Genomic DNA, 203,803 nt, shown 5'->3' on the forward strand with positions numbered 1-203,803 from the left:
GACATCCATGGACTCTTCTTTTCTTTCACAGCCTACAAGGGGATGGTCAGGATCTGGACAAGGTTGGGGTCTGATGAGGGGAGACATGGGATCATAATGCAGCAAAGAGAGAAAAGAAAAGCAAAACAAGAAAAGATTGCAGGGATGGGGTGATGGAGGAAAAATGAGGGTGAATGACAGTGCAAGAAAGGAGATTAGAGCCCAGCAGCTGCTTTTTGGGGGGCGGGGGGGAGCTCTCTCCCCTCTTCCAGCCCTTCGCATGAATAGGATTTGAACAGAGCGGAGATTGATTTATAGTTATTGCAGTTGAACATTTATTGCTATTAAAGAGTGGCGGGGAGAAAAGAGAGAAAAGGGGTTTGAAAAGCTCCTTTCTGTATTAAAGAGGTATCAAATGAAGACTGCTGAGATAATATACAGTGGCCAATGGGAATTTGATTTGCTTTAAAATTTAACTCTTGTGGGGCCGCCGGGGATGGAGCCGGGATGCGGGGATGGAGCCGCCGCTGCCCCGGGCCGGTGCAGCCGCGATTCGTTCCTCAAACCCTGCATTCGCTGCCCGGCTTCACTGCAAAGATCTGCGGCGGCTCCTGTGCGGCGGGGAAGGGCTGCAGATCGGAGGGAGGATTAGTGCTTCGTTAGCACAATTTTGTAATATTTTAATTTTCTTTTCCGTAGAGGGTGAATGAAGGAGGGATGCAGAGCTACGAAAATAACCGGCGCAGGGAAGAGCTCTTTTCGAAGCTGAGTTTTTCTTGTCCTAAAACCGGAGGTTTCTCCTCTCCGGCAGCAGAAACGCGATCGCAGCCGAGTCCCCCCGGGCGCAGAAAGGAGCCCATTGTTCAATGGGGAGAAATACATTTTTAGCGGTGATTGAAAGCTCCCCTCTCGTTTGAACTTTAGAAGAAAGTCCCTGGCAGGGAAGTGCATCCCCCTCCCTCTGCCCCAACATCTGTTTGGAGCAATCCAGGCTCTAGGGCAGAGCCGGGCTCTGCCCCCTCCCAAAGTCATTAAAAAGATATTAGTTGAGCTGAGAAAAGTCCAGCGCAGCCCCCGGTCCGGGGTGGGGTGGGGGGGTGGTATGTGTCATTAAAAACGATTTTGGATTTGCCAGCGCTAATACGAGGCGAAGGGACCGTGGGGTCCGAGTTCAAAAGCCGCCTGGCCCCCGCTGCCCAGCCGCGCCCCGCCCGCTGCCCGGTGCCCCGGTGCCCGGTGCCGGCGCAGGGCGGCCCGGCCGACTCCATCACCTGCTCCGTGCGCCCCCCGAGCGCCGGCAAAGCGGGACGGCGGAGAGCCGGGCTGGGAGCTGAGGCGGTCAGCTGCTCCGGCCGCAACTCCTGCGCCTCCACGGGCTGCAAATGCCCCGGGAGCCGGAGGGAAAGGGGGGCAGGAGGGATCATCGCACCCCTGCGGGAGCCGGGGCAGGAGGGATCATCGCACCCCTGCGGCTGCCGCAGGAGCCAGGCGCCTCCGAAGTTGCTAAATGTGTCATTTATTAAAGCATTCAGGGGGCTTTTCTTTGGCGTTTGCTTGCAAACTCACAAAGGCCGAGCTGCTGTTTGGGGGTCTTTTCTGATGGAAAAAGGGCTCGGAGACCCCCGGCACAAAAGAAATCCTGGCAGTGCTTTCAATGGCCAGGACTCAATGAGGGGGACCCTGCGCAGAGCGGGCGGGGGCGAGGGGCCGCCCGGTGCTGCCTGAAAGGCAGGCCTGAATGTAATGGGGAGATCTGCGTTTATTTGTTGGGATCACATTTAATTAGCTTAGTACAACCCTTGAAAGACAAAGGGACCTCAATCTGGATCCAATCTGAAGCTCGTTTGGAGAGCGAGGGCTCCTGGAAAAGTCAAAAGAGAGAAAGGAGAAAGAAAAGGGAGGCTGGGAGAGAAAGGGGCTGGGGGCCCAGCCAGGTGACTGGCACGCGTGAAACAAGGGGGCCTTTTGGGCACAAGGCAGGGCTCAAAAGGGAGGGAGGAAAATAGCCTCTTCCTCAGGTTTTACCTACTTAAACCCCCTGAAGGGGCCGGAGCTGAAAAGCCTCAATGGGGGCTAAGGAGGCTGCAAAGCAAACAGCAGCACTGGAGAGGGACTCCGGCCCTGCCGCCGCAGCAGTTGGTGACACTTGGTTATGGGAATGTGCCCAAATGTTACCTGCGCCCGGGAACGCTCCCACCGGCGGAGCAGGGAGTGCAGGAGGACAAGGCAATGCCCAGGGTGAGCCTGGGCTGAGGGGTCCGGCGGATCCTTCACATGTTCCCTCTATAGGGGAACACCTGCGCCTTCACCCACCCCATGCAGCACCCCTGCATCATCACTCGGGGAGCTTCATCATGGGCTAGAGGGGCCGTGTCTGGGCTGGGACACCGGGGAGGGGTGCACCCCTTGCTTCAGGGCGGCCCTCAGCATCCCCCATCCCTGTGCCAGCACAGGGCACAGGCAGGTGCGTGGTGAGGGGGATGCGCTGCCACCTCCCCAGGGGCAAAAAGGAAGAGAGTGACCGTCCCCAAGGTGCCACATCCATGGATGAAGCTGAACGGCCCCTTGTTTCCCTCCAAACCGAGCACTGCTGATGTGTCCCTGCTGCCCTCCGAGGGCGCCGGGAGCGATGGGGAAGGTTCGGGTGCCCCCGAGCACTGCCGGCCCCTCGGCGGTGCCCAGCGGCTCCGGGCAGGGAGGGTTTGGTGCGGTGAAGCCGTGACCCTCCTGGCCCTGGGCACGGCAGCTCCTCGGAGCCGCGGGCTGATTGCACTGCTCGGGGAAGGAGCTTTAGGGCATTATTTGCCTCCATTTCACTCTGCGGGAGGCCGCGGAGCCGAGCAGAGATGCTGAGCGCTCTCCCCTCCGCTCTCTCTCGCTTTCTTGCCTTTCTCCCCCCCCTTCCTGCCCGTTAAGTCTTATTTCCAGGATTATTTCTGCGAGGGTGTCACGGCACGTAAGAGCAAGAGGAAGAAAACCACCTTCCCAGCTGAGTCCGAGCGGCCTCGAAGGGGAACACGGTTGTGGCGAATCGCGGTGGCGACTCCTCGGCCACCTCCGCGGTGCCGCGGCTCGGCTACAGGGCAGGTGGCACGGGGTGGCCGGAGGGAGAGAGGGGGGATGTGGACTGCAAAGACAGGAAAATCTCTGCGCCTTTTCCTCTCTGCTGGCAGTGACCTGGGGATGGGACAGTCACATCCCACCGGCGTCTGTCCCACATCCCGTCTCTCCTGCAGCACCAGCTCCAATCCAGCTGTGACCCGGAGTGGTGACTGCGCTGAGACATCAGCCGGGAGAGGTGCCCAAGGGGGGACTGTGTGGGGGTGTGTGTGGGGGTGTGTGAGCCCCACTGCTCCTCCTGCCCTGCTCTGCTCCCCACAGCCAGGGCCACGCTGGCCGTGCCTCTCCAGCAGCTGCCAAACCCGCGGGCTGCAGCGGGGGCATTGCAGGAGCCGGCTGCGGGAGATGGCAGCTAAGGCTGGGCAGGACCAGGATCTCAGCATCCAGCCACAGCTTCCCCGGTCCACGGCTGGGCAGCGTCGCCAGGGCCGGGGCCGCGGGGCCGGACGAGCCCTGGCAGCCCGGAGGAGGCCCCACAGGCGAGGTGGAGGACAGGGGTGGGTGACGGGAACGGGGCTGCCCGGCAGACAGGTGACCCCGGCGCGGGGCTGTGGAGTCCTCCCGCCGCTCCTGCCCTTCACCAGCCCTATTTCCCCCAGAACAAACAGAGCAGCAGCTCCAGCCTCCCCGTGGAATTACCCCGCGGCAGCAAAGTTTAATATTGCCTGGCGAATGATCCGAGCAAGGAGCCCCGTGTGGCTCACCGGGCACGGCCGCGCTGAGTGACGGCTCCCACAAAGGGCAGGGACCGTCTAATCCCCGGGACCGCGGCACCTGCACCCCGGCCCGGCCGGGATTAAAGGGGAGCAAGCCGGGCTCTGCAGAGATCAGAGGCTTCATTAGAGCGGCCTTGAAATAGGATTTCCTCAAGTGACAAGGGGCAGGGTGGGAAGATAATCTGGGGGGCTGTTGGTACCTGCCCTCATATCACCCCCAGAGATGCTCTTTTGGGTCACCTGCCTTGAATATGGTGCCCCAGACCTGGAGGGAAGTGGCAGGGCAGACCAGGGCATCCACTGCTGCAAATCCTTCATCGCAGGGATGGCTGGTTCCCCTCTGCCATCTTCCTCCATCTCCAGCACCCACTGAGGAGCCACCCAGACAAGGATGGGGCTCTCTGCCCTCCCACTGCCCTCGGCTCTGGGGTCCACCATCTCCTCCTAGGACTCCCTAGACTAGGGAGCTGTGGCTCTTTCAACTCATCTTAACATCACATAACACTAATTTCTGTCATTAAAAGTTCTGGAAAGTTTCTTTTGTGTCTTTTCCAGCCTCATGAAAACAGAGAAGCACTGTCTGCCATGGCTACCCTGCGCTGCTGCTACCCACAGTAAATCCAGCGAAAAAACCTCCAAACCAGCCAATTGAAGGATAAAGAGCTCCCTGCATGGAATAAACACCCATGTGCTGCTTGACAGGACACACTGACACTGCAAGATCCCAATTCCTCACCCTGTGCCACAATCCTACAAACACCAACAGCCCTGAAAATCCCCCTGAGAGTGGGAGGAACCAGGTGAGTTTAGGGGAGAAGCAGCAGTGCAGGTGGGACCTTGTGAACATCCACATCCCGTTGGAAAGCTCCATGTTAAACACCAGGAGCTCTCGCCCTGACCACGCTGCCCATTACTGTAAACACACCATTCCTTTAATGCAATTAAATATTTAATACTTGGAGAATGGGAAAAAAAATGGTCCCACATCTTCTTGTCTCTTTCAACAGTCATTTCAGTCTAACTTGCAATGGCCATAATGTAGTTCGTTCTCAAATCATGCAAAATTAAAGAAAGTATTTTAGACATCTCAAAGTCTCCCACTACTAAAAGAGCCTTACCTGTTCAGGCTCACTGAATATAGAGCACAGAAGAGCATCAGGGTCATCTTGGACTCAGTGAGATGCTTTAGCAACGGGGTTTTTAGGGCTGCTGCTCAGAAAGGGTTTGCAGAAGTACCACAAAAATGTCTGCTCAGGATTCAGGCTCTGCCTGCAGAGGGGGGTAGGTGCTGCCAGCTTGGGGAGTCCTGTGGGACACGGTCCAGACACCCACACACACCCAGCAAAGCTGTGCTGCTGGATAGACCTGAGATGGATTAATTCTGGGGGGAGCAGAGCCATCGTGTGCCTGAGCCAAGGACTCCGGAAAGCGACTGAGGGAAGGAGCACTCTTTGTCAAAGTAGGGAAGAACAGGGGCTGGACACCTCCTGCTGGGGCCGTTGACTCCAGTTTCTCTCTTCCCAAATGTCACACTCTGGAGGGCCAAGCCTTCCCCAAACTGAAGGTCTTCTCATGGGATCACCTCACTGCCCGTCAGGATGCTGTCCTGGCACGGCCTCGTGCTGGGCTCTGGCTCCGTGTGAGGAGGAAATGGCTGCACCATCCCCATCGCCGTTCACGGACCCCGAGGTCCCAAACGTGTCCCACCTGCCAGCTCCTGCACAGCCCTCAGGGACTGCTCCTGCTCCATGCAGCGTCCAGTTCCTGCCAAAGGGACAGACAAACCCTTCCTGCCTCAAAACCCAGTGCAGCCAGGGCTTAACCCACATTACTGGCGGTTAAATTTGCCCAGAGCTGAGCAGGAGATTCGGTTCCCCTCCTCGACACCGGGACTTGGCTTTGAAGGCACCACAGCATCTTCTGGGCTGCACCACACACCTGAGCCAGGGGACACGAGGAGCTGCCTGCAGACCCCAGACTGAAAAGTGAGGGGGCCTGTCCAGCCCTGGGGTGGGACTGACCATCAGACCAGTCCCAGGACCCCCTGGATGGACAGAGACCAGGAAGGCAGCAGGGCTGGAGGAGCATTTGGAGGAACCCAGGGGCCACCAGCTCCTCATGAAGTGCTGAGGCATCTCTGCCTCAAACCCTGCCCCTCTCCAGCCCGTCATGGACTCACAACAGTTCAACATCCATGGCCTCTCTGCCCTGAGCAGGCAGCAATAATGGAAAACAAATTGGTGAACTTGGGAACGTTTCAAGCACTTCATCCTTCCAGGACACCAGACTGCTGATGAAACCTCAGCTTTGCAGGCACCATCTTAATGACAGGCCAAATTTCAAAGGCTTGCAAACTATTTCTTGTGCTGCTACCCCACCCCCTCAATAAAAGGTTGCATCAGAAAGAGATATTTCCATAATTTATAGTACGGGCATTTCACTGGGGAGACTCACTCATCTGTACTTACAGATACATTTAAGAAAATGCATCCTCCCACAATCCTGCGCCATTTACGACTATTGGCACAATCTGTAATCCTCAGTCTTCAATTAAGGGACACCTTAGGGTTCATTATCACACAATTGCTCCCTGTGAACCATGCCAAATGCTGTTTTGGCACAGAGCTTGGAAGATGAATTAGAAGGAAGTCTTCTCGGTAATGCCCGCTCCCAATTCCCATCAGCAGCCTTTATGCCCTCCTCCAGCCATTTTTTCCCCCCTCTCCCCTCTTTCCAAGTGGCTTTTACTATCCCATCTTTCAATGTCTCTCTTGATTCTCTGGAGGTATATTTAGAGATGCTACATCTCCTTTTCTTCCGGCTCTCAACGTGCCTCCCACTCCCGGCTTTGCAGATGGGATCTTCTTTCCTCCCTTCCCCCGTCATAACCCCCCGCAGCTGCCTGGGAGCAGCGGATGGAGCTGCCTTAGGTTGGAGGAGCTCAAAACCCACATTTTACAAGAAAGGGGCTCCAGTTATTGGCAAACTTGGCCTGGGCACAACTAAAGGTTAATGCCCTTAACACATCTGATAATGGCTGGAGCCACGTCCCTCCCATCCCTCTCCCAGTGGGTGCTGCTCCAGTGACCCCCTTGCAGGAAGGGATCCTGCATGGATTCAGCCACAAAGCTGGGGAAGAGCAACAAGTCCAGAGTATTAAAACCAGGGGCTGCCAACTCCTCAGCAATAAAACCTTTACAGGGCTGCAGAGGAAACTTCCCGGTGTTAACACGAATCCTCCTGGCCCAAACAGCGACAAGCACAGAGACTTCCATGGGAATCCTCGGTGTCACAGCAGCAGCAGGATGTGACAGTGACACGGTTTCTCCAGAATTAAGGCTGGTGCTGCCCACAGTGATCACCCCAAACGCCCCAGGACGCGGCGCGAGGAGCCGGGATCTGCGGAGAGGGAACAATGGAGTCCAGGAGACGGGAAATACTTCACCCACAAGACACCTTGTGGAATTTTATTATATAGAAGTGTAAAATGCAACTGTCAGTCAAATAAAAAGAACACTTTTTTTTTTTTTAAACACCATGCTCAACATTATCCAATCGCGGTTCTTTATAGTTAGGCATTTCAAGCATAAGGAAAAATAAGGAAAGAACCCAAGAACAGTAAATTCAGTACATTTAAAAACGGAATGTCCCGCAGGGCAATTAAAAATGCAAGAAAAAATAGCTTCAATTCCGTTTTTCCTTTAAAAATACACTGTTATCTGTACAAGAAACACTACAGTAAACATCAGAAATCATATTATCCCTTTTATTAAATCAAAATTATTTAGCGCATACTGTGGTTAATACTAGATTCATTTATTTCTCTAGGTAATTTGACAAATATTAGATAAGAAAATATTTAAAAGAAACAAAAAAGCAAAAAACACCTTGGAATTAAAAAATAGTTACTACCTTTTATATGGTTTTATGTTCCACAGTGTTTGTTAAAGGTACTAATAGCAGATTCATTTTAATATTAAAAATAACAGTATTTATATTTCTGAGAGCATAGAAGAAGTTTTTTTTTCTTTTCTTTTTCTTTTTTTTTTTGTTTTTTCTTTTTTTTAACAAGCTTGGAGGTCTTAGATACATAAATGCAACTAGCAATGGAGACATGAAAAAATGTATTGCTAAAAAAAATTAACACGTTTTTATATTACCCCTTTAGACTCTAGAAATTATACAAACCCTACAAAATGCCCCCCCCCGAACTTGCAAACAGTAACTGTTTCAAATACAGAAATCATATCATTAATTACAATACATATCATAGTTCAGTTTTTTAAAAATGCAATAAAATCAAAGACAGCCAAGATACAAGAAATTAGAAGTAAAACATTTAATGAATTTACATATTTAAGAATATTTAAATACTGTTTAAATTTTTTTTTCTTTTTAAGATTTGTTACATACCACCTAAGACTTCCAAGCCACTCTTTCTGTTCCAACAGAAAAGATCGAAAATTAAAAGGAAAAAAAAAAAACCACACAAAAAACCCACATATTGAAATGTCACAGCTCTGGGGTGCGTTTTGGTGCCTGCAAATTCTCTGGCTTCTCTCCAAAAAGAATCCCGGAGGTTTTGTTTTAATATAAATTTGGAAACAAAATTACCAGCATGTCCATACGTTTAGTACATTACTAATTGTTCCTGATTCTTAGAAAAGTTCAGTATAGATTATCCTACAGCTAGTGTTCCACAAACAGAAAAGTCTTCATCAAAATGTTGCAAATCTAGAAACCTCTGTTACAAAAAGGTTTTCTTCCACAACAATTCCAAGGAAAAAAAATTGCCACGAGGACCTTGTTCTACTGCTCCTGGAAAGAGAGAGGGGAGAAAAGGAGAAGTTACTGAGCAGCAGCAAATTATCAAAGCTGCCGAGCCCTCCTCCCCCGACACAGGTCTGTCCCCACTGCAGCGGAGTGGGAAACAGAGCTCAAAGGATGCTCCGAGCTGCCATCGGAGCCCTCTGCCCTAACGCTGTCCCAGAGCTCTCCCGCCCCTCACCAAACAAGATCCCTCTTTGCAGCGGAGCAGACCCGGGGAGGAATGAAGAGAAGCCCTTTTATCACCGCGTCCAGGTCACACTTGGCCAGCGCCCGCGGCGAGCGCCGGCACCGGCACCCGGCTCCACCTCGCCGGTGTGAGCCGAGAGCAGCTGCTGGGGGCCAGCATCCACAGCAGCCTCTGCTCCCGGGAGCCAGAGCTAAATGTGGAGCAGTGGGGACAAGTGTCAGACCACAGCAAGGTGCCCGGGTGCTTTGCCTTTCGCCGCATTGTTTGCCCCGCAGAGCCGGTGCTCGGGAAAGCACCAAGTGTGATCAGGATAGATCTCACACAACTCTCTGGTGAGCTGAGCGACAGCTGAGGGGAGATTTTACTCCAAAGCATTTTTCAACAGTTTTGGTCTCTTTCAGGACAGGGAGCTGGTGAGCACACAGCTCCCGTCCCAGCACGAGAAAAGGAAAAGCCTGCGCTCACAGTCCTGTGCTGTGCTGCCTTACCAGCTTGGCTTCATCATTCCTTTTACTTTAATTCCCCCAAGTCAAACAACTGCCTGGGAATAACTGTAACTATAAGGAAAGGCTCCCAGAAGAAACAAATAACCTCCCAGTCCGCTCACCCACCCTGTACAGGAACATAAGACTGATGTTGAGGTAACGCTTCTGTGATCACTTCCTCAGCCACAAAACATCTCTGCTTCACCATGTGAACCTGAAGGAGAGTCCCCCACCAGAGCAAGGCAAATATACCCAGTTCCCCAAGAGAAGGAGCAGAGGGGTTCGGGGAAGGTGAATACAGACCTGGCTGTGAGCCTGAGCCTGCCCTAGTGTCTGCCCGTAGTAGGCAGCCTGCTGTCGGTAATACTCTGCCCAAGCCATCGTGTAGTCCGGCTGAGAACTTGCCTGAGAAGCAGCACTGGCAGCATGACCTGTGGGGAAGGAAGAAAAAAGGCAGAGATAAGCAATTCCAGAAGCCCAAGCCCAGGCTTAGGATCTCCTTTTGTCAAGCTTACAGAAGAGCCAGCCCCATTCCGGCTGCTGCAGACACCTGACAGAGCAACACCAGCTCTGCTGCGTGGGACAGCAGGACGGGCTCCAAGCTGGACTGTGAGGGACAAGCCAAGAGCAGGCAGAAAGCACCCAGAGCGTTCCTGCAGCTACAGGGACAGGCTGACAGCCTGCATACCCCTCATCCTCAAAGGCCCAAAGCCTCCAGCAGCACCATGTCAAAGCAGGTCCAGAGGTCGGGATCATGCGCCCTGTAACACGGTGGGGAGAGCCAGGCCTGTGACTTTCCGTGAGCTCTCCTACCCTCTCACAACCCAGCTCCAGCTTTCTGGATTTTGCCAGCATCAGTTCCTGCATGCTCGGTGCTTCCCCAGGCAGGCTGGCTGCAAGCGTGGGCACGAGGGGACCGGGGCTCAGCGGGAGCAGCTCTCCCGAGGCGCGACAGCACAACCGAGAGCTTTCCGTGGGAGCACTACATGCACCATCACCAACAGGACAGCACCAAAGGGGATCTGGAAAGGACTGGAAGCTAAAAATGGCAGGGATGGAGATGCAAGTCATCGGATTAGAGTGAACTCCTTGTAACAAGAGCTGATTCATCTCCAATACGCCTGTTTCACTCACTCTGTTTTTTGAAATACTCCTCCCATGCTTTGCTGTAATCGGGATGGCTGTTCTGCTGCTGGCTCTGTTGGCCTGTGCAAAGATGACAACAAGGGGCACGTCAGTATGGAACAGGTGACAGTTTCCAGCCAGTGACATCTACCTTTCCACTAGACAGGCCCTGGGTCTACCCCAGCTGCCCAGACTTGACACTTCAGCTTCCACCTTTCTACAGTGTTGGGCATCTTCAGTTCAGGAGAAGCTGAGAAAAAGCTTGAGTTCCTGATTTCACCTCATCTGCTGAAGGGCATGAAGCCAAATGTCATCCTGCTGGGACCTGCTCAAGCCAAACCATGTGGCTGGGAACTGCTCAGTCTGCAATCAGCCACCCTGGGCTCTCAGACTGCTTGCATTGAGTGCAGGAGAGCTGGGACACCTGACACAGCTGAGACCTGTCACCTCCACAGAGCTGCCAAGGGGATGGCCGTGTTTTCAGTCACCTCACTTGTTTGTCAGGGGCTGCATCCTTCACCCCCAGTCTCCTCAGTGGAGCAGAGCTGAGGGACCCCTGTGGGCAGTGCCCATCCACACGCGAGCCTCCAGTGGCATGACCTGCCACTCTGCTCCCGGCTCCTCAAGGTGCCATGAGCCCTGCACAGGGCACAGCCAGCCTCACTGCCCCCAGCACACACCCCAGGCATCACTGGAGAGGCAGCCACAGCATCCCCAAACAGCCATGGCTGGCTCGCGGTGTCATCTCCAGGCTCCTACGCTGCTCCAAGGGAAGCAGTGCCAGTGTCAGCTCACAGATCCCAAACCTCGGGCTCCATCTAGCACAGACTCCCCATCTTTGAAGCACTAAGATACCTTCAACCTAGCACATCTAAGGGTTCCTGCAGGGAGAGCCTGGCCAGCCAGGACAGAGGAAGGATACCTGCTCTTCCCACGCTTCCCTGGATCCCAGTGGGAGCACAGAGCCCTCAGTGAGACACACGACAAACAAGCAGCAAACACAGCAGCTGGGAACGGCAGAGAGGCACAGCAGGAGTGGGGAGCACGAGCCACTGCAGACAAGGAGAGCAGGCAAGGACAGAGGACACGCGTGGAGCAGAGCTCTTCCCATCCCATCCCAGCTCCATGCGCAGCCTGGCCCCGACGCCAGCCCAAGGGGGGCTTTGAAGTGGGGGGAAGGGGGAAAATAATACACTGCAAGTGTGAAGTGGGTGGAGGGAACAGGGCAGCAGTGTCCTGTCCAGGGGCATAAAAGCGGGTTAAAAGACTTGACCAACGCTACAAGTCAGGACCTTTTCTGGCAGAGGTCAAGGCTGCCTCAACTGTCCACCTGCTAATGCCAACAAAGGACCTCCTTCAATGCCTTTTCTTCTCGGAGAATTACAGTCCGCAGCAGGCTGAAAGGACACGCAGCTAAATGCATTTCACAGCAAAATGTTTCCCCAGCCAGTTAATTTATTTAAGATGGGGGAAGTAATTAAAATCTAAATACATGTGTAGGGGGTGGGGGTCTGCCCCTCCTCCCACAAGGAGGGCACTCGAGGCTGTCCCCGGGACACCGGCGCTGTGACGGGGCTGACAGAGCTGTCACACACAGGCTGCAGCACTCGGGCAAGGGACCCTGCACAAGGCTGTTTTCCAACTAAGAAGCGCAAAAGCAGGTATTTACCTATTTCTTACAATAATCCTCCTATGCCTTGGTGAGCTCCACCTGGGCTGCCTGGGCACCGCTGCAGCCGAGGAGAGTGGTGAAGGTTCTGAAAGCGTTATGTGTGTGTCCTCTCTCCTCACCCAGCCTGCCTTCAGTGTGCCTGGCTACAAACAGCAAGAGGGAGCATCCTAAGCACACACGGAACTAGGGAGCCAACATTCTCCATCACACTCAACAGCAGAAATAAAACATCTGCCTCCAAAAGACAGCAGTGTGGGACTAAAGCCACACAGGGGAAGGACAATGACAAGGCAGGAAGCTCCAAGGGTTTTTGGGAGCCAGCTGAAACCTGACAGTGCAAAACTGTCATCACTGGCGTATGAGCTGCATTATTGCTCATCAGGGGGCTCAAGGGGGCTGTGCTTCCTACACCAGGCTCCAAAGCCAGGAGGGGTGAGCCTGAGACATGATTATCTGCTGCAGGAAGGGAGATTTTTCTTTCCCCAGTGACTGCTGGTCAGCATGAGGGGATGTTTCAGGAAGCTGAGAACAAAGTTAAGTTACCAAGGTGAGTTTCTAAAGGCATCTTGCAAGGCAAAGAGCAATGCAGCTTTGTAAGCATTTATTCCAAGGCTCCATGGGAGATAAAAGTTAAATTTTTTTTTGTGGAGCTTTCCCTGCTGCACTGACTGCTCTGCTTCCCAAAGCTCAGGGAAGAGGAGAGCGCTTGGCGTGCAAAGGAAAGGAGTAGAATAACAATTTTTCCTGTATAAAACAAGTTAATGAGAACGTACTCTTCTCCAGTACCACACCATTCCACTCCTGTACAGAAGAAAAGTCCATTGAAGCCCACCACTGCATTTTAATGTGCTGAAAACAGAACAACTACTGACGTTCTCCAAGACCCCTAGCGCTCAAAGGAAAACTCATCATTTCTAGACTGGAATTGCTAAGAGGCAGGACTCATCCAGAGTTTAACGTGTACACACTTCCTGTGCAAGCTTCCCATGTGCCACCACAGCACACATTTCAGAAGTGCACCAAGTTAACAAAGCAGCACTGAGATTTCCAAATTTCACATGTTCACAATTTCATAAACACTCAAAGGTGATTAGTGTTACAGGGAATCACAAGTGCAATTGCAGGCATTGTCCCTGCAATGATTCTTCTACCTCAGGCACTTCCAAGAGAGGAAATTTATACCAAAGTTCATTATCTACTTCATTGCTAAATCAGCCTTAGCAGGGAAAAGCATCTGCCATTAACCCCCCTTTTAAAATTATCCCCCCACATACCTTTTGGTGCTTAGCTTTAGTTTCATGAGACCAGACCATTTAAAAATTCCTATTTCTTGAAAAATTGTGACTGCAAGTGTCCTTTGGACATTACCACCACCATGTGAGCTTTGAGATTACCAAGCAGACATGAATCTGCTCTGTTTAGGGCAAACCATTCCTCTGGCTGCTGGAGACACAGGATGATGCAGCTACAGCCATCACCACCAGCATTTACTACCTGAATTATTCTGAAAAGGTGACTCCCCATTCCAAACTGCTCAATTTTGACTCAAGAGGCTTTCAGGAAAAAATGACCAGTACAGGAGCCCTGCCTAACCTTCCTTCTATTTCCTGCATCCCCTTCCCCAGTCATTACATCAGTCTGGAATTTGAACAGCAAGAAAAGCTCATAAGGAACAATTAAATAAGAAAATAAGCAATAAGTGATAAGGTCAAGAACAAAGAGATGGGAGAGCTCAGCACCAATAGTGTGCCTATCAGGGCGAAGTGTGGTTGGCAAGTGCTTGCCTGGAGAATCCTGGGAGAAGAGAGCCGGAGGCAGGAATGCTTTTGTTAGAGAGGAACAGACAGCAAGGACCAAGTTTCTACCCAAAGAGCAGAAAGAGGCAATAAGCAGTTAAGCACATAAAAAGCACAAGTTTTCCAAGGCCTTCAGCTTGTTCTGAGCTCAAACACCACCACATGCCTCCACACACCTCTTCTGCTCATTCTGCTGTTTTCACACACGTGGTCTCATGGGTGAACTTGCCCTTTGCAGGCACAAAGCAACAGGAACACCAACCCTTCTCCAGCCCAGGTCCTGGCACTTACTTGGGACTTGTTGTCCAGGCTGCTGCCATGTCTGGTAGGTACTGCCCCAGCCCTGCGTCATGAACGCCTGAGGACCACTGCAGAGGACAAAAAGCCATGCTCAAGTAGACAATAAAATACTTACCAGGCCAGAGACATGAAGCTGCCCAGAGAAGAGAAGTTGTCACTTATAGTCAGCAGCTGCTGAGCAAAGAGGTGAACACGGGAGCAAAAGGAAAGCTGTGCAGGTGTGAACTGTTATGTCCTGCCTTGGTATCAGTCTGTTCATGAAGCCAAGGTGAAGATACATCACAATGAACAGCACTCCTTGTGCTCTGTGCAGCTCAGGCTTCTTCCCATGCTCTCACTGCACTAGAGACAGGAATTTTGGAGATGCCAATACCTACCTGCTTTATTATTTAATAGATGAAATCTTTCCTGTAGTCAAGCTTAAAGGATTGAGCTCACTTGCTTTTGCTTCTGAGTGCTCAATCTTGCAAAGGCTCCACTCATACCCCACCCTTTCAGGACCCTCCACCCTTCTCCCAGCACTTTCTAGCTCCCAGCCATTCCCCCCAGCCCACGGGTGAGGAGGTGCAGCAGCTTACTTTTGATGAGGTGTAGCAGGTGCTTGGCTGAACGGACTTTGACCAAATCCTCCAGGTCCACTCATGCTGGTACCCTGTCACAGAATCCACAAATATTTAATGCTAGCTCCAAGTACAGGGTGGAGGCAGCTACTACGAGTAGTAAGAAAGGAGAGAAGACAGCCTGGGACACATGGATCCTGAAGTTGGTATCAAGCCTTCTCCTCTCAAGCAATTCAGCACAAAGGCAGCTTTGCCATGCCCCAGTTCAGTATTTTCCATACTTTTTTACCAAACTCTTCCCCATTCAGTAGTACTGCAGCCTGACATTATTAAGCTTCAATACCACAGCACTGTGTTAAGTGTAAGATAAGTCATCCTGAACTTACTGAACAAGGAGTCGAGCGTTTTACTTTCAGGACAATGCTGCCAGGACTGGGTTATTCTCACACAGCGACACTATTGTCTTCCTTTCAAAAATCTCCTTTGACAGCCTTTTCATACCTTATATTGCTGTTCTTCCCTCTCATATAGCTGTATACACTACCCAGCATTATGTCAACAGTCAAATCCTTCTGGGACCACAGCAAAAATTAGCCCAATGGATGCTGGAGGGCCATCAAGCTCAAGCCAGCTGCTAAGAGGCAAATGGTTTTGAAGCTGAATAATGCAAACACGCGTGTTCTGTGCCATCCTGTGAGTCCAGGCCTACACGTACCCAAGAGTGACAACAGCACGTCTGAGAGGGACGGAGCAGGAGAGCAGAGATGGAACTTACACCAAAAGGGACAGAGCAAGAGAGCAGAGATGGAACTTACACCAACTTTCTCATCTATGAGATGTCTAGCGAGCTCGATTTGCTGGGGGACCCCTCTGATTGTGAATATTCGTACGCCAGGATCTGTGTTCGGGGGTGGGTTTCTCTGCAGCTCCACGTGCGCTCCCGACTGCTGGTTTATGCTTTTGATGTTCTCGCCACCTGAGAAGAAAGCCAAGACATAAGGAGGGATATTCAGCATCTCTTGCCATAAAACCATATCAAAGTCAGGTCCTGGGAATGGGTTACAGTTTCAGCTACCTTCTGTGTGCCTCGGGAGAGGTGGGCTGAGGATGGCAACAGCAAAAGAAACCACAGTACGTGAGCTCATACTGCTCCTTTAATCTACCTCACAAACATAACCCGAAACCTTGAGCTACTGTAAGAGTTTTCGGGGTCAAGGATGATGCTGCTTAAAGAACACACAAGCCCCGCTATGTGCCCACTGCCAGGCTCCCAACAAGCTGCAGCATGACTGGGATACGCTTTGATAAAACAGATGCAAAACCTGCACTGACTGAATTCTGTTGTTCTTGCACAGCTGTTCAAATCCTCCAAGAAATGAAGGTCACCTGCAATCTAAACATGCTGGCTTTTCTTCTTTTTTTCCATCACTAAGGCAAAAAGCCACCAGCCACATAACAAAGCTCAAGCCTTCTCCCAAACATGTGCTGTTTGATAAACCCATCAGGTTTATTGCCTTAAAGCAGCCTCTGCTTACAAGGCTTCCTATTCACCCTGCAGTCACACATCCCTCCACAGCCATGGCAGCACACGATTCCAGGCTGTCTCCTGCTATTTCAGAGTTAGCTGTGCATGCAGTGAACATGTCTGGCTCGTTTGCCATCTGGATGCACAAGAGCACAGGAGTGCTTCCAGCAGGATGCAGCAGGGCCAGTCAAAGTGGATCTGATTTCCTCAAGACCTGCTAGGTCCCGGTCTCTTCATGAAATTTGCTTAACAAAAGCCTCAGCCAATGTTACAATGGTTCAATTCTTCTTTTGGAAGCTCACACAACTTACAGACCAGCTCCACTCAACTGGAGAAATTAAAGGGTGTGGGGAAGGAAGGGGTTTTACAACTTTTAAATTAAAACCAAAATATCACCAGCTCAAAGGATAGACAGCAAGCAGGACAGAGAGCAAAGGAAATGAACCAGAGATTCTTGTTTGGTTTTCATTAAAAAGAATCTCCAAAAATAAACGCCTCAATTTTGCTCACATTTCCATCTCTATACATCCAGCACAACTTCAAAACAAACTGTGGATGTTGCAGACACTTGTTCATTTCATTGTAATGGACTCATGACCTTTTTAACATTTTAAAGCCTTCTTGGGGAAGGGAGGAGGAAAAGTTGCCAAAGGGCAATTAACTCTTTCTAAATGAATTTTTGAAGATGCATTTAACAAAAGATAATCATGTCACATCCCTGGGCAGACAACAGGGATTGTACTGTGCAGCCAAAAGCCAACCCACTTACTTTCAGTCAAGCATGGGAAAGGAGTAAGATGAAGTTTCAAAACCAAGGGGTTTTTTTTGTGTCATGCTTTTGTCTGATGCAGATTTGTTCGAAGCTCTGGTTTTTACATATCGAGGTGAGATCTGAATCAACAGCCATTTCATCTGCTTAGTGAAAACAGAGGACCCTTTCAGGCAACACAATTTGAAGGAATGGCACAACTTCTTTACTGGGTGACAGAGGCACAACCAGAGGTTGCTACTTGCACTGCAGACTAGTTTCTCCTTCCAAAAGGGGATTAAAAATCGAAGCATTCTCAAACTGGAAGCAAGAAGAATACAGATTTCAAATCATTGCCCCATTTAGCATTCAGCACCAAGCCTGTGGTTGTTAGGCCTGCTTCTACAGCAGGTCCCTCCTACCCCACACGGCAGAATTAAGTCAGCTGCCTCTCCAGGTTTGGTGGGAGACTGCAAGCTCCTACCCCCACACCAGAAGGACTCAGTGCCCTTGTCCTCTTCACCCTGCAGCCTGGTACATGTCAACGTGCTCCCTCCCACCCAAGCTACCCCAACCCAGCCTCCAGAGCACGCAAATGCCGTGACGCAGCCGCCGGTGCCAGAAGGAGTTCTCTTCCCCACGGTGAGGTGACCCGCTCAGCACATGGTGGCTGTCTATAGAGCATTCATCCCGCTCCATTCTTCCACCTGATGGGGGGCAGGAGCGATCCAGGAGTGGCCTCCCGGCTGGACGTGAAATCCTAAAGCAATTAATCAAACCTGCTCAAAGGCCGAGCTGACAAGAGCCAGGCCGGCCGTGGTATCTGTCAGGATTGCCGTATTTATCATGGAAATCCAGGGGGGCCCAGGGAGGCGGCGGCTGTTTCCAAGCACCACCAAACACAGACAGAGTTTGACATGTGTATGGCGCTCGCCTCCACTCTTCCTCAGGGCCTTTGGGAAAGAAAAGCTGCACCTACCCACCCTCTAGAGGAAAAAGCCACGCGCAGGATCCGCAGGGAGCCCCACCGGCTCCTAAAAGCTCATGCTCCCAAGCTGAGATGTCCACAAGAAAAGAGCACTAGATCTTCAATCACGTATGCTGCAGAAATTGAACTGAGAAACTTCCCAGCCTCCCTCTTTTTCCTGCTTCTTGAGTGGTCATGTGAAGCTGCGAGCACAGCAGCAGTTACCAGGTCAGATCACACACACCACATCTGGGTGCCCAAGGCACTTGGGTCAGCACCCTTTGCTTGGGTGCTGATCTCGAGACCAAGCTGATGGCCCAGAGGCCTCAGCCAAATTTTACAGGGAAGGCCAACAGCCCCATCCTGTATCACAGCAAGGAAAAACACCCAACAGCTGGAAACTGCTCAGAAACTGTCAGGGAGAGCAAAGGTTTTGTAACTGGTCACTGTTAAGAAAACCCCACTAAGATCCCCTCTGCTCTGCAGTGTCCCATGAGGGGGAGGAAATAACAAGAACTGCCTGTCTTGAATCAGTGTGTGGAGAGTGTAGCACATCCATGCTGGTCCAGACCCCAAAAGGCAATGCTACAGCCATCACTCACTTGACAAAAGTGAAGGCTGCAACAGCCTAAGAGCACAGGCACTGTGAGAACACCGATTACAAGGTGGTATTACAATGCTACAGCACTCAAATCACCATACAACTAGTAATTAGTCACTCCAGAAAGCTTCTGATCTGGCCAAGTAAGAATCCCGATTTTGCTGTTGTGGAAACAAAGGTAAAAAGCCACCCTTCACCCCCCAGTGAGGCTGTGCCAGGCCCTGCACTTGAATGCTGGGACATTCACTCCACTACCTGCATTTATCTTTTCAGCACACAGTGCTCTCTGTAGTCGCAAATGCTCCACTTCAGTGCACTGCTGAACAACAAGTGACCTTTTCTGAGCCTTTATTAAAGATGACTAATGGATACAGCAATAAAGTTTCATTATAATTTGATTTTTCTGCACATATAAGTCTCACTCGTGGGCTTAAAATTTACTTTGCTTGATCTTTTGGCCAACTGGACTGTTCAGTGAGGACAAGCATAATCATTGCAATTTCTGCATAATGGGGAAAGCAGGTGGTTTTTCATACTGAAATAAGTTTTCAGGTTTGTGAACAGGCTTGTGGCAAAAAACAACATCTGAAAACAATTGCAGATGCAGGGCTGACCTGCCCGTGTCCCTGGGCAGGAGGTCAGGGTGCTGTGGGGACAGGCACATGGCAGGGAACAGCAGGGATGTGCAGCAGGGAAAGAGGCCACAACAAGTCTCACCACAAGCTCCCTCCTGCCCGGAACACTCAAAGCCACTGAAACTTGGCCCAATGCCCTCAGGTCTCTGCCTCCTTTTCTGCTGTAGCTTATCTATTCCTTGTCTATTCTCTGCTGAGGCTGAAAGCCAACTGTGATTACTTAAATACTGGTCCAGGCATATGTCATTCATTCTGAAATAAGCAGATAGAAAAATGAAGCACCACCTTTGATAGGTCAGTGCATTAGCTCAGACACATCGCAGCAGTTCAGAGCTAGAGAGCTTGTCTGCTCCCGGCTCTACCCAAAGTCCTGCCACAGCCCCACGAGCAGCTCCTGCTCTCTGACAAACTGAGTCTGCTGCTGATGCTCAGTTTCATAACCATCACGGGGTTGTCCTGGTTGAGAGGATGACTCCTCATCAATCTCCTTAGCATGGAGAGATCCCCACTGGCCAGGCAGCCAAGGGGCCTCCATGGCAGTGAACATACTCAGCCAAGTGGCACAAGGTGCACCAGGCTGCTGTGCCAGGTCAGGTGCCAGCACAGAGGCAGACAAATCCTCCTACTTCCTTCATCACACACTTCAGGTACGTGGTTGGAAGCACCTACTGTTATTACCACACTCAGAGACCTTCCATTTCCTCACACAGCACTCACAGAAATCCAGCACGATGAAATGACTGTTCTGCTTGTCCCCGATACACCGTCCTTCAAATGAATTCTCTGTAAAAAGAATCCACAAACGAACCTGCCTTTTCTCAGCCAGCTGCTTGTTATAACAAGCTTATTTGACAGCTCTGCATTAAGAGCCTCTCTTACAGCTTGTGAACAAGGGCCTGGAGAGTACAATTATGAGTGAGAACACCACAAAGAAAACAACCACAAGCGCTTTCAGCTTATTCCTATGCTGCATTCACCGGGCACTAAACACCTACAATCACAGAAAACCCCAAAGTTCACTGTAAAGCAGCAAGAACATGACCATCCTGAGATGGGAGGATTGCAAGCTGTGATATTTGGAGTCACCAAACCCACCTTTGCCTATAACAAGGCCACACTTGTCAGCTGGAACAGTGTAGGTGATTTCCTGCATGCCCCCAGGTGTTCCAACACTCCAGTCTCCACGGCCACGACCTCTTCCTCGGGCAACAGCCAAGCTTCCAAAGCCATCTCGTTCCTTAGAAGGCAAAACATGTGTATCAGTATTTTTGTGCTGGCCCCAATGCACATTAAAAACAAAATAAAGCAAGGTAAGTTAAACTGCCTCATAATCAATGGCATTGAATTGAGATATTCCTGAACCTCAGTTTCACATTCAAGGTTTTGAAGTAATGTAGGTTACAGCTGCCTTCCTGATTCAGGAAGATATTTGTATTTTTAAATGCATGCCTTTACATTTGCTGAAATAAACCTATAAATAAGCATCTAAAGGACTAAAGAACTTTCAGTTTGTGATGGGGGCTCTCTTTAGAGCAAACAATGTATCTTGGCACTGACAGACAGGAAAGTTGCTTTCAAACCCTTTCAAGTGTCCTCCTGCTGGAATTATTCAGCAGAAATGCACATTTTCCAAAACGTCCAAAGGAAGCTTTTAAGTTCAAAGACACCCAAAATAGGTATGTCCTTTAACGAAGTGATTTCTCCAAATGCCATGGGCAGTCAGAGGCTATCACATTTAGTAAATTATTACAGCAAATTATGAAATCAAGTTTTCAAACCAGGTATTGGGGCAAGAAGAGATATCAAGATGGACAAATTATGGACCTCATTGGACAAATTACATTCAGGTTTCTGAAATGGCCTAAAGTTTTCATTTCTCATACTACAAAGGGAATATACAACCTCCTTCCAGAGCCTGCCCTAGTACTTCAGCTTTGTACTTCCTGCTCTTGTGTAATGCAGTATGTTGGTGTGTCTTAAGAGCACAGTGACACAATGCCTGAGCACTCATCACCTTCCTGTGCCTCCACCAGACCAGAGGACTGGAGTCTGAAGAAGAGGCACCACTGAGCGCTGGCAATGCTCTGCTGTCTAAGCAGAGCCTCCAGTCACTGATGCTGATGGACTCCATTCCATCACATCACTGTTTCCAAACAACAACAACTAAAGAGCAGATAGATGTGGAGCTGTAATGAGGCCTCATAGGCCTGGGAATAGAAGACCTTCCCACAGCTCAGTTAGTTGACATTACATTAAAAGAACTTCCACCATAAACAAACAAACCTCAAATCTAGCAGCTCTGGGCAGCAGCATGTGTGGCCTACCAGGGGAAAATTGAACACTGCTGCTTTTCAGAAGATGGCTCCATCCCTCCATCCAGCTGCCTGCATGCAGCCTGCATTCCCAAAAAGCACTTCCAGAACCCACCTGTGCCGTGAGGATGAGCTCACTGATGATGTGTGCTGCGTGCTGACACCGATCGGGGAGCCCCATGACCTGTGCGACTCTTTCAGAGCTAATCCCATCATCTGTGGAGAGAGGTGGCAAAGACTAAATTAAAAGCAGAAAACATCCACTCGCCAACAAGAGCTTCCTTCCAGCACTGCCACTGCTGGCAGCGTTTTCACACCACAGAACTATCCCAGGAGCTACCGCTTCCCTCCACCTTCAGCCCCTCTTCCCTGGACTGAAAGAAGACAAAACCCAGCCCACACTGCAGAGGGAATGACACTCAAAAGGAAACACTTCCAAATGTCAAAAATCCATGAAAGAGATTGATATAATTTTAAGAGGAAAAAGGCAGCTTTGATAGGTGATCAGACAGCCAAGGACCCAGAGAAAGTTACTCAGAATTAATCAACTCCTGATCCCCAAAGGCTTTAATGTCCTGAAGGAGAATTCTTTAACAGGAAATAAAATATTTCTGTTATTTTATTTATCTGTAATTACCACTCAAGACATGACTGTTGTGACATCTAATGTTTGCAAATGAGCTGTATATAATCTTACTCTCTGAAAACCAGGAAGTGCATGAGGAGGCAGCACATCATATTTAAATGGGTTTCAGAAAGAGACACAATGCACCTGTAAATGAGGAAAGCCTGGCTGCTGGAACCCAAAAGTGGAACACTGGTCAGAAAGCAACGGCTCTCCATCCTCACACAAACCTGGTTTAAATTGAATCCTAACTCCAGCATCATTCTGAATCTTTTTGATCATTTCTCCATTTCTTCCTATCACAATTCCAACAGCAAACCTGGGCACAGAGACCTGATGGGAAAGGCAAAGGAGTATGAAAGTGCAGAGAACTAGACTGAATGACTCTGATTTTACAAGGAGATGCTCTTAACGTTGAGGACGGGCCATGTTAGGCAGCTCCAGGCTATAGAACAGCATTGTTTGAGAAAAACAAACAAGTGGCCACAAATTCCTTCCCCACTAAATGAACTCTGCACTACAAGAATGCAGCTTAAAAAAGACAATTATAAAGTGCCATCTGGGAGTCCAGGAGAACTCCTCCTCTTTGCAGAGCCAGACTCAATTCTTCTGGCAAAAGAACACAATGCATTTAAAAAGCAGCTTACAGGTTACAAGTGCAATTGGATGACTCCCCCCACTACCCATCCCACAGGGAGGTTAGCAGAGTACTGTGAATGAAACGTACCTCTATGCTGCCTCCTCCCATTCTAGCACTGAAATCACTGCGTACGCCTCGGAAGTCTGCCTGATCTTTCTCTCGGATGATCTCCAGTACCATTTCCCTCGCTTGCTACATGGAGAAAGAAGTTACAGTTAGCTCCAAATTATTCTGCTTGCCCTCCTGGTGTTAGGGCCTCAACAGCGGGTAACGCTCAGGCTTCAGGCAGAGGGATCTCCACCTGCTGAACGCGAACAGCGGTCTGATTTAGGATTTCTTTTACCACAGCCTGTTCTTGATGGCATCTTCCATGTCTGCCAAAACCTGCCAGGTGCACAAGGTGGCAGTTTCTCGGATGCAATTGCTTCCTCCAGTCTTTCAAAAAGGCCCTTTAACTTTTAAAATATCTTTTCTTTTTTTTTTTCGGAATTAAAGGAAGTGAAGACCCTTCCCTACCGGATAGAACTGAAATCAATACAGTAAGGTAGAAGCTGTTGGTAGCATGGCAGAGATCATGTCCACTAAGAGCTACAGAGCACATACCAAGGAGGTGCTGGGCAGCACTGAGCTTACTGACTCTCAGAAGTTAAGCCCAAGTCTGCAGCAATCCAGCAAGACATTTTCTGAGACAAATGAATATTTCTCCTACCTACTGGCAGCACTCAAGGCCATGCACAAGCCTGCATGTAGCCCAGCTAGTGAAAGTATACCCTGGAAATTAGCCAACAGTAGTCACCAACAAAATAAAAAAAGCCTACATGGCAAACCCAAGCATTTTTTTCTCTCTACTACCAGTCAAGCTTTTGGTTCTATTTCCAAGCTTGAGGGTGGTGGTGAATTTCTCTCCTTTCATTTTTACATATTTTCCATGTCCTCAAGGTATTTTTAATGGAAAGAACAACTCAAAGACATTTCAGAGATGCCAAGACAGAAATAAGGGTGATGGAGAGATTTCATGGGGATTTGAGGAAGTTAAGAGCAGCATCCACAGAATCCCACCAAACCCAAGGAATCATCACACTTCTTAAAACGCTTCCTAAGTGTGCTCAGCTTTAAGTGCCTCAAAGATCTTCCAGCCTGTGCAGTCTCCATATTTCCTTGAATGGAAGACGTGACAATAGCAAATCTTGCAAGGCAGAAGCCACCTGGGAAGTGGCAGCACTGAGAGTATGATTTGGTTAGAAGTAGCCAGACTGTCATTAAACTCCTTTTGCACAGCTATACCTCCACAGTAAAAATTGGGGGGGGGAACGAACCTAACTCTAAAACTTGCAATAAGAGTTTTTTGAAAAATACAACCCAAACACTATCCCTGAGCAACATCAGCTGTTGCAGCAATTTATGATTAGGGAGTGTTCTGGTTTGGTCAAATTTAGAGATATATCCTCTGAGAGAAGGCACAACCACCCCTCCCCCACCAGGTTCAGGAAAAATAAATTTTCCTCGAAGGAAAGTAAGAGATAAAAACTATTTATTTAACAAACACACGGGAAAAGGAAAATAATGCTAAATAATAAAATCTTTTGCTGTGAAGAAAAAACCTGGGAAAGTGTTAGAGTCCTCCCTTTGGTCTCCTTGGAGCTGGGGCTTGGCCCAGGGCCAGGCCCCCTGTGCTTGGTGGAAAGTCCTCCCGATGTGTTCTGATATTGAAGCAATCCACAGAAAAAGGGAAAAAATCCGAAATTCCAGGGAAGGAAAAAAAGTTCAACTCTCAGTCTCTCTCTGGAGGAAAAGAAACTGAACAACTGGCTGAAAGCTGGCTGGAAAAAAAAGTTGCTATCTCTGTGTGACCCTGAACAAGCTGCAACCTGCTTTGAAAAAGTTTTGCTCAGTTTTTCCTTCCTCCTCTCAGGCTCAGTTTAAAGGCATAGAAAGGCACAAGAATTAATTTCTGGGCATAGGGCAGCGATGTGGGATACACATCATAAAGTCACCCCAAGACAGGGAGATCATATGAAACAGAACTACTTTTATTGGAGACAGGAATGCTAAGCTAGATTTAATACTTAGCAAGGTATGAAAGGCACTTGCTGAGAAGTGGAACATGCCATGGCTGAACTTTAATGCTCGAATTCAGGCGCTCCCATCACGCTGCAATCCCCCAGTCTCCAGCTGATGGGGGCTTTTCTCCGAACCGCAGGTTCATCCACATCTGCAGAACCCTGACACAAGGAGACTGAGGTACCAATATTAAGCAAACCCCTTGGTTTCAGGAGTTGTTGTGGGATTGGTTTTTAATTACCTGCGTCGATTGGCTGTCTGAGGTAGTTTTTTGAAAGGTTCCCTGTCTCAGATGTGTGATTCAGTCAGTCACTAAGAACCCATTTGCTCGAGTGACACAGAGCTCTCATTTTTTGCCACACAGGCTGGAAAGCATTTCAAAGCTACTTTCTCCAAACCCTCCTCATCATCTCTACTCCTACCCATGTGCAATATTTATGTGGAGTGACAGCTCCTAAGTTATGCTGTAAAACAAAGTACTCTGGTGTTTTAACTTGCTCTACTCAACCTTACAGAACAAACAAAACCGGGAAAGATTATTACATTTACAGTCAGATTTGACTCCATTAGATGCTCACAAATACACTCAGGTTTAAATTTCTCCTCAGTTCTCTTGGGAAACCACTTTGCTTTTGTTACATACCTGTACTTTAAATGCATCTCCAGTAATTCGGAGAGGTTTATCTGCTCCAGTAGGCAAAGGACCATCTTGGATCATAATCATTTTCACACCTGTTCGCTCCTGAAGAAAAAGCACAGAGCACTTTTCTAAGCAGAGTCCCTAAAACAAGGGACTGTATTTTGGACACTAAACATTATGAAGGTCAAACCAGCACCGTTACAGAATGCACAAATTCAGGAACAGTCCTAGAGTGTAAAGGACTGCCAGAAATTGTGCTGCTCCTGAGGTTCTCAAATAGCTGAAATCCTTGCAAGGAAAACCCTCTCCACCTTGACAACTGACTTTCCAGCCCTCTCCAAAATCTGTAGCTGTCTGCACATAACAGTTATTAAGTGACCAGCCTCCAAACTAGGTGACAGAGGTCTAATCAGGGCACTCAAAACTCCTCCATTTTTAACCTAGATGTTTTGCTAAAACCCTCTATTCTTTAAAAACTTGTACCAGATGGAGGAATAAAGAACGTCCAGGAACACAGTTTATACATAACACAACACTTAATTAGAAAGGGGTGGGATGAGAAAAAAAGATGACACATGGCAGCTTTACCACAGATCAGCAACAAAAGAGAAGCAGAGCACTCTAGAACAGCATGGCTGGCATTAAAAATACTGCAGAGCAGAGCAGATGTGGCCCTTCCTTGGCTACAGGGATCCCCTCCTGAACAGCACACACCAAGTGTTATCTACAGCACATGGGTTTCTGTCACTGTTCTGGCAAAACTCCACTACTTGTGTAGCTGGGGCCACACTGATTTTGTAACACAAGATTGGATTTGAGTCCAATCTCCAAAGGCAGAAGAGTAGTCCCTGCTGGAGAAGGTTAGAGCATTCAAGGCTCTCCACTTCAGCCTGTTCCAGTGGATCTAGAGAAGCTGCAGTAGGGAAGAGAGCCCTAAAGGAAATGCATCTTGCGCACCTGCAACTGTTTTATTGTTTCACCTCCTTTGCCGATGACTAGACCCACTTTGGATGCCGGGATCAAAATCTCCTGAATGGTACTGTTGCCATCAACATCGTTGTGAAAACCAGGTCCATTCCGACAGCGATCTACAATCTGCCCCAGTAGCCGTTTTGCTTGTCTTTGGAAAAGAATCGAGGGAAACAACCATTAGACAACATTGCTCCACGTGACCAAGAGACCAGGAACCATCGGAATGGAAAGCGATCGGGGAGAGGAGAAGTGGAAAGATGGAGGAAACCATAGTCAGCACAATGTTTGCCTTTTTTTTTTTTTTTAACTCTTTGATGTCTATTTTCCCCTATCATGATTACTTATAAGCAGTTTGATTTTTGAAAGGGGAAGAGAAAAGGAAGAGCAGCAGCATGCTCTGACCTCTTGGGAAGTTAAGGACAATAGTTGAACTACATTTGGGGTGCTTACTTTGAATGAAGATGCTCTAGGTTTTAACTTTTCTAGCACATATACAATAATAAAACTCAATCTCTGTTCTCCTTCTTGGTCAAGACAAAAAAACACACACTGCTCTGATACTAACACAGCCCATGGATTAACCATTCTCTGGTCAGTCACAGGCAACTGCTTTGCTCTTCTCTACCTGCTCTTACCAGCAGCACCAGAACACTGTCCTAACACAGCCTCTGCTCCAAGCAGTAGGTGCTGAAGCTACACCGCGAAGCGAGGCAGGGATACTGCAGCAGCCACCAGTGAAAGACTGGGTTCTTCTACTCCTGGTGAGAAGAGACACACAAAGAAGCATTTGGGACATTAAAGATCTCTTCTCTAAAATCTTTAGCATGTCAGAGGTAACTGACAGGGTTTCCCTTCATCTTGAAGACTCCTATACCAGCACATCCCATTCCTGCCCTTGTCCCACAACCCTTCTGAAAGCAGAAGAAATTCACTGGTTCCCTGCTCAGCCTAATGCAGCATCTTCCTCTCTCTCCACTTCACACCATCAGGCACCTTAAGGACAACTGACTTCTCTCTAGAGATTTGAAGAACCAGTACAAAGTCATCCCTTGAAGCAGACATTCCCCCAAGGCAGCTCAGGGGGTGGTGCTCTGAAGCTGCACTCAGAGCAGAACACTGCTTGCCCTTGACTTTCTCACAACAAAAGGGAAAAGGTGGAATTTCTGGAAGCCTGCTTCAAATATTCTGGAAAAGTTTTAAAAGGTTTTATTCATCTACCTTCATATTTGGTGCAAAGTTCTTTTAGTGACAGTATAGAGACCACAACAGTTAATACACAACATATTTCAGATGAGAAGGGGTCACTCAGAAATTAAGCCTATTAGTTTGTCACTGGATATAACTAATGAAAACATTTCTCACAAAACCCTTCTCAAAGAAGTCTGACATCTAAAATGGTTTCCTGACTTTATTTTATTTTTCTACAAGTAGCCTGAACAGTTCAAACAACCAATTTGTCAAGAATTTGACCACAAAAGTAAATTAAATTTCACTTAATTCCATGTCCTGTTTCACAAACTGAACAGTGTCACTTTTAAAATTTACTCATATTTTATTTAAAGACAGCCTTGGACACGAGTACATTTAACTGCTTATTTCAGAACCACAAAGTCTTAACTACACCTCTCCCCCATTTTCCCCCAACTGATCTCATGAGGCATCCCAGCTTTTTACTATTTTGCTCTTGTTCTTAAATATCCTTTGCTAAAGGGAGAAAGCCACTTCAATATCAGCAAGAATACACTGCCTGCCCTATAATGTGAGTTTGCCAATTGTATTTATTCTGGCTCACTGCTTGCAGTATTATGGTAGAATAAGGAGATTTAAGTACCCTTAGATCTCTTTAGGAATGGAAGAATGATGAGTGTCTTCTCTTTAGAGAGACAGTCTTTGCACCCATGTATTTTCAAATGCAACTCAAAGATTTCCAGATGGATTTTAAAAAACCCACCTACCCAAAGGCTGGGGAGAGAAAGAGCAGCTCCATATGTTAAGTGTGTTCCTGTAAGCCTGAGGATCCTGGATCCAGTTCCAGCAGGAGGTCCTCAACTGGTTTGTGAGAGTCTCAAACTCAGCTCCTGGGAAGGGGGAGGGAGGAAACACTGTCCCTAAAGTTTCTATAGGTCTAAAGATAGAAATCCCTGCTGGCTGGCCACGTGTCTCTACCATGCAAGGAGCAGAATCAAGACTTGGGTTCAGTCCTTTGCTTCTTGTTGGCAGCGATGCAGAGACAAGCACCCAGTGGGCCTCATGCTGCTCTGCAACAACACCAACACCTCCAGGGTATCCTGGAGTGGCACCCACAGGCTTTAGAGGCCTCATGCAGCCCTTCTTCAGCTGGAAGGATGCTCATCTCAATAGGAGTAGGGAAGCGAAGGGGAGAAGAGAAGTGCCCTTCAACAGCTTAGCTCAGTATCCTGGAAAGCTGCAGTTACAAAACTGCATCCTAGGTGCCCTAAGAGCAACCTCACCCTGCGGAGGGGAATTCCAAGGAAATTTCTGCAGAGGATTCAAACTGCAAGTGGAAAAAAAGCCTTTGAGGTGCACAGTTTAAAGCATCAGACCAAGAGGTTCTATGCTCCAGAGACCCTCAAGTTTCTCTAGGCCAACATTTGCTGGTGTGGCTAATAACCAAGTAGCACCACTGACAGAGCACAGCATTAGGGAGAAGAGAAAGAAGGAAAAAGGAGAGAAACTAAATCAGAACTCACTCAATGCTCTCTGGTGTCCCAGTGAGTACACAGGGCCTCTCGGGCATCCCACCACTGTCTGTAAAGGAAACAAGAAGAAAACTTGTGATACATGGAATTAAAAATGTGGCAGCTATTTCAGTGACCATGAAGCACCAATGGAAGCACCACCCACCTGCACACAGCATGCTAAAGAATTCAAAGACATCCAGGATCAACATATTTTAAATTATTTACTGGATGTCTGCATTCTTTTAAAGCCTTCCCCACCAATTAAAGGGAGGGGTAAAAACTCAGATAACATTGATCAACAGTTCCCTGTACAGCACTGCAGCCCAGTCTTCCCCAAAGCAAACTGGCACCAATGATCCCATTTGGATGAATGGTCTCATTTTTATGATGCAAAGCAAGCTGTATGGAGAGCTGTTGCCAACCCTCCTGAAATGTCTTCTGCCAGGAGCTGGAGCTGATCAAGCCAGTCAGATGCAAACCACAGAGCTGAGCAAAGTGAGAAAACTCAACAGCTTCAGGTCCAAGCACAACACAGATTGCCCATTTGCTCTGCAACCATCTGTTGGTTAAAGCCAGTTCCCTCAATGTTCCATTCCCCAAGCCACCTGACAGACCTGTTTTCTACCCTGGTTGGGAGGTGGGTCCAACAACAGCTCTCCCATGCCTGTCTGTATCCATGTTAATGGTGATAACACACTGTGAGCATGGGAATTGCCTGATCTAATGGACACAACACCCTTTGACATTAAAACCTGTTCACCCACCACACAAAGAGAGTCTTACCTGGAGCAATTTGAATTTTGCAGCCAGACTCTATCTGAATCCGTGAGATCTGTTCTCCTCCCCTGCCGATTACTGAAATGAGTTCAACAAGCATCAGAACAAACTGTTTTTCCTGGAAACTGCAGAGCACCTTCCCCCTTTTACTTTGGTGCAGCTGTCTATAAAGGAACAGTTTGACTCCACGATTGCAGAAGAGGCATCCAAATTTATCATAGCAGAAAAACACTGAAATACTGCGGAAAGTTGTTCTATTTGCTTAGAAAAACAAAACAAAAAAGCCTGTCTTGCACTGGAATGGAAAGAAATAAGTATGAAAGAAATAAGGCACTAGTCTGGGTGATGCTGGGAGAGTAATTTAAGTACACCTTGTTCAGCCTGAACCAATAAACCAGTTATTTTGGGTACTAAAAAAGGCAAAGACTTGTTTCTTTATAATTCCTATTTTACTGCCATTTTTGAATGGACATGCTATTTGGCTGTCTGCACTCAGACAGAGCCACATCCTGAAATGCTCTATCAACCCCCAGTGAACACAAATATCTATCTCCCTTAACTCTCAGAGTTGATACATCACTGTTTCACAACAAGACATGCAGAGCACAGACCACACCAATTACCATTTCTACCCTTCCCAGACTGCAAAAACAGCAAAGCTGTAAAGCCAAACAGGTATTCCTGGCTCAGGGTGCTCCCAAAGAAGCATCTCAGCTGTGGGGTGGCATCCCCCTGTATCTGAACCAGGGTGAGATTTAACACAGAGGTGATGCCTGCAAGCTCCCCTCTCCCAGGGCCAACATCCTCCATGTGTAGCACCAGGACTGGTAAATGAAGAGGTCTGGCAGGAGAGGGGGGAGCCTTTCCTTTGCAGGAATTTGAGTTACAGTCTTGCAGTGTCTTTAGAGTCAGAACAAAACTTGGCGCACTATGGGGTAATTACCACGGCCTGTTATTTTCCTCTTTACTTTCCATATATCAAATTGGAAGGGATACACAGAGACCCAGCAGTAGAAGTGTCTATGCAATCACTGCAGTAACACATCAGCAGGAGGTGCCACTGAAAGCAAGAGTAATGATCATTAAGAGGAAGACAGAAATTAGGATCAAGCTTGAAAGAAAACAGTACCAGGAATGCAAATCTAGGAAAAACTCTCGTCTGGTTGCGTTTCCCCGCAGCAAATGTATAGGAAATTTAAAACTCTGTTTAACTTGCCTTTAGTCAACTCATATTTTAACATTTAAATGTTGTTTTCCTTCCTCAACTTCCACAGTTTTGCATACTCAAAGTAAAATGTTACAATGTAGGGAAATAAATTCACTTTTGACTTGAGAAAATCACTAAAATGCCCAGTAACTTGTAGCAGACATTCTTGTTCTTATTACTGGGACATTGAGCTTTTCCATGAAGTTTGCATCTGGATTTTAAACACAGATCCTCTGTTCCCCATGAAGACAGCATTAAACAAGGCTTATCCAAGGCTAATAAGCACAAAAACTTGTGTCAGAATCAACAGCATTCCTGCACAGGAAACACACTGAGAAGCATCAAAAGCATCCAAGGTACTTACTAAATCCAACCATTTTATCAGGCACTTTGAACTCTTCTGTTATTACAGCCCTAAAACAAAAAAAAAGGAAGAAAACCCCATCAAATTTTCATTACAAAGAACAATTTGGAAGAAACTACATCCCTGCCATGGAGCCTGGGCTCAGGACAGGGATTCTGCAAACACAAGTAAGAGCACATCACTGCCAAAATCATTTGTTTTGGAAGGGACCTCTCATGGTCACACAATTCCTCCTATGCTGGATCCATGTCCAGTCTACCCCTGGTATCTTGAATGAAGCTGATGGAAGAAGTTCTTTTTGTCATTTTTGCTCCAGACAGATTTAACAAAAAAAAAAAAAATCAAACCAGTTTCCTTATCATTGAGCCTGGACCTCCCAAGCAGCAGTGTCTACGCTTCCAGATATTCTCCTCCCAGGAGACACCAACCAAAGCCAGTCCTGACATGAACACCCCTTTCTGGCAGTCACAGGTTTGGTGATTGGGACTCTTTTTTTGCCTGCTTGCCCTTATCATTCTTCTCCTTGGAATTCATAAAAATTGTCTTCGATTATTCTCTGAATTCTTATTATCTCAAGACTTCCATACCTATTGCTCTTTGGACATTTTCAATGTGCCTGCCTCAAAACAGAGCACTCAAAGCAGTTTCCTAAGACCTGACCATAGTCAAATAGAAAGGAATTAACTTGGATTGCTTTTTTGTTTAGCTGTTTCTGTTTTGTAGAAAACACAACACCATGAATATGGAATTTGAAAACATGCATTATATACAATTTGTTCAGCAATCTCAAAAGCAATAAAACACCTGCACAGTAAGTTCAATGCAGGTTTTGTGGTGAGGTATATTAAAATCTTCCCATCTTTTTCCTTAAGATCAGTAAGGGAAGCTATAAAATACACGAGACTTGATTAGCTAAGTTGCAGATAAAGTACACGCACTGCCCACACTTTTCTAGGCTGCTCTAGTCAGACACTAGCTTTAACTTAACCATTAAAAATTTCAGGTTCTACAGCCTTCATGCACATTGTTTGTCCCTTCTGCTGAGGCCCCAAACAGCTGGTTAGGATGGAAATGCACTACTATTCACCTTTGGGCTAACTCAGCTTTAGAAATGTTCTTCCATTCAAAACAACACAGACAACTCCTCAAGATCAGGATTTGAGAAAAACTGAGAATTTTACATTTTTATTGGATGCTGAGACATGCTGGATGACAACTCATACTTGCTTCAGTCTTCCCAAACCATCTTTGACAAAGGTGTCATCCCAGGTCATATTACACCAACAATACTAAATAGTAATAACACCAACAATAACACGTGTCTGTTTGATACTTCCACCTTTTGCCAAAACGCCAGACCTTTTTCACTTTTTCTTTCTTGCCCCCTGCCAGGGCAGGGGAAGGAAAAAGAGAGAGAATTTATTTTTTTCAGTCCTGCAGATTTGCAGGGACCAAATCCAACTTTCACATAAACTCCTCTTTTTTTCATCAGAACAAACAACCCAGGCTGGAGAAAACCCAAGCTGACAGTTTTTCCACATTCTCAACCTCTGACTTCCTAACACTACTACAGATGGTGGATCAATAAACAATTAGAATTGATCAATAAATAATAAAACATAACCCACTGCTTACCTTTGATGTACCAGGGCCCCTAACTGGTTACCTACTGTGGCAGAGAGAGAAAAAAGGGAAAAAAATCAAAGCATTAGCACGGATAAACTAACTTCATCCCTACAGAAAAAGAGTTCTTACCGTTTCATCAAAAAAGAAAGAAAAGCAAAACAGTAATTTAGGTTCAGTGGCTGAAATGAATGCGTTATGTGGTACAAAACAGGAGGGGATTTCTTGATCAACACACACCATAGCCCAGTGTCCAGCTGAACACAGGAGAGGGAATTGATCCGCGTCTCCCCATGCTGAGAGTCATGGGAGAAAATCCTGCCTGCCCAAATCCAAATCCCTGCAACTGACCTCCCCCCTTCCCAAATTAAGCCCAAAGCAGTAAAAAAAAAAAGGGAAAAGGCGGGGAGGGAGGAGGAGGGAGAGAAATTCGAAGACTAGTGTGTATTAAAGAATAAAAGCCAAGCAGCCTCAGAGATTCCCTCAGTCCAAGCATCAGACACGGCTGGCACATACTTCTCTCTGTGTCTCTGATCTGTGCTCCATGGAGCCCACTTACACGGAGACCTGTTAAAGGAATAGGGCTGTTAAGTAACCTCGTGGCACCCAAACAGTGTTTCAACCCAACAAAACACATGTTCCTGAACAAATTCCAGGCATTTCTGCCATGTTAGCTGCTGGTCCATCTATGATTACAAGTTATCTCCCTACTGACAACCCTCAGACAGACTTCTGCCCCAACCCCAACAGATTAGATCTTTCTTCCAAATGTTAATAGGGAAAATATCATTAGACCAACTCATGCAAAGTGGGAACACAAGCCCTGCTGGGCTTCCTACTGGACTTTGCCTGCAGCAAACCAGCTAAAAACCAGACCATTTGGTGCTAACAACCAGCTGAAAGATTATATTGCATGCCTGGAGGGCACAGGGAACAAAACAAATGAAACTGGCCAATATGTGAGCTGTGATAATAAAGATGCTGTTTCAAACTACCTTGCAGCAAACTGCACATTCTTTGACCTGAAATAAATTGGCAATCAGCTGGCAGGGATAGAAAGTGGATGCATCCCACGCTCTCTAAATCCGGTAGAAAAATGCATCAAGTTTGTGGCCAAACACTTTACTCAAAGAAAATAGACAAAGAGAGTCAACAGTGTATTTCTGCCGCATGTCAATACCCCCATAATAGTTCAGGACCAAATATCGACAGTCTATCTGTTTTATTACTTTCCCCAGCTCAGCAATAAGACAAGTCCTGCATTATTGACTCCCTTAGATTTGTCTTTGCATATTCTCACCCTGAACATAAAAAGCTCTAATTTGATAACTATGAATATTGCAGTTGAAAAAGGTGGGTGATGTAATGGGGAATATTTGCTCTGGCTGATAAGCTCCTACCACAGAGCTGAGCAAACACAACCAAACTCAGAATCTTGCTCCAAACTGCACTCAGAATATTTCAGCTCCACGCAGTAGGTCTGGTGGTATTGGTGTAGTGTGGGGTTGCCACAGCCAAGGCCACTCATTATCAAGATGCCAGAAAGAGTGGTTTTAACTCTGCAAAGGCTGTATTTAAATCTCCACTTCGCATTTCAATTCACCAGAACAGCTCTCTTAGCAATCTGTTCCACTGCAGCCGCTGCCCACAAATTATGCGACAGATACACATCCTATAATCAACTCCCCAAGTTCACGCAAGGAAGGGAAGAGCCTTCATTTTGTAACACAATCCTACACTTGAAAAAGACAACTTCCGAGGGGAAACCTGTACAAGCACAGGAAGTTAAATTGGTCAAGGAATTAATGCTTTAGATGTAGGTAACAATGTCTCTCCAACCCATTCTGAGTACTATCCAACCAGAGTAAGCTATTCACCCACATAGGGAGATACCAGCCTTAATGCATGTTTATTATATATTTATTCATGCTAATTAGTATGAAAAAATGATGCCACAATAACTTATGTGAGAGACCATTCCTTCCACAGTCTACAGGTAACTTCTCGAAAAACTGAGATCAAAAGCAAATGGAGAGAAATGGAAATGATTTACTTCAAGTCAGTTATGATTTCTCTCTGTTTTGGGGGGGGGAGTGGGGGGAAATGATGTGGCTCCCAGTTCCAACAACCTAAAGGTCCATTCCTTCTCCAACATGCCCATTTTTCTCTGAAAAACAGGGCCTAATAGAGAGGCAGAGCTGGGGCAGCCACAATACCGAAAGCTGATGCACCATCCCACCGTCTCCCTTCACACCAAGGAGGGGGCTGAACTCTGACAAACCACATATGTATTTCCCCCTTTTACATCTATTCAGTACAATTTAACTGTAACTGCAGTCATTTTACTGCAAATAAGGAAAAATACTGAATAAAATCAGCACAATTTCCTATTAATGGCACCTGCTGGTTGATAACTCTTCATTCTGCTTTACGCTTCACCTTAACTGAATTCTACCTAACAGACACTCAAAACAAATGCGGATTTTTCTTCCGCCCCACAAAACAGAGCAGTGCCTCCCACTAAATTAATGTGCACGATGGGAATATACAATCTCTTCAGGAATATCTTCATGGCTAGAATAAAATCAGAGCAACACATCTCCTGGAGAGCAGTGGAACAGGGCTGCTTTTCATACTTTTGAGCCAAAATGGGATCATCATAAATTTTAGAAAGCTGCAAAGATAGTTACCCTAATTCTCCATCGTTAAATATTGCTAGGTTTTTCTTTAATTAAATAGGCAAACTCTAATAATTTTTGTGCCTGACTTCATTGTAAATCTTTGGAGGTTTTTTTCCCCTCCCTTAAACCACCTTTTTTAAAAAAGTGGCCATCCATAAAGTTACAATTTTGAACAGTGGTATTTTGTGTATTAAACTAAATCTTTTGCCAAGAGATCTGGACTTTTGCCCTGGTCCTACTGCTGCTGCAGATGTGTCAAAGAGCATCAGTACTGACTTTCTTCAGCAGTAAGACAGGGATAAAATTCCCTTCTGCCCACCACTATTTTCACTGAAAACATGCTGGAAGAAAAGAATAAAGTACTTTGTACAGCAGGATCACGTCGTGTTTGAGCCCCTTGGTTCTACTACAACCAAGTTTTATTACACCAGAGGTCGTCTTCAGATCTGGATGTACCACAGGAGCTTGGGGAGAAGAGTGGAATGAAAGGGTGTGAGGCTTCTCCAAGGTCTCTCACCTTTGTTTTCCCAGACTCAAAGGATGCCCCAGCCTTCAGCTGCCATGCTGCTGCTTAATCCTATGGATCTAACAGGACGCTCCTTTAAAGCAGCCCAAAGCAGGGCAAACAAAGGGTAACGTTCTGTCCATCAGTCTCTTTGCAGCAGACTAGATCCCTGCTTCCTTTGAACAAAAGGAGGCTGCTTCTTTAAAGGTTATTTAGCATTAAACCAACTTATTAATCTGTGCTGGTAATTAGAGGGACCTATTAATTAGAATGGAGGCCAGAGGCAGCAGTTGGCCCTTTACAGGAGGGCTGGGGTGTGTCCTCAGCAGCAGCCACAGGCAAAGTGCCACCAGGTCTCTCTGCAGGTCAGACTCACCTGTCCCTACTGCTCACCTTTGCTGAGAAACATTAACCCCTGCAAGTGGCCACAGAAATGCCAGCTGTGACTTCCCAGGAGCAGTACAAATAAACCTGATCTCTTCTCTGCACTACAGCTGTTTGCAAGATTACTTCCAAGTTGTTTCCAGAAAGGGGAAATAAAGAAGCCAGGGAAAAGAGAAATAATCAGTCTCAAGCTCCATCTAACACCAGTGAGCCAGGTTACCAGGGTTGATCCCGCTGCTCCACAGTTCAGATGAGGGTTATGTTAAGGGAAGTGCAGAAGGCACCCACACATCCTGGTTTCCAACACTACGACAAATCTGTTTTTCCTGGAAATGCTTTAAAAGCTGCTGAATTTGTTTGGATCAATGCACTGACACCTGTCTTAAGACCACTTCCTAAGGCGGCATCAGGCAGCCACAGCAGCAGCTGTTTACAAAAACAGACAGGAAGAATTAGATTGTCCTGAAAGACAGACAGTTTTCCTGTCACCTTAAATATTTCCTCTGGAGACAATTTTTTCAGCAGTATTAAGAACAGCATTAATTTCCTAAGAGCTGTATGGGGATAAGGAAGCAGTGAGACCTGCACTCAGCTGTGAGCGTGCAGTATACAGGGGTAAATTTCCCACCAGATTTGTTTCCAGCTCATCCAGAGCAGCAGAACGTATCCAAATCCACACACTAACATTTCTAGAGCATGTGTAACAATCACTTCTTGACAACATCTCCAAACTGTGGTTCACAGACAAGCAGAAAACGAGAAAAGTGTGGGCATGCAATCCCAACACCCCTTGTTTGCAGCTAACAGAGAATTAAAAAAATCATCCAAATAGAAGTGCTTTCCTAATTAAAGCGTCCTATTAAAAGCAACTTCCATCTTCCAGATGTTTAAAGCTAAAGCTGCATTATAGACATTTAATTACACGGCAGCAAGAGCAGGTAGCCCAAGACTAAGATATGGATCACATCACAAAGAGATACACAGCAAGAAGCACCCACAGCTTCAGGAGTTGCTCTGCCAGGCTGCAGGTAAAGAACAGCACAGGAGGATTCCACTTGTAGAAGGGAACTCATCACACAGCTGCATCTCAGTACACGACTTATTCATACCATTAGAAACAAAACCCAACATGACCCAAGCTGAAAGAAGTGCTACAACCCTTAGCCCTACCCGGACAATTCCTGCTTCTTTGTCAAATTCCAGCCCTTTAAAATATTACTTCAGTCACTTCTCTTCTCCTCGAAGATCTCACAGATCAGATTTCTGGGAAGGGAGCTGGACAAAGTCATATACAGATGTATATGAGCAACCCAAGGGCAAACACAGCATTGGAGCTCCTTTAAAAACAGTTACAGGCAAGGTCCAGTGCTGAGTACAGGGTGAGCAGAACAACTGCTGATCCAGGAGTCAGGAATAGCCACTCTGAGAGGCTCTCCCAGGAACAATACCCGCTCCATGGAGTTATCTACCACAGCACAAGAAACCAGCAGTAAGGCACGTTTATAGCCCAGATTGCTACTGTATTGACACGGTCTGTGTCAACACAAACAAGGCTCACCAAGTTCTAGGGCTCGTCAGCACAAGTTTAAGTACAAAGTCTAACCTGCCACTACAGCACTACGACCATTTCACGTGTTACAAGTTCCTAAAACACATTTTGTCAAGAGGTCAGCTCTCCCAGTTCAGTCTGATCAATGAAAGACACAAGCGGGACAAATGTTGTGAATGACTGGTTCCTAGAAGGCTATTTTTATTCTTTTCCACACACAGCCACGTCCCTAAGCTATTCAGGCACAGCTCAGAGCTGTTCAGCATTCCCCAACACTGCCAAGCCTGTGACAGCCCAGCACCTTCTCCTGCAGAACCAGCACACACCAGCAATGCCAGACCTCTGGCTTCTCAACAAAAGGATACTCCAGTCCAAGATACAAAGCATGGGGGCTCACCCAGATGAATCCGTTCTCTCCTGAAACCCCAAACCAAAGGAGCAGCAGCAACCTGTTGCTCAAATAGAGCCAAGAGCAGAGAACAGAAGTGGGTGGTGGCATGTGTTCAGAAAACAGTAAATGTTAGCAAGCCAGAGGCTCCACATGAGAGAAACTTCTCCCCATGCTCCAGCACGTTTTTTCAGACTGAGAAGCAGACATGCAGTTATTTTCAGCCTTTGTATCAGATAGAAAAAAATTCTTTTCAAAATGAAGTGCTAGGCAGCAGCTTTGCCTATCTCCTCAGTACTCCTGAACATATCCATGGGGGAGAGAATCACCCTGCAGGGCTATGAGTGTCAGGAAAAATACCAGAGGAAATAGCAAAAGGAAGACATAGACATGCTTTTTATTTCTTCACAAAGAAAGGTGAGCTCTTTGCATCTACAGAGCAGCAGATAATACAGTTTAAACACTTCTTGTAACAATGCATATCATTAGATTTATAAAACCTAAAAAACTCTTGTTCTAATATTTTCATTGATCCCACCAAAGATAAGAAACTAGTGGCTTATTTTAAAACTGTAACAATTCATACAATATTGACTTATGACAGTTACCAGCTATGTCCATGCAATAAACTATCCTTTGGCTGGGATCAATTTTAAATTCTTCAGAGATTTTAGAATTCTCAAATAATAATGGAGAAAGCTAATCTAATACAGGAGGTTTCCCTCCAGCTTGCATCATCTTACATAAGTACCTTTTTTCCTTAGAACTCATGTACAAAGCAACCAGAACTTGACAGCAACTCAGCTCCTGGGCTGTGACTGTTGTCACAGATGGAAAGGAACATGTGTAATACTGTCCCTACACATTACCTGCACTCAGAAAAGAAGGGTCATCAGGGAAGAGCATGTACTGTGTACACCTGGTACTCTGTAGGTGGGCTCCAGCACAGGCCCAATAAGCAAATCCTCCTCCCTCCCTCAACTACCATAGACCAAGATTTAAATTACCCTGTTTGTTTGCTATTTCCCAAAGGTCATGAACTAACAAAGAATTGTTTCACATTAACACTAATGCCTAAGAACACTGTGCTATCTAGGTAAGAGTAAACAACACAGGGCACCTTGTATAAAATTTCTATACACAGAAAGATGCATTTTCCATCCTTAAAATAGACAACTGACTCCACAGATGAATTTCAGGAGCTGCATCCACAAGACTGACTAATCACAGCCAGCTTACCTCCATCATCCAGGGGTCGTTTCTGCACTCCATAACCGTAGACTGAGGGGTCCACAAGTGTTGTAGAATTATTCAAGTGAGGAATATCTCCAATTTTAGCAGCAATCTATAAAAACAGGATAAAAGCATTATCAGCATAGCTGAAGTTTCAGCCACCACAAGTAAATACTCTTTCTCCCAATAAAGTGTTGGCCCCAGTCCAACCTTCTCTCAGGTATTTACTATATAGGTGGATTTGTAACAAGGCTCTTCACTTGTAAAGCAAACAATTTTCTGCTTGCTTTTAGTATTTGCTTAATTAAGACCACCCAGTTCCTCTTCCTGATCATAAGCAGACAGTTACTCCCCAGAACATTATATTCAGGAGTATTTCCTCGATGGATAGCTGACAAGCTAAATCTTGCTAAGAGGAGGGTTCAAACTAACTCCCCAACTTTGTCCTGGAGAAGCTGCCACCACCAGAGCTGTGTGGGAGGACACATGCTTCCTCCTGCATGCAGATCCAGACACACAGAAATGCACACTCACATCCATGGGGGAGCACAGGGAGAGAGTGAAAACACACAGCAAAAGGACAGGTTTGGGAACTCTCTGCCAAAGAGACTGGATCACTCTTGTTTACTGTGTGAGGAATAAGCCAGTGGGCAAACTATCAGTCCAGAACTAGTTTCCATTTCCTGCAGTGGTCAGTACAGCACAAACACGACTAATGCTGCCTGTGCCTCTGCTTCCAACCCTTCCAGAGGGGAAACTGCCATTCCCTGCCGAGCCAGGATACAAGGAGTTTATTCACAGGAAAGAGGAGACAGTCAGCTATCACACTAAGGGGACTATGGTAAGCAAATAAACTTGGTGAGACACACACCTAAACATCACTTAATACAGGTGAAAAGCTCATCTCTAGTGACATTTGGGGGACAGCTGCACAGGTAGGCGCTGACAACACGAGCTCTTCCAGCTGCTCTCTGAGCTAAGTGGTGGAAACCTACCCTAGAAACACACAGGCACATTCCCTGGGTGCTGCACCCCAGTTAACACCCTCCCAGGGGCAGGCAAACTGCAGTCTCACAACTCCCCTTGCCTACATAAAGTATTTTGCTGTAATAAGCAAGCGCAGAACAAAGTAGTTAAAGAACAAATACAAAGTACACTGTATTCTACAGCATTTGCTGCCTTTTCCAGCAAAAAGAAAATCATTGAATAGAATCTTTACTAAAAGACTGATCTCACTCCATCATAACTGGATTTCACCAGAGAATAAACAACAGGAGCAGATGAAAGAAAGAGCATTTTACACAGATACGTTTTAAATGACCAATATATCTAAAGATCTCTAAAATTTGCATTTCACCGCAACAGAAAGACATCTACAGTAAGTCTGGTTGTTGACACTACCTTCTGTTCCAGTGGAACAAACAACTGCCCAAGATGCAGAACCACAGGGTACTGAAAAAAGCTATTTGAAATAATCTTGAAAGATTGAGGGCACTGCTTTTAGAAAAAGAATAGGAAACATTCTGTTCAATGCCTTGCATAAAAACAGCTCAGAGTTTGGACCATTTTCTGCTTATAGCCCATTCTGTCCTGTCTCCTTTTGGAAAGTTGGTAACTTTGTTGTGTCAGAAATGTCAGAGATAAGAGAATAAAATCTTCCTCTGGGACCAGCTGTGATTCTGAAGCTTTTATGACAAGCATTTTGTACGTTGACATCTCCAGTAAGTCCCCAGAAAGCTGGTTCTGAAAGCATTAACACACCTTGTCCTCTCCAGGAGGGAGGGCCAGATGATGCTTTACTCTTTTGTTAAATGTTGTACTGCATCCATGGACTCAGCCCTTTGCCCACATACTTTCCCCTTATGTTTGGGATTAAGAGAATTTTAACGAAATACAAAGAGCAGAGATGTTTTCTGACTACTTCAATGCTGAAATATAAATGCTAAAATATATTTTACAGCAATCTATTAACAGCTTTCATATAGTAACTTACAATGTAGACCAAAAGGAACAGTGTCAGGTACACCATACCCTGACATATTTTGGGACATTTGATTTTAACACATCCTTCACAAACTCTCTTCCTGTCAGTAGCTATTTACCATGACTTACAAATTATGGACAATCGTTTAGAGGTGAAATCACTCACCACACACTCCAGGAAAAGAAAAAACTAGTCTGTGGATAGCAGAAGCTGGCTCAGGGAAGGAAGGAAGCCTGAAGTACAAGGGTGTTCAGGAGCAGCTTGCTGGCACCAAGGCTGTCTACTCCCAACTCAGGGGGAGCTTTGTGAACCCCTGCTCATACTGAGCACACAATGATCACCCTGGCACAGAATCTTCCAAGAAAAGGGCAAAGCAAGAGTGTTAAAACAATTTTTACATTATCAGCTTTTAGGATATTTTCCTTCCCCCACCCCCCCCCCCTTTATTTAAACTGGTACCCTTATCTCTAAAGCCTCCCAGCTGCCACTGGATTACAGGCAGACAACGGTGCCACCTCACCACAGCAGGAAAAAACACCCTGCAAAACTGAGAGCTGAGTTTTTAAAGTACATGTAGCAGCTAAAATACATTTTAACATCTCATGTTCAACTTAAAATGGGAAGCTCCGTTTTTATGACAGGTTCAGCAGGGAGGTAAGCACAAAAATTAGGACATGGCAAATAAGCAGACCTAGCCCTTATCTGCCTAAATGACCTTGAGTAATGTACTGCTGTTAGCCACTGCTTTTGTCCTGCTCTATGTCAGCCTTTGGGTTTTTTCCTCTTTCCCCCCCCCCTCTAAACCCAATGCATCCATTTTATCAAGCTCTGAAATATACTGGGAAAAAAGCATCATTGTTTCTGCACCTAAATTCCCCAAAATAAAGCTCTCCAACAAAGACTTTAAAGGACACAACACAAGCCCCAGCTACAAATTGCAATGGTAAAGCCAAGAAAAACAAACTAATCCATGAAGTTGTGTGAGGGAGGCAAGTTTTCCTATACCTTGCACTTCTGTTCTCCTTTACGTTTAACAGCCAGAAAAATGACAAAATACAAAGTAATACAAAACCACTTCTAAATATGAAGCTTCTTTGCTAGGCAAACTCAAACACCAGTATCTGCAGAATTCAGCTTTCAAGACAACAGGCCCAGCTTCTAAGAAAAACCTCTCCATGGTGCCCTCCAAAGAACAGCAACAGATAAAATCACCAATTCTAGGTATTAGCAGGATAAAAAAACCAATAAGGCACTGTCAGCTGACCCTTCAGACTATGCTGGTACTCGTGCTGCTCCTCCCTTTCACTCAGCAGAACACTTGAGTTGGGGTGACAGACATTTCTCCAGAGCTCTGCAGAAAGCAATAAAACCATCCACAACCATTTAAGCTTCGTGTCACACGTGGTTTTCCTAAATACCAGAGTAATTGGCAAAGCCTAAATCTATTTGAGGATGACCTGAAAAAGGACTCTGCAAGGGGGTGAAGAACAGTTTGTCCCAGGCCCCTCCATCACCACAGAAATTAGAAGTTAGAGCCTGATATAGAAAGGGATTTCAAGCACATAGCCTGTTGACTCTCAGTCAGTCTCAGGATATTCCCCATTTTTGAGGTAGCCAGGATGGCACATCACAGGCTCACCAAGCCTCAGCCTTTCCTCTCCAGAGCATTCCTACAACACCCAGCAAGACACTGTGTGGTCAATAAGAACAAAACTTAAGGATGGTCTGAGAGAAATTAATTTTAGTCCAAAGTACAAGTAGCTCTGCTTATTTTCTGATCCCACTATTCAAAAGAGGAGCAAACATCCTCTCTCTCTCTCTCCCCCCCCCCCACCCCAAAATGCCATAGAAAAGCCACCCTGCCTGGGAGCAGCTGGACAGATCAGTCCCCACCTAAGAGCCACCAATCCACTCAAGACGTGGTGCAGAAGATGCAGGACACAGCAGCTCCAAGTCCCAGCACTGCCTTGAAAAAGTAATTATTCATAAATCCCAAATATTTCAGAGTCCACAAAAAATCCAGGCAAGTCCAGCACAAACGCTGAAAGCAATGTAAAGTAATTTCTTTCAAAGATATTCCAGGTTTCCTATCCTTATATCATCTCACATCCCAGCTGCTCTAAGGAATGCAGCTCCTTTCCTTTAATCAGGAAAGTCTTCCTTGTCCTGAAGTTATGTCCTTGTTTAGATATTCATAACCAAGCACTGTATTCCATAGCCTGATTGTCATGTTATGGCTCTCATGATAGCCGAGTTTAGTAAATTTGATTACTGGTCTTACATGTGACACAAACCTTGAAAGATTCAAATGTCAAGCCAGGGATGACCAACCCATCAAGTCAGAACTATGGGTGAATTTTTTTATTCTGCTCCCTCATTCCCTTAGAGCAAAAGGAATACTCCAAAAAGGCCAAAACCAGAACAAAAGCTCAACCAGATCAGTACAGCTCAGGCAAATAAACACCAAACACTCTTGGCTCTCCCATCACCTCCCGAGAAATATCAGGTGCAGCTGCCTTTTCATTACCCCCTGATTCTCAGACAGGAAGTTCCACCACAGATTGCTTGGGCAGTGAGGCAAATATCCATCACCTGAGTAATGAAGAGCATTTTCAGCGACATTTGGCAACAAGTCACTAGTGACAATTTAGTTGTGTGCGAGAGAAGACCACCTGGTCTCTTACATAGCCTCCCCAGAACTAGATTAAATCAAGTATATTCACAGGGGAAGGAAACATTTTAGCCCTCCAACAGCTTTTTTCATCCCACAAACACTAATGGAAAAAAATCATACTCAACAGGCAGCAAACAACTCACCACACAAAAATGTAGGACACTGCGCTCCCGCAAACACGTGCAGAGCCCACATTTCCCAACGCACTTGTTTCCAGTGTGGAAGACAGCTGGAAGGTGCTGCTGGAATCTACCAGGTCAGACTAACTCAAGTTTTAGGCTCATGGAAACCCAGCACGTGCAGAATAATCGCAGCAAGCGTCATGAACTTAAGAACAACAAAATCAAGTAAGTGACCACAGCCAGGGCACAGAATTATTTACTCTTTATTATTCCATCTCTCTCATGCATGGGTTGGGGCCTCACAGATCCACCCTACAAACACGATGACAGCAGTCAGGCAGCTCCAACTCAGATTCATTTGCAGTTAGTGCTGTGTTTGAGCCCATGATCCTCTGAGGCATCACACTTTATTTAACCTGTTACTGCTCTGAGTGGTACACACAGCTGCACATTCAACACAGAAGGGTTTGGGGTGGAAGAGACCTCAAAAATCATCTCGTTCCACCCCCTGCCATGGGCAGGGACACCTTCCACTGTTCCAGGTTGCTCCAAGCCTTGTCACACCTGGACTTGGACACTTCCAGGAATGAGGCAGCCACAGCTTCTCTGGGCAACCTGTGCCAGGGCCTCACCACCCCCACAAGGAAGAATTTCTTCCTAATGTCTAACCGAAACATCCCCTCTTTCAGTTTGAACCCATTCCCCCTTGTCCTGCCACTACAGTTCCTGATGAGGAGTCCAGTCCCTCTCCAGCTTCCCTGCAGCCCCTTTCAGATCCCAGAAGATGTTGCGATGTCTCCATTCAACCTTCTCTTCTCCAGGCTAAACAGCCCCAGCTCTCTCAGTCTGTCTCCACAGGGCAGGTGCTCCAATCCCCTTATCAACTTCATGGCCTCTTCTGGACTTGAAACACCCACAACATAATTTCAACAAGCTGCACTTCACCAGCAAATAATTATTTTCTTTTACATAAATGGGTTATTCAACTGCTAACAGGTGGTAGCATTACCAGATATTTAAATAGGATGTTTTTGCAATGAGAGGCCTTCTGTAAGATACAACCAGGACAAGACAAACACAGCTGCAACACCTCTCAATTTAGCTGCATCAAGCACATAACCCTGTCTGGGTGTTCAGACATCACATATCAAGGACACGGCGCTTTCACATGGACTGAAAGAAGCGAGGCCTGGCTCACCTGAGAGCAGCTCACACCCCACCAACATGTGCTGAGAAGGAAATCAATGGCCCCAGAGCAGGTCCTGGCGTCCTGGGAGGTGCAGGGTGTGGATCTACACCACCAAGTGCCTCTGTGCAGGTCACTGCAGACTGCACAGAACATGGACTGGCTGCCACACTGATTCCCAGGTGAGCTGAGAGCCAGGGGAAAGCACCTCAGTTCCATTACAGAGAGCACTAGAGAGGTCTTAGGGTCCAGCTTAGTTTCTTCAGAAGCTTGGCAGTGAAATGACAAAGTCTGGGCAACAGAAGGGGATTTCTCCCACCTGGCCTGTAAAACTGGAGAGAATAAAGTCAGGGTCTTCGAGCACCAGCTGGGCTCAGGTCCTGGCACTCAGCTGTGTTACAGCTCCTCAACGTGCAGTAACTAAGCACAAATGCAACCTGTTCAGAGATGGAACGAACACCTGTGACAGAAGTGGAACAGGAGGTGTGAAAAACAGCCACAGCATCCATGCTGTGAGCAGCAGCTTCTTGTTCTGCAGCCACTTTGTACAAACCGAAGAGCACACAAACACCTGGAATATCCTGTACTGAAGACGAGGGTGTTGATTCCTGCAGGTCTGGGCACTTCCACTGAAGCTTCCCATTTTAGCACTGTGTAAGTTCACAGATTCCTCTGGGGAGCACCTCGCTCCCCCCTCCCCTCTCCCTGAAGGGAATGCCAAGCTCCCACTCTGCCAAGGTTTATATTCACAGAATCAATTAGCTTGGAAAAGACCTCTGAGGTCATCCAGTCCAAGCTGTGACCGATCACCACCTTGTCGATCCAGATGATGACACTGAGTGCCACGTCCAGTGTTCCCTTAAACACCTCCAGAGATGGTGACTCCACCACCTCCCTGGGCAGCCCATTCCAACACGTAATGACGCTTTCTGTGAAGAAAATCCTCGCAATGTCCAACCTAAAGCTCCCCTGGCATAGCTTAAGACTGAGTGCTCTTGTCCTGTCGCTGGTTGCCTGGGAGAAGAGCCCGACCCCCACCTGGCCACAACCTTTCAGGGAGTTGTACACTGTGATAAGGTCCCGCCTGAGCCTCCTCTTTTCCAGGCTGAGTGGCCTCAGCTCCCTCAGCCGCTCCTCACAGGACACACACCCCAGACCCTTCCCCAGCTTCGCTGCCGATCTCTGGCTGATCTATCGCTCAGCCCACGCACGAGGCCCCGTTTGAAACACGAATTAGCACCAGCTCACACCCACCCAGTGCCCAGGGCCAGACGGCTGCGGGCCTGTCACCAACCACGGCCGCGACTGTCAGAGCCCCACCGCCTGCTCAGGGCATAGCCCCGGGGCTCCGGTCACCCGGCAGACGGGCAGAGGGGCAGCGGGGCCGCGGCCCTGCTCCCACCTCAGCTCCGCGGCCTAGCGGCGCCCCACGGCCTCCTCCCGCCCACCCCCCACCCGCCGGCCGGCGCCTCACCTGCCGGGCCCGGTGCAGAGCGTCCACGAAACCCTCGGGCTTGATGCCGACGGGCGCCGCGCTCTGGCTCTGCCCCTGCGCCAGCTCCGCCATGGCCCGCGCCCGTCCCGCCGCTCCGCCCGGGGCCCGCGCCCGGAAAGGGAAGGAGCCCCCCGCTTCCGCCGGAAGTGCCCCGGAGGGGCGGGGCCACGGGGGGCTCGCGCCGCGGGGTGGGAATGGGGGCGAGGGGCGGGGCCAGAACAGGCCACGCCCCCCGGGACCCCGCGCCCGCCCCGGGACCCGGCCGGGAACGGCAGCGCCGCTGTGCCGGGCCCTGCTCTGCCCCCGGCAGGCCCTGCTCTGCCCCCTGCTCTGCCCCCTGCTGTGCCCTGCTCTGCCCCCGGCAGGCCCTGCTCTGCCCCCGCTGCCCCGGGCCCTGCTCTGCCCCCGGCAGGCCCTGCTCTGCCCCCTGCTCTGCCCCCTGCTGTGCCCTGCTCTGCCCCCGCTGTGCCCTGCTCTGCCCCCGCCGCTGTGCCGGGCTCTGCTCTGCCCTCGCTGTGCCCTGCTCTGTCCCCGCCGTGCCGGGCTCTGCTCTGCCCTGCCCTGCCCTCGCCGCTGTGCCGGGCTCTGCTCTGCCCCCGCCAGGCCTTGCTCTGCCCCCGCCGTGCCGGGCCCCGCTCTGCCCCCGCCGGGCCCTCCCCGCCTGTGACAGCTCCTGCCCGACCGTGCCATCCCAGCCACACCTGTTCCGTTCCGTCCCGTCCCTGCCTGCGCTGCCGTGTCCCCGCCGGTTCCATCCTATCCCTGCCTGTTCCATCCCATCGCTGACCGTGCTATTCCGTCCCTACCTGTGGCCATGCTCTACCAGCTCATGCAATCCTGTCCTGTCTGTGCCATTCCATCCCTGCCCCTGCCATGCCATCCCTGCCTGTGCCATCCCACGCCGGGCTGTGCCATCCCCTCCATCTCTGCTGTGGCGTCCCACCAGAACCATCACCTAACCCCTCCCTGGAACACCTCCCGCAGTGCCCGTCTCCTGCCTGGTTTGGTCTCTGGGAAGACCGTATTCCTGACTCACATGGCCATGGTGTTGGTGACACTTTTTACAAATCTTCTGGGCATGGCGAGCTCTGGGGAGCTCTGCCAAGAAGTGGAGCTCCGGGAGTGCCCACGCACCCCTATGGAGCCCCCAGGTCTGGTCCAGCACCCAGTCACAGCGTTCCTGCCATAGTGGAGCAGCAGGAGACTGTGGGATGATGCAAGGACCAGTTAGTCAAGGATTAATGCAAAGAATATGCAAAGCTTGTTCCTTGAGCAGGGCCCTGCACAGTCCTTCCTGCTGCTTTTTGTGAGTGTCATTTTTGGGTGATACCTCCCCAAATGCAGCCTGCATCCAGCCCCTGGCCTGGCTGGGTTTGCACACTGAGCCTGGAGTAGCCCAAGGTTCACTGATGCCACAGCCTGTTTCCCAAAGCCCCGAGTATGAAATTCAAAACCCGAGTGATGTCCCACGTGGCTCTACGTTCCTCCTCGGCTGGCTGTTGCTCTTTCCAGTTCTGTGCATCTCATTTGTGCCTACATGAGTAGGCAGGAATTGCTGGGCCGATGGAATTATCTGGTGGCCTTCCAAGAGCAGGGAACACGCTTCTTCACTGGGGTGCAGTGTGCTGCCAGTCACCTCTGTTACACCAGTGGGCTGGCTGGTCTCCAGCCTTTCCTCCTTTCAGAAGCTGGGATCATTTTCTTAAGCAAAAAGTCCATTTATTTTAGGAAAAGGGACACAGCCCATGGGGGAAGGATTTTAACCACAGAACCACAGACTGCTTTGGGGGGACCTTAAAGCTCATCTGGTTCCACCTGCCTGCCTTGGGCAAGGACACCTTCCACTCCGCCAGGTTGTTCAGAGCTCCATCCAGCCTGGCCTGGAGCACCTCACCACCTGAGATGATCTGTACCACCACAGCCATCCCATCATCTTCTGAACATGATGGAGGAAACATCTCCAGCCATGCCCAGGGCTTTGCTTCCTCCTCTCTTGCAAACAGCCCAGAGGTTTTGGATTCAGCGAATTTTCCTCTCCTAACTGTGGCTGGGAAGACCCAATATACTCAGCACCAGCCTCTCCCCAGCTGCCCCTTTCCCCAGGCATATCCTGGGTGGGGGGATCACCCCAACTGCCCCACTTGGCTCTCAGGGGTGCCCTGTTCTGAGCAGGATTCACCCCGTGACCCTCCAGCTAATGCCAATCTCAATGTGGCTGCAAAGGTGACCAAACCTGAAGCCTAAAGCCACCAGCTTTAGGGACGCCAGCAGGGAGAAGCTGGAACCTTCCCTACCCGACCCAGCTTGGTGCTCAGGGCTGCGAGAGCTGAATTTTGGAAGCCTCAAGCCCTGGCAAGAGATGGAAGAGCCTCTGGCACTGGGCAGGAGCAGCTGAGGGACCAGGCTGCTGGGAGGGTGACAGCGAGCCTCAGCACTGGAGCTGGCAAGAAGAAGGCATCGGGCAGTGATTGAAAAGAGCGAAATTACAGGCCTTAAACACTTCCAGAAACAAATTTCTGATGTAAATCTTCCTTTTGAGGAATAAAAAAAAAAGCAAGGCAGTGATTCTACGCCTCCATTCCCCAGCTCCCCCCGCCCGAGACACACACACACCTTCGCACACACACGCGCTGAAATTAGTTGTGACAGCTGAAATTCTCTGCTCGTCGGACGCTGTTTGACAGGGTACTTAAAAAAGGAGGAGGGAAGGAAAAAAAATAAGAAGAAGAAGAAAAGGGAAAGTGGTTTGGTGTCGCACAGGGGAGGCGGAGGGGAGTGATGTGGTGGGGGGTTTCAAGTGATACAAGACGCATAATTCAGGCTTCTTGGATTGCAAAAGCTCCTCTTACCTAAAGGGCCTGCTGCCTTTATTTTTATCCAAATGGCTCAATTACTGCAAAGCCCCACAGAGAAAATTATGGATGTTTGCCTCTATTTTTCTCCCCTTGTCTCGACAATTGTAGATATTTTGTTTTCCTTCTTTGCATCTCTTTTTTCCTCTTTTTTTTTTTTTCCTCCCTTTTGGTGGTGGTGGTTGTGGGGGGTAGAAGGTGGCTGGGAATGAGGATGGGATATGGATGGGGAGATGTGGGGGACCCGGGATGAGGGGTGGGGTGCTGGCATGTGGTGGCCCTGCCACCGTCACACACCTTGCTCCTCTCTCCATCTCCTCTGTGTCACCTCACACCTTTGGCTCCTCATATCCCCTTCTTGCCCACAGCCCCCACTCTTCTCCCTTCCTCCAGCCCTCTCTCCCTCTCTTCTCCCCCACCTCCCTCCTCTCCTTCCCCCTACTCTCCTCCCCACCACCCCCTCCCTGTGCCTCTCAAAGCCACCATAATAGCAGCTTGTTTGGCACTTCACTTGGTCTCAATGAGAAAATTCCCCTCTCTCCCTCTCTTTGCCTTCGTTATTTCCAAACCCTGCAATAGCTCCTTTGCTCAGGGCTGCGGGAAGTGCCCATTTTTCAACATTTTTCTTTGGCTTATGTTTGTCATCCTCTGAATTACCGCACCGGGGAGTCCAGTCAGCCCGACACCGGGCCCTGCTATTCACGCCTCTCCTGCTCCTTGAGATCATGTAGGGAGAAATTAGTTATTTATTTCGAGCACCACTGCAATGCACTTCCCCACACAAGTGTTTGTTTTGATCCCCCACTGGAAAAGGAGGCTCCACAGGGAGTGACGGCGCAGCGGCAGCGCCGGGGTCTGGTGGGAGAGGTGGTGAGGGCAGTCCGGGGTGTGGGAAGACCCAGGGATTCACACAGATGTGAACATGGAGACCCCTGCATGGTCCCCACCATGCTGAGCTGCCTCTCTCCATGTCCTGAGAGTTTCCAGGTGATATTGTGCCGTCAGGAAATGTGTCTGTCTGTGGTTTTATCTCTGGGTTGTGGTGAGAAGGATCTGAGGCTGCCTGGCACTGAGGCATCATCCCACCCCAAGGTGGCCATGACTGTACCAGGCAGTGTGACCCAGGAGTCTCTGCCAAATGCTGAAAGACTGGACGGATTTTGTGCTGGAAGAAGAAACTCTGTTCTGACACAGCCCATGCCACTGGACACAGTCCGCAGCCCCGATCACCACCTGCTGTCCTGCCCACCCTGCCCCACTTGGCAGAGCAGGGCCAGCCCTGCATCAGCAGCCAGCCTTTTGTACAAGGGCAACACAGACTGGGAAACATTCTCCAGCTCAGAGATAACCCCAGAGGATGGGAGATGGGAAGGACACTGCCCATCCTTGGAGACTGTGATCCACCTCCTCTCCTCCCTGTGCCAAGATCAGGAGCCAGCGAGTCCCATGGCAGTGGTGCTGTTGCAGACCAGGCTGGCATCGCTGTGGCTCCATGGCCAGGATGCTGCCAATGCTCCTGAGCCCTTCTCCTTGTGGAGAAGCCACAGTCAGTCACAGGCAGCACTGGCACTGGCACTGGCACCAGCAGGCTGCAGGGAAGGGGCCCAGGGAGCTGCAGCTTTAAAGAAAGAAGAGAAGCAGCGGGAGGAAGAAAATGCAAAATTGGCCCAGTGGGTAGACCTGCTATTTAAGTGCAGTTGAGAAAGGAGCGGGAGGAATTACAGGAGAAATGATAGTGCCCTGACAGCTGCCATTTCCCACCGCCAGTCTCCCCTAATGGAGTCCTAATGTAGTGGTGGGCTCTTTGCTGAGAGCCCAGCCCGAGACAGGGCTCGTCTTTGTGCTGGTGACAGATGGGACAGTCCGGCAACAAACCTGTAATCCTCTGATTTCTGCCGCCGCTGGCTCAGCTTAACCCCTTCTTTCCCCAGCACCCGCTCTCTGCCAGGTGTGTGGTTGTTGTGGGGTCCGATCTGCCCACAGGGTCCCCCATGGCCCCGCGGCAGGGTCCAGGTGTGGCAGCAAAGCGAGGGCATGGGAATGAGTATGAGAACGGGAATGGGAGGCAGCTGCCTGCGGCTCCCTCCGCATCGCTTGGCTGCCGCTGGGGCAGCGTGGCAGAGGCTCAGCCTGGTCATCGAGCCAGAGCAGGGGGCAGCACGACTCCCTGTGTGTCCCTCGGACTCTGCTCTGTGCCATTCCCTGTGCCACTCTGCCCTGTGACAATTAACTGGCAGGTGAACGTGGGCAGGTAAGCACGGGCAGGTGTGCTCAGTGCCCATGGGGAGGGCTCTGGGCTGCCTGCCCAGCACAATGCCCACAGGGAGCCTTCCCACTATCTGGCACTGTTTCTGAACCTCCTTGCCTGCCTCAAATAAGCCCCAAACCAGGGTGTGATTAGGTAGTTTAAAGCTAAAAGGTGTGACAGTTCCCCCCGCCCCCAGAGCAGGCTGCCGTGACTGCACGCTGCTCCTCTCCTGCTCCCCGGGATGCCGGGGCTGGCGGCAGGAGAAGCTGTCCGAGTTTTTCTGAAGAAAAATTAATGCAGCTACTGCATGCACTTGTCTCTCTGCTGGGAGGGGGGTAAGGCTGGGTCCCCTCGTTGCAGAGGGGGAGATTAACCACCCTCTGATCTCTTTTCCCATATCCTAAAGAGCCCAAAGGATTCCTGGGGAGGGATTTTTGGATGCTTCTCCATTAGGTAAAGGTCCAAGCCTCTCTGCCTCCTTTCCACCATGAAGCATCTCTCACTTGCACCCTCTCTGCCCTCCAACGGGCACCTGTATCGCCATCCCCTTCAGTGAAACCCACTGGCATCCCCCTAAGCTGTAACAAAGCTCTCTCCCATCGGCATGGGGCAGCCAGTTCTTCCAGCCTTCAGCCATAGAGCCATCAGCCCAGAATCACAGCCACCAAGTCAAAGTCACCAGCCTGGCAGGCTGGCACACATCTCATTGCCCCCAGAGCTCCTGTTCCACGGCAGCTGCCTGCTGCCTTCCTGCCTGCTTTCCTTCCCAGGGAGGAATTAGAAGGTAGGACAGAGTCCAGGCAGGTCTGCTGGGTCCATCTGCTCGTCCCTCCTGCTGCAAAGTGAGGGCTGAGCAGAGCCCCACTCCTGACTCAGTGGCCATCCTCTCCAGCCGATCCAGACCTGCTGAAGGCTGTGGGGAATAGAAACATTCCAATCCCATATCCCTGCCCCACCACACCCTGCGGAGCAGCTGAGACCCACAGGGCCGATCCTGGTGGATGCTGAGGCTTCCCATCACCCTCGGGTTGTTGGGGAGCCGTGGTCCCTGGCAGCATTAGACCCTCCTTGTCAGGAAAGCGCAATGCGGCGCTCACGGGTCCTCGGCACAATTAGCCAACAAGTGGCTGTTTTGTGAGGGATTGTTGCTGATGTGTTTTAAGTGGCTTTCTGAGTGGAAAATGTGAGGCGCTGGAGAGGCCAGCAGACAAAGAGGGGGATGCATTAGGTTTTATTGGTCTGCTTTGCACACATCTGACATCACTCCACGGAGCAAGTTCTGCCTGGCTTTAGGGAAAATGAAAAATAAAGCAAGAAAAAGGGGCTGAGGGTACAGGGGCGGGGGGAGCGCCGGTGATTCAAGCAGGCAAGTGGGGGCTTAATAGCAGGAGACACTGGAGCAAACTGTGTCAACCAGATGGGACCCGGGTGCCGCGGGAGGAGAGGGGAATTAGCCAACCCGCGCTTTGTTCCCGCAGAAAGCGCGGCCCTCTCCCCCCAGGAGCTGCCTACATGTGATATAATACAGCCCCTTTCAGCCGCTAAGCTGGCCAAGGACAAAAGTCACCAATAAATAGCGAGAGGGCGAGGCTGAAAGCAAAAGGCAGAGCTGCCACGAGCCCCCCGCTTTCTCCTCACGCTGCCCGAGCTGCTGGGCATCTGCCCCGGCTGCCAGCACAGGGATCCATGGGCATGGCCGGGGAGGTGCTGGGGGTGATGCTGTGGGACAGGAGGGGTTTTGGAGACATGGTGCCTTCAGCAGGGGTGATGGAGCCTGTGGGGTGGCAGTGGAGTGTTGTCCATGTGTTCTTTGCCTTGATTCCCCAAGCCAAGCCGTGAAAGCAAGAGCCCTCATGCCTTGGGTGTCCCCCAGTGTGCACCAAGAAGGGCTGGAGGCTGTTGTCCCAGCCACCTCTCTCACTGGTTGGGCTTATTAAGTTGACATTCATCCTTTACCATCACTTCCAGGCTCCTATGAAAACACCCCCAGCACCAAATAGAACAGTTCAAAAATCTCTCATCCAGGCCCAAACACCACAAGCAAGAAGCAGATCCTCCAAAGCAGCCCCACACCTGCTGGGTGGGGGAGCTTGAAGGCTGAAGCCATCCCAGCTCCTTGGGTTTTGAACGCAAAGACATCCCAACCACTGTGCCCCAGTGCAGAGCTTGAGACCCACAAACTGGAAGGAGGAGACCCCAAACATCTCTGGTCTGAGCTGGCACCCCTGATTTGGGGTCTTCCTCCCTTCCCAATCCCCAGAAAAGACCCAGCCCAGCTAAGCATCAAACCAGCTGTGGGGCCGTGCAAACAAGTGGGATCCCCCCATCCCCTCCTTTCCCTGGAGGGATCTTCCTTGCTCTTGCAGAAATATTGATCCAGATAAACCAGGGAGACATATTAGGTGCCCCAGGGAGGGTCAGGAGATCAGCGGCTCAGCTAGGCCCCCGCTGCCCACAGGGTCCGGCTTTGCAGGACCAGGACGGGCAAGGGGGAGCTGAGGGCCTTGGGAAGCCCCTTATGCCATGGAAGGGGCCAGGGCCAAAGTGCTTTAGCCAAGGGGAGGTAAAACAAATCGATGAGGGGCCACCGTGACACGCTGACCCTGGCGCTGAGCCGCGGTTTTAACGCGTGACAGTAAATCTGGGCGGGGGGCTCGGAGGCAGATGGCTGGAGGGGGGAGGTGAGAGAGGGCTCTTACTGGTGGGACAAGGGAAGGGCAAGAGCTCCCAAACCGAGCAGAGACTGGCAAAACCCCCAGGGGAGGAAGAGGAGGTGGGAGAGGGGAGCTTGGACACTGACATGGGGATGGGCAACGCCTCTGCCATGACCAGGATGCCCCTCATAGCCGAGGATCACTCTCAGTGGTCCCTTCCTGCTGCTGCACCTGCCTGGTTCAGACTGGAGGGCTGTGGGGGTGCTGGCGCAGAGACACCTCGAGGTTTCCTCCAAACCCATTTCCATCCAGATGAGGGGAAGCATCCTTGCTGAATGGCGGTCTCAGTTTCCAGCCCTCTGCTCCTCATTCCCGCCTCCCATCTCTCACCCCCCTGCCAAAGTCAAAGCAGAGGGCAGGAAGGCACCAACGGCTGCGGATCCTGTTACCTGCGGCCAACAAAACCTACCTGTCCCTTCCCAGCCACTCCCCCTGCCCCCTCTCTGGGGGCACAGAGCAGAAGGACCCCCCTGGCCCTCCCTGAGCATCGCTGGGTCGCTGCCTGCCATGATCGAGTGACCAGATGGACGGTGGGCTCACACCGCAGCCTCCTCTGTGGGTCCCTTGTCCCTCCCTGAGCCGGCTGAGCTTTGACGCTCTGTCCCCCCGGGGCAGCCTTTGTCAGGGGCGTGCAGAAGGGCCCCTGTGTCCCTCTGATCCCCGCCGGCCCCACGGCAGAGCGTCCCCGGCCGGAGCATAAAGCTGGCTTTCAGGGACCCGGCGTTGGGAAACTCCCGGGGAAGAAGCAAGGGAGCTTCTTGTTAAATGGGGAGACAAAGCCACCTTGTTAAGAGGTTTACAAAGGCGACCATCTCCCCTGTGCCTGGGAAGATCACGACTGGCAACTCCCAATCTCACCAGGGGGATGGCTTTCCCTTGGAAAGATGGGAACATTTAACAACTGTGCTGTGCTGCAGCCCTGTGACCTGTGTGCCGAGCCCAGGGAGCCTTCTGTGCTCCCATGAACCACTCAAAGCCACGTCTCCAAAGGAAAATGGGAACCAACCGCTCCTCATGGGGAATCCTGGGGTTTTCCCGAGAGTGCACCGTTGATACCAGTGTCCCTGCTGAGGGGATGTCATCCAGGGCTAGGGAACACCATCTGCACAAAATGACGTGATACTGGGTAGCACAAGAGGATTTTCTGTCCCTCCTTTGGGAGAAGTGGTCCAGGATCCCCTCCTGCACACCCCACAGATGGGAGATGGAGCCCCAGGAAGGGATGTGATATGGACACAATCCCACAGGGAATAACCACACAAGATCCCCTTGCCTCCCTCCTGCAAAACATCATGTTTTTTCCTTGCTTGGGCTCAGTGATCCATTTCTTTCCCCAACAAAATAAACTTTAAGCAAAAACCCAGCAGCCCCACAGCTGCTCTATTGCTGCGAGAATTTTCTCTTAAAACCCATCTATCCTTACCATCTTTTACAGGAAAAATCCCTGCCCCCAACAAGGTTAGCACAACCTTTGGCATGACTTTTGTGGAATCTGATGGTCACTCAGCCTCTGATGGGCCCCCACCAAGCCCTTGGGCTCCTCATTTTACAGCCCACATTGGGGGCTCCCCACACCATGGCCATGTCTGAGCCTCCAGGATATGCTGCCCACACCTGTGCATTGTTCTGAGCTGTTCTTGGCAATTCATGCTAAAATCCACATGCATATTAAACCTTAAACCTGGTAATTACCTCTGCCTCCAGAGAAAAACGGGAAAATGGATTATGCCATCGGGATGCAGCAGGATGTGGTAGCTAGGGCTGGCTGGTCAGCTTAAAAAAACAGGACCCCCTGGGCCCAGAGCCCATCTGGGTGTGACACAATGGGAAGGGGAGGGAAGACCCGGCTCTGCAGCAATCCTGAGGAATGGGCAAAACAGGACAAGCTCCAGGTGGGAAGTCCAAGCAAGCAGCAAGTGTGATGCCAGAGAAGCCAAATTAACAGCAAGAAGCTGCCACCCTTGCTTTTCCCTGCCTCTCTCCCATCTGTGCAGGTGGCATTTTGGGAATCCACAACCCTCCTGGCACCATCCCCACATCCTTCTCTTCCTCTCCTGGGGGAAATGCCACCTCTGCAGAACACATCAGCTTCTCTTCTTTTACCCAGCAAGTGTGAGCTACTGTGGCCGTGGTGACACACACGCAGCTGCTGTGCTGTGCTGGTGACACCAGGATGCCAGTCCTTCACTGGGAAGCCCCAGACACAGCTCTGTGCCCCATGGGAGGCAGCTCTCCCTCCCCAGGACAGCAGTGAATTGGAGTGCTACAGCTTTAAAGAAGTGTGTCTGCTCCTTGGCAGAGCTGGTGGCAGCAGGGAGAGCCAGAGGACACCTGCGGAGATCCTGTACAGCTGGGGAAGATTAGCCTTTTCCACTAGACAAGGCCCATTACCATGTTCCAATATACCATCACTTCCGCTAGGAGAGCCTGCAGATGAGATATCGATTGCAGTGACCCTGGACAAGCCCTTCACGGGAGCCTGGGAGGGCGGCAGACCAGCCCCATGGCAGAACCTATGGTGCAAAGAGGGGGTGCAGTTTCCCAAAGGCATCCCCAGGGACCTGAGGGTGACAAGGGGCTGCCTCAGAGCTGGCTGAGCTGGAGTGATGTGTGATGCTGTGGGGGGATGCACAGAAGAGCTTCAAAGCCCAGCAGTGACCCAGGTCCCTTCCCAGGGTCCCTCTGGGCTCTTCCCCCTCCGGCTCTGCCCTGGGAATGGGGAGTCCCCAGCCCGTGTTCACTGCCCTCACATCCAGGTGGGTGTTTTGGAAACAAGCCTGCCACCTTGAAAGGCCAAAATAGTCCCCCCCAAAATGTCTCTGCTGGGGAGTTCCAGGTGGTTCAGGAGGTGCTCAGAGTGCTGCTCGCCCACTGCTTTTCTCTCCTGGCAGTCCCAGCCCCTGAAATATCTCCCTGAGACACAACGAGGTGGAAGGACACTGGGGAAACTGAAAAACCGCCAGATCTTGGGAACTGGAAGGGCTGATGGCAATTAAGGTCGCAAAGTGATTAAACGTGGTGTCTGGCTCGCAGCACCCTATCACTGCAACGCCAAGGGGAAGCGCAGGCACTTCGGTGGGTCTCCTCTATCCTTTGATCCCATGATTTTTGAGAGGATTTTTCCTTCTCCAGGACTCCCACTGGGTTTGACTTGGCTTTTTGAATACACTGAGCTCTGCCTTACCAACACAATCCACTTGCAGCCCAGCTGGAAGCAGCAGCTGGAAGCTGACACACGATGCTCCTCCAAGGCTGATCTGTCATGTCCATCACCGCCTCTGAGAGCATTCCTGTGCTTCCTGGGGAGCTGGAGCTGCCATGGTAGAGCATCCTCTACCCTGAGCCAAAAACCTCACTGGACTCTGCAGTGGGTGCAGAGAGACAGGGGCAGCCAGGACCCCCTGGCATCTGGGCTCCAAGGGCTGTGGTGTGAGTGCTGGAGGATATTCCAGGACAGGGAGTTAAATGGCCTTTTCCAGGTGATGATTTAAGCACCCAGCTGGCCCAATGAGCCCTCACGGAGCTTTTCCAGCATTTCTCAAGCTTTGAGGCACAAGGAGCTTCTGCTGAGACACTTTGTTTAGTTGTTGTTTTGTTTGGGTTTCCTCCCCAAATAAAAGACGTCAGCTCCTCATTGCACCAAGTTCTTTCAAATTCCACTTTTCCAATGGAGACATCTACCATAGTCAAGGATGGGCATGGGAGGGAACTCTCACAGCTTCCAGGGCTACTCGTTGTCCCGTGGGCCAGCACAGCATCCGTCCCTGGTGTGCGGGAGGGAAGCAGCTCTGTTCCCATCGTTTTGTGGATGATTCCCCAGGAGATGGCTCCTGATGAGGTTCCAAGCCCTTCCCCCCACCTGAGAATGGGCTGCTGTGGGATGAATAGGGCTGGCTCAACACTGGGCACCTACGCCAGCGTGGCTGGTCAGCACAAGCTGCTGACCCCTAGCCCCACTGTGGGGTTCTGTGTGCAGCTGCATTTGTACCATGGATTTGCTGCTGAAAGCAATGGGATGAAGGGAATGGGGTGGCCCTGCAGAGCATCCCCCCTTCCCCATAGCCCACAGGGGTTGGACAGGCTCCACCAGCCCAGAAGACCATTTCTCTCCCCTCTCCTGACAGCACTCCGCTGCTTTCTCCTCCCAAGATGGTCGCTGCCAGTAACAGCAGGGAAAGTCACATCCAAGCTGGGAAAATAACATGTTATTTTCCCAGCTGTGATGTCAGAGCTTGTCACACTTGCTGGCTTGGCAGCAGGGTGGGCAGGGTATGCCTGGACGTCCCCAAATGGCCACTTGGCCCGGCTGTCCCCTAAGGACTACTAAAATGCACCCCTTTTAGGTGGCAGCTCTGCTTTCGCTCCCCAAATGCGTGAGAAAGCAGAACATTCCTGCTGCTGGGATGGGGCTGCCCAGCTCCCTGCTGTCACTCTGGGTACCACAGGAAGCAGCGTGGTGGGTGCACCCCAACTCCAGGGAGCATCTCTGGGGACACCCAATGTGGGGACATCCCAAACCATGTCCTTTCCCAGCCTCAGCAGTGCTGAGCACCAGCACATCCCGAGTGTTTGCACGGTTAGGAAATCCAGTCCTTTCCTCTCCTCTTTCCTTTCCCTCTGCTTCCACCACAGCTCCGGGTTTCCCTCGCTGAGCCACCCCTGCCTCCCAGCCAGGTGTGCAGCCTGAGCATCGGGAACAGAGGGTCCTGCACCCCTCCAGGCACGGTGGGAGACGGACGCGCTGCCCAGCCCGGAGCGAGCACTCCTCTCCTCCTGCAACACCACCAGGGAATATTTCCTGCATTTTTGTCTTTCCCGAGTCTCTCTCTTTTTTGTCTTTTTCGCTCTCTAAAACTCACCAGAACACCGCAGAGAGGACCAAACCCCATTAACCCCTAACCACCCAGCTCACCCCTGCAGCCCGGCGCCGACGTCCCTCGCTCCCCACCTTCCCCACAAGGTACCGCCAACCCCCCACGTCCTTCGCAGCCACTTAATCCATTACCAACTTCACAAAGCCGGGCTGGGGGAAGCGCTGGGCCAGAGGAGCAAACAAACGAGGTAGGAATAAAGCCCGGCTCTCAATGCCGGACCCCGCGCGTGGCTGGGGGTTTATTTCTTTCCCCACTTCTCCGATGGACAAACCTTTTTCTTTCCCCTGATTGCATTTCACTTGCAGCCCCGTAACAAAGCCGTCACCTCCGCCGCCACTCCGCTCCAGGGAGACGAGTTACAATTACAAATTGCCACCACAATTAGTGCTACTTCTTAGAGAAATTAGAAAAGGGAGCGGGAGGCTCGCGTGCGATTGATTGCTATTCATCCTGCTTTACGGTGACCTTGCTCTGGAGACGATGATATTCCTTCAGCCTGGAAACCGGGATTTAAAAAAAAAAATTAATTGTAAATTAACAGTAATAACACACATTTCCTTTCAATTAATTTAAGCAGAATGAGGGGGCGTGAAGAGCAGGCGTTTGTTAAGGCCTGTACAGTTTAATTATTTTTTTTTTCCCCCACAAGATAATGTAATTAATTTATCTTAGAGGAGTCGGGGGGACATGGAGGATCGGGGAGAACAAAGCAGTTAACAGGCAATGGAAAAATTAAGAGCCCATTATGTAAATGCAGCGTGTTTTACAGCCCTGGAGTTGGGGAGTGGGGGGAGAAGGGGTCTGAGAAATAAGTAAAATAACGAGGCTGGCTGTGCTAGGGAAGGCTGCAATTAAGCAGGGCTGGTACTGGGGGGGCTGGTGGCACCCCACCGTTCAGGGGGAGCTTGTGCAGGGGGCTTGGTTCACCCCCAGAGCCCGAGTGAGGAAGAGGAAGAGCCCTGGGGTGCTGGGGGCTTTTGCCCCCCATCGGGGAGGGTCCTGCTCGACCGCACAGACCTCAGCGAGTTGATGTTGATGAAGCCAGTGGCATCGGCAGGCTCGTAGTCCCCTTGCACGTTCATGCTGCGGAGAGAAAGGCACTGTCACTGCGATGGGATTCCCGGGAGGAATTGGGGCTGCCCTTTGGGAAGGGAGAAGATGTGGGGGATCCCAGACCTGGCTGCTCTCAGCTGCTGCTGCCCCCTCATCCACTGGTGGCTGCAGGGGGCTCAGGTCAGGGTCCCTGCCAGCCCCCAGGGAAGGGCACATGGCTCAGGAGCAGCTGTCCCCAGGCTCCACAGGCCCTGCCAGAGACACAGCCCGAAATTTCCCTCCTTGGTCCCTCATGTGCATCAGCACCCTTCCTCCCCGTGCTCTGGCACCACATAGGGATGTTCACCCTGTTCCAGAGCAATCCTACAGGTATGGCTGTCCCAGAGCAGGCTCTAGAAAAGGGATGGGATCCTGGGCAGGAAACACTGCCCCAGGCATGAGCAGGACTCCAGGCAGGGACAGCCCCACACTGGTGTGGGGGTTTATGGACCTGGCAGCTGATTCCTCGGCGCAACACTGAGCACATTCCCTTCCCCAAGGCAGCAGCCACCCACTGAATCCCAACTCTGACAGTTTCCTACATCCCCAAAACACACGGCTCATTTCCCAGAAACCACAAACCTTAAAGGAGGAAGTGGAGGGAAATAAAGAAGAAAAGAAGAAAAAAAAAAAGAGTTTACAATGATTTTACCTCCCCTGACGAGCTACAGAAAAACCTCTGTGCTTTTATTTTTGCTCATTCGAGTGGTTCTGACCTGCTCTATAATTACGTTACTTTCTACCTACTGTGCAGAGGCATTTCCACACAGCTCTGCCTCTCACAGCTTTCTCTCGGGTTCCTGTGACGCCGTCACTCAAAGGCTTTCAAACCAGCGATGTAGAAATCAAAAAGAAAAGGAAAATGGTTGGAGATGCAGGGAGAATAAGTGCCCCTGTTTTTCTCTCCCTCTCTCTTTTTCCTCCGTCCCATCCCCCTCCCATCCTCCTTTTTTTTCTTCCCTCTTTTTTTTTTTTTTTTTTTTTTTTTTAATACTTTATTCATTTAATCTCTCCAAGTAAGAGTGCAAAGCATAATGAAGGGTTGGGACGGATTATTAGGAGCTGTTGATTTTGAGGGGGAGGGAAGGGAGGAAAAAAAGCCAGAGAAGAGAAAGAGAGAAGATAATTTGACATTTACTCCGACTGATCTAAACTCATTCGGGTGTATTTATGGCTTATAAAGTGTTTAGAGAGATTGAAAGGGGTTGAGGGAGGGCTGAGAGGGGACCGAGCAAGAGAGAAAACAACACGAAAAAAAAGGGAAAAGCAAGAGGGGAAAAAACCAATATTGACTTGAAAACATGGCTCGTGCTTCGGCTGGGCCCGTGGTGTCACCTGTGCCACTGGGAACGGGATGGGATGGAGTGGGATGCAGTGCCACTGGGAATGGGATGGGATGGAGTGGGATGCAATGGGATGGAACAAGGTGGGATGGGATACTGCAGGGTGGGATGGGAGGCTCGCTGTCGCCCCTCCTGTCCACGCTGACCTCCCAAGCTGCACTCACCTCACTAGCTCCTCGTTGTAGAGTGACCGTGGGGACTCCCTGCCCAGGATGTAGACCTGGCCCTTGAAGACAGAGAGGCGGACGGTGCCCACCACCGACTCCTGCGAGCGTCCGATGCACTCCCGGAGGAACTCACACTCAGGGCTGTGCCAGAAGCCTGAGGACATGAGATGGGGTCAGCAGGGGCTTGGGGAAGGCCAGAGGGGCCTGGGATCCCAGGTGGTACCCCGGGGCATCCTAGGGTGGTCCCCAGGCTAAGTCTTGCAAGGGTAATTTTCAAGGGAAGGGATACAGTTGCAGGACTGGGAGAGGAAATGAGATGCTCAGACACACAGGTTCAGCCATGAGGGATGGAGACCTCATGTGTTTCCCTTCTCCTTGGTGGCCCTCAGGATCTCACTGGGAGAAGAGGATGGAACAAACTAGAAATGGGCCGTGGGGCCGTCGTTGTTCCAGCTCTGCTGGGCAGGGCTGATCATGGAAATGAAAAGATTCGTTAAGGAGGTATGAAATTACCCCTCAAAACTCACCACTTTGGGAAGGCCAGGTGGAGACAGACAGATGGACACAGAAATGGGGGGGGATCAGCTCCCAGCCCCCCAGGAAGGGGATGAGCCATTCTCCCCTGGGATGGACAGAGAAGGGATCTGCCCCAAAGGGCCAACCCCAGCCCATGGACTCTGCTCAGGGGGATGCAGCTCCACAGCAGTGCTTCACCCCCCAGCAGCTTTGGGGAGGGAAACCCACTCAGCAATGGGGGTCCCAGTGGGGCAGTCACCCCAGTGGTTCCCATTCCCTATCCCAGAGGGATGCAGAGCAGAGTGCTCCCCCCAGATCACACAGCCTGGGCTGACACGGGGGCCGCATCGGGCTGTGCTTTGGGGCACAGGTGTCTCGGCAGCCCCAAGTGGGCTCCCCACCTTCCCAGCCCCCCCAAAGTCAGTGAGGCTCAGCTTGTCCCTGCTGCTGCTTGTGGGGAAGTTTGACTTGTTCCCACTCTGGTCCCAGCATGAGGAGCTGGTGGGACACAGGGAACCAGTGCTGGCACCCCTGGAAAACACCATCTAACCCTGCTCCAGTGGGGATGGCAGCCCCTGGCAGCCCAAATCCCCTGGCAGCCCAAATCCCCTGAAGCCCAGGCTGGGTGTTGGGGTGATGTGCAGTCATACCACGGCTCCCCAGAACACATCCTGGGGGAGCAGCTGTTGGTATTGCAGGTGCATGGCGGGGCTGTGGTCCTGCCTGCCGCCCCCATGCCCCCTCCAGTCCCTAAGCAGGGTTATTAGCCAGGGAGTCCTCGGAGACCGGGAATAAAGCCTGGGAGATGAAGAAGGAGATAGAGGTGGAGAAAGAAAGAGCCCATTCACTGCCCTCCGGTCATCCCCAGGTTTTATCTCTCCCATCTCGCACCGGTGCCCTCTCACCTTTCCCTTCCCAGCTGGGCTCTGGGGCCAAAGCCATTAAAGAAACAAACAATTTCTTTTGTTGTTTGGCCTCGCCAGCCCCTGAGCAGGGCCGTATCCTGCAGCCTTGTCCCCGGGGTCTATGTGGCCCTGCTCCAAGGCACAGCACCACAGCCCTGCAGCCCCTCACCACCAAATCCACCTCCCTGAACTGACCCCCCCCAGCTGCTCCACCATACTATGGCCGGGGGATTGGGGACCTCTTCCCAGGGGGTTCAGGGAGCCCTGTCCTGAAATCAGCACTGCCATGCCAGTAGGAATCCCGGCTCCAGGCAAATACACTCCTTTTTTTTGGTAACCACCCTCCAGGTACAACTCTTCAAATATCAGGATGGATGTAAAAATCCCTGTAAAAATAAACCCCAGACACATTAAAATAATAACCAGCTGCTTGAGTCCTGACTCTGACAGCTCCAGGTGGGAGAAAGCATCCCCCCCCCTCCCGACCCCCCACTGCAGACACTGGAAGCGATCCCCCCTTAATGACCTTCCCACCATCCTGCCCTAATCACGGCGCAGGCAGGGGGACAATGGCATTTCCGCACCTGGGAAGGACGGGAGCTGGCTTCAAAGCCACCCCTCCACAATGGGATCAATAGGAACAGGGGGAAGATAAACACTAATTCTCCTAAAAACTGGACGAGCTGCAATAATGAGGTGTTAAAGGAAGGTGAGCTTGAAAGCCTGGCCTCCGGCACGGGGGACCCAGGGGACCCCCGGGTGCTTAGCGTTGGGGTTGTTCCTTGGATTCAGGATGGGCTGGCAGGGAAGTCTAGGACCAAGCTGGAAATCCCTGGGGATTCAACATGTGGAGCCAGGGAAACAGCAGCCTTTGCCTGGCAGAGGTGGGGAGGGAGAATTTAAACCATGCTTCCCTGAGTGGCTCTTTAACCTGGTGGCTGCACAACAAGTGAGTGGTTAGGAATAAACAAACAAACAAACAGGTTTATGCCTGAACAACAACAAAAAAAAATAGTCAAAATAAAGGCAGCCCAGGTCAAAGTCTAATAAAAATGGCCAGAGGCAAGAATGGTACCAGAAAATGAATGAGGGCAGGGGCTGTGATCCAAGAGGAAGGTGACAAAGACCTCTGTGGCCCCTGTCAGGCCCTAAAATGTGATTTAAGCAGCAAAGGGGCTCAGGCATTAAATGCCAGGTGCTCAGTCATTAAATGCCAGGTGCTGAGAAAGATGCAAGAGGGAATGTCCTTGGAGGGGAAGGTGACAAGCACTGGCACCAGAAACTGCAGCGGAGAAAATAGCCTGACCTGGTCCTACTGGATCTGCTGCTGCCCAAAGCCTGAGCTCCCACAGTCAGGTTATTTCCAGGGTATCTTCCCATGGAAGATCCCATAGGAATCACGCCAGCCCTTGTGGTTAGAAACATCTGAAAGGTGATGGGAGGAGGAGCTGGGAGGCTGAGAAATCAGGGCCTGTAGACAACAAACGTTTGGCCATGGGGCAGGAATCTCCCTGGTGTGGGGCCTCCAGGATGACAGCTCTGAACCAAGGACCCAGCTGTGGGCAACAGGGTTTTGAGACCACTTAGGGCATTTTGGGCTAATCCTACTTCCTTCAATTTAGCACCAGGGACTGGGGTCGGGGTGGATCCATGGAGCAAACACTGAGCTGCGACCTCTCAAACTCAAGCCATGATCTGGAGCTGCAGCTGCTCCACAGGAGGAAGGACACAGGGCTTCACTGCTGTCCTTCACTGCCGGGGTGAGCCGGTATCCTCTCATCCCTTACAGCTCCCAGCCCTCTCCAGGCAGCGCTGTCCTGTCCCAGACCGGGAGCCCCAACCCGCAGTGCCCCTGTGTGGGCTGTGCACCACATAGCAGAGCCGGGACCCTCCATCCCCCGGCACCTCGAGAGTCCCCTGTGCCACACTGCCAGGGCACAGGGACAGCTCTCCAGCTTCAAATCCTGTGGCAGGGTTTGAAGTTTGAAGTTTGGGTGCCCCATATCGCAGTGTGCACGAGGCAAAGGCAGAGGTGGAAGGGATTGGAGGGGAGAGCTGGGGAAAGGTGACACGAGAAGGGGCAAAAGGATGGTGAATTACATCTGAATGTGCTTGTTGGGATGAAGTGGTGGCATGGGGCTGGGAGAGATGCCATGAGCAAGCCCTCATGGAAGATGGCATTGCCTCCCAGAAGCAGGCATGGCACTCCCTTGGCAGGAAAGCATGCAGAGCGTGGGGTTTTGCTCAGCCCAAACACATCTTTCTCCCCAGGAGCAGCCTCAAAATCCACACCTGGACCTGAGTTTTACAACCAGTGGCACCTGCAACCTCCAGCAGCAACGAGGGAGGAGGAAGGCTGGGAGGCTGTTGTGGTGGCAGGACTGGACTGTACGTACCATTGTACACCAGCTCCGAGAATTTCAAGGAGAGCCCCTGCTTGATTTTCCGCACTTCCCGATCCATGGTGAAGGCCTCGATATCTAAATGCGCATGGTATAGGATCGTTCCTGCTGGGGTCTCATAGATACCTAGCCATTTTTCCAGGCAGGGGGAAAAGCAGAAAAAGAGAGAGAAACGAATGAGACCAAAACTGTCAGCAAATGACAAAAAATAATGACTTGGCTGACAGAAGGAGCCGTGGTCGAGCGCATTCAGTCTCAGCTCGCTGTAAAATGCATCTGTCATTATATTCATGCTGGGGCCGAGACAGTCCACTCCGCACCTTGCGGAGAAAATTTCTAGATTCCCCTCTTTGAAGAGGCACTCTGACGAGGCTAAATGACAGGGTTTGGGAACCGATCCCCCCACCCATCCATGCCCAACGGTCTGCAGCTGAAAACCTGTAATTAACAGAACGAGCGGGGCACAGGCATGGGGAGCGCAGGGCCTGAAATACCCTCCTCTCCCCTCGGCTGGCGAGAAAGGGCCCCGCACATCCGCTGGGAAGCAATGAGGCTACCTGGGGGCTGGGAGGGCAACCTCTTTTGGGGTTGGCAGGGCCCCCCCAGTCCCTTTCTGCTGCCCCCCCCCCGCCCCCCCCCCATTGCACAAGGCCTGGGGGTGGAAGATGCTTAATTATTTCAGCAAGCTGCTCCTTTGTTCCAGCCGTTCAGAGCTTGTTTTGTGCATGATGTGGTTGTTTGGTGTTTAAATACAAGTATGGACATCCAGTGCTCCCATCCGTGTTGGATGCAGGTGGAAATGCTGAGCTGGTTTGGCAGTGAATATGTGATGGGAAAAGCTGTAACCTGTCCACAGGCAGGGCTGCTCCACCAGCATATCCCCGTCTCCTGCCTGCCTACAGGGACGGTCCCTTCCCAGTGCTGGGCATCTGCTATGACACACTCATGGGAATGGCAAAGGGCACAAAGGAGCCCTGTAGGAAATTGTACCCTCTGAAAGAGATGTGCCCCCAAACAGCCCCAGCCCCAAGAGAGGCTGAGGGGAGCCCACAGGGCTCAGAACTTCACCAGGCTCTGCTCTCTCAGTGCCTTGGAGAGTGACACAGGCTCAGCACTTCACCAGGTTCTGCTCTCTCAGTGCCCTGGAGAGTGGCACAGGCTCAGCATGCCCTGTCCCAGTGTGGCCACAGTCCCACGGACACAACAGGAGCCACAAGCGCAGCCGCCCAAGCCTCTTCCATCAGACCTCATCCCAAGCAGCGTCCACGATTTCAGCAACCTGCAGGCACATAACAGGATCCGACCGTCCCAAAGGAGAGCCAACCCCTCCTCCCCAGCCACCCCAGTGATGCTGCAGCCCAGTCCCTGGGGCAGCTCAGGTGCTCACCAAACATCCATTCCCTCAGGGCTGTGGGAGCAGACAGCCGAGTTAACACCAAACGCCAGCTGTCCCCATGGGCACGGCAGGGGCACAGAGAGCTGCTCTTTGTCCCCTCCAGCCCCTGACTGTGGAGCTGAGCCCACCACTAACACAACTAATATTCCCTCTCCTTCCCCTTAGGAGATGTTAAAGCCATTTTAGACTGAAGATTTGGGTACATGCCTTGACCCCCACCTCCTGCCCATCTGCGGGTGCTGGAGGACAGGACCAGAGAGTGTCAGCTGGGGCAGAGGGGAGGGCAGCTGACAGCCACTCTGCAGCCTCGCCGCTGCCGAGGAGACAAGAGACACCTTCAAAGTGACACTCGCAGCATCTCCAAGTGTCTATTTTCATCTCCCCATGTTTACAGGAAAAAGACAGAGGTGTCAGCACTGCAGCCCAACGATGCTTCAATCACCCCATAATTACTGCTGGGGAAGGGGGGACCAGAGCAGGGGGGATGTGGAGGGGGGCAGCCAAGGAGACAGCTGCCGCTACTTAAAATTTTCTAATTTGTAACCTCGGCTGTCACTTCACCTCCATCCGAGCAATTTTGCTGCGCTGAGTGCAGGCTGTCACTCCCGACGTCATCGTGGGACAGGAAGGGATGTGGTGCCTTCCCGAGGGCAGTGCTGTGCCCATGGGAAAATGCTGCCCAAATGTCTACCCCTGGTCCAGGTCCGGGGCTGAGCCTGGAGGCCGAGTTTGGCCTGGTGTGTGTTCATTGCAGGGAAGGGGTTTTCCACTTTCCTCCTCCATCAGCTCAGCGCATCCAGAGGAGGAAAAGGAGAAAGGAGGAGAAAGCCAAGGGGAGGAAAAGCCCCAGCCGACGGCAGCGCTCAGCTTTTGGCAGCGGCCGCCACCCCTCCTTCCCTCTTCCTCCCCACTGATTTCAATTACTCCACTTAATTAGCCCCCCTTCGGAGTTAAAAAGATAATTTGATAATGAGGATGTGAAAGGGAGGGAGAGGCAGGGCTGTGCTCCTGCAGCCCAGAGCCCCCGGCCCAGCCGTGCCCCCCGACCGGCTGGAGCGCAGCTCCTGGCACCCTGTAATTAGCCACCCTCCTCCCACTAAAACAAATATGGCAAAACCGAGTTAATGGGGCTTAAAAGGCTGGTGCGGGTGCGTTCCATGCGCCCCTCGCCCATTAGGCCTTAACGAAGTTCAATTAGGAGCTTAGTAAAAATCAATGCAAATGAATTTATCTCTTCTCTGACTTCCTGGGACTGGAGGATGAGGGAGAGAAGGCACCTTCGCTGCCACCTCCATGACAGGGAAGGCTCTGGCCACGCTGCTGCCTGCCTGTGCCTCAGTTTCCCCTGCAGAACCCCAAATCTGTGGGGCCACTGCACACTGCTGGGATTTAAGTGATTGTCTCCTCCAAGCCCAGCTCCCATCTCCTGCACCATTGATCCTAAACCCATTTTGGGTCCAAAATGCTCCAGGCAGGGGTAGGGTCACCAGGGAGATGGTGCAAGTACCCACAGCACCCTCCTGTTCCGGCCTGCTCCCATCCCAGCTCTCCATCTCTCCCACAGAGCAGATTTCTGGGAGGTTTCTCTTAATCCCAAGAAGCCAACCAGGGGCAGGATCCTGCTCAAAGCAAGGGGGGAGACTACCCCAAGGTCTCATCCCCACGGGGAGCCCACCCCAAGGTCTCATCCCCGCAGTGCTGTCCCCAGAACCCCTACTGCTCCCGCGTCCGCACAAACATGGCAGCGATCACTTGGCGATGTCACGCAGGAGACAGACATGACAGTTAAATGGGGTTTAGAGAAATTATTAAATGCTGGAAGGGTCACTAGAGCCTGTCAGTGGCTCTTAAAAAAATAAAATAGATTTTGACAAATTACTCAGCATCCTGCATGCAAATGCACAGGCTGGCGCGTGCAGGTTGGGGTTGGGGTTTTTCCTGCCTTCTTTTGGTGTTAATTTGATTATTCAAACCAAATCAAATGATTTGGGGATTTGTTTCTTGCCTTTTGCAGTGGATGCCGGTGCCCTGTGGTGGGGAGGAAGACCGCAGGCTTAGTCTTACCAAGATATTTGCTGTTGTCCTGCGCAGAGGGCAAGTTTAAAGAAAGGAAGCATCTAATTAGGTATTAATGAGATTTAAGACAAAAGATTTGGAGTAAGGAGTTGGGAAATGATGCTGAGCCACCTCCTTACTTAGTTTTGCACAGGGCAGCTCTCTGCCTCCAGAGGTTTCCAGTGAAACTGATCCCAATGGAAGATCAATATTAGGAGTCATGGCCTCAAAAATGCGTAGATAAATCAAATATTCGCTTTTTTTACAAAAAACCAAACAGTAGCTTGCATCAGCTTCCTGTGGTTTGTACAGGTATTAGAGAGTCTGGCATCATCCAGGACCTTCCATGAGCACCTCTCCACACCAGCCCACAGCCTGGTGTGTTTCCCACTGGGGTCAGGTCTCACTGGAGGCACTGGGACCCAGGGCTGGTGCCAGCAGTGGCAGCGAGTGGGCAGCTACTGTCATTAGAGAGCAACAGGAAGTCCCTGTCAAAGGGAAATCTCTGCCAAAAACTGATGGGGAGGGAAAGGTTGAGGGCTGCTGGTGTGACCTGAACCAAAGCACCCCAGGATTACTGAGCACCCACCATATCCCACCAAAAAGTGGTTTTCCCACTTTTTTATCTTTTTAGGGCAGGGTGGACTCACCTCTGGACTTCATCCCAACGAAGCGATTCTCCACGATGTCGATGCGCCCGACCCCATGCTTGCCCCTGTGAGGAGAAGGGAGGTTGCAGCAGTCCCAGAGTGGGACACAGGTGGCTGTGAAAAGTGGGTCAGAAGGGTGGGCAGTGGGGAAAAAACCCCAAATGACAGCGGGCCAGCCCCTGAGCAGCACTGCAGACCATCAGTAGAGACCTCAGATAAGGCACGTGACAAGGAAATTGATTTTTCTCCCCACCAGTGCCACAGGCAGCTGTGGCACCCAGGCCACTGGAAAATAAACTGGGCAAGGAGACAGGACATGCCACAGCTATATTCCCAAAGTAATTTTAAAACCACTTAATAACCATTTAAAAAGTGAGCTACATGGAAAAGTTCATTCCCATTCACCACCAGGAGGATGAAGGCAGAGAGACAGAGGAGGCTGGCCAGGCACTGGGTGGTACTTAGGAGGAGTGGGTGCCCTCATGGGTGCTGCTGTATTTTTGGGAAAACTCCTGAGGATGGCTCTGTGCCAGCAGCAGCAGAAGCCAGGCATGGGGTGGCACAGGAAAGAAAACCCCAAAGAAGCTGCTGCTGTGGAGACAGGAGTAGAAAAGGGCAGTGAACCTGGCCAGCAGGTCTCCATGGCCCAAAAAAGTCAACTCTCCACAAAAAAGGGACACTGAGCCCTCTCAGGGAGGCAGAGTGAGGCAAGATGTGAGAGCAGGGGGTCCAGGACTGAGCTGGGACAAGTAAAGGGTGCCCTGCAGTGGGCAGGGCAACTGGGGCACACAGGCAGCCCAGAAAATTTTCAGAGGGCTTCTTAATTCTCTTCATGCACACTGAGCAAAACCCTGGGGTATTTATACCCTCGTGCTCCTGGCCGTGGTGCCCAGCTCTGCTTCCCGGCATTTATGGTACAACTGGGACACAACTGGGACCATCCCATCGCTGACCACCATCCCTGGGCTCATCAGGACGTGTCTTCTGCTAGCATCCTGCTTCCACCCCACCCTGGGTACCCTGGGGATGCTGCCCTTGTCCCCTCTGCCAGCCGGACAGGCTGGCACTCACGCGATGTCGTTCAGGTACACAAAGAGCTCCAGGGCTGAGGAACGAGTGGCTCCATCCCCAGTGTTGGTGACCTTCACTGGGACACCTGCAGAGGCAGGGAGAGAGGACGGGCAGGATCAGCCGGTGTCAGGATCCCCCCGGAACATCATTCCATGGGCGTTAAATAGATGTGACAGATATGAACTCTAAATAACTTCTTAAAAAGGCATATCCAAGCTGGTGCGAGGGGGAGGCGAGGGGAGGGGGACCCACCTCGGGAGAGGAGCGAAATAAATAAATAAGAAAGGCCATAAAAACGTCACCCCCCCTTTTCCTCTCTCTTCTCCCTCTCTTTTTTTTTAGGGCCTGTGAAATTGCAACCAGGCCCTTAACTAATTGAATTTCACGCTCCGCAATTGTCTTACAGCGCAGCACCTTCTGTCCCACCAGCCCTTGCCGGGGAGGGGGGACAGAGTGACAAATGTGTGCTCCCCCTCCTTCCCTCGCCAGCATGGGGGGTGTCTGGGGGGGACCCCCACACCGGGGCACGGCTGCTCGCACACGCACGCACACGCACCCCGCGGCGGGGTGCTCCCCGCCATGAATTAATTATTGCACCTTTTCTTTTTCCCCCCCCCTTAAATTTTTTTTTAAGGGCGCCGGGCAGGAGCAAAGCAGAGCAGGGTGGTGGGGGGGATGCTGAATAGAAAGAGGCATTTTTCTTTAGCGGTGTGAAATGAGCAATAAATGTATTAGGAAGCTGACAAGGGGGCTGCGGGGCCCACAAAGAAAAGCGGTGCGGAGTTGGAGGCTAATCCCCCCTCCATCTGCCCTCCTCATTACCATTTAACGAACTATCAGTTGCCAATCAGCCTCAATGCCTCCCTTTCTAGTCTTTATTATATAGGCGCCTGCAAGAGCCCTGTCTAGTGATGGGGGCTGTCAGCTCCCCCCCACTGCCTCCCCCTTAAACCCCCTATTTTCCAGGGGTTTATAAACTCAGTTGTAAATTGCTATTAAATGTAAACTCGCGGCAATAATGAACCTTAAGCTGCTTCTCGGCGCAGGCCCCCCCACCCCGCGCCCTCCCCTCGCCCCAGCTCTTTCTCTCCGCATCCTCCACCGGGATATTGGCCAGGGTCCGCTCGGCGAAGAGCCGACGTTGTCGGGGCTGTTGTTGCTGAAAGCTGCTTAGCCTTTGAAATAGTTAATAATTAGATTAAAACTTCAAATAAATTAACTAGGAGCTGAATGGGCTGCCGGGAGGGGGGCTGCTCCTCGCAGGGGGATCATTATAATGGAGCAGGAAGGCTAGCAATGGGGAGGCGGTATCCCCTCCCAGCGGGGTCTCCCCCCAGCCTGTGCTAGGCTCGCCACTGCTGCCAGGATGGATGGTGGCACGGGAATGGCCGTGGCTGGCAGAGGTGGAGATGCTGCTCAGTGTCCCCTCTTCAGTGATGGCTCCGGGGCTGTGCTCTGCCGTGTGTCCCCAGGGATGTAATGGAGCATCCCTGTCTCCTTTATGATAGCATCACTTCTGCTGGAGTGTCTCCCCAGCTGTTACACTGGCCAGCATCACCTGCATGTCCCCAGAGCCACCTGAGTGCCACCTGCAGGAGAGGGGACCCTGTGCCCACTGCACCTTGATGGTGGGTTGAGGGGGCTCAGACCCCTTTCCACTCTCAGGGGGGTCCCAGAAAGCCCCTGAGATCTAACCAGACCCTCTGCACACCTCAAAGAGCCCTGGTGTGCTGCAAGCACCATCCTCAGCCCCGATGTCACGAGTCAGGGCTCACCCATCTGCCCCCACCCTGGGGATGCTCCCAGCTGCCAGGGAACCCCAGTTCTGGCTGGGAAGTGGGGCTTGTCTTGGGGGCCCAGGGACGAGGGTCTGGCAGCAAGGAGGCTCTTACCCCGCTCAAACTTGATCTCCAGCACGTCTGGGGTGTCGGGAGAGTTGGCCGGATCACAGGTCTTCGTGTAGAGCCCGGGAGGAGCCTGGTTCTGCAGGGAGAGGGAGAGAAGAGGGACAGTCAGTGGCATTGCCATGGCCAACACTGCTGGCAGCCCCAACCCTGGAGCGCACGCCCCATCCCAAAGCGCATCCCCCATCCCAAAGCACAGGACCAGCACAGCACAGCACCGGCGCTTACCGGGGGCCCTGGGAACAAAGGGGTTGGCAGAATCAGCCAATTTTTCCCCTCAACTTGATCTCATCTTTTCCTCCAACGCCCCCACAGCTGGAGGCGGGATGGCTGCGGAGAAGCAAGTCAGGCAGGGAAAAGCAGGACGCTGGCAGCGAGCGGCGGGGCGGGCGGGCACCCGCGTGTCCCCGCACCACGGCCGGGCTTATTCGGCGCTGACCGAAAAAACTAATGAGGAGGCCTGACCCCAGCAGGTGCTCCCGGCACACCGGCTCTTTCATGGTGTCCCCGGGGTTAATACACACGGGCGAAAATAGAGCAACAAAGCAAAAACCCATTTCAGAGCACATCAACCTTTATGTATATTTTTTTTTTTCTGAGATTTATAGGGAAGAGGCGTTTTATCTCCATCAGAGGCAGGCCAGCAGAGGCTCGGGTGCTGATGGTGAATTGCTGCAATTGAAGTGCGTGCCAGAAGAAGCGAGGGGAAATATAATATAAAAAAGCTTTCCGTCCCGGAGAGCAAATGCTTTGCAATTTCACGTGGCCCCTCGGCACTCACCCATGATGCGACTGCACAGGCTGACCCCAAAATACTTTCAAATCTGTGTTTGCAAAGTCCTGTCTCCAGAGGGACTCCCCACCCAGCCACAGGTCCAGGAGGTGGAGGGGGAATGGAGGCACAGAGTGCCCAGGGCATGTGCAGCACCATGGAGAGTCAAGCAGCCTTTTAAAGGGTGGCAAACTGGTATTTCCCTGCCAAGCCCAGCTGGACAGAACTGGAGCTCTGGGCATCTCTGGGCAGTGGGGCCCTGCCTGCACCCACCCGCCCAATGCCTGGGCCATGCTCTCCCTGTTCTTCTTTTCCTTTTTAAAGCCCAGACTTCTGCTCACTTAATCAAATCATGGAATAATTTGGGATGGAAGGGACCTTTAAATGTCCCTTTTCCTCCCTTCTCTTGCTTTCCAGCAAGGAAAAAAATGATAAGGTATAAAGCAAGTTAGGAAAAAAAGCCCCGTAATAATCCAACCAAAAGTGATTGCTCTAAAAAAATATTTAAGCTTTTTAAAGGGAAAACTAATTTCTCTACAGAAGAAGTTTTCATCAAAAATGTTTCCAGACAGGCAATAAGAATTTTAGTGAAAACTTCCATTTATTTTGGTCCAAATGTATTTATATTTGCTGGATCACTGCCAGCACCTGAGGGAAGCCCACACAGCTGCAAGCACCCCATCCCACCCTCCACACTGGGGGGGGGGGGGGTACCCCTTGCCTCACCCCAAACCCCGGAGCACACATCCCAACACCAGCCACAGCCAAATCCTGGGAATACAGACATAGCTTCCCAAGCACTCACTGCAGCACCCCCCCTCAGTTCCCACTGTATGTCATTTTTGCCCCTTTCCCTCGTTTTAAGGGAGAGGCGCTGGCAGGCAGGCGCATCTCCCCTGTGCCCCCACGCACAGATTACACGGGCTGTGGATTTCAATTTTATATCGTCTGCCCTTTCCTAGCCCTGATCACACTTATTAACTAGATGAACCTGTGAGAGATGATGAAAAACTTTGAGTTCAAAAGGAAAAGATGGAGGGGGGTGGGAGAAAAGATACGGGAAAGTATTAAAAACTCTTTACTAAACATTGGAAGTCAAAGTCAGGTAGTTTCCAATTTTCCGAGCCAACTATGAAAACCCCTATTAAATAAAATAACTAAATAGAAATAAAAGTGACATTTGGCTTGCATTCCATCATTACGGTGCGAGCCTGTCCTCTTTTTATTCTCTCTCCTAAAAGCACAGTTCAAATGACAAATAGTTTGTTGCAGTGTATCAATGCCTTCTATTTATCCCTCCCCGCAGGGGGGCTAGTCCTGCGATGTCATCTTTAAAGGGGAGAGAGGAAAAAAAAAAAGGGGGGGAAAAAAAAAGGAAGAGTGTGTGGAAAGTGAGAGAGGGAGGGGGGAAGAAAGAAGCAAGAAAAACGGGGCAAGAAGAGAAGAAATTGGAAGCAAATGGTCCATGAAGTAAACCATGATGCAGAGCTATCGATGCCGCAAATGGTTTATTCATCCGGCTGATATTGTTGTGCCCGGGACTGAATGAACTCTTTCAGAGTGCCATATGAAGTTAAAGCAAGTAAATTTCTATCTTTCTCCACATTAGCTGCCTCATTGCCCTTCAATCGGGCCTCACAGAGGCAGAAAATAGCTCAACCATCTGCTTTCAAATCCCTGCGTTTGGCAGGTCCCGAGGGTTTGGGGAGGGGAGCCCGCCGTGCCTGGCACCCCGGATCTTGCCACGGCCACCTTGTGCCCAGCACCGCTTCCCGGGCCGGGGAAGGGGACAGCAGTGACAGAGACAGCAGTGACACCGCGCTCCAGGAAGCCACCTCCCAGCTCTGTCACAGGGTGAGGTGCCCGAGCAGAGGATGCTCAGGGATGGGGTCAGGGCACTGGTCAGCCCCATTTCCAAGCTGGTTTTGGGAAGGGAGCGGGCTTGGCAGAGCCTGGGTAGTGGGGATCTTCCCCGAGAGAAGAGGACAGGTGCTGGGTGCGGCAGGGTGGGTCAGGACGGGTGCGGGTCAGTCCGTGCTACCTTCAGCTAAAAACATGAACACCATCCCGGTGCCAACCACTCTCCGGGAGGCGGAGACCCCACGGGAACCCGGCTCTGCAAAGCCTGACCCACAGACACCCCTCTGGAGGACACCAGAGGAAGAGCGGGACCCCCTCCCCACCTTCCTCCTCCTCTCGGCCCCTCCGCGGGAGCCGGCTGCGGGCACGGGGCTCCAGCGGCTCCGCTCCCTCTCCGCCAGCCCTCCTTCCCCTCTTCGCCCCGGGCTGTCTAATTAGAGCTGATGGATAGTTTAAATAGCGGCCGGGCGCGGTGATCCGCTGGAGCATGAACAGCGCAGGCAGGGCCAGCAGGACCACGAGCGCAGCTCGGAGCGGCCGGAGATGTGGCGCTGTCACGGGCAGCGCCCGGCCGCAAGTCCCTGTCGGCAGCCAGAGCTGGTGGCGCCGTGGATGAATTGCTCCACACCACCCACCCAGCGGGAGGTTTCACCCCACACCGCCCACGGATAGCGGGCTGGGAAAGCAAGGAGGGCTGGGCGAGCTGCAGGCACGGGCAGGGGACCCGAGCTGCAGGGGACACCCCGAACCTCTGCCACCCGCCACCAGCTCTGACTCTGCCGCCAGCACCGCGGCTGTCTAATTGCTCCTTTATTGCTGCCCCGCGACGTTGTCCCCTCCGATGTCACCCTGAACGGTCCCTTCCCCTCTTCACGCTGGCAGCAATTAACGCGCCGGGAGAGGCGGAGGGGCCGGGGCGGCGGCGGAGCCTCCCCGCACACACGGGCGGCCCTGCCGTGAAATTTCCAATTAGGCTGCAAATACACGAGACGCCCCCGGCCCCGTGGCTGCCGTGCTGGCACGGTGGCCGTGATCGATTACCTTGGGGTTCTCCAGGATCCCGGCTTCGTAGCTGCAGCAGGCAGGGAAGGAGAGAGAAGTCACTGCAGCACCTGCAACTTGCAACCCCAAAACCCACCCAGACGAGACCCCCGCTCCCACCCACCCCGTGAGGATGGACATAAATACACGTTATGGGATTTCCAGGGCATTTTAGCAGCAAGCCTGCAAGGAGAGCCAGGCTTAGGAGAGCCCAGGAGATGGAAGCTGCCGCATGGAATGTGGACAACTGGATAGAAAAGGAGGATGGAGGATTTGGAGTTGCCCATGGTCAGCATACGGTGGGGCAGCCTGGGACAATGGATTGCAAAGGGCTGTTCTGGACATGTAGGATGGAGGGGACTTGGGCCCCAGACCCCGGGTCCTCACCTTGTAGGACCTCCTCACCTGCCCAGCTCCTCACCTGATGTGCATTAGATTCTCATCCATGCTCCAGGGCGTCTGAGGTGTCACAGGCACTGGGATCCCATGTTTCTGCCGGGAGGAGAGTGGGGGTAAGACAGCCTGCAGGGAAAGCCAGCCCTCACTGACACTGGTTCCCAGCAGGAGCAGCCCCAAAACCACGAAGGCACAACCCATGGCCACCAGCAAGGCAGCACAGAGCAAGGTGGACTCCTGTGTTCCTGACCCTGAGCAGCAGCAGCTCCCACCACAAGGGCCACCTCAACAGGGACATCAGGGACACGGTATGGCTGAGGAGACAATGGCTGCCCCAGCCCTGCCACAGGCTGAGAAGGGGCCCCAGAGCACCCCATGAATCCCAGAGATGGAGACACCAGCACAGACGTTGTCTACTTTTCCTAGGTCCAGGATGGTGTAATGCTCTCATGTATGTGGTGGGATGGTTGGGGTCTTCTTTGCAGGGCCAGGAGCTGAACTCAATGATCCTGTGGGTCCCTTCCAACTCAAGATGTTCCACAATTCTATGATTCCCCCAGCCAGGCTTCTCAGCAAGGGGAAGTGACACAGGGACACAAGTCCTCAAATCCACAGGATGCTCTAGAGCCTAAAGAGGGCTAATGCTCTGTCATGGGGGGAGAGCAATGCATCCCCACAGCCTCATGCAAACACGTGGTGAAGCAGAGACACCCCAAGCAGGCGGCAGTGTCCCCCTGAGCCCGGGCACCTCAAGCACACCATGCCCAGGGATGTGTGGCCCCACACCGGCTGCCTCCCTGGCACGATGCAGCGCAGAGCCCGGCTCCCTAACAAGGTCACCAGTGTGCCCATTTATCCACTGACATTTCAGTGGGGGAAATTGCCTGTGAAGACGAGGTGAATTCGTGGGGGAATTAGCGGGAAAGGTGATGGCAGCAGGCTGACAACTGGAGCCAGTGGGGACATCGCCCACCCTGCTGAGACACTGAGCCACGATGGGCTGGCTGTGGGACAGCCACAGCAAGACAGGGATGGAGACAGCGGCTTCCACTGTGCCTTGATGTGTCTGTACAGCCTGGACATTGCTGGGCAGCTCTGGCATTTCAGTGTCACCACAGCAGGGACATCAGTCAGGGGCTCAGCCAGGAACAGAGGAGCAGGGGCTGAGCGGAGGTTTCTTGTTTGCCAGGAAGGGGGGAAGGAAATGCTTGTGGTTGTTACATCACAGCCCTCAAACCATCACCTGAGGTGGGAACAAGGTTCTGAGATCTCCTAATGTTGCAGAGGGACTGACTCAGCCCTGCTCCTGGGGGGACATGGCCTCAGGCTCTTGGGTTCTGATTTGCTGGTCCCCCACTATCATTCCAGTGTAGGGCCCACTGGAACCCCCCAATATCCAATCTAGACCTCCTCTGGCACAAGTTAAGGCCATTTCCTCTTGTCCTATCTTGTACTTGCGAGAAGAGACCCACCATTGGCACACCCATCTCACCTGGAGTGTACAAATCCATCTTTCAGACCTGAATACCCAGAGATCCTGAGCTGACTCGTGTCCTCTGCCAGCCCTCTCCTGCCTCTGCCTCCTCCTGGCAGCTGGGGAAGCCAGTGCTCCCCAACCCATCCTCACCCCATTTCAAAGAGCATCCTCCAAGTCCAGACCCAACATCTACTGAGCCTAGGCAGCCGTGGCTGGAGCCAAAGGTGCCAGGACCAAAGCGGGATTTTGTTCTCAGCATCTGTCTCACCTGGCTCTGTCTGTGGCAAGGCTAATCCTGGAGCAGCATCTGGGAGAGCTTGGCTGTTCTCATTAAGGTGTGTGAGGATGAAGCAGCCAGTGGCAGGGATTTGCTGCCAGAGCAAGGCTGGCTCCAGCCCCTGGGCAGCAAATCCATGGCAAGAGCTGTGCCATGGATCCTCACTTTCCCTGGCACTAATGGAGCCCCAAACATCATCATTTTACAATCCCCCAGCACCAAGGTGAGCACATCCAGGTGCTCAAAGGACCTGGCCATGCATCTCCCTCTCCTAAGGATGAAAAAGAAGGGAAACCACCTTTTTTTGTAACAGATAACCAGAGACTGAGAAGTACTAAAAGCCTCACCCCACAACCTTTTGCTCTTGGAACGGGGCCCCCAATCCATTTCATTTCTCTTTCCCCCCCTTCCAAACAAACAAAACAATCCCCACAGCCAAACAAAACCCCCAAACCCAAAACACATGTTCCATTTTCCATATAATAAAACCACAGTGCTCTTAATAACTCCCCTATTTGACAATTTGTTTGGCAACATATGGAAAGCTCTCGTAAACTCTCCCCTTCATAATACAACGGCAGATGGCAAACACAATCCTCAACACGCCGCTCTCTCCCGGCAGCCCTAAGGGGCTCAGAGGGCTCCTCACCCCATGCCACATCCCTCCAGCTCCACACCTCGCCTTCCCAGAGATTACCCAGGCAGCTTCGATGGCAGCTATTTAAAAACTGAAGCAATTTTCTGGTTTATGCACAGAGCTGACTTTTCCCTTTTGATTGATTGAGCCGAGTTGTCAAGCATTTCCATGAAGTCACTAAAAAAGAAAGGTACCCTGGTGGGCACATAAAAACCTGATGCAAAACTTCTAATGTGTTTTATTGTAACTTGTACTTCAAAAAGGAAGGGACAACAAAAGTGAATGTATTTGCTTTGTCTGTTATGCAAGTCAGGGAGTTGGGACCCGTTCCCTTGGAAAGCGGGTTACCATTAATAGCCAGGTAATTATGAGGCTTTTAGAAAGGAAAGAGAAAAAAAAAAATAGAGGAAAGGGGGGCAAAAACCCTGACCAGGAGGCTGCAAGGTGATGCTGCAAGGATGTTGTGCAGGATGTGCTGCTGTCACCCGCCAAGTCATGGTGAGCGTCCTGTGGTCACCCTGAGCATCCTGTGGTCACTCCAAGAATCCCATGGCTACCCTGAGCTTTCACAGCCACTCTGAGCACCTTTTGCTGCCCTGGGAATCTTGTGGCTACCCCACACCAGCTCCTACCTTGGCATAATCCATCAGCTCACGGCGCCCAGGGAAGCGCTGGTAAAACTCGGGCAGCCTCCATGGCGCGACAACCTGGCAGGAGAGCAGGAGCATGAGATGAGAAGCCCCCATCCCTCTTGTAGGCCCTGGGTCCCCTCTGCCCCCCTGCCAAGGAAGCCAAGACTCACAGGGTGTTGTTCCCCCAGCTGAAATTTAATCTCCCAGCACAAGGTGGGAATAAACCAAACCCCGACCCTAACCAGGCACTGGATGCAAGGGGGAAGCAGGCAGCATCGATTATCCAGCAGCTGCCTTGGTACTGTTTCCTCTGTGGCCTTGTGGTGTTTGGGGTAAAAATAGGTCAATTAAGGATCATTACAGCCCCCTGAAATGCCAAAACGTCGCTGCGTGCAGCTGGTGGCTTGTTAAAGTGAGGCAGGGCCATTTGCATCGGTGTTAAAACAGAATTCCCACCAGCTGGGGAGAGGCCAGGAGCCTGGCAGGGGGGAGGCGGGGGATGGTTTTGGGTGCCTTACCTTGATCTTGGGACACAGGGCGTAGCAGGTGAGCTCAAACCGAACCTGGTCATTGCCCTGAAACATGAATGGGAGGCACTGAAGGGTCACCCCAGCCCCGGGTGTGGCAACACACACACGCAGCCTCTGAGGAGCTGCTTGGCTCCACTTGCAGCTCTCCTGGTGATATTGGAAACCTTGGACACAGAGGGCAAGCATCCTCTGTCCCATGGGATCACTCCTGGTCCCTCTCCATGGCTGGTTTGAACCCCAAACCACCTTTCCTGTAGCTCCTGACAGCTGTGTGTTCAAACCAGATTTGGGTATTTTTCCCCCAAAGGCATCAAAGGACACAAAAAGGAAGAGGGCAAGGTGGGGGAACGACCGCAGCGAGCAGAGGGATGCAGCAGCTCATAATTAAATAGCACAGAACCTCCCTTTACCTTAATTGGCCCTTGCTGATTAGGTCCCACTAATGAGTCCAGGTAGATGGGAAGGGGCAAGGAGCAGGAGCAAGGCTGGGAATTACGAGCACTTCCAAGGGAACAGCACTCACTGAAGCCTATTTTCCACCTGCACCAAGGGGCGCAAGGACCCCCAGTTCCCTCCCATCGGCCTGGCCCGGAGGATACATTTACACCCGGGCTGGGATTCCCGAAGGACTATTGCACACAGGCAAGTACATCCAGCAGAGCGCTCATTTCCCTTACAGGCCCAAAACACGTCCATCTGCTCCGGCAGCCGGGACACCCCAGATGGTCCCATTTAAGACTCCGCAGCCGGGTCGAGTTACCCGCAGTCAGTCCCTGCCTGTGCCCGCAGCTAATGGCTTGGGGAGGGCAGCCACCGAGGGTGCCCCTGCCAGCAGGGACGGCTGGTGGCACCTGGGAGCAGAGGGGACACCGCCGCACTGGGGATGTGTTACTCCAGGGCGCCTCTGAGCAGGGGCTTTCAAGAGAGGCCTGCTGGGGACGGATGAGATGGACAGAAAGGGGTGCAGGAACCCGACTGCAGCAGAAGAGAGAGTTATTGTAGTCATGTAGCCCCCCCCAGCTGCCCCTCTGCCCCATCTCCCGGGTGCCGGCATGTCCCTCGGCAGTCTCCTGGCTTGCATTTAACATCCCCCTTCTAGCAGAGTCCCCACCGTGGGGACCCCAAACCCGTTGCCATTCCCCAGGAGGTCACCTCCCCTTACCCGTGGGCACGGGCTGTGGGACGAGGAGGGAGAGGCACCCGGCAGGTCCTGGGTTCACCCACTGAGCCCTCGCCTGCCCCAGGTGTCCCCGCCCCGGGCTGGGTAGCGGCTGCCGGTGCCAGGGGCGACCCACGGTCACGTCTCGCAGGTCCCACGCCTCCACCACGCTCCCCGTGGGGGATTCCCCCTGTCCAGGAAGGGGCTGGCACCGAGCATCCCCTTTCCGCGGTCTCTGGCTGCCTCTAGCGGCAAAGTGTCCTCCCTGCGGCCAGCGGGGCCAGCGGGGATGGGGACAGGGACCGGAACAACCGCGGTAGGGACCGGCACTGCCGGGATAGGGACAGGAATGGGGACAAGGACCGGGAGAGCGGGGGATGGGGACAAGGATGGGGACAGGGACCGGGACAGCCAGAACTGGGGACGGGAATGGGGACAGGGTCTGAGACAGTCGCACCTATCCCAGGATGCCCCTAACCATTCCGGGTTGTGCTGGCTCAGTCTCAGCCGGCTCCTGGCCCGGGAAGCCGCAGCATTTTGAAATTACTGGCAGAAACAGAGCGTTCAGCTGTGACTTCAGCCTTCCCAACAGCGAGAAGGAACCGAAATTGGGCACAGAAATCCCAGAAGTGAGAAGGAAGTGTTGAAACACGGTTGAGTTTTGCACAGTCCCCAAAAAGCACCCACAAAACACCCCGTGCACCCCTCCTGGCACCCACAGCTTGGCCTGTACACTCACCAGCTCCCCCATCCAAGCACCTCGAGCCATCCCTGCCTGGTGCCCGTGTGCCCCCTCACCTTGCCCGTGGCCCCATGGGCGACGTACTGGGCTCCCTCGCGCTGGGCGATCTCCACGAGCTTGCGGGCGATGCAGGGCCGTGCCAGGGCCGTGCCCAGCAGGTACCGATCCTCATAGAGCGCGTTGGCCTGGACCGCCGGCCAGATGAACTCCTCCACGAACTCCCTGCTGATGTCCTCGATGTAAACCTGCCAGCACGATGGGACATTCCTGATGGGAGCGTTGCTAAGGGGGGAACCCACTCCTCTGGAGTTTTAGGAAACGTGCAGTGAAAAGTCTCTTTGTCTCCCTTTTCCTAAATGCTGCTAAAAGGCTTTGGGGCAAAACCTCTGGAGAAGGGATTTCTCACTGGCACGGTCCCCTCTCCAAAGGATTCACCCCCATGGTGAAGAGCGGGGAAACTCAAAGCCCCCAGAAGCAGGGAGGGACACCATTACCTTCTTGGCCCCCAGTGCCAGTGCTTTCTTTCGTGCTGCCTCAAAATCTTCCTTCTGCCCAATGTTGGCCTGGAAAGCAGGAAATCAGCAAGACTCAGTACGAACAAGATCATAAAACCCAGTGCAAGCCCAGTTTGGCACAGGGCATCATGCAAGGCATGACAGAGCCCATGCTGGCTGGGCTTAAGGCTACCCAGGATGAGCAGGAAGGGAGTTCCACCCCCCGAGACGGGTATCTCAGGGCCATGACCCCTTCTGCCAAGCCCCTTGGCTCTGTCCTGATTCCCTGCCTTCATTAGCAGAGGGTCATTAGCTGGCAGGGACAGGCTGTGCCACACAGGGCTGGCAGCTCAGCAGAGCAGCAGCGGGCTGGGCCATGGTTAACCAGAGCGAGCAGGGTCACCGCACACACCAGGACACGCCTTGCTCCCCCAAGCCCCCCCCAGACCAACAGCCCAGCACACCCTCCACCCCCAGCCCCTGGGGACAGGGTTCCTGTGACAGGGCTCAGCTCAGAGCTCACCAGGTAGGCGACAACGTCGTAGCCCTGCTCCTTCAGCCACACCAGGATGCAGGAGGTGTCGAGCCCCCCACTGTAGGCAAGGACCACTGTGCCCTTGGACTGAGCCATGGTGCTGCCAAAGCAAAGGGAAAGGGGGTCATGATGCCACCAGCCACAGCATCAGGAAGGATCAGCTGAGCCAAGAGCCCTCCCAGGCTGCCAGGAGCCAGGGCAGGGCTGGGGGCAGGAGGAAAAGCCACAGCACTGGGACAGTGTCCAGGTTGTGGCTCTCAGCCAGGGACAACACCCTGTCTGTGCACCAACCTGTGAACCCGGTGGCGGCTGGGCGATGGAGGAGGCCAGGGCAGCCACGAGGGCTGTTTTGCTCTTACCTTTTCTCTGTGCTGGCAGAGCACAGCCTGCCCCACGCTCTGCAAGTGCCCTGCAATGCCGGGGAGCCGGGGCTCAGGCGCAGGCGCCCGGCTGTGGCAGAGGCACAGCTCAATGCCTTGCTCTGGCACGACCCGGCACGTCCCGGCCGTCTGCAGAGAGCTGCCACCGGCTCAGCCCCCAGTGCCCATCAGTGCTGCCTGGCCTGCGCTGGCTGCAGGACTGCGGGGCTTGGCAGCATCACCTAGAGCCCAGCCCAGCCCCAAGTCTAATTAACGCTCACGGGGCATTTATTCTAATTGCGCTGCACGTGTTTTCTGCCAGCACAAAACACCTACGTGGGGATTCAGTGCCCCTCACCCTCCAGCCAAGGATACCGAGGACTTCAGCCAACAACAGGAGATGGTGAAGGACGCAGCAGCCTGGATCTCAGGAGAGGGTTGGGGGTCCTGGGCAGGAAGGGGCTCCGGACTGTCCCTGCAGTCGCTGGGCCAGGCTATGAGTCCCAGGGCCCCACGAAGAGGCGATGCCAGCTGACCCTTGGCCGGGGGAGGCGGATGGCAGAGCCGGCCAAACCCCGTCCCGAGCAACTTTCACACTGCTGCTGCCAAGTCAGCACAATCCTGCTCCTGCAGGCCGGGAAGGCGCCGTGCCGGGCCGCTCCAGGCTGGCCCACCCAGCACCTCTCCCAGTGGGATGCGGTTATGCCGGGGTGTGCCGCAGCACGCCGGTCCTGCCAGCGAGGTGTGGAGCCAGCACCCCACGGGGCACGGCGTGCAGCCAGCCAGGGGCAGGCTCTGCCCCGCTGCTGCCAGGTTCTTGCTGAGGAACAAAGGGGTCTGGCGGGCCCGTAGCCTCCCTCCGGCTCCCCGAGCCTGCCCGTGCCCGTCAGGCTGCCACGCAGGCAGCGCCCGGTGCCCAGGCTTGTGCAAGCAGCATTTCCCTGCTCGTGGGGCCCTGTGGCTGTGCCAAACTGGGTCCCTGCCAAGCGAGGTTCAGCCGTCCCTTCCTCACCGGGGCATTTACAGGAAGGCAGTCGCAGTTCCCAAAAGGGCCCAGCCCAACCCTGACGCTGTGCCTGCGGCTCCTTTTGAGACAGCTTCCCTCCTTTACTTCTAAACTCTTCCCCGCCGTGGCCACCAGCATCGCTGTTGAGGTTGCCAGGCTGAGTAAGCGCCTCTGAGACCAGGCGCGCTCGCTCTACAAGTGGCCCAGCAGTGCGATAGGGAAATGCCTCCAGCTCCTGCCTGCTCAGACACGTCCCAGTGTCGCAATGCCCGAGGGGCCTGGGGGCACCTTGCCCTGGAGACGCATCCTGCATCCCAGAAAGGGGGTGGGGCCACCAGCATTCCCAGCTCTGGAAACAAGGCTCGTGCCAAGCCCGCCTGCCCAGGAAGGGAGAGCCCCGAAGTTTCAACGTTCGGCCGCAATAAATCAGAGCAAACAAAGCTCAGTGAAGGGGAACGCGGCGGGACTTTCTCAGCCCTTATTATTATTCCGTAGCAATTTCCGTGTGAGTCGGGGCAGGGATTTTACTGGAGAGACTGGAGCTGCCCTACACCAAAGGAACACCGTGCATTCGGTTTTAAACCCAAGAAATAGATATAAAGAGGGCGGGGAATAAAAAGACTGAAAGTTTGGTAAAGAGAAGAACTGTCTTCGCCAGCCGGGCTGGAAGAACAGGCGGGCTGCTGCCTGTGGGCTGCAATGAGGCAGCCAGGAAAGTCAGGGACGGGCAGGAGGGGCAAGGACAGGGGCAAAGGCAGGCAGGAGAGACAGGAGCAGCCTTTCCAGGGATTCGTGCAGCAGAGGCATATGCTCACTGGTACTGGGGTTTTCCTCACCATCACTCCTCCAGCTCGTGGAGGTCTCATCCTGCCCTCCAAAATCCCCAGAGCAGAGCAGAGAGAGCACAAGGTGGTGCCAGCTGAGGTCTCAGTTCGCCTCCCTGAGGGCGGCCAAGGGGCCCCTCAAGGAAATGGGACTCTCTTGGAAGCCCCCCTCCCAACCCAAACTGAGCTAGGAAGGGCTTGACTGCAGTGTGCACAGCGCTGGGAAGGTGCTGGCACCCCACTGCCCTGCTCCAGCACCCAGGGGTGGGGGACACCCGTGGGTGGGTGGAAATGGGACAGACAGGGTGAGGGGACATCCCCCAAGGCAAAGGCCACTCTTTCCCCTCTCCCCCCCATGCCGTGCCCGCACTCACGCACTCCTGGTGTCCGGCTGCCCTCGGTGCTCTGGTCCGGTGCCTGGAGCATCCTCCCCCCTCCTCCTTCTCCTTTATAACCGGGCGTAGGCAGGCGGAGCCGCCGCAGGACAGTCCCCCCTTGGGCACGGTCCCCGGGAGAGGTCCTGCGCTCCTCCTGCCCGCGGGGTGCCCGGCAGAACGGGGGGAGAAGCTGCCCCCGGGCCGGGATGGAGCCAGTGCCCAGCCCCAGCATGGCTGCTCTGGGTGCTGCCACTGCTGTCCCCCCACTCCTGACCTCCTCAGCAATCTCCACAGAGCACCCAGGGGTGTCACTGGGGGGACTCCACAGAGTCAGCTGCCCCCAAGGAGTGGGACAATGGGGCCAGAGAAGAGACAGTGCTCTGCAGCACCTGATTTTCCCCCCTGGACCAGCAAGAAGGGGGAAGGTTGGATTTATTTGCACCTCCATCAGGAGGCGATGCAGGAGCCAGGGTGGGCAGGAGGGGACAGGGCAGAGGGTTGTCCATGGAGCCAAACTCACCTTTCCCCCTCATACATGCCCAGAGCACCCCAGACCCACAGCAGACCTGGCTTTGGAGGACAGGAAGGCTCCATCCCAAAGGACAGAGATTTTTAGGGGAATCTCAGACAAGTGCAGCAAGAGCCAGCTCCAGCGACAGGATCTGACCACAGAAAGTTCATGGCCACCATCAGCCTCTATGGCCCAGCCCTGGTGACCGTGGGCTCATGTTTCCTGGGGCCAGCACCTCCCATCCCACACCATCAACTAGGACTGAGACAGTGCTTTGGGAGCAGTCTCCATGTTCACCATGTGCAGAGAGGCCACATCCTGCTCTTGCTGCTTGAGGGACTTGACACCAGGGCAGGATTGGAGCTTCAGGGGCTGGACATTGGCCTTCTGGCATTGCCACATCCAGACAACCTCCCTTTTATGGTCCAAGGCCAGGCAGGGAGGTGTCCAAAGCCCTGGAAATTCTCCCACACACTGAAGAAAGCATCTTCCTCAGGCACAGCTAATATTTAGCCACAAAACACCTTCATAAATCAGTAAGAGCGCACAGAAACCAAGTGGATTTTAAAAAACCAAAAAGACTATTTCAATTTAATAGATGGTTAGTGCTGGGGTGCCCCACATCCTCCCCAGCTCAGGGAACCCCTCCCTGCACCCCGGTGGGACCCTCGCTGTCCACTGTCACCCAGTTCATCTTCCCACCCCCCACATTTGGGGGCTGATAGCGGCCAAGGCCATCCAGAGCTTTGTTTGTTCTGGGATCTGGGACCTCACTGCAAGAGGTTGGTGAGACATCTAATCCCCCCTGGGATCCTGACTCTCCTGCTGAGTCAGGGCCCAGCCCTGGGTGACGGGAACACAGCTCAGGGGCGAGGGGGTGTCTGGGAGGGAGAGAAGAGGTACAAACTCAGCACTCCCTGAGCCACGTGCCCTACCGATGGGGTGGGGAGGGACAGGAGAAGAAATGACCCTGCGTCCCCTCCTGTCCCTCGGCTGTGTCAGTAAGGGTAGGGGGAGACGGAGATGAGGAGGAGGAAGATGCTGGGTGCTCGCTGCCCGTCTGGGACCAGCGCCTGCACCTTGAGCCGGTGGGTGCCGGGCTCCCGCAGCGGCCGCACGGTGGAGATGATGCCGTGGCCCCTCTCGGTGCGGAGAGCAAAGGGGCTGTCGGGGTCCTGCTCCAGCAGCCTGAAGACGGGCCGGTGGCGCAGGGCGGTGGCCGGGTTGAGGTGCACCACGTCCCGGCGGGCAGCGATGCCGAGGGGCAGGGGAAGCACCTGGTACTGCAGCGTGGGGGGACCGGCCGGGCCGCAGAGCGGGGGACAGCGACCCACGCACAGCCTGCATGAGAGATGGAGAATGTGGGATGTGGTGGGTGCCAGAGAGTGGACAGGACACTCGGGATCGTAGTGACATGAAGAGAGCGGGATGGGCACCCCCAGCCCCACAGCACGACTCACCCTGGGCGGGAGCCTCTCCGGTACCCGGCCGGGCACGGCACATCCATGCACCGGGCACCTCCACGGGTGTTGAAGCACATCTGGCTCGAGCCACACTGGATTGTGTCCTCCATGCACTCATCCACATCTGCAGGGAGAGAGGGGACAGGTCTGAGGGTGCTGGGGTGCCCATGGCTGAGATAGGGGTCCAATCCCCAGCTCCCCCACCCTCCCACATCTGCCTGGACACAGAGACAGTGAGACATGAGCACTCAGACTGTGGACTGCTGGCTCTGGGAACAACCCTCCCAAGAGAGGAGGAAGACTTGCAGCCCCCAAAAGATGACACCCGGGGCACCATGGGGACTGGGCACCCCTGCACTGACCATGGCAGGTCTTCCCATTGGACAGCAGCCGGTAGCCGGGGGGGCAGAGGCAGTGGTAGCTGCCCGGGCTGTTCCTGCACTCGTGCTGGCACTGCTTCAGTGTCTGGCACTCATCGAGGTCTGCAGGGCAAGAAAGGGTGAAGGCAAGATGGGAAGGATCAGTCCCCTCTGGTGCCGCTGCAGTGCACCAGTGCCTCTGGTGCCCCTCTGGGGCCAACCTGGCTGTCGCCTCCCCTTCCCAGCACAGCAAAGACCACAGGGCACAAACAAAGTGGTGGACAGGGCAGCAAGAAGAACACGAGGTACCTTTTGGGGACAAAGCGGTCTCTGAACTCCCTGCAACACCCTTCCCCAACGTGCACTCACCAGTGCAGGTGCCATTCCTCCTGATGTAGCCCATGGGGCAGGGGGGGCCCCGGGCACCCACCCCTGCATCCTTCGCCACGCGGCGCAGGGCGAGCTGAGTGTGGAAGGATCGTCCCCGTGGGTGGCTGCTCAGCCCCTGCCAGCGCATGGGGGTGTCCCAGGGCACGCTGCCCGTTGTGTCCCCTGCATCCGTCCCTGCTGTGCCACACTGTCCCCCTGGCAGCAGGGTCCTGCCAGCGGGGCACAGGCACTCGTAGGAGCCCCGCAGGTTGCGGCACTCAAAGGCACACGGTGGGGGAAACTGCAGGCACTCATTGACATCTGGAGGAGGAAAGAGGTGGGGAGCTGCAGATGGATGGGGGAAACTGAGGCTGGAGCAGGTCAGGGCTGACCATGGACCCTGAGAACCCAGCTCCTACCCAAGCATGGCCAGCCAACGCCCAGCGTGCGGTAGCCAGGAGGGCAGGAGCAGCGGTAGGACCCGGCGCTGTTCTGGCAGATCTGGTTGTATCGGCAGGCGTGGGACCTCTCAGTGCATTCATCAACATCTGGGGAGCAGAGAGAGGACAGGGTTGGGGGGACAGGGAAGTGGCACCAAGTGCCCCATGCCATCCACATGCCCCCTCAGGAAGGGTCCGTACCAATGCAGTACCGCTGCCCAGGGTCCGGGATGAATCCCAGTGGGCACTGGTCTCTATCAGCCCCTGTGAATTGAGCAGAGAGAATGAGAAGTGACATGTCACTGCAGGGACGTGGCCTTTGCACCCTCACAGACACCCAGAACTGGCAAATGGATCCACCCCCATCCTTGGGACTCGCCTGGTTACCTGCATCAAGTGAGGCACGGAGCTGGAAGCGGAGCTCCTCTTTGGCTGGGTCATAAGAGGCTGTGATGGCTCGGGCCCGGAGGTGCTGCACCCGGGGGGGCTGTGGCCCCACGGGGGGGTCGAACACGATGGTGTGATTGCAGTGGGCACGGACGAGGCGTCCATCCCGCAGGAAGCTCTGCACCGAGCCCCCGGAGAGCTGCCCCGCGCCTGTCTGCACGTAGCGCTCGCTGAAGTCCTGGGGAGAGGCAGGGAGGGGGGTCAGGCCGTGGATCCCCCCATGCTCCCGGCGCAGCAGTCGTGGTCTCACGGGGATAATGGGCAGTGCCAGCACCTGCAGCAGCACCACGGCATCGCCGAAGCTCTCCGGCACGGAGCCGCTGATGACACTGTCCAGCCGCAGAGCGCCAGTGCCATCCGCACCCCGGGCGAGGTGGGTGACCCGCAGGAGCTCCCCTGCCGGGGGGAACGGTGAGCAACAGCCCACAGCTCCATTCTTGGATAAGGGATGGTGCATGGGGGAGATGGAGTCTGAGCTTCCTCAGGAGCTAACCGGGCTCTCTTATCAGAGACCCCTCACCTGTGGCAAACTGCAGCAGAGACTCGTGCTGGAAGGTGCCCTGGGTGAGCAGGAACCCGCTGCGGGCTGCCCCACTGGCGTGTGCCAAGGACCAGTAAATGGGGGCAATGATGGTCACCAGCACCTGCATCAGTGGCCCTGGGAATGGAGAAGAAAGGGTGTCACCGTGGAGCCAGCACTCTCCTAAGGGGGCACTCAGCCTGCCCCATGCCTCCTTGCCCACAGGGCGCAGATGTGGGGGCTGCTTTTGGGGAAAAAAAGAAATAAAAACCTTTCCCCCAAGATCTACATCTGACGGACATCAAAACCCTTACACGGGTGAGGGTAGAAATGTCCACCCACCTAAGGCAGGTGGAATGCTCCCAATGCTGCTCCGGAGGGCGGTGGTGCCGGACTGAGAGTCACCCAGCACGCTGGCATCAAGGGTGGAGACACCGAGCTCGTGGCCATTGATGACACCGACCAGGCTGCCCCGCACCTGGTGCGGCTCCCCTGGGGCAGTGAGGATGGGGTCAGGCAGCAGCACGGGGACTGCACACCCATGGGAGAGCAGGGCGCTTCCCTGACTCCCCTCTCGCTAATTTGCATGTCAAGAAAATCTTGTTTTCCGGAGGTGAAGGCAGCCAGAGCAAGGCAGGCAGTGTCCCTGCCTGGCTACAGCACAGTCCCCAGGGACCCCACGGCTCCAGGCACGGTGCCATGTTGACAAGGGATGTTGTGAGCGTGGCCCTGTGCCTTGTCACACCGACAGGCACTGACACCCCCAAACCCTGCTCTGTATCAACCTCAAGGTCCCGGCATAGCCCCAAGCTTTTATTTGCTTCTCCAGCATGCCTGGCAGCGAAATGCCACCAGCCACACAAGGGCACATAGGGCACCTGGCACTTCCTCCAGCCTGGCTCTCTGCTCCCGAGGGGCAGCAGGAAAGGATGTGTCTGTGCATTTAGCAGAGCCCCTGGGAGACGGGAATTTAATCACGGGCAACTAAGGCAGGAAGGCTGAGGAGAGGCCAGTGAGGGCTGGCACGCAGTGGCTGCTTGGGCAAGGGTCTGCTCGGGCTCAAGCCTTCAGGTGAGCAGTGGGAGAGAGGACAGGACAAACCAGAGTATGAATCACAGGCTGGAACAAGCAAGGAAAGGCAATATCCCCCCAAACCACCGTCCTGGAGCTCTCACCCCAGGGTGTAACAGCACTGCAGGCAGCACCAGCCCTCGAGCCAGCCAAAGCCCCCCAGGGCCAGGGGCAGACACCCACCTTGGACATCCAGGGAGGCGTGGGCGGCAGCAGAGCCCAGGGCATTGCGGGCGAGGCAGGAGTAGCTGCCGGCGTCGTGGTGGGTGACAGAGGGCAGGAGCAGGGTGGCATTGGGCAGGACATGGGCGTGGGGACCCTCGGGGAGTGGCTCGCCATCCCGTTGCCACTCCACGGAGGGGGTGGGCTCCCCTGACACGACACAGTGCAGCAGCACCTGCTGCCCAGCATGGACTGTCACCGCTCCTGGTGTCACTGTCACCACGGGGATGCCTGGGCAGGGAAAGGGATGCAGGTAGTGATGCGGCATTCCAGCGGTTCTGGGAGCATTCCCCATGGATCAGGGGTGGTTGGAGGGGCTGAGAGGTGACATGGTTTGCAGTCCCTTAAAAGAAGGGTGAGGAGGTGGGCAGCACTCACTCTGCAGCGCCAGGGTGACAACTTTTGCTGCTGTGCCCGCATCGTTCTCCGCCACACATTGGTACTGCCCCACATCGGTGCTCTAGCAGGACCAACAGCATCAGCACAGCGTTTTGCTTTGCCAGAAAAGCACCCTGAAATGTGCCAGCACCCCCCGGGCCCCGCTCACCCGCACAGCACGGATGGCCAGGGAGCCATTCTGCAGCTGGTGCAGGCGCCCATGGGCCACCACCGGCACCCCGTCCTTGCTCCAGCGGATGAGGGGCTCAGGGTGACCCTGGGCATCGCAGTCGAGGAGGGCATCGCCTCCGGAGCGCTCCGCCTGGTAGGTGCTGGCGTCTCCCTGTATGACGGGTGCCTCTGGGAACGGGAAAGGGGTGGCAGAGAAGGGGGGCTGGACGGGCACCCCAATTCCCCTGCCAGCACCTACCTCTGACAGAGACGAAGGCAGTGGCCCTGATGGCACCGGCGCTGTTCTCGGCGTGGCAGACGTAGGTCCCGCTGTCCGTGGGTGTGGCTGCCTCCCGCCGCAGGATGCTCCGCCCGCTCTGCCCCGACACACCATCTGCGGGGTGCAAACCCCCAAAAGTGTGGTTGGGGATCAGCTGGTTACAACCCCGCACAGCCAGACGTGCTGGCACGCCGGGGACCCTGAAAGGTGGGACAAGGGTGGCACCAGGATCGCTTTCTCCCCCGAGTTCAGCATCCCCTGCCCCTGCCCCGGTACCAGTGACGAGCTGCCCGTTGGCCATCCAGGAGACGCGGGGCGGGGGGCTGCCCACGGCGGCACACACCAGCTCCAGCCTCTCGCCCCGGCTCACGGTGGTGTCTGTGGGCAGGTGGGTGAAGGTGGGCAGGGTGTGGATGGAGAGGGAGAGCCGGCGGACGGCCCTCCCAGCAGAGTTCACCGCGGTGCAGGAGTAGCTCCCAGCATCCCCTTCCTGCATGAGGATGAGAGGGAGTCGTCTTGAATCTGGGATCCAGCTGCAGCCCTGGCTCGCTGAGCTACAGCTCTGCTGGTTGTTGTGCATCTCAAAAGTCACAGTTTGGACAGAACCACTTTCTCCAGCCCACATTAGCAATCTCACACTGCCCCAACCCTCCAGCCTGTGGCACAGGACTGCATGGTGCTCTCCCTCTGCCAGATATTTTCACAAGCAGCCAAATGCTCTTCAGCAGCAAAAGACACTTGTTGCTCAGCACTCCAGCCTTACAGCGGCCCCAGGGGACAGTGCTCACCCGGACATCCCGGAGCAGCAGCTCCCCGGAGGGCAGCACGGTGGCCTTCCTGCCCCGCACCAGGGCTCCATCCCGGCTCCAGGACACGCGAGGCTCGGGAACACCATGAGCAGCGCAGGGCAGCAGCACCTCCAGCCCCTCCAGGACCACCAGCTCCAGCGGGCCGGCAGCGATGATGGGGGGCACTGGATGGGGCAGAAGGGCAGGGACTTGCTCACACCTTGGAAGCCACGTTTTGCTGTGAGGCGCTGGGAAGGGGCTGAGCAGAGGGGCGAGCGCTGGCGCTCTGATCGCTGCTGTACCTTGCACAATGAGCCTGGTCTTCCCCGCAGCCGTGCCCGAGGGGTTACGAGCCATGCACAGGTAGGTGCCTGCATCCTCCGGGGCTGCTCGGAGGAGACGGAGCTGCCCGTTGGGGAACACCTTCCGCCCAGACCCTGGCAGAAATGAAGGACAGGATGGGAAAGCACAGCTGAGCCAAGGCGCAGATGGATGATGTGCAGGGACTGCTTCCCCCACAGAAGTGCCTCTTCCCGAGGAGTCTCCATGGAACAGATCCAGAAGCCACCACACCCACCTTGGAAAGCAGCCGGGAGCCAGGAGGACTCATGCACAGTGACACCCCACACCCTGCCGGGATGCCTACAAATCCCTGGCACCTAAGTCTTCCCCCAAGTAGAGGCTGGCAGGCAATGCGGGCTCTGCCAGCCCCCAGCACACTCCTGCTCACCTCCAGTGATGCCAACACCATCCTTTTGCCAGGTCACCTCCGGCCGGGGGACGCCTGTGGCCTCACAGGACAGCACCGCGCTGGTGTTGACCATCACCATCACCATGCCAGGCAGGGGCTTCAAGGCAGGGGGCTCTGTAAAGGGCAGGGAAGTGCTATCCTGGGAAGAGGGTGTGGGACCCTCAGCAGCACGACCCTGGTGCCGTGCATACCGTGCACCGTGAGCCAGAGGTGCTTCCGGGCCTTGCCCGCGGTGCTCCGAGCAGTGCAGGTGTAGCGGCCGGTGTGTGCAGGCAGCGCCTGCCTGATCTCCAGGGCTCCTGGAAAACAGCGGGCAGAGGGGAGGCAGTGGCAGGGCTGGCAGGGACCCCCTGTCCCGGCCGGGGCTGTGCTGCCCCGTGCTGTACCTCTGGGCAGGACGCGGTAGCCCCCTCCTCTGCTGCCCAGCTGAGCCCCCTCCTTGCTCCATGACACCGTGGGCGGGGGCACGCCCGAGGCGTAGCAGGTGAGGACTGCGGGGGACAGCCGGGTGACAACCACATCTGTAAGGTCATCAACGATGGTGGGGGGCACTGGAGAAAGGAGGGAGGGAAGTGAGCAGGGCTGTATGGCAAAAGTTGAAGAGGATTCTGTCCCTGTTCACATGGGCACGGATATTTCTTTTCCACTCTTGTCCACCCCTGAGCCCAGTCCTTGAGAGGGGACCCAACCCCATGTGGGGCTGGAGCACACCCACATCACCCTCGAGGTGGTGACAGATCCTGGGAAAGCCACTCTCAGCAAGACCCCCAGCCCCAGGAGCTCACCGTGGACAGACACGAGGAAGACCTTCCGTGCCTCTCCGGCAGCATTGGTGGCGATGCACTCAAAGCGCCCCTCATCCCGGGGGCCAGGGCTGGAGATGAGCAGTGACCCTAAGGACTGCAAACTGTGCGGGCAGAGCACACATCAGGATCACCCCTGTCCCATGGGGGGCAAACCCCACCCCACAGGGGAACCCTTTGGTGTACAAGGTGGCGGGTCCTGCGGGTACCTGTAGGCGCCAGATGAGAGGTGCAGGTTCAGGGGACGGCCATCCTTCTCCCACCTGATGTGGGGCTCAGGGGACCCCTGGGTGTCACAGCCCAGCATGGCCGGCTGCTGAGCCAACAGGGTGAGGTTGGAGGGCCCGGGGGCGATGGCAGGAGGGACTGTGGGAGGGCATGGCAGCGATGAGCAGAGAACAGTAGCACATCATTGCACTGATGAGAGCAGCCCAGCCATGGTGGGTTGCAGGAAGGATCCATCTGGCTCTCCTGCTTACCCAGGACATGGAGGTCCAGGCCTCGCCGGTCAGAGCCAGCAGGGCTGGATGCCATGCAGAGGTAATGGCCCAAATCCTGGACCTGGACGGGGTCAATTTGCAGGGAACCTCCTGGCAGGAACTGGAGCCTGGGGAGGGAGAACAAATGAACCTGCGGGTTCAGGGTTGGGAATGTTGGAAGGGTGACAAGTGCCATTGCAGCCACACGCAGCACGTGCCCACTGAGCTGGTGTGAGGACAGAGCACAGCTCTCCACAGGGTGACTGGCACACTAAATCACCTGTGGCTGTGGAGGGTGGCACGGTCTAAGTGCCAGTCCTTGGTGTCCCCAACCCTCAGAGCCTCGTACCTGTTGCTCCCAGGCAGGGGCAGGAGCTGGCCATCCTTCCGCCATGTCACCCGGGGCACGGGCCACCCCTCTGCGCGGCATGGCAGCACGGCAGAGGTGTTCAGCAGCACCTTCACCTCCTCAGGGCCCGGCTGGATCTCTGGGGCCACTGTGGCAGCGCCCAGAGACACCACCAAGAGTGTGGAATAAGGCTCAGGGGTGGAGGACACCAGCCCAGAGCAGCACTGGGGGGGTGGGTGTAGTCTAGCCCTGCCATCCCATCTCCCGACCCTATGACACCCTATAATACCCCACATCCTGGATTTAACCGGGAAGGAGCCGGTACTCCGGGGACAGGGCAGGGCAGCACTCACCGTGAACCTGCACCCGGACGCGCGGGCCGGTGTCCCCGGGGGCCCTGCAGCTGTACTCGCCGCCGTCCGCAGCAGCCACCGCCCGCAGCCGCAGGAAACGCCCCTGGGCCAGGACCTGCCTGCGGCCATCCTCCTAAAACCCCCGGGACCCCCATCAGCAGCCACCCAGCATCACCCCCAGCACCAGCCCGATGGTGCCGGTGCATCCCAGTCCCTGACCGTGACCGTCCCTGGTCTCGTCGCAGGTACCTGCAGCGGGGAGCCCTCCCGGTGCCACTCGATGTTGGGGTGGGGCTCAGCACCCTCTGGGCACTCCAGGAGGAGCTGCCCCCCTGCCACAGCCGTGATGATGGAGATCTCCCCAGTGCTCGCGATGCTGGGTGGTGCTGTGGGACACGGGCCAGGGGGGTCAGGGTGTGCCACGTGGGTTGGGCACCCGCACACCTATCCCTGGAAGTCATGCATAGGCCCCCACTCTGCAGGACATCACTGTGCTCCAGACCCCTCTTTTGGAGCCCACACCAATCCCAAAGAAGGATGCAGGGATGCTCTGGCTCTCTGGTCCCCCAAAGCTTGGGCCATCCTGCAGCACCCCCTGCTAGCCCTCTCCTCGCTGCACTGCTGGGGCCACACTACCTTGGATGCTGACATGGAAGCTCCTGCTGTCCTCCCCTGCAGGGCTAGTGGCCAGGCAGGTGTACAAGCCAGCATCAGCCACCTGCACAGCCAGGAGCAGAAAAATTGAGGCACAAAAAGAAAACCCAGGTAGGGAGAAAAAAGCGGAGCTCCTACCTCAATGCTCTCAATGTGGAGGGTGCTCTCATTCCCTGACACGAGCAAGGGCCCTGCCAGCAGCCATCCATCCTTCTCCCAGGTGACAGTGGGCATGGGGACACCTGTCACCACACACGTCAGCTCTAGAGGGGTGCCCACAGCGATGGATATCTCAGTGGGGTGGGACGCAGCCTCGACACGGGGTGGCTCTGCAAGGTACACAGCAAGGCAGGAGGGCTCATCCCCTCATTGCTCCCAAAAAATTGGCTAAGCTGCCCTTCCCAAATCCCAGAAGGATGATACGCACCCATCACCAGGAGGTGGAAGGCTTTGCTGACCTCCCCTACTTCATTCACCACCAGGCACGAGTAAATGCCTGCATCAGACGGCCCCACGGCCACCAGGCTCAGCTGCGGGCCACCAGGCACCTGGTCACTCTGCTGCCCCAGGGGCTCTCCATCCTTCAGCCAGGTCACTGATGGTGCTGGGGACCCGGTGGCTTTGCAGGTGAAAGTGACGTCAGAGCCCTCAGCCACCATCTGCTCCTCACTGCTCTCCGGGCTCTCCAGGACAGGGGGCACTGGGGAGGGAAGGATTCCCTTTAAGGGACAAAAGTCAGGTCCCCAGGCACTGGGGGTGGGTTTGGCCATTCCCTGGTGTCCTGCGAGCAGCCAGAGGTGGCTCAGCCCTCCTGCAGGATGCTCTGGGGCTGCTCTCAGGTTGGTCCTGCTTTGCTCCATCCCTTCCAAGCCCACCCCAGCAGTCGAAGGATGGCTCATGACCCTGCTTGGGAATGGGCTGCAATGCACCACGTGTGCTCTGCCAACAAAATCAGTCTCCAGACACCCCCCGCTCTGCCCCCCCCTAAGCCCCTGCCCCATACCCTGTATCTGCAGGACGAAGCTGCGATCGGCCACCCCTGCCCGGCTGGACACAATGCAGGTGTAGAGTCCGGCATCGGAGACCTGTGCCTGGGAGATCCTAACCCATGGGATGGGGAGGAGACATCAGCTCGGGGTGACTCCCTGCTCCCCCAAGGTGACACTCAGCCACTTCAGGGTGCAGCAGCGGCTGTTCCCTCATGCAGACCTGGGTACCAGCCCCAAAGCCTGCGGCTGACCATTGCTCCAGGGTCCCTTCTCACCGGAGAATGTGCCCAGCTGAGAGCAGGGTGACATGAGGGGACAGGCGGAGGGGCAGCCCATCCTTCAGCCAGCTCATGTGCAGCGGAGGGGACCCTCGTGCCCAGCACTCCAGCGTCACCACGGCGGACAGGACTCCGCGGACCACCCCCGAGTCATCAGCACCTCTCTCGATGGCGGGAGGGACTGGGCGAGGGGACAGAGGGGCTGATGGGGCTGTCGGGGGTGGGGGTGGCCCCGGCGCTGCCCCGCAGGTCCCAGCCCTGCTCACCCAGCACGTTCAGCGTGTGCAGCCGCGTGTCCTCGCCCAGGCTGTTCCGGGCCAGGCACGTGTAAGCTCCGGAGTCGGCAGCTCGGAGCCCCTCGAGGAGCAGGGAGCTGCCATCCGGGGACACCCTGCGTGGGGAGGATGGGACAGTGACCTGTGTGCTCATCCCCAACGTGCCCGCGGGGCAGAAGTGCTCTGTGCTCAGTTTACAGCCACCGATGAGGGTTTTGGGGCACACTGCAAGGTCAGGGCATCAAGTGGAACCCTGCCAGGGTGACAGCGACCATTCCAGTCTCCAGGGCTTAACCCAGGATGATATTTTCTCAGCAAAGAGCTGGGATGAGTGCATCCCAGAACAAACAACAGGAAGAAGCAGAAGAACTCAGCCTGTCTTGCCTAGCAATATTGCACGTGGGGACACTGTGCCCCTGGGGTGTCCTCCCCCCCAGACTCACCGGGCACGTGAGGGGGGCTGCAGCCCCAGGGGCTGCCCGTCCTTCAGCCAGGAGATGTGGGGGGTGGGCTGCCCCTCTGCCCGGCACTCCAGCCTCACCCTGCCGCCCTCCAGCACGCTGTGTTCACTGGGGTCCCCTGCACTGCTGATCTGGGGGGCCACTGCACCCAGGAGAGAAGGAGGCTGAGGGAGAGGAGGGGGAGGAAGGCTCACCTCCGAGGGAGAGCCCGCAGGGACCAGGCTGCCTCGGGGAAGCCCTACCTCGCACCAGCACCATGAAGTCCTTGCGTGCCTCGGCTGCCGGGCCCTGTGCCAGGCAGGTGTATCGGCCCTGGTGGAAGGGCTGGAGGGGGTTGAGCTGGAGCTGGGCCCCCCCGGACACCAGACCCTGCTCTGGGCTCATCTCTGCAAGGAGACAGGGTGAATGGGGCTGAGCAGTGCTCCTCCTCTGAGCCCTCCCCAGGCTCATTGTGCTTCCCCCCACTTCCCACCCCTGAGACCCAGGTTTGGGGACGCTGTTAGAGCAAAGCAGGGTTTTTGCAGAGTTCACTGCTGAAGCTTTACAAGAAAAAAGAGCCACCGGTTTGGGGGCAAACCCCTGTCGCAGCAAGCACCCCAAGGGCTGGTACCCAGAGAGCTCATCCCCCCCCTATCCCTCCATCACATCCTGTGCCCACATCCCATTGCTTCGAGTCTCAGGAATGAACGTGAGGCCTCTTAAAAGCACGCAGGGAAAAGGCCAGCCCCTCCATGCTCTGTCCCCTCCCTGTGCAGCCCTGAGGGTCTCTTGCAGCAGGATTAGAAGTTGGGAAACTGAGGCAGGACTGCTTGGAGGGGAACAGCAACGAGGCTGGGGGTGGCAGCCTGGCACAGCGTTCCCCTGCACACACACCCAGCGGGCTCCCGTCCTTCAGCCAGGTGACAGCAGGCACGGCCACACCAGTGACTTGACAGGTCAGGACAAGGGATGTCCCCATGGCAGCTTCAAGCGTCTCCTGCTGTGAGTCCTGGATGCCTGGGGGTTCTGAGGAGGGTGAGCAGGGGCAGGGGGTGTGAGACAGACCGGGGTTCACTGTCGGCTCCTCAGCGCGTGCTCAGGGGACAGAGCTCCTGGCTGAGCCCTCACCACGTACCATGGATGGTGAGGATGAAGCTCTTCTCAGCCTGGCTGGCCATGCTCTGTGCCATGCACGTGTATGTGCCTGAGCTGGAAAGCTGCAGGTGAGGGAGCTGCAGCACCCGAGAGCCTGGAAGAAGCAGAGAGCAGGGAATCAGGACAGCCTGGAGCAGGACCAGGTCTGGGCCACCGTGGCAGCAAGCTGACTGATCCCCCAGCACCCAGCCAAGCTCCGTGCAAAAGGAGTCTGGCCATGGAGTCTCTCTTTGAGGTCCAAAGCCTTGTTCTGCCCAGCAGGAAGGGGCACTGAGCTCCCAGGAAGCAGCAGCATGGAGTGCTGCAGGATTGCAGCCCTTGGTCCTCTCCAGAGGGGATCACTCAGCATCGTGTTATTAGTGTGTCATACAACCCAAAAGCTGAGCTCAAGTCCCACATGTGCCATCCCAAAAGGGGGGTTAAGGGACCTAGAGCCAGGGCACAGGCAACCATCCTGGCTCATCCCAACGTACCTGGGGTGACGGTCACCTCCTCACCGAGCCGCAGGACGTGGCCATCCTTGTACCAGGTGATCTCTGCAGCCGGGTGGGATTGGATGTCGCACACGAGTGAGACGCTGCCATTGACAATGCCATCAACGTTTTCGGGGATTGTACCCACACTCCAGGGAGCTTCTGCTCCAGTGCACCCAAAAGAGAGTGGCAAAGGGGAGCCATCACTGCGGAGGTCGATGCCTCCCCAGGAGGAAGCACGCACCCGAGCCTCTCGCCTGCTCGGAGCGTGTGGCACCTCGACCTCCTCGTGCAGGGCGAGCGTGACCAGCACGAGGGGACAGAGGCAGCCATGCAGTTCCAGAGCCACAGGAGACTCCAGCTGGTGGAGAAAGAGGAGGAGGGGAGTAAATCAGTGACCCAGGGAAGGGGAGATGCCTTACCCTGCACGGCGAGGGCAAAGTGCTTCTCAGCTGACCCGGCCGCGTTCTCAGCCACGCACGTGTAGCTCCCAGTGTCACCCGCCTCCACCATCACCACCTGCAGAGGGGGAGCACAGCACCACTGAGGGCGGCCCCGAGCTGGGGAGATGTTGGGACTCCCACGGGGACCTTGGTGGGACTAGGGCAGCCTCCTTTGGGAGGAAAGAGTGCTCCATCCACTCTCTCCTGTGTCCCTCCCCGACACAGCCACCTGCTTAGGAGGACACCAACCTGCAGGACTGTGCCACCCTCCAGGAGCTGGTGCCGTGGGCCAGCCTCTATGGGGAGATCATTCCAGAGCCAGGACACTGTGGGTTCTGGGTGCCCAGTAGCTTCACACCCGAAGCGGACGGTGCCATTGATGGTGGCTGTCACCTCATCCACCAGGTCCTCCGTGCCACCACGGATGGCCGGGGCAGCTGGAAGCAGGCGGTTATGGGGCTGCCATAATGTGCCCCAATCCAATGTGCCCCTGGCCCCATACTCACTCAGCACCTCCAGCTCGTAGTGCAGGCGGTCCTGTCCCACAGCATTGGCGGCCTCGCAGGTGTACCTGCCGCTGTCCTCCTCCTGCACCACCTGCAGCTGCAGCACCCGGCCCCCTGTGACACGGGACAGGGTTGGGGCAGGGCACAGGGAAGGGTCTGTGGGATTTCCCCCCCAGCCCCACCCTGCACAGAGCCCTGTGCCGCCCCAGTGACTTCAGAGGTCCCACGGGTGCTGTGTGTGTTGGCAGGAGGAAGGATCCAACCTCCTCCACGCTATGGATGCTCTCAACCCACGGAGCTGCTGCAGGACCACCCCCAAGCCCCACAGTGGGGGTTCACACCTATTACCCATTACCTTGCAGCATCAGCACCCCTGGGCCAGGGGAGAGGGGCTCCCCATCCTTGTACCAGGTGAGCTGGGGGGGTGGGATGGCACTGGTGTCGCAGTAGAGCGCGGTGGGCTGGCCAAGGACAGCCTGTCGGTGCTCTGTCACCTCCCCATCCTGATCTTCCTCCCGGTAGAAGATCTCAAGAGCTTCTTTGGGGCTTGTTTGCTGCTGGAAGATGGGGGGCACTGCGGGGACAGGCTGTGGTCAGCTGTGGGGAATGGGGACATCAACCCCCCGGTGTAACCACAGCTGGAGCTATGTTGTTTTCCAGCAGGCTTAAACTTTTTTCCTGCTCACCCTTCTCTCCTCCCACAAGTGACCCCTGAGGGCCCCTGCCCTTGCTGAGAAACCCCCTGCTCTGGGTGCTGGCTGGGCTCACCTTGGACGTGCACGATGAAGTCCCTGTCATCTTCACCCACAGCATTGGTGGCCACGCAGGTGTAGTGCCCCGAATCTGAGACACTGGCTGGGTGGATCTGAAGGACCTGCCCTTCACTGAGGATCTGGAGGTGTTCAGAGCTTGCCAGGAGCTGCAGAGAAGAAACAGAAGGGCAGGAGGAGTATTACACACCCAGGAGTGGGGCAGAGCCCAGCCAGCTGTATAAAGGGTATCTTCCCACTCCGTCCAGCTGGCACAGTTCCCAAACCCAGCAGCTTCTCCCTGGTCACAGCTGGGACCTCACCTGCTTGTCCTTGTACCACTGGATGGTCGGCTCGGGCACAGCCCAGGTCTCACACTCCAGCACCACTGTGCTGTTGACCCTGGTTTTCACCTCTTTCACGGCAAATTCCCCCAAAGAATCCTCTCTGGCAATCCAAGGAGGAACTGGGGGGAAAGACAAAAGGGAGCAAAAGGGAGCAAAAGGGAGCAAAAGGGAGCAAAAGGGAGCAAAAGGGAGCAGCAGTGGCCTGGTTACAGTGGTGAGGTCACTGCAGGAGTTAGGAAGGACATGGGGAGCCCCCTCACCCAGGACCTTCACAGCGTAGTTCTTCACAGCCTCCCCATCTTCGCTGGCCACGACGCAGCTGTAGGTGCCCGTGTCCTCCTCCTGGGCATTCAGGATCTGCAGCCCGTGGCCACCTGGGCAAAGGGGGTCTCCTGAGAGGGTCGCTGCTCACAGCCACAGCTCTCTCTCCCCATGCAGCACCTGAAGGCATCTCAAGGGACCTGCTGAGCACCTGCAAGCCTGGCTCGAGGGGGCCTAATGCTCTTCTAGAGCCCAGCCCCAGGCTTATAAAAACCAGCACAGAGGAGATTCTAGATATTATCAGAGGATGCAGCACTTGGAAGAGCATCCAGCTGATGGCCAGAGCCCTCATGTCCTGCAGGATGATGACTTCTCACCATCCCACTGTGCTGGACCCCAGCCAGACCAAGAAAAGATCCCGCTCCCACTCCCCAAGGCATACACAGCAAGGGGCCACCACAGTCATGCAGAGCCAGTGGACAGCAGCACGGTACCAGGGAGCAGGAGGACATTTCTAGATGCTTTGAGAGGAACCTCGTCCTTGAGCCAGGTGATGTTGGGAGATGGGTATGGCAGAGCCTCGCAGACCAGGGAGATGGGGTTGTTGATGATCACTGTCACTTCTTCTGTGGCAGCATCATCTCGAGCAAAGGTAGGGCTGGCTGCAGAGACGTGGTTGTGTGTTAGATCAGCACTAGCACCCACTTAGGCTTCCCAGCACTTCACACCCCACCAGAGAGCATGATCCAAGCTCAGGGAGTTGGACTTGACGCATGTGCCACCTTCAGACTCTGCCCTGTCCTGCTGCCCTCCAAAAACACAGAGACCCAGAAGACACATTCCCCCTTCCCACAAGCCACCATCAGAGATGGATCCTGCACTAAACAGGTGCTTTCTGCTCCTCCAAGAGGTCTCACAAGGGCTTTGGGACAGGTCCATGCCATGCTTTGGCTACAGAACTTAGAGATCCTCCTCACCTACCTGGGGCAGGCCATTAAAACCCTCTAAGTCTACTCACACCTGAGACCCTGCCTCCATCCAAAGGCAGCTCATACCCAAAACATCCAGCAGGTAGTGCTTGGTCTGATTTGCCACAGAGCTGGAGGCCAGGCAGGAGTAGCGACCAGCGTCGGCCAGGGAGGCTCGGGGGATGTGGAACAAGGAGCCATCGGGGGAGATGGAGAAGGTGCCAGGGAGAGGGTGGTTGTCTTTCAGCCAGGTGATCTTAGGTTGTGGGTTGCCTGGGATGGAAAACATCCTTAGGGATGGAAAACAGGTTTTGGCCTTCGTGTGAAGTTTTTCCATGTGTGAGCACAGCCTGGCTGGGGTCACTGTCGGAGCTTTTCTGGAAAGCAGGGACATCATCCCAAATCAGAATTATCATGATCTGGATCTGGATTTTAGAGGCTGCTGGATGAGCCAGCAAGAAGAAAGAGAACTGTCCTGCGTGGGAAGTGATTAATTATTCCCATCACTAAAGGAGAAAAGAGATTAGAGGAATTTTAGCTCCATTTGGGAAAAATTGGAGCTTACATTGTGGAACAGGCTCCCCATGTGGGCGTCCCCTCCCCAGCGCTTCCCGGACAGCACAACTGCAAAGCCAGGAACCATCCCAAGAAAAGCTCTGCAGCCGATTTCAGCTGTTTTCATCTCTCTGCCTGGAGACAGCCATTTGCTCCACACCCCAAAGTGAGACTCAGGTCTGCCCTGAGCCCCATCTCCCACTTGCTCATGCCACCTCCTTTCCCCACTTGAAGCTCACCTGAAGCCAGGCAGGACCAGGTGACAGGGTGACCCTCGGGCACTTTGAAGGTGTCTTCTTCACCCGCGTTCTCGATGTGGGGAGGAACTAGGAATACAAGCCCCCAGTGACTTCAGCAGCTGGCCAGCTTGGCCTCTGAGCTCACATCCTAAGGCACGAAGGACTCCAGCACACCCAGCATGTCCAGTCTTAACTCATGTCTATTCCTGCAAGGGTGGAGCTCTGAAACCCCACCAGGAATCCTGCAGCAGACAGAAGACCCCTCCTTACCTAGGACTTCCACGTGGAAATGCCTCCTGGCCTCCCCAGCTACGTTGCTGGCCAGGCAGGAATAGTGACCACCATCCTGGGCTCGTGCATGGGTGAGCCTCAGCAGCCAGCCCCCTGGAAGCACGGAGCAGAGGTCTCAGAGCCCTGGTCCAGGTACCAGCACATCCCAGCGGTGCTGCTGTGGGGCTGTAGCTCCACCATGAGTTTGAACTCATCAGTGTTGGGGCAAGACATGTTCCCAAAGCGCTCATCTCTCGCAGCACCCAGACCTCTGACCTGAAAGCACGTGTGTGTGCTCGCTGGGGGTAACAGGAGAGCCATCCCAGAACCAGGTGAGGGTGGGCTCGGGAATGCCGGTGGCCTCGCAGGTCAGCATCAGGGATCCTTGCAGGGAAACGCTGACATTGGTTGTCAGTCCTGATCCTCGAATAAACTCAGGGGGAACTGGGGATGCAGAAAAAGATGGACATCCACTTGCAAAGCAGCAAAGGAGCAAAGTGAAGAGGGGAAAACTGGGTGAAGCTGGCTTTTCCCACCTTCCTGCTTTGTACAGCTTCAGGACACAAGCCCAGGACCATGAGCATCACCTGGAGATGGTGACTTTGAAGGTGTTATGGGACAGGTGACCCACAGCGAGTGTGTGCCACTTACCTGCACACCTGAACCCCGGCTTACAGGTGTCACACCGAGCTGGCCACACGGCCTGAGCCACCTCAGACCTTCTATAGCTCAAGTGACCTTGACCCATGAGGTTTCCTCAAGTCTTTGGGTAGTAGAGGACTTTGTATGTGATGGCTCTGGAAAGAAACTCCCGCCTGAGGGACCCAGTTCTGCAGCTGATGGGCCCAGTTCTGCAGCTGTTCCTGAAGCATAACCCTGCTGACCCTGAGACCTTCTACACACTGGATTGTCCAACATCTACTCCACGTCAGGTTGCTCCACATCACCACCCTCCTGGTCCTGCCTGCATCCACCCCAGCCACCAGCCCCATCCCACATCCTTACCATACACCAAAACATCAAACTCCCTCTGTTCCTGCCCCTCTGCGTTGGCCACCAGGCAAGTGTAGTGTCCTGCGTGGGCCACCTCTGCCCTGGGGATGTGCAGCTGCCTCCCTTGCTCTGTAAGCAGGAGCCCGTCCCCACTGGCCACGGGCTGCCCATCCTTCACCCACGTCACCCAGGGTGGTGGTGTCCCCATGGCCTCGCACTCCAGGACTGTCTCGCCACCCTTGATGACAGAAACCTTCCTCGGGGCTTTGCTGCTGCCCTGGACCCTTGGCAGTGCTGTGGGCAGAGGGACACAGGGGGGAGGGGATGTGCAGCAACTCCCTCAGCCATGCACAAGTGGGGGGCAAAGCTGGCCCAGGTAGCAGCACCCCTTCCAAGATACCCAAGGCACCAGGCAACGGCTTTGGGTCCATCTGGACCTTGCACTGAGAGAGGTCACAACACCTCCACCCACCCCCACAGGTCTCTGGTCCCCCACACTCACCGTGCACCTCCAGGTGATGCTCCTTGCTGCTGCTGCCAGCAGCGTTCCTGCACTCGCACGTGTACGTTCCCTTGTCCAGCAGCTGTACCTTCTCCATGTACACCATGTTCCCTCCTGGGGACACCAGCTTTGGGCTCCCTGGCTGGGTGGAGAGGGGCTCACCTGCCCAGGGAAGGGGAGAGCAGCTTCCCCTTAGGCTCCCAGCAGGACAAATTCCCACCCAGAAGCTGGATACTGCTCAACAAAATGTGCTCCTTGCTCCAAGGAGACCAAGAGCTGGGTCAACACAAGTGATGAGGGGAGAAATGGGGCTGAGGAACAGGGCCCTACCGTCCTTCCACCAGCTCAGGGTGGGCAGGGGGATCCCATGGCACTCACAGGCCAGCTGGACAGATTGTCCCTCCAGCACAGACATGGCCTCGGGCTCTGCCGAGGAGAAGGATGGAGGCACTGCAGGGATGAGAGGAGCAGCTCAGAGGATGACATCAGACAAGAGAAGAAGGGGAGCTCCTCACTGGAGCTCCATCCTGCTGGATAACACCCCCTGCAGCCCTGCTGGCTGCCACAAAAGAAAACACTGACCCTCCCCTGCCCTGGCTTCACATGGAAACAATAATCTTGTCTCTCCAGCCAAGCGAGGGATGCTTTTAATTGCACGTGGCCAACAGCAGAGGATGACCAAGCATCCCACAAGCAGGCCAAGGTCAGGTTGGCCAGACAGAGCTTATTCGACAGCCCTGCCCACTGAGAAGGTTACCCAACTCTTTCCATTATCAGATGCTGTTCTCAGCTGCTCATAAATACAGCTGGCTGGAAAATGGTAACTCCTTCCCATGAGGGATATCAATTTGGAGAAGAAAAACCCCAACACCCAGAAACCCTTGAAAAACAAAAACAGAAGAACCCAAACAATCCACCCGAGCCAGGACAGCAGACGTGCAAACATTTCCCTGGGAAGAGATTGCAGGAACAAGCCCAGACCAGGAGAACTGGATCTTCTCCACTCCCTGGCCACCTGCCTGCAGGACTTCCACCAAATGGCCCAGAGCATCCCTGAGAAAAGCCAGACCCTGGCTCAGCCCCCGGTGCTGTGGACATGCTGAATGGTTTGGGAAGCTGCAGGCATGCTTGGATTAAGTGAGAAAAAGTGTCCAGTGCCTGTCTTGGCAGCAGCCCAGGAGTCACCACTGACTCCACTGAGTACAGGGGGACAGAAATGTCACCAGACACACAGAGTGCGAAAGGGACAGGGTGTGTAGGTGATCCCATAATGAGGACCTGGCACTACCCATCCATGGGGCCACAGCTTTCCAGGACATCATTTGGGATGAACACAGGGGATTTCATGACTGGAATTGCAAATGGGATAGAGGACAGGGGTCTGCTAGAGCCATCTTCCAGGATGTGTCCTGAGGGCTGGGACAGCCCCACTGGTCCCACGCTCACACGAGATATTCCAGAGGGGAAGCCCCCACCTCTCAGGCTGCACTCACCAGTGACCTGCAGGCTGTACCAGAGCTCAGCCACGCCGGCCACGCTGGAGGCCACGCAGCGGTAGCTGCCTGCATCAGAGAGTCGGGCACGTGGGATCTCCAGGCGCTTCCCATCCCTGGACAGGGTCACTCCTGCTCCGGCCGAGAGCTGCTCGCGCCCCTTGTACCAGGTGATGCCTGGAGGGAAGCAGAGAGCTGAGCTGTGAGGAGCGATGCTGCTGGGATTCACGAGCAAGAGCTGAGCGGCAGGACTGACTCACCGGGAGCAGGCAGCCCCGAGGCCAGGCATTCCAGGGATGCCGTGCCGTTCTCCGGGATGGCCAGATCCACCGCACTGGGTTCGATGTTTGGGGGCACTGCAACCCAGCACCCACTGTCACGGGCTCTGTGTGACCCGGGCTGTCTGCAGCCACCACGGCGCAGGGCCCTGGGGCACAGCCAGGCTCACCGGTGGCTCTCAGCACGCACCGAGTCCTGGCAGAGCAGCAGCCGAGGGCCACAGCTCGGTCCCTGCTCTGGGAGGGGACCACATCACCCCGTGGTGCCACCACTGCTCCCCAAGCCAGCCAGAGGTTTGTTCCCTGCCCCAATGAGACATTCATCCTTTCCAGGTAGGAATTTCCCCTCCCTGCCTGGTTTCTCACCCGGCACTTTCAGAGTCACTTCCTGCTGGTGGAGGGGAAATGGGGCTGGGGGAGGACCTTCCACCAGGAAACAGCAGTCAAGGATTTGCTGTGGTGCCAGTGGCCATCAGCTCTCAGCCTCATCAACAAAGGACAAGATCCCAAGAAATCAAGCCAGTGACCCTGTACCTACCAAAAATTCGGGCCAAGAACTCCCACCCCTTTGGCCAGCCACGTTCTTCCCAACACATGGGCTGGATAGCGGGTCTCACCCCAGATGCTGCTCTCACCATGCACTGAAACCTGCACCTCTGCCTGGGCCAGCCCTGCCCAGCTGCTGCCCTGGCAGACGTAGAGCCCTTCGTGACCAAGCCCCACTCTGGTGACCAGCAGAGTCCCACCATCCTCGGACACCACCACACCATCCTGCCCATCCAGCGGGTGCCCATCCTTCAGCCACCTGTGAGGAAGGGGACAGGCAGCAAGTCCTTGGTCTGTCCTGCCACCACCCACCCCATCTCTACACATTAAAGGGGTGAACTTGAGTGCTGACAGCAAGGTCTGTCCCCTTGTCACCTGGAATGGGGTTGACAGTGCCCAGGTTGTTGAGCAGAGGGCACCACAGACAAGGAGAAGGAATGGATGCCTCCCACCCTAAGGAACACCCCATGCCAGAGGCTCCTACCACCCATCCAGGGAACACAGGCAGCACCCACCCCTCGGCAGCACTCACTGGATCTGGGGTGGGGGGATGCCCATGGCGTGACAGTGAATCCTCAGGGAGGTGTTTGCAACAGCCGTCAGGTGGCTTTCCCCATGTCCAATCCACAGCTGGGGGGGTGCTGGGGGGACAGGAGACCTCAGGCTGGGACCACCCTCAGACCTTGGCACAGGGATGTGCGAGCAGCCAGGGACTTGGAGGTGCAGGACCCCAGCAGTACAGGAAGCCCTGGAGGGGTGTTTGAACCTTGGACGTGCAGGCTGTAGCTGAGCGAGGCGCTCCCCGCGGCGTTCGTGGCTGTGCAGGTGTAGAGGCCGGTGTCTGTCACCTGGGGCTTGGCCAGGTGGAGGGATCCTGAAGGGAGGACACTGTACCTTGGGGGAGAAGAAACAGAAAAGCTGGATGGGAAGAACAGCCATGTCATCCATCACCTAACCCTGAGCAGGAGCTAAGGGCTGAGAGCTCGCTGTCACCTTGGGACAGCCAAGAAAAGGTCACCAGAGCCACCTCTCACTCAAAGAGGGAGGCAGAGCTGCCCAGGGGGGCAAATCCCCTTTGCTCAGCCCCTGCACAAGCTCAGCACGAGGCAGCACATGAGCCCAGGGGGGTGAAGGAAGACAAGGGTCCCCCAGAGCACAGTCCCTGCAGCTGGAGCTGGCCACACTCTCATTCCCAGCCTCATCTGTGCTCCACAGACATAACATCATCTCAGCCCACGGCTGCAGATTCCTCCTCATGTGCTCCCATAAATCACCCAGCATGGACAAGCCAGCTGAGATGTGGGGAGCAGCACAGGTCAGCGAGGAAGAGCCATGGCAAACTAGACATGAACAACAAGGCAGCACATCCCCCAAGAAGAGCAAAACCAAGATGCCTCCCTGCTTCCTACAGCAATCCTCAGGTACAGGGAAAGAAGTGCTTAACCCCAAGACTGGGGCCTGGGGTTTTAGCACTCTGCTGGAAGGGAATCCCTAATGTGCTGAGAAAGCATTGGAAGACCAAGACACTGGATAACCTGGAGAATTGCTGGATATGTGTTTATCTTCTCCCATCAAATCACATTAAATGACTGCCTCGTGGCTGCCATCAGCTTCAACACCAGCAAGAAACTGATTTGTCCCTCCAGAAGGCACTCACTGGAACAAATCTGGCCTAAAACCCCACATTCCAGTGCAGACAAAGCCACTGCCGGGCTAAAAGCTGCATTTGTGCCAGACCTCATCCCAGCATCAAGCCCTGGTCCAACACTTCCCACAGGGATCCACCATCCCCAGGCACATCCTTGACCTTATGACGGCACAAGGCAGGAATGCGCACGAAGGCAGATGGACAGCAGGGTGAGGAGCTGCACTGGAGCTGCCTTTACTTCCCAACCCCAGCCCTGTGTCCAGGGTAGGCACATGAAGGGTTGGAAGCAGCTGTTTGGTCCCAGCAGATGTTTGGAAGATGGAAAAAAGCCTGGTGCTCTCCAAGGAGAGCAGAGCTAATGCTGTACTGCTTGGCTGCCTCAGCTCCTGCATTGAGCATTGGCCACAGGGTGACAGGGGTGCCCTTCACATCTCCCTGCCAAGCAGCTGAGTCCTTTCATGGACCTGACATCCCTCTGAAAATGCCAGGAGATTGTGGCCCCCAGCACCCACAACCCTCCTTACCTCGTGGTGGCGAGAGGCAGTGGCTGCTGCTCCCGGCTCCACACCACCAGGGGAGGGGGATTTCCTTGAACCTCGCAGGGCAGCGTGGTCTCCTGCCCCAGCACAGCCAGGATGGTGACAGGGTCTGATTCCTGTGATCCGTTCACACTGATCCTGGGCTTTGCTGGATGGAGAGGGAGCGCAGCTGGTGCAGGGACCCTTCAGGTGCCCCACAGCCCTCATCACCTCTCTTCCCATCCTGTAAACCCATCTGGACAGGTGCTTCAAGGAAGCCAGGAGTGTTCCCAGGTCATGCTCTCCCTGCCAGTCCCTTCTGGAGCTGTCCTGAGCACTCACTGCTGACGGAGAGCTGCATCTCCCGGCTGGAGAACCCTGCTGCATTGGTGGCTGTGCAGAAGTAGGTGCCAGCATCCCCAGGGGATGGTGAAGGGATCAGGAGGGTCCCATTGGGGTCAAGGTGGTAGTGTGGGCTCAGTGAAATGGGCTCCGTGCCCTACAGAAGAAAGGGAAGGGAGGAAGGCAGAGACTCTCCCACGAGCTGAGCATCCCAAAGGCAAGAAGAGGGCTCGGGACCATCAGAGCAAGCCATGCCCTGGTCCCAGCTTCCCAGGGCACTTAGTGCCGCCTGCTGAGGCAGCCACAGCCACACTGGGGAGCTACACTCGCTTCAAACACGTTACCCTGAACCCGGGGGTGGCCCCAGCCTGGCTGGCAGGGGCACAGCAGTCGGCCTGTCCCTGTCACCTACCTTTGCCCAGGTGACAGCAGGGGGGGGCACACCGGTGGCATTGCACCGCAGGGTGACAGCTGCTCCCTCGGTGGCAGTGACGAGGACAGGGCCAGGCTCAATGCTGGGAGGAACTGGGAAGGAAGAGAAGCCCCTCATCCTGCATGACCAGGGCCATGTCCACCACAGAGAGCAGAGCAGAGAGAGCACCTGCCCCATGTCACTGCTGAGCGGGGACACGCAGCTCCCCGACACTCACCGTGGATGACCAGGGACACGTCCTGCCTGTGTGAGCCGACGGCGTTGGTCACCTCACAGGTGAAGGTCCCTGCATCCCCCTGCGATGCCTGGTCCACGTGCAGGCTCCCGTCAGCCCGGATGGAGTAGTGGTCACCTGGGGCCACCTGGACACGGGCAGAGAGCAGAAAGCAGGACAGATGGGGGGTCAAACAACAACATATCCGTGTCTTTGGGGCACATCCAGAAATGAATCTTTGAGCAACAGGAACATCCGGATGTGGAGATAAACCCATGTTGCCCTCCCAACACAAATGCTCCCTTGGATTCTTTCACCAGCAGCTTTGGCCCCACAGGTTGGGGGATCCATCCTGCAGCGAAGCCCTCACCACAGGGTAGGTATCCCTCCACACACCCATCATCCCAGCGGGCATGGAAATCTCACCATCTGCCCATCCTTCAGCCAGCGGCGAGCTGGGAACGGGCTCCCAGCCAGGATCACACAGGGCAGCGACACAGGCTGGCCTGGGAGCACACGGACCACGGGGGATGCAAGAGCTATTTCTGGGGCTGCTTGAAAGAGGGGAAAGGGAACCAGTATTAATCAGTGATAAACTGGTCAGGAACACTCAGGAGAACAGATCTAGATCATCTTTCTTCTGGGGTCCGGATCCTGGCTCGGCAGAAGCCAGCTCAGATACTCCACTCCCCCAGGAATTTGGGGATATTGGCTGCAGTTTGGGTCCATGTCAGCGTATGAAGCCAAAGAGGGCTGGGAAGGGCATTGCCCAAACCCTGCCCTGGGGTTGCTGAGCGTTCACTGTGGCCAGCTCAGGACCAGAGACAGCTGCTCGGGTCTGCCACTCACTCACTGCCAGAACAGCTGGGATCGATTCACCAACCAAAGCACGGAAAAACAAACCCTGTCCGGTGACTGTGAGCTTGACCTCTGCGTGGATTTTCCCAAACTCATTCTGGGCTTCACAGATGTAGGTGCCTTGGTCATCCAGCGAGGCACCTGGAGCACAGTGGGGAGAAGCCTCAGCCTGGTGGGGCTGGAGAGCCTGGAGCAAGCTCCAGGACAGGGACCACCCTCTCCTGCCCCACCACCATCTCCAGTGGGGACAGATCCCGCAGCGCTGTAGGCTTGCAGGCTGTTACAGCACAGCTAAGCTTGCACAAGCTAAAAGCACAAATGAATGCGTGCACACTCAGCTCTTACTGTCGATGAGGAGCTGGGCAGCCTCCAGCTGGCTGGAAACACCCCATGGTCCCTGCCAGCCCACCATGGGCTTCCCGTCCTGCCGGGACCAGGTGACGTGTGGCAGGGGAGATCCCTCGGCATGGCACAGCAGGCTCACACTCTCCCCAACCTTGACCTCCGTGTCAACCAGGGGCTCAGGAAAGTGAGGGGCAGCTGGAGGAGAGAGCAGCAGAGAAGGGGCTCAGGCAGGTTCAGTATCCCAGCTTCCCCACAGCTGAGCCTGGAGAAGGAATGGGCTGCAAAACCAATGAGCCAGGTGCCCTGACAAGTTACGAGACTGACTTGAAGCATTTGGTGCTTTTCCAAAGCTGTCAGAGCCGTCGCAGTTTCCATCCCTTCCAGTTACACTCATCACCCTCTGGGTCAGCGAAATCTCTTGCACTTTTCTATCTTTAACTGCTTTAAACCCTGGTGGCCTCAACACAGAGCCTTCCCTCCTCCTCCTCATGCTCTTTCATTCCTTCTGCCTCCAGCAGAAAGCCCCGAGCACCTGGATTTTCAGGCCCACAGAAGTCAGCCCACACCTCTGCCTAATCCCACTGATGGCACTTTGCATCCCCAGTTGCATCCCAAGCCCTCATGTCCCCATGCAATAACTGCCTTATCTTTTGCCACTTGTTGAGCCTCCTGCATCTCCCCAAAGCTTGGAAACCCTGCCAGGCTTCCTCCTGTTTGTACCAAGCACCAACACCTCCCTGCTGGGTAGCCCGGGAGACTTGGGAAGCAGCAAGTGGGAGCTGAGCCAGAAAGGAGAGCTGTGGAACAGGCTCGAGCACTCAGTAGGACCCAACAGGACTTACACCCCACGTGCAGCACGGTGCTGTCGAGGGCGACGCCAGCCTCGCCGAGGGCCTCGCAGTCGTAGCGCCCCGCGTCCTCCTGGCGCACCGCCTGCAGCCGCAGCACCGCGCGCTGCGTGCCCGCTGGGAACGCCGCCATCGCCTGCTCCCCTGCCCCGAGACCCCCACATCAGCACCCCACGTGCCTCTGTGGGCCCCTCCTGATGGCACAGCAGGGGGACACCACGTGTGATGGCCCTGCGGGGCAGCGGTGGGGTGCCAGTGCGTGCTGCCAGTCTCACCTTTGTACCACACGATGCGGGGTGGGGGTGCCCCTGAAACCCAGCACTCCAGGGTCACATCTTCTCCCACCAGCACCTTCAGGCTGGGCGTCACTGCCAGGATGGCAGGAGGTTCTGTGTCACGGGGAGAGAGATCTTTGGTCACTCTCTGCCGCGCTGGGTGCGGTGCCATCCAGCCCGAGGGGACCCCAGAGCCCTGGGAGCTGTCCCACCCCACCCTTTATCACACACAGCCCCATTTCCAGTGCGCTGCCAGCGAGCAGGGAGCAGGTACCAGTGAACTCCAGGGTGATCACTTGCTCATCCCAGCCCAGTGTGCTGCCGGCGTAGCAGCTGTAATTCCCTGCATCCTCTGGGACAGCAGACCTGATGTGCAGGGTACCCTCAGCATCTCTGAAAACCCTGCAGCAAATGGGAGAGAAAGGGAGAAATGAGGCCTGCGAAAACAGGGGTGATGGAAAATGTGTTGATATAAATGAGCAGGCTTCAGGCCGTGCTGGGCATGTGGTGGATGTGGGTCAGCACTTAGAGCAAGCTGCTGCAGGGCAGGACTTTGCTTTGAACCAGGGAAAAGCACTGAGAATTGGGCTTTTTCATCTTGAAAGTCAACTCTGGCCCTCACAGCCTGACACAGGCAGGAGTTAAAAGGCAAAAAGCAGAAGAAATTAAGGGGAAGTACAAGGAGTATTTTGAGACTTGAGCTCACACCAGGTGTGCAAAGCGGGAACGGTGACCTGGATAAGGCAGGACTGCTTAAAAATAAATACAGACAATGAAGGCCGGCAGCATGCCAAGCATCTCAGGAGCCTGGGCTGGGATACTGCAATGCTTCCCTCTCTCCAGAGCTATGGCAGCCCCAAGCCTCCCTCCTTCAGCCTGTACATCCCTGCGAGGGGAGCACCATCCCTGCAGGACAGGCAGGATGGAGGCTCCCGGGTTCCCAGGGGTTACCTCTCATCCTGCTGCAGTGCCCAGCCCCAGCGCTTCCAGGTGGTGTGGGGCGGGGGGTAGCCCCCGGCCGTGCAGTTCAGCCGCAGCTCCTGGCCCCTGCTGAAACGCTGGGGACTGGGGTCCACCTTCACCCACGGCGCCTCTGCACGGGGTTGGAGCAGGGCTCAGCCCCCACATGCCATTCACCACCCACCCACAGGGCAAAATATCCCCAGGCCAGGGTCCCACACGGGAGCAAAGCCTACCCTGGATGAAGAGCCACAGCGAGGCGGTGGCAGTGCCATGGGCACTCTGTGCCACACACTCGTACAGGCCCCCGTCCCCCGGCTGCACGTGGCTGATCTCCAGAGAGTGGTTCTGCAGCAGCCGGGTCCGGCCGTCCCCTGGCTGTGCCGCCTTCCCGTCCCAGCTCCACGTCAGGTTGTAGGGCACATCCCCCAGAACCATGCAGGACATGACCACATCTTGGCCCGGTGAAGCCGTGATGTTGCCTGGGGCGATGAGACGCGGTGGTGGCTCTACAAACACGGGATGCCTGGGTGAGAGGAGCCCGTGCCCAGGCACAGGCATGGAAAGGCCTCTAAGGCTTGGCACGAGCAGCCCCCACCTGAGACAGAGACATAGGCACGAGCCCGTGTCACTCCGACCTTGCTCGTGGCCGTGCACTCGTAAAACCCTTCGTCACTCTCGGACACTGCAGGGATCAACCAGCTGATGTTCCCTGAAATCCTGCAAAAAGGGAGAGATGAAACTATGGATCACTCCCACCTTGGGTCTGCCATGCCACCATCCTAATCCTACTCCCTGGGACCTTTTTTTCATCTGAGTCAGGCAAAAAGGTGCATCCCCACTTGCTGCAGACCTGTCCCTTGGAATTTTCCTTTTGGAATGCTCAGAACCTGAAGGCACCCAGCCAGCACACAGCATCCCCCTGGCTGGCACAGCTCAGGGGCTGTTGCTGCCCACATGGGTCCCTCCTGGGGCTAACTGGGCCATACCAGAGGCTCACCTGAAGAGCTGCTCTTCCCTGAGCTTCATCCCGCCGCGGCTGAGCTGCAGGCGGAAAGGGACCTCACTCTGTGCAGAGCAGGAGATGAGCTGTGGCTCACGGTTGTAAGCCTGGATCTTGCTGGAGATACTCACTTTAGGCAGACCTGGAAGGATGTGCAGATGTATAAACACTCCTTGGAAGCTCACTGGGAGCTGCACTGGGAAGCAGGATGACCAAGGAGAAACCAAAGCAGAGGCAGTGCTGGAGCCTCTGGTCCCTGCTCAGCACCCGCAGGTTCCACTCACCGGGCACCACGCTGGTGTAGGTGACCCCTGAGAGGCGGTGCAGGGGGTGGCCCTGGGCATCTTCACCCTTCACCTTCAGTAGGAAGTCACCCGGGGGAACCCAGAGCGGTGAACCCACCCAGAGCTGAGGGGTGGAGCTGGAGGAGGAGTTGGAGAGGGGACGCGCGGGCAGTGAGAGGAGGACGTGGCCCGAGGTGTTGAAGAGCTCAATCTCCTGCAGGCGCCCAGGCGGCCTCAGACCAGTGCAGTTCACCAGCACGGAGATGGGCAGACCTGGAAAGCGGGGAGAGAAAAAACCACCAGGAACATTCCTGGCTGCAAAACGCCCAGGTGCAGAACCCAGCCCCGTGGGCAGCACCACCCTCACCCTGCACCGGCCGCTCTCTGGGCTGGCTGGTGTCAAACTCTGGCTGAGTGGAGAAGCTGGCTTGAAAATTAACATCGCTGATGCCCGTGATCCTCAGCGAGTGGCGGCCACTGCTCCGGGTCTGGAAGCAGATTGAGAGGCAAGTGCTGAGGGCAGGGGAAGGGAGAGGAGGTGGGAAGGGAGGAGGTTGCAGCCAGCCCCTTCCAGCCTGCTCACACATCCTCTGCCTGGCTGGAGATGGATGGGGAAAGCCCACACCTGGAAAAGCCTGGCAAGCTAAATATCCATCAGGGAAAGGCAGAGGATGTGCAGGTCTGCCACCAGCCTACCGTGACCAGCCACGTCCCTGGCTCGTAGGGCTCCACGGCCACTACCATGGCTGAGTTGGGGATGCTGAGCAGCTCCTTCAGACCTCGGCCTTTCTCCAGGACCTTTCCTGTAACAGTAAGTGAATGTCCCACATGGGAAACCCAGGTCTATCCCCTGGTTCCTGCAACAGCTCAGGGCAGAGCAGAACGCATCACAGCTCACAGCCAAGGCAGCAGGGAAAACCCTCAAAGCCAGAGGCAAAGCCAAACTGGGAGGGGAGCAGGGAGATGTGCTGTTGTTTACTGAGGGCTTTGTAGCTCCACCTTTTCATTTGAGTTTTAGGGCAGGGTTTGGTGAACCCCTTCCTGCTTGTCCTCACCTGAGGTCTTTCTGAGAGGCACAACATCACCCCCCTCTTGTTGTCCCTCTCCCCTGGGCTCCTACCTGCTGGATCCTGGACCTTGATCCTTGGGGCAGGGCCGCTCAAGGAGATGGTGACCTCCTTCAGGCTGGGGTCAAAGGGGACCTGCCACGTGTTCTCCCCACCATCCTCGTGGTCTGTGGACAGCAGGTGGACCTTGGAAGCCTGGATGGCCTCTTCCACCCACTTCAGCACCTGGAGGTGAGGATTAAACCTGGATCTCCCCTCACTGACAAGCACGGCCTCACTTCAGCACAAGGGGCCAGGTCTCCCCACTCACCTCTGTCACCTGCTGCTTGTCCAGGTGGAAGATCTGCCCGGAGCTGGTGGCAGCGATGCGCTCGTACACGCGGTACCCGGGGTGGCTCCTGTCCCCGCAGTCCCCCGTCAGCACAAACACCACCTGCCACAGCCACGGCCCCGTGACACCCCACACAGCCACGGGAGGGGACACAGCCGGCATCCACCAGCATCCCAGTACATCGGATCGGCCCGGGGGATGCAACTGCCCCCAGCCCAGGGGTTTTATCGCTGCGCCTCACTGATGCGCTGCTGTTGCAGCATCCCCCGAGCCACTGTCGCAGGAGCCCTGCGGGCAGCGCCAGGGCCGCTCACCTGGCTCTGCTTGTGCTGCAGCAGCCGCAGCAGCTCCTCCTGCTGCTCGTAGTCCTTGGCCCGAGCATCCGAGAAGACGTAAACGAAGGAGCCGGGATGCGAGATCTCCACGGCCACCCTGATGGCTCCCACGCTCATCTCCGGGCAGTCCCCCCCACCCTGAGGGACACAGCCAGGGACGTGGCACAGGCACCGAGCCACCCAGTGCTCAGCTCCCGGCAGGATTCCACCCAGGGGGTGCTCACAGGGAGGAACTACCCCATTTTGCTGGAGTCAGGCCAGAGCAGCGGGATGAATCTGCAGGGACACTCAGGACAGACCCGGCCCTGTCTCACTAACAATGATAATTAAACCACCCCTTTGGGGATCCATGCTCACAGAAGCCACTGGTTTCCCACAAATACCTTTAGTGGGCACATTTGTGCCCGCCCCTGTGGCTGAAGAACCAGCCAGCCCAGGGAAGCCACAGAAAGGACCAGCTCCCACTTTCCCAGGGCTTGGCACCCCAAAGGGCTGGGAAACCATTTGCAGCCTCGACGTTACACCTCCTGCCAAAACAGCTGCATTGAAGGGAAACGCCACAGGGATTTAGCAATTCACTGGAGGCAGGGCAAGAGTGGGGATGGATAAAGCAGGATTAAGCTCCCAGGGAACATTTTGGCTGGCAGAAAACAGATGAAATAATTAAAAAAAAAAAATTTCAAAACTCAATTATCAAGCACTGCTTCTAGAAGGGGAGATTTTTGGTTTCATGGAGAGTCTTTGCAAAATCTCCTGGGAGCAGTATCTCTCCTAGGGACAAGAGCTGTGGACTGAGAATTCTCTGCCCTGTTGCAGGACTCGGGGACACTGTTGCAGCAGCATTACCCATCCTCTCCACTCCCACCCCCTGCGCAGCCCCCAGCCAGTCTGGCTCAGCCTGAACCCCCACCACACTCCTGGGGGATGCAGGGATTGCACCATGCAGTGCCAGGCTGTCCCCCAAGTGCCATGGGCCAGGCACCAAGGCAGGCCTGGCAGAGCCCCGTGGGGCTGAGGATGCCTACCTGGACATGGAGCTCCCGCAGGCGCTGCTGGAAGAGCTGGGGATCTGTGGTGAGGGTGACAGGTCCCACCTCTGCAAGCACACAGACACCACCACCTCAGCCCCCTGACCCAGCACCAGCTTCCTTCGGTGCCACCCACGCTGCCTGCCTCAAACACCTGAGACTCGGAGTCCGGCATCTACCCTGGCTTGGCACCAGGAGAGAATTGGGTTTGGGCACACCACCCCCCTGTGCCCGTACTGTGAGCACTTGGGCAAACCATTCCTATGCCCAGGAATTTCTCCTGACACACTGGGTGGTCCCAGCCAGGGCGAGCTGCAAACCCAGTGCTGTTTTCTACTGGGGGAGGCTCCCAGCAAAGGGATGCAGGAATCGATTCACTGCCTCTGCCTCCTTCCCTGTCTGGCTCCAAAGGTTTTCATTCAACCCAGTGTTTCTGCTGAAAATAAAGCTTGGGTCCCGCTGTCCTTGTAGGAGGCCAGGGCTCTTTTGGGGAACAGCTGCCCTTGTATGGGTGTGCACGAAAGGAAGACAAAGACAGGGCAGAAAGAAATTATTCTGGTATCACAGAGAGTTACCAAAGCCTCTAGCAAGTGGAGCTTTTATTGAGGTGACCTGGAAGCATGTTGTGGACTTGTACAGAAATACCCACCGTGAGCACTCCGGGGAGATTAGAACGGGATGGAAGGGGAAGAGCCACCCACAATGAAGTGTCAGCACCCCTGGGATTAATACGGTGGAAATAGCCCACCTTGTGCCCACAGAGCGGCTTGGGGACAGGAGCCCCAGCCCAGCTCCCAGCTCTTGAAGTGCCATCCCCATCCCAGCAGCCACCAGGGCATTAAAAACAGGGAGAAGGGGCAGTGCAAGCACTTATGGAGTGCATGTTTCAGACCCAGACCGGACTGGAACTGCAGCCCAGCTCCCCACAGCCCCACCCCTGCCAGGACACATGTCCTCACCCTGTCCCAGACGTACCTGGGTCATGGAAGGGCACCAGAGCGTAGTTGCTGATGGGCTTCGTGCTCCTGCTGAGCGTCCGCTCCAGGATGCGCGAGGCCCCGTCCATCACCTGCACCAGGTCGTCGTACATGGAGCCGGTGACATCGAAGACAAAGGCAAGAGTGGCCCACCCTGGGGGGCTCTCGGCCAGACTGGGGGCCAGCAGCATCCAGAGACCCATAAACACCCCTCCGTGGGGTGGCATCGTGGGGGAGGCTCTCGGGTGCCAGGAACACCCCTTGTGTCCTTGTCCTGGCCCTTCCCCCGGGCACCGTCCCCACACCAGGGAGGGACACGGTGTGCAAGCGGCCACTCGCGGCGGGGACGGAGAAGGGACCCCGGGCAGGGAACGCCCAGCCCTCCGCAGCTGCGGACCTGCTCCTCCAGCGTTCAACTTCTGGGAGGGCGGGAGGAAAAACCGGACTTTTGGAGCCAGCGACGCGGCAGGGATGTGGGTGGGAGTTGGAGGAGATCGGGCTGGAGATACAGGGTTTGGGAAGCAGATCCTGCAGCCCACGGGATTGTCAGAAGCACTGCCCAGGCCCCTCCCCAGCCCCGACCCCCTGGCTCAGAGAGACCCTGCTCTGCTGGGGGGAGCAGGGGGTTAGGGGAGGACACGGGGGTCACAGCTGAGCACCTGTGAGGAAACCCTGCCAAACCCCAGCGGCGGGAGAGACAGCTGCCAAAAGGACCCCAAGGAAGCAAACTCCCCCTCTGCTAGGCAAAGGGCCCCTGGAATCGGGGTCTGCAATGGGGCTTGGAGGTCAGGGGGCTCTGTGGGGGTCTCGGGTGGGCTCACCCACGCAGCCACCCCACGAACAGGGAGCAAACAGCCACACAGAGCACAGACAAAGCCGGAGCCAGGACATGGGCTGGGACAGGCAGCCCTTGGCCGGGACAGGCAGCCCTTGGCAGGGAGAGCTGGCTGGGGGTGCGGAGCTTTTCCTGGCTCCCCTGGAAGCGGAGTGCTGAGCTCATGGCTGCTCCACAGGGATGCTCTGCTCTTGCTCAACTCCCCCGCAGCGGGACCCAGGGCTCAGCCACGGCCAAGCGCCGGCGCCAGGTGAAACTGTGCACCGAGGGCTGGGCACCTCTCACACCCCCAGCCCTACTCCTCCCGAGATTACCCATCTCATGGCCCACACACACAGGACAGTGTGTGTGGGTCATGAGATGGGCATCCTGTGCATTCCTTTATCCTTGCAAGCGTGGGCTCAGCCTAGCCCAACCTCAGAGTGAGCAAGGACATCCATCCCCCTTACAGCAGGGCAAGGACACTTCTGCCCCTGGGGCTGTGCCAGTGGCCTGTCCCCCTCCTGTCCCACAACCAGGGCTTGCACTCCCAGCCTCACAGAGCTGAGGGGAGTCCCCAACCCCACAGTGCCACAAAACCTACCTTAGAGCATCCCCAGTCACCAACCTGCATCCCAGCTCCATCCTGCACACTGGCAGGGAGCTGGGCACAAAGAAACCCCAACAGCTTCACCTCATCACCAAATTAATTCCAGCCAGCCCTTCCCACACTCACCAGTCCCAGGAGCACATGTGCTAGTTGGGCTTTAACCCCTTCCTGGCTGGGGGTTAAGGCACAGCCTCTGGGTAACCACCGTGGTTTGGAGCCTGTGCCTGTCCTTGCCCACTCCATGGCACAAGGGAGAAATCCCTGGGAGCTCCCACCATGCGCTGGCACAAAGCACCTCTGGACAAAACCCCCGCACAAACACAGCCTCCTTGTTTGGACCATTACGGCATCTCCTCTGGCCTCCTGAAAATAATTAGTCAGCCTCGTTAGGAGAGCAAACAAAACGGAGATGGGCTGGCAGGGAGGCCTGGCAGTGCTCGTTTCCAGAAGAGTTGGCAGTGCAGAATGGCCAACGCGACCCCGCTGCACGTGAAAAGCCCAGTGCCGGCTTTGAGCCCCCCGTGAGCCCTGCCAGGGGTGGGGGGAGCTGCCATGGGGCACCTCCAGTCTGGGCAGTGGGACACAATTATGGAATACTCATATCAGGATTCCTCTGCAGGCACTGTGTGACAAAAGTGACCCAACAGCTCCCACCCAATGGAGCTCGGAGGGAACAGGGACAGTGCCAATAGGCACAGGGCTGTGAGTGTCTTCACTGTGAAAGGAAAAAGGGATGCAGGCACTGTGGCAGGATGGGACCTGGCAGAGGGAAAGACGTGTCTGGGTAAAAACAGGTGGGAAGAGTGGTGTTCTAGGGGTGAAGGGGCCCTGGGATGCCTGGAGCTGAGACCTGACAGCTCATCACAGGTGTGGGCACAGTGCCAGCCCACAGAGCCCAGAGCATCCCTATTTACACCCGGGCTAGTGCCACCACAGCCCCCAGTCCAGCTCCCAGCCCCGCTGGGCACCAGGACAGCTTTGGGGGCCCTGTGACCACCCACCCCAGCACATCATAGACCACTGCTGCTTCGTTACTGTCATTAAGCTTTTATTTCCACTGTCACAAAGTTCCTGGGTTTTGTTTTGTTCTGTTATTAAACTGTTTCATTTGCTTGGTTTGCTCTTGAATTCATCTCAAGACAAGGCAGCGGGGCATGCAAGCCGAGACACCGGCACGGACGCACACACAGGCTTCATCTTCACAAACAAGGCTCTTTGCTGGAGCTGCTGCTTCTCAGCCCAGGGCTCGGCCACCCCCCGGGCAGGGTCCCACCTGCAGGACAGGACACCCACCCGGGGCTGGTGGCCACGGGAGCAGAGAGAGAAGGGAAGGACGACTTTACTGCAGAGCTGCTGGACTAGTCAGGGCTGGCATGTGTGACTGAGACTCCAAAACTGCTGCACCCCAAACTGTGCACTGAGACTGGGGCCAGCAGCTCCCTTCTTTGCCCTCAGCCCTTGCTTCTGTCCCAGTCAGAGCCCTCCCCTCCAGTGCCCTCGGGAAGGATGGACAGACGCTCTCACTAAATGTCCCAAATCTCCTCCTTGGATGGGGGACTGAGCTTGCTGCAGGTCACTCACCCATCCCGAATGACCCCCCAACCCTAAATACATGGGAAGGGGGCAGCTCTGCCAGTGATTTCAGCTGCCCCCATGCCATGCCTGGCCCTGCTTCAAAGCCAGTCCTCCTCCAAGTAGGGCTTAAACCCAGATCCCAAGACTCCAAGACAATTCCACCTTCTGGACAGCTGCATCCCTGCCCACTGAGCAGCAGTGACCCTGGGCTGGGATTCCCACAACCTCAGCTTCCCCATCCAACAGGAATGGGGTGTCCTGATGGCACGGGAAGAACCTACAGGCATCTGCTTCTGTGAAGGAGGGTGGGATGCAGCTGGTACCTGGCATAAACAGGGTCTGGGGTTCCCCATAAGCAAACACCCCCCTCCACCAACCCAGCGGAGAGCGCTCCTGGGACCAGCCTGGTCTCGTTATAAACTGCATTAATTAACAGCCTGCTCCAGAAGAAAAACACTTCACTTCTCTCTCTCTCTCGGGTCCTGGTTTGTGCTGTGAGGAGAGGGCGGGGGGGAATCTGCCCCCAGAGCCCTCTCCCATGTTCTTGCTCCCAGGGGAAACAGCTCAGCCCAGCCCAGCCCCAGAGCTCAAGGAAAGACGGATACAAAGCAGCAACAGTCAGCGCACAGACAGAAAAATGAAAAGAAAGGAAAGTACAGACATGGCATTTAATGGGGCAACACCGACAGGGACAAATGAGAGGGGGGGACATGCCACAGTCACCGGGGCTGGACCCTCACCTCTGCCTGGCTGTGCTTTAGGTCCCCTTCCCATAGCCAGGGATCTACTTTGGACAGGCACCAGGAACCCGAGTACAAACAGAGACCAACCAGGGCTTGCTGGCTGTTTCATCATGAGCAGGTGTAGAACAGAGGCTGGAATTAAAGACTGGCTGATGTAAATTCCACCCCAGCACCGTTCCCGGTGTTCTGCACGTGCCTGATGCTCGGTGGGTCCTGCCAAGCCAGTCCTGAGCCGTATCCAGTGCTCATGCTTGCCAGGGCACAGACACCAAACCGCTTTCCAGAGGGGGATGGCTCACCCCGGCCATTCCACTGATGGGGAAATTGAGGCACGAGGAGGTTAAGGCCAACATTTCCAAGCACAAGATGCTCCAAGCCTTATTTTCAGTGATACCCAGACACTGCAGATCCTGGTGGTGTTCAGGAGGAATCAGGGGCCCTCGGTGCTCCCCAAAAGGGAGATTAGAAGCATCCAAACCAGGGTCCCAAATCCGCAGCCGGGGGGAACACTGGGGCCAAGCCGCTTTGCTCAGGGACACTCAGTGTGCCAAGAGCCCTGGCAGGGCTGACTCCCTGGGGAGACATCTGCGAGCACTGATGGAGCTCAACCCATGACAGGTCCTCCAAAAATTAAAAGCTTTCCAGGGGAAAAGTGTCAGAGCAAATGAGGTTTGCCTCTGCCTGGGAACTATGTCAAACGCGGCGGGGCCCATCATTCATCAGCGGAGGCGATTGCAGCAGTGTCACATTCATTAGGAACATCGATTGGCACCGGGAAGGGACCGGTCTGGCAGACGAGCATTCAGCAAGTTGGAGGCACTGCAAAAACCTACCCCAGAGAGTTGCATTTTGGCCACAGAGCAACAAGGAAAAGGTTTCCATGGGAGGGAGTTAAGGACACCCTCCAGAAGCACCCCCACAGTGAAACATGGGCACCCTCGGGGACAGAAACTGCAGAAGAGGCAGAAATATTGCACATGGACGTGAGGTCAGTGTCCTTGGGGATGGGGAAAGGTGGCTTTTTATGGGCATCAAAAAGTACCACAAGCACAAAACCCCAAAACTGGGGAGCAGGGCTGCATGGTGAAGATCTGTCCCTGCCATGCCGGGAGGATTCAGGAAATGCTGAGGCACTGCCTTGTCTCCTGCATCGTGAGACACCTGTCAGACTGTCCTCCACATCCAGATGTCACCTCCCACTGCCATGGGGACAGTCCTCTGTCTGGGCTCAGCCACAGGAGCTGCAGACATCCTAGGAGACAGCTGGGTGGAAAGATGCTGCTACCATCAGCTGGACCAGAGATGGAAGGGTGAGCCCCAGGGTGGCTTTAGGGGTCCCAGAGGCTTCTTGCACTTTGCTCCTGAGGGAATGCCCATCTCTCCTTTCCCAGAGCAGGGGCCAAGGCAGCTGAGGCAGCACCCACGCAAGGCTCATTCTCCAGCAGAGATGCCAGCTGTGTCCCACGGTGTGGGTGCCAGTGGGGCTGAGCTGGGGGCACATCCCAGAGCAGTGGTGGGTGTTGATGGAGTGTGGAGAGGCCATGCAGGCCCCACTCATGACGGGGGGGGCTGCAGCCCGGTGTCCCCAGGTGTGTATTCCCAGCCCTTTGCCTCCTCCAAGGTGGGCGCAAGCGGCTCCGCTTGGGGCCGTGCCCTGGGTTCACAGCAAGACCTCCCATGTCCTATGGGAGTGACGGGATAAGGAGACACCCTGAGCTGTGCAGAGCCCAGCCTGGCACTCCCCTGTCACCTTGTCCCAGCTGGGATGGGGGGATGGAGCAAGTCAGAGCAAGGCTCCCCCTCTGTCCCTCCAGCCCCACCGGCACACGGGAAGATTCACAGCCACCACCGAACACCTTCCCACCGTTTGCAAAGCAGAAAATAGCAAAGGAATCTGCTTGAAAGCAAAACCCAACTCTGGGCTCCATTAATACTTTTTCATGCAGTGAGAAAATTAATAAAAGAAAGGAAATGGGGACGTTCTGGTGCCTGGCAGTTTCCTCACCCTGCCCGACTGAGGGATGGAGCTTGGTCTGCTCAGAGTCTGGGCTGAGTGAGCCCTCACTGAGCTCCCAAAGGGAAGGGTGAACAGAAAAATGCAGGGAACACAGGAATGGGAAGAGGAAAAGAAGCTACAGCATCCCCTCCAAACAGCAGCCAGCCCACGGAGCTTGGGATATGGGGGGTGGGAGGAGAGGGGGGGAAGGCAGATTTTTGGCTTCATTGTTATTGCAGGCTCCCGGGTCCCCGCAATAGTGTACGAGCATGTAAACCTTACAAATCCTCACCTGGGTGGGTGGACACGCACACGAGAGATGAAACACAGCAGCAACATTTACAACAAATAAATAAGGATATTGATCGTCGAGATAGGCGTATAAAAAAAAACCTCACTTTTTTCCACCGAAGGAAAAGAAAAAAAACCAAAACCAAACCAAAAAGCACAATACTGTCTCACCAAAAGAAAAAAAAAAAATAATATAATATATATATCCCTAGTGAGCCAAGCCGGGCTGCCAGCGGCATCGTGGGTGACGCCAGGACTCTGTTCCCAATCGCTGTCGGTGCCTCAGCTCCCCGACCACCCCACACGGGCAGAGCCCAGGGGCTGCAGCCCCCCGGTACCTTTGGGCTCCGTCTCTGGCCGGCTGGTTCCCAGGAGAGGACCCCGCCGGCGCATCCGCAGTCCCATCCGAAAACGTAGGAAAAGGGGAGCAAAGGGGGCGAGGAGGCCGAGAGGGGGCTCTGCCTGTGGTGATGCTCGACCCGTTCCCCCGGCCCTGAAGTCTTGGGCGTTCGCTGCCGCTCAGACCGGGGTCTGGCGCGGGGTTTTTTTTGGAAAAAGCAGAAGTTGGCAAATGGCAGCGGCTGGTTCAGAGTGCAGAGAGGGGGAGCGAGCTCGCGCTTCGAGGGCATCCTTTGCTCGCGGAACAGAAGGGAAGCCGGGAGGGACAGGCAAGCTTCGCGCGGCGGTGGTCGGATGGCACGGAGAGCATCTTCCCCCAGGCATCTGCAGGAGAGGGTGGGGAGAAGGGAAATAGGGTGAGAAGGATGGGCAAAAATCCCTGTGGCCATCTCATGCGACACCAGCGCAGCTGGAACGGCAAAGCTGGAAACGGAATAGAGATATACTGAAAATCTCAAAACTCCAGTGGGGTTAAAAAATACCCCACCCCCCTGGATGCTGCCTGGACTGTGATAACCAAAATCACTCCAAGGGACAACTCTGCACAGCTCCACAGGGCATAGCAAGGACCACGGGGTGCTCAGCCCAGCACCTGTATAATGCTGGGAACCAGTGTCCCTGACACTACCGTGCCAAACCCAGCTCCAGGGCATAATATAATAAGATTTAAGATAAATAAAACATTTAATATAATCTGTCTCTGGAGCGTCCCTGTGCCCCCAGCACGCCAGCTGCCTCCCTGCCTCCTCTGCAGCCACATCTGGTGAGGGTGTGAGCTGTGCCGCAGGCAAACATTTCCATCTCCATGGGATGAGGTCTGAGGGAGCTCTGTGATACGGGGGAGACTGGGAGAAACCTATCAGGACGGGGCAACATTCCCCCTGGCTGGATTTGGGGGGGATATCCACGTTTTGGAGCTTCAGCAGAGGAGAATCAGCTGGCTGTGCCTGGGGGAGGTGGGAATGGCATGAGGCAGGTGGGAGATGGGCACCCGCAGCCCCTGGCACTGCACTCACCGCCGCTCGGCCCCGGGACTATACGAGCCCATCGTAGAGGGAGAGCGCCTGCACAATGGAGGGGTCGGCCTTGGAGCCCTCCTGAAATTCCTGCAGCGTCAGCTTCCCGTCCGCATTCTGCAAAACACTCCTGTTACTGCACAGCTCCACCCAGTGAGCCCCCAACACCCCGGCACATCCACACCATCCCACACAGCCTCCCCACACCGCTGCCTCAGCCTCGGTTTCCCCATCAAGCCACCCATGCCTGCCATGGAGGGGACAATGCCACCTCAGAGACCCTGAAAGGGATCCAGGGATCCCAGAGGGATGCGGGTGTCCTACAGAGACCTTGGCAGCAGCTGAGACCTTGTGTTGGTGGGGAAAGGAGGCACATGCAAGAGCCAAGATGCAGCAAAGGGACCCACAGCACCTCCTAAATCCCTTGGCCACGGGGAAAACACCTTCAAGCATCCTCACCTTGTCCATCATGGCAAAAATCCGATCCACCCTCTTCTCCGGTGTGTTCTCCTCCTCGGGAAGCTCCACCGTGTTTCCCTGCAGCAGCAGGACAGGACCTGGTCACACACCCATCTGTGCCCTGCCTGGAGGGTGTCCCCAGGCGAGGATTGTCCCCCCACACCTCACATCAGGACAGGGTGCAAGGGGACAGTGTTGGCACTACAGTCACCCTCAGCAACCAGATCCAGACTCTGCCCTGGCCATGATGGCCAGGACGGCCACAACCCCACACCAAAAAAGGCCAAAGAAGGAACTGGGGGTGTTTCAGCATTCCCACAGAGCCAAGCTCCAGCCCAGCAGGGACCCCCCCCAGGGGCTGCTCACCCTGTGCCCCCCCTGCCCCTCTTACCACCATCTGGTAAATCGCATCCACAATGTCCAGCATCTCGTTCCGCGTGATGTATCCGTCGTTGTCCAGGTCATACAGCTTAAATGCCCCTGCAAGCCAGAGCAACACCAAGGGGCTGGGACTGTGACCCCTGCCCTGGACACTCACCCCAGCACCCTCGTGGGGCTGAGCCCACCAGTATCCCATGGGCAGCACTTACACCTCAGCTTCTCGTCCAGCGTCCCCCGGGAGGTGACCGACAGTGCCTGGATGAACTCCGAAAACTCGATCCTCCCATCCTGGGGGGAGGAAAGGAGGGGTCAGGGTGCTGCTGCCACTCCTGTCCAGCAAAGTCCTCCCTTCCCACGTGTCCCCTCTAAGGGGGCACATCCAGAAAGGCAGCAGGGAGGGAGGAGTGATGCACATTTATCTCCAGCACTGGCATCCAGCTGCTGGTGCCCAGCCCACCAGCAAACATCCCGGCGGGAGCGGCTCTGGAAGGGCACCGCACGGATGGGCTTTTGCCAGCGGCACCAAAACACCGCGCTTCTCCTTTCCTGCTTTGCCACTTCATCGCCCTTCCCCACGTGACTCTCCTCAACTAAAACAAGCGCGGGGGCTCGCTCCAGCTGCGCCGCTTCAATTTCACGCCCCAGGAAGCGCTGGAATATTTTGCTCCTCCAGTGCCACGCAAATGCATTCCAAACCCATCCCACCATCGCCACAGGCCCAGCCCTGACCCCCCTGGACTGTGCCCCTGGATCCCAGACTTACTTTGTTCTCATCGAAGACATTGAAAACAAAAGTGGCAAATTTGGTTGGGTCACCGAAGGGGAAGAACTGCTTATAGATCTTCTGGAAGCCGGCGGCATCGAGCTGCCCACTGGGACAGTCCTTGATAAAGCCCTTGTACCTGCGAATGGAGGGCAGGGCATGGGCCCAGAAGGGTCTCCTGCTGAGCCCTGGGGAGTTGGGATGAGGCTCTCCCCAGTGCTGCAGTGGGCTGGGAAGGTGCTGAGGTGCTCCCTGTGTCGCTCCCATCCCCCACCTGCAGCATCCCAGCCCTGTGGATGAGGTCTTTGTGGGCACCACAGTGAGGGTGGCAGCGGGGACAAGCAGCGAGTGGCACCAGTGACACTGAGTGGTGCCCACTGCACCGCTCCACCCTGCTGCCAGCCCACAAGGGGCAACAGGGCCACAACCAGGCTTGTGGTGGACATTGTCTGGGAGATGGGAGGTGACAGGGACACACTGCCCAGCCAGGACTGACAGTAATGCCACGCTGCAGCCATGCCCTGGTGAAAAACAATGGCACAGTGACCACCGAGTTCTGTGAGGGTAGCTGGGCACTGGAAAAGGTTCCCCAGGGAAGTGGTGATGGCACCAAGCCTGCCAGGGGTCAAGAGATATTTGGACAACACTTGCAGGCACATGGGATTCTTGGGATGTGCAGGGCCAGGAGCTGGACTTATGATGATGCTTCTGGGTCCCTTCCAACCCAGGATATTCCATGATAATTTTTGCACGACCCCAAATGAAAGCTGCTCAGAGGAGCTGGGGGGCACAGTGGGGTTCCTGTGTCACCAGGTGGCACAGCTCAGGTCATTTCCAAAACCCACCAATGCTTAAACATCCCAAAAAACCCTTGGTCCCAGCTCCAGGCTGGACCTGAGTGCTGGAAAGTGCAGCTGCACCGGAGGGTGCAGGGAAGGGGCTCACTGGCTCTGTGGGTGAGGGCACCACGCAGGGAGCGTGAAGGGAGCATGTGGGACCACACGGGCATCACGTGGGGTGCGTGAATATTATGCAACACGTCGCCCAGATCTGTCAGGCGCCCGCTGCAGCAGGACGAGGGCTGGAGGAGGAGGGGAAGGGGGTGGCAAGGTGGGAAACCGAAGTGCCGGTGACATCTTTTTCACGCTGCTGCAGCTATGACTCATCGGGTGGGGGGGAAGGATGAGAGAAAGAGATAAAGAAAGCAAACCTTGACTGGTGGGATAGGGAGATGAAAGGGAAGCAGTGGCTTTTCTAGGGCGCTGTGTTCGGTGGGGCGGAGGGGATGGAGTGAGAGCATGGATCCCACCCCTGACAGCCTCTGCAGGCCCTACTGCAAAAGGGGACACGCTGGGACAGCACCAGCCTCCTGCAACGGGTCACCAGCTGGACAGTCCCCATGTCCCCACGCTCTTTGGCTGCTTGTACAGGAAGAGCCACTAGAACCCAGCCCTTGCACAGGGTGTGAAGGAAAACCCCTCTTTTTTCTGGTCTCCCCTCTACGAGGCAGGTGCACCCCAATATGGGTGCACCTGCCCACCCCTCCTGCATGTCCCTGCTCTGTCTGGCCAGTGGGGTGGCCGAGTGCCACCAGCTCCTGTCCCCTGCCCACAGCCCCATGCCCCAGCCAGCTCACCACCATGCCAGGCACTCACCACTGCTGCACCTCCTTCTCCGTGACTGCAAGAGAAAACAGGAGAAAAGAGAAAAAAAGAGAGAAATTTAGTGCTTTTGCAGTGACAGCTGTTCCCCTGCACTGCCCATCAGTGAATTCCCTGGGGGATGCCATGGGGCTCCCAAAAATTACTTCCCTGGGGGATGCTCTGGGATTCACTCACTCCATGAGCTGTCAGGTGCCCCCCACAAGTTCCCCCTGTGGCAGCAACTGCTTTTGAGGCACTGCCTGGGCCAGCCCAGCTGGTCCATGGGACCAGGGCTGCAGGTGTTGGGGACCCCTGAAACCAAGAAGCCTCCCAAGATGTTTTGTGTTGTGCTCAGGGAGTGCAGAACCATGGCTGCAAGATGCTCTGGACCATGAAGGGGACAAGTTGATCATGCCTGGGGAAAATCTGGGCCTGCTGTCTCATCTTCCCAGAGCTAAAACACCCCTGAAAACATCTGCCAAAACATCTGCCTGGAGGCAGCTCAGGGAAGGAACTTGCCTGGCCCTGACATTAGGAATTGAACATGGGCACAGGCACAGCCCCAGGGCTGGCATCCCCCCAGGCACCAGCTGCCTCTGGAGAAACATCATCAAACCCATCCCAGCACCCTGGGGAGCCCCACCAGGCTCTGGCAAAACCCCAAAAATGCAACCAGCTAGAAAACAGAGAGCACTGGCAACCCCGAGTGTCCCCAGCCAAGGGACAGCTGCTGAAATGAAAAATGTCCTCAGCAGAGGAAAGACTCAGAGGGATGTGGGATGCTGGGCACGGGGCTGGCACTTGTCCCTGCATGTCCCACTGCAGAAGCTGTGCCTGTGCCTCCCCACAGCAGGGAGCCAGGTGCCAGCAGGTGGGCACAGTGGGAACGGCCTCATTTGTCATTTCCTTTGCGTCGTGCATCTAAATAATGATAAAAAAGCCACAGGTCTGAAAGGCGCAGGGATAATGAGGCAAGTGGAGATGTCAATGTGCAAACGGCTGATAAAAATAGAGACCCAAGACACACCAACAGATACCAATTACCTTGGATGGCAAAAAAAAAAAAAAAAGAAAGCAATTTTCTATCAGGAAGATTTGTAACGTGCCTGGCAGAAGGCCCAGAGCACAGAGGCGAGGGCTGGCAGGTGGGGCGGCCAGTAGGGCACACAACGGCCCACACCTCATCACCAGCTGGATTCTGGCTCCAGCATCCCTGTTAGCAGGAATTGCTGTGCCCAAGATTGCCCCAAGCATTGAGGGATCCCTCCATCCCAGCCCAGGAGTCACTGGAGGGACAGAGCCTTCAATTCCCCCACTTCCCCTGGGATTCAGCAAAAGCAGCACCCACTGTAGCACTGCAGGGTGTCTGGACAGCAGCACCCCAGGAGAGGGGACACAGCCATGGGGATGCTCAGCATCTGGCATGAAGAGCACTGAGGGCTTTGGCAGTCACAGGTGGGATTTGGAGGGTTGTTTGTTGAGCTGGGGTGGGCTAAACATCAGTCATAGCAGTCTCAAGGGATTTCCCCATCCCCCAAAAAAAAGGGTTGCACAGAAGCATCCTTCCAAAAGAGAGATGCTGAGCAACATCTCTAACAGGAACAGGCTTCCCTGCACACAACCTCACTGAGACACCAACCGTGACCTCCACCCTGAGGGTGCCCAGGGGATGCCCCAGGCACCAGCTCTGCAGGCCCAATCACCCACGAGCACCAAGGAGGGTAGGTGGAAGGAGGAGGAGGATGAGGGTGAGCCCTCGGGGCAGGCAAAAAAGACCTCAGCAGCAGCCCAGGCTGCAGTCAGAGCTCAGCTCAGCCCCTCCAGGCAAATCGCCTTCTGCTTCTCTCTTGTTCGACTGCGTTTCCCCCAACGTGCTATTTTGGGCCCGGGAGCTGCCTTTCAACTCCAGCAGGAAACAATTAAGAAATTTGTGCTTTTTTTAGTACAGGAGAAATGCTGGTAATGACACGCTCGGGCTGAGGCAGGAGGGAGGGACGGAGCCAGCTCCCCTCGTGCCGCAGGAGGGATGTGTGATGCTCCCAGGAGAGGCTTTTCCAACGGAGGGAACCATTCAGGTGCCACGCTGGAAATCAGCACAGGGCTCCCAATGAGGGATTTGTTAACGTGCATCCTGGAAAACCACACGGAGCCCTCCTCCAGCACACTGGTACCAGTGCCTGTCCTCCAGCTTTGGGTGCTGGGGGATCTGTGGGGTTCTCCTGAGGTGGGAGCACGGCCTCATCTCCCAGCCCTTGGAAAACCACCCACCTCTGGGTTCACCCCTCCACTGCCATCACATCTCCCCCTCGCCCAGGGGCAGAGTGTTCCCAGGGCAGGGAACCACCCCAGCCCTGACCCAGCGTGGGGACTGAGTAGTACCTGCCCCCCCCGTACCTGCTGTTACAGATCCGGGACAGATGATGACTTCATGGCTGCCACTTCCCGGCCACTCCGACCCTGCTGGCTGTTGACACTCCGAGTGGCACCAATTAGGAATGCTAATGCTCGACTTGCAGCCGCAGAAGCCTTGGGGACACGCTACTGAGCGCGTGGCTGAGCCACCTGTCCTGAGGCTGGCGACAGGGGACACACGCCGGGACAGGGCTGTCCCTCTGCTCTGCATCTCCCCGGCAGGCAGAGCCCAGCCGGGCTCACCGACAGTACCTGTGCAGCGGCAGCTGCTGCATTTCCCTCCCGCGGCACCGATGACGCCGCGATGCTGAGCCGACACACATCAATTTGCAGCGATATAAACCTCCGCCAGGTGCGCCCCCGACGCCCCACAACAAGGGGATGACCCACAGCAGCCCCATAGAGCATCCCAGCGGAGCAGGATCGGCTCCCTGGCCGCGCTCCAGCGAGGAGCCGGGCTCAGCTGCCGTGCCGTGCTCCAGGGACTGCCGCTCCCGCAGCCGCGCTAGGGAGGGCTAAAAATAGTGCACGTAGCAGCTTGTTAGTAGCAGCGTGCCCCGGGATCCTTGGGGATGAAAGGCGCTAAATAAAGGCAGAGTATTATCATTTGTTATGAACCGCAACGCTGGAAAGAGGCATTGCCGAGCCGGGAGCCCCAGCGACGCCCCGCCGGCGCCGGCCCGTGCGCGCAGCCCCGCACCGCGGCAGCGACAGCGGCGCCGGGCAAAGAACGGGGAATCGCCGAGCGCGGGGCTCCCAGCGCAGGCAGGGCAGGCAGAGGGACAGGGACAGGCACCCAGAGCAGCTCAGGAGCTGCCCCACACGGCCAAACCGCAGCCAAGGGCCCTCTCTGCCCTTCGCTGGTCGGTCCCTTCCCGCTCCCACCTCAGCTGGGAGGAAGGTTTTGGCCACACGTCTCACACAGCACAGAGGGACAGAGCCTCCAAGCAGCCCGCAGCCCCCTCCTCCCAGCTGCCGGCACTTAACCCCCCCTTCCCCAGCCCTCTCCCCCCACCTCTCCATCAATCCCAGTGGCACAGGCGAGGACTGACAGCTCCGTCACCACCCGCCCTTGGCATGCCCCCTCTCCTCCCACCACCCAGCTGCCACTGCAGCAAGAATCAGCTCTGGTTAATCAGTGCTCAAGCCTGTTAATTTGTGTTTTCCAGGCAGAGAGGAGAGGAGGGACCTGGGACTGTAAATCCCCATCCGTCGCCCTGCCGTAGGGAGCTCGCTGCTCGCTGGACCGCGCCGGGGCCGGGGCAGCAGGAAGGAGGGCAGGAGGTAACTGGATCCGAGTGGTTCAGGGACCCCTGGTCACGGTGGGATACACGAGGTGACGTGATGCTTCAGCCCCACCGGGGCTTGTTTTGTGCTGACATCGCTTCCCCGTCTGCGCAAGAGTAGGGGCTCGGCCACCGCCGCAGGGCTGGACCCTGAGCACGACCGTGCACACTCAGCTCAGCCCGTGTGCCAAAACCAACGGCCCAGCTCTGTCCTTTTGCAGGTTTGAGCTCCCAAACGCTCAGCAAGCATTGTCCCCACGCAGCAGCCATTGAGGAACCCCTACACGTCCCCCCTTGCTCCAGCTGCTACAACAGCACCTTGATCGCGTGGGGCCATGGGCACCGCAGCCTTATCAGGGAAACCAGTTAATTATTTCCAGGCACAGAGTGGCTTCCCTCACCGCCATAGGGCACTCCAACTATGCCAGGTCACGGGCTCTGCCGCCAACCCACGGGCAAGTGGTCCAGCACCACACTCTGAGTCATGGCAGGGGCAGTCCTGCGGCATTTATTTCCCCCAGGCAGCTGCTATGGCTCCTTAACAGGGTCCCCGGGCATCCCAGCCTGGGGGAGCCAGCACATCACCCCAAGATGGGGCTCCCATCGGGTTTGGGGCTGCCTAAACCTGCTGTGGATGCTCAGCGCAGTGCCCAGGCCAGGGGAAATTGGGCACCCACACTGGGTGCTCCTGCGTGAGCGAAGTGGCTGCTCAGGCGTGAAGGAATGGGGCATTTATGCATGCACTAACTGGGCACCCATGCCTGAGCCAGAGGGGCACTCATGCAAAAATACACTGGGAAATCATGCGTGGACTAATTGGGCACTCGTGCATAAATTATGTGGGTGCTTCTAGGAGAACTAATTGGGTGCTCATGCATGAACCGCCCGGGTGCTGCGGCGAGAGTGAAAGGGCCGCTCATGCACGAACTAGCTGGGGGCTCATGCATCCATTTTTTTGGGCATTCATGAATTCACCGGGCGCCCATGCACGGATTAATTGAGCAGTCACGCGTCCATTCGCTGGGCACTCCTGCGTGAGCTAATTGGGCACTCATGTGTAAATTAGTGTAATTAGGAGATAACACACTTGTGCACGTACTAATTGGGCACTCAGGTGTGAATGGATCAGGTGCTCATGCATGAATTAATTGGACACTTAGGCATGAGCTAATTGCAGGCACGTGTGCCAATTAATTGGGCACTCATGCATCAACAACCGTGCGTTCATGCACGGAGCAGCAGCGTGCGATCCAGCGGGAATTCACTGGGCAGCCATGCATAAATCCAGCTGGGTGCTCATATGTAAATTAATTGTGCGCTCACGTGTGTGTTAATTGGGCGCTCATGCGTGAACTAATTGGGCGCCGATGATGCGGAGGAGCCGGGGGTGCTCATGCGTGCGCTGAAGGGCCCCTCACGCGTAAAACACCCGGGTGCTGCGGGGCGAGCCCCGCACACGCTGCAATTTGTGCCAAACGCACTCCGCCCCCCGTCTCGGCGAAACACGTATTTAAGAATTTTCTGAACGTAAATCTGATACAAACTCCACTCTCAACATCGTCACAATGTTAATATTAACCAATTACGAGCTCCCCGCTCCCTCCCGCCCGGCTCGGCAGAGTATGCGCTCGCTCCGACTTCCCTCCAGCCCCTGGGATCACAGCGTCAGCATCACAGCCTGAACAAGCCCTGCAGAATTCGTCCCTGGTCCCTCAGAGTGACCACTGGGCGCGGTACAACACGTACTCGGTGCAGAATTCACACCGGCAAACACGGACACAGCAAGGTCCCATCGGTTGGCACAGGGGGACCCAGTGCCAGCCCCTGGCCCTGCGGAGTGAGTTACCTGGGGTAAACACATCACAGCCTGAGTAGTCATTCCCAATTCCAGGCCTTGTCTCTACAAAACACTCAGCCAAGAGCACGGCAGCAGCTGTTGGAGGTGAGTGGAACCAGGGGACTTAATCCAGCCCTCAAACAGGCACTGGGCAGCACTTGTCTGGTGCAGAATGGGCACCTCCTGCAGAGGGAGGAAGATGCCCTGTGTGCCAGGGCTGGCAGGGGTCACCTCTGGCAGCCTGGGCTGTTGGGTGGCTTCGTGCGATTCGGAGGGGTCGGGGGGAAGCATCCCAGGGACAGTTGGAGCATTGGCACCAGGTTCCATCCCAGTGCACTGCCCCAGCTCCAGCACCAACCCCCCAACAGAGCCCAGTGCCCACGGGAGCTGCCCTGTGGTGGAGGGAAGGGGTGAACTCTTCCAGGCTGCCACGGGCTCAGTCCTCCACTGGGACTGTCCATCAGCCCACTGTGGGGCATTCAGAGCTCACTCAGGTCCCTGTTTGATGATGGTAACTTTTAGGATACTCCACATGTCAGCACTCTGGAAATTTGGGTAGTTTGGCCCTGATGACCTGGTCTCATTAAAATTCAGGTTGAACTCCTTAATGATGTCCTGGTTCCGTGCTCTCTGCCAGCTCCTGGGCCACCAGACCACCCCTGGTTGGGCTTTGCTCCTGCTCCCAGGCAGCACAGGGACAGCTCTGGGCAAGAGGCAGTAAAACACAACTGTGGCACCGGGGTCACCCCCTTGCAAACAGCTGTTTCTGGAATCGGACTGATGTCATTTTCTTTTGCTCCTCGAGATGATCACCTGCAGTTTGCCCCAACCACTGTGCCCCAAGCTCAGCCCCGTGCCTATCTCTGCTCCCAGCCACATCGCCCACACACCGGGGTGTCCCTGTGTGGGAACCCATCCCTGCAACATCCCCAAGGGATTTGGGAGCAGCCCCACTGTGCAGGCACCAACACCCGTCTCCCTGTCACAGCGGGACACCCCCATCCCAGCTTTCCCAGTTTGGCTTCTCTCCCCATCAGACTCAGACATCACCAGCACCACGGCAGGTCTGGGAGCCTCCGAGATGTTCGGAGCTTGAGTCTGACAGTGTTATTGGTGTCATTTGTTACTCTGAGACACAGAGCAATACACGGAGCAGTGCCGGGGTGTTTGGCACTCTCCTCACTGGCGGCTGCCATTAGCGGTCTGCCTTGCTCCCAGAGTGGATAAACAGGTCCATGAGCAGTTCTGTTCTCATCTCCCCCGGGGCTGGTACCAACAGGAAAGCCAATATGCAGCTGAAATCCTTTTTAGACTTTATTAAATATTTAAGGGCCCGACATTAGGCTTTGGAAATTGGGTTTAGGGAAAAAGCAGCAGTTGCTCTTTGAAGCAAAGGCAAGAGAGGAAGGGCGAGGGACAGTGCCTTCATTTGGAAATTAATGAATCAGGCTGAAGCACCCCCACAGCAGGAGCTGGTGGCTGCAGCAGGTCTATCCCAGGATTGAATCCCAGCTTCCCCACGAGCCAACGCAGCAATGTTCTGGAGGGGCAGAGGATTCCCAGTGCCATCAGGAGCAGGGACAGAGCAGCCCCCCTGCCCAGACATCCATGGCACAGCTGTGTCCTGCCGCCTGCTCAAATCCATCCCTTGCCCACAGGGATTTCAGGGTGATCTGGCACTCCAACATGCCATCCCCAACCTGAGGAGCAATTCCTGCCCTGGGCAGAGGAGAAGACTCCCCTCTAGAGCAGCATGGGCAGTAGGAAAGGAAGTCTCTCTGGCTCAGCCATCACTCCCTGGAGCCATGGGAAGGTCAGGAGGATGCTCAAGGAAAAGCCTTGCTGGCAGCAGGGCCACCTCTGCTGCCCCTGCAGTCCCTCCTGCAGGGATCACCGAGCACTGAGGGGTGACACAGAGACCCAGAGCAGCTCTGCCAGGTCCGACCATCGATCACAAGATGCTGGAGAAATAGGTGGATGAAGCACAGGCAGCCCTCCTTCCAGCAGGAGGTGTGGGGAGGGAGCCCTGTGCCCACAGGCAGTGATGGTGATGGAAGCGACACAGACCATGCCCCAGGGCTGAGCACCCCACGGCCACCCTTGCCCAGGGCACGAAGCTTGGCTTGCTTTGGCATCCAGCTCCCTGGAAGACCCAGGAGAACAAAGAGGGGAACAAAGCGACCCCACAAATGTCACCCCGATAACAGAGTGAGCGTGCCCGCTGGCTCCTCCCTGAAGCAGCCGCTTCCTTTGATGCCTTCAGAGCTTCTTGTTTCACAACCTTAATTATAGCGGCAGCAGCAAAGGTCAGGAGAGTGGTTAAGCAGATCCATTAACATGTCAGGGGATAAATGAAATGTGATTCTTGTGATGCCAGAGCGGCAGCGGCGTGAGCGTGGCTGGCGGGGATGGCTGCTCTGCCCTGCCGCAGAGGGAGCCCTCAGGGCCTCAGTCATGTCTCCCGCTTCCCACCCTGGCACTGCAAGAACCTCCCAGGGACTGCGGGGACTCCTCGAAACTTGCTTCTGAAACCCCAAAACTTGTTTTGCTTGCATCTACCTATGGAGCCCCAGGTCCACGTGCATGTGGGATGCCGTGGGTCAGATTCACTGGGAGCAGGTTGGGGTCGCCTTGGAGAAGGAACTGGAGATCACTTCAGACCACCACAGCCCTCCGGAGGCAGCACAGCATGTCCACATTGAGCTTGCAGTGAACCTGCACCACAGCAACCCCCTTCACAGCTCTAGCTTACAGCAAAACCAGGCCCCAAACAAATGCCAGCCCCTGGGCATCCCTCTGGCATCTCCTGCCCATTGTCCTGCCTCAGGGCCCCAAACCAACCTGGCCTTGGACACTTCCAGGGATCCAGGGGACAGCCACAGCTTCTCTGGGCAACCTGTGCCAGGGCCTCACCACCCTCACAGGGAAGAATTTCTTTCTGATATCCAACCTAACCCTGCTCTCTGTTGGTTTGAAGCCATTCCCGTTTGTCCTGTCACTCCAAGCCCTGTTAAAGGTCACCCAGGCTGACGATTTCACCCAGTGTTTGCCACTGAGGGATAATGGGTTCGTAGCCACCCGGTCAGCTCACCCCGCTTTCTGCTGGATGAGCAACAGGAGGCATTTCAACACAAACCAACCTGGCAGAGAAACTCAGTGCCTGGGGCCAAACACTTTGGAGGCTAAAAATAAACCAGCAGCAGCAGGGGAGCTACCAAGGTCCCTCCTCTGCTCCTGCCCACTGCCCCAGCCAGCACATTTCCTCAGCACCAGGGTGGCACAGTGGAGCAAAGCCCTAGTCTGGCTCAGCCAGCAAGGAACCAACCCGTTTTCCCATTTTCCTGGCTGAAAACTGCTGCAATCGTAGAATTTCCTTTCCTTTCCCACAGAATTCCACCCGCCACCACGTACCCCCGTAACTACAAATCAATATGTTTATAGTTTGCTCTTAAACTAATGCCCATTAATTCCCTGCATTACTGTCGAGCAACAGAGCCAATTTTGCAGCTTATTGTGAAAGAGTAGAAAATGATGATGCCGGAGCGAGTTGAAAATCCACAAAATAGATCACAGTGGGTGGGATGCGGTTCTTGGGAAAAGAGCATCTTCCTCTCCCTGCACCCACTCTGCAGCCTGGGTGTTGTTTTGGCACCCTTGCCATGGCTCCCACGCCTTCACCTGAGCCCCACTGTGGCCTCAGGAGCACCGGGACCACCATCCCCAACCATCCTGACCCCAACGTGGCCCCAGAGCGATGCTGCTGCACCGACACGGCTCTGAGTGTGCCCGATTGCTCAGCTACTGCAGCCTCAAAAATAACAGTGCTAGTCCTGGACATGGGCAACAGCTGTGCAAAGGGAACCCTGAAAGCCAATCCCCCAAAAAATGACTGAAAACAAAGAGCAAAATGTGCTCTTCTGAAACAAGCTCAAATTTTTAAAACTGCTTCGTGACTTTAAGGGTTACTAGCCTGGGAGTGCTGCTGCAAGTAGGGACACTCAGCACTGTATTTCTCCTCCAGTTTCTCTCCCAGGAGTCCACACCAAGTAATTTCCACCCAGGACACGTATCGTGCACCCACAACTGCACACGTGCATGTTACACACTTCATTCAGGCCACAGCCACACCTCAGGACCTTCACAAATCTCCAGCTGAGCAGAACCCTCTGACCATGGCCCCACAAGGTTCTTAAACAGAATCCGAAATCCCACCGTGGCCCTAAACCATGAGCAGCTGGCCCAAGTTAAGCTCAGGTTTAAATCCCCATGGAAGAGGATGTGATCCAGGGAGGATGGTGGTTCCTTCAAGTGTCGGGAGTTACCACCTCCTGGAACACAACACCAAACTGCATCTCCGAGCTACCCCAACGAGACAGCAGGAAGATTAATAAATTAATTATTATAAAGCACTTTGAGGGCTTTTCGATGAAAGGATTTATGAGAGTACAAAGAATTACATAATTTATTATTCAGTATTATTATCACTCAGCATTGACTTCTCCTGCACGCTCCTGTGAGGCACCAGCCTGGTCTCCAAGGAGGGTTAAACAGCCCTGCAGCCTGGCTGTCCCCACAAGCACTATTCCAGCACCTGGCAGATGGGGGAGCCTGGCATTGCCAGGTATTCCTGGGCACTCAGGTGCCCAGAGACACAGAAAGGCACACGGAGATGGGTCCAAACCAACAGGACTTGGGCAGCCGGCACTTCGAAGAAGCCCTTCTGCGCCTTTAGGTGTCCAAGTGCCATTAAAATCTGGCCCCCAGCACTGTAAGTCAGGAGCAGAGTGGGGAGGGGAGCCAAGAGACGAGGTTTCCAGGCTCCTGCCTTTCCATGTCCAGTTTCCAGCAGGGCCTGGGACAACCTGCTCTGAATGCACGCAGGAAAATATTTCTCGCAGCTCACAGAGGCCGCTGACGGCAGCCCTGCAGCATCCTCGGCTCAAGTTCCCTGTCCACAAGTGCCCTGGCACCTGAGCCATCCCATGCTCCTCTCCTCCCATCTCCTGCTTGTCCCAGGATTGCTGCAACTGAGGCACGGCCAGAGAAACACCACAAATAGGAGATGGAGAGCCCAGAGGGGACAAGGGAGACAAGAAGCCACCAGGGACTGAAGAGCACTAAGGGGAAACAGAGGTCATCTGTGTCCCATGGATGAGATAAATTTGCAGAAAAGCCATGTGGGGCAGGGAGAGGGGGTGTCATTTCCCTCTGATCCTGCAGAACTGAGAGGGGCCTTTTTGGTATTTGCTTTGTTTTGCATGGAAATTCACACAAACAGAAAATGATGCAATGGAAGGAAATCCCAGCGTGGGAGAAGCCCTTCACGTACCACAGCCACAGCTCACGCTGCCATGGGAACCTCCATGGGACAAATGCAGGTTCGCATCAGTTTGGGCTGCTGGAGACATCTGCCCAGATGTGGTGTAGCAACAGCACAAACAGCACCACGCACGAGGCAGGGACAGCACTCGCTCAGTGACGTGGCAGCCAGGACATGGGATGGGCAGCACAGGCCAGGGATATTCTTGTGTCTGTCAGAAAGGTGCCAAAGTATCAACATGCTGCGGAATAAAACCTTTCCCAAGCAGGCCCCCAGAAGCTCTTGAGCAGGCTGTGGATGTGTGTGTATGACTGTCCCCTGCTCCAGCTGTTCCAGCAGCCACAGCACTGGGGTCTGGATCAGTTCCTCCCCCTGTACTCAGTGCAGCCCTGCCCTCCTACCTGCCTCTCCTCTGCCTGGCTTCCCCAAAACACAGAGGGAAATGAGTATCTTTCCAATCTCCCAGGGTCTGAAGATAAATCAGAGGCTCTCAGCCGTGCCTGGGAGGGCTCTGTGAAGTGCTTCACCAGACAAGGGAATGCGCACTCGCCTTGACAGCTGCAGAAAAGGGGCAGAAGCGCTCAGCAAAAGTAATTAATCCCAGAGACGAGAGGTGGAATGAGCAGAGCTGAACAAACAAACCCTGGAATTAGCGACAGCTCTCCCTGACAGGCACCACACTGCCAGCCACATGCTGCTGGGGCACGTTGGGATGCTGCGCCAGACTCCAGCCACGCAAAGGGCCACGTGCTGCTAGGTGCTGCTGCCTTACCTGCACAGGTACAGGGGTCTTTAAAAAGCAGCAATGAGAGGTCCAGAGCAGGCAGGCAAAGCTCCAGACAGGCTGGAAATTCATTGAGAGATAGATCAAAGGACCACAGCCTTTCTTGGAAAGGGTGCAGTGGAAAGGGGAGGGCACCCAAAAGAGAGGAGCAGAAAGTTCGGAATGAAGTATTTCACAAAAGCAATGACCTGCTGGCCTTATCCAGCAAAGAGACATCCCTGTGCCCAGAGACGTTGGTTTCACCAGCGCTGTATTTGGCTGGCTTCAGCTGCAGGTAAGACATGAGCCACCACTGCCTGTGTGCCCCGTATCGGCCCCTCGGGTGCTGGCACCTTCCTGGCGCAGAGGAGCCACCCCAGGGGTGCAGAAAGCCCAGCACACAGGAGATCACCAGCAGATGAGGCTGTGCTGGGGCTGGCTGTTCCCAGATTCCTCTCCATCAGAGATCAGGTCGTCACAGCGGCTGCAAACGGAGCGGGTGATTGCAGCACAGCATTAATGGTACCTGGCCTGGTGCAGCGGCACTCACCGTGGGCGACAGCTGCAGTGAGGACACCAAAACCCAGCTCAGCTCCAGCTGGGGCTGTGCCCACCTGGCACTGCCACCTTCTCACCATTTCCTCCCCCTGAGCACTTTGAGGAAGCCCAGCCGGGGTACCCCAACCTCTCCTAGCATCACACCCGGTTTGGCTATGCGGACATGCCCCCACCACCTGCCCTCCTCCCGCCTGCTGTGCCACGGCAAAGAGCAACCCCGCGTGTAGGGTTGTGCAATGCACCAGTATTGCCTCTTCTCCATATGGGAGAACTTGCTGCATCCTAATCTATTGCCTTTTTGGGTAAGCGCTGCTGTGGGACTGCAGCAATGACAGAGGGGAGAGCTCGCAGGTCTGCTGCACGTTTGGGGAATATCTGCGACCTGCAAGCGGGGAGGCAAACTTGAGCCACGAAAGCCTTTGTTTCCTTTGTGCATCCTTCAGGAAAAAAAAAAGATTTTGCTAAAACTGGATGGCTGAGGCACCAGCCACGTTAATTAGATTACGGTGGAGGTCCAGACGGGAAAGCCACTCACTCAGAAAATCAGGTTATTAAACCGATACGGAGATACTTAGAAAAATATCGAACTCGCCGGTGTCGGGCTCTTCTCTCCACTTCAGAGCACAATAACAAAGGGAACCCCTCCAACTAACGCACCCAACTTTGGAAGCCACCCAGATGCTCGGCACCCCGCTGCCGGGCTCCGGGGAGGCAGCGCGGGGAGGACAATCCCCGCGGCGGGCCCTGGGTGCCAGGGACCGGGCAGCCCGGGGAAAGGATGCTCGGGGCAGGGGCGGAGGGGCGGCGAGGGAGGGCGCGATGCTCCGGTGGGCGCCGCGGGCGGGCAGGATGCGGCCCTGGCCCCGCCGTTCCCGGAGGCTCAGAAATAGGCCACGGAGGATGGTTTTTGTGAAAAAACAGCGCGTTCCCCTGGCTCGTTGCCCCTCTCCGTGTCTCTGCTGCCTTATGGGTTTTTTCCTCCTCCCAGGCCAATCCCTGAATTCTTCCAACAAAACCCGTCCGAGCCTGCGCCCTCCCCGGGAGCGGCCCCGCAGGAGCCGCGGCACCGACCCGGGGGAGCGGCGGGGCCGGGCGGCAGCGCGGATCCCATCACACCCCCGGCATCCCCCCGGCAACCCCCCGGGCACTCACAGTACGTTTTCCTGGTCAGCTCTTCCACAACTTCAGGCTTCAACTTGCTGTTGGATTTGCCCATGGTGGCGGCAGCGCCTCTGAGCCCGCCGCCTCCCGGCCTCGCTGCGGGGCACGGAGCGGCGGGGCCGCTGCCTCGCTGGGGCTCCCGGCCCGGCTACATCCCGGGGGGGGGCGGCGGCGAGGGGGGCGGAGGGGTCTTTGTTGGAGGGGTTTGGCCGCAGAGCCGCGCTGCGGGGCCGCGCTGCGTGTCCGTGTGCGTGTCCCCGGCTCCACGCGCCCTCCCCGCCCTCCGCCGCCGGGCGCGGAGCGGCCGCGGGGGCGCGGAGGGGCGGAGGGGCGGCGCGCCCCGCCCCGCGCTGCGGGAGCGGGATGGGGATGGGGAGGGGGCTCCGGCACGGCCCCGCCGCTCCCAATGGCGGGAGGACTCGGGAGAGAAGGGGATTCCAGAGCGGCCCCCGCCGCCGGGACCCCCCCCCTCCCCCCCGAGGCGCTCCGCAGGGATCAGCGGGAAGCCTCGGAGGGAAATGTCGGGAATCGGTGTCCTGCTTGCGGGGGGCTGATGGGCAGCGGGGGGATGAGGAGAGAGGGGCGCTAGCCGTGGGAACACAGAGCCTAGAGCAAGGCTGAGCTCCGAGTTCGGGGGTGACCTTGGTGGCACATCAACACCTCCAGCTGTAGAAGCATTTTCCAACCCCTGGGTTCCTCAGCTGAAGAGGGGTCTGTTCCTGACATGGAAAAGTCGGATCCTTGTGGGTCCCTTTCAGCTCAGGCTGTTCAGGCTGAGCGAGCTGGGGAAGAGAAGGCTCTGTGAATACCTTAGAGCCCCTTCCAGCACCTAAAGGGGCTCCAGGAGAGCTGGAGAGGGACTTTGGACAAGGTCATGAAGGGACAGGACAAGGGGGAATGGCTTCACACTGACAGAGGGCAGGGTTTAAATTAGATATCAGGAAGAAATTCTTCCCTGTGAGGGTGGTGAGGCCCTGGCACAGGGTGCCCAGAGAAGCTGTGGCTGTCCCCTCCCTGAAAGTGCCCAAGGCCAGGATGGATGGGGCTCTGAGCAGTCTGGTTTAGTGGAGGGTCTCCCTGCCTGGAAAGAGGGTTGGACTAAATGATCTTTAAGGTCCCTTCCAACCCAAACCCTTCTGTGATTCTACCATTCTCTCACACCAGGGTTCCATGGAGCCTTCACTCACTCTCTGCAATGTGTACATAGGGAGATGAAGTCCAATCACTTCAAAAGCCTCACAGATTCAGCCTACAGCAGGTTTGTGGTGCAGCCAGGAAACCATACAAGTGTTAAAAGCAGCAGCACCTGGCTTTTCCCCACCTCAAACCCATGGAGGGCTTTGTGCCTCCACAGCAGCTCAGTGTCTGTGTGCAGTCATTAGCTGTACCGATGCACACGATAAATACAGTTTTCTTCCCTCCTGTGTTGCAATGAGGGCCCTGCTGAAGCTGCCCGGGCATGCCTGGACTCCTGGAGTAGCAGCCAAAGAGGGGGAAAATCCGTGCCTGGATGCAGCAAAACCTGTCTGCGAGGCTGTGGAGAGCCCAGCACAACGCACACGGGGTGTTTGCGGAGGGCATAGAGGAGCACAGCTGACACAGCGCTGCTCTTTGCACCTTTATTGTTTTTAACCAGCCAAACGTTGCCTGACACTCACTTCTCCAGGGATACATTCCCCAAGTGGATGTTTCTAAAATGCCTCGTCCTCCATTACCCAGCCTCACACAAACGAGCTCACTAAGGCAGAAGAGGATAAAAACACCATCACCATGTCCCAGCAGCGGCACAGCCCGGGGGATGAACTGGAGGGATGGCACTGAGCGACAGGGGATTGGCAGCACGTGGCAGTGAGAGCTCTGTGAGGCTGTGTCTCCCCTCCAGCATCCCTCCCAGTCCCTTCCAACATTTGCAGGGCTTTTAGGGACAAAGGCCTGCCTGCGACTTCAACACAGGCCTCAGCAGATTCCACTCTAGTCCCCAAATGTGCTGCAAAATGTCCTGTGCAGCCCCTTCTTTGCTGCCCATCAGCAAAACACCAATGTTTGCAGTATTTCCCTTCATCTGTGGTCCCTGGGCTGTAACCACATTGCAGCAGGGGTGTCCTTTTGTGTGCAGAGCATGACCTGTCCATGCCCAGCTGGGGGTCCAGCAAGGTCCCAAACCTTCCCTGCACAGCACAGGCATTCTAGCACAGGCTCTGCTGCTGCAAAACTAATGTTGAATGGATTTAATTCTATTTAAAACTTTGCCCTGCCTCCACCACATGGAACGCTGAGGAGAGAACGCAGATCACACAGATGAAAGGAGAAAAGTAATTGGAAACTATGCAAGCCAGTCACTTTCACTTCCCAATTATTAGCTTTACCCCTATTACTGTTTAAGTAACAACACTAGTGACATTTTCTAGGATGAAGTGACATTTCTACAGGCAGAGAAACACAGCCCAAGCCTGGAAAGACTCCTGGGGCTGATAGGATTGAAATCTGAACAGCGACTGGGGCACAAAACAATCGTGCCCAGCTGAATGTGGTCAGTGCGCCCGGGGAAGGAGCTGGGTTGTTTGCTCAGAGGAAAATTCAGTGCAGGCCAGTCCTTGAGAGTAGTTTTGCTTTATAAATCCCCCTGGCTCTCTCTTCCAAGACAGACCTCAGGCATTGCTCACATCTCCCACCATCAGCAACTGGAGCACAAGCTCAGAGCCAGCCCAGCCCTGACCCAGGGTGGCTTTTTGATTCAGCAACGTGTGCCGCTCGCAGGGCTTCCACTGTCTGATCCCCACAGTGCAGCCATGGAAATGATCATTCCCTGGGCGATATTTGCCGTTGCTGCCGCGGTCAGAGCGGGTTCCTGCTCGAAGGGAAGCTGTTACCTCTCCTGCCACACCAGTGCTGGAGGTTGGGATGGATCCAGTGCTCCACGTTCTGACTGTAAAAGCTGGGAGCTGTGTGGGCTGCACAGCCGAGTGTGTGTCTGCAGAAAGCCTTTCCTTCCTCGGGTTAATAAAACCCTGGAGTTCTTTTTCCCCAGGACACAGCAAGTCTGTCAGGCTCAGCCACGCAGCCTTTTGTTCCACGTGGGCTCACCAGGCTGTGCACGTTTAATCAGCATCCTCAGACGCCATCACGGGGGTTTTCCCCAATGCATCCTTCCTGATTTAATTGCCAGGATTGCAGCTGCCTCGTGGGAATAGCCCTGCATGCAAGCAGTGAGGTGCAGTCCGCCCCGATCTCGTGTGCTCATTCTGTGCTTCATCACAAATGGTCTTTTCTGTCCCCCTTCGTCCTCCTCACTGATGTGCTCAGACCTAAAAAATCAGTGGTGTTACACATCCCAAGCACAGCACCCACTGAATCGCACCCTGGGCATGGCTGGAGCTGTTTGTGGGGAAATTTGGGATGGGGTAGTATCCAGTATGGCATACTTGCACTCTCGGATGTGCTTTGACGCAGGAGCTGCCCCAGGAAAAGGAGAAGAGAGGCAGGGGATGGACTCTGGTTAGCCCATCCCATCCCCTTCCTCGCTCCTCCCCTTCCCAGGGCTGGACGAGGCGCCACACGGGGTCCGTTCAGGCTCCAGGCTTCTCCAAACCGCTTTTTCCTACTGCATCATGAAACCCACACATCCACCCACCCATCCATCACAGTTGTCTTTGTGGCCAGTGTCACCCGCAGTCCTGTCAGCTCGTGAACATCCCCCTTCCACATCCACCCACCCAAAAGCAGATCGAGAAGATGCTCCAAAACCAACAGACCACGAGCGAGGAATCTGTGACTGGAGACATCAGTCTGGCAGTGAACTCACGGAGCAGAGCACACACAGCTTGTAGTTTATGCTTTTTTGCGGAAAAGCCAAGTTTTGCTCAGAGTTTTCTTGTGCCAAAGCAGGAGTGGGTCAGCAGGGGAGTGGTGAAGCATCAGAGCCTGGAATGGGGAAGGAACATACACACAGAGGAGATTAATTATATCAACTACAAAAATAGTTGCTATTTTAAGGTTAATGCTTGAGTGATCTGACTCAGTCAGAAAAAGAGCCAAAGGAGTAATTGGCATCAGCGCTGGCTGCTCCCCCAGCCAAGCCACGGTCACCGCTGGCACAGAGAGCCACCAGAATAGCTGCTTTTCCAGATGATTTGGAAAAAAATGCCATTAGAGTGAGTTCAACATCCTGGTGCAACAACCACGAGCACAGGAATGCATCAGCTCGTCCTGGGGACACCCTCGGCTTCCCACGCATCGCCCGCATCTCTCAGATTACAACCATTTTACATACGTACGATCGCAGCACTGTGAGCAGCTTTGAACGGGACTCCACAGCTTCCAGCTCACCAAGCAGGGTGTTCCTGAAGCTCTTTTAAGCTTGACAAGATACGAGTGAGCTGCTCTTGCTTCGCCCCTGGTATCACTGCAGGTCACAGCAAGCACCCAGTGCTGGCATTTACCAACTGCTTTGATAGGTGAGCTGTATATGACTAAACAAGAAAGCCCTTAAAAATCAAGATTTATAACCCAAACCACTCCAAGACTGACTCCAGCAGCTCTACTGGCTATCACTGCTATAAATTAATTTCTATCGCACCACATTTTAATGCCAATACATGGCTTCAGAGAAACGAAACAGACACAAAACACACGAGGTTTTTGGGTAAGTGGCAGCAGAAATGGTGCCCTGCAGGCTCTTTCCCCAGGAAATGGAAGTGTAGATATTGAAATGATGGCCAAATGCAGCGGAAGGTCTGGAAATCACAACTGTGCCAAGGCTGCACGTACAGCTGTCGCTCGAGACTGACACGCAGCCGAGGCGCTGAGCGTTACAATTTGCTACGCTATTAATTTCTCTGTTAAATTCTAGTTTATTTTTTAAAGCCTGTATTCTCTTTACAGCCTCTGGGGCTGTAATTGTTATGCTAATGTAGGAAGCCGGGAAGGGTGGCTGTGGTGAACTCATCAGCTGTTCTCCTATTGCCTGCAGTTTGCAGGCAGCCCTGGGCTGAGACAAAGCCAAGCAGGAGGTTTTGTGGATCTTCCTTCGATCTCCCTTCACGGCACATCACAAATCCCAGCTGGCAAGTGGGAAATCATCCTTGTTCTGCTCCTGCCGTCCTCGTCCTGCAGAGCTCAGCCCAGCCACCTTGAGCCTTGAGCCAAGGCTTGATTCCAGACAGGCTGAAAATAAAAGGCTCCTCGTAAGGACGACCAAGGAGTGCAGTGCACTTTGTCTGGGTGAGATAAGATCACAGTCACAGAGGCGGCAGCAGCATTTTGCAGCAAAGACTCCCGGCAGCATCCACCAGCACCCTCAGGGCTGGAAGAGGGGTGGGAGAAGCTGTTCTCTACCTTGTTCTCCACACACTGGGCAGGTGACTTGAGCACTGCTCACCAGGTCTGCTGCCAAGCTTCAGCAGGGTTTTTAATAACAAACCCCACATCTGTGAGAGAAGCGTCCTTAAATCTGAAAGACCGAGGTTTGGAGCAGAAAAAAGCTTTAAAAAAAATACACGTATTTGTAAGAACCTTCAAAATAAAGGGCAGCCACGTGGCTTCCAGCTCTTCTGTGATCCTGCCCGGATGTTTGCTCTGAAGGCAGCTCCGTGTCCATTCCGTGCAGAGCTCTGAGCATGCAGAGGGCACAGGGAATAGGTGTGGCGGTGGGTTTCACACCACAAACCAGACAGAAATCAGCCTCTTGATTACTCGTGAATCCTACACTGGCTGATCAGCCCCTCGGTGCCTGGGGTCTGTCTGCCGAGGACATGCAGAGGCCGGGGCAGCTACTGGGGCTGGTGCTGCTGACCTGCTCTGGTTTTAAGACAAGACACAAGTCTCTTGAGCAAGCTTTGTAGGCAAACTGTGCAGTCAGCAGTGATGTCTGCCCACCCAAATCCTACCCTGCAATCATTAAAAAAAAAACCAAACAAAAAACCAAACCAAACCATAACAATCCCCAAAACCATTCAAACATACAAAATGGACCTGATTGACCTGTACCTATTCTTCAAATTTTGTTGCTGTTTAAGAGTTTGAATTGTTGCCTCCCCTAAGGCTGCTCTGATTCACGGCAACACTCGGGCATTGTGTGCTCGGTAAATCCCAGCAGATATTTCCGCTCAGATTTTGCAGCAACAGTTAAAACCCTGACTGACTCAGAATACAGATTAGGGCACACACCAACCAGCTTCATTTCAACGTGTTCCTCCTATGGAGCAGCCAGGCTCACTCAAGGCGCCTATGAGGTTTAACAGTAAAACTAAAATGACCCCCCAAACCAGGAATTATGCACGCAATATACTTCCCACTGAGATAAGCAAATGGAAAATGGCTGAGCCAGGCATTTCATCCAGCTCACAGCCAACAAGGGGTCATTCCCTGCAGTGTATTTAGCAATGATTTGTCCAGCCTAGTGTTGATTATCTAAAACAACACAGAACTGCCTCCATTTCTCCAGGGAGATTGTTTGCAGCCAAACTCATTGGCAAAAGGTTTCTCCTAACATCTTGTTTTCCTCTACTTTCGTTACATCTCACCTCTCCACAGCTCAGCCTTCGGCCACACTTATTCCAAACCCGTTTCCGTGGGCTCCCCCATGCAGCCATTTTGTACTGAGCTACATCTTCTTGGCTCTTTTTAATCATCACTTAGTCAGGCTTACAGCTTTAATTCTTGTAATCTTCTGCCATTGCCCAATTCCTTCATCTCAGTCACTGCAGCTGTTCTTTGTAGCCCCTCCAATTTGGCTACCAGCTCCTGGTATGAGATCCATCCCAAAATGAACAAGTTTGGCTTCTCCCAGGGGAGGCAGATCAATACCGTCACAGCTGTGCTGGGTGGAGGACTCCTTCCAGCTTCACAGAGCTCCTGCAGAACAAAGATCCCGAGCAGTTCAGGGAAGAGGCAGCTGGAGCACTGACAATGACTCTTCCACACCCGCAGTAGGTGGTGGGTGCATTCTCAGGGAGACGCTTGGGATACTGTGCCACCTTACCAAAGTGACTCAGGACTGAAGGCACGTAGAAGATCTGCACCCCCAAATGTCCTCAGGGACTAAACCCCCCCAAACCTATTACTACACTTACAGGTGACCCATGTTCTAACTGCTCCTTTCACTGAGGATGCTCTTGCCAAGCTCAGCACAATCATCCCAAGAAGGAGCAGTAAAAGGAATTTCACACCATCCCTTCCATTTTAATCCTCACCTATTCCACCTGCCACCCCTGTAACAACCTCACCTCCCATGCCTGTATTTTTTTTTTTTTTCAGGAATACAAGAGCCATCTCATGTATTGTGTCTCAGCCACCCCACAGAAAATATCCCATGGGGAGAAAAGCCACAACAAAGCAGTGTCACCCCAATTATACCATTTTCTATGGATGAGAGAGGAGAAAAGGAATGGATGACATGCATTTTTTACTACTTAAGACAGAAGAAAGCCCTTGCCTTCTAATGGAGGGCCCCAATATCAGGATCAGCTGTGCCAATACAAGCTGTGTTATTACCTCTGCTGTACAAAGCAATTTGGTTTTTATTGACCATTCGCTATATAGGGCACTACAACACTCTCCCCTCATTAGAGCCTGTCAGTCAGAAGGCAAAGGAAGGCAAAAACAAGATTTAAGGAGAAGGCAGCTCTTTGTAGTCATGAGGATAACCTTGCTGGAGCAAAAGCATAGACAGCAGGCAGCCTGGGCTGCAACAAAGAGCTGCAAATGATCAGACAGCTGGGAATTTCAGACACTGGAAGAAAAACCTTAGTGCAGGTAGAACAATTTACCTCCCCTGGGCAGGAAAACACCTACAAAATTGCATCCAAACACAGAACACTGAGGAGAGTTTTGTTAGCTCTGGTTTTGCTTCTTCTTCTCCCTGTGTAAGTCTGCCAGATGACCTCTGCTTGCAATAGACCTCAAATATTGGGAGCTCTTCTTTGTGTCTCCTTGGAGAAAATGGTCAGAAATCAATTTTTCCACTGATAATTTCATTTGGTCTCCTTATCAAGTGAGTGTTCCCACAATTTAGTCCCACCTTACCCACTCCACCCCTAACATTTCACCTTTCCTTATGGCTGAGGGATGTTTTGGCTCAGTGCAGGCAACTCCAGGAATGAGTCTCAGAGCTGCTGTCAGGGAATGCTAAGGGGGAATGTTTTAAGGCCAAATACACAACAGACAGAATATGCAGATGATGTTCCAGTTTGGAGAAACCTGCATTAAAGAGATTTAGACCACTCTAGTGCAACAACCAGTGAGCACCTGCATCAGGAAAAGTTTGTTCTAACTTACGGTGGGGTATTAGGAAATCCAGGTTCCAAGTACTTTTTATAGTTTAGCTCCCTGGTAAAACACCACCCACCCAGAGGCTTGAGGCAACACAGAAGCGGCTGCCTGGGAGGTGCAGGGTTGAGAAGACAGGCTATTTCTGGCGTTACCCCTCGGTGGTAGGATGAGAACCATAGGCTGAACTGTAAGAAACATCTTGAAGACTCAAATTTCGTGCTGAAGGACATATGCTTTTAAGGGACAGGGGATTATCAGGAAGAACACTTCACAGGAATGCTGTGCCCTCCTCATCCCTGCCAACCCAACCAGTTTGCAGAACTGAAATACAAGGTTAGATCTCAACACCTCAGGAAGAGCACAACTACAGACATCCCAAATTACCATCAGTCTAACCTAAAATAGGTCAAGGACTTGCCCCTCTGAGATAGTGTGGACAGATCCACCAAAGATATTACTTAAACAGTAAGTTTCTATCCTTAACTTGTATCTGGACACCGAGGTTCAAAGCATCAGCTCCTTGTCTGCTCTCACCTGGCAAGCTGACCACAGGGCTGGAGAGCAGCACAGATGCTCCTGCATTCCTGCCTGCCCCAGACTGCAGGAGACACAGGGCTGTGAGAAACACTTCTGTTTAAGACTCAGTCCACAAACTATTGCCTAAGTTCAGCTTACAAACCTAAAAGAGCAGCTGGGCACATACAAGCACAGCTCCAGTACCTGGAGCTCAAGAAAAGGCACCTCAGTGAACCTCACTGGGTCACTGACAGGAAAGCTTTTCCCTTCAAAAGAAGTTTTCCACACAAGTTTTGTGATTTGGCCCTCTATCCATGATGCAGATGTTGATGGCTGGAAACAGAAGTTGAGCACAGGGAAATGCAGACTTTGGGATCAATGGGTCAGCTTGGCTGCTGGCAGTTCACAAGGAGAAAATGAGATGCATTAAAAACTTCTTTCTGGTCAGTCTTTATTTTACACATTTGCATCACAGCAGGGAAACCAAGTTACACAGACTGTCCTGACTTATCTCTACCTTGTTTCTCTTCAAATAATGTTTGCTGTTCTTTTAATAAAGTTTAAAAAAATACTGAAAAAAATCCATTTTTACATCTGAACAGGAACTGAGGAATAGGATATTTACAGGTCACCAAAACCCCAGGAACTGGACCTTGCTGTACACAGAAAAGTCTTCTTTAGTTCTTCTGGAGGTCATTTACTAAATGAATTCAAAGCTACATTGTACAAGGTGCCCTAAAGCTGCTTAATGACACAAGAGGATCTAGAATTAATTATTAATAGTTCCTAAAGGGCAAGGGAAGCTATTTAGACCCATGCTCTGTTTTGATAGAGCAGGTACCAGCTCCACTGGCTACAGGATGAAATGCTTCTGACGATGTGGAGGTCGGACTCTACTTTAGTACACAGAGAGCAGAACACTTGAGTGAAATCCCACAGGGAAATATTTATTAAGAATTGTCCTTTCTAGAGGATTGCTGCAGTCAAAACATAAATGGGTTCTTGAGCCAGTCAGCCTACAAGAAGGGATTCTTTTCTCAGCCACTTTCTTCCTACACTACTCAACATCTGAGTATCAGTATTTTCCTAAATCCTGTTCCAGCCACTTGGAAGCACAGGTCATGTATAGTTCTCCCTGGATCATTGCTATATCCAGGCAAGAAACTACAAGGGGGAAAATGCACAGCTTCCCAATATTCCTAAGGAAAAGTGATTAATCAGCCCAAAACAGTGTCATATCCAGCAGCTACAAAAAAGAAGCCAAATTAATTCAATTTAGAATAACCTTTTACAGCAAATCAACCCCAGGGAACACAAAGAAACATAGGTCAAGTGTCTCTGAGCAGCACCACCTCAGCTTTGTGAAACATTGAGGCTACTGACAATGTCACAGTTTCAGCGTGAGCCCCACAATGTTCAAACCTCACTGCACCTCCCACTCCTGCAGATCACAGCTCCTCACTCTTTGTACACAGGTGAAAAATGGGGACATGCTCTATGAGTGAAGTAGGGATCATAACAGGATCTATAAAACATCTGCTTTCAAGTGACAGCAGTCTGTTAGCTGGCGTGACAGGTCAAAATGAAGGAGACTAAAGGTAGGCTAAAGGAAGAAGGATGTCCTTCCCTCTCCTTACTAGGTAGGGAACTGCAGTTCTCAAAAGAGCCTACAATACCCAATATTCGCTTCAAATAGGGAAGTTTTCAAATAAACAACAAAATCCCCTCCCTTCTCATTAATTTGATTGTCAGTGACTTGACTGCTTTTCTCTAGAGGAACACAGAGTAAGGAAAAAAAGACTTTAAAAACCTTCCACGGGACTTCCACCAGATGTGCACACTGGAGTGATCAGGACATGCCCTTTCATGGCCAGAAGGAATGTTACAGTGCTCAAGGATACATGGTGGATGCACGCTCATGCTAGAGAGGGTCCACTTAGCTTAGAAAAAATACATCTTCCACACTATGAGCTCCAGACAAAATGCTGCAATGCAGCAAATTTTTACAACATGCTCTCCCAGGGTATGCCAGCATGGAAATCCAGGAACAGGGCACTCAGCTAGAGGGAAACACTGAACAATGCACTGCACACATCACGACATGCCGAGTTAGATGACAACATCAAAGAGCATCTTAATAGGACAGCATGTGGCTTCTTCAACTCAAACTGCTCCACTCCAAGCAGGCAGCAGCAGTGTTCCAGATGACCCCATTATGTCTTGCTTTCTTTTAGTACGTCTCTTGATGAACCATCAAGGAAAACATTTTCCAGCCTGAAGAATGCAAGAGTCTGGCAGTTGCACTGCAAGGAGGCTTCCTCTGGAAGACAGCCTGCTGAGCAGCTACGGCAGGAAGGAGGAATGCAGCAGGGGCACGTGCATGTCAGCATCCACAGGGATTTATTGGGGCATAACCTGCATTACAAGTGAAGACTGAACCAATCTCATTTTTATCTGCAGAGGGGACCGAGTGCTCTGCTGCAGCAACATATGGGAAAGCATTCAAACCATTTATTCCCATTGCACCAGACCTGCCGTTCCAGGACTCCTGTCCCTCTGCTGCTGGGTACTGTCGGGGCGATTGCTTCAGCTCCTCACTTCAGTAAAAGCAGCGACAGGGAAGTAAAGCTGCATATCCCTAAACGATCTGCAATCCACAACAGCTCCTCTCGCTTCCCTCCCTTCGAGAGGCAGAGCTTCCTACCAGATAAGCAGCCATCAGCATGTGAAAGGCAAGCACTGATTATCCTGCCTGGGAAGCTCCAAGCTGCTGCACTCCACTAGCCCTGGAGTCATGCAATGCCAGCCATGCAGCTGTGGGTCTGCCTGGGAAGGAGGGGAGGGAGCAGTGCTGTCTTTGATGCTCTGCAGTGCAGCACTCACCGTGCTGGAGAGAAGCACAACTGCGGCCATCCTCTCCACCCTCCAACATCCCAGCTGCCGACCCACCCATCATATCCATCCTACACCCCTGCACGACAGACTTTTTGTCCTGCTCCAAGGAACTGCACCAGAGAAAAATTCACTTTGGAAATGGCTGCAAAAAGATTCTTCTGAGTTTTGGTTTGACCATGACTTTGATTTTCCTTCCTAATGCTCAGGTCTGACCATTTCCTGCTGCTTGGCATCCTGTGTAAAGCACCAGCTAAAGCTGGTTGTAGAGCTGACTGCTGAAGCTCAGGGTTGAACTTGGAAAAAGCTCTTGTAAAAAAATACTTCCAGAATACTGCTGTGGCTTTTCATGCCAAGACAAAAAGAAATGACCCGGTTTTTTTGGCCTTTGACTGGTGAGCCAGGGACTTGGCAGATAAACCTACACCATATGCAACTTTAGCAAAAAAACTGCATCTATAAAAAAAAAAAAAAAAAAGAGAAACCTGAGACTAAGGTAACAGCACCTGCCAAATTGTCAGCTCCACTGATGCTGAGGTATGGAATAGGCAGCTGTTTGGAACCAGCTCAGCACTTCCTGGGACCACAGCACAGCCCTCGAGGTTTTCAGTGAAATGCCACACCCAGGACAATTTCACATCTCATTCACAAAAGGAATTCACAGGCTCTAGAATAGCATCGTCCAGATGCACTTCGTTCCTGACAGCACATCCTTATCCCTTACATACCTCAGTGCTAACACACTTCTTCAGTGGGCTTCTCTCAACAGACTTTACAGCCTGTTTGAGCAGCCCTTTGGATGCAGTGAGTGACACTTCCCAGGGACAGAGTAACTGCAGAGGATGAGTTTTTCAGGTATTGCATTTAAGTGTATGATGATCTGGGACTGCCTGTGTTTTGTTTATGGTCCAATTTCTCACACTTCAGCTAAATACACAGATGACTTCTTCCTACAGAAGGCTTAAAAGGCCCGTAGGTCACCAAACAGCCTTTCCAGTGGTATAGGATCTCTTCCCACTAAAACCATCTCACTGCAAGTCAATGACAGCAAAGTCAAACTATCACTGCTGTGATTACTGTGAAGTTACAGCTGAGGAGGAAAACAGAAGAGGACACTGCAGCCAGAGACAAATGCTATTCTTGTGCTTTACCTGAAGAGAAAGCAGTTCCAGGTATCAAAGCAGGTAGATTTGTTTCTACCATTTCCATGGTGCACAGAACCAACACCTGGGAAAAGAAGGGGCAATGGGGGAAAGTGATGCTGCTCCTCAAACAGCAAGTCTTGGTACAGACAGCTCACCAACAGCTCCACAATCCCTGCTCAGGAGTGAGGAAGTGGTTCAAGATTCTAGAGGAAATCCTCCTTCTCAGATTGAAGAATAAAATAACCTAGTGGCTAACAGTTCTCTTATCAGCTGTGCCCCAGAAATGTAGTCTCTCCAAAAAGCCAATTCCTGAACGAGTCTGTAAGCGATGCTGGCACATCCAGAGCTCTGACAGTGTCTCTCCCTGACACCCTGGCAGAAGCACCTGGCTCAACAGCAGCACATGTCAATGTCTCTGCATGAATATTAAGGCTTCAGTGGGTCAGTGACTTACACTTGATTTATTTTCGTAAAGCTAATCCTCATTTCACCAGGAGCCACTTCCATCCTCCCCCAAATTAACACCCATTCTCACTACTACAGCTCTGGACACCAACTGCCCTACTGACAATCCCAGGGACTACAGAGAAAAAACATGAGGCATTTTGGAACGTATCTGTAAAGACTCCACTGCAAGTCTGCAGCTAACAGTCAAGGATTCTATATTCCCCTTCATCAAGGTTCTGGTCATAATCTTCTCCTCTCCTGATAAAAACCAAACATTTAGGACTGGGAGTTACAGCTGCCAGTTTTTGGTGGCAACACCACTTTGACCAGTTCAGCTCATCTCAAACAGCAGTGTCATTAATCCTACACAGCCAGAGAGATACAAGTAGCCATCCAGAGAGGCCCAGTAACTCAGGATAACTGTGAACCAGAGATTTATGCTGCAGTAAAATGGCTTGACAGATTTTCATTGGAGAGTCTGGTACTGTTTACACTGTGCCAGAAAGGAGCGACTTTTGAAATACCTTGAAAATATTTTATGAAGGCAACCAAAGTGCTCTGGGTCACAGCTTGAAAGTAAACATTTAGGCAGACCCCTAAAAAGCAAACATCAGTCTTACACCTCTTGTGTACTTGTTGTCAGGTGGGGGTGAGTCACGAGCAACTCCATGGACAGTGAAGAATGTACATAAATGCTTATTGCACTATGGGCTTAGTGCTTTAATGGAGAACAGTCACTCGTTTCCTGTATAGCAACACAGCTGAAAACCTGACACATTCAGGTGGACACCTGCAGGGATAAGACAAGAAGATACTTATCACCTCTCACACTTGTATGAGTTAGAGTGTCATCAGAAGTCATCTGATCCAATACCCGTTCAGTCTCTCAAATAACTGCAGTTGTTCCCATCCATTTGTTCTGCAACGTTTTGTCCAAGCCAAAAGGAGAGTTTATAAAAAGAAAAAAAAAAAAAAATACTTACATGTCTTTATCTTCTTTTCCCACCTTCTGACAGGCTTTGCAAGTCCCAGCATACATGTTACATAGCAAGTGTGTGTGTGTGTGTATATATATATGAGCATTATATAAAATATATTCTTTACATACACACTGAAGATCCCTCTTCACATTAGTATTACACATTCTGAAGAACGCAACAATTCAGAATAAAGAACCGATCCAGAAAGGGGGGGGAAAAAATAAGCTACCCAAAATCCCTAGGAAAGCTTCACACTCCTTGCAGGTACCAGGAGATCCCATTTTCTTAGGATCAAAGGAATAGTTATATTTCTGCACTGCTTTGCTCCCCCTAGACATACCCCACTCTGCAGTTTCAGTGGTGGGGAGTGCAAGTTGCTCCCTTTCCACTGAGAGTAATATTAATAAATTAAAAAAGTTTCTCTGAAAGTGCTGCCTTAGTCCAGTCCATCATGCTGTGCCTTCCCATTCGCCCTGAGGCTCTGCTGAACCATTCACCACTTTCTTGACCTTCTTCATGCCCTCCATTACTCCTGAAGTCGTCACCCTGGAAGAGAAGGGAGAAGCATCAGACATCAGACCTTGAACTGTAAAATCCATTTCAGCAACAGCTCAACACCATCTTCCTGTACCTATCAAACAACACATCTCACATCTCTTTACCCACGCTGAGCAGTTTCCATGTTTGATCTCCTGTATAATCCTGGACACAACACAGATGGGCATGAGAAGCACAACCACTGTCCTTGAGTACCTCAAGGCCCTTCCCATCTATCATTAAGCTAAAGCAGCAAGTAATATTGGCTCATACTTCAAAAAAGGTAACAGGGGTGGTTAAACCAGGTGTTTATTTGCTAAATTTGAGCAGTTCACTTAAAACCCCCCTTTTACTATACAGCTGATCACCCTTATTTCTGTGACTTTCTTCTGCATTTTAATAGGTACAATGTATTACACAAATACACACGCAGTGGACAGTGCCCCAAATGAACCATATTGGCTTAATGCACACCAGCTCCTCTTAACAGCAAAATGAGCAGCAACAAAACAGAAGTGAGAAGTCATCATTTTTACACCACCCAAGTCTGGATTTGTCATGGCAATCTGACCATTGAACTACAAAGCCTCACAATACCATTCAACGTTAGGTAGACTGAACTGTTTATCCAGGCAGAACAGCACCATTCCTCTTGGAACTGCCTTGGCTCTCCAACAGCTCTTCAGCTCAGCAGCTTTTCTCTGCTGCTACACAAAACAGGCAATTTGGATGCACAACACATTTCCTTTATTCTTTTGCACAGTGTGATTCTCATTCCATACAGGTATTTTTTTCCCCCATAAATATGTGACAAAGGTTATTTTGGATGCTGAAGGTAAGAGTGCCAGTAGCTCAATGCATTCCCAAGGGATGCCTGGAAGCACACACAGACCTGTCCTGTTCAAAGCTGCCCCTGTTGGTCTGTGAGTGCTTTCACCTGCTGTTTACCATGTCAGAGTGCTTTATTTGATCAGAGCTGCTAACAACATCTCCCCAAGAGGAGAAGTCACCTTCAGATAACACTCTTCTTCCCTTAGCTCCATGTTAGATCCCAGCTTCTGCTCATGTACTGTAAAAATAATTTACTCAGCCTGCTGTGTTCAGTGATATTGCAGCAGAGGCCACACTGGGATCGTCAGTGGTTCAGACACTTTAGAGTGGGCCTAGATAAGCTTGGGCTTAATAGGAAAGGGTCACAAGATGTGCTGGTTTGGACAAGAGTACAGATCAAATAACTTTATTCCCTACTTAAAATAAAAAAAGAGAAGTACAGATAAAAGTAAGCAGGTTGCTTAAAGGAGAAAGATGGAATTAGTCAACAATTAACATTTCCTAGAAGAGGTCAAACTAATCAGTACAGAGCCATTTAGATCTCTCAAGTTCTCCCTGTTGACAAAGATTTCCCACAGTCATATAGGAAAAATTCTGGAGAAACATAAGCTAGACAAAACCAAAGTAGATGGATAACTAATCGGAAAAGTATGCATTGAGATGTACTTAATGGTTTCCTGTCAAAAGTGTAAGAACATTGAGTGTGGCTCCAGAGGGGCCTGTCCTGGGTTCACTTCTACTCAGTATTTTCAGTAATTGCCTGGGTAATGGAACAGAGAACTTGCTTATTAAATCTGCACAAGACACTAAGAGCTACATATTGGAGGACAGGACTAGAATGCAGAAAGATTCTGGCAAATCGAAGTAATAGTCTGAAAAGTACAGAAGGATGCAGCAAGACAGCTACCAAGTTTACTCTTCAGAAATAATCAACTTCGTAATTACTGAATGAGGAGCTAAGTATCCATTCCTCAGGGAGGAGCTGAAGATTGCCATGAACTACAAACCAGAAATGAGCACCCAGCACACCAATGCAGCAGCAGACACACCAGGATATACAAAGAGGTGTTTCACACATACATGACACCAAAGTCATCCCAACACTTGATTCACAGCTGGGAAGATCCCACCTGGCCCACAGCCTAGATTCCAGCAATGCACTCTAATGCCATTAGACAGCCACTGCACACCAAGGTGGTGACAGAAGTAATGGGAGGTTATGGCTAAGAGGGAATGATCCACGTCCCACGTTTATGGGACAGTTACACACAAAGTGCAGGCAGATCAAGTCATGTCCTTTGCTACCAGAGAGGCCATTTACTGTGTCCCCCCTCAGTAACAGCAAATAACTGGGAGAGATTTCTGTGTGGATTCTCCAACATTGAAGGTTACAGTCCATCTGAAGAGTTGAAGAGACTGTTCTTGTCTCGTGACAAGTGCATGAAGTAGCTCTCAAGCCCCTGCTTTTCTCAGATTGTTCAGGTGCAACAGGCAATTCCTCTCGCTCTCAGAATCAGTCCAGCCATCACATTTTAGTGCCAATAAAATAAGGGTTGCAGCACTAAGACCAAGCACACTGAAATCCTCATTACTGTCCTTGCAACAGTCTCAGCACTTCAGCTCTGACCTGCAATACAGCAGGGAAATGTCTGCTGAACTGCATTTCCAGCCCACAAATCAGAGCAGTTAAAATGCAACAAATCCTTCTTACTAAACCATCCCTCTCCAGAGAGCATTTCTGTGCCTGCCAGAGGGATATCTATCACAAATGAGACAGAGAAGGAGCTCCCCAAGCACTCCATCACACAGTGGTACATGCTGCAGAGATTTCATGGGGTTTATTTTTCTCCTGCATTGTATCCAAGGGATCAAGGAATGGCTAAACATTCAAAAGTATCTCCAGCTCTCCACAGTGGCAGATCTCAGCTGTCTTTTCTCCTGTTTTTTTGTTTTATAGTCCAACAACAAACACTGCAATACTGGCAGCAGCCCGCCCTTACAAGCTGTTGCAAACTGGAGTGAAAACTGATCAGCCAGAGAGCAAAAAAAGCTGATCTCTGCAAGGGAAAGATGTGTTAGGTGAAGAAAATCACTGCTAATGGAGCGCACCATGAATCAGTCTGCCATGAAGCACAACCTGAGAGAAAGCAGAGAAAAGCAACCGAGCAGGACATCAAATCTCAGCACAGAATAAGCTGCCTCATGACACAGAGAGAAACTCCAGATCCCAAGGCATAAGCAAAGATCAGTGTTACCACAACAGTTCCCTGTGTTGAGGTTGTTTTGGGTGTCAAGGAGAAGCAAAGTCTCCACACACTGAGTAAGATGGATTTACCGACTTGAGAACAAAACTACTAATGGCTCCTTCTCCTGCAATTCCTCCTCCAGTGGAAATATCTTAACCTCCCATGCATGTATGAACATCATTCTCACTCACGACCTGTAAAAGAGCCCTTTGATAGCCAGCATACCAAATTAATGACATTTTAAAAAAAAAAAAAAACAACCCAAGAATTCTTCCTTTCCCCTTCCTCACCCCCAGCTCATCTACTGTATTGTTTATATTTTTGTATTCATGCCCCAGAAATGGCATTAGGACTGGAAGCCTGACAGCTCTTTCTGCCAAGTGTGGCTGCACCTTTTCAAGCAGGGAACTTTAATATAACAAACTGTCAGCGACAAGCCCACGTAGTGACAGAACTCAAGAGGCTGCCCAGGACAGAATATACAGAAAGCCACTTTGCTGGTGATGAATGGCTATTGAACCTGCTTGAGAAAGGACAGACAGGTCCTTAGCTCAGCTTTAGCCACACTCTGCTCTCCACCAGGACAACTTCTGTTGAGCCTGGAATAACTGAAGAGATTCCTGCGAAGTCTGTGGATCCTTTCTCCAATCCAGAGTTACCTTTGCTATTCTTGATTTGTATTTTATTCTTGAGAGTTACAAGAGTTACAAAGAGAGGATTTGTGCCTTGTGTTGCTTCTGTCAGACACCTAATTTGCAGATTTTTCTTGAAACTTTGCATATTTCCAGTGTCTTTAACATTATTGATATTTACTGCCAGACCGAGCTTTGTATCATTTGCAATGCATGAAAACAGACCCAAGCTAGAGAGCTGCACTTAAAATGTCCTATTTTTTTTCATGGAAGACAAGCAAGCCTGGAAAAGAGGTTTGATAACCTCACAGCTTTCCCCTCTGTTGGCTCATAGAAATGTTGAGTCTAAAGGAACTGAATATGCTTCTGTTTTAGAGAACCTGATTTTAAACAAAAACCCTCTGGGAGAGGAAAACAACCATAAAACCCACATAGCAGAACACCATGAACTTTCCAGGTTTTTAGTTTCTGGCATAGTCTGTGAAGATAAGTGGGTATTTATCACATGAAAGACAAAACACTCATGCAGCGGTTAGTCAGGATACTGTCAGGCACTTAGTCACCTGCTCAAATAAACCCAGACATTTTCTCCCACCGCAGAAACAACATTTAATATTTATAAACATAAAAATAGGACCAGCCAGACCAAATCAATGAGAAATGTCAATACACTTCCATTGCAGTGCTTCACCTGTCACAGAACATGTATAAACTGTTTTTCAAGTATCTACAAACTTAATCTTCCTGATGGAGCTGGGGAAGGGAGAACCAGACACAGATTATACCCTGCCAAGTGCCCAAATGGAATAAAACTTCTGGTGAATCAGATCAGAAAAATTCAAGCAAGGCTAAGGGGAACAACCCACAAGGCACAACAATGGAAACTCCCAAAGCAAAGAGCAAAATGCCTTACTAGGAATAGGCTCACAAGGAATTCTAACCCTTGAGTTTTTAGCAATGTCTATCTCACTAGGGTGAGATGTAAATCACTGAATTAGTTCATTAAACTTTCTCCAGCTCATTTCTGGCAGGTTCTTCTAAATTTAGCAACTTCTCAATTGACTAAAATCACTGTATTTGAAAGGTGTCCTATTATTAGTCCTAGCAAAACCCCCACAAGCAAAAATTCATTAAGCACGTAATACAAAGTTGAAATTCGCTCTAACAGGCAAAAAGGAAAAAAAGCTTTTTCTGGTACAATTACAAATTCTGCCAGTTCAGAAAGTGACTTCCTGATGTGAATGCTTTTTTATCAAACAGCTTCCAAACTGAGACCAGTTTCTTACATAAACCATTTAAACACATGTAAGTGATAGTGATTTTAAGGTCACTACCCACTAGTCGGATTCTGCTTACAAAAATGACAGATTTTCTAGACCCAAAGCAAAAATAGCTAAGCATTTAAAAAGATCTTTGTTACTAGCCATATTTCTGAGATGTTAAACTCTTTACATGACATTTGAGTCTGGATTCTATGATTCAAACCTCCTTGTAGCAGTTTTCCAATAAGATTCATTTCTTTCTGAGCTAACTATGACAGCAAACACATTTGGACTTTTTCGCCTCTGTAATAAAAACACTGTTGATTTATTTCACCCAGGTAAAGGAGATTTGCCAAACTGGAAAAAAGTCTTAGGAACAGGCTTCTGAGCCTGTATATCAACTGCAGTTATGCATCAAATGTGTAACTACCAAAGGATTAGGTTAGCTCTGCTCCTATTAAGGCAGCAGACTCTGGGGCACCTAAAGCTGTATCCAACACCACTGGCAGGCTGAATTTCTTAGGGCATTTTTAATTACACGTTCAAAAATGCCACTCATTTTTTAAGTCCTCAGAAAACCACTGCAAAGAAAATGACAGGGACTTAAGGGTGAGCCCTGCTATATAATTTTTCCAGGCTAGCTCAGGTCCTGAAGCATTTGTGGTACCTTGTGGTTTAGCGGCAGGGAATAAACCAGGGAAGAGTATTGATAAAAATCCATCTCCTTGGCTCAGTGCTGCTTAAGATATATTTTTGCAAAGCTATATGCTGAATGCCAAGGCAGAAGGGACCTTACACCCTGTTCATTTATTACTACATTATTTTTATACATGTATTATTATTTATGTGCTGCAGATTGGTGGGTCATTTTTGTTGTTCATTTGGGTTTTACTAAATATGAAGCATTAATGATGATCTGTAAAACTCATTCACGTTCCACGACCTAAATTAAACTTAGAAGCTTTCTTACTTGATATTTTCATGGGCATCTTTTCACCCCATGAAAAGCTTTACCAGCTTATTCCACACTACTGCAATATCCAGGTCAGAGGCTCCTATGCACACCACAAATCTCTTTACACACACCAGAACAGACACCTCCTCTTTAAATGTGGGCAGATCCTCATCTTTGTCAAAGAAGGATTTAGAGAGATTAAAGTAAACTGGTTTTAAACACTACTTTTCTCAAATCAAGTGAAGAGGTAAATAAAAGGGGAGAGGGGTTCTTACACAGCTTCCATCTCCAAGTCATCCTCATCATCTTGAGAGAGCTGTAGGTAAGGGTTGTCTGATGCTGGACGGAACTTGTACCCAGTAAGGACAAAGAACACGAGTGTGGCCATCTCATCCAGCAGCTGCAAGTGAAAACACAAGATTAAGTTCACTCCTGCAATGCTCTGTGGTCACGAAACATTGCTCCTCATTCATAAGGTTCAAGGTTTAATGGCCAAGAGGCCTGGGCCACAGCAGAAACAGAGTAATTCCTGTCCAATTGTCATTCATCCCAGGCTAAAGGCTGTCAAATCCTTTGTTCTTTCAGTTTTCCAAGTCACTTTAAATACAGTTACAGTTCTATCCATCTCTCCAGAGCTTTCAAAGAACTATGGCAAGACTTGGCTTTTAATTGAGGGGGGGAAATCATCCCTACATTGCTATTTTCAACAGTTAATGTATTCCAAGGACTCCCTGCACAGTTACTGGGATTATATGTTAAGAAACCAAGTATTTAGAAGTCCATAGGCAAAAGAAGCCCTTAGATGGAAGAGCAAAAGCATATTTTCCTGGCTCCCTGAGGCTTCAATTACATAGAGCAAACCTGACTAATTTTTTTCTCCTTTGTATGTTCTTGATTAATTTCCTTCAGACATTTTTAAATTGAAAGACTAAAAATCAATAATGCAATTACTTTCAGACATCTCATGTATCATCCAGCAGCCTTGCTGGACAAACATAAAACTAAGAATATATTCTTTCACCTTAAGCAGATCAGTGATAAAAATCAAGAGGAGGCAGGGTGCAGCAGTATGCTTTGAGATGTTTTACTATAACATGAGGAACAATTTATGGAATTTTGTTGTGCAGTTACAGTTAAGGAATAATAGAGGAAAACATCAAGGAATGGATGTATTTTCCTTTGCTGGCAAATACCTGGTACAGCCATTTCCACTGGAATGGAACAGCAATCTTTATGAGAATTGCAATGATCCGTGTGAAGTAAATGTAACACACAATCTGGGAAGGAAAAGGAGAAAGCATGAGAACAATAGCATCATCCTTATAGAACCTTTTTACCCCAGAGAAATAGCTCATGCAATTCCCAGACAACTCATTATGGCAGACTAGCCTTATTATGCTCCTCAATAAACATGGAAGATATAGGCTGAGGGCTCTACTGCTTGTTGAACATCCAATAACTCAAGCTGTTGGTAACATATTCAAGTTACAGCAGGAAATGCTTCAAGTATCACAATTTCATAGAATTCCAAGAATCACAATTGTAATTTATTACTCTTGCCACTTAGAAGAGCTTGAAATGAGGCCGTTGGAAATCATTAAGAAGCCTGTGTTCTCCTGGGAAACGTACTCATGGCTCCCACTGACTTAATCAGAAACTGCACACATGCATCTCCAGGCACCATTTGGTCCCAAGTTTAATTTTTAGCGAGTTTACAGTACGTTATTCAAGCCCATCAATTCAACTGGCAGCTCAAGCTGTCTCCAGAGGAAATCAGGAAGCATTACAAATAGCTGGAATTTAAAGAGAGACAGAAGGATACTACCATCAGGAGAAAAAAAGGAAGTTGCTTTTAGGATTGTAAGCCAGTTGACCAAGATGCCAAAGCACAGCAGTGCCAAGAGCCTCTATCACATCCACCAGCTACAGTAGTTTCCAACAAGTATTCCATCAAAAGCTCTGAACAGCTTCCAAGTTCCCCACATGCATGTGTGCAGGTGTTTTACTTACCATGACATAGTAATGTCTGAAGAGCTTCAGCTTTGCTAGGTTAATGGCAGCTATCAAGAGAACACAAAAGTCCATCAGAAAATTGTTAACATAAGACAGTTTCTTTTGATGCCTGTCTGCAGGGTAGGCAAGTGGTCAAAACTCAGGTAATCCTAGGCTAGAAGGATTTGTCCTGAGGTGGGCCAACCTGGCATGTCCACATACAGGACAACTCCCAGGCTGGGGTGAATTCACTCTTAAAAAGGGAACTGAGATTGCTTTTACACTGAATTTTATATGCATACACTCTGCAATACAGAACCTTCCTCTACCTGTATATGGCCAACTACACACTGGCACCTTGCTCCTGCCAGAAGGGCCACGCCACCTGACACTGCCTCCTAGAAAATCCTGTCTTTTCTAGAGCCCTCCCTGACCTGCTCTGTGCCTTCAGCTGAGCTGAGCAACTTCGAGGTAATCACAGCTCTGGGAACCACTGCATCTTGCTGAACAGCAGCACAGCACTTTAATACCTAAGCAGGGTCCTCTATCATTCATGGATCAGCCACAACTCACAAGTGAAATGGGAAATCATCCCAAACAGTTCCCCAACACGCAAGCTGAGGCCCCAGGCAAACCTGTGCACATTGCACAGATCACATCAGCTGGAGCAGCACAGAACATTCATGTGAACAAGCTGAGGTCAACAACAGATGGAGCAGCTGTCAGCTCTGGTCTGAGAGTCAGCTTTTAGATGTGCAGCAGGATTACAAACATAGGCCACTGATGCTTTTGTGACAACATGAGAGGAAAAGAGTCCAAGATATGTTGACAGCTTACAGAGACACAGTTTAGAGCCAATGAACAGGAGCTGCCAGTTAAAAAATACTGCCACGTATTTACTGGTGCTCCCTCCAAGTCCTCATAACGTATTTATCAGATGTGAAAGTGCAATACATCGAGCTTAAGTTTACCTGCACCCCCTCACAGAACTCACCCACTGCAAAGATTTATAAAAGGCTGCATGTATTTGCATGTAAGGTCTTCAGGTTCATAAGAGAGCAAAATGAAGTATTTCAGATGAGGGAGAGAAGGGCTATCAGCTTCCAAAGAAATGCTTCACCTCCTCTGACAAAAACAAAGCAGTGTTTCTTATGTAAAGGAAATGTCAAATGCACCACTGCAAATAAATTCCTGTAGGTTCCCACTACAGAAACTACACCGAAGACAGACAGCACTCTGTTATAAAACTACTTTTATAATCTAGAGATCAAGTGTCCATTCCCAGTTTACCTTTAGTGTTCCAGGGGAACAGCTGAAAGCTACAGACACCTTGAGCCAGATACAAACCTTCCTCCAGCACACACACTCTAAGAGCAGCACCTGACCAACACAAGGCATAAACTGACTGATGACAAAGTTAAAAGCTTTTCCTAATAGAATTGGTGAAAGATTGAAACATGTAAATATGCATGATAAGTGCACTGAATTGTGAAACAGGGAAGCAGTATTGTCCTATTTAGAGAGCGCTGCATTGAGTGTGACCATGAAGATCTTGTGATTTCCCACACACCGGTTTGCACACAGAAGGATCTATTTTGAACTCAAGGCATCCAACTTCAAGAACTGCCACCAGTTGGTGCATTGACAGGCCAGGAGAATTACCAGGCTTTGTAGTTGAAGGAACACCAACTCAACAGCTGTGATTCAAACTGCCGGTCTATCAGTGCTCTACAGTCAATGCCAGCAAGCTGGGGAGTAATTTCTGATGGATTCAAGCACTGCATAGGATGAAAGGACAGCAAAGCCAAAGATCTGACTGCCAACTGAGGTGTCATAATTCCACCTCTCCCAGCTGATGGAGCACAGCTCAACATCTCACCTACTCATCATGGTAATGGTCCTGGGCTGATGCTATGAAGCTGCTTTATTCCCTAACCATCAGCTCAATGCCCAAGGACACTGCCTTTATGATGGCCCCGGGGGCTGGGCCACAGGGCCCGAGTGCGGCTTGGTTCAATGGTTCAGCCCTAGGGCTCGGGGCTGGGGGGGTGTGGGCAGGGCTCAGGAGGGAGTGCACCAGGAGCACTGTGCTGCTTTTTGATTTCCTTTGTGTTCCAGCTAGCTGGGAAAAGGTTTTGTTGGGTTTTTTTCTTGTTCTTTTTTTCCCCTTTCCTTCCCCTTGCCTCACTGCCTCCCTTCCCTCCTCACCGGTCCAGGGAGCCTGCAGGTGGCCCCGGCTGGTCTGAGCCCGTGTGTCTGTTCCCTCTCCAGGAATCTGTTGCATTTTGAGGGTCTTTTTTCCCCTGTTCTACCCTGTTTTGTTTGGGTTTTTTTCCACTCTCCACTTGTCCTTGTGGAGGAAAAGGGGAGGCCCTTTTCCCTTTGGAAGAGACACTCATTCCAGAGTGTTTCCTCCTGAAGTTTTGTCTCCAAACCCGAGACAATAATCAATAGCAAAGAGTCATAAATTGGTATAGCCACATATCCAGAATGTCTGAGCATGGGAAAGAAGGGGAAGGAGAGGAAAAAAAAGACAATCACCACCAAGGAGAAAGGCTAAGGAGGCACCTGTGGAAGCTCACTTGCTCTCCTCAACTGCAGCAATATTTCTCTCCGCTATCAGATACGTAAGTCAGCATTAATGCATGTCTACAAAATTCTGCCAGGCTTTTTTAAACAATTCAAAGTTACAGGACACACTGTTCTGGAGAAAAATCTAAAATCATCATTGCTTGGCATCAGCAGCCTGTGAACTGCTTCCTCACAGGCTGAATGTGCTCCAAGCAGTAATACTGGAGTCTTGCTATCCTGGACACTCAAAGATTTCTGTTCACCTCAGCCTGGCAGCCCAGACAGTGACAGCAGCATTTACAAGGAGAAAGGCTCAGCCAGCAGCTGTCACTTACAACTTGAATCACTTGCAATCCAAACCTGTAAGGCTGTGATAACACAGCAGCAACCACAGCATGCAGTAAAGGTTGGGTAAATTTATATTTTGAGTATGATAACCATTCTGCAAAGGACAGTACTTAACTGCAGAGAAGGAAAAAAAAAAAAAATTAAAAGAGACCTTCCACCAAAGGTTTTAGAAATTAATTCACGCCTATGTTCCATCTCTTTCAGACAATAATTAAAAAGAGAAAAGCCATCCTCCAAGAAAGATTTATAACATCTATACCTTGCTTCCCTCAGTTTTCCCTCTCTATCACCATTTACTTTAACAGCTTGTGCCTGCAACAGCCTGATCTACATCAATCAAAACACAGCACACTCCAGTATTTTGATAAGCAGTCTCTTTTTGAGATTGTCCCCATGCTAATTTCCAATGTTGAGGCTGTCTATAAGATGGAAAAAGAAGATGGACCATCCACTGCATACCACACAATAGCCTTCTGATGAATAAATCTGACCTTTTCAGATATAGGTATGTAGTAACAATCACAGGATTGCAGCTGAGGGCACGGGGAGCTCGAGCCCAGACAATACAATCCATAAAGACAAACCATAATGCAGCCAGTGAACGTGCTCAAGGTACAGCTGAGAGTATTTCTGCAATGCTTTGCTTGCCCTACTCATGCTGGTGCATTTGAGATGTGATCTGCGCCATTATCAAACCATAAACGGAAGCTTTCTGCTCTCCCCCACGATGCTGCACACGTAGATCTAGCCCTCAAAAAAGCAGCTCTGAGAAGTGTGGCTCTACAGTCTCTAGAGTTCTCTCCTTAAAAGCATTCCTGTAGTAGAAAGAAGAGGTCAGACAGATACAGCAATGCCCAGTGTCACGCACAAGAAGGTGGCACAGATTAGTTAATCTTGAATGTCCCAAACCACATCAGCCATTTGGCACAAAAGCTCTCCACCAGGGTCAGATGAAAGTCCAAAGTACAGGATAAGCACTGTACCTCCAACAGAGTTGCCACATCAACCCTGGACAGCTCTCTGGGGCACCTGGAAGTGGTGCTGAGCCCAGCCAAGCACAGGTTGCTCTGCACCACACAGGACCAGGCTCTTTGCTCACAGCATTTTCATGGCACAGCAGTAGGAAGACACTGCATACTGCAAATGGTTTTTCCTGACATGGGGGCAAGCACGAAAGCATTAATCATCATTTGCCCACTGCGCAGAACACAGGGAATGATGCCTGGGAGCGACAGGCTGTAATGTATTTCCCCTAATTCTGCTGCCAACTGTAACATGCTGCAGTGCTCCAGGAAAACAACAAACCATGATGTGACTGTGCCGTGTCACATCTCTCATCATACACACACAGGTACCAGCAGAACAAACTGCAGCAACACTTTCCAACCTCATTCCTCCCTCAAACAACAGAGGATGTGATCATAAGGGTGTGTTATGAGACTTGAGAGGTCCAGTGACCAAAAACTTGGGGTTTCAAACAAATATTATGTATAAATAATACATATATATACACTCCCTCTCTTTTCTCAAGATGCCTGTAAACAAGGTGGTGGCAGTTGAGCAACTTTGCAGGCCGAAATATTTTAGGTCAGTTTGCAAGACTGATTTCCTTAAATCTGCAAGACATTTGCAATGCAGATCTACAAATGGACAGAGAGCAAAGGCTCCCACCTGAAGGAAGATATAATGACAGATCAAAGAGGTGTAGCTAAGCACTTGCTTAAGTCTGAAGGTGGCGATTTCAAAAGGGGAGGAAAAAAGATTCTAAAAATGGGATGTTTACGCCCACTGCTGTGCAAGATAAGAAGCCTGTGTAGGTCAGATATACTGCTTTAAAGATCACCTTCAAGGGAAAAAAGCAAACAACCAGGCAGCTCAAACTCAGCCGTAGCACTGTGCCATGCCTACTCTCCACTAGCAATCCATAGCATCTGGGTATGTAAGGTGTCCCTAGATAATGATGGCTTTAGACCCATTTCTCCAGCTTCCCCACTTTGTTTTTCTTTTAAATTATACTCTAGTTTAAATGACTATTAGCTAGTGACTCCAAACCAGTACCACTTATAACAAGCTTTTTCATTAACTGTACGTTGCTAAACCAAAGGCCTGTGACAAGTCCAGTCTAAAGGTCTGGTAAACCCAAATCTGCTTCATTCCCAGTCCAGCCACACTCCAGTCACGGCTGTCACCTGACCCAGGGGACTGCTACCTAATAAACAGGTTGTCTTGGGGTGACCTGATGTTGTATTCCCTATCGCTGCACTATGCCCAGAAATTAGTATGTATACCTTTCTATGCTTTTAAACTGAGCCTGAGAGGGGGGAGGAAAAATGGAGCAAAACTTTTTCAAAGCAATGTGCAGCTTGTGCAAGGTCACACAGAGATAGAGACACTTTTTTCAGCTGTGGCAGGAGAGCGGGAGGGAAGGGAAGCACCCGGCTTGCTTTTCTTTCCAGCCAGCTTTCAGCAGTTTTTTCTCAGCTCCTTTTCCTCCAGAGAGTTGAACTTTTGTCTTCCTGGGACTTCATTTTTTCCTTTTCTCTCTGCTGGACTGTTTCAACATCAGAATACATTGGGAGGATTTTCCACCGAGGCCTTGGCCCTGGAGATGGGCCCACCACCCCATCCCAGCTCCAAGGAGGGGGAGAGAGATCTACGGAAGGACTCTGAATTTTCCCCCAGGTTTCTCTCAGCAGAGAGAGAGGTTTTATCATTTAGCATCATTATCCTTTTCCTGTGTGTTTGTTAAATAAATAGTTTTTATCTCTTTCACTTTCCTTCGAGGAAAGTTTATTTTTTCCCAAACCTGGTGGAGGAGGGGTGGTTGTACCTTCTCTCAGAGGATGTATTTCTAAATTTGGCCAAACTGGAACACAGGTGGAGAAGCAGTTGGAAGAGAACAAGACAAACAGTCAGAAAACACCACCAGGATACTGAGCCATAAAGTCCTGGAGTTGTTAGTCCTAATAGATGCAAGGAAGCAAAAATAATTTTCCTTAGATCCTCCTCACTGGCAAGGACGTCACCAGAAGACTCAGTGCCAGGAGAAACAGCTATTGAATGTGTAGTATATAATTCCCCAGTATATCCTATAAGTTAATGAAGTCTGTGTGAGAGAACAGGGAAAGCAAAGCAGCCTTTGACTAGACAATAAATCCCAGCAGGCCAGAGGCAGCCCAGCTAGGAGCGTCTGCACATGATCCAGCCAGCTCTAATCACAGGACAGTAAAACTGCATAATGAGAGGATCCAGTAACTTTTATTACTTCAGGAGAAAACTACCTTAAACTGCAGGGAAAAAAAATGCTGGTGATTTAACAGTTAGCACCAGTTCTATCTTTTATTCTCATGAGAAGCTGAGACATCAAGCAGCACCTCTGCAGAACAGGGCCTCCAAGGGAAGCTTACAGAGCACCTTGTTCTAGTAAAGAGCAGTCATTGATAAGCCTGAATGATTTCACCTTTTTACAGTGCAACCAAATCACTTTTGGTTTTCTCAACCAGACACACTAGCAGCATGACAACACTAGGTAACATTCTGCTTCTGGCATCACATTACCGTTCACTTGCTCCCTGTGGGTTCCTACCAACAGCCTCTAAATAGTCCAACCAGATTGTGTTTCTCAAGTGAGTCCCAGCACTGCAGCTCTCCTGGCCACAATCTGCTCTCAGCCTGTGCAACGTTTTCCCTGAAAATCTTTTCCTTAGCTATTTTATTACTGGTGTAGCATAACACAGTTGCTAAGTCCCTCTAAATACACAGTTACTGAACTTGCAGGATCTGCACAACCAGATGGCAACACCAGTAGGTAAAGCTGGTGACAGCAGTAGGTGATTCACAAGCAACATTCACAATGAAGAGCATCGTTACCCATGGAGAGCAACACAAAACAGAGGACTAAACCAGACCTTAAGGGCTACTGTGCATATAGCCCTGACTAGCTGTAAAGACACAGCCAGTTCCTCTCAGATTACCATTTTTTTACCTCCAAACTTTTTACACACCACAGTCCATCCTATAGAACTGCTTGGATTTACTCAGGTCTGGATTTCATGCCGTATGAAGGACAGTGGGTAGGTTGAACCTTTACACTGAACATCCCAGCTGCTGGCCACCTCACTTTTCTCCTCCTCAGAATGTCTGAGGTTCATCAAACTCCACAGCACCATCTTGTGATAAGAACCAAAGCAGGTACAGGGAGATCAGCTGGGGCCACACAGATTTGAAGAGTTTATGTCTTAATTACATGCATTAATTTCTGTGTGCTCAGCACCAGGACAGTCAGGTCCACTGCCACCCAGCTAAGAAAAAACACCTGACGTGTGAAGTCCTTCATTCAGAAGAAAGACTGCTTCAAGGAAATCTGAACTTATCAGACTTTTTAATAGTAAGAGCATGAATACTCCAGAACATACGCTCAGTGGACAAGGTAAAACAAATCCATCAGTAAATGCCACTGAGCCCAAGTGAACACACTGATAAGAAAGTTACCAACAACATTTATATTATGCTATTATAACTGACCTTTTTAACATTTTCTATTAGAAGTTAGTAATTTTCCACCATTAGGTTTGGGGCAGTTTTTTGAGCACATAGGGCTGTTGTTTGGTGGCTTTTTTAACAGCCTGGAACATCAAAAAAGCATGCTAGGCTCATCATAAGTGTTTAAATTTAACAGATGGCAAAAAATGTGGTCTGCACAAAGCTAAGTTCAGTACTCAGCCTTACATTTCACCTACAGGGACAATCAGCAGTGAAATGCTGAAGTGTCAGTGAAAGCCAAGGAAATGGCTGGAAGAAGTATCCAGACCTGGGAACAGATCTCCAGAAAGGAGAGACAAGAGTTAAAGGATGGGACTGGGGTTAAAAGGCTGTTGCCAACAAATGACCTTCTACAAATGAAGCTTTGAAGAGTAAGCCACTGAATGACAGAAGGTGGAAAAGGCTGCCTGCTTCCAAAGAAGCCAGTGCTGTGCTCCACAGCTTGCATCCAAGGAACTAATCCAGAAGAAATGAGCAGATAAGGCAGGAAAAGCACAAGCTACAGCAGCCACATTTGGGCTTTCCATCCACCAGCTCCTTTTCAGTGCTACAATAAACATAACTCCACTTTCCACAGGCAGCCCTTGGAGCTGCTGTACAAACATGGACAAGTCAGGAACTGTGCTACATTGAGTGCCAAGTTGTTTTGTTTCATAATAAAGTTTATTTCCCTCTATTTTGTCAGGAATACATTTCTGCAGAAATTGAAATAAGTGGGTCTATTTGGGCTAATAGTCAGCAATTCCGGAATTCATTTCTAGTTCTGTTTCTGAACACTCAAGTGAGGAAAAAATGGCAAATCTGTCAAGATGACTTGCTCTAGATGTCATGTGTAGCTCTGCTACTCTGCAAGTAGCAGAGAATGGGTTACACATTCCAGTTCTGATAATCAAAGCAATACAAGAAAAAGGTCATTTTCCAAAGTTATTCCCATGAGCCCACTGAGGAAAAGCAGAGTGACACTAATACAGTGTAGATCTATAGTCTTCGTTTGGTTTTTAAATCAGCATCATGTGTTTGAAATTCTGGCATTATAATATGTGGCATAAAAGAGGAGAAAAAAATACAGACTACTTGCCTTTCCCATCTGTTGCTGAAGCCTCTTGCAAATGCCTTATTGACCTAAAAAATAAAAATAAAGAATAGATTAATGGTAAGTTTTACATTCCCTTTTTACAGCAGTCCTCTAGATCACTGACCAGTTTTGTTAGCTCTTTATGGCTGGAGTATGCTCATAATTAACTGTGCTTAACACTGCCCACACTTCATCCTCATGCCCCCAGCTCAGGCAGTCATCTCAAGTATCTCTATTTCGTTGGAATTATGAAAGCAGATTGCTAAAACCTACTTCAGCCTACAGAATGCTTTGTGGGAGGGAGGGAGCAGAGTGAGAAACTGGGGCATTTTCCAGCATAATGCTTTCCACTTGTACAATTAAGCTGAGCTACTCTTCAAAGTACTGCCAAGCATTTGGCATCTTACTGCTCTTTTAAGCTCTTTTCATTTAAATAGTTGATTATAGCTTACATGTCTACATAGGCAACTTATGTAACAGAAACTACCCTGCAGGAATGTAAATTCAGGGGCCAAGTCTTAGTCACCTTGCTCACATGAGTCATCCCACCAGCTGCAGTGACACTATCCAGAGGAAAAAGGGGCAGGATTTTATGTCAGGGGCTTTGCTGCCAGTTTATGTTGGCACCATGGCAATGCAGGAACACTGGTTGCACACTACAAACAGTCACAAGACAGCTCACATTTGTTCTTCAGATACAATTCCTCTATGGAAAGTAAGTTTTGTACCAACACCTCACTAGGTTGGACGTACAGATTCCAGCATCGGGTAGCAAGAACTGTGACTGCAAAAGTCAGCTTTATCATGGGAAATGGAGTTTCTCTGCAATTGAAGTTAATATCCCTGAGTTTTTAATTACCATTGCCAAATGCTTGCAACCTCAGAGCTGAACCATTTTGACTGGAGCAAGAGGAAGGACAAGTGAGAAATTTCTTGGAAGACATCTCCCAGCCTTGGCAGAAAGCCACCAGGAATGTGTAGGGGAAGGGAAGGACAGTTGAAACCCACCTTCACAAGTCAAGCTGAAGCTTATTTCCATCTACTGAGCGACACCTTTCTCTGAAACACTCAAGAGTTATACTCCAGAGTGATGACATGTTACCAGACATTTATATAATCTGCATTTCAGAAAAAATTAATGGAGATACTGGAGAAAAAGAAGAATATTCTGTGTTTATTAACCAAGGAGCCAGAAGCTCCTTGATATCCTCCTTTAAACTCAGCTGTTTATCCAATTAAGACAAAATGCATTTAGAAGATAAATGTTCTGGCTAACTGGCAAGCAGCAACGATAGTGTTTATCTGAATTATCTGTGTTTTGGTTGAGTTTTACATAACCAACATTATTCCTTGCCAAGTAGAGTGGAAGGAAGGGTGGGGAAATGCTCCCTGTGGGATTATTTCTTATAAACAGTCAAATAAACATACAGCTACTCTGCCTGAAGGCAGCCCTGATCTTAGACACCACTACTGTTTTGAAATTTAGCAGTCAAGTATCTAATCTCAGTCAGTGAAGCCAAATCCCATTTTTCAGTTTAGAGAGTCAACATTTCTGCAAAATTTCAAGTTTCGAGAGCACCTACAGTCTGCAGAGTGTTGGCCACAAACTGCCACCCACCTTACCTTATCCCCACTCTAACATCCCCAAAACAAGCGTCTTCCACAGCACTAGACTGAAATGTTAAGGTTGATGAGCTTTATAAAAGTTAACAGAATGCTTGACTCCACAGAACCACTGCTTTCTTTTGCTTTGGCAGAGCTGTCGATGCCCATTAGTTCACGTGTTTTCCACACAGAGCAACTCACCATACCACTGGGAATAGGATGGCTCCACAGCACAGCAAGTCCACCAGGAAAAGGATTTCCTTCCATAGTCCATACTCAGTTGTCCCCTCCTCTGTTGACTCTATGATAATGTAGGCCACGTTTGCCAGTACCTACACAACAAGACATTGTTCATGGTTTAGAAACTGCCCAAGGAGCCACTACAGGTGGGCTGTCAACTCAGCAAAAGCCCAGTCAGTAACATCAATAATTTTTCTACAGATCTACATCCAAAAGTCACACGTTAAGCAGCATCTTCACAAGATTTACAGAAATAAAACTGATGGGAACTTATTTCTGCTGACATTCAGGAAGTAGTTCTTTTGTTATATACTGTGCTGAATCTACTGTATCAGTCGAGATAAAAGGAGCAGAATTTATTTATTGAAGCACAGAAGCAGGACTGTGTGACACATACAGCCAATGGTGAAAACATGTAGTTCTAAATAAAGCCAGTAATTCAGGCTGGTTATTGACCATCTTTTGTACTCTACACCTGAGCTCGCTAAGAGCCTCAAACACTAATTACATATACTTCTGGTAAGGGATTTCATCTGGAAAGGCAGAAAATCTCTTCTACATACAACAACAAAAAAAAGCACTGCTCTCCTATGTACTTCAGTTCCTGGAGTAGGAGACCAGCACTGATCACTTTGAACAACTGGGAATGCTTCCCTCTGACCCAACAGGCCTAAAAGTCTTGGTTTTCCCATTTTTTATTTCATTAAGCCATTCAGCAAGCATTTCAGCAGTGACAACTTCAATTCAATTCCTCTGCTTAGCTGTTTAGCACTGTTTTCCAGCCCAAGTTTTGCCCCGCTCTTACAGCCAGTTTTCATTTGCTGAAACTGTTTGATCACTATGAGATAAAAACTGGGAGAATTACAGTAACTTCCAGACTAGGAACTAACCAAGAGGCTCATACAAGCAAGAACTACATGGTACTGTGTGAAGCTTTCACAGCCTTTTCCAGTTTGCACAAGCAGCTCTCCCACAAGACAGGAAGTATCAGCACAGCTCAGTCCTCACCTGAAGTGGGATGACAATCATGAAAATTTTTTTGTCTTTATCTGACAGGATGTGCTTAATGAAAGCCCAGCCTGTGCCAATGAGGGCAATAGTGATGAACAGAAGAGCTCCCTTCAGTCTGGAAGAGAAACAGACACTGCAGTGAGAGACTTTATTTTATTTCATCACACTTCCTCTTCTGCCCAGGTTTCTCTCACAGCCAATAAAGCCACAAACCCAAACAAATGCTTTCCTTATCCATAATTTTGGCAAGCACTTATCCAACCCACAATAGCAAAGCAGATGTACTTGCTACAACTGTGTATCACAGAGCAATATTAGGCTTCATTCACAATATATGCAATCTTTTCCTGGGCGAGTCACCCATTCACAATTGTGAACAGCAGCAAACACTGGCAGCTGTACCCACTTACCATTCACACCAAGAACAAATTAGATACTTAAATACCAGTGTGAACAAAGAAAAGTAAAGCATTTGTTATCATTTTACTCCTCCACCCACAGAAGTGCCAATTCTCTGCAGCTGCCCCCTGTAAGTGGAGTTTTCCACTTCACACAGGGCTGATTGCTGAGTCTTTGGTGGTCTGAATGAGAACACAACAATTTCCCACGTTGTTCAGGAGGGAGACAGCCCCAGTGGCAATTTGAATCTATCACATCAATGTTGTGACACACTTACAGGTGAGTGATGTAATAAACAACAGCCCAGCCCTCAATGGGGAATCCCTGAGAAGAGATGTAGTGATAGTCGATCTGGAAGCAGAAAATACAGCACTTTACAAGCTGCTCTTTGACATCCCACCCCCTAAAAACAGCTCTGCTCCACATCCACTTCCAGTTTTGCTTTCCAGTCAGTGTGTACAAACCCAGCTCTGTCACATTTAGAGTATTTCCTTTTGTTTAGCAACAATGAGATCATTTCCATTTGCTCTATTTCCCAAGTGCTAGTGGATGTGTCTTGTACAATCTACATCCTTCCCACACAACTCCCCTACTTAACTGTAGTGAAACAACTGCAGTTGGAACCTATTTATTCATTCATTTTTCAGATTCAGTTGCATTAAGTGACTAGAGGCTTGCTAGTTTCATTTTCACTGGAAGCCACATTCACTTTGTCAGACTCCAAAAATACTTGTAGCAGGTGTAATATCATGGACATGAAGGTGAAAATCATGGCTGGCACAAACACTGAATGATTAAATGCTTGCCATTATCTTTGTTCATGAGGTATTTCCAGTGGAAAGGCAAAGTCAATGCAATTCAACACAGATACTATCTATGGAAAGTCTCAGAGCTGATAAGCTGAGGTCTGTTACCATACACCATAATACTTCCTTGCCCTTGAATTTTACAAACATTCATCAAGGTTCTAATTTATTAATATTTACTGCAAGCCCTGGAGCTGAAGCAGTAGCACAGCTCAAGCTTTCAGGCCAGCCACAGATGGCTGAAACATTAAAATGTGTGGAACTCATTCAACCTCCAACCCTTGCTGCTTCAACACTTCAGACCACGATCTCAACTGTATTTAAAGTCAGAATTTGCTGATAAAAAACAAACACTTCCACCCAAGAGCTGCAGTTCAGTTCTAATGCTTCAGTATTAAGACCAGATCTCCCTCCCACTGTCCCCTCTCCAAAGCAGATTTCCCTAACAGCATGTCCTGGATTCCATGTTTTTACTTCCTAGCTGAACACCTTCAGGCAGAGATGATGTACGCACCGCATGGAAGACTAAGGACAATGATTTGGTGAAAGGAAGGGCTGCCATGAGCCAGTGGATCTTAAATACGTCATTTCTGGGAAGAACAAAAAGAAGGAAGAGCATTACTTAAAAGCCAGCAGTAAAAATTTCAGTTTCCAAGGATGTTTCTTTAAAATTTTCTGCAAGTGTCAAGCAGTTGCTCCCAGGCTGAGCTGACCATTAGTGTAAAAAGATTCCCCTTAATGCTGCAGGTCCAAGTTTCTGTAACATTCTGAGCAATAGTTCAACATCGTGTTCTAAACCCCTAATTTTTACTGCTTGGGGTAATTGAAATTATTAATTAATAAGAATATCCCACATATATATACATATCTTCACTGTTAGAAAATTTGCTAACCGTAACTCAAACCACAATCAAGATATTTATGGCTCTTATGCTGTAAGTTGCCATTTCCCATATGAAAAAAAGTGATCAATTTTTTCTTGTTATTTATTTTCAAAATCATCTCCTTTTGACATCAACTACAGGAATTTCCTATTTTTCGCCACACACTACCTGAAGAACTTTCAACATAAGATTTGGTAAGTTTAGCGTGACAGTCTGAAATAACAATACTGTCTGAAGCAGTTTTCAAATATAAACTGTGTGCATAAAGCATACAATACTGAGCCAGACTTGGAGTTTTAAGTGATCAAATATGACTGTGACTTGGACATTACAAGAGGAGGAATGAAAAATAAAAATCAAAGTAGGCCCCTACTTGTCACAGAACTGAACTTACCTGCGTTTACGAAGTATGTGGATCCATACAGTCCCAGACAGGAAAAAGAAGATAGCCATGGAAATGTAAAGTTTTGGCAGTGGGATTTCACCTGCTGAGAGGTAGCTTTCAGGATTCTTTTCCGTAATATCTATCTGAATATTAAAGGTGTGTTATGGGTACAGTTGAAAAAAAAAAAAAATTTTGTTAAAGCACTGAGTTAACAATTACATTTCGCAATCAAATTCACTCATTTAAAATGAGTGTTTCTGAAGTGGCGACTGATGAGACTCAGAAAAAAAACCAAAACCTACTCTTTATCCTCAAGAATCTCTAAACATTTTGCAAAACTATTCTCACAAGAATCGTCCTCTTGGAAAACAATACTTCAGTTATGCAACATAATTCAGAAAGGCAAAGTAATTCTCTCAAAGAATAGTTGTTCTCTCTACCAAATGTCACAATTTGCCCACCTTTGATTCAGAAACAGTATCTACAATAGGCTGCCAGCCTATTATCCTGTGACTGAGAAAACAGAAGCATTATTTAGCATCCTATTTATACCCCTAAGTGGCTTAGTCATATGTGCTATCACTTCAATAAAATAATGCATCGAGTCTGGTTTGAAGTACTGAAGCTGTCCTGCATCTCTTAAGTACATCCCAGCAGGACAATCATCCAGGCTTTCTTCGCTTTCCAATTTCTTCAGTGGGTCAAAGTGACAAACAGCAATTCAGGAAAGCTGGTCTTCTAAACATACAAATTCAGAAGCAGATTTAAAGTAGTCTGAGTCAAGTTACGGCTGCTAAGTTTTATCACCTCCATGTTCCCTTGCAGCAGCATTAACACAAACGTGTAAAAAGCAGTTCAGGGGCTGATCTGGCTTAGGTACGTTGATCAGTGAGAGGATTCATACCAGACCAGCTCATTATACACCAGCATGAGCACAGGAAAGAGAAAAAAGTGAAAGCCCAAGCTCTGATAATGACCAAAACCACATAGGACCAAACCCTTGTACGTCAAAAGAGATGAGACATTTGATAGAATATATTGCCTTTAGGATGTGTATCTAACACCATAAAAACACATCTTTAATTAGGCCAGAAAAAGCAAAAACACTGACTTCAAATACCAACAATTTACATTGCAGCAACAGCCTTAATATCTGCAATCATGTAAAGAGAAAAGTGACTTTTGAGTGCAGCAAAACACAAGCAGCTGCTGTAGCTCCCATCCCATTACAGCATCAGGTCACAACTGTGGACTGAACCCAGCCCACATTCAGTCTTCAGATTTTCAGGCATTTCTGCAAAACCAGTATTTTAACTCTTTTTACAGTTGTCACTTCTTTCAGAAATGCCACTGCAGAGACTGGCACACAATTCTGAATCACTTCCCACCTCATATGTGCACTCATGTGCAGTGTGTGCTTGGTTACAAGCTGGAGCTGGATGTTGCAGTCTAAGCAAATGAGTTAATTATCCTTTAGAAGCCATACTCACATCAAGACTAAAGAGCAGCTGATCGTTAGATGGCCCTTGATTGCCAACACACTTATGGAAATACAGGCTGTAGAGACCTTCTTGTTTATCCGAGCTGATGTTAAAGAAGAACTGAAAATAAGGAATAGGAAAGTCAGCATTCTTTTCATTCACAATAGGGTTGCCCTGGTAGGAAGTCATCTCTACTGAAGCATGAAAGAAGTCAGTCATTTGAGGTCAGTTGGTTCCCTTCAGCAAACAGACTGCTCTGAGGATACCAGCACATCTGGAAGTTTCAACAGAATTCCAGAAGCAAAAATCATTGCACCTATCTAGGATTATGCACTCTGGTAATCCAAGCCTGTTAAGTATCAGTGCTTAACTTGGTTCGCCACAGAGAAAAGACAACCAGAAGTATCATATATTTGACATGCTGAAGCATAAAATTTTTATTATACTTGCCCTGCAGCTTTTCTGTTCCTCCCTCAACTATGCAAATTGTGACAGCTCTGGAGATGAGATTTGTGTCAGATAATAGAATTTAAGATGTGTTTGTTTTATAGTAACCAACCATCACAAGGGAACCAGGGTGTTCAAACAAAGCATTAATCTGGTTTCATACAGAGGATCTTCCCCTTGAGTCACCAGCCAGGTCAAAACTATTTATCAGCAATCTGCACTACTGGCATCACAGTAAACTTTAATATGCTGAGGCTCACAGATTATGATATTTATAACAGCATCACACCAAAGGCAATTTAAAAGCAGCTCCTGTAACTTACAAAGAAAGATTTCCATCATTGATGCTTAGCTCAGTACATTTTCAGGCAAACTCTTGTTATCAGAGAGACATCTATATACCAGACTTCCACTTTTCCAAAGTAAGACAGTGAAGGAACTGTGTTTAGACACTGACAGACCCTACCTGAAATGAAAAAGTTCCTCTGTCATTGTGAACAGGATGTTCTTGTTCTACCATGCTCTGGGAAAAGGAAAAGAGACCTTCAGATTTTCTTAAGCAGGTAACTAAAACATTTGGCTACATCAACCAGACAATCAAATTTGCATTCTATATATTTACAGTAGAGGCTGAGACCAACAGCAAATACTCTCCACATTTTGGCTATGATTATACTGGAATATCCCCCCAGGTTCTTTCTGAAAGAATTCCAGAGAGTTTCTTACCTTGGAGGATGTTGTACTTCGTTTGGACTTCTTACCTAGAGATAAAAGTATTAATGGTACATTTAGTGTTTGCATTTAGACATCTGCAGAAACCACCACGTTGTCAATACCTTACTCACATCTTCCTACACTTGTCTGCGTGGCAGTTTCCCAGCTAATCATTAACAGAGACTCTTTCCCAGTCTCTCCTTACTCTCACAGGACTCTTCCCACAGCCAGCATTCATTCTGCATGCATCCTCAAATGCCAGGATATGATTCTCTTCTCTTACACCTCCTACAAAAGCCTACCCCAGGAACCTTTCCAATGCCCCTGGTGAGAGTGGTGCAGGAGGCAGGTGATCTAAACCAAATGCAAGCTACAGTTCTGACTTTTTATGTTATGGCTGAGTATTGTTAATCTCACTGACAAATCTCAAACTGAGCACTAATACATGGCCTGACAAACATATGGAAATCCTAATTAATCATGAGAAGGAAAAAATTCACAGCTTTCCACTAAGCTCCCAGTAAAAATACAAACAAACAAAACATAAAAGCACAGGTGACCTGCCAGGTCAGCATTTCTTCTGAACTTGAGGTGACAGGAGCCTTCAGTAGAGCAGCATGTCAAGTTCACAGTTTGACTCTACTCCTCTAAGAAGCTTTTCAAACACAAGGTCATCCCTTTCTACCACGAAGCAAAAGTTCAAGACTTGAGCTTTGCTTTTGGCTCCCACACCTCAGTGCACTGTCCATGCTCATGCTACACTTTTTATACCAGAGAAAGCAAAACCACAGCTTTCAGATACATGATCTCCAGTGCCATCCATCCTTGGTTCTTAACTTGTTAGGACAGCTGTGCAAGCTTTTGAATGGTATCAAAGCTTGTGAACACGACAGGCCAAGACAGACTCAGACTACTCCAGATCAGACTGCTCAGCAGTCTGATCTGAAGTCTAAACTCTGCCAGGAAGGGATAACATGAGCTAATCCCATTAGAGCTGAGATTATAAAATTGTTTTGTCTGCTGGTCTGGAAGCCAAAGGTTCATGACTCCTGGAAAGATTACTGGTATAGTTACTTCTCCCTCCCCATAGTTTCTAAGTGATAGAGTTCAACTCTTTAGATAGACACAGACTCATACAAACATTGGCTGGAAAGGACTTATGGAGATATTAAATCCAACTTCTGACTCTCAAAGCATACCTGGTATCAACTGTATCATGTTGGCCCTGGTTTTACTTAGTCAAGTATTTAAAACCTCAAAAGATGGAGACTGGATTGCACAAATTATCTGCTATAATCCTGGAATACTTACTTAGGAAAGGTATCTTACTTATTTTACTTCTTTTCCATCCTAACATCCCACCTGAGGCATCCAAGACTTAATAAAGGGAAAAAGACATTGCGTGCCACTACTAAAAATTGCTTGCAATCATTGTCCTCCTAACCTTTCTTCAACTAATTGTTGGTGGCCATAAAATTCCCCCTTTAGCCTTTTTTTTTTTGCCAGACAACAGACAACCAAGTTGTTAATGCTCCTCACAGGCACTGAAGGTCTCCAACACTCATTGTCTCTCTGGTGGATCAACAGGACTGGTGAACACAAATCACTGAGCAGGAGACTCCAGCCCCAAAGGCAGCTCTGTGCACAGGTTTACACAGGATGTACACTAAGTTCTAGCCCAAGGGGACCCCAGAACATGACCACAACTCAGTGCTGGATGCACAGCAATAGGAATCAGCAGTGAGAGCACACACAAGTCAGGTTTAGCTGGCTTACCTTTGCCATCTGCATTTTCGTTGGTCCTTGGAGGATTTCTACCAGAATCACTGCTCGGTTCAGAAGTTTTTAGCAGCTTGGTATTTAAGGCAGTACCATTTGCCTCAGATACAAATAAAATTTTAGGTAACAAAGAAGCAGCTTCTGAAGGGAACTGTACTTTCACACTGAAGAAACAAAGAGGGTTTATTAAAAAATGAAAATAAAAGAACATTTTTAAAGAGGCTATTTGTCACAGCCTACATATACCCAATAAAGGAAAATCAACTTGTCTTGACTTGTTTTTTGTATCACAAAGAACAGGCAAGAACCAGATTATGAATTACAGCAGAAGGGATCATTGTGGGAAAAGTCACACTCTACCTCTACATGAAATACAAGAGCAGATGAAGAAAAGTAGGTTTCTTCACCTTTGGTAAGCAAGAGTCTCACTAGAAACTATGTTATCATACATGTGCTCTTGCAGAAGAGAGCAATACAGACTTGAAGGTACCTCCATAAAAAAAGATAATTCGAGACAAACAATAAAATGGCAGATTGAGTGCAAAAGTGACCCAAGACATCAAAGCTCATGCCTTCAGCACAATTAAGGTAGGTTGCTTTTGCCTGCCATCCCTTTACCCCTCCAATATGCAGGAAGAATTCCTGGACCATTTTAAACTGCAGATGTTTTACTTTTACACTCACCTACCCTCAACTTTCACGTAATCCCTTAAAAAAAAAAAAACCAACAGCCTACATACACAGCAGCTTCCCAAGCCCTTAAAAAAATCTGAAGTGTTACATCATCTTCAACTAAAGAAGTAACTTTAAAATGTCTTGTCCGGTCTTTACTCACACTTCAGCTTTTATGTCCAGAAGTAAGATTACAACAGAGACATCTGGCTCTGGTGTCTTATTCAAGATACAGTAATCCACTTCTTCATCCTGGTAACATAAGCAAAACATCTCTGAAGTGCCCTCTGGACACGTTCCCCTCCAGGTAGAGGTTACCATTCTTAGCTCAGCAAGTTGTAAATCCAAATTATCCTTTGCATCCTGCCCATGTCTAAAGTCCCCCCACCTTTTTTTTTTTATTTCTTCCAACCATTCCCAGAGTCAGGTAGACTATGAGATGTCCCAGTTTAGAAAAGCAAGTTCACTTCTCTTAAGTCTTACCAGGTAAGTGGAGAAACCGTCATTTCTTGTTCGATCCAAGCTGAATCCCACCTATGAGACAATTGAGAAGAATCTGTCAATTTGAAGCCAAACTACTACTGAAAGAGTCAAAGATACTGCTTTCTAAACAAATTAACCCACATTTAAGGCAGAATGCAGGTGTTTTTCTCATCATTTAATCAGACAGAAAAACACATTCAAATATAACAAACTCGTCCATATCCACCAAGAAAAAACATATCATGATTCAAACCCAAACTAAATCTGGAGTACCTTCTGTCTCTGAACATTTTAACTTATTTCAGTATTATTCCAGATGGTTTTGCTTGACAAAAACATTTATTACTTTTATAACAATAAAGAAATGAAACTGTGCAGCAGAATAAGAACTCAGGTCTGTTATCTAATCTAGTATTTCAGTCTATTAAAGCCCCTAATATAACACGTAATATTAGAGTTCTCTTAAAACTAAGGCTGTCACTGCTCTGGAAACCTACTGACACAATGCTCACAAGCTGAATTGCAATGCAACAGGACACAGTGTGAAAAAATTTCCCATCAGAGGACTCCTTAGGAAATTGATGTTCAGTGTAAGTTATAGATGTGTGCATCGAGTTCATCAGAGGATCCAGTAAGTTAAAGGTTCATCCTTAAAGCAGAATGGAGAGTGCTCAGGGATAAATCTCAATACACAGATCCTCATAATTGGCTCATGATGGGGAGCAAAGCCAACAGCATCACAAGTTTGGATCTGACACCTGAGACAAGTGGAGGCTACCAGTGCAAGGGCAATTTCACAGGAGGTTTCATAGGAAGGAACTCACTGATAAACTGCCCATGTCATTAGCGTCCACTGCTGGCTTCAGGGAAAGGTTGCTGACACTGACTCTCATGAAACCGTCCTTGAAGAAGCCAAAGGTATTCAGGTGCACTTTCTGCCTCACATCATCCTGTTAGAAAGGAAAGCAAGTTTACAAATACATGCAAAGTCATCTGCTGCAGCAAAGGGGAAGCAGGGTGAGTGATGACACTTGAATATTCGTGCAAATTTCTTTAGGATACCTTCAGATGTAACCAACTATTTCACTGGAATGGACCAGCTTTTCCAATAACCTGAACAGCAAGAACTTCAAACAGACATGTCTCTGCCTGGCTATGCTACTGGGAGATATACAAGCAAAATTCTGGAAGAATTTAAACATCTGGCATCAGTGACTAAACAACATATAGCAAAATCCCCCAAAGTGACTGTAGACACATCAAGACAGCTATTGTTTGAATGCTGATTATTGTCATTGACACAGACTGAGAGGAAATAGGTGACTTTGGGGATCTTACCTAACAGAGAGCTGGGGTTTGGCCAAGTGTTTAGCAAATGCATTGTCATCCCCCCAGACCATCTGTGTTAGGCAGGGTCAGTGCTTGGACAGGCAAACACTAATACACTGGAAAACTAGGTGAGTATTGTATGTAAGTTTTGTATGCAGTCCCATACCTCCAAATGATTTTTGGCATAAAATAAATAAAAAATAAGAATAGAATAAATACTGAAAACAGAATTACTTGGGTTAGTTTATCTAGCAGGAGAATTCTAACTCCCTCCTCTACTCCCAGTTTAGCTGAAGAATAATTTCCTTCCTCTCAGTCTGGAAAGGAAACCACAGCAATTGATCTCTTCTCATGCCCTGCTCAGCTGATAAAGGTTTAAGTACAGTAAGCTTTAATTTTTTTTTTAAATAAGGAGGCCATGAAGGACCTCACATGAAAAGTAGCTGATGTCACACACAGCTGCCACATCAGATGACAAAAGGTCACATCCAACGTCTGCAGTTGGTCCCTCAAACCTACTGGGTCATTAAAATTGGAAGAAAAGCAGAAACAAGGCAACAGAAATCAAAAATCAAATTTAAAATGGAATTTAAAACATTTGACAAGTTGGCATCAAAAAAAAAAAAAAGTTTCTTCCTCCTGCTTCTTCTAGGAAAAGATAATCAGACTGCAGAACACTCTAAAAAGAGAAGTCAGCTGCTAAAGGCAAACTGTTCTGAAGACAGTCCTGGAAGACTGAGCTACAAATTGTACAAGTACAAAAAGTTCTTCCTCTCCCTCTACCCCAGTATCGATTTTGACATCTCTGCACAAAATGCTCCTGACTCATAAATATCACTCACTGTGATAGAAGGGCACTAATCCTGACACAGCTAACCTGTAATAAGATCACCCTAATAGAATCAAGTTAACCTCGCAAATAACCAGATGGTTCCCTTAATGCTCAGAAGAAGAAAAAACATTAAGTGACATAGGGCTTCCAGCAGATGCTTTGTTCAACAGAGTATTACAGCTCTGCTGTCTTTGGGTTCCAGGTCACGGAATATGCTTGAAACAAGAGCCCATCTGGTTCCTCTGACATTGCATCCCATGTAATTTCCCACTCAGAAAAGAAAATTAACTCTGGATCTTCATAGGGCACATCAGATGTATTTAAGCCCATCTGGACAGAGAAGAATTTGGGTGAATCTGAGTGGGACACAGTGTCATCCAGCCACAAGGTGTTTTGTACCTTGCAAACATGACCAGAGGCAGCTGCTCAATTCAGAGCACTTGCAAGAGCTCTTCAGTTCAATTTAAGTGATTTACTCTGCTAATTTACAGATATGTTCCCCACCAGCAGCAGATAATTAATATACAACACACACCACTTTCCTCCCTGGTTTTATCTCAACTTTGAATGCTTAGAGTTTACAGATTTAATTCACAAATCCTTCAGTTTTATGTGATCCCACACACACACTGTCATCAGTTGCCACTAAGCAACAGCAAGAGCATCTATTGCTCCACATACTGACAGTCTAAAGACATTGGCTTACTAATAGTTGTCTAAGGTTTAAGGGGTTGAAAGAACCCAGATTTTATTTATAATTACTCAACTACTGACTTCATAAATATTCAAGTTTACAACAAAGGTGTGAACCCACACAAGTAAATACTTCAGCATCCAAGTTGTTAACACACACATTAATTTAATTTACATAGAATGCATTTAAAATTAAGCCTGCCCTGCGGAGAAGAGATGGTCTGGGACCCATCACTAACAGGTTACAGTCAAACCAATAGCAAAGTTCTCAAGCTTGTTTCCATAAAAATCTTTCCCCCCTCTTCCACTCCTTTAGGATAAAAAGTGATCCTGCAATATTTGAATAAGGTCACAGGGAAGCAGAATCCATGATCCTGTAACTCAGAATAAGGAGAAAAATATTCTCTACCATTTTACCCTAAATCTAATTGGGATCACACTGTCAGTGCAGTGGAAGTTCCATCAGAGAGTGCTTACCCTTACCTGAAAAGAATCTTATTATTTGTGTGAGACTAATAGCAAGGCTTATAACTTGTGTAAGACTAAGTGAATTATTGTGAAAGGTATTCTCAACCTGAGCTATTGAAGTCTGAAACCTACCAACATTAAAAGGCCACAGGTATTTACAAGCAACCACTGAAAACCAGCATTTTCTCTGTAACTCCATGTCTGACATGGTCACAAGAAACATTTCAACTACAGCTGCTTCTGGAATCCTCTGAAAATTGTTTCTGTTGATCTTCCATAACTCCCAATTTTCATAGTGGTTTTTTTTTGTAGGGGGTTGGTTTTGTTAGTTGAGGTGTTTTGGGGTTTTTACAGATCTCATTAAAGTAATGAAGCTGGTAACAATTGCTACTAAGGAGGAGCGTCTCTGGCAAGGTCAGTCTAACAGCAAGATTCAAGCAAATTATCTCTCCAACTCACAAAAAATAAACTATTTTCTACACTTTATAAAGATAAAACATTATTTTTAGAACAGGAAACTGCTCAGACTGTGGCTTGTTTTTCTGACAACAAAAAAGCTTCACATTAGCACAGTAACTACAAAGATACAATAATGAAGCTATTCTGAATTAAGCAATAACAGCTTGTTTGAGGAAATTTAATATCAAACACTCCCACGAAACTGTGGCCTTCAGCTTGGCTCAGTGTCAAGGCACACTCGCAAGCAAAGCAGGAGCCACTGGCAAGAACACCAGAAAGGAGATTTCATTGTGAAAAGACTCAGTTGTTGGAGCCTGATGTTTACATAAAGGCTGTAAAGCAGGGGATGAAGGAGGAAGGGAGAGACTGCTCTAACAATAAAGCTTATGTTTATAAAGGAGGTGGGCAAAGGCATTAACTCACTGCTACTTCTTACAGCCCTTGGTAGGTCAGTGCTGCAACTCGCAAAAAACACCTGCAAAACCAAACCCACTCTGATGGGAAAAAACAGCAAACAGGATTTAGTAACTGATCCAGGCAGTCTCTAACAAGGACTAAAAGCCACGATGTTTCCTGCTGAGAACATTTGCTTGAGGCATATCGGACATAAGGGTAAAGAAACACCGGAGGAGAAATCCTTCAGCACAAATTGCTCAAAACAATGATGTAACCAGCACAAGCCTCCTAATTTACTGCTTCAGGAAAAAGTTTACTTTTCCTGAAATACAACAATACTCATGTGGTTGCACTTTAAACAACTACATAGCCTGGAAAATTTCCTACAAGTAAGACATGAACACTTCCCAGCAGTCATTGTATGCCAAAGCCTGAGGTGGAATTCCTGCAAAATCCTGGATTCTCCCTAAACTGCTACAACAGCACAGTAATGCAGGTCGCAGTCATTTACCACTTTATTATCTCTTCCAATGTTTCTACTGGCAGAATATTACATATTGTTGACAACCAAAACAACATTTCTGAAGACTTACAGAGCTTTCCATGAGCTACACAGAGGCTATTAAAAAGCATCACCTCAAGCACACAGTTCCTCTTTGCGCAGCTGCTCGTGCAGAGCACAACAGGCAGCAGCACATCTCCACCCTGACCTCCACCATTTCCCACCAACAGCCCTGAATAACTGGTTTTACTCAAACATAGTCACAGGATGACACATCACTCCTTCAAAGCACAACCAGCAGCCTATGGAAACACAACAGAAAGCTGCCAGCATTAGTTTCCTCAGCCCCCACTAATTGCTTGGTTAGTGCAAAGCAGCTGCATCCGGAAGGGCAGCGAGGCAGTCAAACACCCTTCAGAGTCACCAGGACAGGAACAGAACACAGCTAGAAAAACACTCCACCAAAATCCCCTTTCAGAAACCTCTCCCTCAGCTCACGTTCAGCCCTTTCTTATCACATCGCTTTTAAAGGAACGTGAAGCAGCTGCACCTTCAAACCACCGCAATTCTAAGGCCCCTTCGCACGCTTTGCCCGCGGCTAAGGAACAGGCGGCCAGAATAAGCGGGACAGGACTATGGGGATGTGGTCAGAGGGAGCGGAAAGATAACGGCAAAAGCAGAACACAGCAGGGCCCGGGCGGGCTGAGGCGCAGGGGGAAAGCTCAGAGAGAAGCGAAGAGAAAGAAGGGTCGGGGCACGCAGCAGGACGAAGATAGAGACGTGGGGAGACCAACCCCGGCCCACGGGAGGTGCGCAGGGCCGGGCCGGCCTCACCGCTCCCCTCAGGGCACCCGGGGGCCGAGCCAGCGGGGCCAGGGGCGGCGCAGACCTTACTTTGAGGGTGAGGTGGTGGACGCGGGCGCAGGCCAGGCCCGCGCTGAGCAGCAGCAGCAGCCCCAGCACGGCCCCAGCGCCGCGGGCCGCCATCTTTGTTCCAGCGTCAGCGTCCCCCGCGCGCCACTTCCGGGTCAGGAGAGTCACGTGTCGGGCGGGGGTGTGTCACGTGACCGCGTGGGCGGGGCCGGGTCCTGTCAGGGAGTCACGGAGGGGTTGGGGATGGGGGGGAGGTCAGGCGTCATCCAGTGCCACCCTCTGCCCGGGCAGGGACACCTCCCGCTAGACCAGGGAGCCCCAGAACCCGTCCAACCCGGCCTTGAACACTTCCCGGGGAGCAGCCACACCTTCTCTGAGCAACCTGTGCTAGTGCGTCACCACCCTCCCAGGGAAGAATTTCTTCCCCAATATCCAGCCTGAATTCTCCCACTTTCACTTTGAACCCCCTCCCCCTTGTCCTGTCACTACAGTTCCTGCCGAAGAATCCCTCTCCAGCTTCTGGAGCCCCTTCATATCCTGGAGGGTGCTGTGGGGTCTCCACACAACCTTCTCCAGACTGAACAGCCTCATCTCCCTCAGCCTTTCCCCATGGGGAAGGCACTTCCCACTCTTTTCTCTCCCCCAGAGGCCCTTCTGGGCTCTGCTGGGCTGCCCCTGCCCACAGGCTGCTCCCCACGATGCCCCCCGGCTTGGATCAGGCCCCTCAATGAGGACCATGGCAGCAGCCAGGCCCTGTGGTGGGTCCCTCCTCAGCCCCGGGACCCCCTTGGCGGTGGGGTCCCCCCTGGGTGGTGGGTGCCCCCCATGGCCATGGGTCACAGAGGGGCACACTGGCCAAAAGGAACCCCCTGAGCCTCCCCCAAACCAGCCTCTGTGGGGTGACACCAAAAAAAAGCCCGAAAAAAGACTGAAGCTCTTCCTACCTCAGCCCTGCAGCATCGTCCACAGGGAGATGTGGGATGGTTGTTTACAGGGAGGGGTGAAGTGGTTGTTTCCAGCTCAGCCGTGGATCTACCAGTAAGTTCCAGCTTCTTCCTGGGAGCTATGGCAACAGCAGACGTCTGAACATCAGGTAGTCCAAACAACAGGAAAATTGCTTTTCTATTTAAAGCCAGGGTTAAAGTATTGATTTTGAATATCACCAAAAAAATATGTAACAAACAAAGGGATTTCTGCTTCTTAACAGGAATAGTTTTGTACCTATTGAAATATTTAAAGAAGTAGCTGTAGTCCCAATTACAAGTGAAACAAAAAGCAGATTGGGCCTGGTTTCCATGACTTGTTGCTCAAAATGAGAGTAACACAAGAAGCAAAGTGAATGTGAATAGGGGCAATTAAAATGGCTTTTTGGTTGACACATTGCTAAAAGAAAAAATGGAAAGACTATGCAATGGGAAGCCATCAATGTAAATAAATCTAATTTTTCAGTGAGGAGCTTTCAGCTCCCAAAACTCAGACATTCTCATTTTCCCTTTCAGTGTGTGGAGTAACAAGTTCTGTTATCTAGAGACAGATAAACAACTGGGCTGGCCCAGGCAAGTGAGGGTGAAAAGAGAGAGAAAAATCAATGGCCTTGACCTTTTTTTTATCAAGACTATGGTAGAACGTCCCATCTTTATTTAGAGAGATGATTCAGATGTTCCTCTACATTTTTTTCCTCACAATTTCATTTCCCCCTTGTATATTCTTAGGTAAAAAAATAAAGAAATCTCACCAACAGCCAAAGAAACCTGGAGTGTTACCAGGAAATATCTGGAAGCATGAAAAAAAAAAAAAAATCTGTTTTTCTAGTAACATTCTTTCTCTGGGCAGTACGTGTGGGTGCCACTAGATGTCCTGGCAGCATCAGCCCTTGCACCGCACAGAGCTACAGCACAGGTTGCAAAAACCCCACGGACCTACAAACATCGGATGATTTATTCTAAAAAACTCCGGTGAGATATTTTCTTGGACTTACGGTTGTTTTTTTTTTTTTTTGGTTGGGTTTTTCTTTAATATTTAATTATTATAATCCCTGTGCACAGAGCCTCTGGGAAACCTGGGGAGTTTTGACTCCTAAGAAACAGCTGCTTGCAACCAGAGCTGCAGCACAGGCTGTCATGCCTTGCTCCACTAGCAAGTATCAGGCACGCTTTGACTGCTTGAGTAGTCAACGAGCACGAGAAATTCCCTTATAATTCTAGGATTTGGTTCAGCTGCAGAGCATTTTTTAGTGTGAGGATGCTTCCTTCGGGAGCTCCCTTCAGAACCTTCCTTAAGAAGAATCATCCTCAGTCTGAGCATGATTCCTAGCAATCGGGGATTTTTTATGCCACAGAATAGAAATTTTCTGGAGATCTTCATTTTTTTTCAATGTTTCTTCACCGACTATTAGGATATTATAGTAACTGTAAGTTCCCCAATTACCTATACAAAATGAACAAAAAATAGAATTTATAACATGTTTACTTTCTTTGGCTGTGCATTTTTCTAAGAATTTGTATGTTAAAAGATGTCTGTACCTAAATTTACATCTTTATTAAGATACAAAGCAGCCTCTGACCATCATTAATAAGCTGTAACAATAACTTTCACTGTGACATCGATTTGTTTCATTGTAGCTTCCATACAAGATGGCTTTACTGTAAGTCTGCAGTTTCCCAGTACATGCAGTTGTTCTTAGGCTGGATATCTTTTTTCTTTACTCCTTAATTGTAACTAAACAAATAATTAGAACTCTTCACAGACGGATTTTTTTTTTTTTAAGTGTATCATATACAATTATCAAAGTTGGGTGGAAGGCATCAGCAGTGTCAGAAAATCACGATGGAGGGACAGTCTGCAGGTACAGCTCAGCACAGAATGAACCAGATTGCCATTTTGTTAACATATTTTGTGTGCCAGGGTACAGGCATGGAGTGGGGAGGTGAGCAAGATAACATGGACCCACGGCAGGAGGCACTCAGGACCCAGTCCCACAGTGCCTGGGGAAAGAGAGAAGAGCAGGCCCAGGGGTCAGAGCTGGGAGCAGCCAAAATCGAGCTGATCTGCTGAGTTCACAGCAATGAGACGGGGGCAAGGCTGAGTTGAGAAGCCCATTTGCAGTTTGGGTGATGGTAACCAAGGTCAGTCATAGTCTAATTATGGCTGGACAGGTCATCCCAGTCACTACACACAGGAACAAGGCAGGTCTAAGATAAGGCCAGCTGTAAGCTAGGCTCTATATCAACAGGATCTACAGCCAGGCACAGCCTGAGCTGCAACTGGGACCCCCTAAAGCACGGGAGAAACAACTGGGCTTTCAGGCCAGAGTTTAAATTGATTTCCTGGGTCCGTGAGCAGAGGGTGTGGACAGAGGGCCCAGGTGAGGCTGGCCAGGGCCATTAGGGTTTATCAGGGGTTTATCAGGTCTTGATCAGGCCCCTCTGGGCCCTGATGGGGCATTAAAGAGCACCGAGGTCGCCTGTTGTGTGTCTGAGTGATCTGTGTAGTGTTGTAACAGCAGAGAGGAAACAGCTGTGATGATGATGGCCTCTAGGAAAGGTGTGTCCTCTTCCTTTCCTGGTGCTGTTTCAGTCCCAGTGTATGAGAGGTTACAAGCAACATCCATGTTCCTTATCTCGAACATGGATAATTTGGGTAGAATTGTAAAATCAAAGGGAAGCAGCTGTAAGGATGATAACTCTGGGGGGAAAGGTACGTCCACTTCCTCCTATATCCTGGAAGCTAGAAATGCTTGTCCGTGCTCTCAGAGTTGTGATTTTTCTTGCTTTGCATAAGTAAACAAACACAGAGAAAAAAGGTTTCGATTGAACTGTCGTTTAGGGATTTATTTTATCTACTTTATATAGTTTCTCAATCATTTAATAGTGAATCTGGCTGTTTTCAAGGGGGATGGGGGTTTCCCAAACAAAGTCCTAGCTTTCTAAAAATGGAATTGCTTCTGGCTGGGTTTTGGAGCTGAATCTGGGAGTGTTCTGAATCGTAACAACAGGAGAGATAAACAGAGAATTTACAGGAATAGGCCCATATCTGGATAACAGATCTGCATGGTCTTGTTCTCAGCGTGGCTGAGGGAAAATTCCTACCCAGCTTCTGTGTTGCTCAGATACGGATTGTGCAAACTGAGTGAAGAAGTGCTAGATAATGTAACTTCTAAACGTAATTTTGAGTTATTTTTTGACACTGGAACCTACTGAGCTTCCTAGCATCTACTTTGGCATAAAGGGCTCTTAATGCTCCTGTCATTACTAATTACATTAGTAATTAGGGACCAGCCAAGCTGTAGGCCTTGTTGCTTTGGGCACTGCACAACTGAAAGTAATAATATAAGTGGCAGTCCCTAGCTTGGAGAGTCTCAGGCTAAACAATAAAGACAGGCAAAAATAGGGAAAAATCCAGTTGTAGAAACATCTAGAATTAATTTTATTTAGTTTTTGTCTTGAGCCTCTGTCCACAGAAATTTTGATAACTTGTGATAGCTTTTGGCATGGTTTATTCTAATGTACCATCATAATATAAAACTTGTATTTCTGGCCTTTATCTTTCTGGAACTGGTGGAGCATTTCTATCTCTCGGTGTGGACAGGTTTCCCTGCCCATGCTGGTGTAACAGGTTTGCCCTGTTCCCCTCCCAGCTCTTTGTGCAAAAGGAAATTCCACACAAACTTAGCTCAGATGATACCAGTGCTACTCTCTGTTTCTGTACATTCTTTTTCTGCGAGTATTTATGGGTTAAGTTCCCAAACAGTCGTGGTGCAACTGTGCTGTCTGGTTTTGTAATGTGTCCTGGGTGGATGTAGGGCTAAGGATGGTGGGTCTGGGAGCCTGTGGAAGTACAGGCCCTTCAAACACTGTGGTTGTGCTTCAGGCAGCAGGGCAGGCTTGGATATTCAAATATGTTGGCAGTAGAAGGAAGAACTATTCTAAAATGAGCTGAACAGGGTGTCTCTTAGTTGTTATGAAGTCAGCCCTTTAATAACTTTTAATGATGAACAAAAGCATTGCCTGTTGTGTCTCTCTTCAAAGACAGCTGTGTGAGGAGCAGCACTCTCCTCTCATGTTCAAATCAATGGAACTTGGATAAAAATAAACGCAATTCTGTTATTAACATAACATTTGTCTTCATTGTTGTTCAAAATGTTGGAATTGCTTAATGTGTTTTTCTCGCTCATGTAGGGTAACAGCCAAGCATCAGTGGAAGAAGTGCATTAATCTAGAGGAGATAATGCTTGTTGTAGCAGCTGGTCAATTTTTATCTTCTCACATCAAAAGCATCCCCACCCTTTATGAGCAGAAGCCTTTTACCTCAGGTGAATTAAAAGGCTTCCCTTTTTTATTCCCCCCCATGTAATTCTCTCATTAATAAATACAGCAATAAATATATCAGAGTAAAGCTCTTTTCACATTTGTTGTAGCTGAAAAGCAGGAATGCAAAATGAGATTAAGTGACACAGCTCAAATAAATGACACAGAGGAAGAGGATCACAAAATAAATATTTTTCTGGCAAGGAAATGAGCCATTTTCTGTAAGGCCTGTGTAATTGCTACAATAACCCACATTTATGCAAAGGCAGATAATTTGGTTATTTTCCTGCTTGCTTGTCGAGCATTTTGGTAACAGATGGTGGATTTAATATTCTTGGATTTGGGTTATTTTGGGGGTGGGGGGATGTATACACTGCTTAGCTGAGTTAAAAGTCAGCCGTTGCAGTGAGTTCACTGAATTAATTCAGTTGGAAAAGACCTCTGAGGTCATCAAGTCCAACCTGCGGCCAATCCCCACCCTGGCAGCCAGACCATGGCATTGAGTGCCACATCCAGTTTTTTCTTGACCACCTCCAGGGATGGTGACTCACCACCTCCCCAGGCAGCCCATGACAATATTTAATCACCCTTTCTGTGAAGAAATTCCTCCTGATGTCCAAGTTGAAGCACACGTAACAGAGCTTCAAAGGTTTTAAGTTCTAAGGCTGTGGGTTCCCTTCCTTTCTAGGGCCCTCGCCTCTTTTACAAATGACCAAACCAAGAACAGTTGCTTCAAAACCACTTGCTTCACCTGGCTCAGGAGAGAGTGGTAAGAGGCAGGGAAGGGCAGCTGAGGGTGGATGGGGCTGGGATCACCACGCCTGTACTTGGCACAGGTGAGAAACCTGAAGTGCTGCATTCAGTTTTGGGCCCCTCACTTGAAAAAGGCCATTGAGGTCCTGGAGTGTCTCCAGCAAAGGGCAACAAGGTTTGTGTAAGTTTTAGAAAGCACTGAATCATAGAATAGTTAGGGTTGGAAGGGACCTCTAAAGGCCATCCAGTCCAACTCCCTGCAATGAGAAGGGACCTCTTCAACCATACGAGATTGCTCAAAGCCCTGTCCAACCTGACCATGAATGCTTCCAGGGATGGAGCATCCACCACTTCTCTGGGCAACTTGTGCCAGTGCTGATGATTCTGTGACCAGGGCGGGGAGAGCCTCCTCACCCAGTTACACCCATTCCCTAGCGACTCCCTCTTTCAACTGACCCCCGCTCCTCCATTGATGCCTATTCCCCAGTGATCCGCGTTCCTCACTGATCCCCGCTCCCCCACTGACGCCTGTTCCCTATTGGCCCCGCTCCCCATTGATCCCCGCTCCTCAGCGATCCCCTCGTTCCCCACCGCTCCCCGTTTCCCCCACGGCCCCGCCGGCCGCTCCGCGCTCCCTCTCGCGGCGCAGGCCCCACCCCGGCCGCGGCGGCTCCGCGCCTGCGCAGCCCGGAGCTGTCAATCGCCCCCCCCCCCGCCCCGCGCCGCCCGGGCCATTTTGCGGCGCGATGAGGCGGGAGCGGCGGTGAGCAGCGCTCGTCCCGCCCTGCTCCGCTCGCACCGCCGGGCACGGCCCTCCCGAGGGCGAGCAGACGCAGCCAGGGGACAGCGACAACCCCAGCGCCCCCCGCCCGCCCCCCCCAGTGCCGGCGGAGCCATGAGCTGGGGCACGGAGCTGTGGGTGAGTGTGAGCGGGGGGAGCGGGGCTGCGGGAGCCGCACTGGGGCATAACGGTCCGGGGCCGGTGTGGGGAGCCGGGTCCCTCCGTGCCGGCACCTCGGCGCAGCTCAGCCCGGGGGTCCCCCCCGCTCCGGAAAGTTTCATGTGCAGCCTCCGCAGGGAAATCCCAGCGGAGGTTCAGGAGTTTGATTTAATTTTGCTGAAGGAATTAAATAAAAAAAGCTCCACAGCAGAAAAAAAGCGGCAGCGGCTGTGGAGCGGAGGGAGGCTCGCAGCGGAGCCTGGGGTGGGTTTTGTGTGTGGCTGCTGCGGGAGGCTCCGAGGTGGATCTATGGGCAGGGGGTCCGGTTTCAGGAGAGGGAGCTGCAGGGGAGAAAAGCCAGATGATAAAATTTCCTGTCGCTGCTGTTAAGGGGCTTCTCTCCATGCTGGATGTGAAGGACGGAGATTTTTACGAGAAGAGTTTTGTGTTGTGTGTAAATAAAGCAGGTTTTAATGGTACAGAGGGTTTCAATGTATAAAGCTCCTTGATGTTTTTGAGGAGAACCCGGAAAGTATAAATGCATTTGGTTTACGGTGGAACATTAATGGAAAATTTCGGACTGTTAAAAGGTATGAGAAGTGGGTAACAGAGATGTGAAATGGTCCCTTGCTAATGAGAAGAAATAAGGGAAGGGAGATAAAAGAAGTCAGGGAAGGCAGAAGAGCTGTTCCACATATTCAATCACAAAGAGGACATGGTGCAGCCATGTTTGATGGTGGAGCATGGAGCAAACCTGCTGGGTCTGGGAGGGTTGGTACCCGCGGACAGGAGGCTGTGGAGCGGCTGTTCCCTGAGTGGTGGGACGTGAAACATCTTGGGACAAATCTGTGCTCGGGAAGAGGGGAAAGGAAACGGTGTTTTGAATGGAGAAGTCAAGAATAAGTGGCAGAGAGTCATCTGGATTGTAAAGCACTGCAGGATTCTCTCCTGTAGTCGTGTGTTTGTGGCTGGTAACCGGTGCGAGTTGAGATGAAAATACATCTGAGCTTTTGAGCTGCCTCTTGTAGAAATGGTTATTTTAGATGTGCTAATTGCTGTCTTTTCTGGGTGCATTCCTGGCCCGCTCTGGCAGGCAGTTCAGCATCCCGTTTTGCTGTGACATTGGAGTCATGTTATAGCCAGATCTAGTTAGAACTATGCAGTAAATTAGGGAGCAACTGCTGACTGGGAGAGGTTATTTTGGTGTGTTTTTATATGCCATAGAGAGAAAGGTGATAAATGCTGGTGAAATAGTGTAGTGATGCTATATTGATTTATCGGTATATAAACAGCTCTGCTGCATGGGGATATTTCTGGGAAAACCTGCAGTTGCCTCCTTTTTCTGCATCTTGGATGCTTTGGGAGGAGACTGAATAGTTTGAGTGGAATTAAAATAAGAGGCAGTACAATTTTGCCACTGGAAAAAAATTCTGAATTCTCAGAAGGAACTCCTTTTTTTTTTTTAATTGCATTCCTAAAACTGCAAGCAGTACTGAGGTGTTCCTGAACCAGAATGGTAGTAGAGAGTAGTGCCTATAAATAGTTCCTCTTGTTTTATGTAATATTTATAGGAGTGTGTGCTTGTGTGTAGCCATAGATGTCTTCTGCAACAGCTACAAATTGCTTCTGTAACATTTTTTATCCGAAAATTCTGTTTCTGAAATTGTCTTCAGCAGCATCAAAGTATCATTTTTCATATCTTCAATGTAGCACGCTGAGAAATGTAGCAGGTTACTGAGGAAAAGGGTTGGATCAACAGAATAAATGATTCTAGATAGAAAATTGGCAGGAGTTGCTCCATTTTCATTTGGGCAGAGCTCTGAAAACATGTCCGTTTCCAGTGCTCTGGGTATTTAGGCCAAAACAGTGATTTCTCACTCTGTGTTCTCCCTTTCACTGGAAAGGAAACCACACAAACAACCTGTATTTAATATATGCCACCTTCTTTTGATGATCGTGGCAACTTAGAACTTAGTTGTCTTTTTTTTTTTTTTTTTTTTTTTTCCCCTTAAGTAGCCCGGGAATGGGTTTTCAGGAGCAGGTGTGGTAAGCATCAAATGCCTATTCTACATGTGATTCATATGTGGTTAGAAGGGCTGAAAGCTGAACGTTAAGGCAAAAGCAAGTGTTTTTGACTGTAGTTCAGAAATTCGCTAGAAAAATCAGCAGTGTTTGATCAGGTTTGACTTGCACCTTCTATCTTTGATCTACCAGGCTGGATGCATGGTCATGATTCACCCCTTTAAATATAGCAAAGATATATGGGCTTGCTTTTTAGAGCATGTAGAATGTTAATGTGCTTGGAGTTACGTAGAATTTCTGTTCCTTCCTTGGGGGAGAAAAAAGCTGGTTGCAGAAAGCCTCATACTTCAGAAGCAATAAAATCCCTTTGGCAACATGTGAGTTATTCCCAAAGCAGGCTTTTAGCCTTGTACTGTGATGTGAGCGTATCCTGTGCCTCTGGGTTGGAAATCCTATTGCCAAGTTCCTACTGGTATTTCACTTAATTCTGGACTTTGAGTTACATCTCAAGATTGTCCCTGTGAGTGTAAATGGACCCACAACCAGCAGAATTATTAGATGTCCTAATGCAGCATTTACATCCTGTATGAGGCGGAGTGCTGGGGATAATGAGATGGTCTGGAGCCTCCCAGCAATCAGTGTTGCAGAACAAAACCTGGAGGTCTCATGTAACTCTCTGCGCAGCTTCTGTCCATCCAAACCCTGCAGAATTATTTCTGCCTGTTATACTCCAAACATTCAGGAGCTGAGGAGGAAGCAGCAGGTTAAGGACAAAGTGCAGGCATAGCACCAAAACATTTTGGTTTCCACCTGGGTTCAAGAGTGCATTAAGGGCTGACAGGTAGGAGGGTGTAGTACATATTTATTTCACATCTGGTTCCTGAAACTGGCACTTAACAAGTGGAAGTGATAAGTAAAGGTTATGTAGGGGTGCACAGAACTGACTTGTATTTTCAGTACTACACTTTGGGGACAACGGGCTGTAAAAGCACACTTGGATCTCCTTCACCCTTTTCCTCTCTTGGCTAATGGGAAAGAACACGGAGCATGGCACCCACAGCTCTTCTGAAGGGTACCTCAGTGAGTAAAAATCGTGTGTGCCACACTTCCCACCAGTGTCCTTTTGTGTGGCATGAAGCCCTTGAAACAAGTGGGATTACATTGCAAACTGAGCTGAAACCAACCTCAGCACTTTGGTGCTTGTCTTCGGGGTTGAAAAGGCTGTGGCTGCATGGCTATTGAATTGAATGAACTTTCTTGATTATGATATTTGACACAGGATGTAATTTTGGGAAGCTACGTGTAAATTTGTGGCTAAGTGGTCCAGGAAAAATTTCGCCTTTTCAGAGCACTGTCACAGCACATCAGGTGCAGGAGGCCAAGTGGTAGAATGTGGAAAGTTTTCTTTTTGTTTCGAATGTTTCAGAGGTGCAGACACTGTGGGTTTGTTGCTGAGGGGGTTTTTCCACATTAAGTGTAAAATTTTTGAAAAAGCCTGGGTAGGGAGGTGATTTAATCAAGTTTTTCTTTGACCTTTGTGAAAGCTGGGTGGCTGCTAACAGCCTGTCACTGTCCTTTCAGCCTGTGAGAAGGTGGATATTCAGTATTTGCACGGGTCTTAATTTGCTGCCCGGATGCAAAGGGCTTTGTTGGCCAACACCTGACAGAAGCAATACTTTGGGGACCACACCTTTTGTTTACAGAGTGTTCCAGTATACTTTACTATGAAAACACATGGTTTGTGGATATGGTTATTTTTGCCTTTTAAAGTTCGTTCCACATAGGTGCAACTCTGAGAACTTGAAGGCCCCCCTGATATTTGTAACTGCTAAATAATTTCCTCTTTCAGTATTCCCGCCTCTATTTCATCAGCAGAATTTGTGTTTAAACAGCTGTAATCTTGCATTTCTGCAATTTGCTTGAATGCTGCATTGTTCTTCAATAGTATTTGCAATGCATGGGTGTTGCATGTAATGGTGACTCACGTTTGGAAACCCTCTGGAGTACCTGGGTGATTTTGACCTTGGTGGCATTACACAGTGGTGTGTAATGGGCACAGTAGTCAAATGTGATCTCAGATGAAAGCCCTGTTTTCTTCTGCTTCTAAGAGCATCTGCAGAGCTGGATCTAGGTTTGATGTATTGATTCTTGAGCCAACATTCAGTTTTGTTGTATGCAGCGCTGTAGCTGATTACATACAATAGAAATTGTGTGTCATCCCACCCATCCCGTTCTCACACCTCCTACAGCCCTCACCCCCCGGGTTCTTTGGGCTTAGGTGTTAACTGTTGTTTTCCAAGACTTAAAGGAAAAGGAGATGGTGTCTGATGGGAAAAGGATGCAAGTAATTAGTCTTGCATGATAAGTCACAAGTTAACTCTGATGAGCTGAGAGTTTCCATTATGGGCCTAACCTTCACAGGTGGGTGGGTGAATTGTTGGCAGCTTAGGCGGTCTTCTCCTGTGGTGATGGCAAATGCTCTTCTGAAACGTGAATTTTATTCTAAATTTGCTGTGAAACTTACTTGATGCCATTCAGACAACTCCCAGAGGCCGAGCTGTGTATCCCTGAGCCCTTTTTTTTATGTGTGTGTTTCATAGAAACTTTGTTCCTGTTTAGTAACATGTTAAAACTTTTGTATATTTCAAAGCATCTGGAATTTCACCCACAAAAATGTGCTCTAAAAGCACCCTAATAGCAAATAGAGTGAAAGGCTGGAAGAGAAGAGTCTGAGGTCAGTAATAAAT

General features: G+C 51.7%; 5 protein-coding genes across 16 annotated transcripts; all 5 read right to left on the reverse strand.

Moving 5' to 3' along the window:
- Positions 1-7,250: 7,250 nt before the first annotated feature.
- Positions 7,251-47,490, reverse strand: FUBP3 (far upstream element binding protein 3). Of its 5 annotated transcripts, none has more exons than XM_032130771.1 (19): positions 47,350-47,490; positions 39,916-40,021; positions 33,686-33,736; positions 33,182-33,212; positions 31,547-31,596; positions 29,982-30,053; positions 29,208-29,265; positions 26,482-26,644; positions 25,528-25,626; positions 22,911-23,015; positions 22,414-22,516; positions 21,674-21,774; positions 20,342-20,483; positions 15,586-15,746; positions 14,789-14,862; positions 14,202-14,278; positions 10,452-10,523; positions 9,621-9,748; positions 7,251-8,633 (listed from the first exon to the last, which is right to left on the reverse strand). In XM_032130771.1, exons 1-19 carry the CDS (start codon positions 47,440-47,442, stop codon positions 8,625-8,627), a joined length of 1,695 nt encoding a protein of 564 aa, XP_031986662.1. In that variant the 5' UTR covers positions 47,443-47,490; the 3' UTR covers positions 7,251-8,624. The 5 variants fall into 5 exon arrangements, with proteins under 5 accessions (XP_031986662.1, XP_031986661.1, XP_031986663.1 ...); XM_032130770.1 differs by having other exon boundaries at positions 33,182-33,215; XM_032130772.1 differs by lacking the exon at positions 33,686-33,736 and having other exon boundaries at positions 33,182-33,215.
- A 12,756-nt stretch (positions 47,491-60,246) lies between these two features.
- On the reverse strand, positions 60,247-86,736 carry ASS1 (argininosuccinate synthase 1). Of its 6 annotated transcripts, none has more exons than XM_032130973.1 (15): positions 86,679-86,736; positions 84,100-84,211; positions 83,577-83,645; positions 83,139-83,327; positions 81,170-81,226; positions 80,652-80,726; positions 77,654-77,724; positions 77,233-77,263; positions 73,548-73,638; positions 71,656-71,740; positions 70,585-70,649; positions 66,478-66,609; positions 62,658-62,814; positions 61,076-61,141; positions 60,247-60,554 (listed from the first exon to the last, which is right to left on the reverse strand). In XM_032130973.1, the coding sequence occupies exons 2-15, from the start codon at positions 84,205-84,207 to the stop codon at positions 60,500-60,502; spliced, it is 1,251 nt and encodes a 416-aa protein (XP_031986864.1). In that variant the 5' UTR covers positions 84,208-84,211; positions 86,679-86,736; the 3' UTR covers positions 60,247-60,499. The 6 variants fall into 6 exon arrangements, with proteins under 6 accessions (XP_031986864.1, XP_031986860.1, XP_031986865.1 ...); XM_032130969.1 differs by having other exon boundaries at positions 86,675-86,728; XM_032130974.1 differs by lacking the exon at positions 86,679-86,736 and adding an exon at positions 84,846-84,957.
- Positions 86,737-87,746: 1,010 nt separating this feature from the next.
- On the reverse strand, positions 87,747-120,719 carry HMCN2 (hemicentin 2). Its single transcript, XM_032131034.1, has 79 exons — positions 120,310-120,719; positions 119,332-119,402; positions 118,286-118,444; positions 117,951-118,073; positions 117,694-117,865; positions 117,270-117,376; positions 116,941-117,061; positions 116,574-116,846; positions 116,287-116,431; positions 115,885-116,006; positions 115,523-115,795; positions 115,278-115,419; positions 114,601-114,728; positions 114,327-114,440; positions 114,046-114,195; positions 113,204-113,398; positions 112,904-112,999; positions 112,427-112,551; positions 112,004-112,148; positions 111,766-111,878; positions 111,354-111,510; positions 111,018-111,180; positions 109,612-109,739; positions 109,378-109,486; positions 108,935-109,104; positions 108,282-108,377; positions 108,022-108,198; positions 106,859-106,978; positions 106,529-106,690; positions 106,039-106,320; positions 105,310-105,477; positions 105,034-105,147; positions 104,764-104,850; positions 104,057-104,242; positions 103,496-103,663; positions 103,001-103,114; positions 102,717-102,859; positions 102,413-102,563; positions 102,000-102,218; positions 101,645-101,758; positions 101,388-101,575; positions 101,118-101,214; positions 100,696-100,857; positions 100,203-100,316; positions 99,962-100,093; positions 99,331-99,474; positions 99,071-99,230; positions 98,619-98,743; positions 98,350-98,533; positions 98,089-98,186; positions 97,513-97,785; positions 97,224-97,414; positions 97,068-97,149; positions 96,681-96,817; positions 96,432-96,564; positions 96,079-96,226; positions 95,730-95,857; positions 95,460-95,616; positions 95,233-95,354; positions 94,834-94,998; positions 94,639-94,746; positions 94,427-94,561; positions 93,999-94,133; positions 93,697-93,881; positions 93,185-93,398; positions 92,888-93,022; positions 92,627-92,817; positions 92,458-92,539; positions 92,041-92,310; positions 91,129-91,278; positions 90,787-90,924; positions 90,541-90,662; positions 90,207-90,444; positions 90,021-90,083; positions 89,799-89,927; positions 89,380-89,700; positions 89,014-89,133; positions 88,649-88,775; positions 87,747-88,529 (listed from the first exon to the last, which is right to left on the reverse strand). The coding sequence occupies exons 1-79, from the start codon at positions 120,536-120,538 to the stop codon at positions 88,187-88,189; spliced, it is 12,177 nt and encodes a 4,058-aa protein (XP_031986925.1). The 5' UTR covers positions 120,539-120,719; the 3' UTR covers positions 87,747-88,186.
- Positions 120,720-122,762: 2,043 nt separating this feature from the next.
- Positions 122,763-144,631, reverse strand: NCS1 (neuronal calcium sensor 1). The gene is made up of 8 exons (XM_032130775.1): positions 144,330-144,631; positions 131,014-131,038; positions 129,359-129,497; positions 128,805-128,883; positions 128,606-128,694; positions 128,215-128,292; positions 127,756-127,872; positions 122,763-127,063 (listed from the first exon to the last, which is right to left on the reverse strand). Exons 1-7 carry the CDS (start codon positions 144,391-144,393, stop codon positions 127,774-127,776), a joined length of 573 nt encoding a protein of 190 aa, XP_031986666.1. The 5' UTR covers positions 144,394-144,631; the 3' UTR covers positions 122,763-127,063; positions 127,756-127,773.
- Positions 144,632-153,556: 8,925 nt separating this feature from the next.
- On the reverse strand, positions 153,557-193,047 carry GPR107 (G protein-coupled receptor 107). Of its 3 annotated transcripts, none has more exons than XM_032130653.1 (18): positions 192,980-193,047; positions 187,308-187,433; positions 186,484-186,534; positions 186,164-186,252; positions 185,326-185,492; positions 183,562-183,596; positions 183,302-183,358; positions 182,398-182,508; positions 180,917-181,050; positions 180,153-180,228; positions 179,110-179,183; positions 178,431-178,548; positions 177,384-177,514; positions 175,581-175,624; positions 167,060-167,109; positions 166,243-166,326; positions 165,325-165,449; positions 153,557-159,132 (listed from the first exon to the last, which is right to left on the reverse strand). In XM_032130653.1, exons 2-18 carry the CDS (start codon positions 187,374-187,376, stop codon positions 159,036-159,038), a joined length of 1,512 nt encoding a protein of 503 aa, XP_031986544.1. In that variant the 5' UTR covers positions 187,377-187,433; positions 192,980-193,047; the 3' UTR covers positions 153,557-159,035. The 3 variants fall into 3 exon arrangements, with proteins under 3 accessions (XP_031986544.1, XP_031986542.1, XP_031986543.1); XM_032130651.1 differs by lacking the exon at positions 192,980-193,047 and adding an exon at positions 192,057-192,243; XM_032130652.1 differs by lacking the exon at positions 192,980-193,047 and adding an exon at positions 192,052-192,133.
- Between the last annotated feature and the right edge of the window lie 10,756 nt (positions 193,048-203,803).

Source organism: Corvus moneduloides, chromosome 21, assembly GCF_009650955.1.
Source record: "Corvus moneduloides isolate bCorMon1 chromosome 21, bCorMon1.pri, whole genome shotgun sequence".
Taxonomy (NCBI): Eukaryota; Metazoa; Chordata; class Aves; order Passeriformes; family Corvidae; genus Corvus; species Corvus moneduloides.

Coding starts and splice junctions, on each gene's coding strand:
- FUBP3 (XM_032130770.1), bottom strand. CDS start 47,442: ATGGCGGAGCTGGCGCAGGGGCAGAGCCAGAGCGCGGCGCCCGTCGGC. Junction 33,737..39,915: donor ACGACCCCTGGATGATGGAG/GTAAGCTGGCTG, acceptor TTCCTTTAACAG/GTCTCCGTGTAAGTGGGCTC. Junction 22,517..22,910: donor TGGGAGGAGGCAGCATAGAG/GTACGTTTCATT, acceptor CTTTCCCATCAG/GTCTCTGTGCCCAGGTTTGC.
- ASS1 (XM_032130973.1), bottom strand. CDS start 84,207: ATGGCTCAGTCCAAGGGCACAGTGGTCCTTGCCTACAGTGGGGGGCTC. Junction 73,639..77,232: donor GGATCCTGGAGAACCCCAAG/GTAATCGATCAC, acceptor CTCTCCCTGCAG/AACCAGGCTCCTCCCGGGCT. Junction 61,142..62,657: donor TACAACGAGGAGCTAGTGAG/GTGAGTGCAGCT, acceptor TTCTCTCCGCAG/CATGAACGTGCAAGGGGACT.
- HMCN2 (XM_032131034.1), bottom strand. CDS start 120,538: ATGCCACCCCACGGAGGGGTGTTTATGGGTCTCTGGATGCTGCTGGCC. Junction 118,445..119,331: donor TGCGGGAGCTCCATGTCCAG/GTAGGCATCCTC, acceptor TGTGTCCCTCAG/GGTGGGGGGGACTGCCCGGA. Junction 106,979..108,021: donor GTACAGCCTGCAGGTCACTG/GTGAGTGCAGCC, acceptor TCATCCCTGCAG/TGCCTCCATCCTTCTCCTCG.
- NCS1 (XM_032130775.1), bottom strand. CDS start 144,393: ATGGGCAAATCCAACAGCAAGTTGAAGCCTGAAGTTGTGGAAGAGCTG. Junction 131,039..144,329: donor GCTGACCAGGAAAACGTACT/GTGAGTGCCCGG, acceptor TTTCTCTTGCAG/TCACGGAGAAGGAGGTGCAG. Junction 127,873..128,214: donor TTTTTGCCATGATGGACAAG/GTGAGGATGCTT, acceptor AGTGTTTTGCAG/AATGCGGACGGGAAGCTGAC.
- GPR107 (XM_032130651.1), bottom strand. CDS start 192,149: ATGGCGGCCCGCGGCGCTGGGGCCGTGCTGGGGCTGCTGCTGCTGCTC. Junction 186,253..186,483: donor ACGGTTTCTCCACTTACCTG/GTAAGACTTAAG, acceptor TTATGTTACCAG/GATGAAGAAGTGGATTACTG. Junction 181,051..182,397: donor AGCTGCTCTTTAGTCTTGAT/GTGAGTATGGCT, acceptor TTTAATATTCAG/ATAGATATTACGGAAAAGAA.